General features: G+C 35.8%; 1 protein-coding gene and 1 pseudogene across 1 annotated transcript; one reads left to right on the forward strand and one right to left on the reverse strand.

Moving 5' to 3' along the window:
- Positions 1-14149: 14149 nt before the first annotated feature.
- LOC132500117 (matrin-3-like) lies at positions 14150-16615 on the reverse strand (annotated as a pseudogene).
- Positions 16616-31726: 15111 nt separating this feature from the next.
- Positions 31727-216528, forward strand: TBC1D32 (TBC1 domain family member 32). The gene is made up of 34 exons (XM_060115191.1): positions 31727-31863; positions 32043-32198; positions 40690-40851; positions 49134-49311; positions 59709-59777; positions 61923-62048; positions 64097-64175; positions 64300-64403; positions 64495-64556; positions 65165-65309; positions 67664-67723; positions 75083-75173; positions 78360-78500; positions 80983-81075; positions 85952-86094; positions 87685-87812; positions 99662-99863; positions 100448-100530; positions 105625-105763; positions 108588-108675; positions 110582-110700; positions 116633-116749; positions 123611-123699; positions 144728-144850; positions 146185-146293; positions 147044-147140; positions 161290-161415; positions 172031-172114; positions 182259-182328; positions 184426-184541; positions 185570-185724; positions 191914-192054; positions 204722-204910; positions 214775-216528. Exons 2-34 carry the CDS (start codon positions 32044-32046, stop codon positions 214892-214894), a joined length of 3903 nt encoding a protein of 1300 aa, XP_059971174.1. The 5' UTR covers positions 31727-31863; position 32043; the 3' UTR covers positions 214895-216528.
- Positions 216529-288358: the final 71830 nt, after the last annotated feature.

Raw genomic sequence — 288358 nt, forward strand, 5'->3', positions numbered from 1 at the left:
GCAGCCAACTTTCACAAGAAAGAGATGTAGGCAGAGGTTTCCAGGTTGAAACCTCTGATGGGGTTGTCAATAGTAACTGTGAGAGAACGTTTTTATAGACTGTCACAAAGCAGGCAGCTTTGTGGTGCAATGGCCTGGGGTAGTTTTTGAGCAGGACAGAGGAGAGGCACTGCATGCTTATTATTTTTCCCACCTAACGCAAAGCAAGAAGGTGACAAATGCTGCCCATCTAAATGCAGAGCTTAGCGTGTCCAGATAACTTAATTCTTAGTGATTCACACACAACAGTTCACTTACTCCTCACTAAACCCTATAGGATAGGTACTATTATACAGATGAAGGAGCTTTTTTTCTTTTTTTAAACAAATGAAGGAAATGACGCTTTGAAAAGTTACTTGACCAAGATCACACAGTTAGTAAATGCCTGAGCTCAAATTCATGCTCTGAATCCCAGGGTTGGTTTCTAAAATGCTGAAAGGAAACAGACGAGTTATACTTGATAGTGGTAGGTTTCCATTTTTATCTTCATAAAAAATGCATATTTTTTACACTGAAACTGAATAAATGAAATTTCTTTCAAGCTTACCTGATGTGTTTTTTTCTTTTAAGAAAAAAGAACACTTCTTTTAAGATGTGTTTAGCATCTTTTAAAATATCTTTGTTCTTGGAAGTTTTGGGCATGGGGGATAGTCTGTTAAATACTATAATCCAATTCCCAATACCACCCTGCTTGTGTTGGTGCCAGCGCATGGGGAATTCAGTCCTTCCAGCTGCATTTGCAATGCTTACCACTAGAGGGAGGGACCAGACCATGGAGAGGAGCAGCAAGTCCACTAAGGAACTCCGTGGTCAATTCATTCATCGGCAGCTGGAAATAGCCTGAGCAGAAACTGGGGAGCCCTTTGTTAGTAAAGACAGATGTCTTCTTGTTACCTGGAAGAGATGATTTTGCAACCCCAGTAAAGAGAAGAGCCAAGTTGTGGAGCCTTGAAGTGAGAGAGGCTAATATACTTAGTATCCTAGATTTGATCTTTAGCACTATTGACATTTTAGACCAGTTAATTCTTTGTTCCTGGAGGTTGTCCTGTGCACCATTAGAGGCTTAGCAGCATCCCTGGCCTCTACCTACTAGGCACCAGTGGCACTCTCTTTCCAACTGTGAAAATCAAAAATATCTGCAGACATTGCCACATGTCTCTCCAGGGGCAAAATTGCCCCTGATTGAGAATCACTGTCTCAGAGATCCAAAATCTCCTGAAGACTTGAGGCCCCAGGATAAATAAAATATTTCCTCTCCCTGGCGACTGGGGAATTCCTCAATTCAATGCTATGTGTGGAAAAATGAGGTTAGTCCCAGTGCATAAATGAAGCATGGATACAGAACAACATATATTGTAACACTAGTGAAAGTGGCTAAGGTAGCAAGAAACAGGTTGAAATTTTGCAATTAGGGAGAAAAAAAGTAAGAACTGAACCCAAAGGGATGATAGGAATGATGTTAGGCAAGAAGGAGTTATCAGGCTCAAGAAGCAAAGCCTGGACTTCCCTGGTGGCACAGTGGTTAAGAATCTGCCTGCCAACGCAGGTGACGTGGGTTCGAGCCCTGGTCTGGGAAGGTCCCACATCCCGCAGAGCAACTAAGCCCATGTGCCATGATTACTGAGCCTGTGCTCTAGAACCCGCAAGACACAACTACTGAAGCCCGCGCGCCTAGACCCCATGCTCCACAAGAAGAGAAGCCACCACAATGAGAGGCCCATGCACCAGAACAAAGAGTAGCCCCCATTCACCACAACTAGAGAAAGCCTGTGTGCAGCAACGAACATCCAGTGCAGCCAAAAATAAATTAATTAATTAAAAAACAAATGTGTAAAAAAGAAAAAGAAGCAGCAGATTGGTTCAAGATGGCGGAGTAGAAGGACACGCCCTCACTCCCTATTCTGAGACCACCGGAATCACAACTAACTGATGAACAATTATCAACCGGAAGACACTGGAACTCACCAAAAAGGGTACCCCACATTCAAAGACAAAGGAGAAGCCGTAATGAGATGGTAGGAGGGGCGCAATCACAATAAAAACAAATCCCATAACTGCTGGGTGGGTGACTCACAAACTGGAGAACACTTATACCACAGAAGTCCACCTACTGGCGTGAAGGTTCTGAGCCCCACGTCAGCCTTCCCAACCTGGTGGTCTGGCAACAGGAGGAAGAATTCCTAGAGAATCAGACTTTGAAGCCTGGTGGGATTTGATCGCAGGACTTCAGCAGGGCTGGGGGAAACAGAGACACCATTCTAGGAGGGCACACACAAAGTAGTGTGCACATCGGGACCCAGGGGAAGGAGCAGTGACACCATAGGAGACTGAACCAGACCTACCGGCAAGTGTTGCAGGGTCTCCTGAAGAGGCAGGGAGTGGCTGTGGCTCACTGTGGGGACAAGGACACTGGTAGCAGAAGTTCTGGAAAGTACCCCTTGGTGTGACTGCCCCCAGAGTCTGCCATTAGCCACATCAAAGAGCCTGCAGGGTCCAGGGCAGGGTTGCTTCAGTCTAAACAACCAAGAGGGAGGGAAAGCAGCCCCACTCATCAACAGACAAGTGGATTAAAATTTTACTGAGCTCTGCCCACCAGAGCAACACCCAGCTCTACCTACCCCCAGTCCCTCCATCAGGAAGTGTGCACAAGTGTCTTAGATAGCCTCATCCACAGAGGGCAGACAGTAGAAGGAAGAAGAATTACAATTCTGCAGCCTGTGGAATGAAAACCACATTCACAGAAAAACCCCAGATAAAATGAAAAGGCAGAGGACTTTGTACCAGATGAAGGAACAAGATAAAACCCCAGAAAAACAACTAAATGAATTGGAGATAGGCAACTTTCCAGAAAAACAATTCAGAATAATGATAGTGAAGATGTTCCAGGACCTTGGAAAAGAAAGGAGGCAAAGATTGAGGAGATGCAAGAAATTTTTAACAAAGCACTAGAAGAATAAAAGAACAAACACCTAGAAGGATTAAAGAACAAACAAACAGAGATGAACAATACAATAACTGAAATGAAAAATGCACTAGAAGGAATCAATAGCAGAATAAAAGAGGCAGAAAAATGGATAAGTGATCTGGAAGACAGAATAGTGGAATTCACTGCTGCAGAACAGAATAAAGAAAAGGGAATGAAAAGAAAAATAGACAGCCTAAGAGACTTCTGGGACAACATTAAATGCAAAAACATTTGCATTATAGGGGTCCCAGAAGGAGAAGAGAGAGAGAAAAGACCTGAGAAAATATTTGAAGAGATTACAGTTGAAAACTACCCTAACATGGGAAAGGAAATAGCCACCCAAGTCTAGGAAGCACAGCAAGTCCCATACAGGATAAACCCAAGGAGAAACACACCTATACACATAGTAATCAAATTGACAAAAATTAAAGACAAAGAAAAATAAATGAAAGCAACAAGGGGAAAATGACAAATAACATACAAGGGAACTCCCATAAGGTTAACAGCTGATTTCTGAGCAGAAACGCTACAAGCCAGAAGGGAGTGCTGTGATACATTTAAAGTGATGAAAGGGAAGAACCTACAACCAAGATCACTCTACCAGGCAAGGATCTCATTGAGATTCAATGGAGAAGTCAAAACCTTTACAAACAATCAAAAGCTGAGAGAATACAGCACCACCTAACCAGCTCTACAACAAATGCTAAAGGAACTTCTCTAAGTGGGAAACACAAGAGAAGAATAGGACCTACAACAACAAGCCCATAGCAATTAAGAAAATGGTAATAGGAACATACATATCGATAATTACCTTAAACATGAATGGATTAAATGGCCCAACCAAAAGACACAGGCTCGCTGAATGGATACAAAAACAAGACCCATATATATGCTGTCTACAAGACACCCACTTCAGACCTAGGGACATATGCAGATGGAAAGTGAGGGGATGGAAAAATATATTCATGCAAATGGAAATCAAAAGAAAACTGAAGTAGCAATACTCATATCAGATAAAATAGACTTTAAAATAAAGAATGTTATGAGAGACAAGGAAGGACACTACATAATGATCAACGGATCAATCCAAGAAGAAGATACAATTGTTAATATATATACACCCAAAATAGGAGCTCCTTAATACATAAGGCAAATGCTAACAGCTATAATGAGATAATTGACAGTAACACAATAATAGTGGGGGACTTTAACACCTCACTTACACCAATGGACAGATCATATAAAATGAAAATAAATAAGGAAACAGAAGCTTTAAATGACACAATAGACCAGATAGATTAACTTGATAATTATAGGACTTTCCCTCCAAAACCAGCAGATTACACTTTCTTCTGAAATGCACACTGAATATTCTCCAGGATAGATCACATCCTGGGTCACAAATCAAGCCTTGATAAATGTAAGAAAATTGAAATCATATTAAGCATCCTTTCCGACCACAACACTATGAGATCAGAAATCAATTACCAGGGAAAAAATGTAAAAAGCACAAACACATTGAGGCTAAAAAATACGTTACTAAATAACAAGAGATCACTGAAGAAATCACAGAGGAATTCAAAAAATACCTAAAGACAAATGACAACAAACCCACGACAATCCAAAACCTATGGGATGCAGCAAGAGCAGGTTTAAGAGGGAAGTTTATAGCAATAAAATCCTACCTCAAGAAACAAGAAATATCTCAAATAAACAATCTAACCTTACACCTAAAGGAAGTAGAGAAAGAAGAACCAACAAAGCCCAAAGTTAGTAGAAGGAAAGAAAACATAAAGATCAGAGCAGAAATAAATGAAATAGAAAGAAAGAAAACAGTAGCAAAGATCAATAAAACTAAAACCTTGTTCTTTGAGAGCATAAACAAAATTGATAAACATTGAGCCAGATTCATCAAGAAAAAGAGGGAGAGGACTCATATTAATAAACTTAGAAATGAAAATGGAGAAGTTACGACACCGCAGGAATACAAAGCATCCTAAGAGACTACTACAAGCAACTCTATGCCAATAAAATGGACAACCTGGAAGAAACGGACAAATTCTCAGAAAGGTATAAGCTTCCAAGACTGAACCAGGAAGAAATAGAAAATATGAACAGACCAATAACAAGTAATGAAATTGAAACTGTAATTAAATATCTCCCAACAAACAAAAGTCCAGGACCAGAGGGCTTCACAGGCGAATTCTATCAAACATTTAGAGAAGAGCTAACACCATCCTTCTCAAACTCTTCCAAAATATAGCAGAGGGAGGAACACTCCCAAACTCATTCTATGAGGCCATCATCACCCTGATACGAAAACCAGACAGAGATACTACAAAAAAAGAAAATTATGGACCAATATCACTGATGAATATAGATGCAGAATTCCTCAGCAAAATACTAGCAAACAGAATCCAGCAACACATTAAAAGGATCATACACCATGATCAAGTGGGATTTACCCCAGGGATGCAAGGATTCTTCAGTATATGCAAATCAATCAATGTGATACACCATATTAACAAACTGAAGAATAAAAACCATATGATCATCTCAATAGATGCAGAAAAAGCTTTTGACAATATTCAACATCAATTTATGATTAAAACTCTCCACAAAGTGGGCATAGAGGGAAGCTACCTCAACATAATGAAGGCCATATACAAGAAACCCACAGCAAACATCATTCTCAATGTTGAAAAACTGAAAGCATTTCCTCTAAGATCAGGAACAAGACAAGGATGTCCACTCTCACCACTTATTCAACATAGTTTTGGAAGTCCTAGCCATGGCAGTCAAAGAAGAAAAAGAAATAAAAGGAATACAAATTGGTAAAGAAGTAGAACTGTCACTGTCTGCAGATGACCCAATACTATACATAGAGAATCCTAATGATGCCACCAGTAAACTACTAGTGCTAATCAATGAATTTGGTAAAGTTGCAGGATACAAAATTAATGCACAGAAATCTCTTACATTCCTATACACTAACAACGAAAGATCAGAAAGAGAAATTAAGGAAACAATTCCATTTACCATTGCAACAAAAAAGAATAAAATACCTTGGAATAAACCTACCTAAGGAGGTAAAAACCTTTACTCAGAAAACTATAAGACACTGATGAAAGAAATTAAAGATGATAAAGATGATACCAACAGATGGAGAGATATACCATGTTCTTGGACTGGAAGAATAAATATTGTGAAAATGACTGTACTCTCCAAAGTAATCTACAAATTCAATGCAATCCATATCAAATTACCAATGGCATTTTTTACAGAACTAGAAGAAAAAATCTTAAAATTTGCATGGAGATACAAAAGACCCTGAATAGCCAATGCAGTCTTGAGGGAAAAAAAAAAACAGAGCTGGAGGAATCAGGCTCCCTGACTTCAGAATATACTACAAAGCTACAGTAATCAAGACAATATGGTACTGGCACAAAAACAGAAATATAGATCAATGGAACAGGATAGAAAGCCCAGAGATAAACCCATACACCTATGGTCAACTAATCTATGACAAAGGAGGCAAGGATATACAATGGAGAAAAGACAGTCTCTTCAATAATGATGCTGGGAAAACTGGACAGCTACATGTAAAAGAATGAAATTAGAACACTTCCCAACACCATACACAAAAATAAACTCAAAATGGGTTAAAGACCTAAATGTAAGACCGGACACTGTAAAACTCTTAGAGGAAAACATAGGAAGAATGCTCTTAGACATAAATCACAGCAAGATCTTTTTTGATCCACCTCCTAGGGTAATGAAAATAAAAACAAAAATAAACAAATGGGACCTAATGAAACTTAAATGCTTTTGCACAGCAAAGGAAACTACAAACAATATGAAAAGACAACACTCAGAATGGGAGAAAATATTTGCCTACAACTCAACGGACAACGGATTAATCTCCAAAATATATAAACAGCTCATGCAGCTCAATAGTAAAAAAAACAAACTACCCAATTTTAAAAATGGGCAGAATTTTGTAAAACTAGCAACAATAAAAATATTTCATGTACATGTAAAAAAAGGGGGGGGGGCAGAAGATCTAAATAGACATTTCTCCAAAGAAGACATACAGATGGCTAACAAACACATGAAAAAAATGCTCAACATCACTAATTATTAGAGAAATGCAAATCAGAACTACAATGAGGTATCACCTCACACTGGTTAGAATGGGCATCATTAGAAAATCTAGAAACAGCAAATGCTGGAGAGGGTGTGGAGAAAAGGGAACCCTGTTGCACTGTTGGTGGGAATGTAAATTGATACAGCCACTATGGAGAACAGTATGGAGGTTCCTTAAAAAACTAAAAATAGAATTACCATGTGACCCAGCAATCCTACTACTGGGCATATACCCTGAGAAAACCATAATTCAAAAAGACACATGCACCCCAATGTTCATTGCAGCACTATTTACAATAGCTAGATCACGGAAGCAACCTAAATGCCCATCGACAGACGAATGGATAAAGATGTGGAACATATATACAATGAAATATTACTCAGCCATAAAAAAGGAATGAAACTGGGCCATTTGTAGGGATGTGGATGGACCTAGACACTGTCATACAGAGTGAAGTAAGTCAGAAAGAGAAAAACAAATATCGTATATTAACTTATATATGTGGAATCTAGAAAACTGGTACAGATGAACCAGTTTGCAAGGCAGAAATAGAGACACAGAGGTAGAGAACAAATGCATGGACACCAACAGGGAAAAGTGGCGGGGGGGTGGTGGTGGGATGAATTGGGAGATTGGGATTGACATATATACACATATGTATAAATAGATAACTAATAAGAACCTTCTGTATAAAAAATAAATTAATTAAATTTAAAAAAATGAAGAAGAAGAAGCAAAGCCTTCCACAAAGGGAGAACTCTTAAGAGACATGTGCATGCATGGGAAAGGACTAAGTTCTCTGAGCCAATTCAAACTCTTGTCTCGCAAGCTTCCTCTTCCAGTATTTTCTGTCTCACTTGCCAGTACTGTTCTCCATTATGCTAGAATCCTTGCAGTCATTTTTTGGAGTCATTTTTTCTGCATCAAATGCAGTTATAAAACAGGGAAAAAATCAGAATAAATGATAATTAATATAGACATATACTTATATATACATATATATATACATATATATATATGTGTATATATATATATATATATATATATATATGTATATATATTATCCAGTCCTCAATTATGCTTACTATTCAACTGGCAAAATAAATATGAAAAAATAACTGTACTTACAAATTGTGGTTTCTTTAGACATATGGCAGGCTTAGTAAGACTAAGCTCTACTTTCAGAAAGAAAATGAAGATCAATTGATCCTAGTCAAAAAATAATGATATTTTACACCTTAAAATAGTTACATATTAGGGGTAAGTATAATTAAGCATGTGTTTTGGATAGTGTCCTTTATCTCCAAAAGTTGACAAAAATAATATTAAAATGCTGTTTCATCAGAATATTTAGTTGAGCTACCCTTTTTGAATCTTTGTACCATTTTTTGAATCTCTGATAATTTTATTCCTTATTTTGTTTAAACAAAAATGAGAGAATGGAGAACTTAATGCCTTATCAATAAGGTGATTTTTAAAAATTCAGTAAGAAAGAATTTCTGCTACTTTGAAACATTCTATTGGAAAGTGAAAGAGAAAGGGAGGGTCAGAATAGCAATACTGACTAGTACCCAGTTCAGTAAATCTTATTTACTTTCCAGTTTCTTTGACACAGCTTATTCTGATACCTCATTTCATCATGAGAAAGTATAATCAGGAGTGGATAATTTGATACAATGTTATTACCAAGTGATAAAATGTTTGATTGCTTTATATTATTGCCTAAACACATCCCAAAATGAGTTTTTAGGTTAGGAATAAGTTTTGAGGTATTATATTATGTTACAGACTGTGTTAGTCATTTGAAAAATGTTTGAGGTTTAAATGAAGATAAATCAATAGTTGAAAATATTATTCATGTAAAAAACCTAGGGATTTTATCCTAGGCATGAGACTGACACTTCTTTTGATTCATATTTACAAACAACTTATTGAAGGGTCAAAAATACAGGTTTCTCTGAGCATACCTTTGAATATTTAGAAGAAAGTTATGAGCATGTTGCTATTCTCTACCACAAGGAAGCATTTTTCTGAAATACATTGGTCCTCTAAAATAAAAATGAACACAATCATTAGCAAGAGTTTCTGAACCTCAGCCTAGTATCTGACTATTTTGCTGCAGATTATCAAACTTTTATTCAAAACCTTACCAGGTATGTATCAAAATGCATTATTTGTCTTGACTTTTTGCCTTAGACAACATTTTAAAGTAGATCAAAGGATTAGACCCTTGGGAAAAAATAAATCATTCAGTTCTTCCCTGTATAACTTATTGTCTCCACCACAACTACATATTAACAGTTTTTCATAGTGAGTATAAGTAGTGCTTTATGTTTAACTATGAGAAAAGTTAGCCCAGAAAACAAAACAATGGACTTCCCTGGTGGTGCAGTGGTTAAGAATCCGTCTGCCAATGCAGGGGACACAGGTTTGAGCCCTGGTCTGGGAAGATCCCACATGCCATGGAGCAACTAAGCCTGTGCACAACTACTGAGCCTGCACTCTAGAGTCTGCAAGCCACAACTACTGAGCCTGTGAGTCACAACTACTGAAGCCCATGTGCCTAGAGCCCATGCACTGCAACAAGGACAAGCCACAGCAATGAGAAGCCCGTGCATCACAATGAAGAGTAGCCCTGCTCGCCGCAACTAGAGAAAGCCTGCACGCAGCAACAAAGACCCAATGCAGCCATAAATAAATAAATAAATAAATACATTAAAAAGGCAAAACAAAACTGTTGCTGCATGAGAGGATAAGTTCTCATTTAGGTACTATTATAAAATATGAGTTATTTAGAGAAAATTCTGTCACCCTTAGCCAAGTTGTCAGATAATATTTTAAGACTTATCCCACAGGGCTATTCTTAATTACTGTTAGTCACACTTAGTAGCTTCTGAAGATATATGCAGAATATAAAGTTGTGTCATAAATTACGGTCATTACCACAGGAGTGACAATACACAGGACACAATTTAATAGGCATTTTTATGCTTCTTTTCTATTGGCTGCTTTTGACACGCATATGAAATTATTCTTCTGTAATACTTAAAGGAAAAGGAAGAAAGGACTTGCCTGGTGGTCCTGTGGGTGCTCCCAATGCAGGTGGCCCGGGTTTGATCCCTGGTCAGGGAACTAGATCTCACATGCATGCCGCAACTCAGAGCTCATATGCCTCAACTAAGAAGTCTGCATGCTGCAACTAAAAAAAAGAGATCCCGCATGCTGCAACAAAGATCCTGCGTGCCGCAATGAAGACCCAGCACAACCTAAATAAATAAATATTTTTAATAAATAAATAAAAGGGAAGCAAAGAGTTCAATATAGTGAGAGGCAATTGTGGTTCTCAACTGCCAAGACTAATTATGTGTTTTGTTTCTGCCGAAAACCAAACAGCAAGATACTGAATTAATAATGGGCAGAATCTTGGTTGTCATTTATCATTTACCCACAGGTCCCTGAGGTTGTCTGCTCTGTTCTGAAATGTGAAGTAGCTGATGGCAGGGTATCTTCTTCACTGGGATTCTATTCCTTCCTTTAAGTCTATTTAGTGCTACTGAAAAAGAAATCACTAGCCCTAAAAAATTTGCCCTGAAGAAGCTCTGTCTTGATATCAAAAAGTAGGACTAGATTTTTGGTAGGCATAGGCTAATTAGCAAGCAATAGAAGAACATATAAAATCTGCTTTTTTTCATTGGTTTACTAACTTGGAAAATAATGTTTCCAGATCACTGACTATTGGACAAGGTAGAGACATTATCAAAGATTTTATGAATTATTATAACATTCTCCCCCAACCTGTCAAGCTAAGAAAAATAATGAAGTATTGATAGAATAAATTAATTATGTGACATTAGGTAGAACAGTGTAAGTTTGCATTTACTATGATTAAATTTGAGGGAACAAATTTTCTTTTACCTTATGCTTTTCTTCTTTTATTCTAACATTTGAACTGAGTTATTTTTTTTTTTAACTGCCTTTTTGGGGTTCTTGATTCTTTAGTTAGTAAGTGGATAACATTGTATTTTATGTGTCTTAAAAGCACTTTTTTCTTTCCACATGCCATGGCTTGTAGCTACTTGAATGCAAACACTTATAATACTATGCTAGTCTTTTCCTATGTCTACTGCAAGCAGTTGAAGTGGTGATGAGTATCAATGACCATTGTTGTATTCTATGTCTCTAGAGTTGAAGTAAGGCCTAAACATGATTCAGACAAAACTATACAGGAAGCCAATGTGACACCTATTACATATGTTAAAAATATGGGGCTTCTCTGATGGTGCAGTGGTTGAGAATCTGCCTGCCAATGCGGGGGATACGGGTTCAAGCCCTGGTCTGGGAAGATCCCACATGCCACGGAGCAACTGGGCCCGTGAGCCACAACTACTGAGCCTGCGCGTCTGGAGCCTGTACTCCGCAACAAGAGAGGCCGCAACAGTGAGAGGCCCGCGCACCGTGATGAAGAGTGGCCCCCACTTGCCACAGCTAGAGAAAGCCCTTGCACAGAAAGGAAGACCCAACAGCCAAAAATAAATAAATAATTAAATTAATTTTTTTTAGAAAAGGAGAATTTGGATTCTATCACTATCTTTGTAATCTGTAAAATGTAAAAGTGCTAGGTTTATAATTTTATTCATACCACTCTCATGTCCCTCTTGCTATCACTTCTTGGATTAAAAAAAATTTTGGTTGAGGAAGTAAAACTCAGTGCAACGTTTCATATTTTACTGCTAATTAAAATCTTCAGGGCTTATATGATTTTCTTTGTACAAGTAAATATATTATTGTAGACTTTATCTTAGAGATAATTTGTTCAAATAAGCAAATCAATAAATATTATTGAGTCACGGAAGGTGAGCTACAGTTGGCTGATTGCCAAGAAACCTCACAGGACCGCACTACCTTGGAAAATTTACTACAGCATGACAATAAGGTCTGACGCAGTGTTTCAGCCTTCTAAGATTTAAAATATTTTTGTCAATGGGCCACAGTTGAAAAACCAAAAGGTCACTCAAAGTAGATCAAGCAAAAATGTGATATATCTGCAGGCTACAGGGGAATCTCATGGAAAGTTCAGAATGAGAAGCCAAACCTCAGGAACAGAAAGTCAAGTAATTTTCTAGTTCTCCCTTTCCTTACTTCCCCATAAGTATTTTTTTCTATTTTCCTTTTGTAGATTGATCCTCTATGTTTATCTTCTCTCCTTTTTCTTATATTACTGAATTCAATTTATTAATTTACAAAGAGAAATATAACTCCCAAATGCCAGTGCATGTTTCCTCAATAGGCAAGCTTCAAGGTAAACCAAATTAATAAACGATAATTTGGTGAGCATGGGATCAGATGAGGTGAACTAGGTATGTCTATATAACTTTCCAACAGCAGCCACTTCTTTGAAATTGTACCCCTCTCAGAGCACTTGCTAAAGTGATGGGTTTGGGTGGTTGTGTTTATACTGTGTGATTCCATAATGGGTAGACAATTTGTATATAGACCTAATCATTCAGTGTCAGTGTTTAGAATTTGAACCAAGGGACACAGACATGAAATAGTTTGAAAACTGTGCATACTGTTCATTGAAGAAGCCATGATCAGGGATGAAATCAGAGGGAAAAAATGGAAGTTTTGTTCACAGTGCTCCTTCTTTTTAAAAATAATCCTTTGCCATTTGGCCAGAAACTAGACAAGGCATAATACACTGTAAGAGTAGTGCTATTATAAAGAAGAAGCACCATGATGGAAATCAGATACAGGCAACGTATTCAATACCAAATGGTAAAAGAGATAATTTTTTTTAACTCAGATCTTTAGTAGCAGTCTTTGGAACACTCTAGATTAAAAATATAATAATTTGTTAAAGCATGCAAAAAAGTGTAACAGTGAATAAAAACCACAACTGACAAATATATTGGTTAACATTTCAAACATGTATAACCAATGAACATGGCCTAGGTTTTTTTTTTTTTTCTTATTGGTACTCACTTCAGAAACTTGAATCCACAGATATAAGCAGTATATAACCAGAAAGTTACAAGTGGACACAGATTATACATGCAAATTCCTGTTCTCGAATGTCACATATGCAAGTGTATGAATTAGAAGCATGCGTCTAAGATTATGGCCAAACTTTTTTTAAATGCAGAAATGTAAAATTACATCTTGAAAATATGAAGAGATGGTCTATACACTTCAAAAATCAAATGTTGCTTATACCAGATATATGACAGCTACAGGATTCAAGCAACAAGCAATAAGATCTCAAGAAATTGATACTGGTCAAAGAGAATGGGAATATTTTTACATTTCACTGAAAAATACATTGACTACTAGAATATGAAATCTAGCAGGAACTTAGGGGAAAAATTACAAAATCTAAAGCCAATTACTTAATACTTAATTACTTAATTACCTAAACTACAGCATGACATTAAAAGAAAACTGCACCTTCATTTTAATTACCAATCTCACATTAATGAAGTTCTCAAAAAATGAAACAAAACCAAAAATGCTTCAGACTCCAAATGAAAAGTCTGCAAGGTTCAGATTAAAATGTGGAACGTTTTAAATGAAAGTAATAAAAATACAATTGGTTTTGTTCTTTATTGAATGGAATCAAAAGTTTTGACATTTCTTTGAAGCTTGGAACCACTAAATTTCATTTCTCTGAATGTTTCTATGTATCTTTCTTAGTGGTGCAAGTGTCTTAAATAGCATATGAAGTCAGTCTCTACAAAGTATTTCTGTCTGTTACCATTTTGATAAAACAAGAACAATTCTTCGTTAACTTAACCATATATGTATTTTTGCTATAACACTTAACACTTGAACAGACGTCTATTATTTTCCACTGTAACAAAAGAGTACAATAGTTTTCTTCTATCTGTATTGTATATTAAAAAGGTTAACATTTAAAAACAAAGAACCATTATTTTCTTTGAAATCATTAAGCTTCTTGCACATCTTAAGCTTCCTTCTTCTGCCTGTGTTCTTCTGCCAATTTACTCAGAAATTTCAACAGGAACACTGGGCTGATATGGTCCAATTCTGTACTCATCTGTGATTGTATAGTCCTTCTTGTTTTCATCACTGTGGCCATCTGCATTTTCACTTGTATCTTTGTTGGTATCATCAGCATTCTCAGCAGATTCAGCACCTGATTCTGTATTTTCCTAATTTTTAATTCCATTTTCCAGTGCTGCTTCATTTTCTTGGTGAAGTTCCTCAATCTTGTCCACCTTTTTAAGCTTTTTCTTCGCAGTTGCTGAAGCACTTGCATTTGCATCTTTTTTCACACAGCTTTGTCTGAAGTTTCCTTTTTCCCATCAGATGCCACATCCCCTAAATTAGCAAGATCTGTCTCATCTCCCACTGAACTGCCACTTTCTAGCAGTGCTGCTGCTGCTTCTTCATCTACAATTAGCTCATCTTCAGATTCAAGAAGTATGTTAGGTTCTTGTTCTGACTGGTCATCCTTTGTATCTTTTTCACCACCTTCACCTGACTTCTCTTCTTGTTCGTTACCTTCAGTTGTACTTTCAGTCTTCGGGGAACCATCAGTTTTGGATTTCTTATCACTTGGAGATTCTTTGCCATCTGGAGAGTAAGATCTCCAGGATTTATCTTTTTTCAGTAAGTCAATGCCTCTGTTGGGAGTCCTAAGTACCAATATTTTGTATTTTTCAGACAGGTCAACTTTTACACATCTCCCTTGAAACCAAAGGGCCTTTTTTCAAACAGTGGTCAACCATTGCCATTGCATCTTCTCTGGTCTCCATCTCAATAAAGGCCTTTATTCTTTTATACTTCTAGGATAAATGAACTCTCACTGGCTTGCCAAATACTAATGCTGGTATAGCCGTATAATAATCCACTGCAGCCTGAGCATCTTCTGTGGTCGCCATTTCAATAAATGCCTCATTAATTTTATTTAGAATCAGATGATTTGAATAACTCCAAATGGTTCCACCAGCTGTAATAGTTGATATCTCAAACTTTTTCCTTGCCAGAAATCCATGATGTGAGCAACCCGGCTAGTTCCCACCCTGCCCTTTTGCATGTGTCTTGGTCCTTGCAGGTTTCCATTTCCAGCACCCAGATTTCCTCTTGGTCCAACTGCTGGTCCCCCAAGATGAAATGAGGGAGGTGGAGGTCCCAGAATTCCTGGTGCTGGGTTTGTACATTGCTGCAACGTGAATGGATCACCCATTGTGTGTCCTATATCATTGTTAGGGTTCCATTCTGGGTAGATTTCAAGAAGAAGCTGGCATCAACAACTGTGACTTGCTCCATTGATATGTTGACTCCACTCCTTATTAGAATGAACTGGCAAATCACATATAGAGCACAGATGGGGATAACCCTTTGGTAAGAGTCCATGGAAGTCTTCTATATTGCTACTTGGAGGAGCACCCCTCTTTTTCTCAAAGAGAGATCTCTCTTGCAAGGGGCCAGGACCATGTCCCATTCTCTCATACTCACTGTCAAATTTATGATAGTTACGTGAGGTCTCACTAAAAAAAGAATCATCCCTACACCTTTCTCCATCTCTTAATCTGTCATCTTCATAATCCATTCTGTCATAATAACCAGATTCTTGCGAACGACTTCCACGGTCATAATCAAGCCCTGGGTTGAAACTAGGACCATGATCATCAAAACTATCTCTTCTTGGGCTTCCCTGGTGGCACAGTGGTTAAGAATCTGCCTGCCAATGCAGGGGACATGGGTTCAATCCCTGGTCTGGGAAGATCCCACATGCTGTGGAGCAACTAAGCCTGTGCACCACAACTACTGAAGCTCACACGCCATGCTCCACAATAAGAGAAGCCACTGCAATGAGAAGCCTGCACACCGCAACGAGGACCCAACACAGCCAAAAAAAAAAAAAAAAAACAACTATCTCTTCTAAAGTGCTTCTTTTCTTTCCAATCATCCCTAGGTACTCTGTATGGTGGCTCCCATGTAGCAGATCTGCCATCTCTACCATAACTCAATGTAGGGCCTTCTTCAGTTCTCCTCCTTTCAAGTTGTAGAAGGATTGGGGGCAAGTTCTCAGGAGTAATCTTGTCCTCTGGATAATGATTCAGTTCATCTAAGTCTCTAGCAGACAGACCAAAGCTGGCCAAAATGTTACTGGTCTGGTATGCATCTCCACGGTGCTGAGAAGACAAAGGGAGGGGACCTCTACTTCCAATGTTAAATACAGAAATCAAATTATGGGAAGAAGTACTAGCACTGTGTACTCACAGTGCACTATGAGCTCCTTGTTGATTCAATGAAGAACTCATTCCAAGATTTGTCAAAGTAGCAAGGTGTGCAATACCCTGGTTCATCCTTCCAAGAGATGCTGGCATGCTTAAAGCCTGGGTAGCAGCAGCAAGAAGGCCTTTTCCTGCTGCAGACAGGTCACGCCCACGACCCTGCGAGTCGCTACCAAGAGATGACTGCTGGAATGACTTCGACATTGTAGAACTATCTCTTGTCTAGTTTATAGATTTAAAAAAATTTTTTTTAAAGATGGCTAAAAAGAAAGCTCAAACTAGAAAACTAGGTTAACTTTGCTTCAAAAAATGGTAACGCCAAGAAACAGGATCAATAAGGACTGTAGAATCTTCTTCAAGCTGAGAACCAGCAGACAACTCTCAGTCCCATTTCAGAACGCGCCAGGCCCCTCCCCCTACTCAGCACACGCACATCGCTCTCACTCTCAGCAGCGGTCATTGTTCTCTCGAGATAATTTTTAAACAGTGTTTGAAAAAGTGGATTGAGAGTAGGAAAATAACTTACTGAATAACAACTTTGTGCCAGGAACTATGCTAGTTGCTTATGTGTCATCTCACTTAATCCCCACAATTCACGGCCCTGTGAATTAGGCATTATTCCCTTCCTTACAGATTAGGAAACTGATGTTCACTTGTTAGTGCCAGGAAGTTAATGACTGATGTTGCTGAAATACGAGCCCAGATCTGTCGAACCCCAGAGCCTGTCTTCTTTCTCTGTCATTTTCTTCCTGGCACAAGTGGGGAATTCTATTTAATATCCCTCAACATTATTATTCCTTTCATAAATATTTAGCTTCTCCCACATGCCAGGGGTAGTGCCAGACGTTATGGATACAAAAAAGGAGTTCTTGCCTCCTTATTTTAGTGACTGTTTTCCTCTTCTGAATATGGGAGTCCAGTCTAATAATCTCAGTTATGCTGGATGCAGGAAAGTGGGACTCAAAATGCCTGTCATTTTGTTCAGCAAACATTGAATTAAATAGCAAAACAAACAATTAAGGGTCACACCCATAGAATAAACAAAGTAAATTAGACAAAATTTTATGAATGCCCTTTTGTCATTCAAAAAAATAGCAAATGTCTTTAAGATTAATATGACTTTATCTGAGTAATCTCAGCTATGTGTACTTGGCACAAATTCTGAAGGCATTATGGATTTCTGTCTGGCATTTTGGAAACATACATCAAACAGACTGTAAAAGAATACTATGATCTCTCAGGAACGCTGGAACATTACTGTGTTATTTCTGAGAAGTGAGAGCCAATCATGAAGAACTTTGTGTAGGTGTTTGGAGTTCAAAACTTGATGTGTAACTGATTGGCATAATACGTGTTGGCACAGAGATAGTTTTTCCGGAAAAAAACGTAATAGTGTTTTCACCAAGAGAAATGACATCAGGGTGCAATGAATGCACTCTTTGGATATTTTTACCTACTGTCGGATATGTAGTATATGGCTTTTACTGGAAAAGGAAAAAAATCTTGGCATTGTCATTACTTTTTGAGAAAGGATTTAAAAATTGTTTAGAAAACTGGCCTTACTTCAAAGGGTACACTTAAACTAGTTCTTGCATCCTGTCTGAAGAATCAGCAGCCTAGTTTGTTTTCATAATTCTTCAACTCATCTGCTTTTTTTCTGCTAACATGGCAGGCTGGGTGCCTGGACTGACTTGCCAATAAAAACACCTAAACAGTTCTCATAAAATATATTTAATAAAATTTCCTTAAATGCATCAGTGAACTAATAATAAGGTAAGAAAATTTCAGGCCTTATATAAGTTAAGTCAAGAGCTCAGAAAGGTAAGTTGAGAAATGGAACTGGCTTATTCCCTAACCATGTTTCTCCATGGCCCCACAGGATATGGCAACAGAAACAAAGCCCAAGACTTGTTCAAGATAAGGAGTCTAATAGGAAGACATGTCTCCCCTATAAAACTAGGACATCAAATGGCTAAATGTATAATGGTGAGCCAGGATTAAATCTACCCTCCCTACCTCACACCCCAGAAGATAACAAGGAAAATCAACTTTCTTGAACATAAGTTCTGTGCTGAGAAGGGTAAAAAGCTGTAACTGAGAATTTGAACCACAATCTGATTGGCAGGCTCAATATGTACTAGAGGTCCAGTATTAGTAATGAAGAAAAATAAATAAAGGAGATGTGGATTGGAAAAAAGCAAAGATGCCATTATTTGTGGATTTTATAAATAGACATGGAATAGTAAAAAAATTGAGAGATAAATTACTAGAATTAAAAAGAGATTTTAGTAAAGTTGCTGGATACAAAATTAATATGCATAAAGCAAATGCAATTCTATATGATTTGATAGTTTTGTTTGTAACGGTAAAAATAATGGAAACAACTCAAATGTCAAGAGTAGTTTGAACAAAAATGTGGTATAGGCAAAAAACAAATAGAATACAGTGGAAAAAAATTATTGGCAGCAACACACTTTCTTGGGTCAACCTCACAAATATGTGTATGAGAAAATGGAGCAAGTTATAGCATACTATATGCAGTAGGGTTCATTTAGATAAAGTCAAAAACAGGCAACACTTTACCTGTAGGTTAGGGATAAAACCTTTGATGGTGCAAAGATAAAGAAAAGTGAGGGCGAACTTTCCTGGTGATGCAGTGGTTAAGAATCTGCCTGCCAATTCAGGGGACACGGGTTCGAGCCCTGGTCCGGGAAGATCCCACATGCTGCGGAGCAACTGAGCCCGTGCACCACAGCTACTGAGCCTGCGCTCTAGAGCCCGTGCACCACAACTACTGAAGCCCACACACCTAGAGCCTGTGCTCCACAACAAGAGAAGCCACCGCAATGAGAAGCCTGTGCACCACAAAGAAGAGTAGCTCCTGCTTGCCACAACTAGAGAAAGCCCACGCGCAGCAGCAAAGACCCAACACAGCCAAAAATAAAATAAAATAAATAAATAAGTTAAAAAAAAAGTGAGAGCATGATTATCATAAAAGTAGAGATAGTAAATATGGCTTTGGTAGGAGAAATTCTGAACTTTAATTTGGCATTGAATTTCACTGAAAGTGCTCTGAGAATTTCATCTTAGATAAACATGTTGTAGATTCTGGTTCTACAGACCTGTGTTTCACATGTTATCTTTTTATATCCTTACATGTAGTCATTTTACAATTAAAAATGTACATTTTTAATATAATTTTTATTTTTAAAAGTAATACATCTATGCAGTTTAAAAGAGCAAATAGTACAAGGGTTCTAATCAATAAGCACTAATGTTCAGCCCTATCTCTCTCAAACCTCAATACATGACTTCCTTGAGAGGTAAGCAATTTCAATACTTAATTTTTTTCTTCTCTTATTTACATCCATATTTTATTTTATTTTTAATTTATGTATTTATTTTTGGCTGCGTTGGGTCTTCCTTGCTGCGTGTGGGCTTTCTCTAGTTGCAGCGAGCAGGGGCTACTCTTCGTTGCGGTGCATGGGCTTCTCTTGTGGTGGCTTCTCTTGTTGCGGAGTATAGGCTCTAGGTGAGCAGGCTTCAGTAGTTGTGGCACGCGGGCTTCAGTAGTTGTGGCTTGCAGGCTCTAGAGTGCAGGCTCAGTAGTTGTGGCGCACAGGCTTAGTTGCTCCACAGCATGTGGGATTTTCCCAGACCAGTGCTCAAACCCGTGTCCCCTGCATTGGCAGGCGGAGTCTTAACCACTGCCCCACCAGAGAAGTCCAAGGCATATTCCTAACCACTGCACCACCAGGGAAGCCCTACATCCATATTTTAAATACAATATATTGCCTTTTTTTTCAACTTAAAGCATATATTGACTTCCTAATATGGAAAACAAGGACGTAGCTCTATAATAATATATTTATACTCGCTATTTCATCTGCTTGTATAGCTATATCACAATTTTTGGTAAAATTTGTATCCATTATGTCTGTATTTGTGACATGGAAATACTGTTCAATAGCAAGCCAGATAGTATGCTATGATTATAATTATTTTTCTGTACAATGCTTTGTTTCTCCAGGAGTCAATGGTTGCCTTATTTGTTGTTACTATTGTGGCTGTGGTTGTGTTGTTGTTGGGTTTATTTTTATATATTCTTACCACTAATTTTCTCCAAACTCTCCAAGATCATTGCAAGCAAGATATGTCAATGTGATCAAACACTTCAGGTTAATTTCTCATTTCTAATTCTATTTTGTAGAAATCATTCTAGGACCACTGTGCCTTCGATTACAATTTGGTTGCTCTTTAGGACTGCCATTCTCCCTCTGCCATCCCAGCCTTATTCAGATATAATTGACATATAACATTGTTTAAGTTTAAGGTGTTCATTTAATACACTTATTTATTGAAAAATGACTGCTACCATAATGGTAGCTAACACCTCCATCACATCACATAATTACCATGTCTTTTTTTGTTGTGACATTATTCTGTTAGAAACTTTCAACTATATAATACAGTATTATTAACTATAATCACCATGCTGAACGTTGTACCCTTTGTCCACATCTCCCCATTTTCCCTATCTCCCAGCACCTGATAACCATCTCTCTACTATTTCTGGGTTCAGATTTTTTAGATTCCACATATAAGTAATATCATACAGTATTTATCTTTCTCTGTCTGACTTACTTCACTTAGTATAATGCCCTAAGGGTTCATCCATGTTGTTACAAATGGCAGGATTTCATCTTTCCTCATGACTCAATAATATTCCATTGTATATATACACCACATCTTCTTTATCCATTCATCCATTGACAGACACTTTTAGGTTGTTTCCATATCTTGGTTATGGTGAATAATGCTGCAATGAGCATGAGGGTGCAGAGCTCTCTAAGAATCTTTCGGGACTTCCCTGGTGGTCCAGTGGTTAAGAATTCGCCATCCAATGCAGGGGATGGTTGGGGGAACTAAGATCTCACTTGCTGCAGGACAACTAATCTTGTGTGCTGCAACTACTGAGCCCGCGCACCGCAATTACTGAGCCTGAGCTCCACAGCTAGAGAGAAGCCTGCACACTACAACGAAAGATCCCGCATGCTGCAACTAAGACCTGACGCAGCCAAAAATAAATAAATAAATAAATATTTTTTAAAAAAAGAATCTTTCAATTCCTTTGGATAATACACAGAAGTGGGATTGATGAATCATATGGTAGTTCTATTTTTGATTTTCTGAGGACTCTTCATACTGTTTTCTATAGTGGATGAACTAATTTACATTGCCATCAGCAGTGCACATGGGTTCCCTTTTCTCCACAACTTCACCCACACTTGTTATCTCTTGTCTTTCTGATGATTGCCATTTTAATAGGTATGAGATAATATCTCATTGTGGTTCTGATTTGCATTTACATAATGATCAATGATGTTGATCACCTGTTCATGTATCTGTTGGCCACTTGTATGTCTTCGCTGGGAAAATATCTATTCAGTTCCTCTGCCCATTTTTTAATTGGTTTGCTATTGAGTTTTATGAATTCTTTATGTATTTTGTATATTAATCCCTTATCAGACATGATTTGAAAATATTTTCTCCCATTCTGTTGGTTGACTTTTCATTTTCTTGACTGTTTCCTTTGCTGTGCAGAAGCTTTTTAGTTTGATGTAGTCCCACTTATTTGTTTTTGCTTTTGGTGTCATATACAAAAAAAATAATCTTTGCCACATCTTGTGAAGAAGCTTTTCACCAAATTTTCTTCTAAGGGTTTTATGGTTTTAGCTCTTATGTTTAAGTCTACAATCCATTTTGAGTTAATTTTTGTGAGTGGTATAAGATAAGGGTCTAATTTTATTCTTTGCATGTGATTATCCATTTCCCAACACAATTTATTGAAGAGCCTGTTCTTGGCTTTTTTTTTGTTAAATATTAGTTGATGTACTGTGAGGGCTTATTTCTGGGCTCTAGGTTCTTTTCCACTGGTCTATACTATTTTTATGCCAGTACCATATTGTTTTGATTACTATAGCTTTGTAGTATGGTTTGAAATCAGGAGTGTGATACCTCTAGCTTTGTTCTTTCTCAGGACTGCTTTGGCTATTCAGGGTCTTTTGTGGTTCCATACAAATTTTAGGATTGTTTTTTCTATTTCCGTGAAAAATGAATTGGGATTTTGATAGAAATTGTAGTGAATCTATAGATGGCTTTGAGTAGTATGAACATTTTAACAATATTAATTTTTCTGATTCATGAACATGGGGTATCTTTCCATTTGCTTGTGTCTTCTTCAGTTTCTTTCGTTGGAGTTTTACAATTTTTAGTGTATAGATCTTTCACTTCCTTGGTTAAATTTATTCCTAAGTATTTTATTGTTTTTGATGCTATAGTGAATGAGACTATTTCTTTAAAATTTATTTTTCAGATAATTTATTGTTAGAGCTTAGAAACACAATTAATTTCTGTACATTGAGTTTGTATCCTGCAACTTCACTGAATTTGTTTATTAGTTCTAACAGTTCTTTTTTTGGTAGAATCTTTAGGATTTTCTATATATAAGATCATATCTGCAAACAAAGATAATTTCACTTGTTCCTTTCCAATTTGAATGCCTTCTATTTCTTTTTATTGCCTGATTGCTCTGGCTAGGATTTCCAGTACTATGTTGAATAGGAGTGGTGAGAGTAGGCACTGGAGCACAGTTGTGCAGGCCAGTGACAGAAGACAAAGCCTGATCCAGGCCCACGAGCAGTGGTGCGGCCCTGGCTGTTGGAATGCTCTCCCATGTCTGCACATGTGCACTGCAGTGGATGTTGATGACAAGTGTCAGGCTGGCAGTGTGAAAGTGCACAGCTGGAGGGGCTAGCCCCAAGTTTGCAGATGGTGGTAGGAGTCAACTGTAGGGATCTAGGCTGTCATCTTGCATTAGAGCTGCACTGCAGGGAGGTCTGCAGCAGCTGTGTTATTATTTTTTTTTTTTTTCATTAGTAAAATCTGCCGTGTTTGCAGAGCAGGTCACTGTAAACCACAGTCTCTCCTACTGCATGGCTACAATTGGTAACCTCTGCTTCTCTTCCTTGTCCCTAGCCATCTCTATTGTTTCTATGCGTGTCTCAGCTTTGCTGAGTCTGGGTGGGGTGAAATTGAAAGGGGACCTTCATGTGGTGCCCCAAAAGATGGGGCAGCTGGTCGCTCATTCCACTCTTCCTTTCCTGGTGAGGGTAACTCTTTCTAGCTGGGAAGTTCCCTCTTGTTGCTGAGCAATGACAGCTTGGAGGAAGGGATGATGCAGGCAAAATGAAGCTATCTTTTTTCTTTTTTTGTGCAGTTATTCTCAGGGTTTTTGTTTGTTTGCTTGTTTGTTTGCTTTCCTGTGTTGCTAAAGTTGGACTCCAGAGCTCTCCCAGAGCTCTTTTTGTTTGTGGGTAGCTGGGGTCTCACTCCACTCTATCAAGTCTGCCATTCTGATATTTCTCTTTGCCATCATCCAGATCATTCCCTTAGTTCTCTTCTGTATTCATTCATTCATTCATTCAACAAATATTCTAGAAAGCTATGCACCAGGCAGTATTATGGATACTGGAGTTATATCAATGAAAAAAGATGAAGTCCCTGCTTCTATAGAGCAAAAATTCCAGTAAGAGAAGCATAACATGAAAAAATATAGTAGGACGTTAAAGTAGAAGTTTCTACTGAGTCACTAAAGTACATTAGATATGAAATTCCAAAATGAAATAAAAGATCGATATTAAAATTTTCAAAGGAGAGGCTTCCCTGGTGGCGCAGTGGTTGAGAGTCTGCCTGCCGATGCAGGGGACACGGGTTGGTCCCCCGGTCCGGGATGATCCCACATGCTGCAGAGTGGCTGGGCCCGTGAGTCATGGCTGCTGAGCCTGCGTGTCCGGAGCCTGTGCTCCGCAATGGGAGAGGCCACAACAGTGAGAGGCCCGTGTACCGCAAAAAAAAAAAAAAAAAAAAAAATTTCAAAGGAGAGAGTTGAAAAGTTTTTGCATGATTCTTTACCTGCTTAGGGAATAATCAGTGTAACAGTTGGAGAGAACTTTGTGATGAATGATTAGAAAAGCGTATTTTTTTTAATATAAGAGAGTAAAGATCTCTCTTTACTGAACACTAGTTACTTTATTGATATTTGGCAGAGATCTAAAGAAAGTAAAAAGATCAGCTATATGAATATCTGAAAGTGAGAGCATTCCAGCCAGAGGGAAAACATCAAAGGCCATGAGGTAAAAGAATGCTTAATGCATTTTAGGAATAGCAAGAAAGCTTGTAAGCATCAAAGTGGCTAGGGGAAGGTGGAAGATTAGATGCAAGTGAAATCAGAGAGGGAGCAGATGATGTCTTGACTTGGGGTAGTATCACTGGATGTTGTAAAATACAGACAGATTCTGGACATGCTTGAGAGTAGAGCTGGCAGAATTTCCTGAAAGCCTGGGTATAGTATATGACTGAAGGAGAGGAGTCAAGGATAATTTAAAAAATTTAGGCTGAGCAATTGGAAATGAGGGTGGGTCATTTACTGAGATGGGAGAGACTCAGGAAGTGAGAGGAGGAAGAGTATTTTCTTTCTTTTCAAATAAAGAAAATTATTTTTTTTATTTTTGGGGAAGAGTATTTTCAAAAGTTGGATTTGGAAATGTTAAATTATTAGAGTCCTATCATTTATCCAGATGGAAATGTCCAATAGGCAGTTGCATATAAAAATCTACAGTAAATGTGAAATGTTAGGGCTGGGGATAAAAGTGAGGGAGTCATCATGGTATACTTGGTATTTTAAAGTCATGGCTCATTTAAGTCTTTGTAGAGTGTAGCTGCCTGAGTTTGGAAACCTATGTCTTCTGACTCATTTCACTCTTCCAAAACAAATAAGGTTTCTCTCTTGAGAAACCTTAACATCTCACTAAACTCATGCCTGTATTCCTTGTACACCAAAGGTTTTTCCTCTGAGTATATCTGCCTATGTCTCATGAGGTCTAATTTCAGGGTAAGACCTCATTCACACTCAGAGGACACAAACTTCTCCCTTGACTGTTTCTTGGTGTATAATGAAGCTTGAGCTATCAATAAACCCTTGTCCACTCAGAACACACATAAGGCCTCCACCCAACTCTGTCTTCTTTTACAATGTAGCTCGACTTATGGAAAATTCCTATCTACATGAACTATAAGTATTCTTAAATTATGCTTCCTTGCATAGAACAAGGTGAGATTTCAAGCTAAATCCTTACCCACAACTTCTAAAGATTCATCCCAGAACTGCCAGCCTATGTTTGAGTAGGTGAACCCTCACTTATAGTGTACAAACAGAATAAACCAAATTCTCTGTTATCTCTTCTCAACATTCTCTTTGTCCTTGGGGGTTTATGTCTTTTGTATTTCTTTATCCTCATTTTAGTGGGGTTTCTGGATAGAGCAGGAATAACTGCATATGTTCAAGTTGCCATATTTAACAGGTTAAGTAATTTTTAAATCATAAAAATCCAGTAAAATGCTTCTTATAGGGTGTTGCTAGTTATAACAAATGTATTTTGTACAGGCAACTTTGCTTAATAGCAAAATGTTTCTTAAAATGATTTTTTAAAAAAGGCTTTAAAAATTACTCAGTGCTTACTGTTGGTAGTCTAACAGTACTTGCGACATTTTACTATAATTTTGTAATTCACTAGAATATTGTATTATGGAATTTTGTTAGTAATTTATTTATATCTGTATTAGAAAAAGGATAACAGTTTTTACAGAAAACCTCAAGTTACCAAATTCTATTAAATTGATTCTTCTTCCAATTCAAATGTTACTTTAGTGCCTTTCTACCTTTAAAATGTGTTATCCTAATGTTCATAGTTAGTATAAATAGGAAAAGTACCTGGAAAAAGAAAGGATATGCTTAATTTTATTGTTGAGGACATATATAAATAAATTCAAAACTGCCACTAAAAATATTAAATATTATAGAATACAAAGGCTATTTTAAATCTGTATATGAAAAAACTGACCTGGAAAACAAAAAAGTTTCAAAAGTAATAATGGGATAAACAGAGGCAGCTGAAGAATTTGAATTAGACTATTATAGCTTCACATAGATAATGCAAGTATTATATGCCAAGATTACAAGAAAATCACCAAAACTACTATGGACAAATAATTGAACTGAACAGACTCTCCAAACGCTGATTCTTAGAACTGGAGGAAATCATTCAAGATAATATGTAGCACCTTGTCTAATTATTTATAAACATGTCTCCCTTACATGTTACATGTCTATCTCACCAGACTGTGAGCTACTGAGGACAGCAGACTTGTCTTGCCTATCTTAGTGTTCACTGATCCAAGCATAACATATAACAAAGTACCTAGCACATGGCAGATATCTTATATGTTTGATTAGGAGATGGCTAGTGAGTGATTTTATAGAGATGATCAGTGACTCTGGAAGAAGAAACAGAGTATATCTGCTTGACTCCTTTCTCTTTTTGATTTTTAGCCTCAGCCTATGTGCAGGATGCATGCATTCTGTTCTGCTTTCTGTCTACCTCCTTGGGGGTGGCCTGCTATTTTATAGCTATACAAATGGCTGGGTGGGTAAAGGCTAATTTAGCAGTGAAATATTAGCAAGCCTGTTGTGCCACAAACGTAAGTCACATTTTTCAATTAAACTTTTAATGAAGTTGGTATTTTATCTTCAGCTTTTGGACTCCTATGTTTGCCTCTCAGTTCTGACCTTGGGTGGGAAAGAGGAGCACTATTTATTGTGACTCCATGTACTACCAACTCTAAAAGGGCGTTCTGTTTGTAAAATGAAAGTATAAATATGCATTAATAAAACTAAAATAGTGTAGTAGAACTTATAACAAAAAGCAAGTGCTTCTGCCTCATTGCTGCCCCAACCCCACTGGAGTTTCAACCTCTCAGAGGCAACCATATTCAAATGTTTGTTTTTAATTTTCTTGATAGTTTTCTCATTAATTCAATATAATATAACCATGCCATTATTTATCAACTTATCAACTTTAGACATAATCCACTGGCTTTCTTCTATAGTGCAGGAGGATTTAGTGCACTTATTCTATCCCTGGACTAAGAATTTGTTAGGCCTAGCATTATATATACTAATATGACAATTATGGTAGAAGGAATTTTCATCTGTAATTGTAAGATATGTGTGTATTGCCTAATATATAATCATGCAATGCACATTACAGACACTCAGTAAACAGAGTGAATGTATACAATTTTAGGTTCAAACTTTTCCACTTAAAATGTGAATAATTCCCCTGTTATTGAACATTCATAGGAAACATATTTTTAAATGGCTGATATTAACAGTATATGTCTGTGCAATAATTTATTTAACCTTCAACCTATTATGAAATACTTAGGAGGTTTTCCAGTTTTTTAAAGTTACAAATAACCTGTCTGTAAACATCCTCATAATAAATCTACCAACTGCATCTCTGGTCCTTGGAGTAGATTCTTAGAAATAAAATTACTGAGTCAAAAGTTCTTGATATATATTGCCAGTTTCATTTCCAAGATTTTGCTTATGTGTACTCCTTATAATAAAAGAGTAATCATTTCACTGCATATTGTTCAATCCTAAATATATATATGCTCTAGAACTCTGCTAATTTTGTAAATTGGTTACCTTGTTTTAGCTTGCATTTTTTTTTTTAACCAGTGTGGCTGAAGATTTTTTCATGTCTATTATTCATTATTACATAACACTTTAATTTCATCAGTTTAATACTTGGCTATATCACTAATTTAAACTTTTTAATACTTCAGAGGAATTTTTTATAAATTAATTTGTTTTAGCATTACTGGCTAGTCTTTACATGAAAAAAAATCCCAAAGGAAACTTGTATTTTAAACATCAATTTGTTTTAGCATTATTGGCTAGTCTTTACATGAAAAAAAATCCTAAAGGAAAGCAATTTTAAGGATTAGCAAACTGGGCTTCCCTGGTGGCACAGTGGTTGAGAGTCCGCCTGACGATGCAGGGGACATGGGGTCGTGCCCGGGTCCGGGAAGATCCCACATGCCTCGGAGCGGCTGGGCCCGTGAGCCATGGCCACTGAGCCTGCGGGTCCGGAGCCTGTGCTCCGCAACGGGAGAGGCCACAACAGTGAGAGGCCTGCGTACCGCCAAAAAAAAAAAAAAAAAAAAAAGGATTAGCAAACTTACTGAAAGTTCACAGTGAAGCAAAAATTAGCTGCATGGCCTATTGTGTGCCATGGCATCCTCTACAGAGTCTTAGGGAGTTTTGAATGCAGGAGGCATTGAGAAAAGATGGTCAGAGGCAGTAGAAACAGAGATGATAAAAAAAGATAAACCGAGTCACGAAAATGATAGGATTATTACAGTCTGAATAACAAGTAATTAGGTTGGTACAACAGTTTCTGGATATTTTGAGAGGCTTTTGTATCTTTAACAATGATAAATGATATTTCAGGCCTGCATAAATGCTAACTGTGTATTGCTGAGACAACTGTATTTTCTTTACCTGTATCTTGCAATCCAAAAAAGCAAATCTAAAAAAAAAAAGATTTTATTCAACTCTGAAGTGCATCTTATTCAAGGATATTTTGTAAGAACATGTGCAGAAACCTTCTCCGGGAAATTAAAGACTTTTGGAGAGACTGGAAGTTTTGCTTACTTACTTTACATTTAAAATTGCTATATCTTCCTGTTGAATTAATATTTTAAAATTATGAAGTGACATGCCATATTCCTAACATCTCTTTTTCTTGTTTCATTTTTGCTGACACAAATATAGCTTCAACAACTTTTTCTTGGATAATATTCACCTGGTTTTTCTTTCCTCACCTTTTTAATGTTAACGTTTCTATGTTTTTAGGGTTTTTATAAATAGCATATAGTTAGCTATTTTAAAATCTAATCTGACAGTTCCTTTAAGTGGAGGGTTGAGTTCATTTAAATTTATCAATGTTTTGTACATTTTCTATCATGTATCTTTGTATATTTTAAGTTTTTCCCATTTTTCTTTCTTTCTTTCTTTTTTTTTTTTTTTTTTGTGGTACGCGGGCCTCTCACTGTTGTGGCCTCTCCCCTTGCGGAGCACAGGCTCTGGACGCGCAGGCCCAGAGGCCGTGGCTCATGGGCCCAGCCGCTCCACGGCATGTGGGATCTTCCCGGACCGGGGCACGAACCCGTGTCCCCTGCATCGTCAGGCGGACTCTCAACCACTGCGCCACCAGGGAAGCCCTCCCATTTTTCTTATGCTTCTGTTTTCTTACTTGATATTTTTTTCAAATTGATTGGGTTTTTTGTTTTTCTCTCCTTAAATCTCCTTATATCATTTTCCCTCCATTTTTTGAATTTAAGTTCTCTATATCTAGTCTTTTAATGGTTACATCTGAAATTTCACCATACCTGACCAAGTTTAATATCTTAAACTTCCTTCAGAAAAATTCAAGGATTGCAGAATACTTCAACTTATCATTATATTTCCTACTTACCCAGGGTTGTTTATAGTATTTTAATACTATGCATTTCACCTTCACAAATTAGAATATTATAAATTACTTTTTTATACAGACAATATTTATTGAGGTTTATTTAAGTACATTACTCCCCTCACTCCCTTCTTGGCTAACTTTCCTTTTTGAATATCAGGTATTCTTTTAAGGTTTTTTTCCTTCTTCCAAAGGTATATCCTTTAGAACAGTGGTTTTCAATCTGTGCAGTTCAAACCTACCCCCACTGTTCCCAAGAAAGCAGTTTAGAAATATGTGGGGGACACTCTGTCATCACAATAATTTGATGGCATTTACTGGTATTTGTAATCTGAGCTAGGGATGCTGAACATCTTGAAATACACAGGACACTCTCCCACACAAAATAATTGTTCTGGTTCCCATATGACTTTCAACAGTCTGCTGGACATTCATGTAGATTAAAAAGCTCTTGAGAAGTATCTGAGTCCATGAACTGATTCCATTTATATAAAAATAATACTTGGCACGGTTTTAATACACTGACTTTTCTAGGAATGCAAAAACTATGTAAATAAAGAGTATATCTTATTTTGTTCTGAATTTTACCAATAATAGTCTACCATTTCAAAAAATTACATCGCTAATGGCTATGTTAATCCTGGTGTTTGAGTTGCCAATATAACTCACCTGTGTTAGTCTGAAAATGAAGTTGTCACGTGCTGGTGATTCTACGCACATACAGGTATTGGCTTTTATAGCTTTGCCCACAAATAAAGGTACAAGTATGCCTACTCTGCCAGTTTGTTTTTTTCTTAATGTGGTAATAAGACAACCAAAATTGAGCATATATTTCACCAAGAAACATGCTGCTAGAGCTGGCAAAGATATATCATACTTTTGCTCCTGGAAGTAACAGCATAGACAAAGAAGTCATTGATCCTGGCTAACATGTAAAGTGAATCAGATGTTGTTGGACCAGGGGCATAAAATATAAAGCTGGATAAGGGAGAATTTATTGACATTGAACCACAGATCAGTGATTTGGGATTGACTATTCTGTAGACACCAGGATCTGATCCTAACCAACACTGATGGGTTGGTACCTTGTAGCTTGGACATGACCATGGACTGGGGATTTACCTAGATTGGAAACTGTATGAAGGACCATGATTATCCATTGCAACTTCCTGCAGAGTGATCTTTATATATGATATCTCACGATTCAGTTCTGGAATCCCATTCTGTTCTACTACTTTCAAGACAAACCTCTAATCCCTTAAAAGTGCCAAATATGACCCTTTCCGATGTGGTCCATTTACGTCTCTAGACCCCTCACCTCCTCTTTCTAATTCTACAAATTGAAGTACCGGAATATGCTACACTCTCTCAGGTCCCTACCCTTTGCACGTTCAGTTTGTTTTCTCTTCACTTCTTTCCTTGACTCTTCTTTTGGGTTAAAAGGTGATTCTAGGTTTCCACAGCACCTACCTGGCGCATTTCTCTATCATAACACTTAATTGCACTGTGTTGTAATCGCTGACTTCTTGTTTGTTAGAATGTGAGAGCGTCCTCTTCTTCACAGCTCCTAGCAAGGTGCTTGGTAAAGGGTAGGAGTCAATAGGTGTTAGCTGTTTGAAGGAAAGAGCATTGCAACACTTCAATACCATTCACTCAATTAAAACTTTTCAAGCTGCTTTCAGTTTCACTTCTATTATCTTTCTTTTATTGACCCCTTCCTCCTCCTACCCTTTTCTTCCTCCCACCTACAACCCTTTCAGCGAGCGCACCTGAAACTTCCTCTAAGAGCGCGGGCAGGTTGTCAAGTGCCCCCCCTCCCACCTGGAAAATCACGTCAACGTGCGGACGTCACGCGTAGCGGTGACGTCCCGTCGTCAAGCCCACCCGCAGAGCCTTTGGGATTTCTTTTTTGCTCTTAGTCGGTGCAGCTTGAATCCTCTTGGCCCGGAAGGGCGGCAGCGACGAGTTCCAAAGGCGGGACCTCGAGGATTCTTGTTTCCCCAACGCAAGGTAACTTGTTTTTCTGAACGACGCGCCGGCAGCCGAGGGCCCGCCCCTAAGCGCCTGCCGCAGTCTCCCGGGGAACGGCGCTGTGCGCCGGTGGGGGCTGGGTGGGGACGCGCGTGCGCAGGGTGCGGCGTTTGCTGGGACCCTCAGCAAAGGACCCTCAGCGTTTGATTCTGACACAGGATGGCACATTTCTCCGGCGAGGTCGAAGTGATGCTGCAGGCCATGCTGAGGCAGTTGTTCCAGAGCGTGAAGGAGAAAATCACGGGGGCTCCCTCCCTGGAGTGCGCCGAGGAGATCCTCTTACATCTGGAGGAAACTGATGAAAATTTTCACAAGTAAAATTCCTTTTGATTTCTTGAGCAAACAAACCAGCTGATCCAGAAAATATCAAAATGTAGTTGGATAAAGAATGTTCACTTGATTGTTGTCAAAATAGCGCCCAAGTTGGAGGTTCATGATTTCCTTTATTTACTCAGATACCGAATTTATTTTATATTCTTTACTTGTTTTCCAAACCTTATGCTTCCTCTGTGTTTTTACTGACACAACCGACATATCCTAATATTTTTTTCTCCTGGGCAACATAGTAACGTTAGTTGTAAATTATTCTTGTTCATTTGAGAGTAATTATATCATCCCAAGGGATTTCTGTCACTGTACCTCAAAAGCATTGAGTTCCCAAGATCCCTGTTACTTTGCTGATCTGATCTTTCAGTGGCTGCACCAATTATGCATTTTGAGCACGACAGGAACACTCAAGTGAGATTAACTTCCTATGGAATAGCTTAAGTTCCTACAGAGGGATAAGGTGCATACTCAAATGCCTGTGATAATGTCAGGAGTATAAGTGCTGTAGAAGTACAGAGTGTTCTGGGTTTGGGAGCAGTAGATAGCAAGTTTTACCTATAGGAAGGTAGGCAGATTTACCAGTTGAGGTAAATTTTGAAGGGTATGTTCCTCTAGAGATGCGTGTTTTTCTTTTGATTTGAGTCATGTGTAATTTAAATTAAGCCTCTCCATCGAAAAGTTTACCTCCAGGTGCCTCAATTTATTAGTAGTAGTAATGATTTTTTTTTTTTTTGCGGTACGCCGGCCCCTCACTGTTGTGGCCTCTCCTCTTGCGGAGCACAGGCTCCGGACGCGCAGGCTCAGCGGCCATGGCTCACGGGCCCAGCCGCTCCGCGGCATGTGGGATCTTCCCGGGCCGGGGCACGAACCAGTGTCCCCTGCATTGGCAGGCGGACTCTCAACCACTGCGCCACCAGGGAACCCCCAGTAATGATATTTTAAATTAAGTGTTTGCCTTTCATTTTGATCTCACAGAAGATGACATTTAACAATTTTCTTGTTATGTTATCTTTACTGACTTTTGTATGCCCTGAAGTTCTTACCTGGAATTCCTACCTGCTTCATATGTGGGCATCAGGGGATCCTTGAGCCCTTTAATATTCTGTACAAAAGTTTGCGTTTACTTGCAGTTTTATGGGGGGAGCATTACAGTTTTCACCAGATTCTCAAGGGAGTTTTAAGAAGTGTGGAAGGAATTTTTTGTTAATTAGTATTTCTGGTTATACGTATGCTTTCTTTTGTATTTCCATGATTTTCCTGTTTATTCATTAAGTCCACTACTAAGAGCTGATATTGCATGATAATATTCTTTATTTTGGAGATACCAGAGACCAGCTTTTATTGGTTAGCTATTGATTTATTACTTAAACAGAGGAATATAGAAAAACGGCAACTTTCTCAAATTCAGTTTTGGTTGTTAATGTTTATTGTACTCAGATAATACTTATTTACCTCAAACAAATCCACATCAAGCATTAAATTTGGGGTTTAATTTCTGGTTTTTATCTCACATGTAAATACTTGTTTAAAATATTTTCAGATTATTGAGTTTTTGCTAGGATCATATTCTGGGAATTTGTCCATTTAATCTAGATTTTCAAATTTATTTGTATAAAGATTTTTGTTAATATCCTATTACTTTTTAAATATTTCCAGTATCTATAATTGTCCCCTTTTTATTCTTTTTTAAAAATTTATGCCTTTCCTCCTTTGTTCTCCATCTGTTCTGCTACAGGTTTATCTAGACTAATTTTGTTAGTCTTTTCAAAGAACTAGCGATTAACTTCGATTTTCCTTTCTATTATGTATTTATTTTATGGTTTTTAAAATTTCTGCTCTTCTTTTTTCCCTTCCTGGGACACTTTTTAAAATTTGTGATGAATTTTTAACTTATTTATTTGCAGCTTTTCTTCTTTTTTTAATGTAAACATTTAAGACTACACATTTGCCTATAAATATTGCTTTAGCGGTGTCAATTTTTAAATGCTTTTCAAGTTAAAGTTGGATCATTCTGGTTCCTTTCAGCAGTGTAATGACTATTGTATTAATTTCAACTCTTCTTCAACAGTTTATTAGATAGATTAAAGGCCTGCCGATTAATTGCATAGTTAATATTTACTATTTAATAAAGAGATTTACTTGTGGCCTACCTAAAAAACCCCAGACACATTCAAATTATAAAAGTTTGTAGTCTTAAAAGTAAGATTTATAATTCTAAAAGTAGTTTGAGTAATTTTTAGTCTTAAAAATATAGATAATAAAATTCATGTGTTAGCTTCACTAGCCTGAGATCTGTGTCTTAGGAGGAAGGAATTCCTTATGAGGGAGGAAAGAGGAGGAGATGCTTGTGTTTGGTATTTTCATAGTATATTACAGTCTCAGAGTTTGATGAGATTCTAGCTGTCAGTCCAGGTACTCATATTTTCATTTGTCTTTCTATTCACTGACCTAACTCTCCTTGAACACTAAATGTTCTTGAGTCACTTAGGTATATGTTGCTTCCCGAAGTGTTTCATGCATCAGAATTATCTGTCATCCCATCTCCACTATCAGAACATTGGTTCCTTAAATCCACCTGATGTTGTCCTGGTATAACAGCAAGAAAAATAATCTTATTAAATAGTTTTATAGGGGAAACTGGTATCTCTAGGCTATTGGCATTTTTGTAAGAAGCTGGTTGTTAAAACAATTGAGTCCATGAATGATGGAATTTCAGGTAGTATAATAAAGTGGGGGAAGAAAGCAGTCATTTGGGGAGAAACCATAGTGTAGGCAGAACGGCCCTATCTGGGGATTTGCCCCACAGTGCAGCTGCCCTAACCTATCTCTGCTTTCCGTAGCCTCTTTTGTTTATTTTTTTACCCCAAACTGTACACTTTCTCTAAAAGATCCAAGCTTTCTTTCTTTTCTTTGAAAGTGGCAGCTAGGATTTGAGGCTTGTAGGAGGGGTGAGAGGTAGGGAAGAAGACATTGCTTTCATTATGTGTCTGTGTATTCTATAAATTTTTACACTTAGACTGGCTTCCTTTAAAAAAAAAAAAAAAAAACAGCCCTGGTTTTCAGTCTTGGTTACACTAGGATTGATTGGAGTTTGTTTAAAAAAACACTGATGATGAACTTTAACCATAAGTGAATCCAAATTTCCTGGGGGGCTTGGCAGAGGGGGAGTGGTGGAGACTGGGCCTTGGTATTTTTGGAAAAACTCTCTAGGTGATTCTAATATGCAGCCAGGGTTGAGAACCACAGAGCTAGAAAATACTTACTTGCATTTCAATGAGAATTGCTATATACATACATATATATATATCTATATATATCTATATATATCATTAGGGTTGCTAAGTATATAAATATATAAGTATTTATATACTTAGCAACCCTAATGATTGTAACAGTCTCTAATGCAGAGGCTCTTCTTTGTAGCCCTCTAATCTGATATATTTTTGGTTTGATACAGAAGGAGCACAATTGTATTTATTGAATTGGGATTTTTTTTTTTTTTTTTTTTTTTACAGAAGAATCTACCAGTGACTTTCTAAATTAGTGAACTCTAGTATGTTTAAGTGGTAACTTCAAGAAAACATCCATTATGTAAAGTGTTATCCCTGCATAGAAGAAATCCCTAAGAATTATATGTATGCTTCCATAATTAATGAATGCATTTAGTAACTGTTTATCATGATTCAGAGGCTTATTCTTTGACCTAAAAGGTTGTAAGTAGTATAAAATACTCATTCTTTTTTTTTAACATAGCTTTTTATACACTAATATATATAAAGTTAAGTTTATCATATAAGTCCTATAATCCTGAAATATAATCCATTTTAAGGATTCCAAATATCAGCATTATAATTCATAACTTAATAAGTTATCTTTTTAAAACATATCATTACTGATAATTTTTCTGTATATTATTGAAAAAGTTCTTGTTTAAATAGCTAAGAGGATGATTTCCTCAAACAAACTTGTATTAGATTTTTTTATGTCCTTATACTGTAATAGTAATCTCTGTATATTTTGATATCAACATTTGAACATGTCAGAAGTTCATCATGGGAAAAAAATCCTTAAATTTTCCTAGGTAATAAAGGTGAAGAAAGAAGAATGGAAAACAGTGAATGTTCTTCTACTCAACTTAATAAAATTTTCCTGTGTAAATGTGAAAATTTTCATATTTGTCAGAAGTAAAGCAGAATGATCAGACACATTGCTGTGTATTTTACTTCTAGGATTTTTTGGGGTATTGCCATGAATTCAGATGGTAAAAGAACCAACACAAAATGAATTATTGGATGGGAATTTGAAGACGTGGATTACTCTTACCCATGCAGTATAAGGGCCCACTTGAAGAAATGAGTATTTTCACTAATTTGGGATTGGAGACTCAGAGTTTTCCAATGATCAGTGAGTCAGTAGAGCATCCTAAAGTCATAGGCAGCCTGGTAGTCCTCCCACGATAGAGGACATGACCTCTCAAGAGATATTTTTTTCTTAAAAGATTCATTTGAAAAGAGCAGTAACCCATTAAGGCAAGATTCAGACTTGGGGTCCTTGGGTTAATTTAACTTGGCAAATGGACAAAAACTTTAAAGCATTTTGAATGGGGTCTTCAGGGAGATGTTATTGTGGTCATAGGTCAAAGTGATGTCATTAAAAAAAAAAGGGTGTGGTTATTTAAGTTCCCAAAGAATGGATTTAAAAATGTTCCCAGCATATTTGTTATTTACATCTGATGCTAAGTAGTGGGGATTTAAAAAATATGTCTTTTATTTTAGAATGATATTGTCTTAACTTTCTTGAATATATTTTGTTAATGGGCTTGCATTATATTTTCTTACTGCCTTTGTTATGAAAATATCATTTTTGTTACAGATTGGGCTTTAAACAAAGCAAACACAAAAGTTATATTTCTCAGTTAAATATTCGTATCTCCTAATTGCTTGATTTGTGGCACAGAGATAGGGCTGATGAAACTAAGGGACTAGGATAATACTGCCATTCCATAGTAGGTGTTGATGGTGGGATGTAGAATTCATCCTCAGAAAGGCTCTTCTTTCAATTTCAGGGAAATAACTCAGGCTTGCCCCACCTTCCATTTCTCACTGAATATCTCAGAGATGCCGAAGAAAACTGATGTGTCTGATTGACTAGCCTTGGGCAGGATTGTGAAGAGGCTCAGAATTACTTTTAGGGACTTTTCGTCTCTCTCTTCACTTTCTTCCACATTCACTGTTCTCTTCTCTTTCCCAGTAGTAAGAGACTGGCTGTGAGATCACATTGGGCTGAAAGGGTTATCTGGATCCTTTTCATTTTCAAAGTCATTTCAAAGAAAGCAGTGATACCTTTATCATATCTTGGCTGTGTAAGTTTTCACCATTTTGTATAAAATATACAAAGATTTGGTTTAGAAATACCCTAAACAAAAAAGTCAACATTTTAAATGGATGGATCTAATAAATTATAATATATAAACTATAATGGAAAAGATTATGGAAGAGAATATACATGTATATGTGTAACTGAATCAATTTTGCAGTACACCAGAAACTAACACAGCATTGTAAGGATCTGCTGATCACAGTTGTAAGACACTTAGGCTAGTTTAAAAGCTATCTGAATACAGAATCTGTATCTAGATCAGTGCTTCTCAAGTTATGGTACTAGGACCAGCAGCATTGGCATCAGCGTCAGCATCACCTGGGAACTTGTTAGAAATGAAAATTCTTGGGCCCACAGTATACCTGAATTTGACCTCTGAGAGTGGGGCCCAGCAATCTGTGTTTTAATAAGCCCTTCAGGTGATTCTTATCCATGTTATACTTTTAAAAAAATTAATTTATTTTTGGCTGCGTTGGGTCTTCCTTGCTGCGTGAGGGCTTTCTCTAGTTGCGGTGATCAGGGGCTACTCTTCGTTGCAGTGTGCGACTTCTCATGTGGTGGCTTCTCTTGTTGCAGAGCACGGGCTCTAGGCTCCACTTGTTGTGGCATGTGGGCTCGGTAGTTGTGGCTCACGGGCTCTAGAGTGCAGGCTCGGTAGTTGTGGCGCATGGGCTTAGTTGCTCCACCGCATATGGGATCTTCCTGGACCAGGGCTCGAACCTGTGTCCCCTGAATTGGTAGGCTTATTCTTAACCGCTGTGCCACCAGGGAAGCCCCATGTTATACTTTAAGAACCACTGATTGATAGGTTGACCTAAGAGGGCCCTTGCAATTGTTTAGCTGAAGTTATGAAGATGTGAACATTAGTCTGATGGCAGTGGGAAAGGAAAGAGAAGTTGTGGAGGAAGAATTTACAGAATTACAGAGCTTGGTAACTAATTAGATCTGAGGTGTAATAGAGAAGATTGTTTGAGGCTATACACAGTTATCTGATTGAAGGATGGTACCATTAACAAAGATATATGTCAGAAGAGAACGTGGTTTGTGATCGGGTGGGTAGGATGATAAATTTGGTATTGACTGTGCTGATTGATATGGTGAAAAATACATAAAGTAGCCTTGTCCAGTAGGTAGTTAATATATAGGCATACCTCAGAGATATTGCGTGTTTGGTTCCAGACCACTGCAATGAAGCAAATATTACAATAAAGCGAGTCACATGAGTTTTTGGGGGGTTTCCTAGTACATATAAAAGCTATGTTTACACCATACTGTAATCTATTAAGTGCAATAACATTATGTAAAAAAAAGTACATACCGTAATTAAGAAATGCTTGATTGCTAAAAATGCTAACCGTCATCTGAGCCTTCAGCAAGTTGTAGTAGTAACATCAAAGATCACTGATCACAGATTACTGTAACAATATAATAATAATGAAAAGGTTTGAAATATTGTGAGAATTACCAAAATGTGACACAGAGACACAAAGTGAGTAAATGCTGTTGGTGCTGATAGACTTGCTCTGATGCAAGGTTGGCACAAACCTTCGGTTTGTTAAAAACTCCCAATATCTGTGAAGCACAATAAAGTGCAATAAAACGAGGTATGCCTGTATAGGTCTATATTCTGGGGAGACATTTTGGCTGATGAAAGAACTAAAGGAATCACCTGTTTGTGTTGAGTCCGAAGTTGACACTGTGGGAGTAGAGAATATCCTTCTTTTTAATTTTGTTGTTTATAATGATTAAGTTTCTTGTCTATTGCCTCCTGAATTTAAAATAGTGGAATGAAGCAGACATGATCATTTCCAAGTTACAGATGGAAAAACAGACTTGTCCCAGGCCACTCCAGCTAGAGTGGTAGAGCTGGAGCTGGCATTCAGGCCGTTTTGGCTCTGAGCCTGTACTTTTTCTATAATACTACATGGTTTCATGTCAAATATCTCTACTTGACTTTTGGAGCCTGCATCGTCTATGGCAGGCCTGCCACTTACATTACTGAAGCAGCCATGGAGATTCCAGGAAGCAGCAATGGGTTCAGAGTTGAGGAGAAATGGTCAGGGCAGGAAATCCAAATCAAAAGCCGTTAAAATTGAAAATGAGATCCTTTGGCCACCTGGGTAAAAGGTGGCTGTTCTTTAGAGGACATACAATCATTTAATAAATATTAAACTGAAGACTGTATGCTAGATACCATGATGGACTTATAAATATGTGAAGAAAATTATTCAGGCTCTCCTTGATCTCCTGTACTGCATATATGCAAGGCTTTTATACAGTGATATATTCAAACTACAAGTCTTGAACATAGTGGCATTTACAAAAATGGCCCGTCCTAAATTATCTTTGTCATTTAAGAGACCACAAAAGCTTTTTAAACCTTTCTAAATCGTGATATTAATTATAATCGTTGCTCTTTATTTTTAGTAAACATGTTTCATAATATAATTATCCACTTTTGGAACTCTTGCCCTCTCATATTTGCTTATTGTCTGAGTTTGCGAATGGATTTTAATGTTAGCATCAACCTAACAGTATGAAGAGGAAGGTCCAATGTATTGAATTGTCTGAGCTACTTCTTGTGAACATAGTCAGACAAAAGCTGATTAGGTGGAATTTAGGTCAGTTCAAAATGAACACAATTTCCAAATGTACAAAAAACTCTTGATGATTGGAGCTTAACCTTTTCCTATTTATTCTTTTATAGTTACTGTTATCTAGTGTGGTTTTCTTCATCAGCTTGAACAATTGTGAAAATCTTTAACAACTGCTTTCCCTACCATTAAGCATCACACACAAAAGATATGAGCATAAAAAAGAAGTGCGAAAAGACTCCTAACCCCCTAAAGTTTGTGCTGGTCCCGAAATTTGCTGTCTACTATCATCATCTTTAAATGTGATCTTTTCCAAGTGTCTCAGAAAAAAAACAACAAAATTCTAGATTAGCTATATGATTTGGGATGAATGACTAATTTAATCCTGGTTTAAGGTAAGAAATCTGATTATATGTTACAAATCTTTCTGTGCTAACATTTTTTCTGGGTATGGTTGATAAGTGAGTTCATGATATTTACTGCATTTATTTTTTAAATGTTTCAGCTATGAATTTGTGAAATACCTTAGGCAGCGTATATGTAATACTTTGGGGTCTATGATTGAAGAAGAAATAGAAAAATGGACATCTGATCAGAATCAGGGTGAGGAATTTGGCTATGACACAGTGGTACAGCATGTTACTAAAAGGACTCAGGAATCTAAAGAGTGAGTATGCCCACAGTAATATTTTAAAGTAATTTTTCTCTCAACAGCGTTTCTTAAAAGCACCCTTAACCCATGTCCCCTACAGTCTTTTCACCTCATAGCAGCCAGAATGATTCTTTAAACCAGTGATTCAGATCATGCCACTCTTCCATGCAACACTCTCTGAAGGCTTCTCATCTCATTCAAAATAAAATCCAGAGTTTCTCCTGTCGCCTACAAGGCCCACCATGAGCCTTCTGCTCCCTCTCCTACCTGATTTCTTATCATTTTCCCTCTTCCACTGCCCCAGCCACACTGGTCTTGTTTTCTCTCAAACAAGCCAAGCAAAGCCCTCGCTCAGGGCTCTTTGTATTTATGTTGCTTCTGCTACCTAGAATGTCCTTTCCCTAAATATTTGTGTCACTTACTCCTTCACTGTTCACTTTTTTAAAATAGACTTTAGAGCAATTTTTGGCTCACAGCAAAACTGAGCAGAAGGTACAGAGATTTCCCATATACCTCCTGCTACTACACATATATAGACTTCCCCATTATCAACATTCCGCACCAGAGTGGTACAAATTTTTTTTTTGGGGGGGAGGGGCCGCACTACACAGCTTATGGGACATTTGTTTCAATTAAGGAACCTACATTGACACATCTTTATTACCCAGAGTCCATAGTTTACATTATAGCTTACTCTTGGCATTGTGCATTCTGTGGTTTTGGACAAATTTATAATGACATGTTTTCACCATTATAATATACAGAGTAGTTTCACTGCCCTAAAATCCTCTGTGCTCTGCTTGTTCATCCTTCCCCCTCCCTACCCCTGGCAATCACTGATCTTTTTACTGTCTCCATAGTTTTGCCTTTTCCAGAATGTCATACAGTATGACATATGTCATACATACCATACAGTATGTAGCATTTCAGATTGGGTTCTTTTACTTAATAAAATGCATTTAAGTAGCACAGGGAATTATATTCAATATCTTGTAATAACCTATAGTGGAAAAGAATCTGAAAAAGAATATATATATATATGTACCTATATGTGTATAACTGAATCACTTTGTTGTACACCTGAAACATTGTAAATGAACTATACATCAACTAAAAAAACACTTAAGTTTCTTCCATGGAAACTTTTCATGGCTTGATAGTTCATTTCTTTCTAGCCCTGAATAAATTCAATTGTTTGGATGTATCAGACATCTTGCTTGCTTCCAAGTTTTGGCAGTTATGAATACAGCTGCTATAAACATCGTGTGCGGGTTTTTAGGAGCGTGATTGACTGGGTCACATTGTAAGATTGTGTTTAGTTTTGTAAGAAATTGCCCAGTTGTCTTCCAAAGTGGCTGTACCATTTTGCATTTTCATCAACAATATATGAAAGTTCTTGTTCCACTTACTTGTCAGCATTTGATGTTGTCAGTGTTCCAGATTTTGGCTATTCTAATAGGTGTGTAGTGGTATATCATTGTTGTTTTAGTTTGCATTTCCCTAATGACATATGATGTGGAGCATCTTTTCATATGCTTATTTGTCATCTGTTTATCTTCTTCAGTGAGGTTATCTGCTAGGACCTTTGGGTCATTTTTTAATCATGTTGTTTTCTTATTGTTGAGTTTTAAGAGTTTTTGTATGTTTTGGATAACAGTCCTTTGTCAGGTATGTCTTTTGCAAATATTTTCTCCTAGTCTGTGGCTTGTCTTGTCATTCTCTTAACTGTGTCTTTTGCAGATCAGAAATTTTTAATTTTAATGAAGTATCTTTCGTGTCGTATCTAAAAAATCATGCCAAATCCAAGGTCGTCTACATTTTCTCCTGTGTTATTTTCTAGGAGGTATATAGTTTTGCACTTTATATTAAGGTCTGTGATCCAGTCTGAGTTAATTTTTGTGCAGGTATAAGGTACATATATAGATTCATTTTTTTTGCATGTCGATGTCCAGTTGTTCCAGCACCATTTGTTGAAAACACTATCTTTGTTCCATTATATTGCCTTTGCTTCTTTGTCAAAGATCAGTTGACTATATTTAAGGGTATTTCTGGACTCTCTATTCTGTTCCACAGATCTGTTTGTCTTTTCTTTGGCTGATACCACACTGTCTTGATTACTGTAGGTTTATAGTAAGTCTTGAAGTTGAGTAGTGTCAGTCCTCTAACTTTGTTCTTCTCCTGCAGTAGTGTGCTGGGTATTCTGGGTTTTTTGTCTCTTCATATAAACTTTAGAATAATTTTTTTTTTTTTTTTTTTTTTTTTTTTTTTTTTTTGCTGTACGCGGGCCTCTCACTGCTGTGGCCTCTCCCGTTGCGGAGCACAGGCTCCGGACACACAGGCTCCGCGGCCATGGCTCGCGGGCCCAGCCGCTCCGCGGCATGTGGGATCCTCCGGGATCGGGGCACGAACCCGTGTCCCCTGCATCGGCAGGCGGACTCTCAACCACTGCGCCACCAGGGAGGCCCTAGAATAATTTTGTTGATATCTACAAAATAGCTTCCTGGGATTTTGATTTAGATTGTGTTGAATCTGTAGATCAAGTTGAGAAGAATTGAGTCTTCTTAATCCTTGAACATGGACTGTCTCTCTATTTATTTAGTTCTTCTTTGATTTCTTTCAATAGAGTTTTATAGTTTTCCTTATATAAATCTTGTATATATTTGTTAGATTTATACCTAAGTGTTTAATTTTTGGGGGGGGTGCTGATATAAATGGTATTATGTTTTTAATTTCAAATTCCACTTGTCCATTGCTGGTATGTGGGAGAGTGAATGACTTCTGTATATTAACCTTGTATCCTGCAACCTTGCTATAATCACTTAGTTGTCCTAGGAGTTTTTTGGTTAATTCTTTCAGATTTTCTGCATAGATGATTATGTCTTCTGCAGTTTATTCTTCCTTCCCAATCTGTTTGCCTTTTATTTCCTTTTCTTGTCTTATTGCATTAATTAGGACTTCCAGTAGGATGTTGAAAATCAATGGGGAGAGGGGAGATCCTTGTCTTGTTCCTAATGCTTCTTCACTCTTTTTAGGTCTCAGCCACTCTGAGTTCTTGAGCAGTGAGATAGCATGACAAAATGCCTGACTCTCACACAGAAAACAATTTAATACAGAGCAGTAATTGAGATGAAAGAAGATTTGAGATTTCCTTCTCATGTTTAAACTCAGCTACTTAGGTATTTCTCATTTTAATTATCTTTTCTTTTCTTTTTTCTTTTTTTTTTTGCGATACGCGGGCCTCTCACTGTTGTGGCCTCTTCCGTTGCGGGGCACAGGCTCCAGACCTGCAGGCCCCAGCAGTCATGGCTCACTGGCCCAGCCGCTCCGTGGCATGTGGGATCTTCCTGGACCGGGGCACAAACCTGTGTCCCCTGCATCGGCAGGCGGACTCTCAACCACTGCGCCACCATGGAAGCCCTTAATTATCTTTCAACACTGGCATATGATTGATGATTGAAGATCTGGTTCTCCCCCCACCACCCCCTCCTGCCCCTCATGAAATGTAACATAACAGAAGACTCTTTAGGGCTATAAAGGGCAGAATGGGCAAGTAGAGAGCATAAATTTCTAGTTTCTTCTTAATTCATACTTATTAGTGTAGCTCTATTTAGTTTCTAATTCTTAGGGTAGGTAGCATATTAATGTTATCTAATGTTAAAAATTGCTTTCTGAAGCTAGATTGCAATGATTTTTTATTCTGATAAAAATTTTACATAATTTTTATGCACAGTAAAACTTTTAAAATTTGGATCCCCAAAATTTATTTTTGGTGACGATTTGGACACATGACATTTGCTTTGTTAATTCTAGACTGTGGCCTTGGATTTATGTGATGTTTTTAAGTGCCTTTGGCATCTGGTTTCTCTCCACGCTAGACCATCATGGTTGCTTCCTATTGCAGTTTGAAGGCAGGTGCTGAAGCTTGAGATATAGCCCCTCTTTCAAGTAGTAGAAAAATAGAAATATATACCTGAGCTTATATTACCTATTATATTTTAAGAATTATATTTGATTTGTTTTTAAATTGTTAAACATTTCTTTATGATGTTGGATGGGACCTCTTTCCCCTTGTGACAACTGATTGTTTAAACATGTTATGAACAGAGTGACAGTGTGCAGCTATTTATAAATTTAGCAAGTTCTAACCACAATATATATTAAGTTAAAAGCCATGGAGATCAAGATTTCTTATTTCCTGATTTGATGAAAAAACAAAACTAGAGCCACTTCCATCTTTGGATAATACAGTATCCCTGCTTTCCTACAGGGGGATACATTCTAAGACCCCAGTGGATACTTAAAACCATGGATAGTACTAAATCCTATCTGTTTTCCTGTACATACATACATAACTATGGTAAAGTTTAATTTATAAATTAGGCATAGTAAGAGAATATCTGAATTGCTAACATCACTACTATTTGCGATTTGGGTCCATTGTTAAGTAAAATGAGGATGGTTTGACCACGAACACTGGGATACCTTGACCAGTAGATCTGATAAGCCAGATGGCTGCTAAGTGACTAACAGGCAGTACTGAATAAAGGGATGATTCACATGCTGGACAGCTGGATGGCTCGAGATTTCATCACTTACTCAGAACAGCAGACAATTTAAATCTTATGAATTGTTTATTTCTGGAATTTTCCATTTAATATTTTCAGACCACGGTTGACTGTGGGTGACTGAAACTGTGGAAAGCAAAACCACAGATAAGGAGGGACTACTTCATTATAATTACTAGTAGTCTATTTCTGACAATATCCTTAAGCTTATTCTAAAAGCGGGACTAAAACTCTTCATTAGTCAGAAAATGAAAGGTTTTTAATGCTAAAAGCAAAGTTTTACATGGGATTGTTAGGAAATTACTTTTTGTCTCTGCGTAAGACATTTAATTTTCTTGTGTTTTAGTTCATTCATGTGTAAAAATTAATACAACAATAATTACCTCAAAAAGACTTTAAATGTCTTAATGAATGTCTTCTGCTTTGTGAATCATGGATGAGGGATTTTAAGTTGTACAGAGTATAATTTTCTTTCTTTTTTTGTGTGTGATTCTTTAGATACTACTTAGGGCTAATGTGGCAACAGTACATTTATTAAAAACATTTTTACTGTAATAATTCAAATTGCTTTCCTAATTAAACATTTTGATATTTATTTTTTAAATAGAGGTCTGTACATGAAACAGTTCATTTGTAGCATCTATCATACATTCTCATATATATTAGTGGAAGTACTCACAATGTGTATTTTCATTGTTAATTGGTATGGGTTTTTTCACTACCTCTTAGAGCTTTTTCTAATTTTAACTTATTGGAGGATGAAGGAATCTTCTCAATGGTTTCCATATTCTATCCTTGGCTTTTTCAAGTCTGCAGTTGCTACTGAGCTCTAGTTTATTTAACTCTTGATATTCAGGGCCTTACTCTCTAGCTTTTTTTTTTTTTTAAGTATTATTCTTTTATCTACCTTTAGATCGTTTGCTGATATTTCTTGCAGAAGAATTAGTGTTTGTGGTTTCAAGAAATGTATGTTTTCTGGAGGAAGTATTTCTAAAATGAAACTTACAGCTTTTCTATGTATTTTAATTACCCTTACTCTTATCCTGTAAATCATTGAGATTTACTTTTTTTTAACTTTTTATTTTATACTGGAGTATAGTTGATTAATAATGTTGTGATAGTTTCAGGTGTACAGCAAAGTGATTCAGTTATACATATACATGTATCTATTCTTTTTCAAATTCTTTTTCCATTTAGGTTGTTACATAATATTGAGCAGAGTTCCCATTATATACAGTAGGTCCTTGTTGGTTATCCATTTTAAATATAGCAGTGTGTACATGTCAATCCCAAACTGCCTAACTGTCCCTTCCCCCCACCCTTCCCCCTGAGATTTACTTTTATATTCCTTTATTAAATCACTATATTGTAAGTTTTAAGGGGACAGGAGTTTATGTTCTTCACATGGCTATACCTAACTGGAACAGAGTCTGGGGAGTGTAGTTTACTCCTATTCCCAGCTATAATCCAATTACTGTGGAAGGGGAGAGCAGCTCTGGTGGATAGCTATTGATTGCTACTGGGGCATCATTATACTTCCCTGTTTCTTGGTGCTCAGAATGTGTAGAGGAAGAAGCTGGGGCCTCCTCACTCGGTTCCTATATGTACTTCACCAGTTAGTCTAATGAGTGTCTTAGGATTCAATTCCTTCTTGCTTTTTTTTTAAATTTAATTTTTATTTTATATTGGATTATAGTTGATTAACAATGTTGTGTTACCCTTCTTGCTCTTTATATCCCTTTACTTTAAACTTGAATTTTCCCTGTACTTTTTCTCACCTCTATAGCGGTTCTTTTCTGTATGTGTTTTCCCTCTGTATCATTCCTAGTCTATTCTAATTATCTTTTATTATTTTTGTGTTTTCTCATAATTTCTGGGACTTTAAAAATATGTACATATATAGCTATATGTATTATATTCAATTTACTTATAGTTACATAATATATAAATTATATAGTTAAATAATATTAAATATACAATGTATTTTAAATGACATATAGAAATCACATATTTAATAACATAATGTATATAATATATAATTTAAAATATATTTTTAAATTTCTTTAAAGTTCATTTTGTTTTTATTTTTATTTTTTAAATTAATTAATTTATTTTGGCTGCTCTGGGTCTTCATTGCAATGCACGGGCTTCTTTAGTTGTGGCATGTGGGCTCTAGAGCACGCAGGCTCAGTAGTTGTGGCATGTGGGCTCTCTAGTTGCAGTGCATGGGTTCTAGAGCATGCAAGCTCAGTAGTTGTGGTATGTGGAATCTTAGTTCCCCGACCAGGGATTGAACCTGGGCCCCCTGCATTGGGAGCATGGAGTCTTAACCACTGGGCCACCAGGGAAGTCCCAAAAAATTTCTTTAAACTTTAAAAACTCAGTCCACTATTTTTAGCCAAATCCCCCAGCATGATTTTATTACTTCTATGAGAGAAGTATCCTTTCCCTGATTTATGTAGTTAATATGATGCATTAACCAGAAATATAAAGAAAGGGAAGTTTCTGTGCTTATTTTCTAGTGTATTTCCAGTATTATAATGATAAACAATAAACATACATATGATCATGCTTTATATTTACAAAGAACTTTCAGATATATATTCTCACTTATTTCTTGCTATGGCTATGTGAACTAGATCAGCTAGATTGTATTTTTTTTTTAATTTGAAGATCTAAATGGCTTTATTCAGTGATTTATACATTGGGCAGCCTCCCATCTAGTAAATAGAAGAGTGCTCCTAGATTGTATTCTTTTTATCTCATATATAGTTGAGGAAAAATAGACTTATTTATAATGACAGAGCTTGTACATAAAGTAGTCAGGTTTCTAATCCAGGTTTTCTGATTCCAAATTTAGTACTTGATTCACTATGTTTATTTAAATCTTTATGCCTTTTTGTTTTAAATATAGAAATTTCAATAGTTCACATCTCATATTCCTCATTTGTAAAATAAAGGGTAGACTAGATTATTTTTGTTTCCATCTAGCTCTAAAATTCTATTTGTAGGGTGTTGGAGGATCTCAGTCTAATGTTAGTATGGATGCTAGACAGTTTGCACTTAATAAATGGAGAAATTTATTTTAAGTTTTTAAAAAATATATATTTTTGGACCCGCTAGAGCTGAAAGGGATCTTAGAAATTATCCAGTTCAAACTTCTACTAATTTCAGGAATCCTTTTCTTAACATCTCTGACAGTGGGTTCTCTAGCCTCTGTTTGAAAGGACCCACTGATCTCTTAATACTTATTTAGGTCTCAATTGTGGTGATGGATGCCTATACATATAAATTACAGGCAGGAGAGAAGGGAAGCAAAGAAAATAGAGGAAGGGAGGATAGAGAAAGAGAAATTAAAAAAAGGAATAAAAGTGATGTGTAAAGTAGGCTGGGTTTTGGTAGTTTGATATTAATAGTTGACTTTGTTCCTAATTACTGGAATCTATGCCATTGGAACATCTTGCCTTGGATTCTTTCAATTTTACTGCCTTGGTTCATGTAACCAGATGGAAAAACTTGGGAAATAACACATTTTAGATTCCCTATTAATTTTTTTTCCTGTTGTGTGAATTCTGTTGTGCCATTTATTCTTTCAGAAAAACTGACTTTTCTCTTTAGAATTGTTTGTTAAAGGGACTTTACAAGAAAAACATAATCAGGTAGTTTAATTTAGTTGAATGTTTTAACCTGTGCTAATAGCCTTTCTCTTACAAAGATTGCTTTGAATTAAAGATACAAAGAAATGATGCATTCCCTGAAGAACATCATGATGATAGTGGTGGAATCTATGATCAACAAGTTTGAAGAAGATGAAATGCGAAGTCAAGAAAGGTGGAAAAAAATCCAAAAGGAGAAAAGCAATAGTTACTGCACAGACAATTGCTCTGATAGTGATTCGTCATTCAATCAGGTGTGTTGTTCAGTTTTGCATTTATGTCTTGAAATGGTGTTTAATAATCATTACCTTCAATACATTCTTTATTAGCTAGACTTTTTTTCTGCTTTCTAGAAAGTTTTAAGATTCAGAAGAATAATAAACAATAACATAATCTAATATTAAAGATTTAGTCCATGAAATAACATCTTCTAGAATTATATGTTCAGTGAATTATATTTGAACAGTTATTAATGAGGTAAGGAAATAAACTAGTGGATTTTGGATAAAAAAATAATAACTCTTGAAACAAATCTGCTTAAACTTTAGTTAAAAGATCTTATTCCCAATTAATCCTTATTAATCAAATTTTAACTACATTATAGTTGAAATATGGAGATAAAACATTTCCCTTATTTATCTTTTGTGAAGGTTGCTGTGAATTGTTAGTTTTAACACATTAAGTTTTTTTTATGTCAAAAGATTTGAGGTTTTATATTTTATCTTTCCAGGTTATTGAAATCCTTGTCTTTTGGCTTCAGCAGAGCTAAGGGAAAGGCCAATGTCTAGATTAGTCCTAACAGAAGACAAAGGAAACTAGATAGAGTAGAGCCCATGCATGCACCATGAAATTCCACATAGAAAATTTCAAGCCAAATGGAATCTGTTTGACCTTCGTGTGAATCCTACCTGATATTTTTAGTGAAACATTTTCACCTAATTAGTTCTAACATAGGGACATAACTATAACGTAGATCCTAAACATATAGCAAAAAGGGATTTGTGGAGTTTGGGTGAAACCTGAAATAAGTGTTTGTATTAGTCACAGTTGAGACTGCACTTTTGAAGGAAAAATGGCTTTGAAATTAGTCAAAGCAAAATGTAAAAGTTATCACTGCATCATTTAGCAGGAGATATTGTGCTGAGTTTTAAATTTTACAAGTCAGGTTAATTATCTGATGTGAGGAAGGAAGTGACAAAGATTGTGAATTTTCTTCATGTTTTGGCTCTTAATCATCCCTTGTTGATGTACTCTTTGGAAGAAGCTGGGCTGTAGAGATTTTAGTTCAGCTTAATACAATCAGATGGCTTATTCAGTAGGTTTACTGAACTGCTTCTTCAGATCAAGGACTTTCTGGAAATGAAAGGCACAGAAGAACCCAACTTTAGGACTCTGAGGGATCATAAGATTATACTTTCTTAGTTATTTGATGAACCATGTGTATACACTGAAATCGAACCACAAGAGAAAAAAAGTGGAGCACTGTTAATTTGTTCTAAGAAGTACAAGTATTCAGATCTCAATAGGATTGATTGAGTAGCTGGCTGTTAAGAGGTGCTAGCTAAGCACCAACTTATTTCCAGTCATAGAATCATAGATTTTTGAAGAAATTCACAGCATTAGTAGAAATGGAGTCATACTTTCAGAAGATATTCTTGTTTTTTATTTTGTTTTGATTCTTGAGAAGGATCATGCTCTGAGTTTATATGGCTTCCTTTGGAATGTCCACAGGGTATATCTGCACTTTCAAGTGCCTGCCTTATGAATATGACTTTGTGTCAGAAGTGACTAATTGAATTGAAAGTGAAGTATGCCCACCAAGAAGGTGTGGGATCCCTGGGCCTTTGGAAAAAAGCAGATGAATGCCAGAACTGTCCTGAAAGCTCTTTCAGTGTGGCCAAACTCTAAGATGTTTGGGTATGCTTTTGTTTAGTGAAAAAAAGACTCTCTTGCATGTAACTGACTGAAGAGAGGCTGAATTAATAGGTTCAGAATTGAAAGGATCCCTGAAAATATATCATTCATTCCATTAAATATTGATGTTATTTTTTATGCCTTCAAAATTGATGTTACTTGCATTGGGCTTTTAAAAAAACTGAATTGTTCTATGAATAGCATTCAGTAAACAATTTTGATGCTGCTGTTTTGATATTAGAACACTTGTATTTTGTGAATAGAATAGGCTTTATTTCATTGTTATTTTAAACGTTGCATCCTGATTGTATATGGATTTCTGACCCAGTATTGAAAAACTTTGGACATTACTGCCTTGGAGACTGTTTGTGTAAGTTTGAGCACATTAAAGAATAAAGTTGGCTGATTTTTACTATAGTTGTGAGCAGAGCATTCACTGGAAGCATTTGGCACTGTGATTAAACCTGGAAAACGTCTGCAAAATAATTCTAGAAAGATAAAAATAATAATATTAGATATCTGTTATCGAGATTGCTGCCATATATTGGTCCCTTTGCTTGGCTTTATATTCACTATAGGTGTTACCAGCCTACTTTACAGAAAAAAAGTGAGGCTTATAATAATAGGTAAAACTCGTGTTGCTCCTTAGGATTCCACTGTGAATTTAAGCCTGGTCTCTTCCCCTTGATAGTCTGTTCTCTTTGTTCTGTGCTGCACTACCTGGAGACTTCTTGGGTTCAAATCTTTGTTCTACCACTTACTAGCTGTGTGACCTTAGACAAGTGTCTTAACTTCCCTGCCGTAGTGTTTTTCATTTTAAAATGGGAATGATAATACCACTTACCTCATCCTGCTGTTGAGAAGATTAACTGAGTTAATAATTGCTGCTGCTCTGTATGTGTTAGCTTTTATTATTGTTGCTATTTCTTGAAGGATATGCTGAAATGGATACCATTGAGAGACATACTCAAATAGAAAATTTCCCAGCTCTAGTCCTGTATGGTTTCTAACTGAGCTTCGATGGGTGATTTTCTACTGCTAGAAGATATTACCTCTAATTAAGCTTTCAAAATTAATATCCTTTCCTCTTGCAGCTTTTCTTTCTCTTCCCCGACAGTATTCAGTTGTAATATGGCACAGGCATTACATTATGCTTTTTTGTAGTGTGCAAACTATCGATATTTTATTACGTTCTAAGGGAACCCCAAGATGTACCCTTTGTATGGAGAAGGTGAGTTTAGGATAACAGTCACCAGCTGTTCTTTCATGATGTGAACCTATTTAAGGAATTTACTGTTTCTTTACTTTCATGGTGACCTCCCCCTGAAGCCCATCCTTTGGTACCTATAGCAGGCAGAATAACAGCCCTTTCAAAGACATCCATGTCTTAATACCCAGAACCTATGAACCTGTTACCGTACGTGGGCCAAGGGACTTTGTTAATGTGATTAAATTAAGGATCTTCAGATGGGGAGATTATTCTGGATTATCCAGGTGAGCCGAATGTAATCACAAGCGTCCTTATAAGAGAGACTCAGGAGGGTCAGAGGCAGAGAAGGTGTTGTGCAGGCTGGAGTAGATGTCGGGGTGTCTGCCAATGTACTCTGACCTCTAGAACTGAGGTAATAAATTTGTGTTTTTTTAAGTCACTAAGTTTATGGTAGCTTCTTACAGTAGCAGTGAAGAAACTAATATCTTGCCATTGTTGCTACTTGTTCACCTGGAGGCTAGGATCTTTTCTGTTTTTTATTTCCTGGAAAAGAAGCTTTGTGTTTGAACTACCTCCTGGGAACAATTTGAATTCCATCTTGTTGCTAGGTTTTGAATTCTTCCAGTAAGACTTTTCTTGAGTAGCTTTTTCCTTTTATTGGGTTTGAGGCCTTTCCCCTGTCTCTGAGTATGTGCTGTGCTATCAACCACTCTAATTTACGTTTTACCCTAACTTCTCAAATCTTAGAATATCTTGAGTTCAACCCCTTTTCTGGCCTCTCCTAAAATCTTTAAAGTTTTTACAATGCTCTTTTTGGTGAGGAATTCTGCCTTTGAGGATGTCATACTACTGCTGAGGAATTGCAAGATTCTCATCTCTTGTTCAGCAGCATCGGCCAGAACAGTAGGATAGCCACAGCCCAAACTACTATTCAGAAGTTCCTCCATCTCGAGCTACCCTTAATTGATAAGACTTTTATTATTATTATTTGTCTTATAAACAGAAAAATATAGGAACCTAAAATCCTAAAAATGTAGAAGGGAAAGGGAAAGGCAGCTGACAGTAGGAAAAAAAACACGGTAGTATTGATAATGCAGCTGCCTAGAGTTAAGCTTGAGGCAGGGGGCTTGTTAGGGAGAAGAACTGGGTAGGTGCAGGTGTGAGCTTTCTTTGCTTGTTTAATGGTAATGTCTTAAGACAATTTGACACCAGAAAAACTAATTTCTCTGATTAACAATGCTAATATCTTTATGAATACCTAAGTTTCTTTATACTTTTAAATATTAATAGATTTTTGTCATTATTTCTCAATGGTAGCACTTATAAAGAAAAGTGCATAAGATCTTTTTTGTTAAAACATTAAACATCTAGGAAATTAAGAACTTTATCATTTGAAAACATTTTTAAAACCTTATTTTTGTTTTGAATTAATAGCTTTGTTCTGTATTTAAGGCTTAATGAAGGGTGAGCTCATAATTTTAAGAAGTTTTAGATGCACTACAATTTTAAAAAACTATTCTACATGAAGCTAATTCATTCCGAATCTTGGAAACAAGTCAAACTCTGGCTGTGCCATTGATGAGCTGTGGGCTTTGTCTTCTTAACCTCTTTCAGTGCCTCAATTTTCTTAACTGTTATAGAGGAGATAGTAATAGTATTTACTCTTATAATGTTGCCTTGCAGATTTAATGTATGTAAAGCATTTTGAACAGTACTTGGCTCATACTAAGCTCTTATGTAAATGTTTGCTGTTATCATTGTCATCATCACTGGGTGGTGGTTCTTTTTCTTTTGTAAGAACAGGAAAGAAATCATTGTACAATTATACATACTAAAGCCTAAAGAATCATTAGGTTTAATATTTATATATTTTATTTCCCATAGCTCTTTGTTTGAACACCAGTAATAGTTGTCTTTCTTTGACTAGTTGTATTTCAATGGTTTATATAGTTTACAAACCAAATATTTAAAATAGAGATTTCTAGAGTAATTTGAGGGTGGTATGATTTTTTAACTTAAAGTGTAGTTATTGACTAATGTGAATATTCTTCAATATATGATGTAATAAAGTGAATATATCTCTAAAACAACAAAAGTTACAGAATGCATCGTATGTTCGCTATCTTTAGGTATACTGAATTTGACAGAAATGTATACAAATCTTATTTTAGCATCTGGAGACCTTTAATTAGTATCCTTATGATCATACAGTAGGACCAAAATCCATCTCAGATTATCAACCTATTCTACTTCTTGCTCTTTTCCCTGTAGCATTGCTCAGAAATTATTTGCTTGGTTTATCCTTTCACACATGTAAATATGTCTAAAAATGTTTTCCTTTTGGAATTATCTACCTATATTGATATCACCAACAGGTCTCTTTTGTGTTGCTTTACCAATCAAGTTGGCAGACACTGCTCCCCTCAGGAATTTTTAATCTAACAATTTCAGCTGTTCTAAATATTTCTAACAACTCTGTTGTAGTCAATGGAACACGTTGTCTACATGTTTCAGTTAAGTATCAATAAATTATTATAGTTAGTTGCAATGGAAATTTGTCCATCCAATAACACACAGAAATGTTAAAAAACTATATAGATAACCTTTAAGGTAGGTATTAGACTTATTCTCATTTCTAGTGTAGTATGTATTTCATTGCTTAAGTAACATTTTAAGAGTAATTTGTACTATGTTTAAGAAGACAAAGGAATCTTATAAGGTAGTAAACATATTAATGAGGCTATTCCAATCAGATAACTACTAAAGGCTATGCTTTTCTAATATGCATTACCTGAGAAGAAAGGCAAACATGGTAGAATTGAGGGACTTCAACTCTTTGGATACATATTCAGCCAACAGATATGTATTGGGCATATGCTATGTACAATATCTTGTGCCAGGCACTATAAAATTGCAAAGATTAATCAGATATACATTATTTTTTCAAGGAGCTTACTTGAGAGTAAAGAGATAGGATATGTACATAAATAACCAAGTTGCAAGTAGAAGTAATGTGTCATGGGGATCCAAAGACAAGTCCTTATAACCAAGAATATCCAAGAGCTATAGAGGAAAGTATTTCAGACAAGGGAAAGTTCAAAATTTCTGCATCAACAAAGAATGTGGCATATCTGGGAAGCTCTGAGTAGTTTATGTGAAGGGTTAGGACAGAGTTTGCAGGGAGTAAATTGGAAGGTTAGATTAAGGGCAGTTTATGGAGTAAGGGTAAGGATTATATCGTAATCATTATTGTTTCTAGCTATAAAATCATAGTGCCTGGTAACATAGTAGGTGTCTGACACATAGTAGATGCCGAATAAATATTTGAGGAATAAATGAATGCATTCAAAAGCTAAATTTAATTGTTTTGTAATTTGAGAGAAATCATTTTAGGTTTCTTAACAGGAAAATGTGCATCAGACTTACCTAACAGTTGTATACGGAAGGGCATGGGAAGGGGAGAAAGTGGATGTAGGGAGATAAGTTAGAAGGCTATCACGGTAGTTAAGTAAAAAGTAATGAGGACCTGAACTGAGGAGGCTTTGTAGGAATAGAGACTGATATGAAATTATTGCAGAAGTAGGATCATTAAGCTCGATTTTTGAGATGTTTTGGAGGGAGTAGTGCAAAGTGGAAGTAGAAGTTAAAGGTCTAGTTTTGATTTTTTAAGCCAAAGTGGCTGGGAGACTATGATGTTATGAATCAAGTCTGGAATTAGGGAGGAATTAGATGTGGAGAAGAATGTGGTGGGTTCTTCTTTTCTTCTTTTTTGTTGTTGTTGTTGGGTATACGTATTGAATTTGAGACACCAGTAAGGTATCCCAGTGGTGTAGCAGGTAGTTGAACATGCAGGATTCATTTGGTAGAAATGTTGGGGATAACGTGAGTCATCTGTGCAGAGATGTTGCTACTTAAGCCACCTAAGTAAGCAAGACCTTAGGAAACACATTTCAGAGGGCAGACAGAAATGGAAGAATGGGTTAGAAAGGGTACCAAACCATATTGCACTGGGTAGGAGGTTAAGCGGGGGGGGGGATGAAGGCTAGAGGGAAGTCAAATAAGATGAGGACTAAGAAAAGATCTTTGGATTTGGTGGTTAACTGTTCACCACAGAATAATGTTGAGAGTAAGAGGAGGGAAGTTGAGGGATCATCATGCTGATTAGTTGTGATCATTTTTGTTAAGTAAAAAGCAAAGACATTTTCAAGGTAAGGGTTGCTTGCCTGAGGTATTGATCATAAAGAGTAAAAAAAAAAAAAGTCTTTGTCAGGGGGAGCATTTAAACAAATGAATTTTAAGATCTAAGTATTATCTTTTTTGACTGCTACTTGACATAATATTGGTTGTTTCACCAAATATGAACTCCTGTAGTTGCGAATGTTCAAACAGTATCTGACTTCTCATCTACCAGGGCTGTTGTAGAACGTGACTTCTCTTTTAGAAAAGAAGCTGAATGGAAATCTGAAATCAGTGAATTATATTTATAGATCTTGAATAGGCAGTAGGTGGAGGGGGGCTCAGTTTTCTATTTTCAGATAGGAAATTTCCTGACTGAAGTAAATTTGAGATTTACTGCAAATTTTAAAATTTAATAATGATAAAGCAAAAAGACTTTACATTTTTTTCTCGTTTAATTCTTACAGTGATGCTAGGAAGTGGATGTGAAAACTGAGGATGGGGTTAAAGATTCCAGGGTCACATAGCTAGTTAGAATTTTAAAACCTGGCTTAATCTTCTGTCTGATTAAAATTCATGTCCTTGATATTCTTATTTGCTAATGAGTTGGATGGCAGGACTTTTTAGACATAGATGATCTGATAAAAGACATGATAGTGGAAGTGGGAGGACCAGAAGAAATCAATTTTACAAGAGGCAAAAGGGCCAGGCTAAAGAAAAGAGCTTGTGTAATTAGCAGTAGAATGAGTGTGTATATGTACTTTATATACTTATATACACACTATATACACATATGGACATATATACTTATATCTATATATACACAACATATATCTTAATGTTTATATATGTATATATATACTATGTAAGATATCCTGTGTTGTCTGTACTTTTTTCACATTAGACAAGACAAGCTGCACTTATATACTTACATTTTATTTAGTAGTTACCACTCATACATTTTAGTATTTTATTGTATAATGAAAACTCAAAATTAAAGCTCTATTATTTAATATACAGTACTTCTAATTTTAAAACGTAGTATATACAGACTTCAGCAGTTGAACTATATACTTTATTTTTTAATTTAATTTTTTTTATTTTTTTATACAGCAGGTTCTATTTTATTAATGTTAGTGTATGTATGTCAGTCCTAATCTCTCAATTCATCCCACCACCTCCTCTTCCCCGACCCCCACTTTACCCCCTTGGTGTCCATACGTTTGTTCTCTACATCTGTGTCTCTATTTCTGCCTTGCAAACTGGTTCAGCTATACCATTTTTCTAGATTCCACATATATGCATTAATATATGATATTTGTTTTTCTTTTTCTGACTTACTTCACTCTGTATGACATTCTCTAGGTCCATCCACATCTCTACAAATGACCCAGTTTCGTTCCTTTTTATGCTGAGTAGTATTCGATTGTATAAATGTACCACATCTTCTTTATCTGTTCGTCTGTCGATGGGCATTTAGGTTGCTTCCGTGACCTGGCTATTATGAATAGTGCTGCAGTGAACACTGGGGTGCATGTGTCTTTTTGAATGATGGTTTTCTCTGGGTATATGCTCAGTGAACTATATACCTTTAGAAAGGAGTAAAACTGAGGACATTTTAAGGCTTTTTAAGAAAATTTATGTTGAAGGATCTGAAATATCAGGCTGTTTTGGGTTTGTCATCAAGTGGCAATATGTACCCTCTATTGTTAGAGACAATGTAACATGGTAGGAAGACTGGCTATGGAATCATTCTCGAGTTTAACAAATGTATATTGAGTGCCAACTCTGTATCCAGCACTGTTTCAGGTATTGAGGATACTATAGTGAAAAAGACCAAATTCTAAGTGATTGGAAGGCCACCGTGCAAAGCTCTAGAAGAATAGCATTGCCAGGCAGCAGGAATGGCAATGGCAAAGGTTCTTAGGCTACAGTGGGCATGGCATCTTCTAAGGATGGGGGAAAAAAGGCCAGCATGACTGAAACCTACATGGCAGAGTGGTATGAGAGAAAGTTAGATAGGCAGGGGCCAGATCGTGTAAGTCAAACTGTTATATTTTATTCTGAGTAAAGTGGGAAGTCTTTTTGTGGGGTTGAAGTAAGGGAGATAAAGAGACTTGATCTATAATTTTGAGAAGCTTTGTCTATTGCTAGAGAATGGATGATGGGGTAGAGTAGGATGAGATTAAGAGCAGAAGCAGGGAGACCAGTTAGGATGAATTTAAGTAGTCTAGAGTTGATGATGGTGTCAACTAAGGTTTTAGCAGTGAAGTGGCAATGGGTAGTTATGATATGTGAAACTTGGGAGTTGTCATGGCATTGGGTGTAGGAAATGAGAAGAAGCAAGGAGTCAAGATTGACTCCTATTTTTGACTTAAGACAAAATATGGATGGATGGTAGAACTATTTACCAAGATGGGGAAGTTTGAGGGAGGAGCAGGTTTGGAATAAAAAAATAAAGAATTTTATTTTGGATATGTTAAGTTTGAGGTGCTTATTAAACATCCAGGGGAAGTGTTGAAAGGATAATTATATATGTTACCTTGGAGATGAAGTGACTGATAAATTTTAGTCATTGTGATGTATTTAAGAACTAGATGAGAACACCTCAAGAGAGTATAGACAGTGAAGAGAAGAGGGTCTCTAATGAAGATGGGAATCTGAGTTCTGATTGCTGGGTGACTTGGTTTTCATATTTCTCATACTCCAGAGTCATTGTGGATTGAGGTGGTATGAGGCTTGTTACATAATAATGGCAGCTTTTATTTTTAGGTGGTTATTTAAGGTATTATTTAAATTGCTTTGGCAAGAAAAAGATTCCTTTTCTAAAACAGCTTATGGTCTACTATAAACTTTTTTCTAGATGGAAGTTTTTACTTTAGGAATTCTTCACCTAAGAGGAGACATGGAGAAAGTTTAAGGAGAAGCCCAGGGAAGAAAAGGAACAGAAAAGTTCAAGCAGCATCATAGCTATGCTTAGGGTACCATCAGTGCCTTCTTATTTGTTTATGTTGTTTTACCTTTGTTTCATACATCTCAGATTCCTGGGTACCAAACATTTTTAGCTTTGTATCTTTTGAGTCTTATAATGTTCTATATGTTGCAATTGCTCAGCAAATGATAACCTCATATACATGAAAGTGCACTGTCCTACTGGGACATTAAGTTCTCATTTAAATGCCTTGGGATACAAAAATTCTAAGTTTGCCGCTAAATCAAAACAGATCATACCCTTCTCTTGTTTCAGAATTTGTTTTGTGCTTGGAGTTATATGAAAAATCATTTATAACAATACTTCTAAAAGTCTACTAAATGAATGAAGGAATTAATGTTCTGTTAATTGTGTTACAGCATTATAAATTTTGTCAAGGAAAATTACAGTTAATTTTAGACCAGTTGGATCCTGGGCAACCTAAAGAGGTAAGTTTAAAGGATAACTCTCAAGTTCAGTCAGATATATATATATATATATATATATATATATGTATATATATATGTATATATATATAATAGATTATAATTAGTAGCAGCTGGATTATTTCTTGAAGATAGTGTTTTAATATCATGGCAGTTCTAGACTGATATCCCTGCTAGACTTTCTAGTCTTGAAATGAAAAGTCACAGAGCAAGAGAGGCTCTCCTTAGAGAGTTCTCACAGTTTGTAAGAGGAAATTTTTATTCCTAGTTTCAATTTTCAAGGGATGAATTTTTGAGCAGTTTCTCCCAAACTGTTCCTTCACTGTTCCTTTGTATATGATATTTTAGTGATTTCTTTGAAGAAAAAAATCTTCATTTAATGCTCTTTCTACTTCTGGAAAACGTGAGCAACTTTGACACGTGTTCATTTATTAGAAAATTTTTTTTTTTTTTTTTTTTTTTTCTTTTTGCGGTATGCGGGCCTCTCACTGTTGTGGCCTCTCCCGTTGCGGAGCACAGGCTCCGGATGCGCAGGCCCAGCGGCCATGGCTCACGGGCCCAGCCGCTCCGCGGCATATGGGATCCTCCCAGACCGGGGCACGAACCCGTATCCCCTGCATCGGCAGGCGGACTCTCAACCACTGCGCCACCAGGGAGGCCCCTAGAAAATATTTTTAAAAAGCAATTTTATTGAATTGAGCCTCTTTATATTGTAATAATTGTATAAATTACTGTTTATGAAGTTTTATTTCATTTGAAAGTCAGTCTGTTTCACTTGAAATAGAAAATGATAGGATTTTTGATGTACCTCAGACGTCTGTTATATCTTGCCATTTGGTCTCGTTTTTGAAATACATTGTTTTTCTTCAACTTTTCATTTTAAATTAAGTGAATAGCTATGATTTACTCCCAATGATTTTTTTTTCCTCTCAGCATTTCACATTCTGATTTATTTTCTAGGTTTTAGTAAATGTTTCAACAGATTGGCAATGGGACCTGACTTTATATGATAACAATATTATTGTCTTTAGTTTAAGTGGATTATTTGGAAAACTATACTTGTTCAGAAACCTTTGTTCTACTTCTGCAAATAGTAAATTGTTAATGGAGTTTTGTCCTAAAAATTAACTGAAAAGGAGAAATTTAATGTTTTTAAACTCTCTTCATAGTCCCCCTAATGCCTATCCCAAATAAAATTGTATTTGAGTTTTTTATATGAATATATAGACATTTTTAAACATGTGTATTCTATTTGTTTCACCTAAAACTTGACACCCTGAAAACTGACACCTTGACACATTCGGAGTGCTTGGTGTCCTAAGGTCTTAGCTCTTTGACTCTTCATTTTTTTTCCCCCTCACTAGGTTTCAGTTATTTCAGCTGAGGAACAACCAAATTTTGAGGAACAGGTTGGAATCAGTGTGTTATTACTCACTAGTTGGAGAGTGAGTGGGGGAGAAGCTTTACTCCACTTATGGTTGGAGTAGAGCTATTTGCCACTGCTGTCCCTTGGGTCATACTGTCTTGAGTGAATTCTGACTGAAATCTGAGAAGAATGATTAATAAGATTTCTGTGAAAATTCAGAAATTCAATTTTGCATCACATTGCTGAATCACTTTTTTTTCCCTATCTCAGTGGTTAGAAGGTCAGAAAATATGGTGTAGCGGCAAAAACAAGTTCAAATTAATTATTTTGTGAGAATTGTTCATATATCCTAGAATGGGAATGCTTCACCAGGGACATAACTGGGCAGTGTTTTAGAATTAGAGTCCTCAAACTGTAGGACCACCTATGGGGGTCTGTTCAAGTGAGGCAAGTCTATGGAGGAGACACTGGAATACCTTATTCTGGTGATTCAGATTTGGCTACCATCGCTTCTTCTCTTCCCCTTAGACGTGTGACCTAGAATCTTCTAATATAGTTAGGTTATTTTATGTAAAGCAAAAATTAAAACACTATTTAGTTTCTCTGCTTAACAGTTTAAAAAATGAATTATCAAGAATTGTTTTTTAAAAGGGGCTCTGATTTTCACCTGGCTTTTTAAAGCAGTTATCCAGACTCTGCCTTTCAATGTTTGTTAAATATTTGGAGAATTGCTATTATTTTGGTGGCTGAGTATTAATAAAAATTCTTTTAAAAAATTATAGGTGAGATATGAAGCCTTGCAAACATTATGTTCAGCTCCTCCATCTGATGTACTGAACTATGAAAATTGGACCACTCTCTGTGAGAAACTGACAGTGTATCTTTCAGATCCTGATCCTGTATTTAGTGTAAGGAAATGCTTACAGAAGTGTTAAGAATTCCTATTTTTTTCCTACTATTCTAGAAGCAAATGGAATATAATTTTCTTTAATAGTAGCTCAAATATTTAATAGTAACACAAATATAATTTCAGCTCCAGCTTTTGAATTGTCAAGATTTTTTTTTTTAAAGGAATTAACTTACTATGTCATGATTAGATTCAAAGTATGGTTGGTCAGTGTCATACTTCATTGCCAAATAATAGACTGTGTTAGCTTATGCATTTTGTTTTATCTTGTAAAGGGATATCCAAGTATCCTTCCTGTCTGTGGAAAAATTGTCTTCCACAAAACTGGTCGCTGGTGCCAAAAAGGTTGGGGAATGCTGCTCTAAAGGACTCTTACATGTAACTGAGTGAAGCCTATAGTGTTCAAAAAGTATGACAAATACTTACCAATTGCTGCAAATATGAAAACTTCCCAAAGTATTTAATATCCTGTGTTCAGTACAAACCTCTTGGGTTATTGAAATATATTTTTAGTCACTTGGGTAACCATTTTTTGTAAGTGTATTCATCTAATATTTGATATAGTCAAGGTTATTTTTTTCTTCAGAGTAGATCATTTGAGGGAATTTTATTTTTTTGATGGGAAACTGAATTTCACTGTTAGGATCAAGCCCATCAAAGTTGGTATAATTAAAATGATAAGCTGTCATTTCTAGGTACCTACGAGTGTCAGGTACTGATTACATCTGTTATCTCATTTAATTCATTTACATTGTGGTAGTTTCTACTTTACTTTTTTTTTTTTTTTTTTAGCAAATTTAATCAGTTATACATATACATATGTTCCCATATCCCCTCCCTTTTGCGTCTCCCTCCCGCCCTCCCTATCCCACCCCTCCAGGCGGTCACAAAGCACCGAGCTGATCTCCCTGTGCTATGCGGCTGCTTCCCACTAGCTATCTACCTTATGTTTGGGAGTGTATATATGTCCATGCCACTCTTTCGCTTTGTCACAGCTTACCCTTCCCCCTCCCCATATCCTCAAGTCCATTCTCTAGTAGATCTGTGTCTTTATTCCTATCATACCCCTATGTTCTTCATGACATTTTTTTCTTAAATTCCATATATATGTGTCAGCATACAGTATTTGTCTTTCTCTTTCTGACTTACTTCACTCTGTATGACAGACTCTAGGTCCATCCACCTCATTACAAATAGCTCAATTTCGTTTCTTTTTATGGCTGAGTAATATTCCATTGTATATATGTGCCACATCTTCTTTATCCATTCATCCAATGATGGACACTTAGGTTGTTTCCATCTCTGGGCTATTGTAAATAGGGCTGCTATGAACATTTTGGTACATGACTCTTTTTGAATTATAGTTTTCTCAGGGTATATGCCCAGTAGTGGGATTGCTGGGTCATATGGTAGTTCTATTTGTAGTTTTTTAAGGAACCTCCATACCGTTCTCCATAGTGGCTGTACCAATTCACATTCCCACCAGCAGTGCAAGAGTGTTCCCTTTTTTCCACACCCTCTCCAGCATTTATTGTTTCTAGATTTTTTGATGATGGCCATTCTGACTGGTAAATAAGGTAAAATTTTGGAATATAATATTTGGAATAGGCAAAATTATTGAAGTCCTGAAAATCTAATTAATCTTCCTATATGAGCAATTAAAACAAAAACAAATAGTGGATTTGGAAAGGAGTGGGGATTTTTGTTTGTTTTGTTTTACATTTAGTACTCCTGTTTCTTTGTTTGACTCCTTTACATTGTGTCAAATTGTAACAAATTATATTGTTTCCTTTCTTCACCACATCTCCCCATGTCTGTATCTGCTATTACCAGATTTTACAACAATATACCACTGTATTAGATTGACTCTTAGTTTTGGTTGACTTTACTTTTTGCCAACCAACACAAGAATGTGCCGTTTTAGTTACATTTCTACTGAAATTTTTGAATGGTCTTGTGTTTATTAAGTTTTTTACTATGTAGAAAATGATTCTTACAAAAATAGATGATGAAAGAATATTGGATACAAATCTTGTTTCATTTCCATAGGATCGGATTTTAAAATTCTATGCACAGATGTTTACACTTTCACCATTACATATGACCAAGGAAATTTATAAAAGCTTAGGTATGTTTATTATATCATTTTTAAAACTTATAAGTTTGTACTTAAGAAAATGGATAGGAAATAACTTTCAGAAAGCACTGTAAATGAATGGCATAATAACTTTATTTTTATATTTTCTTTTTAGCTAAATATTTGGAGTTACACTTTCTCTCTAGAGAAAATCATATTCCTACTCTTTCAACTGGCATAGATATAACTAATCCTAATGTGATCCATTTACTTAAAAAGGTATACATTTTCTATAATATGCTTTTATTTCTGTTTAATTCTATATTTAAGAATTCTAACTTCTTGAGAACGGTTATGCACTGTTTTATAGGTTCGTCTTCTAAATGAATATCAGAAAGAGGCTCCATCTTTCTGGATTCGACACCCAGAAAAGTAAGCCCCCTAGTTTATGCCAGTATAAAATTAGGAGTGTTACTGTCCATATACATTTCAAAGAGAGTAAGACAGTCAGTCTTAACTGATTTATGTGGTTGGGAAAGGCTTACTAGTTTATTTTTTAGCCTTTCATGTTTTTTTACTTAGCTATGTGAATGGCTCTATGCAAGTACCATTTTATACCATTTAATTATCACAACAAGGTAAGAGGCTGTTGTAGCCTCAGGTTCTTTCATTACTGGTCTTCGCTACTTTGGTCAAGTTCCTTGAATGTTCTTTAAACTTTTCCCTTTTTTAGTTCTAAGATTTTTAATAAGGTTGTATATAATAAGGTTTAATAAGGTTGTATATAATAAGGTTTAATAAGAGTAACTGTGGGTCTAAAAAGGAAAGTTAAATTTGGACAGCCAGTGTTGAAGTAGAACATAAGTTTTTAGAGCAGAGAAAACTGGATGAATTTCACCCCTGCCATTTACTGCAATATTAAAAAATTATGTTTCTAAAGATTACCTATTACTTTATCATTCCATAAATATAAAATGTCACTATTACGTATATATAGCATTTGTTTTATTCTAAAAATCACTTCTTTCCCAAACTTTAAGGTATATGGAAGAAATTGTGGAGAGTACTTTGTCTTTATTATCAGTTAAACATGATCAAAGCCATCTTGTCTCACAAAAGATTTTGGATCCGATATACTTTCTTGCATTGGTTGATACCAAGGCTGTGTGGTTCAAAAAGTGGATGGTAAGGAAATACAGAATGTTTTACTACCTTTCTTGGTGTATTGCTCTATTGTGTCAAAGAATAGCTGCTGTTTGGATGTTTACTGTGTGCCAAGAGTTCTAATCACTTTTACTCGTGTTAACTCACTTAATTCTTATAACAGTCTATGATGTAGGTGGTGGTATTATCCCATTTTAGAGATGCAGCAACTGAGGGATAGAGAAGTAACTTGCTCAAGATGGTTTACCTATTAGGTGACAGAGTCAGAAAAGGATTTTAATGGTAATTCATTTGAATCTATTAAACTGATGACCTATGCAAAATCATGTCTTAGTTTAAAAGCTACGAATTTTTTAAGCCGATGTGGTAGAACATAAGGGTTCAATGCTCACTTTTCTCTGGCTTAGATGTCTGAAAACATCTCTTCATTTGCCACTTGATGAAATTGCAGTTTGGAAAATGTGTCTAATGCCTGAATGCTGGTGACTTCCTGTGGAGGTGATCACTATCTTAGAACTGAAACTAATATTAAAAGATTCTTACACTGTTACCTCCATCTTCTGCTGTTGAATAAGAGTGGTCTGTGTCTGGCAGTAGTCATAGCTGTGTTGGCCTGTGTTCTTACATCTTTGTCCCTCTCAACCTGTATTTGTTGCAGTGGGGAAGGATGGGAATGGGACCATGACTTGCCATGCAAACCATGCAGAGCAGCAACATGTTCATTTACTGCTTAGCACGATTTGGACATTATCTAGCTGATGTCTTTCTTTCTTTTTTTTTTTTTTTGCCTTTTATCTAAACTGTATAATAATGCCCAGTTAACCAAAACATAATTCTGTTTGGTGCTTAGCACTTACCTGGCCTACATATAGTATATGTTTGATAAATGCTTGTTCAACTTAATTTTACCTGAACCCTTTGTTCCTCACATCTGGCATTTGACCTTTTTCTTTTTTTTGATTATCAAATTACACCACTATTGTAGACAATATACAAAATATGTAAAAGCACAAATAAAATTACATTTCTCTAATTCTATAACACAGGGATAACAGCTATTAAGATTTTGTTTTATGTGGTTGTATGCTTTAAAAAAGACCTAAACAGGTGAATTTTAACAAATCATATTCAAAGTGTTTATAATTAACTTTTTTTTACTTAACATTTTTATTGTCAGCACTTGATTCTTAAGAGAATGATGCACATTACAGGAAAACTAACCAGTGGAAAATTATTAAATCAGCTCCCCAAGTGTGTTCTAGTATTATTAAAATTTATCACATTCTCCTCCACTCATCTAAGGCAGAAGTTGTCAAACTTTATGTAAAGGGTCAGGCAGTAAATATTTCTGGCTTTGTGGGCTGTCCTGTTTCTGTTGCAACCACTCAGTTCTCAGTAGCCCAGAAGCATCCATAGGTAATATATAAATGAATGGATGTGACTATGTTACAATAAAACATTGTTTACCATATCAGGGGGCAGCTGAATTTGGCCTGAGGGTTGTGGTATGTCAACTCTGGTCTAAGGGATGTACTATGAGGCTTTCGTTTTAGAACATGATCAGTAATTTAATTGTAAGTCAATATGTTTCTCTTACTAAACCTGACAAAAAGATTAATGGTTTTTTAAAACATTTTAAGCTACAAGGGTTAAAACACACAGGGTTTTGATTAACCCTCAATTAACCCAAACCCCACTTAATTAAATTCTATTCCCCAGAATTTTGATAGTCTTTACAGACTATTATTTAATTTTTTAAAGTAAAATAAACTACATTGAAGGCTAATGATATCGAACATAAGTAATATTCATGTAAATTTTCCCCTTTGTACAATGCATAAAAATCATATTTTAATCTCATCTATGTTCTAAGGAGAGAGTTTTTTGGCACTTTGAATCATTTTTAAAATATGACTGGCAGAGAATGATTAAGATACTGTCCCTTCAGAGCATTTCAGCCTTGGCAGATTTCTGCATGTGTAAACAGTACAGTACCCTCTTCATTGTGAGAGTTGTGATTCCTCCCCCGACCCCCCTCGCCCTCACTTCTTAATCTTTACTTTAGGCTCTGTCGTACACTGGTAGTCAGACATGTTTTTTTTTGGTTTTAAAGTAATTTAGCATGGTACCTGGACACAACTGAGGGGTAGATTGTTTTCTATTGGTCTGTCAGTAAATGCTCCAGTTTTTAATATAATTTTCTTTCTTATGACTGCTATGCTCATAATCCATTGTACTTAGAAAAACATGTTTTACCCTGATTACAATAATTTAAACTAGCTATTGTGTAATTTATGTTAAAGAAATATTGCAGGAAAAATAGATTTTGAATGGTATAGCTTGAATATTAAATACCATTTTACTCCTAATTTTAGCATGCATATTATAGCAGAACTGCAGTACTAAGACTTATTGAAAAGAAATATAAATCGCTGGTAAGTCTATATTTCTGTTCTTATCTTGAGAAATATTGTCACAAAAAGATATATGATGTAATAACTTGAATGTGCAAAGTTGAGTGATTAATTAACATCGGATAATGAAGCAGTCCCCCTTTTATGTGACTTTTAAACTACCATTCTGTGAACATAAAAGGATAAAAGTAGAGACTTAAAATACAGTCAGGATAACAGTTAGGAAATATATAACTTCATAGTAAATTGGGCTGGTAACTAGCTATTTTGGGATAAGCCATATTAAGTATTGGGTTGGCCATAAAGTTTGCTCGGGTTTTTCTGTAACATTATGGAAAAACCCAATTGAACTTTTTGGCCAACCCAATATTATCATATAGTTTAATTCAGATCAGTTGTTTGTAGGGGAGTTTGTTCTATAAAATTTACCCATGCTTTTAACTGAAAGTTGCATGATAAAATTCAGAATAGTAAATGCTTTTGTAGTTGCAAAAATTGATTCAAGTTACACTAAATATAAACCAATACTGTAAAATATATTAGTAAAATTTTCTGCATTTACTGCTATTAGTAGAACAACATGTTAGGGCACTGTGAAAGGAACTGAAATCAGCAAGTCTAGCAATTAATTGACAAACATGAAAATTGTGAAATTAATGTTATACTAATATGACTTTGAGATAATAAATACGTTCTATGTAGTTAGGTAGAATCTTGAGTTGAGGAGTGAGGTAAAGGGAAAGATTCCTCGAACTGTGAATTTTAGGAAGACTGCAGTAGAACATAAATTGAAGAAAGGAGAATAATAATTGTTTTGTGTTTGAGAATTAAGAGAATTAGGCTTCAGAAAGGAGAAGAGGGAGATGTTGAATATTAGGATAGGAATTTATTTGTAGAGGTAATAGGTATTTAAAAATCCTTAGAGAAACTGAAACTCTTTCCACATTTCTCTCATTCCCATTTTAAATGGAAATTTGTTGCTGCCATATGAGCATAGAGTGATCTTGCTAAAATAGAAAAAGGAGAAAAAACCAAGAGCAATTTTTTTCCTCTTATGGTTTGACATACAAATAACTGTTGGTATGACATAGGCCCTAGCGGACGTATTTCAAATGTTTCTTGTAGATTAACTCTTAAAATCCATTCCTTATTTGAAAAGTGAATTATACTATAATCAATTCTTAGCCTACAAATAGTTACTTTATTATCAACTTCAATATTCTATCAACTTGTTCAAATATTTCATGTTCATAATTAATCAAACTTGCATGAGATTTCATCTTAAACCTCATTTTCTCTTAAAGCTTTCCTAAATTTACCAAAATATCAAGAGATTTTTTTAATGGTGTGTGTGTGTGTGTGTGTGTGTGTGTGTGTGTGTGTGTGTGTGTGTCTATATATATATAATTTTAAAAGTAAACCCAACTTTTGAAAAGAAACATTGGGGGAAATGGATGCCATGTGTGTTTGTTCCCATTTTCCTTTCAGAATTGAAGATCAAATTTTGTATATCTAAAAAAAAAAAAAAAATTTGTATATCTGCAGTTGGAACTTTGGACCACTCCATGGATTTGTCTTTGGGATCTGGGATCTTCCCAGGCCAGGGCTCAAACCCATGTCCCCTGCATTGGCAGACATATTCTCTATGATTGTGCCACTAGGGAAGTCCCTAAATTGATTCTTTAATTTTAATTAATTTAAATTTAAAAGTAATATGGGTTAGTGGCTACTCTTTTGTGCAGTTTGTTCTGTCTGTGGCACATATGACATTTTCAGTAGGTAGCATTGGGCAACAAATAATTTGTGTATGTGCTATCAGTTTTTTAAAGCAATATCTGTACTAATTGAAAAGCATTTTGGCTATCAGCATAACTATTCTTTTATTTTTAACAATTTGAATCTTTTGTCCAGTTTACCCTTAAGGGAATAAGTCATTCCCTGAAATGGCTTTATTATGTAGTACGTTTCCTATTTTTCTTGCCCTCTTAAAGTCGTTTAAAAAAAATATTGACAGCTAGGTTATTTAAATTCTCCCTACCTTACTGTTTTTTATACTCCCCCCACCCCCACCACCCCCACCCTGCCTCGCCAATCTTAGGGGTTAACAGTTAAGTGAGCTGGCTGGTACATATTTCCTAGTGCAGGAAAATAAGTATGAAATAAAATCCTGAATTTTACAGCAAATTTGTCTTTCCTAAGGTTTAGGATAATTGCTTTGTATACCCTCAACTTGACTCTTTAATATTTAAATTTACCTACTGTAGATCTGCTTTTTTTTTTTTTTTTTTGCGGTACGCGGGCCTCTCACTGTTGTGGCCTCTCCCGTTGCGGAGCACAGGCTCCGGATGCGCAGGCTTAGTGGCCATGGCTCACGGGCCCAGCCGCTCCGCGGCATGTGGGATCTTCCTGGACCGGGGCACGAACCCATGTCCCCTACATCAGCAGGCGGACTCTCAACCACTGCGCCACCAGGGAAGCCCTAGATCTGCTTTTTGCTCCTGCAGTTTAAAGGGGGTATTATATCATGTTATTGTCCCTCTTCTAAGATGTACCTTTTTCTGTGATTGTTACCCCTTCTCAAATAAAAGATAGCACGTGTAAGAAGTAATGGGAACGAGTAGAAGGAACAGAAGTGGGTTTAAGTGGGTAGTGAAGATAAAGGTGAGTAGAAATGAGTGCAAGGAAGAATGGGTTTTTGAAGGTTTGAGTGGAAGTAAACTAAAGAGTGAGAAAGATTATCCTGGAGATAGTACTTTGAGTTCTCAGAGAAGCTATTTGTTCTTTTGTCTTCTAATTCTTTAGAGCCTCTCAAGTATATTTGTCACGTCAAAAGTTCTCCATAATGGCAGTTTTTCAAAGTCATTTTTTTGTTGCTATTTACCAATTTATGTGTAAGAATTAGGATCTTAAGAGTAAGTTCATCTAGGAAGTAGTTCTGTCAAGGAGGTTACACCTTAGATAAACTCATGACAAATGTGAAACAGATCCCTGTACTTTTGGGCAAAAGTGTGTGCTTATGAATGGTGTCTCAGGTTCTGACTAAGCAGAAGCTAGGGAGGGGCTGTGTGATTGGTGACATGATGATCATTGATTCCCCTCTTTCAAGAATTGACAAGTCAGGGAGTATCCTCATGAAATTTTTGTCAAAGTCCCAAGGCAGTTTGACCAGTTGCCTTTGCATGAGTTTATTGCTGGAAGCCACTCATCTCAGGGCTGGCTTGGATTGGGTTGACTGGATTAGAGACTTTTTGGACTATGGCTCCTTTTGTTTCCTATGAACACTCCTTTATATATTCAGTAGATGCAAGCTAAACCAAAAGAAGACAGGAGTTCAGAGTCTACAAATAACAAAAGCAAAATGAACACAGAAGAATAAGCAGGTTAATAGTAGAACTATTGACCAAATGGTGCTCCTCCAAAACAAAAGGCTACTTTGTACAAAGACCTATTTCATTACAAATCCAAGGAAAATAAAATCTAGCAATGAGAACTCAGTGAAGCAAGTTGAAGCTTAGATCATTGTTGAGACAGACTCATGTGGTAACAAATCTGAAGGATTATCAAAATTTGGGACTTGGGGACCCAGTGAACACCCTTCTTTGAGGACCCCGTGGAATGATGCCAAATGAGAATCCTCAAGGTAATCTCAATGTAAGCTCCAGAATCGTTGAGGGTTAAGACCACTGTTCAGTATCTGAAACAATGCATAAAACTGAGTTTATTGCTTACTTAATTAGGCAAAGCAGATTGTTAATATAAAATTTTGGGGAAAACTTGGAATTCAGGTTGGGCTTTCAGAGGTGAGAGTGAGTTCATGCCAACTGTAGATTTCCTGGAATGTGTCTGTTGTTGGCTGACTTTTAGAAGAAAGGGGCTAACTGATTGGTTTGCTTACAAAAGTATGTTCATTGAGATCTGTTGACATGTCATGATTAAGAAGGTTTTAAACTTGTTCTAGATACGTGTTAACCATGGTTATATAGAAATATGGTTCTGGTTTTTATCTATAGAACAATTGCTCATTTTCAAGGATAGTGGGAAATTTTTTATTAATGAATAGGTGTTATTCTGGGAAAGAGGGGTGGTGGTTAAGGTAGTGGTGGGAAAATATTTCAGGGCCATGGAATAGCATGTTTAAAGGCTTTAGGGATTGGAAAACACATAGTACACTTGGAAACTGCACATATTTCATATGGCTGGACATAGATTGCTAAGAGAAATGTGAATTAGAGAAATTTCCTGAAAATCAGTTCCCTGAAAGCTAATATTAAGTGGATGATGTTTTTTGAAAAGTTCTTAGATGCTTTAAATTGGGTCTGTGCCAGTTGACCTCAGTTTGTTTCATTCATGTATGAGGCAGGATAGGGCCTCATAATTCCATTAAAAATAGAAAAGAGCTACTTAAGGGGATTTTCAGCCCTTTCCCTTTTGCAGATAAAAATGAGTCTGTTGTTAATTTCAGTTTTGAATGTGTTTCAAATTCTGTTGGTGTGCATTGACTGGTGAGATTTTTAGTGGATTTGCTTTTAATGAATTGGTCATTTGGTCACAAGTTGAACTGGCTTTTGGTGACAGACTTTTACACAGGTAGATGTATTTCTCTGTGCGTGTGTGTGGGGCTGGGGTGGGGGAACATCTGGAGGATAAGAGGAACAAGACTAGTGTTAGATCATTAAAAAGTTCTTATTGTCAAATTTAGGAGATTGGCCTTTATTCTGGAGGTTTAGTGAGCCACTGATAGATTTTCATGTACTGAAGTAATATGATCATATTAGGGCTTTGGAAAATTTGGAAAATGGGCTGAAGGTGCTGGGTGGAGACAGTTTTTACTTCTCCCCTAAGAGGCTTTGCAGTAATCCAAGCGAAAGATGATGGAAACATGAATTAAGGCTATGACAGTGTATTGGGATAAATGAGTGGACTCAGGAGTACTATATTTAGAATGTAGGTTTTAGAGGACTTGGCTTTTTGAAAGGAGTTTCGGTGAGGACTTACTCATTTGAGTGTCTATCATTCATTGAGATAAGTAACAGTAGGAAGAAAATAGGAAAGTTGGGAAAGGTTATACCTTTAGATTTGGTAGATTTGGTCATATCGAGTTTGAGATCCAGATTTCTGGGGGGAAGTTTCATTTTATTGATCTGGATCCTAAAGTTTGATCTAGATAAGACATAGATATGGAAGGGGGGTTCCCCAAGCCCACCCCCCAGATTTGATGATTTGCTGGGAGGACTTATAGGAGTCAGCACATAGTTGTACTCCCAAATATGATTTCTTACAGAAAAAAGATACAAAGCAAAACTGGTGTAGGGAAGAGGCACATTGGGTAAAGTCTGGAAGATACCAAGCATAAGCCTCCAAGAGTCTTTTTTGCCAGTGGGGTCACACAGGACTCCACTTAATTTCTCCAGTGTCAAATTGTGACCGCTCATATGAAATGTTGTTTACCAGGGTAGCTCATTAGAGACTCAGTGCCCATTTTATTTTTTTATTTTTTTATTTTTATTTTTTTTTGCGGTATGCGGGCCTCTCACTGTTGTGGCCTCCCCCGTTGCGGAGCACAGGCTCCGGACGCGCAGGCTCCGGACGCGCAGGCTCAGCGGCCATGGCTCACGGGCCCAGCCGCTCCGCGGCATATGGGATCCTCCCAGACCGGGGCACGAACCCGTATCCCCTGCATCGGCAGGCGGACTCTCAACCACTTGCGCCACCAGGGAGGCCCCCATTTTCTTTTTAAATTGGGGGTTAATCATGTTGGCACCTTCTGCCTGCTACATACCGGGGATTCCACATTCCCAGAAGGAAAACAGATGTTCAGCATAAACCACATTGTTTGTACAGTTTAGGGTACAGTTCTTAGAATGGAGGGAAGCTCCTGAAATCCAAGTTCCCAGACGCTGGTTAAGGACCAATCTTGTAAGCAGGCCTTTCTAATGATAGAAATCCTGCCATGTTAACTCTTTTGCATGAAACTGAGGCCATAAGAATGAATGAGACTAGGAAATCTATCAATTCCTTGATTCCATGATTATGAACTTGCCTCAATCACACAACCTCCATCTTTTTCCCATCTAAAGCTTAACCCTTCCTTCCACTTAGGTCCTAGCTGCTCCTGCTCTTAGACACCTTTCTGTCAATTATCCTTTCTCTCCTGCATAGTCAAACTTCCTTTCTATTTACTTAAACATGACCACATCCTTCCAACCTGAAGAATTCATTCTTTTTTTTAAAATTTTATTTATTTATTTATGGCTGTGTTGGGTCTTCGTTTCTATGCGAGGGCTTTCTCTAGTTGTGGCAAGTGGGGGCCACTCCTCATCATGGTGCGTGGGCCTCTCACTATCGTGGCCTCTCTTGTTGCGGAGCACAGGCTCCAGACGCGCAGGCTCAGTAATTGTGGCTCACGGGGCCAGCTGCTCCGTGGCATGTGGGATCTTCCCAGGCCAGGGCTCGAACCCGTGTGTCCTGCATTGGCAGGCGGACTCTCAACCACTGCGCCACCAGGGAAGCCCAAGAATTCATTCTTAACTCTAAGATCCCACCCCTATGTTTTACTCATTTTTTTCTTTTACAACCAGCCTTCTTGAAAATGGAAATTATACTAGCTGCCTTTACTTTTTCCGTTCCTATTCCTTATAGTTAGTTTTATTCCCCAAACTCCCCTGAAACTGATCTTTTCAAAGTCACCAGAAACCTCCTTATTACCAGATCTAACAGTTATCACTCCTTGTCTCACTGGTGGCCTCTATTTTATTTGAGGGTTAGAATGAGAGGGCATCTACAGGAAGTATGTAGGTGCAGAAGAAAGGGAGAAGATCGGAAATCTCTGCTTGAGGAGAATGGGAGAAGGAGGTAGAATAAAGACTATCAGAGAATCGCTGGGTACAGAAGTTGGAGGTCATTTTTTATGACTGTTCTTTGGACTGAGATTTTTTTTTTATAGTTTTTAGCAATTCTGGTATCTAAGATAGAAATGAAGGCTAGATCCAGTTCACATTTTGCTGGCTAAGTAGGAAGAAAAGACTCAAAGGCAAGGGAACTGGGGATATTGGCAAGATACTTTTTAAAGTCATGGCCATAATTTTTGCATCTTTCACTATAAAATGTAAAGTACAGTTGTATTTTTGCCTTGACACCAACATTGTGACAATGTTATGTTTGTTGGTTTACAAATATTTTCTGTGTTTCCCAGAATGATGCCATAGTTAAAATGTAACTGGGGAGACTGAGCTTTAATGGCCTGGAAAGGTGCTATTCTAGATTTTCTGAATATTTTTCTTAAATATTTTCCCAGCATATTTTACAGCCTTGACTAACTTCTTTTAATACATGGACTTGTGGACTTAAACTTCTGGAATTAATAAGCTATTATTTTATTAGATAACTACAGCAGTTCAGCAGTGTGTTCAGTACTTTGAGTTGTGTAAAACCATGAAAGCTGATGAGGTTTTGGGACATTCAAAGCCTTGTGGTGAGTATGATATTTTGTTACATTTTAAAAATGGTAAATTTTGTTAATAAAAATAGCTTAGTAATTTATTTTTTAATATAAATTAGATTGCTTTTGCTAATACAAAATACTTTCCACAAATTTAAGATATACCATAATGATGACTTTTTACAGCTGATCTACATTTGATGTTATTGTAGTGAATCTTACCATCTGCAATTCTTCAGTTCATACCACGGTGTATGTCCTAGTGTGTTATACTGCAATAATACACTAGAGGAAGAAAGAATGAGTATATCAGCCATTTATGCATTTTAGTGGGAGGAAAGTTTCTGTTTTATAAAATACTGTTTTATTATTGGACACTTCACCCCACTCTGTGATTCTTCTCTGCTTATCCTCAGTCTGAGCTAAAATATCCTAGTTATTTCATAATCTGGTCTAATATATCTATCCAATCTCATATCTAGTTATTGATTAAAGTGAATCTTCTCTTAGAAGGCATACCAGTGCCTGTATACTTTGTTATTCCTACTCCAGCTGCCACTATCCATAATCCCCTACACTGATATAAATCTTATGAAAGAATAAACTTTGTTTTCAGGAAGCTTCCTTTGCCTAGGGTGAATTTTTATTGTCCTTTTGCTTACGTCACACAACTTGCCATGTGAATTTGATGTCTTTTATCATTCTATTTTATGTCACTTCTCTAAGCAAATATTAAGTTCTTTGAGAATATGAAGATATCTTATAATTTTCTTTATCCCTGAGTAAATTCTTAACTCAAGAAAAATGGTCAAAGACCAATTATTAACAGGTTTCAACAGATAAGTGTTTTGTAGTAGAGGAGAAAGTACAGAAGCCAGAACTTCGAGAGACAAAAAAGGTATATAAGTTGATATATATATTCTATCATCTGTAAATTCATAAATTTTTCTAATCTAGTATTAAAATGTTGTATCTAGCTTTTTTTCCCTCTACCACTCTCCCAGCCCTTCATGGCTTTGATTTTTTCCCTATCTGGTGAAGACCTCTGGGTGCTTACTGCATTCTTTTGACATTTCTTTCAAAATTCTTGCTTTCTTCTCTTTCAGAGTTTCCTGCCTGCAGTTACTCAACTTTAGATCATCTCTGGTCCTCAGGAAATTGAACAGAGAGCATTGTAACGTTAAATTGATGGTGCACTGATGTATTTCTCTAGCTTCCATGGCTCTTTGTGTTGCTTTGGAATCAACTTAGATGTTCTTCCTTCAGTGTTCCACCAGGCCCATCAAACCCACTGCCTTGCTCCTGCCCACTTTTCTCTTGAGGAAACCTTGCATCCTACTTTACTGAGAAAAATGGAACATTTTGGCTATGAAATCCCCAAATATCCTGCAACTATACCTACAGATGCATATTTATATGCCCTTATCAGTATTCCGTTCTCCAGGCTACAATGAAGAGTAATCCTTCCATTCCAGATTGATCTATTCAACTGTTCTTGATTCTGTTTCCATCTGGTGGTTTTTTTTTTTTTTTTTTTTTTTTTTTTTTAAAGAACCAGGACATTGCTTCATTTGTTGTTGTGTCTCCCCTTCTATTGGTATCTTTCCTTGCATTCTCTAAACCTACTCATATCTTTCATATAAAAAACTGAGCAAGTTCATATGTACCTTACATCTCTCTGCTTCCCTTAAGAGAAAAGGCCTTCCAAGTGTTTAATATACACCCAGGCCCCATTTCTTTACCGCCTATTCACTTCTTAACCATGGAAATCAGGCTTTTATTTCTATGGTTCAGTGATCTTCCCATTATTAACTTTCTCTTCTTTCTTGCCCTCATTTTATAGCATTCACCTCTCTTGACCCTTTCCCTCATCTTCCTAGTACCATTCTTTGATTTCCTCATTCTTATCTAATAAGTTTTTCTTAGTCACTTGAAAGGCTCTTTTCTTTATATGTCTGTACTCACAAAAGTTTTGCCTTTTATTTTTTTTTCAGCTTAGTCTACCTGTTCTTTCTTGAGGGAGCCCATTCACTCTCATGGTTTCAAATATTACATATTTATATATATAAGTGATGACTCTGAAATATTTAAGTCTATACTCCTTTCATGAATTCCAGACCAATGTACTCATTATATTTAGTATTCCGTCTGGAAGTTCCATGGGAACTTCAATATTAAAATATCAAGGACTGAAATCACTATTCTCTTTCTAAACATTTTTTCTTCAGAATTAAATAGAAGAATTTACTATGTACACAGATATTTGAGTTAGGAACTTGAGAATTTTTTTTATCTTTCCATGGTCTGCATGTAATTCTGGTTAAGGCATATTGATTTCAGTTCCTTAAACATTTGTCTGCTGTTCTCCATTCTTTTTTCTTATGGAGGCTTTTGTTCATGATTTTCCTAATGAGTCTTACTTTAAGCCTTGGCCTTCTTCCATTCACCTTTCCATGTTGCCATTAGAGTCAGTTTTCCACATGCATGTTTGATTCCTTTCCTGCTTGAAACCCTTTAATATCATCCCAATTGCCTCTATAATAAAGCCCATACTCTTTCTGCAGCTAAGTCCTGTGTAATCTGCTGCAGCTACTCTCTATAGTCTTTTGTTTCTCCTACTTGTCCTCGCCATGCTCTGTGCGTAACAGGCTGTTTGCTGTACTCTGAATTGGAAGCCCAGTTTCATGCTGCTTCTTGGTTTTTGACACCAGCAAGTAGTTCAGGGTCTTAAATAAAAGAGGTACTCAATAGATCTCGAATGTATGGATGAATGAGTGAATAAATGATATATGTTAGAAGCAGTCTGTATTTTAGAGATTGTAATTTCATTTGCAAACATGTTTATAAATATGATCGTTTGTAGTACTGGCTTTTAATTGGTAGAATTAAACAATAAGTAATGTTTTATATTCCTTTCTTCCTTAACTTGAAGTATCTTTATAATGAGAGATAACTAACAATCTTATGGTGTTTGTTTTAGAATGGACACTGTATGCATGTTGTACTTTTCTGCGGTTTGATAAATTTTATTATGAATGCTTTTCTTCAGATTTAGGTGTGTTACAGTATCTTGGGAAACAGTAAAGAATTTAAAAAAAAATTTACACCAAGTGTCTCCATTATAGACTGCAACCTTGTTTAATATTCAGCCTTGTTTAATGAAATAAGTACTGTAAAATATAATGGCATTAAAACAAATGTAATTGTTTTTCTTTAAAGGGAATAAGCAGAAAACTTTCTACTACTCAGGACAAGAATTACAATATATTTATTTCATTCACTCACTGTGCCTTTTAGGAAGATTATTGATCTATACACAAGGCAGAAAGCTATTTCCTATAAAGCTGAAGAATAGAAAAGGTAAGTGCAATTAGATATGAATATGTTCAGTATGGTAAGATTTGTGCTATGGAGTTTTAAAATTTAGAGGTTTGGCTTGGTCTCTCCTAGGGTACTGAGCAACATACCTTTTGTTCTGCTGACAGGCTTACATATCTTGAAGTATTATTTTTTTTTTTGTTTTTCAGTATGTACTTCTTCCTATATGTATAATTTTATTTTCCCTGTCTTTAATGTTTTCCTTATTTTTTCTCTGACCTTCAAAATCCTAGATATACTGGATGATCCAAATCTGGATACAGAACTGGAAGTCCTTGTTTAAGTTCTGGTTCCCCTAAAAACTAGCTGAGATCTTTGGGCAAATCACTGAACTATTTGTTTCTTTATCTGTAAAAATAGAATATCAGTGCTGGACTCAGGGAATATTTGAGATGATCACAGAGAAGAGGTTTGGGAATAGTATTTTATAAACTGCAAAGCCCTGTACCATATGATATATTACTATATTATTGTTACCCTAAGTCCCGTTTTTAAAGTTTTCTCCTTCAGAATTCACATGCTGTTAGTTGTCTTCCTTACTTTCCTTAAAGCTTTTGTCTATTCTAGGCATATATTACAGAGTAGAGATCAGCAAACTTTGCCTGTAAAGTGCCAGATAATAAATATTTTGGGCTTTTTGGGCCACATACTGTCTCTGTTGCATATTCTTTGTGTGTGTATATATGCACGCGCATGCATGTGCAAAAAAGTTAACGCATTAGGCCAGAGACCACTATCCTTAGAAAGGGCTGCTTGCGAGGCTGGACTTTGGCTGGCATCTAGGAACTTGGATTTTTCACTGTTGCCAGAACTAATAACATTTTAGGCACAGTGAACCACTCTTAATACAAACAATGTGTTTTAAGCTGAAAACCTGCTTTCTTTCTGGGTGTCTGGAATCCTGGTATGTATTGGGCAGAGAGTGCTTATGTATATGATCAGTCTCCAATAAAAAACTTTGCACATTGACTCTCTAATGAGCTTCCTTGGTAGACAGCATTTCACATGTGTTGTCACAACTTGTTGTTGGAAGAATTAAGTGTATTCTCTGTGATTCCTTGGGAGAGGACGCTTGGACAGTTGTACCTGGTTTGCTCTTGATTTCACCCTATGTGCCTTTTTCCTTTGATTTTACTTTGTATTCTTTTGTTGTAATCATAGCTGGGGGTATTACTGTATGTTTAATTCTGTGAGTCTTCCTAGTGAATCTGGGAATGGTTTTGAGGACCCTGACATGCTTTACACACCTTTTAAAAATGGAAAAATCATTCTTAGCTTGCAGGCCTTACAAAATTAGGATATGATGGCTATAGATTCCCACTCCTGTTATAAAGTATCTTCATTTTGAACATTTTATACTGTTTCCTAGTTGTTTTACTTAAGCCTTTTCTCCATGGTTAAGTTGATTGTGAACTCCTTAAGAAAAAGTGTTTTATGTACTTTTATGTGGTACTGCCATATAATTCTACATATAATGAGCATGCAGAGAAATGACTTGCAAGAAAAGAGCTGCCATTGTATAGGATATTGTGAACTTTACAGAAATAGAAAGATTAATGTATATTTGTGATGTTTCAGGTGTTCAACTTAAATTTATATCTATCATCCAACTTATTTAACATTTTTTAATTGACTTTTGACAGCAACATTTTGGCCTATCAGATGTCACAGATCATCTCAAAACTCAGTTTTGAGACATCTATCCTACTGTATTTAGTATAGGTCAGCATTCACTTTTAATTCACATGTGCTTTCACCAGAAATTTTTTATGTAAGCTTCTATAGCAGGTGTTGGTAAACTACAGCCCATAGACCAAATCTGGTACACTGTTCTGTATGGATTTTGAGCTAAGATTAGCTTGTATATTCTTAAATTATTGGGAAAACTTAATGTGTGATGGGGAAAATATATAAAATTCAAATTTCAGCATACATAAATTTTTTTGGAAAATAGCCACACTCATTCATTTGCAAATTGTCTATGGCTACTTTAGTGCATCAAGAGCAGAGCTGAATCTTTGTGACAGACTGTTTGGCCACAAAGTCTACACTATTCACTATCTGGTCAAGGTTTGCTAACCTCTATCGTACAGTGCTATATAGGTAAGTTAGCTGGACCAACATGCTAAGCTGAATTTTACTGCTCCTAATTGAATAAACTGAGACAGCCCTGATCAGATTCATAGATCTTCCTATGGTAGGTTTATATTAAATGATTGGTTCAACATAAGTGGTAAAACTACACCTTCACATAGCACCTATTGCATGATTTACCCTCGTTATCTTTTAACTTACTATGTCTAATTTATTCTTCCTGATATAATCTTGGATTATAGCCCCTTTCTCCCTAATTGTACCACAGTCTTTATGAAACCTCAGATTAGGAGGATGGAAGCTTAGTTAAAATTTTTCTAAATTGTAAACATATGCTAGAAAATAACTTTTTTTTCCTTCCTTTTTGAAGATTCAGTATCCCTTGCAGATCTGCTGGTTCTGTTTACCCAACTTATCTATTACTCACCAAGTTGTCCAAAGATGACATCACCTGGTCATTTAGGTAATTCTGCTTCTATTGTTATTATAAATAGAGAAATAGAAACCATCTAAAAATATTCTATTTTCTGGATGTTTTGAGTGATGGACCTAGTTTAGTAAAGAGGTTTCATTAAGATGCAGCATTATTCATAAGAAATTACATTGGTCCTCCCAGATGGCTTCACAGGAGAATTCTATCAAACATTTAGAGAAGAGCTAACACTGATCCTTCTCAAACTCTTCTAAAAAACTGCAGAGGGAGAAGCACTCTCAAATTCATTCTACGAAGCCACCATCAGCCTGATACCAAAACCAGAAAAAGATATCACAAAAAAAGAAAATTATAGACCAATATCACTGATGAACATAGATGCAAAAATCCTGAACAAAATACTAGCAAACAGAATCCAACAGCACATTAAAAGGATCATACACCATGATCAAGTGGGATTTATCCCAGAGATGCAAGGATTCTTCAGTATACCTAAATCAGTGTGACACACCACATTAACAAATTAAGGAATAAAAACCATATGGTCATCTCAATAGATGCAGAAAAAGCTTTTGAAGAAATTCAACACCGATTTATGATAAAAACTCTCCAGAAAATGGGCATAGAGGGAAGCTACCTCAGCATAATAAAGGCCGTATATGACAAACCCACAGCAAACATCATACTCAATAGTGAAAAACAAAGCATTTCCATTAAGATCAGGAGCAAGACAAGGATGTCCACTCTCGCCACTATTATTCAACATAGTTTTGGAAGTCGTAGCCACAGCAGTCAGAGAAGAAAAAGAAATAAAAGGAATACAAGTTGGAAAAGAAGTAAAACTCACTTTGCTGATGATGTGATACTACACATAGAAAAGGTTAAAGATGCCAGCAGAAAATTACTAGAACAAATCAATGAATTTGGTAAGGTTGCAGGATACAAAATTAATTCCCAGAAATCTCTGGCATTCCTATACGCCAACAACGAAAATTCAGAAAGAGAAATTAAGGAAACACTCCCGTTTACCATTGCAACAAAAAGAATAAAATACCTAGGAAGAAACCTGCCTAAGGAGGTGAAAGACTTGTACTCAGAAAACTATTAAACACTGTTGAAAGAAATCAAAGATGACATAAACAGATGGAGAGATATACCATGTTCTTGTATTGGAAGAATCAACATTGTGAAAATGACTATACTACCCAAAGCAATCTACAGATTTATTGCAATCCCTATCAAGCTACCAATGGCATTCTTCACAGAATTAGAATAAAAAATCTTACAATTCATGTGGAAACACAAAAGACCCCTGAATAGCTAAAGCAATCTTGAGAAAGAACAATGGAGTTGGGGGAATCAGGCTCCCTGACTTCAAACTTTACCACAAAGCTACAATAATCAAGACTGTATGGTGCTGGCACAAAAATGGAAATATAGATCAAGAGTACAGGTTAGAATGCCCAGAGATAAACCCACACAAATACGGGCACCTAATTTATGACAAAGGAGGCAAGAACATACAGTGGAGAAAAGACAGCCTCTTCAATAACTGATGCTGTGAAAACTGGACAGCTACATGTAAAAGAATGAAATTATAACACTACCTAACACCATACAAAAATAAACTTCAAATGGATTAAAGACTTAATTGTAAGATCAGACACTATAAAACTATTAGAGGAAAACATAGGAAAAACACTGACATAAACCACAGCAAGATCTTTTTTAACCTATCTCCTAGAGTAACAGAAATAAAAACAAAAACAAATGGGACTTAAAAGGTTTTGCACAGCAAAGGAAACCATAAACAAGACAAAAAGACAACCCTCAGAATGGGAGAAAATATTTGCAAATGAAACAATAGATAAAGGATTAATCTCCAAAATATACAAACAGCTCATGGAGCTCAAGTATCAAGAAAACAATCCAGTTATAAAATGGGCAGTAGGGCCTCCCTGGTGGTGCAGTGGTTGAGAGTCCGCCTGCCGATGCAGGGCATACGGGTTCGTGCCCCGGTCTGGGAGGATCCCATATGCCGCGGAGCGGCTGGGCCCGTGAGCCATGGCCGCTGAGCCTGCGCATCCGGAGCCTGTGCTCCGCAACGGGAGAGGCCACAACAGTGAGAGGCCTGCATACGGAAAAAAAAAAAAAAAAAAAAAAAAAAATGGGCAGAAGACCTAAATAGACATTTCACCAAGGAAGACATACAGACAGCCAAGAGGCACATGAAAAGATGCTCAAAACCACTAACTATTAGAGAAATGCAAATCAAAACTACAATGAGGTATCACCTCACATTGGTCAGAATGGCCATTATCAAAAAAATGCTGGAAAGGGTGTGGTGAAAAGGGAACCCTCCTGCACTGTTGGTGGGAATGTAAATTGATAACAACCACTATGGAAAACAGTGTAGAGGTTCTTTACAAAACTAAAAATAGAACTACCATATGACCCAGCAATCCCACTACTGCGCATATACCCTGAGAAAACCATAATTCAAAAAGAGACATGTACCACAGTGTTCATTGCAGCACTATTTACAGTAGCCTGGACATGGAACCAACCTATATGTCCATGAACAGATCAATGGATAAAGAAGATGTGGCACATATATACAATGGAATATTACTCAGCCATAAAAAGAAACAAAATTGAGTTATTTGTAGTGAGGTGGATGGACCTAGAGTCTGTCATACAGAGTGAAGTACGTCAGAAAGAGAAAAATACTGTATGCCAACGCATATATATGGAATCTTAAAAAAAAAAAAGGTTCTGATGAACCTAGTTGCAGGGCAGGAATAAAGAGGTAGACATAAAGAATGGACTTGATGACATGGGATGGGAGGGGGAAGCTGGGGCAAAGTGAGAGTAGCATTGACATATATACACTACTGAATGTAAAATAGTTGGCTGGTGGGAAACAGCAGTGTAGCACAGGGAGTACAGCTTGGTACTTTGAGATGACCTAGAGGGGTGGGCTAGGGATGAAGGGAGGGAGACTCAAGACGGAGGGGATATGGGGACGTGTATGCATATGGCTGATTCGCTTTGTTGTGCAGCAGAAACTAAAGGTATTGTGAAGCAATTATACTCCAATAAGGATCTATTTAAAAAAAGTAAAAAAAGAAAAAGAAGTTACCTTGGTCCTGGAAATAAACCATGAAATTTAATTTTTTCATTGATACTTAAGGTGTATATTTTTATTTAGAACTAATTTTGCTGAGAATTCTGATGTTTAAGATCAAGATGTTGTTAAACGATGTTAAGATAAGTTCGATAGGTACTAGTGTGTTCTTTATTGGTATTTTCTATCCTTTATATTTTCTTGGGTGTTTTGATCAGCTTGCTTGTTTCAGCTTATATCCAATACTTATTTTCGGGGTCGTCTTTTATTGAAGAATAAAGCAAAGGAAAACCTTTTCTTTTTTTCAGAAAAATACCTTTTAGTCTTATAACTGTTGACTGACTTATAAATTTTTTTTTTAAACGTTAACATTTTAAAGGTAACTTGTATTGATATTCAAAGGAAAAAGTTTGTTTTCAAAGTAAAACACTTAATAACAACCCGCCTCCTCCCCCATCCCCCCAGATTTATAGACTCAAGCGTTCTAAACGTGGAAGTTACTTTAGAAATGATGGTACAAATTCTTAGAGGAACACAGGTGAATCACAGAAAAAAATTATTTGGGTCATATATTAGTGTTGTAATACATCTATCAATTGGTAGGTTTTATCCATGCAATTGTAACAGTCTATTAGTCCTAACAATGTTTCTCATACTTTTTCTGCCTTTAAGGTATTGATATTTACATGTATAAAGTACTAGGTTAGGTACCCCTGCTATATGCTCCTACAGCATACTATGCTTCCTTTATGAAAAATATTATCCTTTGTTATAATTGATAATGTCTTGGTTTACCATCTTGTGGACTATTTGTCTTATTTACTTCTTTGTCTACATAGTACTCAAAAGTAGCAGAAAGTTGGATGAATGAATGAATAATGGTCAGATGCTCATCAGTAGTCTCTCACTGCAAACAGCATTTCTCATCTTGAGCTGGTTAAAAAAAATCACTGAACGTTTCTGTTTTCCCTTTCTGTCAAGTATTTGCTTAGTGTATTTATGGAGTGTGGAATATTGTGTATAAATTAAGAACTTTGGTGTTTTAGTCTTGTATCTTACTAGGACAACCTTATATTACTAACTTCTGTATAACACTGTCTTGTAAAACTTTATTATTTTCATGTAAAACACTAGTTTGTTCAGTATATTAGGAGTTCAAATATCTGGAAATGTTAATTTATGAAACTAAAAATACCATATTTATTTTAGGGACTGTTCCCCATATTATATTTATTTGTATCTGTGTCTTCCTATATATATTTAAAACAAAGTTTTAAAAATTCTCATTCATTTCATTGGTTTCATGGTAACACAAGAAGTATTCTAGTCTCCATTAAAGTTTCTCTTCTGCCTTCTTTTTGGTTGTGTTTTGTCTTAATGACTCTAATTTTCTACGAGGCTTGACACCTGAAGACACTTTCCTTCTTTTTTAAGAAAAAGAAGAAAAGTGAATACACTAAGTAAGGTGTTTGCCAGGAGGGGAGAAGTTGTGAATTTGTTTCAGACCACATTCTCACTATCAAGCAGAGCTTTAATGTCAAACAGCAAATGATCTCATGGTGTCTTTTGGTATTTATGTTATCATTTACTCTTATTAACTTGAAGATAAGTTAAGCTAACATTCTCTTAAGTTTAAGGTCATAATTTGGTAATAAATCATCCTTTGGGCATCCTTTAATTAACCTTGATGAGCTTTTTGGAACAGCTGTAGTTAACAGAAATAAAAGATATAATAATGTTCTAAGTTTTAATTTTCAAAAAATACTTCTTCTTTATCAGAGAATTACTCTCCTGCAAGTATGGTAACTGAAATTCTTTGTATACTCTGTGATCAAAAAGAATGTGCAATTGAATGTTTATATAACAACACAGTGATCCAGGCGCTTCTTCAACCTATTCATAACCTAATGAAAGGAACTAAGGTTAGTGTTAAAGAGCCTCTTAATTGGATATTAGTGAATATTCAGTGGGACTTGTAATTTGATAATCTGAAGTATTATACCGTTTTCCCTATAAATGTATTTTAAATCTTAGTGTATACAATCAGTTGATTTTAGTTATGACAATGTGGGGGGAAAGGTACATATAACATCTTAAACTTCTTTTGGTCAGGCTTAGATTGTAAGGACTAAAGTTATTATATTAAGCTATTTGTTTTGCAAATCTAATAAGTCTTGTGAATGTTTTGTTGTTTGTTTTGATGGCAACTGTATAGCCTTTGGAAATATTTTCCTGAAGAGCCAGCTTTGTTTTACATGAAGAACAAGTACTACTTTAGAAAAACTTATAATTATCCCAGTTCTGAACATACATATATGTCTCTTTACAGATTGTACAGTATATTTCCTTACATTATATAATTTAACCTTCACAGCTGAGGCTGAAAGAAGCAAATTGCTTAAGGTCAGACATTTAACAGGTGGAAGAGTTGGTACCACTACCACTAGTGCAGTCTAATATATCTCTCCACTTTTTATGACTTGAATTTCTGGGGAATGACTTAAAGCTTTATCAGTAGGCTACAGGTTTTCGCCTTTCCACGTCCGTGTTTTGTAGTGTTTTTATTAGCTTCGTCTCCCTTTGCCCACCTCTCAATGGGCTGGGCAGCTGCTCACCCATTCAAGTATTCACTATTTATTGCTCATTTAGAAAACATTAAGCTTTTATGTGAATGTAGTACAAAGTATGGAATTCTAGGTAAGTAAGTAGATATAATGAAAGTATTTTGACCTTAGTCAACCTCAGGGAAACAAGATGAGCAGAGAATAAACAAATAGAGCATAATACACAACTGAATATTATAGAATGCCATAAAGTAAATTGTGAAACGTAAACCATATACCAGAGCTGAGAAATGTACTCCTGAATCTTGAGCCATAGCTATTGTTTACTTCTTTGCTTTATACATCTATCTTTAACTTTGTTTTCTTTTGGCATCTTTCTTTACCAGTATATACTGGTAAAGCTAGTTTTAGTACTTCTAAGAATCAAAAGTGGGGAAATATGATTGGTCCAACCTATGTTTTCTCATTAGATGACATCATTGGCTACTGGCCAGCCCATGAATTGGCTGTCCTTAGTCACACCTACAACTCATGACCCAACAACCAGGTGTAGGAAGGGATGGTATCCCTTAGAAAAGATGGTAGTATATTAGATACTGTGTATAATAAAATTAGATTGGATATACAAGAACCCAGTGAGTGAGAAGGGCAAAGAAGAAGAGCTACTGCATTTGTCAACTAGAATTATATACATATAAAACTGTGATAGCAGCAATTCTTTTAACTGTCTTAATAATAATTGGTTTGGGTAAAAAGTGTATATGTATTTGCCTTATCAACTGTGCTGGTACAAGAATATAATCTAATGACACATTTAATTCAGACATTATTTCACAGCCAAACAATCAACTTGTTGTGGTAATATAACTTTATTAGACTACACGACCACCCTTGAATATTAGTCTGTGATATGTTAGCATGTCTTAAAATTATATATTTAATGTACAGGCTGCTCCAAATTGCTCTGAAACAGCTTTAATTCATGTAGCTGATATTTTGGCAAGAATTGCTTCTGTAGAAGAAGGACTTATTCTACTACTTTATGGAGAAAATGTGAGCTCGTCTGAAGAAAAAAGGTATGTTTCTATTTTGAATTTGTGGAATTTTTTAGCATATTTTCTCATACCTGATTTAAAGTTTCCCCAAATTTTGTCATATATTAATAAAAATCGGGATAACTATCTAGATATAGTTAGGTTTCCTGATCAACTGCTCACATATTAGATCATCAGAAAGTTGCAGGAGTAACCAGGATTATGGATTATACAGGCAGAGTAGGTCTTGATGTCCGCAACTTCAAAATAAGAATAGGAGGGTTCACTCTACATGGGATCTTTTTTGCTTCCTTGGACTGTACTCTTTCAACTTCTAAAGCCACACATGATTGATTTCAAGTTAAATCACACAATGGAAATGCTGACTACTTCCACGTCTTCCTTCTCTTCCTTCTCTCTTCTGTTCATGTTTATAGAATTCTTTCTCATTTCAAAACTGGTGTCTACATTACTCTGCAGTTTTTTTGTGTGTAACCAAAGCATCTTCTAGGTGAATGAAACATTTTTAATAGCTCTATGATACTTTTTTGTATGCTTTACCATAATTTATTCAAACTTCTCTCCAATTATTGGTATCAAGTTGTGTTTAGGATTTTGCCTTCATAAATAACACCACAGTGAGTGTTCTTTTATCCTGTTGAAGTGGTAGATTACATTAATTAACTTTTTGAATATTGAACCAGCTTTGCATACCTAGAATAATTGTTTTTATACATTGTTAAATTTGATTTGCTAATATTAGTAGAGGATTTTTGTCTGTGTTTGTGAGAGAGATTGGTCTGTAGTTTTTATGATCTTTGGCCTTCCTGTAAAATGCTGGTCTCATAAGTTAGGAAGTGTTTTGCATCTATCTTATGGAAGAGATTTGGCACAATTTCTTAAATGTTTGATAGAATTCACCAGTGTACCTATTTGGGTGTGGTGTTTTCTGTTTAGGAAGATTATTATTTATTCTATTTCTTTAATAGATATGGGTTTGTTCAGATTGTTAGAGTTTTGGCAGGTTGTGTCTTTCAAGGAATTTGTCCACTTATCTAAGTTTTAAATTTGTGGGCATAGAAGTTTTTTTTTTTTTTTTTTTTTTTTTTTTTTTACAGTATTCCTTTATTACCCTTTTAAAGTCTATGGGATTAGTAGAGACGGCCCCTCTTAATTCTGATGTTAATTTGCTTCTACTTTTTTTTTCCCCTCTAAGCTGGCTAGAGGCTTTTCATTTCACTGATCTTTTTAAAAGACTAGCTTCTCCCCCCTCTGTTCATTTCCTGTTTTTAATTTGACTGATTTCTGTTCTAGTTTTTATTGTCTGCTTCCTTTTGGATTTAGTTTCATTTTCCATGGTGAAAGCTTAGATTATTGAATTTTAGGTTTTCTTTCTAATATGTGCATTCAGTGATATAAATTTCCCTCTAAGCACTGCTTTTGCTGCATCCGACAATTGAGTTGTGTTTTCATTTTCATTAGTTCAAAATATTTTTAAACATCTCTGGAGACTTCTTTGACCTATGAGTTATTAATGGGTCTGAGAGTATATTTTGTATGATTTATATTTTTAATTTGTTAAAATGTGTTTTATGACTCAGAATGTGGTCTCTTAGTGAATGTTATGTCTTTATGTGAGCTTGAGAAAAATGTATATTCTGATATTGAAGTATTCTATACATACCAGTTATGTACGGTTGGTAGTTGGTGGTGTTCAGTTCAGCTGTGTCCTTACTAGCTTCATGCTGGATCTGTCAATTACTGACAGAGGGGTGTTGAAATTTCAGACTATATCAGTGAATTCATCTTTTTCTCCTTGCATTTCTGTTAGTTTCTGCTTCATGTATTTTGACACTATTGGGTGCATACACATTAAGGATCGTTATGTCCTTTTGGAAAATTGACCCCCTTTATTATGTAGTGTGCCCTTTGCGTAATTTTCCTTGCTGTGAAGTCTGAAATTAATATAGCTACCCCAGCTTTCTCTTGATTGTCAGCATGTGTCTTTCTTCATCCCTTTACTTTTAATCTATCTTTGTCATTATATTTAAAATGCGCTTCTATATATACCACATAACTGAGTCTTGTTTTTTTATCTAGTCTGACAGTCTTTCTTTTAATTAATTCTTGTCATTTAGAGTGATTTGATATGATTGGATTAATATCTACCGTATTTTTTACTGTTTTCTATTTTGCCTTTATTCTTCCCTTTTTTTGTGTGTTCCACATTTTTTCTGCCACCTGTTTTTTTTTTTTTTTTCCCATCGCGTGTTTTAATCTGTTTACGTCTGGGAACATACTGTCTTTCTGATAATAGTCACACAGGACCAAGGTCTTTTCATAGGTCACTGTTTAATCCTCACAGTGGCTAAGGAGGGGGCCTCTGTGGTCATCTTCATTATATAGATGGAGACTTTGAGGCTTGGATTTCCATAACTTTGATTTAGTATAAGAGAAGTAGTTTTTTTCTTTTTGTTTTATTTTTGACCTATTTTGCACTAATGAAAAATTTCTTTTTTCTGCGATACAAAAGTAACACATACTGCTGACAGTGAACTTGGGAAGGAGGAACGGAGCATTAGTAACTAAATTGAGAGGCAGCACTGAGTGAGGGTTAGTCGCATGAGCCCTGGTTCAGACTACTTGGGTTCACATCCTAGCTCCACCGCTCAGTCATTCCTCCTGTGAATTAGGGATAATCAGTACTACCTGACTCACAGGGCTGTCAAAACTTTAAGCCAATTACTACATGTGAGGCACTAAGGGTTAGTTAGCTTTTAGTGTGTGCACATGTGCCTTATAAAAAGTGGACTTGTGCCTTGTGTTTTCTTCAAGTACTTAAATTTTGTAGAAGAGCTTTCTGAACTCCTACCTTTGAACAGAATAAATACATTTTCATAGTTGGTTGATAGCTTGGCTAGGTGGGGAGACTGGAAACATTGTTACATTGCCTTCCTGCATCCACTATTGCCAAGTTCCATGGCTGAGTTTCTTTCTCAGGAGCCTTTTTTAAAAAAAATTTTTTTATAATATCCACTACAAAGGAATAAAGTGATGAGCTTTATTTATTTATTTTTGGCTGCATTGGGTCTTCGTTGCTGCATGGGCTTTCTCTAGTTGTGGCAAGCGGGGGCTACTCTTCCTTGCAGTGTGCGGGCTTCTCATTGCGATAGCTTGTCTTGTTGTGGAGCACAGGCTTCTAGGCGCACAGGCTTCAGTAGTTGTGGCTCGTGGGCTCTGGAGCGCAGGCTCAGTAGTTGTGGCACACGGGCTTAGTTGCTCCGTGGCATGTGGGATCTTCCCGGACCAGGGTTTGAACCCGCGTCCCCTGCATTGGCAGGTGGATTCTTAACCACTGTGCCACCAGGGAAGTCCCCAGGAGCCTTTTTTACCTCTGAAACTTTCCAGGACCTGATGTTTCTTGAGGGTATGACTTACTCTGGGCCTTTTTTCCTTTTCTCAGGCATTAGCTGGACAATTTTAGGGAGAGGACTTGCATTCTTTGGCACAGGGGACTTTGTTTCTGTTGTGAGTTTGATCACATTCTCTGCTTCTGTTTTCTCTTTTTTGGTGCTCCTGTGAATTGGATGTTGAATTTCCAGGTGTGATCCTCTGGGTCCCTTAGCTTTTCCCTCATAGTCCTGCCTTTTTTATCTTTTTTGTTACATAGGAGATGTTCTTGGATTTATTTTGATAGTGATTTTTACTTTCTAAGAATACTTGGTTTGATATTTTTTAAGCTTGTCAAATGGGCCAGGTTTTCCATGCCTGGCTTCCCAGATCCTGTAGTTTAGTTGGGGAGGGGCCCTTCTGGTCCAGAATTCTGCCTTCAGCCCCGCTCGAACTCCCTGTCTAGTTGGGCACCTCATGGCTGTCCTCAGCTATGCCTGGCTTCCAGCTCTGAGCCTCTTAGGCTTACCTTCCCCAGAGCAGCTTCGTCCAGTAGAGCTTTGTGTGATGATGGAATGTTCTAGATCTGAACTGTCTAGTAAGGTTACCACTAGACATTTATGGCTGTTGAGCACTTAATATATGGCTAGTGTGGCAGAACTGAGTTGTAACTTTTATTTGCTTTTAAATTAAAAAAATTAAATGTGGTTAATGGCTATGGTATTCACCACTCTAGAGAATAAACCTCTAGTCTTTTGGCAGGATGGGGAATAGGGGCTATGGGTTGGGAGACCTTAGACTCCTCCTCCTGTGTTCAGCTGCACCTGCATCCTGCCCTGGGCTGTTCTTGGTGCCTGAGACCTCTGGGCATGGGCTGTGCCTCGCTTCTGCTCAGTTCTGCAGGTCTGCTGCTTCCTGGGCTGCTCCTCAGTTACCACATGTCTCACTGCTGCTTTCCACCTCTAAGTCAGGTTTCCACCTGACTTTCCAGCAGGTTTCCACCTGCTGACGTCTTTTGGCTATTGTTCTTTCTTCTCTTTTCCATTGTGGCTTTATATCTCTTTATTTCTTGGTCCCTGTTTTTCTGGGGCTCGAGGGGAGGGTGCTGAGATAAGCATGTGGTTTAATCTTCCATGAGTAATCTGTTTTCCTGATCTTCTATTCTTGCTTATTTGATGTGATATTCTTCCCAAATCACTCTCAACCCAGTAGTTAGCTGTTCTTTTCTATTGCTTGAGTTCTCTTCTTTGGGTTCAGCTCTTCATGTTATTGGTTCTTTAAGAAAAAATGGATGTAGACAAGGGCTCTGCCACTTAGTTTTTATAAGTTGGAGAGTTTCCAGCTAGACCTTTCCTGAACAGGATTTTGATCAGCAGCTCTGTGTGGAACAGTGTGGTGAGTTGATTGGCAAATTTTCTCTGAGAGAATAAGGGCATTGCTGGGAATTTTCTATTATGTTGTGGACATTTCAGATGCCAGAATAAAGAAGACTTTTATCTTAGGAGCTCACTTCTCTCTCTGGAGAAGCCTTCACTTTCCCTAAACATTTGTTCAGCATTTTGCCTTGGTATAAAAGCTGCTCATGCTCCTGAGGTGAGTGTGGGGCAGGGGCAGATCAGACTCCTCCCCACTTTGGGCTGCACTGCATTTGCTGACTCTGAGCTCAGAGCTCCATCATGGGCTCTTCTTTTCTGCATTCCAGGCAGGGTTTTTTGTTTTTTTTTTTTTTTACTGTGGGTTTCTCTGCCTCTGTAGTCTGGAGCTGCTCCCTCCCTGTCTGCCTTCTCCCAGAAGTCTTTAAAACCTCTTTCTCTTCCCATTCTTGCCATTGTTCAGGGGTTTTCCCTTTTATACAGCTATATTCTTATTTTACTGGGCTCTCATGAGCAATGGGAGGCAGATGTGTATGGACACCTGCGTATACCTTCTTTGGTTTTAATTGAGTTGAGCATTTTATGATTCAGTCTTCTTCTTTCCTAGCATATCAATTATACTTTTCTTTTTAGTGGTTGCCCTTATGTTTGTAATACATATTTACAACTGAATTAGCTGTAACTACTGGTATTAAATCTTCTTTCAAATAACACTATACCACTTAACAGGTAGTGCAAGAACCTTATAAGAATACTCCCAGCTCCTTCCTATCCCTTATAACTTTGCCGTCATTTCACTGTTCCATAGGTATAATCATCAAATACTTGTTTGCAATTATTATTTTGAACAAACTTATCTATTAGGTCAATTAGTAATATATGAAAAATTTGTCTTCTTTATGAAATACCTTATATACTAGCCTTTTTTTAATTTCAAAGTAGACTGCCCTAAAAATGGTATTGCTGGGTCAGAGCAGCATGTATATTTTATATTTCATGGGTACTACCAGATGATTTTCCAGTGTTGTAGGATTTTACCTTCTTGCTGGCAGTGTGTGAGAAGCTTGAAGAGTACCCCTCTTTCCATATTCTTGTCAAGACTACATCATCAGTTTGACTATATTTTGACAAGCTAATGGGTGAAAGACCTTGTTTTGATTCATATTGACCAACTCTTGTTGTGTTTGAGCATCTCACTGCTCCTATGGAGATACGGTTTTTGGTTATTTCCATTTCTTTTTTTTTTCAGTTTATTTTTTATTTTTAAAAATTTTATTGGAGTAGAGTTGCTTTACAATGTTGTGTTAGTTTCTACTGTACAGCAAAGTGAATCAGCTATATGTATATATATATCCCCTCTGTCTTGGATTTTCTTCCCATTTAGGTCACCATAGAGCACTGAGTAGAGCTCCCTGTGCTATGCAGTGGGTTCTCATTAGTTATCTATTTTATACATAGTATCAATAGTGTGTATATGTTAATCCCACTGTCCCAGTTCATCCCACTTGCCCCTGTCACCCTTGGTATCCATACGTTTTTTCTCTACATCTTTGTCTCTATTTATGCTTTGTAAATAAGATCTATACCAATTTTTTCTGATTCTACATATATGTGTTAATGTACAATATTTGTTTTTCTCTTTCTGACTGACTTCACTCTTTGTGACAGTCTCTAGGTCCATCCACATCTCTACAAATGACCCAATTTTGTTCCTTTTTATGGCAGAGTAATATTCCATTGTATGTATGAACCGAATCTTCTTTATCCATTCCTCTGTTGATGGACATTTAGGTTGTTTCTATGCCCTGGCTATTGTAAATAGTGCTGCAGTGAACATTGGGGTGCATGTGTCTTTTTGAATTATGGTTTTCTCTGGGTATATGCCCAGTAGTGGGATTTCTGGGTCACATGGCAGTTCTATTTTAGTTTTTTTTAAGGAACCCCCATACTGTTCTCCATAGGGGCTGTATCAATTTACATTCCCACCAACAGTGAAAGAAGGTTCCCTTTTCTCCACACCCTTTCCAGCATTTATTGTTTGTAGATTTTGTGATGATGGCCATTCTGACTGGTGTGAGGTGAGATCTCATTGTAGTTTTGATTTGCATTTCTTTAATAGTTAGTGATGTTGAGCATTTTTTCATGTGTTTGGCCATCTGTATGTCTTCTTTGGAGAAATGTCTATTTAGGTCTTCTGCCCATTTTTGGATTAGGTTACTTGTTTTTTTTTGATATTGAGCTGCATGAGCTGTTTGTATATTTTGGAGATTAATCCTTTGTCCATTGCTTCATTTGCAAATATTTTCTCCCATTCTGAGGGTTGTCTTTTCATCTTGTTTATGGTTTCCTTTGCTGTGCAAAAGCTTTTAAGTCCCATTTGTTTATTTTTGTTTTTATTTCTGTTACTCTAGGAGGTGGGTCAAAAAAGATCTTGCTGTGGTTTTTTATGTCAAGGAGTGTTCTGCCTATGTTTTCCTCTAAGAGTTTGATAGTGTCTGGCCTTACATTTAGGTCTTTAATCCATTTTGAGTTTATTTTTGTGTATGGTGTTAGGAAGTCTTCTAATTTCATTCTTTTACATGTAGCTGTCCAGTTTTCCCAGCACCAATTATTGAAGAGGCTGTCTTTTCTCCATTGTATATTCTGGCCTTCTTTTTCATAGATTAGGTGACCATTGGTGTGTGGTTTTATCTCTGGGCTTTCTATCCTGTTTCATTGATCTATATTTCTGTTTTTGTGTCAGTACCGTATTGTCTCGATTACTGTAGCTTTGTAGTAGAGTCTGAATTCAGGGAGCCTGATTCCTCCAGCTCCGTTTTTTTTTTTTTTTTCTCAAGATTGCTTTTGCTATTCAAGGTCTTTTGTGTTTCCATACAAATTGTAAAATTTTTTGTTCTGGTTCTGTGAAAAATGCCATTGGTAATTTGATAGGGATTGCATTGAACCTGTAGATTGCTTTGGGTAGTATAGTCATTTTCACAATATTGATTCTTCCAGTCCAAGAACATGGTATATCTCTCCATCTGTTTGTTTCGTCTTTGATTTCTTTCATCAGTATCTTATAGTTTTCTGCACGCAGGTCTTTTGCCTCCTTAGGTAGGTTTATTCCTAGGTATTTTATTCTTTTTGTTGCAATGGTAAATGGGATTGTTTCCTTAATTTCTCTTTCTGATCTTTCATTGTTGGTGTATAGGAATGATTCCTTTTCATAGCTTCAGCCCACTTTTTTAGTTTGATTTTTTTTTTCACCGACTCTGAGTTACGTATGCACACAGTGAACATGCAAGGCTTATTATAAAAAGTTCCTTGTTCTCCAGAGGCAGCTACTTTTGGCTGCTTTAGATGTTTCCTTTAGAGCTTACATCTAGATCATTAAATAATGTGCTTATAATACTTTTAGATTTTAGTTTAAGGTATTATTCATTGACTTATTATAATGATTTATATCTCTCTCTCCTTATCTCCCCCAGCCCACCTGCATGTACACACTTAGTCTCTCCCTTCCCTCTATCAGTGCAATATAGTTGAGCCAATAGTCTTGGTTGTAATCATACTGTATCTACCCTACCAAGAGCAGCCTTCACAGCCCAGCCATATCATTACTTTCACAACTTGTTTTCTTTGGAGTTAGTTTTATTTCTTTTGTTGGCATTAATTTTCAGTGTACTTGACTTTCCTAACTAATTATATCTTCTCTCAGTATATTCAAATACTAGACAAATTCTATCAATTTTTATCAAAGACTTTTTTAGCCTTCTGATCTACTTTATTCAGACTAGTTCCTGGCTTGGTCTGGTGCATAGCTTTTATCCTTGTAATGACCTTCATCATCACTAGGATGACTTTTTCCCCACCTCCTTCTGGAAGCTTTTCAGTCTTCTGTTGCCTGTTAGTATTCTGAAGTTTTATGATGTTTCTTGATGAAGTTCTGTTCTTAACCTATTTGATGGACTTTTTAAATCTGAAGATTTATGTCTTTCAGTTTAAGAAAAATAGTTGGATTTCATTTCTTTTTTGTCTTTGTTTTTACATAATATGACTTTATTCATATGAAATGTCAAAAATAGACAAATTCATAGCAACAAAGTGAATTTGTGGTTGCTGGGGGCCAAAAGTTGGGGCAATGATCTTCTGTTTTCTCTTAAACTCTCATTGGAATTTAGACTTCCCTATCTGTTCTGTGCCTTTTTTTTTTTTTTTTTTCCTTTCTAGGAAATTGCCTCAGCTTGCTTTATTTTCAAGCACTTCTACTGAAATTTTTATTTCTATTTCTTTTTTAAGAGTACATTCTTACTCTACCACCCTATTATTTTAATTTGTTTTTAATTTTATGCAAGTTTTAAAGGTTACTTTACATTTACAGTTATTACAAAATCTTGGCTGTATTCCCCATATTGTACAATACATCCTTGAGCCTGTCTTACACCCAGTAGTTGTTTGTACCTCCCACTCTTCCACCCCTGTATTGCCCCTCCCCCTCCCCACTGGTAACCACTAGTTTCTTCTCTTATCTGTGAGTCTGCTGCTTTTTTGTTATATTCACTAGTTTGTTGTATTTTTTAGGTTCCACATATAAGTGATATCATACAATATTTGTCTCTCTGACTTATTTCACTTAGGCTAATGCCCTCCAAGTCCATCGATATTGATGCAGGTGGCAGAAATTCATTTGTTTTTATGACTTAGTAGTAGTCCACTGTTTGTGTGTTCGTGTCTGTGTGTGTATATGTATACACACACACACCACATCTTCTTTATCCATTCATCTGTTGATGGACACTTAGGTTGCTTCCATTGTAAATAATGCTATGACCACTGGGGTGCATATACCTTTTCGAATTAGTGTTTTTGTTTCTTTTAGATATATACTCAGGAGTGGAATTGCTGGGTTATATAGTAGTTGTATTTTTAATTTTTTTGAGAAACTCTGTATGGTTTTCTACAGTGGTTGCACCAGTTTACATTTCCCACCAGCAGTGTTCCCTTTTCTCTACATCCTAACATTTGTTATTTGTGTTCTTTCTGATGGTAGCCATTCTTACAGGTGTGAGGCGAAATCTCATTGTGGTTTTGATTTGCATTTCCCTGTTGATTAGTAGTGTTGAACATCTTTTCATGTGCCTATTGGCCATCTGCATTTTTTCTTTGGAAAATATGTCTATTCAGTTCTGCCCATTTTGTAATCTGGGTTTGGTTTTTTTTTTTTGATGTTGAGTTGTATAAGCTGTTTATATATGTTGGATATTAACCCCTTATTGGTCATCATTTACAAATATCTTCTCCCATTCAGTAGGCTGTCTTTCATTTTATTGATGGTTTCCTTTGCTGTGCAAAAAGCTGTTAAGTTTAATTAGGTCCCACTTGTTTATTTTTGCTTTTATTACCTTTAGGAGATGGGTCAAAAAGAATATTGCTATTATTTTATGTCCAAGAGTGTTCTCACTAGCATCCTGTTCTTGTTTCATGAGTGTAAGTTCTTCTTACCTCTGTGAAGGTAATGAAGTTTCCATTTGTCATTTTATTTTTCTGTTCAAATAGACTTTTGTATTTGTTATCTTGGTCTCTGACTTTTTAAATTAGATTTCTTCAGATATACTAAAGTTAGTAAAAAGCTGCTTGAAACTCATGCAGGGAAATGGGACTTGTCACTTCTGGCCTTTGCTGAAGGGGGAACCTTGCCATGGTATTGTTTGAGGAACCTTTAATGTAAGTATCTTTAGTCTTGTCTTTGTTCTGGTCAGAGTCCATAAAGAAGGCTCTTACAGTTAGCTGCTTGAAGAGAGTATAAGCCTAGTGAGAGAAGACCACTGAATGCAAAAGGTGATGGGTCTCAAGCTTTAGTATATAAAACTTGATTAAATCCTGTGCTGCTTGCTATCAGTTTTAATTTCTGCCTAACTTCCAAGAGGTACAGGGGTGACTGCATGGAATGTGAAAATAATCTGGAGGTCAAGTTCCTTCTTAAACTTGAGTTTCAGGCATCTTTATCTTAAGTCCCACTTGTACCCCCAATTATAGAGATTTTTGGTGCCACCAATTTGAGTTTTTTGAGAGGTTCTATGAAATCCTGTTGATTCCATTTTCTATTCTGTGGCTGATCATTCAGTTTTTCTAGGCTCTGAATTATTCTTTTCTAGGTTCCAAACTTTGTTACTATCATATCTTTTTTTTCTCCTTGTCCTTGATGGCTGCAAGAGCCCTCTGAAAATTTTGTTTACTTTTGCATTTTAATATTTCAGGAGGGAGTAGATGTGAATGTATGTGTTCAGTCTGACAGAGTTAACCTGGAAGTCTTTTTCTTATCCATATATAACAATTCTTTTAAAATTATGAAGACTAACCCTTTGTCATGAGTTCTAAGATTTCTTTTTATTGTCCATCACTTCTCTATTTAAGTTTTTTCTGCTATGTAGACATCCTTTAATTATATGTAGTCGTTTTTCCCAATCATTATTCTTATGATTTCTAGATTTTTTTTTAAAGCGTCTCCCTCACATTGAAGTTAAACAGATAAAGCATAAAACGTTAGAATATCTTCTGAATCCTCATTGTGCAGTGGGTTAGAGTTTCTAACTTTATTAGCGAAAAACTGGATACATCTCAGATGTCCAACAATAAGAGGCTAGTTGATTAAATTATGTTTATACAAAGGAGTACTTAGCAGCTGTAAAAAGGGGATGAGGAATTTTTTATGTACTGCTATAGAATTATCAGAATATATGAAGTAAAAAACAAAACAAGAATGTTTATATAATGCTACCTTTTGTATAGTAGAATGGAATATGAATAAATACAATTATATTTGCTTTTTCAAAAGGGAATGATAAAAGAATAAGCTGAAAAGTGATAGTTTTAGAGGAGGGGAAGAAGTATATGGATCGGGAGGTATCGGTATGAAACATCTGGGATTATTCCTTGAGTGTACCTAGGCTTAACTTAGGAATCATGTATCTGTTTCATATACTAAATGTTAAAGTTAAAAAGTAGAACTAAAAAAAAAATTCAAACAAATGGAAATAAGTGAACTTAACTACCAGTCAAGTTAGTGATATACCCATGCAGAGAAAAGCAGTTCAGTCAGATTAGGTCACTTGAAGTACATACAGTGCTTTAGGTATCATCTTTTAGTCCTACAGGTGCTCATATAATTGCCCAGTTTTCGAAAAAAGTTCTTGATGAAGATATTTCTATTTTTTCTGGATCGGAAATGTTTCCCACGGTTAAAGGAGCTTTTACTTCTGTGTGTCGTCAAATATATGGTACATGTGAAGGCTTGCAGGTTTTAATTCCTTATAGTTTGCATGAATCTATAGCGAAGGCTTGGAAGAAGGTAAGTATTTTCAAACTTCTTTTTTCTTCTCTTCAAATCTTTATTTCAAATATGGTCACTATTATAATATCATACTACAGTTAAAATATTTTACTGGAGCAAATATGACGACTTTAGCACTATAGTAGTTCAGGGGACATAATGCTTTCTTATTTGGCACTACATAACTTCAGTACATCCTCTCCCCATAGCACAAAGCTCTGCGACCTAACTGGGCACTACAAAGTCTTTTCTTCTGAAAGGAGAGCCTTTGAATAAATTGTCTTTGCATAGACTGACCCTTTGGGAGTTATTTCTGAGCAATTTTTACAGATAGCTGGGTTTTAGTTGCATACACTGGAGATCATAATGTAGCAACCATCAAATATAGTATATTTGACATATAGTATATGCCAGCATCTTCCCCCATCCCATTTATATACTTCATTTATGAAATACTTTACATTATAGTTAAGAATCAAATAACTTAAAATTTGCAGGTAATTTAATTTTTAATTACATTGAGTCAAATATAAAATTGTTACATGAGAGCTTATGAATAACACTATCAGTAAAAAAAAAAATGTAAATTTGTTATATTTTAGACAAGTTTGCTATCAGAAAGAATTCCTACTCCAGTACAGCATTCTGATTCTGTTTCTTCGATAAGCCACAAATCCCAGAACATGTAAGTAAATCTGTTTTTTCACATTTGCTGAAATAATTTCAAAATGAGAAATGTAATAGAATACTGTGGCAAACACATTTTATAGGAAGCTAGATGTATATATATAATATATAGGTTCAAGGAAAAGTACACCTAGGAGGAACTTTAGCAATCACGTATACTTGTACCTTTTAAAAGAAGAAAAAATAGCAATATTTATTATACTTCAACCTGTATTTACATTTTGGGTTAGGAAATGTGACATGTTGTAGTGTTTCCAGAAAACTTGGAGAATCACCAAATACTAAAATTGGAAATTCAGTAGAAGTAGAATGTTTTCAAATGCCAGTGAAGTCCATTTACATTTAAACTATAACTTTCCAAAATGTGTGGGGTACATTTTAGATTTTGGCATTGGAGAATTATTTAAATCAGTATTTATAGTAATTTTTTAATTTAGATGTTTCCATGTTGTTTTCACAAATATCAGTAGGATATGGAGTCAGATTAATAGGGAATATATATATATTTTTTTAAAAAATTAAGATCTGGTGATGTGTTCCTGGAGTCTCTTTTTAATTGAGTGTCGGCATAACCTACAAAGACAATTAGAACTTTAAGTGATGTTTAGTTAAGAGAAATTTAAAAAGTCACCATTTTTCTTTAGGTAGGCATAGTTTAACTCAAAAACAAACAAAAAAGTCAAAGCCTTTTACATTTCCTTAATGATGTAATTGTTCAACAAATAGTTAATTTTCTAAAAATCAGTTATAGTTTTTTTTCTGATATAGTTGTGAAACTTAAATCAACTGCCATCTTTTTCTTTACATGAGGGGGTGAGTAAAAATGTTGCTGCAATTCATTTTTCAGGTAATTTCTAGGTCTGTTTTCTTTGATCTGTGATTTATTGTTTTCATTCATGCGTTCATTTTCTACTCATTCATTCAGCCATTTATTGGACCAAGTACTTTGCTGAGTTCTGAGTATACCTATATACCTTAGAGAACTTATTGTGTAGTGTAAAATACAAATAAGTTAATACAGTGCGGCAATGTAGCATGCTAAATTTATGATAGGGGTCATTCAGGGTCCTTTGGGAACTGACTTGGGGAAATCTTTCCTCAAGAAGTTGTTATTAAACTAAGTTAAAACGGATACATGGATATTAACTGTCTAAAAATGGGAGAACATTATTTCAGGTGGAAGAGATAGTGTGGTCAACAGACTAGCAGTGAGAGGGAACATAGTCAATGTATTTAACACGTTTTACTGTCAGTAATATTTTTAGATTCTGATGTTAGAGTCTGAGGGAACTAATAAATTATATGTCACTCCTTCTCTCCTGTGTTGTGAACCAATTAATAGAGATAAAGAAGTCAAGGAAATCAAAACACTGAATAACATAGGCTTCCCAAGATCAGAAGAATTAGACAGATTTACCCTTCTTTCACTATCAGCAGTGGATAGGCTTCCATCACCCCCAGAGACAGAGCTTACAAAGATCAAACTTAATTATGTAGTAGAACTAAGCAGACTGTGTGCTTCCTACAGGCAGCTGGGTCACAAAGAAGTGGTGGACTGGGGGAGAGGCATTGCCTATCCAATCATGCTTAGGTCATCCTACAAATTTCCTGAGTCCCCTCTTCAGTGGGGAGGAGTGAGTGATTAGGTGGAGAGAGGCAAGCAGTGTTAAACTGGGGAATGTGCTCCATGTGTAAACTTGATGCTAGAGGAAAAGGAGGTTCCTTCAGTATCTGATATTACTGTCTTAGAAACAAAGGTTTAATAGTTTTTGATAAAATAGAACTGTTTTCATTTTTGTCATCAAAATCAAATGATCTCATGGAGTTGTTGAGTATCTTCTGCATTAATTGAAAAGTTTGGTATGAGATGGGTATTATTTGTTCCATTGTAGTTTAGTAAAACTTGAGCATAAAATTATTTTGGCCAATTAACTAGACTAGCTTGTCTCCAGCATGTAGCAGGTGCTTGATAGCTTGGTTGAATTAGTGAATGAATAACACTTCTCCTACCACCAGGCACTAGTTTCTAAATAAGGACAGTGATGGTAAGACTGAGATCTTAGTCTTACTGAGTAGGGTAAAATGAAGAGTAAGTTGTTAAAATCTATATTTTTGAGCCTCTGACAGACTAATGGTAGGCATTTTGATCTTATTTTCTAACAGTATATGTTGGAGATTTCCTCTCCATCCTTTCATTTACTGGTGCTTACAATACTATAGAGAATATAGAAGCTGCTTTGTAGTCATCTTACGGTATGTCTTAAATCTAGACTGAAATGCAACCCCAGATGAAATTTCTACGAGGCTAGTTTGATATCAGTGATTGCAGTGACTGCAAATTACTTAGGGGCCATCCTTAGGGTGACTGTAGAGAAGAATGTAATCACAAAAAAACCAATGATGCCCAACCTGCCCCAACCAATTACCAAGGGACCTTTGGTAAAACTAGAGGTTGAAGTAACGGGGGAATCTTTGATCTGCAAAAACAGCCTATGATCCCAAAGAAATAAACACCTAAAACTTAATTGCCATGAGAGTGTCTATACTATACACTCTATAATATCTAACCATTCAAAAATCGGAGTTCTTATAAGCTAATAAAGCAGTGTGACCGTTGCCTATTGTCCTAAGGGGAGGGTTCTCCAAGGATGATAAACAAATTCAGTAGCTTAGATCTTCCTTCTGTTTTGAAACATTGAGTGTCTTCACTATAATTTGAAGGGAGAATTAAATGCTAGGTTAATAGGAGAAACAATAAACTAAAGTATATTAACTTTCTCAGAATTATATGACACAACCTGTAAGTTTTTTGCCTGTGTTTTTACTTGGGGGTAGTCGGGGTAGACTTTTTAAAAACAATTTCTTTAATGGCTAATAGTTCATTCAAGGTTTTTATTTCTGCTTGAGTGACTTTTGCTATATTTTCTAAAAAAAAACGTATTTTTTAATCAATATTTACTTTTTTGGTGTTAATTTGTACAAAGTATTCTTATGATGTTAAAAAAATTCTTTAGCTGTAGTTATTTCTCATTTTTTGATTCTTAGTATTTTTTGCTTCCCCCCCCTCCAATTTATTTTCATTAGTTTATGCAAAGACCAGTTTTTGATTTTGCTAATGTTCTCTTTCCCTCTCTATCATCTCTCCTTCCCTCACTTTAGTAGTACAGGAAAACAAGTGGAAGGGGATTGAGAATGGATATTAAAAGAAGGAATCTACATCAGCCATTCTAACTTTAATACATGTTGATATGTAGTACTTTCATTATTAAGCTCTTATAAATATTGAGAAATTTCTATCTTGATTTTACTCTTAAAATCCATGAAATATTTGGAATACATTTAAGTTTCCAAACATGGTTTTTTTTTTTTTTTCTTACTACTATATTTTACTGTTGACTTCTAATTCATTTCTGTTCTTTTCAGAAAATATAGATTGCATAATATGTATCCTTTTAGGTTGGTTGAGATTTTGTGTTGTAGTACAGGGTCAATCAAAAAAAAATCTGTCCTTGCTTGAAAAGACTATTTTATGTTTTTTATTGGAAGTAGAGATATTCTAAGTTTTTAATATTTCCACCAATATTTTGTTTTGTCGGCATATGTATAATCATTCACTATAAAAGTTGATTTGTCCATTTATCTTTGTAATTCTGGGGTTTTGTTTTACATACTTATATTTTATGCTATTAGGAACATAATTCACTGTTTCTTGGGAACTTTTTATTATATAATATTTCATTACTGCTTTGCCTTAAGTTTTATCCTGTATGTTACTAATATTGCTAAATATACTTGGCTTTAGTTAGTATTTGCAGAGTACATGAGTTAAGAATGTGTCTGATTGCAGAGCTTCCCTGGTGGCACAGTGGTTGAAAGTCCGCCTGCCGATGCAGGGGACACGGGTTCATGCCCCGGTCCGGGAAGATCCCACATGCCGCGGAGTGGCTGGGCCCGTGAGCCATGGCCACTGAGCCTGCGTGTCCAGAGCCTGTGCTCCACAGCGGGAGAGGCCACAACAGTGCGAGGCCTGCGTACCGCCCAAAAAAAAAAAAAAAAAAAAAAGAATGTGTCTGATTGCAGATAGCTCAGTAAGGCTTTCTTTTTCCCATGAAGCAAGAAGTCTCATGGAATACTATCCAGGCATTGACTCACTGATGTGGTTTGAGACCCAGCCTCCTTTTCTTTTTCATTATTAATGTTTTTGGGGGGTTTTTTTCCCCTCAAGTTTGCACAATGGCTAACCTCTAGACTCACAGCTGCTTTTGAAGAGGAAATAGGTTGTAGAGACAAATGGCTTCTTTTCATGATGCTTTGTCTTTTATTTAGGAAAGAAATCTCATTAACATTTTGTGAACATCTAAATCAATGTAATATAAACATTTGATTTTGACCTATTTTAATATCCAGTTTTTTTTCTAGGCAAATGGGAATATCCAGTAGGGTGGATAGAAAATTTTCTCTTACTTCTGATACTTCAGATGAAGTGCTGATATCCTCTCCTGTGTTTCCAAATTGCTAGCTCTGACTCTCCTATTTACTGTGTGTCTTCTGAATGTTTCAAGTTGTTTACTTTGTCTTTTCTTTTTCTCTGGATAATGTTACTGGTCTTTTAGAAGTATTTTGAGAAAAAATGTTATTCTCCAAAAGTAAGACTAAGAACCAATGACAATAAAGATAAAATGCCTGATATGCTTTAGAAAGTCAGAAGACAGATACTCCTTAATGAAAAGAAAGTATAGAAATAATGGAGAGTTGGGGCTTGGGGAATCCAGGCACAGCAGAATTATAATAGGAAAACAGAATGAAATTAAGACCTGGTTGAGAGAATCTAGGTGTAATGAAAATGCTGACATGTTCAGTTAATACTTGATTCATTTAGTGAAGGAAAATTATTGGATAGAAGAAATAAGAAAAACAACTCACTGTCAAGGAAACCATGATGTTTATCTTATTTTTAAACATTTGAGTACTTTATAGCCAATGTGTACTCTATAAATTTAATTGTTAGTAGTATTAAGCTGTTTTTTTTTGTTGTTGTTTTCAGTTTTGAGTACAATAAAAACGTTCATACCTTTCTTTTTACCTGTTTCAGTATGGCTTGGGAAGAGAATTTGTTAGACGATTTACTAAATTTTGCTGCCACTCCCAAAGGACTACAACTTCTTCAAAGAACAGGTGCTGTCAATGAATGTGTGACATTTATGTTCAACCAATACGCAAAAGAATTACAGGTGAGAATTACCATCTGCCACAGGCAAAAGGAACTTTCCTTTCTGTAAAAGCCATTAAGAACATTATTCTGTTTTCTTTGTGTGAAGAGATTATTAAACCTCAATTAAAAAACCATATAGCATTGTAATATTTAACGATATTTTTTCAGGAAAGCTTTAGAGAGTTGATGTTGGTATCTATGAGTATTTTACAGGCTGAAACAACTGGATGAAATTGAAAAACTCAGTTAATCATCTAGATGTTTTATAAATATGATATCAAACATCTGGCTATACAAAAACTCGGTGGAATTCCAGGAGAAAAACCTTTTGGGTCTAAGTGTATGTGTCATTGGGAGTTTAGAGTTCACATTTTGGAAGAATAAATATATTTGTAGAGGGGTTTTGTTATTGGTACTGTTAAATAAAATTTACTATAAATTTAGCCCTTTATCAGACAGAGATCATTGAGATATATTCATCATTTTGCTGTTACAGTAAATATCCCTAAATGTCAGGGCTTCTTAGGATCATAGATATGCTTTTAAAAGTGTTTCCTTTATCTCTGGAAGCTATTTCTTGATGTTCAGACTTCTTATTGTAGCCTAGCAGAAGGGGCTAGGGCCTCTTGGGGATTTTTTTTTTTTTTTATAAGAGCACTAATTCCATTCGTGAGCACTCTCTACCTTCACAACCTAATAGCCTCCCAAAGGCTCTACTTCCTACCATTCCTTCCAGGGCTTAGTATTTCAACATAGGAATTTTTTTTTTTTTTTTTTTTTTTTTTTTTCGCTGTACGCGGGCCTCTCGCTGCTGTGGCCTCTCCCGTTGCGGAGCACAGGCTCCGGACACACAGGCTCCGCGGCCATGGCTCGCGGGCCCAGCCGCTCCGCGGCGCATGGGACCCTCCGGGATCGGGGCACGAACCCGTGTCCCCTGCATCGGCAGGTGGACTCTCAACCACTGCGCCACCAGGGAAGCCCCAACATAGGAATTTTAAGAGGAGATAGACATTCAGATTATAGCAAATATAGAAGGTTTTCAGGCTTTTAGTTTACATAAATTGTGTTTTGATCTGCTGGTGAGTTTGAATTTCTCCTTGTGTACTAGTTAACCATTTGGGTTTCCCTTTTTTTTTTTCTTTCCATTTTTGAAAATATTCAAGCGACTGAAAGACATTTTTCTTTCTCATTCAGATTCTTGAGACCATGTAGACATAGCTTTTTACTATTGTGATAATATACCTAGGACTAGATGTCATTTTTTTATATTCATAAATTTTAAAACAATCTGGTCTTCCTTTGTAATATACTGTTCGTTGTAATAGAAGATGTTGTTCCCTGGACATCAGTAACTTACAACCATATAATTTAGTACAATAGTTTAATGTTGATTTACACCATTCAAGACATTTTTTGAACATTTAGGTTCTCAGTTATCTTGTAAGAAAGCAACTAGACTTTCCTTAATTTTGCTGAAGAGAAATTGGAGATCCAGGCCGGTTATAAATGATCTGCTTGTGTTCACACATGTAGTTATTGATGGTAGTAATACTAGAACTCAGATTAGTCTTAACCGTGTCCATGAAATCTAAGTCTTGTTTAGTGAAGCCCCTCTAGCTTCTCTGAAGTTTTCCTCTGCCTTTCCTTTTTAGTATTTAGTGTTGATCTGGAAGACCCCTGTGGCTACTAATATCTGAATCAGCAGTGTCCTTTGGGATGATTGATAAGTAAGGTTTTTTTTCCATTGTCATGGAAGAAGGCAAGTGGGAAAAAAGATAGACATTTATCTTGCTGTACTTCAGTATTATCCCACTGTGGAACTAATGGATGATAAATTAAGGAAAATGGAAAATAAGTGTAATAAAAATGGAAAAGGAAGGCAAATTTATAGAGATGAGCAGCAAAAAATTTTAAGAAATAAACCTAATTCTTTCCCATGGTCTTTTAGTCCCCCCCTGCCTTTTTTTTTTTTTTTGCCCTTAATATGGAATGTATAGTTTATATTTTAAAAATTTAATAAAAACATATCCTTATCCTTTTAATGAAATGTTGAAAAATACAAATTCTAAATGGTTAGCTCTGTTTAGAAGTCAAACACTTTGTCTGAGATCAGGCTGACCTATAAAGTCTGAGGAAGGAGGAATATTTTATAACGTCTTTATTTTCTTATTCTGATTTCTGCTAAGAGATACTTCTGAACTGTACCATGAATACATGGATGATATTCTTTGTGAAATAAATTATTTAAGGTTTTCTACAATGTTGTTTAGAAACCTGTATATTAAATGAGGATTGTGTGTGTGTGCGCGTGTGCGTGTATATAACTTCCTTCTTTAGGAAAAAAATCACATTGCCTCTAAAACCGTCATTTTGAAGAAGATACCATTATTCTTTTTAAAGTTGTTTATTTGAAAGCCCAGTTAAAAAACTGGCATTCAATACAGACTAATTAATGAGAATTTATTACCAAAGAACCAACCTAAAGAATAAAATAGGAAGATAACAGAAATTAGAATTGGAAGGAATTTCTCTTCATCTGGTCCAAAATCCCTTATTTTATATATAAAGAGACTTAGAGACATAGTGACTTGTTTAGGGTCATGAAGCAACATAATTTTAGGGCTGGTTCCAAAACCTAGATCTCTGAAACAAGATTATCAAAAATATTACATTAGTATTAACTCACTGATTGTTATAGTTTGAGTTTTTTCTGCTCTTGTTATCTTTCCTTGAAACACTATCCAGCATTTTAATAAAGAAATCACTAACTCTACATGTAACATGTAAGTAAAATATTAGCATGCTGTGTTTTCCTGATTCTCATTATTCCTTATTTATGTTAGACCAGCAGACATAAAAAGTTTGACTGTGGAGTTCTGCTTACACAAGTGGCATCAACAGCAGCAGGTGCAATAGCACTACAAAATTCAGGTAAGTTCTTTAGAATTATAATTTAAGTAAAATGAGTGAGTCTATACAAAATTTAACTGCCATGATCAAGTATCAGGTATTATCACTGTAAAGTTCTTTTTCCCAAGTTAGGCCTTAGGTAAAAGAATGTTATTGGGATTTCCTTCTTACCTTTTCTCTTCTGTGAAATCCCACTAGGAATTTTTTTTTCTCTGTAAAAATATATATAAATTTTTTCTTTCCTCAGAACAATGGCACATAATGACCTAAACTGAGATATATTTGATGGCTTTAAGAAACCTTCATGTTATAAATCAAAAGTTTGTCATCCTCTCTTAGTATAATTACATCTGATAGGATTTAATGCTCAGTTTCAGGGAATTATATATAAATCAAGATTTCCAGTCATAATAGTTATCACATATACATACCATTTTCTTATTCCTTTTTCTCTTCTTTTCTTGAAAGATTCTCTCTCACCCACTTAATTTTCACCACTATTTTTGGAGTTTGTAGTTGGCATATATTGAATATTGTCTACTACAGATTGGATTTTTAAGACATTCTAACATTGGGAGATTTAATATATTGTATATTAAGGTTATCTGAACCCTGAACCAGAAACAAGATATAATCTCTAATAGAGATGCTGTGATTACATTTAAGTCTTAGAAGTGAAGAATCATAACATCAGTGTCACTGTTGATTCTCTCCTCAAATGTAAATATTTTTCTATAGTGTATCTTAAATATTTTTTGGCTGGACCAATTTGGAATACTTATGAAACACATTTCTTGCAGAAGCTGCCCTAAGCTGAGCCACTTACTCTTTTACTTAAAATAAAATCCAATTTATTTATAGCACTGAGGGACCCATTAATGGAAGCATTTGAAGACTGGATTCAATCCCAGATTTTCTTGTTGCTCAAGTCATTAAGCTTCTAAACCTCATAGTATCCAACTTTTCTTGAGAGGATTAAATGCAGTTTTTCATAGGACAAAGGGAGGAAGACTAACACTGCTCAATTTCCTCTGATGTCTTGGTACTATATTAGGACCTCTGTGTATATCATCCCATTTATACTTATGGCAACCCTCAAATGCAACAATTTTTTCAGCTTTCAAATCGGGAACCGATGCTCTTAGAAGTCAAAAGATTAAAGGACATGTAACTAGCAAGCTGGCAGATTTGTAACTTGAACACTGCTATTTTCGATTTCAGAGCCTATATGTTTTCCATTATGCCAGAGGACCCTTTCTGCTCTAATGTGTTATTACGAACTTACTGATTTATGATTAGGTGTTCTGTTTTGCACCTTTCCATATGCTTTGATTCCTCATAAAGGAATTTGATAATTGGGCTTAATAATCACTTTCATTTAGATTTATATATCTGACTCAGGAGAATTTAAAGACTGTATAGAGCCAGAAGTTGTATGAAGTGGAGAATTGTTCCAAGCATATGGAAATGCAAAAAAATTATTACACTAAAGAAAGGGAACACACACTCTTTGGACGTTTACTGTGCCTCCAGGATACCTCCTTCTTTACACACATACACCTCAGCTTTCAGGCTGCATTTCACTATTAGCTTATTTGCTGAGTAACATGTAAACCTTATTTTTTTTCAGGAAAACATGCTCAGAGAGGTTATTGGCTAAAGGATAAAAACTGGGGCTCAAAATTCAGTCCTCTAGGGAAATAGTCTTTGAGAGTTTAGGCATTGCAGTTATATGATAATGAGGCATCATAAATGTATATTAACAGTAGCAGATATAATTTCTACCAAGGTTAGAGGTTATTTCTTATACAGGATACAAGTATGTCTTCTGTCAGTGTGGACCAGTCTTGTCAGAAGGATAATTATGCCTTTCCTCCATAATCCAAAGAAGTAGTATATTATAAATATGATGTAAAATTCTTCTTAGGATTTATTAATGCACTTTTAACTGAATTATGGGCCAATCTGGAATGTGGAAGAGATGATGTTAGAGTAACCCATCCCAAATCTACTCCAGTGGACCCTATTGACCGAAGCTGTCAAAAGGTAAGAAATGATTTAACTAACAATGTATAGATTTGAAATATCTCTCTCAAATTACTTCATCCAGACCTTAATCTATATTCAGTTACAACCAGCAGCCTTTCCTAATTTTTCTCCCTCGTTTCATTTATTTCTAAATTTTTATTTTTAAAATAAACTTAGTAAAAGACAAATACCAGTGTTCCCTGTGAATTGTCTTGCAAGGATGTTTTCCTTTTAGGATATTCCTACTATAATTTTTCTCAATTAACAAACAATACACACCAGACATATTAAAAAAGCAAAACAACAAATGCCGACTCAAAGGAAGTAGAAAAAGAACAAACAAACCCTAATTTAATAGAAGGAAAGAAATACTAAAAATTAAAGCAGAAATAGAGACTAAGAAACCAATAGAAAAGATCAGTGAAACTACGAGCTGGTTTTTTGAAAAGATAAATAAAATTGATAAACCTTTAGCCAGACTTCTCAAGAAAAGAGAGGAGCCAAATAAATGGGAAATGAAAAAGAAGTTACAGTCAATACCACAGAAATCATGATATTACTATGAACAATTATATGCCAATAAAGTGGACAACCTAGAAGAAATTGTATATTTCTAGGAATTTATCCATCTCCCAAGACAGAATCAGGAAGAAATACAAAATATGAACAGACAGATGACCAGTAACGAAATTGAATCAGTAATTTTTAAAAACTCCCAACAAACAAAAGTCCAGGATCAGATGGCTTCACAGGTGAATTATACCAAACATTTAAAGAGTTAATGCTTTTCTTTCTCAAACTACTACAAGTTTGAGAGGAAGGAATGCATCAGAATTCAGTCTGTGTGGCCAGCATCACCCTGATTCCACAACGAAAGACTGTGAAAAAAATAAAAAATACAGGCCAATATCACTGAATGTAGCTGCAGAAATCCTCAGTAAAATACTGGCAAATCAAATTCAACCATACATTAAAAGGATCATACACCATGATCAAGTGGATTTATCCCAGGGATGCAGGGATGGTTGAGTATCTGCAAATCAGTTGTTGTGATATACCACATTAACAATTGAAGAATAAAAATCATATGATCATCTCAATAGATACAGAAAAGCGTTCGACAAAATTCAACACTTATGAAACTCTCAACATTCACTGATATATGAATGGATAAAGAAGATGTGGTATAGGTATAGAATGAAATATTACTCAGCCATAGAATAGAATGAAATCTTGCCATTTATGACAACATGGATGAACCTAGAGAGTATTATGGTAAGTGAAATAAGTCAGATGGAGAAAGACAAATAAATACCATATGATTTCACTTTTTTTTTTGTATGGTAAGTTCTGGAATTTATTGTAAAATGAGATTTTTATAACTATCCACAAAACTTATCCTTATGTTTAAGGTTTTTCCTGTATGTTGCTTTATTCAAAAAATATTTTTGAAGTTAATATGAATAGTATTTGGTCAAATATGAACAACTACAGCAACAAGGCTGCACTGTCTATGAATGTGAATATGTGAAGAAAAACATCATTTACTAATTTGTAGAAGATAAAAAAGTTAACATGGTTTCACTTATGAGGAATCTAAAAAATGAAACAAATGAACAAACATAACAGTCATAGATTCACAATAGATAGGTGGTTGCCAGAGGGAAGTGCGGTGGAGGAATGAGTGAAATAGGAGATGGAAATTAAGAGATACAAACTTTCAGTGCAAAATACATGAGTCAACGTGATGAAATATATAGTGGTGAATATAGTCAATAATAGTGTAATATCTTTATGGTGGTAAAGGTGGTCAAAATGTACAAAGTTTCAGTTATAAGTAAGTAGTAAGGATGTAATGTACAATATGATTAATATAATTACCACTGCTTTATGTTATATGAAAATTGTTGAACAAATCCTAAGAATTCTCATCACAAGGAAATTTATTTTTTCTGTTTAATGTTGTATCTATATGAGATGATAGATGTTCACTAAACTTATGGTAATCATTTCCTGATTATGTAAGTCAAATCATTATGCTGTACACCTTAAACTTATGTAGTGTTATATATCAATTATCTCAAACTGGAAGTAAAAAACAAAACTGAAATAAAAACCAACCAACCAAAACTAAGAAAGCCTTGAACACTTAGACTCAAATCTAATAGAAAATTGTCATGATTATTTGAAGGAGGGGTGGGCAGAAGATGCTATAGTATATAGCATATGGCATATAGTATATAGTAATGTGGCAAAAAAATTCTTAGGCACTCAGTGGCTTATTATAATTTAATGGCTTTTATATATTTAATATGTTCACCAATTTTCACTAAAATTAAATGCTTCCTGACTTTGACTTTATGGTGGCTTAGGAAGTTTTCATTCAAAGAGTGTCGTAAAATTTTTTAAAAATCAGAATTTCTGCTTTTCTGCTTTCTGTAATAGTGGACTAATTTCCTCCAGGAGAGAACACTTAAAACTCAGGAAAAATAAGCCAACTGGAATATCTAAAAATAGGCAAAATATGGAGAGAAGTCAATATGTGGATGAAGAGAATGTTACTGCTAGAGATTCTAGATTTAACTGACTTACACCTGAGGGCAAGTACCAGTTGATGCTCCACAGATAGAAATCCATACTGTAACAAGCCTGAAAAACCAGAACACAAAGTTTAGGGCTACACAACAACTGGAATATGGAAGGAGGGGAAGGAGAGGCACATATCAGGCCCTCCAAACTCTGTGTATGTACTCTGTCCAAATATGTGACTGTCCCTCAAACTATATACTTGAACTTAACAGATCTCACCTACCACAGGGGTCAGAATTTAGAATTTGAGTTCAGTCATGTTAACTACTAAATTAAAATCAGCACTCCTTGGGGGTATATAACAAAATCCAGCATCTCCACAACATATCCTTACAATATATGGAATATAATCCAAAATTACTAGACATATGAAGAATAAAAGAAATGTTGCTGGGAAGAGGCAACTGATAGAGCTTGACTGTGAACTGTAGAAGTTGGAATTATTTGCCAAGAATTTTAAAGCAGTTATCATAAATAGCATGTAAAAGAAAATATGCTTGTAATGAATGAAGAAATTAGAAATCTTAGTACAGAAACTATTTAAGAACCAGATTGACATTCTAGAACTAAAGTTATCTGAGATAATTTTCTAGGTGGGCTTAACATAAGGTTTAAAGATGACAAAAGAAATAATGTCATCTCAATTCAATGAACTTGAGATAAATCAATAGAAATTAGAGTCCGAAAAGCAGAGAAAAAAATTAGGAAAAAGTTGTGTTTTGTGAGACCTTATCAAAAGGATTAAGATATGTGTGATTGGAACACCAGGAATATGAGAGAATGGAGCAGAAAGTTTTTTGAATAATAGCTGAAAACTTCCAAATTTATGGAAAGATGTAAGTTTATAGGTCAAAAAACTTAGTAAATCCCAAGGAAGAATATGCAAAGAAGGAAAATAAAAATACAAAGAAACCATAGAAAGGCTCACTGTAGACACGTAAACTGCTGAAAACTGAAGCTAAAGAGGAGATCTTGAAAGAAGGAATAGAAAGTCACACATTACATATAGGGGAACAGCAGAAAACTTTGCTAGATTCTCTTCTGCACACCAGAAGTTAATGAAACAACTTTAATGTGTTGGGAAGGGAAAACAAAAGTCCACCTAGATTTCTATATCCAGCAAAAATATTCTTAATAAAAGCAAAATAAATTTAAAAGCTAAGAAAATATTTTACAGCAAACCTTCATTTTAGATTAAACTAAAGGAATTTCTTTAGGTTGAAGGAAAATACCTGATATATATTTGGGTTTTTAGGATTAAAAGAAGAAATTTCAAATAGTTATATACTCACTCGCCTGTTGTTTTTCTCAATTTCTTGTAAGTACATGTGACTCTTTAAAAGAAAACTGATATATAGTTGGATTTATTTTCTACTTAAAGGTAACATACGACAGCTATACCATACAGGACAAACAAATTATAAAATGTTATACAAATCTGTATGGGTACAGGATTCTTAAATTTTACATAAAGTAGTACAATACTAATTCTTAATCCCTAGGAAATATTTCTAATTCAAATTTAGGATTACAGGGATTTTATTTAACTTCTTTGACTTTGAATTAGAAATGGTCAGTATAAACTAATAATTAACTTTTTTCCTTAAAAAAAAATTGTACATTCCCCTAAACAATGTGCTGAAAAATCTAGAAATAATTCATTGTGGTAAACAGTCTGAGCGCCCAGCTTGTAGATCTAGATATTATTCTTCCCTAGGGATTCTGTTTTCTTTCGGGATTTAATTTGTCATTTAAATTTTAGGAAACGATGATGTAGCTTCAATATATAATAAGGTACATTTAAAAGTTTCAGTCCAGTTCCTCCCTCCTTCTCTCTATAGCTTTGCTTTTGCAGTATGATAGACAATAGCCCCATATAGCTATGTAAATTTAAAACTAAAGTTAAAAATTCAGCCTCAGTTACATTAATCATATCTTAAGTGCTCATCAGTAGTCACATGTAGCTAGTGACTATCATATTGTACAGCTCAGAACATAACATTTCCATCACCACAGAACATTTTATTGAACAGTCAGGACTACAGAGCAAGGGTGATACTGTTAAATAGTGTATGAAGATTATTTATTTTGTAATGAGTAATCTTAGCCTGGAAATAAAATACGATTAGTTCTGCTACCAATTTTTCGATTATATGTCTTTGGCCAAGTCACTTCACTTCTCTGGCCCTCAAGTTTTCTCATCTATTAAATGAGAGATTGAATTAACTATTCTTTTAATTACCTCAGTGTTCTGATTTTAGTGAAAATTCTTAATGTGTTTGATCCTCAGAATTTCTGAGTCTAGTGAACATTTTTAAATGACAAGCAGAAAACTTAGTAGATACAAATAAGTGCAGTTAATACAATACAAACTAAATATACAAGTATTGGCAGAATACAGACCTTCTAGAGGTGGACAGACTTAATTGGAAAGCCTTCTAGAAAAAATGTGGCAAACATTTGAAAGCTTAATGAAGTAGGATAATGAGTAAGTGGGAGGGCAAGAGGGAGCTCTTTAGTAGGATAAGAGAGCTTCATATATGTGGCAGTCACTTGAAAGAGACCACAGGCAGATTTGATTAACTGCAGTGGTGACTTCAAGCTGAAGAAACTTAACGGGGGAATTGAAGCTTTTGACACTGTGAAGAGAAGAAAGGTGTTAATTAGTAAAGTGCCTTGAAAGTCATGCTAAGGAGTTTAGATCTGATGTTTAGTCATGGGCAACCACTGCATGCTTCTGCATAGGAGATCCAAAGAATGAACTGTGCTAGAGAAAAATATTCAGATTCTTGTCGATAAGACAAGAGCAGGAGCTTAAAAATTTCACGGAGAGATTACCTTGGTAAGATTGCACCAGAAAATGAGTGGGTTTTGATAGGAAAAGCCATGGCATTTTCTAATAACTATATTTAGATTACTTGAATTTCCAGTGAATGTAGTTAAAGGATAAAGATAGTCTTGTGACCTGAGTGCTATAATGTATAGAATTTATTATCTTGCTCCAGAGCCCCAAAGTATTTTTCTTATATTTTCTTATGCATCAGATATAACAGTGCAAAGAATGAGAATGATGGCTCATTTCATTTTTTGTCTGAACCTAACTTTCAAGAGATGTGTGATATTTGAAAGCATTTTCCAGTTCTCATTTATGTTTTGTTACAGTTGTTATGTATTGTTAGTACATGGATCATTGTTGACGTTAACTATTTTGTACTTATCATAGATGCATATATTTCAGTTATATGGATTGATTAGGCTTATTTTAAAAATTGCCCTTCACATTAATGACTCTTCCGTGGATGTGGTTAAAAAAAAAATGAACCATTTGAACGATTGGTTTTTTCTCCCCCTCCCACCCCAGTCTTTTCTAGCACTGGTGAACCTGTTATCTTATCCTGCTGTTTATGAGCTTGTAGGCAATCAAGGTCTTCCTAATAAAGAAGAATATTCTCTTCGTGAAGTCCCAGCGAGGGTTATTGTAAGTCATTTTCTTTTAATCTTTCACTTTTATAGTGCCACTTTTTAAGATTTGTAGTAAAAATGCAATTTAACAGAAAAAAAGGTATACTAAATCACATTTAAAGACTGTTTAATTTATTAACCTATAGAATGTTAGCTTCTGAACTATCTGTAAATGGAATCTTTGATCCAGCTGTCTAACAGTGGTGGCACCTATTGAAATAGTAAGGTTAAGGCTTCCCAACTAGGAAAGAGATTCGGCGTATATAGAAGTATGTGTATGAATTATTTTTAGGTGACTTACGTTAATAAATTGTATCCAAGGAGTCCAATGCATTTTCTGCTTATATTTTAAATGAACTACATATTACTGCCCCATGAGGGCAGTATATACATATTTATTTAATTTGAGACTTATTTTATATTCATGCTCTAAGATGGGTAATTTGTTTTAATCATTCAGAGACATTTAGTTCCTCATCTTTGAGTAAGTTTATGAATTGAACACACATGAATATGTGTATATATGCATTAGTAAAGAATTATTTAGTTCTGAAATTCTATTGTTAATCATTACTTTTATTTCTGGTCACTTTGTCCTGTGTGTTGTCTTTTTTTTACAGTTTTGACATTTTGAATTCTTCTAATTCTTTTTGACCCTAAACATTTTATTTTTTTAAACTTTCTCTACTTTGGGAAATTTTTGATGATTTATATGAATGAAACAAAGATAGGTATTTTTATCATTAAACTTTTATAATAAGTGTTCCAATTTTATCTTATCCTTACTTGTATCTTGGCACTTCTATTTTTTTTGCTTGTTTAATTTTTAAATTTATTTTTTTATACAGCAGGTTCCTATTAGTCATCAATTTTATACACATCAGTGTATACATGTCAATCCCAATCTCCCAATTCATCCCACCCACCCCACCGCGGCTTTCCCCTCTTGGTGTCCATACGTTTGTTCTCTACATCTGTGTCTCAATTCCTGTATCTTGGTACTTCTTAAGTAGTTTTATAATTAGCCATTTATGTGCCTGTCTTCCCTACTATACTGTGAGGGCCTGAGAGCAAGTAGGATATCTTAGTCATATTTACATATAGAACATAGTAGATATACAGTGAATGGTTTTTTAAAATATTTCTAATATTATTACCTTTATTGAAATCTGTTATGGAACACAAGTACAAGTTAATTACTTAATTTAGTGCAATGGCTTGGATGTTTGTTCTCAAGTTTTCGTGGATGTTCTACAGTGCATAGTCAGAAATATCTTTCCACTTATGTTAGGATTGGTCTCTTATTTAGTTTTTTAAAATAAATTTATTTATTTATTTTTGGCTGCGTTGGGTCTGTTGCTGCGTGCGGGCTCTCTCTAGTTGCAGTGAGCAGGTACTACTCTTCATGGCAATGCACAGGCTTCTCTTGTTGTGGAGCACGGGCTCTAGGCGCACAGGCTTCAGTAGTTGTGGCTCACAAGCTCTAGAGCACAGGCTCAGTAGTTGTGGTGCACGGGCTTAGTTGCTTCATGGCATGTGGAACCTTCCCAGACCGGGGATCGAACCCTCATCCCTTGCATTGGAAGATGGATTCTCAACCACTGGACCACCAGGAAGTCCTGATCCTCTATCTTTGAGATTACTCCTTAGTGGTACATAGAGCTCTTACTCATGCTTTTTTACAGTTACATAGTGCTCTTGTGTGGATGTACTAGAGTTTATTTATCCAGTTGTCTATTGGTGAACCCTTGGTTTCTTTCAGTCTTTTGCTGTTATCAATTATGCCGAAATTAATAGCCTTGGCTTATCTTGTGTTTACCAGTATGTCTGTAATTTTTTTTTTGTATTGCTGCGTAACAAATTGCTACCAATTTAGCAAATTAAAACACCCACTTATTATAGGTCAGAAGTCAAGTACTATGTGCCTGGGTTTTCTGCTCAGAGTATTAAAAAGACTGAAATCAAAATGTTGGCCAGGCTGAGTGCTTGTCTGGAGGCTCTGGGGAAAATCCACGATAACAAATTCGTTCTTGTTATTGGCAGAAGTCCGTTTCTTATAGTTGTGGGATTGAAGTGCCTGATTTCCTGCTGGCTGTCAGCTGGGGGCTGCTTTCAGGGCTTTGTCAGATTGTTCCCTCCATGTCAGCATTGAAGAACTTCACTCATGCTTTGAATCTCTCTGACTTCCTCTTCTGTGACCAGTCAGAGAAAACTAGGCTTTTAAGTGTTTCGTGTGATGAGATCAGAGCCACCCTGATAATCTCCTCTTAAAATCAACTAATTAAGGGCTTTAATTATATCTGCAAAATCTCTTTACAGCACTACCTATTGATACATTAGTGTTTAAGGCCTGAGAATCTTGGAGCCATCTTAGAATTCTGCCTACTACTGATTTTTGGGCTGGATTTCTATAAGTGGGATCACTGCATTGAAAGGTAAATTCGTATGTAATATTGGTATGTATTGCTAGATTTCCAACCACAGGGAATAATTCTTCTGCATTCCCATCAATAAGATATTACAGTGCTTGTTTCCTGGCAGGCTCATAGAAGATAATGTGGTCGGTGGTTTAGATATTTGTCTGACAGGAAAGAAGTGTTAATTTATATTTTTCTCATTATGAGCAGAATATCTTTTCATATGTTTAATGTCCATTGACGTTTCTTCTTCTCATAATGGTCTTTCAACTTATTTTTGCTTTTTTTTCTATTTGTGTTATGTTTCTCAATTTTAAGAAATTCTTTATACTTTAAGAATATTTGGCCTTCACTCTTCATGGTTTCCTGTTGAATATCTACCAAAATTCTAAGCCCTGGAACAACTTCCAACTTGTACTTGTGTATATTAAAGATGAATGACACAAAATATTCTTTTCCACTGACAGATATATTTTTCAATTGCTTTTCTATTTCTTTTCTGTCTATTTATATATGTTGTATATTAGGCTGGACCCCTTTAGTTATTGGAGAAACTCAATTTGAATTAGTTTAGGCAAAAAAGGAATTGACTTACCATCTTGCAATAAAATTAGGGACAAGTGGAAATGGAACTTTGAAGTCAGTCAGGTCGACATCTGTCTCTCTTGCTTTCCCCACCCCCTTTCCTTTTATTGCTCTCCATTTTGACTTTATTGAAAGGCATATACATAGCATAGTGGTTAAGAGTTTGTATTCTAAAGCCAGACTGCCTGGATTAGATTCCTGGTTCTGCCTCTTACAAGCTGTGTGACCTTGGACAAGTTTGACCCATTTTCTCCTCTGTTAAAAAGAGGGCAATACTGTTACTATCTCAGGGTTGTTGTAAGAATTAAGTGAATTGAATTAAATTAAATATAAAGGCTTAAATCATTGACTGGCAGATAAGTGCTATATAATTGTTTGCTGTAGTTATTATTAATATATTCTTCTGCAGATGGTGTCCTCTATAGAAGAACACACAGGAGGGACTACCTGTCATTCCATACTGACACGTTCACCATCCCCCCTTGTATTAGTTTCCTAGGGCTACCATAACAAATTACCACAAAGTGGGTGGCTTAAAACAACAAATTTATCCTCTCTCAGTTCTGGAGGCCAGAAGTCTGAAATCAAGGTGTCAACAGGACCACATTCCCTCCAAAGTTTCTAGGGGAGAATCCTTCCTTGCCTCTTCTCGTTTCTGGTGGTTTCAGGCATTTCATAGCTTGTTACTGCATCCCTCCAATTTCTGCCTCCATCTTCACATGGCTGTCTCCTTTTCTTTCTTAAATCTCTCTTTGTCTTTCTCTTATAAGAACACTTGTCATTAGATTTAGGGCCCACTTGCTTAATACAGGATGATCTTATTCTCAAGATCCTTAATTTACTTACCTCTGCAAAGACCCTTTTTCCAAATAGGGTAACAATCATAGGTTCTGGGGATTAGAACATAGATATATCTTTTTTTTAGAGGGAGTCACCATTCAACTCACTACACCACCAGAGTGGCATTTTCCTCTACCTCCTGTCTATAGACTGAATGTTTGTATACCCCCCAAATTCATATGTTGAAACCTCATTCCCATTGTGATAGTATTTGGAGGTAAGGTCTTTATGGGGTGACTAGTCCCTTATTAAAAACCCAAGAGAAACCTCTCACCCCTTCTGCCATCTGAGGACACAGCAAAAAGATGACTGATTGTCTGTGAACTAGAAAGTAGGTCGTCACCGGACACACAATCTCTGACAACTTGATGTTGGACTAACCAGCCTCCAGAACTGTGAGAAATAAACTTTCTGTTATATATAAGCCACTCAGTCTATGCTATTCTATTACAGCATCCAGAATGGATGAAGACACTCCCCACTTTGAAAAACCCTAAGGGAGGACCTTAATAGACTGAGTTTTGTTCATGGATGTTTATGGACTAACCAATCACAAACCACTCCTAATAGTGCAGGTGTTAGGAGTATTGGCATTATGGTTGACATATTCCTCACCCTTCACTTGGCCCTTTAAGTAAAAGGGATCAGTTAGCACAAACACAGCCATTGGGACAATTGTAAACAGAATAGGCACTCAAACATATATTGATTTATAGAGAATGCATATTCCTCTTTGTTTTTCCAGTCTTAGTTTCATTCTGGCTTACTAGACTACTGAACATATTCTCAAGCTAGACAATATGCTTTTAAAAAAGCACAGAGTTTCAGGCTCCTTTCTGAGTCCCAAGCCTTACTTGCACTAACTTATTTCTCAGAAGCTGTTGCTTAATTTAGGAAACTGATTGCCTTATTGACACACATTGTAGTGCTTAGAAACCGAATTTCTCCATAAGGTGGGCTTCCCAGGAGTTTCCTTTACTTCCCTAAGTGGTGATCCATCAGTGTAATCCTCTATGAAGAAGAATTTATTTACTGTAACATTTGTTCTCTGAAAATGCATTATCATTGATAGATAGCTGCTATTAGCTTGTTGGTAATACATTCTCTACCTTGTATTCATACAGTATCTAGTACTTAGATTCAGAACTAAAACTTTGGAGTCACAGGGTGTCACGTACTGTTTTGAAATGAGTGTCCAGCTAAGTAGCAGCCAACAAAGACAGATTATGTAAGATAGCAATCTTTTCATTCTTCATTGTTAGGCAGTTTATTTAATATTTGCTGATTGTAAACTCTTTGTGCTAATATTATTTACACATTTTACAAGATGTTTGTAGAATGGTAAATGCATTCCTAAGTGTTCCATGTAAACTTTCAGTTGGTAAGTTCATACAAAATCCAGTTTTTACTGTGTCTTCAGTATTTTTCAGATGTGATTTTTAGATCCATTATTTCCTCCTCCTTACAGTCTTATTTCCTGGCCTCTTACATATTTGATATGTTTGTACTATCATCTATATAGACCTCAGGAAATATTATGTGACTTTATTCCCTAGCATAACCATTCTTCTTTTGCCGTGTTGGTTACAGAAATATCTTGAATTTAAACTCATGGAAAGTAACAAGTTTCTTGGTCAGGAAAGTGATCAATGAGAGAGACAAGTATTTGCTACGAATAAATTTCTTAGACCTGAACCCAAAGATATGCACAAAAGCCAGGTCTTATAGAAAGAAAGCCTTTTAGAGAATGCTCAAAATTTTGTGATAGGCTTAAATTGTCAGTGCTTGGGACAGTTGATGGCACCTAGGCATCAGGTTCTTTCTGTACTTGCATCAGTGATTTTTTTTTTTTTTTCTTTTTGCGGTATGTGGGCCTCTCACTGTTGTGGCCTCTCCCGTTGCGGAGCACAGGCTCTGGATGTGCAGGCCCAGCGGCCATGGCTCACGGGCCCAGCCGCTCCGCGGCATATGGGATCCTCCCAGACCGGGGCACGAACCCGTATCCCCTGCATCGGCAGGCGGACTCTCAACCACTGCGCCACCAGGGAGGCCCTGCATCAGTGATTTTTAAGCATGGTTACCCATTGCAACAACTTTGGGAAGCTGTTACAAGGATGTTAATGCCAGAATCATACCCCAGGGATAGTGACTTAATTTCTTTGGGATAGAGCTCGGGCAGCTATTATATTGACCTTTTTTTTTTTTTGGCTGTGTTGGGTCTTTGCTGTGCGTGGGCTTTCTCTATTTGCAGAGAGTGGGGGCTACTCTTCGTTGCAATGTGCGGGCTTCTCATTGTGGTGGCTTCTCTTGTTGCAGAGCACGGGCTCTAGGCACGCAGGCTTCAGTAGTTGTTGCATGCAGGTTCAGATGTGGCTCGCGGGCTCTAGAGAGCAGGCTCAGTAGTTGTGGCTCACGGGCTCTAGAGTGCAGGCTCGGTAGTTGTGGCACACGGGCTTTGTTGCTCTGTGACATGTGGGATCTTCCCGGACCAGGGCTCAAACCCGTGTCCCCTGCATTGGCAGACGGATTCTTAACCACTGCGCTGCCAGGGAGACCCTATATTTACTTTTTAAGTTCTCTAGGTGATTACAGTGTTTGCTCAGGGTTGGAAACCACTGATTTACATGAGCAGAGAATATCTATTAACAAAATCTCAAATAGTTCCTAGATAAAACTATTTAAATCCACTGTTCATGCGTCCATTTTTAGAGTTCATATTTGTTTTTCAAGGTAGTTTACATTTTTAGCAGTTTAAACGGTATTTAACTGGCTGCAATAAGCAGCTTTGGCTAAACATTTGATTCATTTCAGGAATGTTTACACGTCTTGATGCTCATACCACACCCAGACCAATTAATTCAGAATCTCTAGGGGTGAGATTTAGGCTTAATTAAAAAAAGTTTTTTTAAACAGCTCCCTACCGTTCAAATGCAAAGCCGAGTTTGAGAACCACAAATCTAAATAAATATTTGTTGATTTGATTTTCTTTAAATGGTTTCAGCCAAGAACAGTCTAACTCTAAGTCTCTTTTACAGGATATTATTGACAGACTTATAATTTTGAATTCTGAAGCCAAGACTCGTTCTTTATTCAACTATGAACAATCACACATCTTTGGTCTAAGGTAAGATGCTGAATTTCACTTGATGTTTTCTTATTGCAAAAACAGTTAAGGATATGTTCTATATACTTTTAAAAAGTATTTAAAATAAGCTAATTTTTAAAACATGTTTAAAGGTAATTTGCCTTCCTGTAATATTACAAAGTAAATTATAGTCATTAGATTTTTACATTATGGCCTTTGCCACATTTAGGTTCTGTATTATCACAGTGTCTTTCACTTTTGCTCGATTCATTGGAGGCATTCTGTGTACTATTCAGTTTACTCAGGAGTCAACTGGGGCTTCCCTGGATTGGTGTTGGATTGGACTTCTGCCATAATGTAGTCTTGAAAGAGGCCTGGAAATGGATGATTTTTCTCGCCCAAATGTTGCTCCTCAATGTTAATCATACTCTTTAACCCAAGGTTTAAATATTTTCTGGTTGAATTTATATTCCTTAACATTTAAAAGCAGCTGAATTAAAGAAAATTTTCACTTTCATAGGTTCATGATTTCCCTTCTACTAGCAAAGTAACTTTTTCAAGTATGAGGGGGAGGGGGTCAGTGAGAATGTTCTACCTAAGAAATAAAGCAATTACTTTTCTAAAATTAGATTTCTTTAATGGTAGTGTATAAGTCTTAAGCCTTTTTTTTTACATTCATTAATAGCTGAGCTTCATTTTTGGACTTTATAGTTCAAAGAAGGTAGGAAAAAAAGTTTCAACTATTATAGTTCTTTGTAGTGGTATGCTCTTTATTTCAAAACGTACTTTCACATTAAATTTTAACTTTCTGTGAATAGCATCAGATAATCATATAGCAAGCAGTGATGAGGAATTCTGGGGAAAATCTATCAGTAGAATCTCCTTTTGAATAGCAAGTATGTTTCTGAGTTTTCTAATTATAGAACATAGATTTTGGTCTCTTGTTATTAATACATTGAGTGAATTTTTTTTTTCTGTATGTTTTCTTTCTTTTATAGAGTAAGATTTTCTTTTGGTGTTCTTCTGGCAAAATATTTAGCAGTAGGATTTTAAGTCATGTAAAAAGCAATCCAAGAAGTAAAACGCTCCTGGGAATAAAATATATTAATTTGCATAGTGTATGCTTTCTCATAATGTCTAAATGGAGTCATTCAATCCTACACTAGAAAATTTGCCATCCCATTGTTGATACATATAATAGCCGTGCAATATAGTGGTCAGCAACATGGACTCTGGAGTTAGTCTACCTACTGTTTACTAGTTTTGTGAAGTGAGATCTCAGTTACCAATTTGTAAAATGGAGGATAATTATATACTTTTCCTCACAGAGTTACCATGAGACTTACATATGAAAAATTAGAAGGGCTTATAGCAGTGCTTGGCACATAGCAAGACTATAAAAATGTTAGTAATAGATATAAAGTAGCAGCACTTTGTTTCTTTACATCTGTCTACTTGCTGTATATGGTTTTTGAGTTTTACTTAGGAAATAAATTGACTTCACTTTTTCAGTATCTCAGTAGTCTTCCACATCTGCCAAGAAATGTGCTGTTTACAATATCAGCATTCAGACAAAGAAAATGACAAAACCACTTTTTGAGGAACAGTTTGTATTTTAATTTTATGTGTCTTTTAACAAATTTTTCTTTGACAAGAAATTTCATGGTATTTTGAAGTCCATTCTTAATACTCAGTTGTATTTTTAAGTTATGCATCTCAAGTTAACTTTCATTTTTTAAACGAAACTTTCACTTTTCTATGAAAGTTTACTTTCATTTTTTAAATGAAACTTTCATTTGTCTATGAAAGTTTACTTTCATTTGTCTACTGTTTCAGTCTAACATTGGTCACTGAGGTCCAGTGGTGATAATTTAAATCATAGCTTAGTATTATATAAATCTCGTGTTTCTATGTATTTCAGATTTTTGCCTGTATCATTTTCTTTCACTTCCACAGTTTTTTGTTTTTAATTGTACCGTTCCCTCCCAGTAAATCATCTCATTAATGTGTTTGATTTCTACATTTAGCATTGCTTTGTTCCATTCACTTTATTTTTTTTTCCCCTTGCTTCAAAAATCTAGACAAGCATGATGGTAAGTTTGACACAATTTCTTTAGGTTTACCACAGCTCTTAGATGAGGCTAATTTGGGGCTTAAGGAAATGTGGATTTTCATATTCAACAGCATCACATTCTATTTAAGTTTCTGAATTTTTATTTGCCAAGATCTTCTTACAAATCTTATACTGTAAATGACTAATATACAAGAAGGTTGCTCCTTTGATTAGCCCTCCTATCCTCTTTGTTTCCACTTCCAGCCTGTCCTTTTCTACTACTGGTATCCGTGTGCAGACATGCCTTCACATGTCCCATTTCACAATGAAATGAAACAAAACAAATGCACAAAGAAACTCCTCGACATCACATCTCTCTGCAGTCACTGTCCTGTTTCTCTGCCTCTTGCAGCAAAACATATCTATACGAACTGTCCCTACTTGCTCACCTCTGCTTACTCCTCAGACCCCTTAGATTTGACACTGATTTTACAGTTCTGTCAGAACTGCACATCCTGCTCATCTCACGGTCACTTATAACTTTTATGCTGATGAATCTAGTGGATTCTTCTCTTGATTCTCATCTTACTGTAAGTAACATTTGACATAATGGGCCATTTCTATGTGAAAGTTCTTTTAGCTTCTGTTATACCACATACTCCTATGGCTGCAGTGTCTCCTCCTTTTCATTCTCTAAGCAACCTCTGAATGTTAGAATACTCAGGGCTTGGTCCTGGGTCCACTTTTTTTCTTTACACTCTGCCCCTATTTCATCCACTTACTCCTTTGCCTTTAAGTATCATCTGTATGCCAACGGATGCCCCAATTTATATCCCCAATCTAAACTATCATTCTGAGCTACCAGACTCATATATATGATTTCATCCTGATATCTCAATTCATACATTTCTCAGATATCACAAACTTGTCTAAAATTGAATTCTTGGGTCTTCTCCCACAAAAACAAAACAAATCTTTCATTCCCATCTCATTAAATGGCCCAACTATCTATTTATTGTTCAATCTTGAGTCATCTTAACTTTCTTTCTTTGTGTTCCAAACAATAATCTGTCTTTATTATAAAGAAATTAACCAATGCAGGAAATTAAATATAATAAATTAAATGAAAGTCCTCCTAACTCTGAAAGTGATATTATTAACACTGAGGAAAATCATTCTGGATGTCTTCTATGCATATACAGACAGAAGAATAGCTGTATGGAAATATTTTATAAAAATGGAATCATAATATGGTTTCTATTTTAAATTCTAAATGAATTTTATAGAAAAGGAAAAGAAACCCTAGTGAAACAGAAGGAATTGCTGAATTTCAAATAGCTGTTTTTTCACTCCAGAGGTAATTATTTCCCCAGCATTTCCTAGAGCTTAAGAACAAAGATTATATAAAACACTTCAAGTGGTTTGAGCATTATAATTCACTTTTAGATAGTATGCTCTGTGCTACATGTGGGAGATGTAATAATGTGTAAATATGATGTGGTTCTCATTCTCTTTAACCTGGCTACCTATTGAGGAATTGGATTTTAAGATAATGAAAAACGTGAGGTAATTAATGCAGAAGAGAATAGCATCTTTTTTTTTTTTTTTTTTTTTTTTTTTGGCGGTACGCGGGCCTCTCGCTGTTGTGGCCTCTCCCGTTGTGGAGCACAGGCTCCGGATGCGCAGGCTCAGTGGCCATGGCTCACGGGCCCAGCCGCTCCGTGGAATGTGGGATCTTCCCGGACCGGGGCACGAACCTGTGTCCCCTGCATCGGCAGGCAGACTCTCAACCACTGCGTCACCAGGAAAGCCCGAGAATAACATCTTTATAAAGCTCTCCATCTTCCCATTTTAAATAACTGGCAATTCCAGACTCTATTATGGGCCTTTCAAGGAGCTCCAGGATATCTCCACCTTTCCTGTGTATAATATTTTCCACCTTCCTCAGCCCAAACTAGTGCTCTGAGTAGGTTAGACTTATCTCCCTCAAGCACAGTGTTTATTATTGCCTCTATACATGTTTGTCTTGAATAGTGTCTTCACTTTTGCTGTCTTTGTACAAATTTGGATCATCCTTCAAGGCAAAGCTTGCTTCATGAATTACTTTCTCCATGACTTATTATAAGAACACTCTGATAATTTTCCTGAATGTCCTTTGCCTTTTTTGTCATTCACACATTCTTAATTTTATTTCTATCTCTGACTAAAACTTAAACTTCCCAAGGGAGTATCATTTTCTTTTACTTTCATGTCCACCACATTGCCAAGTACTATTTGGTTATTTGTTTAACATTCATTTGCTAAATCTGTTGATTAAAAACAGTTGCCTGGAAACTTCTTTAAAGAAAGTTGTACATTTATTATATGCTGGGTGCAAATTATTTTCTTGAACACCTGTCTTTTAAGGGCACTAATTAAGGCACAATGAGGTTTTTGTCCTCGATAATTTGAGCTATAATTAACATGACACATTAATTTCAGGTGTGTAACATAATGAATTGATACTTGTATGTATTGTGAAACGGTCACCACAAAAGTCTAGTTAAGATCATCGTCATACATAGTTACAGGAATCTTTTTTTTCTTGTGATGAGAACTTTTAAGATTTACTGTCTTAGCAGCTTTCAAATAGGGAATACACTCTTCACCCATTTTGCACCCCCCCCCCCCCCGCCCCCTGCCCTTGGCAATCACCAGTTTGTTCTCTGTATCTGAGCTATTTGGTTTTTTTTATTCTACATGTAAGTGATCGTACAGTATTTGTCTTTCTGACTTATTTCACTTACTGTAATGCCCTCAAGGTCCATCCATATTATTGCAAATGGCAAGATTTTGTTTTTTATCACTGAATAATCTCATTATATGTACCATATTTTCTTTATCCATTTATTCATCAATGGCAATTTGTTTCATGTCTTGGCTACTATAAATAATGCTGCTGTGAACATGGGGGTGCATATATCTTTTTGAATTAGTGTTTTCATTTTCTTTGGGTAAATACCTAGAAGTGGAATTGCTGGATTATATGGTAGTTCTACTTTTAATTTTTTGAGGAAACTTTGTACTGTTTTCCATGATGGCTGTACCAATTCACATTCCCACAACAGTGCACAAGAGTTCTCTTATCTCCACATCCTCACTAACGTTATTTCTTGTTGTTTTTGATAATAGCCATTCTAACAAGTGTGAGGTGTTCTCATTGTGGTTTTGATTTGCATTACCCTGATGATTAGGGATGTTGAGCATCTTTTCATGTACCTGTTGGCCATCCGTATGTTGTCTTTGGAAAAAAAGTTTATTTAGACCCTCTGCCCATTTTTAAATCAGATTTATTTATTTATTTATTTATTTTTTGCTATTGGGTTATATGAGTTCTTTATATATTTTGGTTATTAACCCCTCATCATGTATATGATTTGCAACTTTTTCTCTCCCATTATGTAGGTTGCCTTTTCATTCTGTTGATTTCCTTTTTTGTGCAGAAGCACTTTAGTTTCATGTAGTCCTGCTTGTTCATCTTTGCTCTTGTTGCCTTTTATTATTGTTGTAATATCCCCTGGAAACTTTTGGTGTTGCTCAGGGCTTAGCAGTTTAAGATTTTCTCAACCATCTGTAGGTTAGAGGAATTTTATACTCTTCCCTAGAATATTTTATTTCTGTATGAAAACTGTATATCTTATAGAGAAAGAATTACATCATTATTTAATATTAATAGTTTTCTTTATATCAAACTAAAAATTAAGTTTTAGTTATAGACTGTAGAATTGCTTATTTTTAACATCTTAAATCTTAGGTAGTCATTCTTAATTATACACATTAAAATGTAATATGGTTAAAAATGTTAATATAGTTTTCCTAAAACCTATTACTTCTTTACTTGAAACCTTAATGTGGCCTATTTGTTAATTTTCTACAAAGCAAAACTCAGGAATCTATACTTAAAGAATAGCCTTTAAAATTAATCATTTGCTGTTTCAGTTATTTTATATTTATCAATCAGTAAGTTTTATACATAGTATAATGAACAGTTTTGTGTATAACTAACTTTGTAAAAAAGTTTGACCTGCAAGATGACTTTAAGAGGAAAAGTGAAAAATACATATTTGTTTTTCAGTTTAGAAATAGCCTGGTTATCTTGGACATAGACAAGTGTTAATATTCCATCACAACAAATCGCCAAATTATTTATTTCCAGTGACCCAGATGCTAACTAGAGTTAAATCTTATTAACACTGGTAATAAGAAATAATTTTAAAATTCTCTTGTAATCTTTTTTTAACATTGGAAATTAGAATATGACTGCAAAACTATCCATATTTTGGATTTTGGATATACACACATGTACATATCCAATATTTAGTTTTATTCTATTAAGTTAATTTAAATAATCAAATGGTCTGTTGCTAATCAAAGATATCAGTAACTGATTCAGAATTCTTACTTAATCAAAGAATTCCTGTTTATATAGAATAATTGTAATATAATGAAAACAAAAGAAAACAATACTCATTATCCTCTTAAGGGAAAACTCACACCTCTTAAAGACAACCACCACTAGCCTCTTCATGCTTATATTTCCTTTGGCTGAAAATACTTTTTTGAAAAATATGCTTATTGTTTTTAAACTGCCTTAATTATTTTAAATTATTCTTTCATACCTATAAGTATTTATCTATCTCATAATTTAAAGGACTAAATAATATTCCAGTACATGGATAAGTCCCAACTTTCTGTTTTTATACATGTAGCTTATTTTAAATTTTTTATTGTACATCTTTATAAATATCTCTCCATAATTATTTCTTTAAAACTAATTTTTAGAAATGGGCTTGCTTAGTTCAAGTGTAGGCATATTTTCAAACCTTATGTATTTCTATCTGCCCTCTTTCTATGATTCATTTTACTTGACTTCTCTGTACCATTTTATATTCTACCCACTTTTGACACTTTTTCCTTTCATTTGGTTCATTCATTGAGAAAATAGTTATTGAACTACTAAGTGCTACACTGCTGTATATGGTCTGCTGGGGAGAATTCTATGACTTTGATAAAAAGGATTCCAGAAATAAAGAGACCAATCATTTTTGTTGACTTTTCCTTTTCTACTACTTACCTTTCCAACTGAGTTGTAGAGTATGTCTTTAGTCCTTTTTCCATTTTTTTTTCTACAGTGGCTTCAATTTTCACTTCTTTACTGGCTAACCCTATATCTGTGTATCTATCCCTAAGCTTTCTCTTGATCATATGTCCAAATTTTATTGAACATTTGGATATGCATACCACACAAGTTCAGCAAACTTGTATGTTCAAAAACTATACTCTGTTTATACTTACAGAAATCTGAACTAACTTCCAGCTTCAGGAGATCCCAGAGCACTTTCTGAAACTGAGATAGGAATTTGGTACATAGCGCTAGTGAGCAGGCTCTCCACAGCCCCTGCTCACTCTTTGCTGCTCATGTTGAGTTTTATTGGCAAACTGACCCTGTTCTGTTTTCTACTCTTCAGATATGGTTATAGGTATCAGAAACTTTAAGCTCCAGATTTGGAGGTGTGGTTAGTGTGTGTGTAATTCCTGTCTCATTCTTGTTTTTGAGCATGCAGGGAATGCTGTGTGTACTAATCAGAAGGAAATCTTTTGTATTGGATTTTTGTATCGTTTGGTTAAGTAAAATATACACACACGATGTATTTGATTAGAGTTTATAAAAGTATAACATGGAATTTATGGTGATGCATACATGGAAGTAATTAAACTGTTATTAGATATGCATTGTTGGGCCTCCCTGGTGGCGCAGTGGTTGAGAGTCCGCCTGCCGATGCAGGGGATACGGGTTCGTGCCCCGGTCTGGGAGGATCCCATATGCCGCGGAGCGGCTGGGCCCGTGAGCCATGGCCGCTGGGCCTGCGCGTCCGGAGCCTGTGCTCCGCAACGGGAGAGGCCACAGCAGTGAGAGGCCCGCATACCGCAAAAAGAAAAAAAAAAAAAAAAGATATGCATTGTTTCAGTGTATTCAAGGAAGAAATTCTAGGAAAAAGTGTCAGGGGGGGAGAGAAGAGGCTTGTGACTGCAAGCATGAGGTAAACAAAGAATATTCTTGGACTTCATTCAAGTAGAGATGATAGCTAAGAGTAAACTTCACAGAACCATTCTGGTAGCCTGGACAAGTGCCCATCTGCTCACATTAATGATATGATGGTGATAATTAAAAACTGACATATGGGACTTCCCTGGTGGTGCAGTGGTTAGGAATCCGCCTGCCAGTGCAGGGGACACAGGTTCCAGCCCTAGTCCAGGAAGATCCCACATGCCTCGGAGCAACTAAGCCCGTGTACCACAACTACTGAGCCTACAGTCTAGAGCCCGCGAGCCACAACTACTGAGCCTCCGTTCCACAACTACTGAAGCCTGCGCACCTAGAGCCTGTGCTCTGCAATGAGAAGCCACCGCAGTGAGAAGCCTGCACACCGCAACGAAGAGTAGTCCCCACTTGCCGCAGCTAGAGAAAGCCCACGCACAGCAACGAAGACCCAGTGCAGCCAAAAAAAAAAAAAAAAAAGTGACATACAAAGAATATAGTAATTAAGAACAGAGAATTCTTCTGGTGGTGAGATTTGATTTGGGTTATTAGCAAACTCATGGGGGGTCTGCCATATTCAGGATACATTCCAAACCAAGTGAAAAGATTAGGCCCAAATTTCAGAGATTGTTTTATTCCTTGAAACAGTTCAAATAAACATTCATATTAAGGAGACACTGATATTCACTTCCAGAAATGAATTGAAATTCAGAGATGTTTGGTTGGATTTTTAAAATAATTTTCTATATACCATGCATTATAGGCACAAATTCTTTTAAACTTTTGAATATTATAATGTGTATTAACTTGGCATTATCCTGCCTCAAGTGCCACAATTTCTGATTTGAAATTCTAAGAACTTACTTGCTATCTGCATCTAATCTTACCTGAAGTGATGAGATTCTTTGTAGTCTTTATTTAGCCTGCCTAATTTAAATATCAATATATTTTGCCAAAGAAATATTAATATGCTTGATTATGAGGTATTGCTCTGGACTCTGTGTATACTGTATTTTGTTGCTAAATGCATAAGAATTTAAATTCTTGGTCCTAAGATTTATGGATAAAGAATCATAGATCTTTGCATCATGACTGCAATTTTTAAGTCACTGAGGGTGAAGGGGAGGAAGAGGTAAGGGAAAGAAAAATTATAGAGTGTGTGGTATTTGAAAATCCAGCTTTGCAATGATGTAAAATGCCCATTTCCACGAAAGTGGGGCCTATGGCTCAGCTGCAGAACTCTCAGCCTCCTGACTCATCCAGGGCAAATGGACTCTCCTCAAGTCCGCCCTCACAGAGGCTCACAGTGTGGTTAGTGTGAGCTGGTTCACCTCATAGCTTGATCACATTGTTAACAAAAACAATCTGGCCTAGTTATCTTTGCTTATAACTAGATTATGCTAACTGGTACCTATTCAAGGGTATATGGATGTCTCCTGGTGAGCATCAGCACTTTATGCATGTGTGTGTAGTGATAAATCAGATGTCTGTAATTTATTTGGGGTTATAGAATGATACATATTAAGAGCCTTTTTTATCCAGTGCATAAGAATCCTTTAATTAGTGTGCTTATATTTTATAATATTACATAAAACATAAGAATATCTCAAAATTTACAGGGTCAATATAAAGTTAATGTTATATTCTTAATAAGTATGTAACAACATATTGCTATCTCTTAAGAGCAGTAACCAATTATAGTCTAAATGTTTAGCATTCAGTCCTGCAAGTTTCAGGATTTTGGTAACTCTGGTTAACCATTCTTTGCCCTGGAGTTCTGACTGAATATACTTAGGTTTTTCTGTTTGTTTGTTTGTTTTTTCCTTCAGAATACTTCTATTTTTGTAGGTCAGTAATGCCAGTTTCCTATGGTTAGACCTAAATCCTTTCCTCAGCAGGAATTTTATTTCAGGTTTCTAGTGTAGACAAACTCATTAGGAATGTTAAATTGGCATTTAAATTTTTCGTAATTTCTTCACCCAAAACATTTCTTTATGACCAAAATTAAATCATATTGATTCAGTTACATTACATTACAGATAAAATTTAACGAGGTGAAAATAACTTTCTTAGAAAGATGATTTAGAGTTTAGAAAACAAATATTGATTTTAATTATTTGAGCAGAAGCAAAGGACTAAGTAAAGTTCAGATTCTGTGCAACTTAACTTCACTTTCCAATTCCAACAAAGAGTCTTTGTTTATCTTTTTTTGGCAGAGCAGCTGGAGAAGGTATTAGTTCATGGTCTATTTGATATCTACCAAACACTATTTTTTGTTTATTTAAAACGATAAATGTATATAGTTTAAACAGCCAGAGAATATGGGAAAGGTTTTAAGAATACAAAATAAGTAATCCTCGACTTATCCTCCTCCCACTCCTCAGAGGCTGCCACTTTCAAGTCCTTGAATTGTTTCTTTTGGTAATCACCTCTAGATTTTTAAATAACATGCTTATATTATGTCTTGATTTTTGAAATTTATATTTGATCTCTTGTCTTTTTTGAATACTTTAAAATTATTTATTTATTTGGCTGCGTTGGGTCTTAGTTGCAACACTTGGTATCTTTGTCGCAACATGCGGGCTCTTTAGTTGCGGCATGTGAACTCTTAGTTATGACATGTGGGATCTTGTTCCCTGACCAGGGATCGAACCCAGGCCCCCTGCCTTGGGAATACGGAGTCTTAGCCACTGGACCACCAGGGAAGTTCCTGATCTCTTGTCTTAAAGAATTTCGAGTCTTAGGACTTAGGTTTCCTCTGCCCTCCCTCTCTCCCTGCTCTATAGTTTTATCACAGTCTTGATTAAATCACTGTTGAAAGTTTACATTATTGTGTCTATATAAATATTATTCATTTATGGGCCAAGTAGTATACTATGACTATTTTCTTTTTCCTACTTTATTTTTTCTGAAGTTAACAACTGCATGGCTTTTTCAATTTGCTTCATTTTCTGTGTATCTACTAATGTATTTCCAGACTGTCCTAAAAAAAAAAAAAACACTACCTCTGCTACTGCATAACACTTGTACAGTGCTTATTATGTCCCAGGTACTGGTATTAGTTTCACATTTAAATCTCTTAATTTTAGAACCACCCTATCAAATAGGTACTCTAATTAGCTTCATTTTTTAAAGTGACTCAGCTGAGCCACAGAAGTTAAGCCTTTTAAGATGACACACCTAGTAATTAATGAAGCTGGTGTTTGGACCCAGATGGTCTGGTTCCAGAGAATGTAATGCCTGACCCATACATTGCATTGTTTTACAACAGGCATCCCCAACCCCTGGTACTGGTCTGTGGCCTGTTAGGAACCAGACCGCACAGCAGGAGATGAGCAGTGAGCGAGCCAAACTCCATCTGTATTTACAGCTGCTCCACATCGCTCGCATTACCGCCTGAGCTCCGCCTCCTGTCAGATCAGCGGCGGCATTAGATTCTTACGGGAGCTCAAACTGTACGGGATCTAGGTTGCGCGCTCCTTATGAGACTCTAATGCCTGATGATCTGAGATGGAGCTGAGGTGGTGATGCTAGTGCTGGGGAGCGGCTGCAAATACAGATTATCATTAGCAGAGAGGTTTGACTGCACAGAGACCATAATAAATCAATTGTTTGCAGACTCATATCAAAACCCTATCAGTGAGTGGCAAGTGAAAACAAGCTCTTGGCTCCCACTGATTCTGAATTATGGTGAGTTGTATAATTATTTCATTATATATTACAATGTAATAATAACAGAAATAAAGTGCACAGTAAATGTAATACACTTGAATCATCCTGAAACCATTCCCCACCCACCCCCCAGTCCATAAAAAAATTGTCTTCCACGAAACCAGTCCCTGGCGCCAAAAAGGTTGGGGACTGCTGTTTTGCAACATAAATGTCAAGGGCCTTTTAACCATTCTGTCCAATTATATTTTATAGTCTCAAGGTTTTTACATTCTTGGAGGCAGGGACCATGTCCTGTTCATATTTGTGAATAAGAAACTAAAAGACATCAGGTAATATTTTAACTTTTTTTCTTATATCACATGTGTTTGTACTGGAGGATCTTTTAGCCTTATATATCAGCCTTCCTGGGATTTCCCTTCACCGTCATCCTGGGAATTGCTTCTTCTCTCTTCTGAGTTGGATTCTCTTTTACCTGGGATTTAATTTCCTATTTCTTGGTTTACTCCCATGTTTTGATGGAGATAACTTTTTCAGAAAGGATTGTGGGATGGAGATATCCACAATATAATGTCAGGGAGCTACAAAACAAATGGGTAAGTTGTAACTGATTTCGTAGGTCAGCAAAGCTAAAAGTAAATTGGCAGGGCATGCCCAGAAGCAACTTTTTATCACAGTATTCTAGAAATACTAGGAATTAGAGACACCACTGAAAATGGAGATGAAAATAGAGGATTAGGTGTGAAAGTCTAAGATATTCAATAATAGGATTAGTTCAAACTATAAGATTTAGATATGCCCTCACATTCTCTCAATTCCTACCCACTCAGCCTAGGTTACTGTTCTTCCCAACTTCAGCAGAACATTGAAGGTTTACCTTCTGGAAATCATGAATCAGAGACAAGTGCAGCTAAGGGAAGGGGTATTGTGTTGAAAAAGATTAAATGTTATTATCTGTCAGTTCAAGAGATATATTAGCATTCAGTTTCCTCTCCTCCCCAAATTTGTTTTTCTTAGCATTAATAAGGCATTATTTTTCCATCTGCTTAGTTTTTCCCTATGTATCTACCAGTAATATATCTCAAAACTTTTTCTGCAAAAGCATAGTAATAATAATGTCAAATACAACAGTGCTTACTGTCTGTCAGATATTATTCTAAGCACTTGGAGGATTGGTTTAAGAAGATTGTTGGAAGAGGTATATAGATGATCCTCTGAGAATACACTCAGATTGAGGGAATATTTTTGACTCATGTCAATGCTCTGATCTCTCCTTCTGCAAAGGAGGTAAAATAATCCCTTTTGTTTGTGTCAGCCTCTTTCCTCAGCTACCCTAGTGCTTACTCAGCTGGGCTTATGAGCAAAGTAGACATGGTGGCAGGGGCTAGACATTGTTTATCAAATAAGGATCATAAAACAGGAATATTTATTTAACAAAGAGAACATGGATTTGCTCCAAAATGTTAGGAGACCATGTGTGTATCTTGTATTGCCCCTTCTAGAAGCTCCGTATAGTATCTAATCAGCCATTAAGTTTGAACATTTAATCTGCTGGATTAAAGACTCAAGTGATAGAGTTTCTAGATTTGGAGCCTGCCTCAGATCTTATTCTATCTAGCCTCTAGGTCACATAAAGTTGATAGTTAAGGGTTACTTGATATAAATCAGAGAAGCATACCCAAATATTGTAGGTGTTGCTTCTAAAACTCACAGAAGCTAAAATCATGCATTATGTCACTTCATTGGTGGTAAATAGTATAAGATTTAATAATACATCATGTATATTACATGTGATATCTTGACATTCTAGGCCACTAGAACTCAGAAACTTCACTGAGATGCCAATGAAATGTCCCAGTTTTTTGGATCTCTCACTCTCTGGCACACCTTTTTTTTTTTTTTTTTTTTTTTTTTTAACTAAAACATGTAGAATGCCAGATACTTCCTTTTCACCTAGGTCCAGTTAACATATCATCAGTAGAGTCGTTTTTCATGATGACCTGAGGGATGATAGGACAATCAAGGCTGCCCTGGACTAAATTTTGTTAAAATGAAAGATGTATGTATGTCCATGTTGGGTAAAAGCAGACTGCTCCTGGTATTCACACTGGCCAAATTAGCAGTATCTTCTCAGTTAGAGGCTTTGTTAATTTACTCTCCTAAGGAGACTTCATCCTGATTATGTCTTTTGTTACATATATTGAACAGATACACTAAGGCAGGAAACGTGTGCAGACTGAGCAATGCAGCATAAAATGTCTAATAAAGATAGGGACTTAGCCTTCAGTGCCTGAGGTGAGATGAGAAAGCTGTTATTAGATGTCATCAATAAACCTGACTCAAATAAGGCAGTAGATTTGATTGAATATCACCACAGGTATACAAATGCTTTCATGGAGTTACTACAGGGGCCTGGATCCTTCCCCACTTTAAGTAGTCATGTCATGCCTCCAAAAGCTTTGCTGTAGGCAGACAAACTCTTATGTCTTCACCACCTTCAAACAGCAACACCATATCCCTGAGTGCTAGACTGTTTGGGTTCCTGGGAACCATAAGGCTATAATAGTGTCAGTAATATTTGCACATTGTAAATATTCATAGGATTGTATGAAATAGAGAAATAGAGAATGAACAGCTAAGGTCTGTGATTACTGTCTGTCTTTTGGTGTACAGAAACTTCTATTATTTTGATAAAAATAACCTATAACACCTAACAACCTAAGGGGGTTTGTGCCTGGGGTAGGTAGACTCCATCTAATTCTAACTGTGTTCTGAGAGAGAGATACACATACATATTCACAAACACTTTGAAATTTCTTCTGTGAAACTTACCCTTGATATCTTTACATTAACTTTATTTTTAATACTTTATCTGTCCATAAAAAAACTGAAAATATACCATTAAAGCACTTATCCAGTAATGAATTTGGATTCATCTTGGATAATTGTTGATTTTCTTTGGAATACTTCTAGATATAACTAACTTTATGTTTGAAATAAGCAGCAGATTTTTTTTTCTTAACTTCAGGAAATTTGAGTTGGGGCCAACAAAACTTAAACTTCACAATTTGTTACTTGTAAGCCTAATAATATGTAAGTTTTGAGACATGTTTTTATGGTCACTTTTTAAAAATTAATGGATATAAAATAATCTGCACTCCAATTCACTTTGTAAACCTAGCCTCATGGTTAGGCTAAAAAGATGGTCTTACTCAAGTGGCTTTTTCTTCCATGTTTACTGTAGCTGCTAGCTTATACAAATATGCTGATATAATTAATGAAACATTAAGATCTGTTTATTAGATGATTACCTGATTGAGTAGTAAATGGCGCTCATTGTTATCAAGGCTTTTATGCATAATTATTAAAGTATGCGTTGTTTTATTGGTGTTTTCAATTTGTTCATTTATTACACACATGTTTATATTTCTTATAGATATAATGCTATACTTTTTCCCATTATCCACCCAAGCATAACACAAGTTTTTTATGAAATATTAAAAATATAAATCCTGCATAGAATATAAACATAAATTTAGCAAAGTGTTGTAAAATAAATGTCTACGTAAAATCCCAGTCAAGTAAACAAAGAGAACTTACTAGTACTATGCATTTGTTGATCATGACTGCCTCCCATCTCCCTAATGGGTAACCACTATTCTGACTTTTATGGTATTTACTACTTTATTTTATATTTTTACTACTTAGTTATGTATTTCCAAAAAAATACATTTAATTTTGTTGCTTTTGGGCTTTATTTTAGTGGTAGCATAGACTGTATACTCTGTGACATCTGACCTTTTATATGTAGCATTATGTTTCTAAGGTCAATATTCATTGCTATATGATATTCCATAGCATGAGTATACTGTGTTTTGTTTATATATTATGCTACTAGCAGACGTTTGAGATACTTATAGTTCTTTAGTTTTGGCTATTATAAACAACTCTACTACACGTGGAACATTAGCTACTTATCTCTGTGTGCATATATATACATAATTTTTTGTGTGTTACAGAAAAGGTATCTAAATATTCAAAGGTATGTTTTTGAACTTCCTATTCTATTCAGTTGGATTTTGTTCATCCTTGTACAAATATTAGATTCTGTTAATTACTATAGCTTTGTAATATGTTACAATAATTGATAGGGTGATTGTTCCCACTTGGTTCTTTTCCAAAAATGTCGTGGCTACTTTTAGTCCTTTTCTTTCCATACAAATTTTAGAATCATCTTGTCACACAAACCAGCCCACTGGGATTTTAATTATCCTTGGATTGAATCTACAGATAAATAGTGAGTGAACTGACATCTTTATAATACTGAGTTTTCCAATCTGTAAACATTGTATATATCTCCATTTTATTTAAGTATTCTCTAATTACTCTCATTAGGACATTGGAGTTTTTTCATAGGTCTTATATATCTTTTGTTAATTTAATATTTATAGCTTTATGTTCCCCAGTATATACTACACTATGTGGCAATATCACCCAGTGGTTTAAGAGCATGGACTCTGGAACCACATTGTCAAAGTGATTTTAGACAAGATTCGTAACCTCTCTATGCCTCCATTTCTTCATATGTGAAATGGAGACAGTAACTCTACCTTCCTTGGAGTTATTGTGAGACTAATATGTCACATAAATTTAGAACATGGTAAGCACCATGTCTGAGATAAATGTCTGAGACTGTATAGATATACCAATTATTAATTCATTTAACTATTCTCCTTTAAATGCTTTTAGGTTGTTAGTGGAGACATTTTGTTGAACTCTTACCACAAACTTTGTGGCTTAAAACATCACACACTTACCTCAGTTTCTGTCTACATACACCTTAGCTTGCTTGGTTCCTTGTTCATAGTCTCACAAGGCTACAATCAAGGTGTCAGATGGGGCTGTGATCTCTTTTGAAGCTCAGTCAGGAAAGTATCTGTTTCCAAACTCACAGATTGTTGGCAGAATGTAGTTCCTCATGGTTTTAGGACTGAAGGTCATGTTTTCTTGCTGCTTAGAGGCTAGAGCCCTTGCAGCTTTGTTAATTGAAGTCTGCCCTCAATTCTTAGAGGCTACCTGTAGTTCCTTGCCACATGGGTTTCTCCAGTATGGCTGCTTGCTTCTTCAAAGCCAGCAGAGTAGAGAGGCTCCAGCGAGAATGGCATACTGTTCTTCAAACATGCCAGTCGTGCTCTCAACCTTCAGTCCCTTGCTCAGCTGTTTGCTCTGCCTTGGAACATTTTCCCCTCAGATAGCTCCATGGCTTGTTTCTTCATTTCTTTTAGGTCTTTACTCAGGTGTCACCTTCTTGCTGAGGTCTTTCCTAACTACCTTATTTGAAATTGCATACAGTGATCTATCCCCACTGCTCTCTTGTTACAACTCCTTATTCACTTCCCTGCTTTAGTTGTATCCATGCTGTGTTTTTTTTTTTTGGTGTTATTGTTCACTGTCCCCCTCCTCTAGTATTTAGCATTCCATAAAGACTGGGATTTTTGTGCATGTGTGTTCAGTGAGGTATCCTTGGCACTTAAAACAGTAATAGGCACTTAGTAGGTATTCAACCAATATTTCTTAAAATCAAGTAAATTGAATTTTATGTCATGGGGAAGGGTAGTTTCCAAATAAACAGTTTTATCATCTTCTGATAATGAACATCATTATTTCCTTTCAGATAGCATTCCTGTTTTTCTTATCTTTTTTGCAGTGGCTTAAACTTCTAAAACAATGCTAAATAATGGACAGTTTTGCTGTTTTCATGACCTTAATGGGAATGCTGTTTTTTGGAGGACAGGGAGTAGAGAGTGGATGTTGAATCTTAAATTAAGTAGCTTTCAAGCATCTTGTCAGATGATTATATATTTTCTATTACATATAGATGTCATGAATTATATCAGGAGGTGTTTTAATATTAAACTATTCTTTTCTTCCTGGAATGAACTGTGCTTGATCACAGTATGCTATTCTTTTAATTTACTGCTGGATCAAATTTGCTAACCTTACATTATTCCTAGTATTTGTAGGATTTTAAAAGTCTTACATCATTTGTTAAAGTTTCTATTTACTCATTCTCTAATGAGAATTCAGTCCAGGCAGGTATCTGCTTTCAGAGCTACTCTGATTCACCTTGGATCATCTCATTGTCCATCTGGAGTCTATAGACTCCTCTTTTCAAATCATAAACTAGAGGATGTTGAAGCTATTTTCATTACCTGTTCACTGATTTAGTAACCTAAAGACAGTAGAAAGGTTACTAGGTCCTCCCTAAACCTTTATAACTTAAAGCCTTATTACTTAGTTGGTGACAACTTGATCCTTCTTATTTTTCTAACAAAACATCTGAAATCATCCTTGGTATCTTTCTTCTTTTTGCTCCACATATTCCGTCCACCAGGAAATTCTATCTGCCTTTGACATATTTTAAATTCCTTTATATATTTGCATCTGTTTGAATTTTCTTTTGTTTATTCATGCCATTACTACACTTTTAAAATTATCACAGCTTTGTAACATGTGTTACTATCTGGTATTAGACCTCCTCCCAGTATTGCTTCATTGTCCTGCTGGTATTGAATATTGCTGTGGGTATATCTGAGAACAGCTTGATTCCCTTCCCCCCCAACTCCAACTGTGTTAGTGACTTATCTTTTTCCCTGGATACCCCAGTGGTTCTTTCTCTAAGTCTAATAGCTCTGTCTCAGTGTTGACTCTTTTGGTTCAGTTTACCCTGGACATGCTGTCATGGTTGCTTTTCTCGTGGAATTTGACTAGTATCTCTAAAGGTGTATCCTGTTAGGTTATTTCTGTTTTCTCTCCAAGAAATCAATAGTTTAAACTCTTTATTTTCATTATGTTTTTCACACTCTCATTCTGTTCCCTGTATCATTTATTGTGCTTTTAGCAGCATCTGTTCTTTTTTGCTATTTCTGATTGTGCGTTAATTTCTGTGACACTTTTGTTCTTCTGCTTCTTTCCTTAGCTCTGCCAGTTCATGTTTTATCTTTTCTGGTTGTTTTGCTGTTTCTTCCCTGTGCTTACACAGCTCTACTTTGTGCAGAGAGCTTATTGGAGACTACTGCTTTATTAAACTTTTCAGTTGAGAGATAATTGCAATATAACAGTCTGTAAGTTATACAACCTGTTGACTTGATACATTTATATAACTTAAAGAATTCACGGACAATTATTTGGTCATAGCTTTGGAGTGTATAATGGCTGCCCTGTGTGTTTGTATTTGCCATCTGCTCATCCTGTTATTTCCTCCTTTTTCTTGGAGCGCCTTTGTATGCATCCTGTGGTATTTGTTTTTGGAGGGGTGTGAGTTTTTTCATCATAAGCTGTTTACAGGAGGCTCGTGTTGAAGAGAAGTTATGGTCATGTTCCCAGTTAGTTGAACTTTTTCTGTGGGCCTGAGTTTTCAGTCTTTATGTTCTTGTGTTGTCCCTGCCAATCTCAGTATGCATGTAGTCAGTTTTAATTATTAATAATTGTCTCTATAACCTGTAACCAATAACTAGTAATTGATTTGTCTGTGACTCCATGTTCTACCTGGTTTCTTCTATTACTACGAACCATAATAAGACCAGGGATCTTCCTGCCTCTGTCTTGTGTATCCTGTTTCCACTGTTGTAAACAGAGAGTTTCATCTGAGTATACTCCTCATTTCTGAAAATTTTGTTTTTATGAATTTTTTTGAGAAATTAATTCTGTTGTTTTTCATGGGCAGCCATGACATCCTTTCTCAGTTTCTGTCCTTCCCATAGTGGTCTTTGCCCAATTTTGATTGCCCTTGACTGTCCTTCAGATCATTTTGTGGCTAAACATTTTTATGATCTTTTCCTTCCTTCTCAATCCTTGGGGTTATTTCTAGGCCGAGAAAAGGGAAATACCAACTTACACTACCATCTTTAAACTAGAAGTCTAAGTATTCTTTTCATTTTATCTAGCACAAATGTTCTTACTTTTATAAACTAAGTACGGAATATTTCTCTAAATTGATAGTAGATTTTCCCTTAGTTTTGGATATATTTGGTTATTTTAGCCAGGTTCTGGGGAGTGATATTGAATTGCCATTTTTGACTGTTAAATGCATCCACCAAACATTTTTCTACTTATGGATGCTATTGACTAGATAAAACATGTGATTGCACCAAAATTCAAAAACTGTAAAAGATATACTGTGAGAAGTATATTCCCTTCAGTCTGTCAGATTCCAACCACCCCACCTTCTCCCCCCAACCCCCCCACCCAGCTAACAACTCTTACCAGTTTCTTTTTTGTCTTTGGAGAGGGATTCTACATAAAAACAAATATGTACTTAAATATGTGTTCAAATGTTTCTCCATTTTGGTTCAAGTGCTACCACTATACACGTCTTGTGCCTCTTCTTTTTTACTTAACATACCTTGAAGATAGTTCCTGTGTGACTCAAAATGCATTTTCACAGTTTTTGGTTGAATCATGATCAAAACAAAATCTTCACATTCATTTTATTTTTCTTTTAATTTATAACTTCCTTTATCCCCTCTTTTTATGAACCATTTTTTTTTCCAGAAGAAATATATAATGTGTAGAATTCTCCAAATTCTGGTTTTTGTGTTGACTGTTTCCCTCTTGTGGTGTCTTTTTACATATTTCTCTGAGCCTTGTATCAGTATAAACTGATAATGAGATATCTAGGATTGGTTCGTTTCAGGTTCCGTTTTTTTGGCAAGAATATTTTGTAGATGGTGCACTCACCGTACATCCTCTTGCATCACAATAGGAGCCACATGATTTCTACTTTTAGTAATGTTAAGATAGATCATTGTGTTTCGGTGTTCTCAGCTTTATCTGACAATTATAAAGTTAGCCATTGACATTTCACCTAATAAATATTTCCTGGATTGGTAGCAAGATGATTCTGTCATTCCTTCTGTATTTAATTGAGTAAAAAGTGGTGGCAATTTGTAGTTTTTATAGATTTGCTAATGTTCCCTAACTAATTTTTAAATTAAGTATCACTTGAGAATAAAATTTATTATTCCTAGATTTAGATAAATTTTTAAACTAGATTAGAAATAACCCATGGTCTTTAAATGATATTTCAATTAGAAAAACTTTTGAAGTCAGTTATTCAAAATGATTAAAAATATATCTGAAATAACTACCTGATTTTTCTTACAAAATTTTTATTTCCATGTCTCTTGGTTTGAGACACCAAGAAAGTTTCTAAACTTTTAGGATATATTTTAGAAAATCTACTTTTATTGTTCCTTTTTATTTAGGTTATTAAGTGTGGTATGCTGTGATCTAGACACTCTTCTCCTATTGGAGGCTCAGTATCAAGTATCTGAAATGTTACTAAATGCTCAAGAAGAAAATACCTTAGAGACATCTGACAGTCACAGGTAAAAAAAATAAAAAAATAAAAAAAAATTAAGAGACAATAACAGCTTTCTTTACAGATGTTCTGTTGAGACAGTAATTTTCTGTACAGTTTATTTAATGTTTTTCCATTATATGAATTCAATAGATTTAAATAAGAGTAAAAAGCAATAAAGCATAAATGTCATAGTTAAAAAGACTGTAGACAGTGTTCTTGGAGACAGCTTACAGAGTACTACTTTCTAAGTTTCTGTTTAGTTTTTTGTTTTTTAGTTAAGTCCTAACTTTATTAAGTTGTATCAGCTTTAAATTCAGACTCATATGAAAGACGACCCATTAAACAAAATGTGTGATTTTTGTGTCCCTTATAGAGGCAGTTTTTACTTCATTCTCTTAATTACGTTAGTTCATAGTTATAAATTCTGATTATTGCAAAACGAGGTTATGGTAATATCTTGAAAACTTTTTTCTATTAATATGTCATACTTACCATTACCTTGATTCAGTTGACATATCTTGAACACACATTCAATAGCTGGCATTGTTTTTGTGTCTCTAATTTTAAAAAAGTGTGCCTCCACCCTAGCTAGACCTTGGAAAAATAGTACAGAATACCAGGCCACATTACTGAATACTCTAGGTTTGATATAGAAGGATAGTGTTAACAGCTGCAGGAAGTGTGGAGGATATGAAGTTTAGAATTTGAATTAAGTCACTGGGTCTAGAACTTAAGGGAACTTTGACTAAAAATGTGGTTTCCCTGGTGGCGCAGTGGTTAAGAATCCACCTGTCAATGTAGGAGACATGGGGTTCGAACCCTGGTCCGGGAAGATCCCACATGCCGTGGAGCAACTAAGCCTGTGTACCACAACTAGTGAACCTGTGTGCCACAACTACTGAAGCCTGCACGCCTAGAGCCTATGCTCCACAACAAGAGAGGCCACGGCAATGAGAAGCCCACGCAAGGGAGAGTAGCCCCTGCTCTCCACAACTAGAGAGAAGGCCTGCGCACAGCAACGAAGACCCAATGCAGCCAAAAATAAATAAATAAAATGAATAAATTCAAAAAAATGTGATAGAGTTGTTGTGGAAATAATGCACATCTTAATCCCATTTCTTTTTAACATGTGACATTTATCAAGGAAATATTCTTAATCTCATTCATCTCAGTATATCAATTATATCTCCAATTCTTTGCTCTGTAGCTAAGAAAGCTGTAAGATAAAAAGTGAATTTATTTTTTAGACTCTTCTATAGAAATTGTATTGCTTTTTGTCCCTCTACATTCCACTGACATGATCTTAAAATCAAATCATATTCAATTAAGGCAGTAACAATTGATATATTTATTTTTCAGAGATTTTATAATTGATAGCTTATCAGTGGAGAGAAATCATGTTCTTGTTAGAATAAATCTTATTGGTGGGCCAATGGAACGAATTTTGCCTCCAAGGATACTAGAGAAGGTAAGTGGGGTAAAGAGGAGGGGGGAATGTTTTTCTGACATTTTGAAGCAAGGTAGCCAACTCAAGTGACAATAAACAACTTCCAAATATCCACATTGCAGAATTGAACTTTTATAACTGGAAAAACTTTAGGATGCAAGTAAACACTTTCTAATGAAAATAGCATTCTTCAAGGCAAGGTGTTATGAGTGGTAGTTTGTGTTGCAGAGTAGGATATTCTTTTATTAAAAACTTGTCATTTTCCTTGTGTGTCTTTGAACACATATTAAAATTTTTTCACTTTTAATATCTTTCCCCTTCATGATACCTGATTCTTATTAGATGACTAATTCTTATGTGTTTCATTGGCTATATTGAGTACCTCTCCTTTCATCAGTATCCATAGAGTTTGGTTTTCTCTTGAAAGGTTTTTTTTTTGTTATTTTTACTGTTGTTTGTTGTTATGTTAAGTACTTCACTCCAAGAATGGTGAGCTAGAAATGATTGACAGCATAAGAGAAGTAGTTTTGTGAGCAATCTAGTTGCTACAACACGTTATCATATTTGTCTTTAGTACTTATTTAATGTTGTTTCTGTATTTCATTTTAATATCCATTAGAGTTTTGAATTATAATGTCAGATAGCTTTTGGTTAGTTATGCTACAACTCTGGAATTTATGAAACAAAAGCCAATTTAAGTGATATTTCAGAAAGTCTTAAAATTTAATATTAAACTACTTCCTAAAGTCATCTGTCTTGCTTCTTTTTTAGGGTGATGATCCATATCCTTGGCCAATGTTTTCATCATACCCTTTACCAAACTGCTATTTGTCAGACGGTGTTATGAGAAATGCTGATCTAAAACAAGGTAAAACATTTACCATCAAGTGCCATGTTTTACTGCTTTTTTGTTGTTATAATTTGAAAAAAGATAAAGTATTATGAAGGGAGATTCATACTATTTTTCATTCAGCTCATATACCTGAATACATATATGTCTGTTTCTTTGTAAGTTTTCATTATTTCACATGTTCCTTACTAAATGAATATTTGTATGATGCTGAATAGTTCTTATCAGAACCTTTTTTTGTTTTAAAAAAGGGAATTAGTGATTTTTGATGAATTAATTCTCGATACATAGAACTTTATTCAACATATTAATATTTTTTAATATCTGTGTGCCTTATGTAAGTCCTGTGTGCTCAGGACTTAAAATATAAATGTTATATAAATATAACAAAATAAAAATTCTGATATTTATGACCTTTTAGGGAATACATTCAAGTAATTAGACAATTGTATGGTAGTACCATGTGATAGGAACTAAATATATAGAAAAATGTGTGGCCTGATAGGGTAGCACATAAGCAGGTGCTCTTCCAAAGAACACTGAGTTTAAAGTGAGACATGAAGTAGGTGTTTTCTGGGTATTAGAAGAGCATTTTTGACAGAGGAAACAGCAGTGAGACTAAAAGGAGCAAACTGTATTAAGAACCATGGGTAGTTCAAGGATGTATGAGATTTGGAATGTGAGGACAAGAGTGACCAGAGATAAGACTTAGGCAGGTAAGCCAAGTTCAGCCATAAGACCAGGCTACCTCAAGCTCAGGTATTTAGACTTTATCATAAGAGCAATAAAAATTCAAGCAGTTTTTAGACTTGAGAATTCTAAGATGAAATATGAAGATTTTAAACCATTAATTTGAGAAGTTAAATCTTAATATCAACGTGATCTCCTTGTCGTACTATCAAACTTGCATTGGAAAGAAATAACGTATATAATTCATTTCATGTAGGTTAGATTCCACAGAGTGATTGTTGAAAAATAAGAAATTTTTCTTCTGTGTGAGGCTTCATAAGCCACTTACTTTTCCCGGTGTTTACTTGCCTTAAATCAATCAATAGAGGCCATCAATTGATACATGTTTTTATTTCTATCCAGTGTTTAAGATATACACTATGTATCTCACAATTGCATAGAGATAAATTTCTATTTTTTTTCTGTCTACCTAGGTTAGGGAAAGAGAATGTGAGGGATTTTTAAAAGTTTTTAGTATTTGTCTTTTGAATACACTTTTAAAATTTTGCCGTATGTTTTTCTCGTGTGACGTAATTCAGAGATGTGGGAGCAATATTAAGTATTTTTCGAGAAGAAACTCTTGAAAGAATATCATTTTGGACTCTTACCACTGACTTGCATCTTTCAGTGAACCCAACCTTTTATGTCTTCCTCTCCTACTTTCAGTCTTTTTAATCAGTCTTTATATTTTGTCATTCTGTCTTTAGGTTTCATTATGTATTTGCCTACTCATTCCTTTATTCAACATGTTTCTTGAGTGCTGATTATCAGGTACTTCACTAAGCACCGGATATAAGATGATGTATAGCATATGATCCATTCTTCGTGCCTCAACCCTTCAGCCCTTTTCCTTGTTACCATATAGCATCATTACCTTTGCTAAATTTCGCTTGGAAACAAATATATCTTTTCTTTTGAATAGCAAATTCATTCATTGTCAGTCTTACTTTGTGACTGCCATATTAGATAGTTTGTTTCTTCAAAGTATAATAGTTTGATAAAAAAATATGCTTTATTTTAAAATGACCAAGGCAGACAAATCAGAATGTAAGTAGGAATTGGTGCTCATCAGAGGAGTATAATTTTTTTCCCTGCTCTACTCTTAGAAGTGATTTAGAAAAGGGAGTAATAATAGCTTCTCTGTCTAGCCCAGAAGATAACTGCAGAATGGTTATTAACCTCTAGTAAGCCTGTAATGCTGCCAGGCAGTCATATAGTGTGTCCACAGGTCCATTTACTCTCCTAGTCTCCTAGATGACTGTTTTCAAATATTTTCTTTCATCAAACCTTCCTAACCTCTTCCCAATCTTTCCTAACAGATGATAACTTTGCTTCCTTTTTTTTTTTTTTTTTTTTTAACTGAGGAAATAGAAACAGTCAGCTTCCATGTGCTCCTGATACATGTCAGCTCACTCGGCTGCATCTGTGCCAATTTAGATTTTGTATTACTATGAATAAAACTGCAAATGTTAATTACAAAGTCCAGTTTCTCCATTTGTGCCCTGCATTCCATCCTCTTTTTTTGCAAAGATATTGCTTCTAACAGCTCTCCCTTTTTCTTTATTGCTTTTTGGTGGGTGGAGGGTGGGTGTGGATCTCCACTGTAGCTTTCCTACAGGCCAGCAAGCATGCTGTTAATTTTTCCATATTTAAAATATCTTCTTTTGAATTTACTTTTCCCTCTCTACAATCCCATTTCTGCCCTCCTACTGCAAAATTCCTTGAAGGAGTTGTCTAATCTTAATATTGTAGTTATTCTCTTTCCATGCTCTCTTGAATCCACTTTAAAGCTAATGAGGCTTTTTCACCCTTACCATTCTACCATGATTAAATCGACAGGTCAGATCTTATCCTCATCCTACTACACCTAGCATTAAAACTTAAAATGTTGGGCTTCCCTGGTGGCGCAGTGGTTGAGAGTCCGCCTGCCGATGCAGGGGACACGGGTTCGTGCCCCGATCCCGGAAGATCCCACATGCCGCGGAGCGGCTGGGCCCGCGAGCCATGGCCGCGGAGCCTGTGTGTCCGGAGCCTGTGCTCCGCAACGGGAGAGGCCACAGCAGTGAGAGGCCCGCGTACAACAACAACAACAACAACAAAAAAAAAATAAATAAAAAAACTTAAAATGTTTGATGCCTCTCTTTTTTGAAACATTTTCTTATTTGGCTTTCAGAAAGTACATTATCTAATCTTCCCCCCCCACCACCACCGCTGCATTTCTGGCAAATTCTTCATCTCTTTTGTTGGATCTTTCACATCTCTCCAACCTCTAAACTTTGGAGTGCCCCAGGTCTCAGTTCTTTTTTTTTTTTTTTGTCTGTACTTATTCTTTTGGGAATTTCATCTAGTCTCATGACCAAAATACCATCCAGTACACTCTGATTTATATCTTAAATCCATATTTCTACTTGACTGTGTACTTGTATCAGTTTACTTGACACCTTTACTAGGACGGTTAATAAACATGTCAAATTTAACACATCTGAGATAAATTTCTGATACTCTTTCAAAATCTATTCCTTTGGTATTCTTCCTCATTTCAGAAAGGACAACTTTGTTCTTCCAGTTCTTTAAGCAATAAACCTGAAGGTTTTCTTTGACTCCTTCTGTCTTCATAACCCCACATCTAATGTGTCAGCAAATGCTCTTGATCCTTCATATTGGAAATAAAACCACTTTTCACTCATCTACTACCACTCTCGTCTCTCACCTGTATTATTGTAGTAACCTGTTCAGTTTGTTTCCAACACAGCAGCCACAGGAATGGCTACTGAATGGCTATGAAATGTGGGTTGGATCATTTAACTCCTCTACTTGAAACCCTCTCATGACTCCACTATAGCCTACAAGGCCCAACTCATTTGTGCCTGCCTTTCTGTCACATGTTCTGTTTTAATTTAGTACAATTTCAATTTTCTTTATTTAACTTCATATTTTCCCACCATATTGGACAGCAAATTCTAGTTGCCTTTCTGTTTGTACCTAAAACACAAGTGTTTGAATAATACATTATTCTCAATTTAACAGCAGTACCTAATACTTCCTCCTAATAGTGGTCCTGGCATTATTGTGGTTCTTGTTAGGCAGGAGAGAATGATCTAGGTACCAGTCAGTGGATAGCCAAAGAGGTACCTCAGGAAGCGATTTTACATAGTCTTTACATATAAAGACTGAGTCAAATATGAATCAAATATATGTCGTTCTGGTATTGCTGATGTATCACTCACACTATACTCGTAGAAGAATGGCAGAAAATGGGAGAGGAAATCAGAAGCATGTCTGACTTTGATAGTACCTAAGAGAATACAGTGATGATATCTCTGTAACCTCAGTGAGAATAATGGAGCCAAACATATTTCTAGCAGATACAAGGCTAAATTGAAAGTAATGTTCCTGGTTAAATACTGTTCAATAAGTTAAACATTAATTATGCATTTAAAAATACTGTTTAAGCAATACTTTAAGATACAAATAGCTATTTTAAAAGCAAGCGTTCATATACTTGCTTTTTAGATTTAGAGGTAATAATTCACTGATTCTGATAGGTGTTATTCTAGTCATTTGCACTTCAATATTTGGGATATCATTTCATTGTTGTGGAAAAAAAATCACTGTAGTTGTGTGCACATGGTGACATTCACCTAATTTGTCTCCCAGCTTCTAGATTTATCCTTCTTGCTACACTTAGCATTTCCTCATCTGTTAAATTGCCTCTTGTTAGTTCCTTGGCATCAGTGTTAGCTATTAGATTATTTATCTTCATCTGTGAACAAGAATCATAAGACATCATTTGGTTCAGTTATTTTTCTTTGTATTCATTTTTAGGGTCACCATATTAAAATGTAAAAGCCCTTTAAAAGCTGATTTGTATTATTTATGTACATATGTCACATATGTGAGCATACCTAAATCATCATACACACAAAAAAAATCTATTCCAAAATATCATCTCTCTGTTATCTGAGAGTTGAGAAAAGTAGGAAGAAATGTGTTAGTATGGTAACTTATTGTTCCTGTGCAGAAGATAAGAAAGAGGGAAGGGGAGTCAGAGAAAGAAGAGTTTGTATGGTGGTTAAAACCAAGTGCCTGTTAGCATGTCAGTGAACTACTAGATTAACTCATAATTCCTTTCCTGTATGAAACAGGAAGATTGTGAGATAGCAATCTGTTTTGTTTTTGTTTTCCTAAGCTAAAATTAGATCTCCCAGGAGTTATAACATCCCTAGCAACTAGTATACGTTCCATTTTGATGTGTTCAGGATGGGTACTTCTTTCTCTAAGGAAGAAGGGAAATTCAGTACTTCCATACTGGGAAATTAAAATAGCTTGAGGAGTTGGATAGTGTACTCTGGGTATTGAAAGCATCAGAGAGAAATATCTTAATAAAATGAGAAATAAGCTCTTCTTACTTCTCTTTCTAGCATCTTCCATTCACTTTATTTTTTATTTTATAATGTTTATCCAGGCTGAATTATAAAAATCAGCAGTCTAGATTATGCCTGTATTCTATATACCTTACTACTGTAGAATTTCTATCTTTATCAAGAAACCATTTGGAAATATATTTACTTCGTTGGGGCTGGTGTCTTCAAAGTGGAGAGTAAGTTGTTGGTGGTGGTGTTTTTTTTTTTGTTGTTTGTTTGTTTTGTTGGTCATTGCCTGTATGTTTCTAGTATTCCTAACAGGGCCAACAGAGTAGCAGAAGCACAGCAATGACTCACAAGGTTACTGACTGCCAAGCCATTGGCAATGATTGCTATTCTTTGATCTTAGAAATTCACATGGCTGCTCACTGAAAGCTTCAAACATATTAGTAACTTCTGATGTAAGTAAACTTGAATGTTCTAAGAACTCCTCAATAGTCACTCTTTACCCATACATCCCTCTGGAGGCCCTTCCTTTGTGCTGTCTAAGAAGTAAACAGAGTGAAAGCTAATAACAAATATGTTACTCTCCCATTCTTTCATCTTGCTTGTCTTTTACTTCCTCTCTTGTCTTTTCTCTTTCTTATGGTAATTATCCTATATATTCTGCATCAATCATATAGGTCTTTGAAAAATTTTTAAAACAGCTTCATTGAGATATAATTAACATACTATACAATTAACCCATATAAAGTGTGCAATTGAGTGCTTTTTATTACATTCAGGTATGTGCAACCATCACCACAAATTTCAGAACATTTTCATCACCTCAAAAAGAAACCCAGTATCCTTGCTTTCCCCTCTTTCCTCACCCAGCTCTAAGCAGTCACAAATCTTTCTGTCTCTAGAGATTTCTCTAGTCTGAGCTTTCATATGAATGGAATAATATAGTATGCGGTATTTTGTGAAACAAACTTGGATTGTTTCCACCTTTCAGCTGTTATAATAATGCTGCTTACAAACATTCCAGTACAAGTTTCTGAAAGCAGCGAATCGTAGCCACTAGGCCACCAGGGAACTGCAGGTACAAGTTTCTGCATGAACATGTTTTCATTTCTCTAGAATTGTTATACCTAGGAGTGGAATTGCTGAATTATATGTTAACTCTGATAGTTTGAGAAACTGCCTCACTGTTTTCTAAAGCAGCTAAACCATTTTACATTGCCACCAACAGTGTATGAGAGTTGATTTTTTCCACATCTTCATTTGTTATCTGATATTTTTGATTCTAGCCGTCATAGTGGGTGTGAAGTGCTATTTCCTTGTGGTTTGATTTGCATTTGCTTGCTGACTAATAATGTTGAGCATCTCCTCATGTTCTTTTTTTTAATTGAGGTATAGTTGATTTATAATACTATGTAAATTTTAGGTGTTCAACATAGTGATTCACAATTTTTAAAAATTATACTCCATTTAGTTATTATAAAATATTGGCAATATTCCCTGTGTTGTACAGTATATCTTTGTAGCTTATTTATTTTATACACAGTAGTTTGTACCTCTTAATCCCCTGTCCCTATCTTGTACCTCTCTGATTCCCTCTCCCCACCTCCTCACTGGTAACCACTAGTTTGTTTTCTATATCTGTGAGTTGTTTCTTTTTTGTTGTATTCACTAGTTTGTTTTATTTTATAGATTCCACATATAAGTGATACTCTTCATGTTCTTATTGGCCATTTGTATATCTTCCTTGGAGAGATGACTATGCAGATCCTGTGCCCATTTTTCAATTGGGTTATTTGTCTTTTATTATTGTATTTTTTATATATTCTTTGTATAAGTCCCTTATCAAATATATGATTTAGAAACTTCTTTCATGACTTAAAATACATTGTTTGTGCTTCTGGGCCTCTGCTCTTGATATTCCCTTTTCCTGGAGTACTAATTCCTACCCTTCATTTGGGTAATTCCTTCTAAACCTTTTGAAGCTTAGTCTGAATGTTACTTCTTCATAGAAGTAATTTCCACGTTATGTAAAATAGACTTCCCTTGCTTCTCTCTCTGGCTCCCTGTTTATTTCTCTAACAGCACTTATAGTTTACCTATGAAGTTTACTTATGGATTTATTTTTTCACTGGCTGCTACTCTAGAATGTCACCTCCATGAACATTTTTGTCTAAAGTAGTAGGCAATAATAAATATTTATTGAATGAATGGAGGAATTAATATTGGATTTCTTCTCCCTTTATTTTTCTAATCATCAAACTCTGTCTTCCAAATCTTTGTCAGAGGGCATTGGGAATTCCTTCTAGGATAATCTGAAGTAAGTTTAGAAATTTTAATTTATACCGGGAATAACCTCTGATCTGACTCAATTTTTAGAGAATGAATGGCTTTGCAGTTAGAAAGCTCCTTGAGCTAGATTTCTACATATATCATTCATGAAGCAGTCACTTTTATTATACTTATTTTATCATTTACAAAGTACTAGTTTACCCATATATAGCACATGAAAGGTATGCATCATTAGCATTACATCTCATTTTTTCACAATCGGAAAAAAAACCAAAAAAATGCACAACTTTTATTCTGTGATTACGTTGAATTTAATCTTTTATAGCTTTCAGTGTCTTAACTCTACCACTTCCTCTACTGCATTTCTACTTATCTCATAGGAAATTGATTTTCTGACTGGCAAAAACATTCTGTTTCAAGTACTGTATAAAAGAGTAAGTTCCATGGTGATAATCATTCCCTTTAATGGAAAGCACAAAATAATGTTAAAATCGTTACTCTCAGATTATTCAGATATTGTAATTGGATATTTTTAGGTGACATTTTACATATATGGGAAAACAGGTCATTTTAAATTTTATATGAGAGATAAATCTCACTATACTATCTTTTTTTTTCTTTTTGCCTCAACATGAAGTTTTTCTTTCTACAAATTAAATGAGAAAAAGAGGGAGATTGTCATACAAAATTGAAACGAATTCTAGATAGAACTTGCTTTTCACACTTTGTAATTTTTCAGCTCTGAGTGAACTTTTTATAAAATCTATGTTGAATCATTAGATTCTATGTGTTGATCAAATGCTTACAAGGACCTTGTGATGTTCTTAGGTGAGGATCAGGAATCTAAGTCACTGTATTAAATCTGTATTATTTGCATAGATTTGATACTTTATAAAGGCACAAGTGAAAATTCAAACCATTGGCAATGTTTATTAAAACATATTATGTGTTAATATGTTGGGGGATGGAAAAGGCTTTTTGCTAAGTATTTTTATATATGTATACTTTGAACGTTTCATAGTTGGAGCCTACTGTTTATCAAAGCGTTAATCATTGCAATGCATTTTGGTCAGTAAGAAAACAAATATGGATAAAGTTTCTAAATTAGAGATGGAGCTGTAGAACAACAGTACCATATTTTGTGTCTCTGGGGTTATTCAGTGTTGAGTGAATGAGCAATAAAGTTGATAGCTTTTGTAGTTACAGTCTTAGGATGCCAACATATTCTAGCTCTCAAGACATGCTGATATTATTTTCAATTGTTTGCATTAAAAGATGTTGAAATTTAGCCTTTTCAACTACAAATACTGTTATTTTTCCATTAGAATAATATCCTTATTTTTTAAAGACAGTTTTCATTTCTCTATATTGATTTTATTTACCAAATTTTTATGTTCTTACTGGGTTTAATTCTTTATTCACTGATGCTGCTTCTTGCTGACACTTTGGTAATTTCTGTCTTTTCAGACATTAAGTTCATGCCCATGTCCCTATGAATTATATTCATGTCTTTTTAACTTACAAATCGGATGACAATCATTATATAATCCTAATAGTTAGATTCAAAATTGGAATATTATCTACATAGTAAGTAGAAATGAACTTAAGAGGAGAAAAGGGAGAATGAGATGACCTATAATGGCAACTACATTTTAATAAAAGAATGAAAATTGCCAAATTAACAAATGAGTAGACTGGGTTGCTTTTATTTCTGGTCTGATAAATTATGTAAGATTTAGGATTACCACTCTTCCTCCAATCAACTAAAAATAGAATCCCATGGGAAAAATTGAAAGTGCTTTGAAAAATAATATGATACTACATAAAATGTAATACAACATGATGGGTATTGTTCTGATTTTAAAAGCCTTTTTGTATTATGTCTTACACATATAGTCAATCTATAAATATTTTTAGTGATGAATTCTCCCTTTTATTAAATATTTATCTAGGCCTTTATGTCAAGTCAGACACTTTCTCTTTCTTTTTTCTTTCCATATTGTTTCTAACCTTGGAATTAAAATTTATTTTCTGCAGGTAAAGGTAAATGGCTTTGATTTGGCATCATCCTGTTAACTGAGAATAGGGATATAAGATTATGGTTTCTTTCCAATGTAGTAAATCTTGAGCTGCAGCTGTTGAGATACTTAGTTTAAAAATCAGAATAAGTGTTTATCTTTGAATGGTAAAACTCTTCATGTGCTTCTTACTTTCATGTTTGCAACAAACATGAATGGCAACCAGCAGAAATAGATCACCTGCTAGTTTAGGTGCAGGTAATAAAGGAAAACTAATTCCTTATTTTTTTTAAAAAAAACTTTTCACTGATTTCTCCTATAGTACATGCTTAATTATCACATATTAAAAGGAAAAGTGATATGATAATTCCAAAGTGAGGAATAATCTGTATAACATATAGATGTCATGGGTTTAAGAACTCACAGTTCAAACAAAATGAAGACATAGAAGAATTTAGATACTCTCACATTTAGAAATGTAGGGAGAACTAATATTAAGCATCTGTCTAATTGCTTCTTGGAGACCTCTACAGAGTCTTCTTATTTATTGTATTAAGAGTAAGCTGGCATAACTGTATTAATCTACATGGAAGAAGAAAAGATAAGCAGAAAACACAAATTGGAAGCAAATATTTCACAAATGAGCTTCAGTCTAATAGAAAGAAGGGTGACTTTCCAAATTAAGCCTAGGAATCTGTTGCTAGTTAGTTTATGAAATCTTCCATTGATTTGTTTCTTTTGTAGCAGTTGTTTATGATATTCTGTATAAAATGGGCATTCAAAATGTCTGATATCCTTGGAAAGAAGTACTAAAGGTTTTCTGTATAGATTTTCTTTGCATTTATATTAAGCTTACATTTTTCCTCCCCTTGAAATTGAGGTTCTTTCTTTTTACATTATTTATAGTATAAGTATAATCTTTCCTTCTATATAATAATCTTTTAAGAAACAAATTATACAATGTCATCAAGTATGAAAAGATTATGGTGCTTACCATAACAAAGAATTTCAGAGTCTAGGTATGAAATATTGACTCTAATTGAATTTTATAAACATGAAAGTTGATGATTTTCCTTTCTTCCATTTTACTCAGTGGTGGTAAGTAAGTGCTTAATTGCTTGTTGCCAGAGGGAGCTGTCCTGTGCATTGTAGGAGTTTTAGCAGCCTCCTGGTCTCTACTCACTAGATGCCCATAGAGCTCTCTCTTTGCAACCACCCCTCCCAGCTGTGACAGCCAGAAGTATCTATAGACAGTACTGAAATATGGGGAGCAAAACTTAGTCCATTTGAGAACTATAGCTATAGATTCGTTTTTCCATTCTAGCACTTCATACAAATAGAATCACATAAGATACTTTATTTGTGCTTGCTTTCTTTAAGCATAATGGTTTTGAGATTCATCTAGTTTGTTACATGTACCACTTGGTTGTATCATTTTACTAAGTAGGATTTCAGTGTAGATAACTATGATTTGGTTAAACATCACTTTTTGTTTGTATTTTCTTAAAATCCTTAAAAACAACTGCTTTAAAATTTTTGGCTAATTGTATCACCTCAGTCCTTTCTGAGTCTTTGTATTAACTGATTTAACTACTGGTTATGAGTCGTTTTTTCCCCCTTTCTCATGTTAGTAATTTTTAATTGAATATTCAACATTATTAATTTTACATAGTTGAGGGCTAGATTTTGTTGTCTTTAAAGAGTAATGGACATTTTTGGGCATGCAGTCAAGTTACTCGTGGATCAGTTTGATCATTCAGGGCTTTCATTTTTTTGTTAGGGTACATGCAAAGTTGTCTTTATGGCCAATTTAACTCTGTTACTAAGGTGTGGCTCTTCTGGTCTGTGGAACACTCTGGTAATGAAGGAGGACTCTTCACACTCTGTTTGGAACTTGGACATCTTCTAACCCTATGTATACTCTGGGAATTGTTCATTTTAAAGCTCTCAGCTGTTCTTTACCCAGTCTTGTGGAGCTTCACTCTTCAACTGCACAGCTGATTCTTGGCAACCAACTTGACAAAGACTTATACAGATTTCTGGAGTTCTTTCTTTGTTCATCCTCTTCAGTACTCTGATCCACAGATTTTAGTCTCCTCAGCCTCTCTGCAATTTGACTTCTGTCTCTTCAACTCAGCCAGACCCCCGGGGCATCCCCCTTCCTGCACAGTGATCTTGAAAGTGATTCAAGGAAAAAAAACAGGGCCCAAGTGTAAAAGTTACCTCATTAGTTTCCCTTGTCTCGGACATGACGGTCCTGTACTGCCTATTGGCCAGTGTCTGAAAACAGTGTTTTGATACATTTTACCCATTTTTCAAGTTGTTTATGGCAGGAAGGCAAGTCTGTTTCTGGTTCCTCCATCATGACCAGAAGCAGGACTCTGGTTTTTAATTTTTTTGTGTGATTATAAACATAGAAATTTTGGCAAACATGAAATTCTGTGTATTGTTCATGCTTGTTCTACTCCCCAAATCACTGATTCAGAGTTACTGTATTCCTATGGTACCATTCCTTTGATTCCATTTCCCCTTGCCTCATTCTCCATGCCCAAGGGCTTTTGCTGGAGTAAGATTGTTAGCCTCTCTCTGGACTTCCTCACTTATTCTGTACAAAGTTAGGAAAGAAAAATGTTTGGTAGGTGAATTTTGGAGGAGGAATGGAAAATCTTAGATTAGCCCACTTAAAGGCTGTATTTCCAAGTTAACCTATCTTTTTATTTTTTTGTTTTTAAAAAGTTTTTTTAAGTTAACCTATCTTTAGATTATACTCATACCTTTCCTAACGAACAGTCAGGAGAGGGCTTTGGTTGTCTGTCATTGTCTGTGATTGAATATATTCAGGGCAGGGGAGATACTTGTAAGTCTATGTGGCAGGAGATCCAATTTATGGTGCCTAATTTAGCTGTTATAGTACTAGCACTAATATTTTGAACTCCATTTATCTTCTCCTGTCTACTTTTCATTTGGTTCCAAATTTAGAGGGGGGGAATAAAGGAACTGTTTCCCTCAAACTTGGTAACATCACAGATACAAATTTTCAATAAACATATCAAATCACTAAATATTTTTAGCTGTGACGCTGCATATTGAAGAGCTCATGCTTTCACTGAGAGCTGAGGGAAACGATAACCAGAGGCTATGAGCATACAAGGTTGTCTCTCTAGGAGTCTTGCAGGCACTCTGTCTCCAGCTCAGCATTTGTTTATTGTCTCAAATCAAATTTCCAGGTACTAAATTGGGCCCTTTAGCCTTTCTACCAATTGGTAGATTCAGATGCATATCACATTTGCTGCTTCAGAGTTTTTTACAGTCTAGTGCCTGTGCTCTTTTCCTTAGAATGAGATGAAAAAGCAAAATAAAATAGCAAATGTGAAAGGAGAGAGACAGGAGAGCAAGATGAGGCTGTAGAGCCGGAGGGAAGAGGGAAAAGATAACAGGATTTTTAAAAAGCAGGTAATTTACAGAAGAGCTGTATGGACATTCTCTATTTGAAGGAGATGGTGGTGGTTATAAAAGGCAGGCTTACACATGGATAGAAAGAATGACACAGAAGGAAACAAAGATGAAAAACAAACTGCATTTGTCTTTCCATTCATGTGCCACTAGTGATTTTTTATAGTAGTATAACTGACTCTTAACAGTATTATATTAGTTTCAAGTGTACCACATAGTGATTCAGTATTTTTATAGATTATGCTCCATATAAAGTTTTTATAAGATATTGGCTACATTCTCTGTGCTGTAATTATATCCTTGTATCTTACTTTACACCTACGGGGGTGGGGCAAGATCAGTGAAGGGGATTAAGACGTACAAACCATTAGTGATTCTTAATAGGTTCTAGATAGTTTGTTCTTGGGAAATAAATAATGTAGATATTCTAAATGGAAACTATAAAAATTCGATTTTAATGCTGTTCAGTTGTCTTTTACCTAACTTATATTGAGATGCATTTAACATTAATACTCTGCTGTTAATAATATAATTTTCAACAAAATTATCAGCTTTGATATTTCTTGTTTAAAGGTTTTGAGAATCTTTATTAAAAATAATAATTTTCTCCTTTGACTAAATCAGTTTCATTTTTCTCTAGATATTGCTTCTGATTGAGGCCATTTATGGAATATTACAGAATCATTCTGGTCTTGATATTTAAAGAGAATAGATTAGATTAGTACTAAATATCAGAATTATACACTCTTCTAACAAAACAGTTCTTTCTGGTTTATGTGTATATTTATGAGTGTGCATATGTTTGATATATTTGTATACTCATGATTGTATGAAAGAATATGTCTGCAGCTTTGATGTGAGAAGGTTTTTTAGTGACCTAATTGTCAAATATGGAAAGTTACATAAATTATGATTTATATACTTAATCATATAATTTTATATATGATGACCATGAGGACTGTGTGAGGATATGTAGCTGCTTTTTTAGGACTAAATAAAACCAGTTTAGACCATTGGAATGATATGTATGTCTTTTTTGTTGTTGTTATATACACTTCTTATGTATGTCTTGATTATGCTCAATTATACTCCTATCTGTGTATATATTGTATATGCATACACACAGGCATACACACACACACATGCTTTATGACATGTAAGTTTCATGAGGGCAAGTGACCTTGTCTGTCTAGATAAAATAAAATACTTTTTCTGGAACTTGTAACTGTTTACATAATTAAGTTGAATACTTATTTTTCAGTGTATCTAGCATGTTTTGTTAACATAACAAGTCATCTTTCTTATTAGACAATGATCTTGGCAAACTACTATTGCACTTCAAAATGTCTGATAAGCAAAGTGAGTGGATAGAAAACTGCCAAAGACAATTTTGCAAAATGATGAAGGCCAAACCTGATACAATCAGTGGAGGCGGTGAGTATGTTTTAATTTTTGTGAGTGTTTTGGCTTGAAGAGTATATTAACAGAAGCTGTGTTTTCCTGAAGACTAGTACTGGCATATCATATCTAGAATACATGATATTAATTCCAGAAGCCCATAGACTTCTGAGAAATTTGTGGTCCTGGAAAACAAAAATTAAAATTTGAGAAATTACTCAGCTTTCTTTTAGTACTGCTTCAGAGGCCTTGGAAGCTAAATCAACCTTTGCCTAGGTAACAGTTTGCTTGGTTTCACCAGCTTTCACCTAGCTATATCATACTGCTATGTTTTTGGAACTTTATTGAATGTTTTGACATGTTTTGAAACTCCGCCACATCCTGACAAATAAATTTAGTGAATTTTAAGGAAATTTGGTGTGTGTGTGGGGGATAGCTATGTTGTCTAAACCAGCAAGCAAGTTGTTTTATGTTCAGATATTTATATGTGTGCATGCTTCCTAAAATTATCATGTTTTAATTAACATTATCTTAAATATAGTCTAAGAAAAAAGTTCTAATGTCAATATAAGCTAGATTTCTTGAAAGCTATAATTTAAAAATAATTGTCCTCTTTGTCAGCCATGCTTTATGGTTTTCATGTTTGTATCATTTGCTATAAAATTAAAAATGGGAAATAAATGGGAAAAAAATAAGTTTATATTTTGTTGGAGAAATTATATTTTCAGGGAATATGATACATATGGGCAAGAAATCAAACATTATTCTCCAAAATTTTAGTGTAAAATGAGCAGTTCACCTGTTTTATATGCCCCCAAATATTTTAAAAATAGCTATTAGAAGTATATATTTATCACTGGTTGCATAATAGAAAATATTTAAAATAGGTTTTGCAAATGCCAAAAGGTACAGAACAAAATGAGAAAGCAGCAGCTTGGAATATTGTTCAGTTTAAACAAACTAAGTAAAGGTGTAGTTTTCTGAGTTTCTCTCTTACAGGGATGGTGATAAGACAAGAGAGAAATCACCTGTTCAGTCCTATCCATGACTCTGAAACAACATAAACAAGTAGAACATTACCATTAAAACTGTGTTCTATTTGGAATCTTGGGGGCACTTCCCACAAGATTTGACCTTAGTTCTCTGATACCGTGTCCACTGTTAGATTTTGAGCTACTTTCAAAAGTAGATCTTGACCTCTCTGCCCAGCAAGGTCTAGTAGGTTACACAAAACTCAGTTACTTTTAACAGCAACTTTATAAGATAGTCCGCATTTTATGGATAAGGAAACAAAAGCCAGGAAATGTTAGATAACGAGCTCAGTTCACAGTGGCAGGCCCAAGAAGTGAATTCAAGCAATCTGAATCAAAACTCGTGCTCAGTATCAGTTTGCGATACTACCTCTTTGCACCTTCTCTTTACTACCTAATGTTTTCCACGTGGGAGGCAAACAACAGTTATTAAGTAAACCCAGGTGAGCATAATACTGATTGAGATAGAAGATGTTAAAAGTTTTTAATATCTCCAAGTCTCATAGCATACCTGTTTTCTGTCTATAAGCTAAGATGAACTAATTTGGGGGGTAAGCTGCAGAAATACTAAACAAATAAATGCTTTTGTAAGGCAGGCATTCTTATTTGTCTGTGTGCATGCACATGTACATCTGGCTCTATAAGCTGGTTCAACTTGGTTTTTTTTTTTTTTAGACATCTTTATTGGAATATAATTGCTTTACAATGGTGTGTTAGTTTCTGCTATATAACAAAGTGAATCACCTATATGTGTGTGTGTGTGTATATATATATATATATATATATATATATATATATTCCCATATCTCCGCCCTCTTGCATCTCCCTCCCACCCTCCCTATCCAACCCTCCTAGGTGGTCACAAAACACCAAGCTGATCTCCCTGTGCTATGCAGCTGCTTCCCACTAGCCATCTATTTTACATTTGGTAGTATATATTAGTCCATGCCACGCTCTCACTTCCTCCCAGCGTACCCTTCCCCCTCCCTGTGTCCACAAGTCCATTCTCTACATCTGCCTCTTTATTCCTGTCCTGCCCCTAGGTTCTTCAGAACCACGTTTTTTTTTAGATTCAATATATATATATGTGTTAGCATACAGTATTTGTTTTTCTCTTTCTGACTTTCTTCACTCTGTATGACAGTCTCTAGGTCCATCCACCTCACTACAAATAACTCAATTTCGTTTCTTTTTATGGCTGAGTAATATTCCATTGTATATATGTGCCACATCATCTTTATCCATTCATCTGTTGATGGACACTTAGGTTGCTTCCATGTCCTGGCTATTGTAAATAGAGCCACAATAAACATTGTGGTACATGACTCTTTTTTTTTTTTTTTTTGGTATGCGGGCCTCTCACTGTTGCGGAGCACACACTCCGGATGCGTAGGCTCAGCGGCCATGGCTCACGGGCCCAGCCGCTCCGTGGCATGTGGGATCTTCCCGGACCGGGCACAAACCCGTGTCCCCTGCATCGGCAGGTGGACTCTCAACCACTGTCCACCAGGGAAGCCCCATGACTCTTTTTGAATTATGGTTTGCTCAGTGTGTATGCCCAGTAGTGGGATTGCTGGATCGTATGGTAGTTTTATTTTTAGTTCTTTAAGGAACCTCCATACTGTTCTCCATCGTGGCTGTATCAATTTACATTTCCACCAGCAGTGCAAGAGGGTTCCCTTTTCTCCACACCCTCTCCAGTGTTGATTGTAGATTTTTTGATGATGGCCATTCTGACTGGTGTGAGGTGATACCTCACTGTAGTTTTGATTTGCATTTCTCTAATGATTAGTGATGTTGAGCATCCTTTCATGTGTCTGTTGGCAATCTGTATATCTTCTTTGGAGAGATGTCTATTTAGGTCTTCTGCCCATTTTTGAATTGGGTTGTTTGCCTTTTTGATATTGAGCTGCATGAACTGCTTGTATATTTTGGAGATTAATCCTTTGTCAGTTGCTTCATTTGCAATTATTTTTTCCCATTCTGAAGGTTGTCTTTTCGTCTTGTATATGGTTTCCTTTGCTGTGCAAAGGCTTCTAAGTTTCATTAGATCCCATGTTGAATAATAGGTGGCGAGAGTGGGAAACCTTGTCTTGTTCCTTATCTTAGGGGAAATGGTTTCAGTTTTTCACCATTGAGGATGATGTTGGCTGTGGGTTTGTCATATATGGCCTTTATTATGTTGAGGTAAGTTCCCTCTATGCCTACTTTCTGGAGGGTTTTTATCATAAATGGTGTTGAATTTTGTCTAAAGCTTTTTCTGCATCTGTTGAGATGATCATATGGTTTTTCTCCTTCAGTTTGTTAATATGGTGTATGACATTGATTTGTGTATATTGAGGAGTCCTTGCATTCCTGGGATAAAACCCACTTGATCAGGGTGTATGATCCTTTTAATGTGCTGTTGGATTCTGTTTGCTAGTGTTTTGTTGACGATTTTTGCCTCTATGCTCATCACTGATATTGGCCTGTAGTTTTCTTTCTTTGTGACATCTTTGTCTGGTTTTGGTATCAGGGTGATGGTGGCCTCATAGAATGAGTTTGGGAGTGTTCTTCCCTCTGCTATATTTTGGAAGTTTGAGAAGGATAGGTGTTAGCTCTTCTCTAAATGTTTGATAGAATTCATCTGTGAAGCCATCTGGTCCTGGGCTTTTGTTTGTTGGAAGATTTTTGATCACAGTCTCAATTTCTGTGCTTGTGATTGGTGTGTTTAATTTTCTGTTTCTTCCTGTTTCAGTCTCGGAAGGTTGTCCTTCTCTAAGAATGTGTCCGTTTCTTCCCGGTTGTCCATTTTATTGGCATATAGTTGCTTGTAGTAATCTCTCATGATGCTTTGTATTTTTGCAGTATCAGTTGTTACTTCTCTTTTTCATTTATAATTCTATTAATTTGAGTCTTCTCTCTTTTTCTCTTGATGAGTCCGGCTGATGGTTTATCAATTTTGTTTATCTTCTCAAAGAACCAGCATTTAGTTTTATTGATCTTTGCTATTGTTTCCTTCATTTCCTTTTCATTTATTTCTGATCTGATTTTTATGATTTCTTTCCTTCTGCTAACTTTGGGGGTTTTTTTTGTTCTTCTTTCTCTAATTGCTTTAGGTGTAAGGTTAGGTTGTTTATCTGATAATATCAAAGCACTAGTAAATCACTAAAAAAAGACATATACAGCCTGCTATAAGCAGAAACAGACATTAAAGCTCATGAAAGAAAGCATAAGAGGTGCTATGATGATGAAAGCCTGCGGCCTGAAAGGAGGATCCCTAATGGCTGATGCTAAAGGGGCAAAAACATCAGTTCCTTTGTTTTTCCACTCACTTTAACCTTGTGAGCACCATCATATATCGTTATTGGTCTAGGCTTAATGACATTCTTCCAGTGGTATTTGCCCATCATGTGATTCTGTTACCAAAGCTCCTTTTTTCATACACCCTCTTCTTGGCATAATTAACCAAGGGAAAGAGGAATTCAGCACAATTTCTAATCCATCACCTTCTGAATCCTTCTGTGCTTCAGCTATACCATAACAACTCAAAGTTGTTGTGTACCCATGGACTTTAAATCGGCCTGTCTTCTATCTACTTATGGCTATAAAGCAGTTGTACTTGATACAAGCAGATAATTCTCTAAGACTCAATATTAATCACATGATGAATAATATAAGAACAAAGAATGATTTCAGATAGGCTAAGAATAAAAAATGTTGTGTGTGGTTGTCTAATTTATATGATGGAACTTACATCCAGCCTTTAAGGAGTCTAAATATTCATAATGAAAAAAGTACAGAGATGATTTCTACTTTTAAAAGATGGAGTAGTTGATCTTTCCCTTTTTCCCTCATCCTGTGTACAGCTAAGATTTCTGGATATCATCTTATGTTTTATATGTGACTCTGGAAGATGGAGAGAAGGCAGACTGGCTAGGGACCTTGGGACCTAAGGAACAACTCAGAGGTGATGTTTCTTGGGTTTTCTTTTTGCCTTGTATATCCTGGGCTGAGTACTTAAGATTGCCAACAGATGCAGGAAGAAAAATGAGGGCTGGGCAGTAAAAGCCTGCTCTCTCTAACCAAAGGACCAGGAAAAGTGCAATCTACCAAGACAAAATTTGTAGATAGTGACCACTTTAATCCAGACAAACACCACTTTAGAAAATATTGCCAACAAGACTTGTGGTTCAGCCTGGACTTCTGTTCTCACCTGCCAGTAATGAGGCACCCGTGCCTCTCCCTGGTAGGATGGTATCGGAGGAGACCTAGGTAGAGAGTTAGGAATTTCACCATCACCCAATTGTAATAAGGCCACCATCTCTCCTTCCCCTCCACACATGTATTTGTTTCACACATGAAACAAATTTTAAAATACAAAGTGTCAGCAAAGAAATATATAAAGAAAACCCAAAAGGAAATTTTAGAACTGAAGAATTCCATTCCCAAAATAGAAAGCTCAATGGATGGGCTCAACAATAAAATAGAGGGGACAGAGGAAAGAATCAGTGAACTTGAAGATATTAAGAGAGGAAATAGACTGAAAAAATTTTTTTAAAAAGATTGAATCCCAAAGTCCTGTGGAACCATAACAGAAGATCTAACATTTGCATCATTTTGGAGTCATGGGAAGAGGTTGGAACTACAAATGTATTTGAAAAATGATGGCTGAAAACTTTCCAAATTTGGCAAAAGACCTAAGCCTGTGGATTCTAGAACCTCAGAGAGGGTAGACCCAAAGAAGTCCACACCAAGACACAATACAGTTGACCCTTAAACAACACAAGGTTGAACTGTGTAGGTCTACTTATACACAGATTTTTTTTTCAGTAGTAAATACAGTACTAGATGATCTGAGGTTGGTTGAATCTGTGAAGGAGGATAAGGAGGGCTGACTGTAAATTATATTGGGTTGGCCAAAAAGTTTGCTTGGTTTTTTCCATAAAATAGCTCTAGTAGCACTTAGTTGTCTTTAACTTCATTCGAAACAATTTTGTTAGACTGTGTTGTGACAGCTGTCACATCAGCATGCATTTAAAAAAAAACATCAAAATTGATGAATTTTTGTGTAGCCATTTTAATATTGAAGATGAAAGAAAAAAGCCACATCTTCGGCTTTATTTCAAGAAAGGTAAAAACCCAACCAAAATGCAAACAAAAATTTGTACAATGTATGGAGAAGGTGCTGTGACCGAGCAAACGTGTCAAAAGTGGTTTGCAACGTTTCATGCTGGAGATTTCTTGCTGGACGATGCTCTAGGGTCTGGTAGCCCAGCTGAAGTTGATAGCGATCAAATCGAGACATTAATTGAGAACAATCAATGTTATACCACACCGGAGATAGCCGACATACTCAAAATATCCAAATCAGGCGTTGAAAATCATTTGTACCAGCTTGGTTATGTGAATCGCTTTGATGTTTGCGTTCCACATAAGTTAAGTGAAAAAAGCCTTCTTGACAGTATTTCCACGTGAGATTCTCTACTTAAATGTAATGAAAACATTCTGTTTTTAAAACAAATTGTGATGGGCGATGAAAAGTGGACACTGTACAATAATGTGGAACAGAAGAGATAGTGGGGCAAGTGAAATGAACCACCACCAACCACACCAAAGGCCCGTCTTCATCCAAAGAAGGTGATGTTGTGTATATGGTGGGATTGGAAGGGAGTCCTCTATTATGAACTTTTTCCAGAAAACCAAACGATTCCAACAAGTACTGCTCCCAATTTAGACCAACTGAAAGCAGCGCTCGAAGAAAAGCATCTGGAATTAGTCAACAGAAAATACATAATTTTCCATCAGGATAATGCAAGATTGCATGTTTCTTTGGTGATCAGGCAAAACTGTTAACAGCTTGGCTGGGAAGTTCTGATTCATCCTCCATATTCACCAGACATTCCACCTTCAGATTTACATTTGTTTTGGTCTTTACAAAATTCTCTTCATGGAGCAATTTTCAATTCCCTGGCAGACTGTAAAAGGCACATGGGACAGTTCTTTGCTCAAAAAGATAAAAAGTTCTGGGAAGATGGAATTATGAAGCTGCCTGAAAAATGGCAGACGGTAGGGGAACAAAATGGTGAATACATTGCTCAATAAAGTTCTTGGCGAAAATGAAAAATGTGTCTTATTTTTATTTTAAAACCAAAGGAAATTTTTGGCCAACTCAATACATGATTTTTGACTGTGCAGGGAGTCGGCACCCCAATCCGCCCGTGTTGTTCAAAGGTCAACTGTATAATCAAACTTCTGAAAATTTAAGACAACTCTTAAAAGCAGAGAGGGAGAAACAACACCATAGCTACAAGGGAAAATCAGTGCAAATGACAGTGGACTTCTCCCCAGAAAAGATGGAGGACAGAGGAAGTGGCATGACATTATTCAAGAGCTGAAGGCAAAGAACTGTCAACCTGAGCTCTGTGTTTTTTGAAAGTAGCCTTCAGGAATATTGAGGAAATCAAGACATTCTCAGGTGAAAGATATGTCACCAGCAGACCTACCCTAAATAAAGGAATAAAGGAATTTTTCTACCTCTGTCATGTGCCTGCAACCTCCTGTTAATCTATAATTGTACAAACTTTGTTTTAAAAACAAGGAATGAATATAAACTACTTGAGAACATTGAGAAAAATAGTCTGTGCTTATAATTTGTATAAAAAGTGAACATAGTTGGATGTGGTGAGATTATAAAGTGCTTGAAACACATTAGTAGAGTTCTGACTTCATGGAGGGTAGAGAGATGAGAATTGTAAGTTCTGAATACTGAAGGGTTCAGGAACAAACATCTGGTGGTTACATGAAGGATGGTGATTGGGAAAAAATTGCACGCATAATGTAATTGTCTTGTGATCTGGTGATGTGCCAGCAGTGATAAAAGATGAAAGAATTAAAGAGTGAATCCTGGAGAAATTTTGCATGTTTACAAACATTGAACTTTTTGGAACCAGCTGTTGTTGTGATGGCAATGCCAAGGGAAAAAATAGTCAATATCCAAGTATCCCTGAACAAGCTGCCTTCAGTTTTTCCTCATCAGTAAAACCCATGTCCTCTTTTATTATATACGTATTATAAACCTTGGTTTCATAGTCTACTAATGTCATAGTCCAACCCTAGGGAATAAATATAATTAAAAGGACATCTCTTAATTTAAAGTCCTTTTGAAATTCCAGGTCTGTCATTTAAAATAAAAATCCACTTAAAACAATATTCTATAGTTTACTTTCTGGATAGTAATATCCTGGAGTTAATTTACTCTTGAAGTTAAGAAATGTTTTATGTGAATTAATTTCCTTGAGTCGCAGATAATGGAATTTTTAGTGAATTGACAGATACTGAGTCATACTGAGACAGCCACTATAGTAATTATGCAGTTTAGCTACACTTATGTTTGGTTAGTTAGAGAGATGGTACCAATAAATTGTAGCCATGGCTTCAATTACCATATATGGATTAGTTTTTAACATTGTTCCATGGCTGTAGCTTATCCCTCAAAATATTTGGAAGTGCATAGTGCTGTTCATATGGATTGCTGGGCAAAGCAAAAATACTGGAATCAGCAGAAATTCAGAACCTTCTCTAGGTAGTTCAGTGATGTCATCCTTGTATAGGATGCATAGAATTACTTTATAAGCCTCCAATATATTGATCTAATAACATAATTTCATATTTCAAGATCAGTGCTTGCTGGAAAGTAGTATGCTTTGCAAAGTCTGCAGTTAGTCTGGTGACTCTTAAGTTTCAAATCATATTGTGTTTTAGCAGCTTCAGAGATGTGTATTTTGTCTTCACTAACATATGTTTAGCTGTCTGATGGCTAAACCTGATTTCAGGCATTGGATTCAAATAACTGTTCAGCAGTATGCTGTGACTTTTTCCCATTAACTCAGCCACTTTGCTTAAATGCATAATTTGTAACAAACATATGGTTGTGCTAAAATGAGAATAATTATAGTTGAGTTTTAAATGGACATTTCCATTTAAAATTTTTATATAATCTTTGTTACTAATGTATATCTCACATCTTATTAGGAATGATTGTATCTAAATTTCATCGACACATTCTTTCTGAAAAATTATAATCTCAAGAGACAGCATTAGGTGACTTATAAACACACATGTAGAAGTTGAAAGCTCTCACCTAAGGGCCATTATTTACATATAGGTTCATAGAAAAAAAAATTTGAATGATTTCTCTAAGAGTGGGAGAATTTGTGCCTATGTATGTGAAGATAGACCCAATCTAAACAACTATAAGTTTAAATAATCTACAATACTGGTGTCCTTTCTGATCCTCGACTATTGCATTTTCATACTTTTAAATATTCATTTCAACTTGAAATCAGAATATGAATAGAGTTCCATGAATAAAAAATTTCATTTTTATCTTGAGATATAGCTCAAGCTATATCATGAGATGTAGCTTGTTAGACATATAGTTGTTAGAAAGCATATGTTATTCCTCTTTGACTTTACATTTTTGACATGTTGACTACTAATTTTCCTTCATGAATTATATCTTTAAAATGCACTTGGATGTGAAAAAGGGTGCATTCAGTTAATACAGGTCATAATCAGAATCCTGAATATAACTAGGGCACAATTTTAAAAGGTGACTAAAACTTACTTTCTGTAAGTGTAAGCATATCAGTTACCCTCCAGATATATTTCTTTCCAGCAAAATTAATTCTAGATTGGATATTAATTATAATCCACCTGGTTATATCCATTTGGGAAATAATATACACAAACACTGTGGCATTATTTATATACTATTACATTGAAAGGCATCTTTTTCAACTTTTCTTTAAATTAATAAACTTAGAGCAGTTTTAGATTCACAGCAAAGTTGAGTGGAAAGTACAGAAAGTTCCCACATACGTTCTATCCTTACATATGTACAACCCCTCCCCCCATTATCAGCGTCTCACGCCAGAGGGGTACCGTTGTTACAACTGATGAACCTACACTGACATATCATTATCATCAGGAGTCCAAAGTTTACATTAGGGTTCACTCTTGGTGTTTCATATTCTATGAATTTTGACAAATGTCATAGTACTGACATGTATCCACCATTGTAGTATCTTACAAAAGAGTTTTCACTGCCGTAAAACTTCTGTGCTCTGCCTGTTCATCCTTCCCTCTCCCCAACCCCTGACAAGCCTACTTTTGATCTGCTTGCCTTGAACATACCATCTGTTGCAAAGTACATAAAACACATAGTATGTCCTGCTTTTGAAAGGGATGTGAGCTATGCATTGATTCTGGTCTTGGAGCTCACATGATTTTTTTTCTGCATGTGTGAATGATGATGGTAAGATATTATAGCCTAGTTTGTGATTTTTTTCTGAATTGAAATCATTAAGCAATTTCTGAAGTAATCCTTAGAAGATCTAAAGATAACAGATTCTTTTCCAGTTTTACAATGAATAGGTTCTCAGTGAAGCTATTAAAATTTAGTTTATATTGGAAACATTGTTATGAGTATTAAAATGATGTTTTGAATTGGCCCCTCTTAAGAGCATAACTGTGAAGCAGCTCTGATGACTTTTTTCTACTAGTCTGTGGTTTAGAAATGCAGTATCACATATTGTTCTTGACCTTTAGCATTCTAATTATTCTCTTGTTTATTACAGCTTTAGTAGAATTACTTGAAAAATTTGTCCTTCATCTCTCTGAAAGCCCATCTGAATGCTACTTCCCCTCAGTGGAATATACAGGTACAGTTTAAACATTTTTGTATTTTGGAAAGTGCTCAATGTGCAAATAGATAATGTTTTGTAGAGGAGTGTAATTAGACACAAATATGCACAAGGTTTTTTCACCCTAAAAAATCTCTCCCTTTGTGCCATATACATTCCAGATAGCTTTCAGTTTCTTCTGTGCAAATATCTGGGTTTCCTTATAACTTTCTAGCTTCGTTTTTGAGCTCTTTTTTTTTCTGTCTACCCATTAAAAATTGTTTTTCCTTAAGGCAGTATCTTCCAATGTCTTTCACTCTTCTGTTTTTATCCACTTCCTAGTGGATAAAATCTCCTAGTGGATCTCATCTGCTTGTACTGTTCTACCCACCTTATATATTGATGACTTCTAAATATACCTCTTCTACTCAAAGATCTATAAGCTTCATTCTCATATTTCCAGATGCTTAATCGGTAAACATCACCTGGATGTGCTAAAGAACCCTCAAGCTCAAAATGTCCATCTTTTCATACCTCACTGAGATACATCCTTCTCCTACACTGTCTATTTTTGTGGGCAGTGCAATCATCTGTCCATCTAAGCCAAGTTCCCCGCCCCCTGTCACCAAACTGTATTCTGTGTTCTTAATATAGCTCAAATTTATCTCCTTATATCTATCTGTATTCTTCTTTATGTTAGTTTAGGCCACTATTACTTTTTGCCTAGGTTATTACAACATTCTCTTTACCCGTTGTCTCTAATTGGAGTGTCATTTCTTTTCAGAGGTATTCTTTATGCTGCTTTCAGAGTGACCTGTGAAGTGTAAATGTGACCCGCTCTTTCCTCTACCTCTTAGAAGCTTACCATTGACCACTGCATACAGTTTAATCTTCTCATCGTGGTACCCAAGGCCTTATGTTACTCTTCTCCTTTCTTCTCTAGCATCATCCCTTTCTCTCCACGCCTCGTATTTGTTTTTCAGGGGCACTAAACTGTTAGCAGCATTGCCAACCTCACCCTCTCTTCTCCAAATACACATTCATTTATTCAACAGATGGATATTTTCCTCTGCTGTATAATAGAACTGCTCTAAGCACTTGGACACATCAGTGAACAAAAGAGAAAAAAGTCTTGCCTTTACAGAGTTTACCTTCTGATTGGAAGACAGACAATAAATAAGTAAAAAGATTCAGTATGTCAAGTGGTATGGTGCTAAGTGAGAAATGCAGAGCAGGGAAGGGGTCTAGGGAGTGCTAGTTGGGGGTGGCGGTTCCAGTGTTAAATAGTGTTCAGACCAGCAGAAATTGGGAGCAGGACACATGGATGTTTCCAGAGGGAGAGACTTCCAGCAAGTGACTAGGAAGGAGATTAGTACAGCTCAGAAGGAGCAAGGGGGAAGGATTGTTGGTGTTGAACTTAAAGAGGAGAGGATGATATCGGGTTTTTGTTTTTTCTTTTTTTTTTCTTTTGGCCACACCCCGTGGCTTGTGGGATCTTAGCTCCCTGACCAGGGATTGAACCTGTGCCCTCAGCAATGAAAGCATGGAGTCTTAACCACTGGACTGCTGGGGAACTCCCTGATCTAGGGTTTTTAAAGTCATTGCAAGGTCTTGAACACAGGAGTGACATGCTCTGATTTACATTTTTAAAAGATCACTATTGCTGCTATATCAGGAAAAGACTGAAGAACAAAGGGCTAAAGCAGGGAGATGAGTTAGGAGGCTATTGAAAAGATACAGATGAAAAATGGCAGTGGCTTGGATGAGGATGTCAGTGGAGTTAGAAGTACTTGGATTCTAGGTATATTTTGAAAATAGGACCAACAGAATTGGGTAACAGATTGAATATGGGGTGGGAGAGAGAGGAGTCAAAAGACCCAAGTTATTGATCTGAGCCACTGGAAGGATGGGATTACCAAACACTGAGATAGCAAAGAATGGGTAAAGAATAGGTTTCAGAGAGGAGATTAGGAGCTTGCTTTTATGTTATGTTTCCAATACTTACTACACATTTAAGTAGACATGCTCTGTACATGTTGGCTGTTTGAATCTGGAGCTTAGGGAGAAGGTAGGGCTGAAAATACAAATTACTAAATCATCAGCTTAGTATATAAAGCCAATACACATCTCTTTGTCATGTTTTTCTCATATTCTGACTTAATGTCTAATTCCTCACGTGATAGCACACTCCTGTAAGGTAGTTTCCTTGTCTTACCTGTCGTATCCTCTGCACCTAGAGTAACAGTGCCAATAAATGTTTGACAAATAAAGGAAAAAATGGGGCTTCCCTGGTGGCACAGTGGTTGAGCGTTTGCCTGCCGATGCAGGGGACACGGGTTTATGCCCCGGTCCGAGAAGATCCCACATGCCACGAGCGGCTGGGCCCGTGAGCCATGGCCGCTGAGCCTGCACGTCCGGAGCCTGTGCTCTGCAACGGGAGAGGCCACAATAGTGAGAGGCCTGCGTACCACAAAAAAATAAATAAATAAAAATAAATAAAGGAGAAAATGGATAGAAGAATGAAGGATAAGAGCTTTGTATACTGTGTCAACCAGTTGGTTTACTCTATTGCCTGTTAAAATTAAAACATTTAAGATTTCTGAGCAGAAGCTCTACTTGATTCATCTGTACCTTAGGACAATGAATTTAGTAACTGTGTAAAGGATGAAGTAGGGTGAAGAACTAAAATTTCCCAAAGTGAATATCCAGTGCCTGGGGCTCAGTAAATGAAGACACAGTGAAGAAAAAGCAGAGAGGTAGCGTAGGCTCATGATAATAGATCATCATGCGATATTGCCCCTCTTCCTCATAAGGGTAACATGACTTTTCTGTTTGCTAAAGAAACCATCCTTCAAATATGTGTTATTTATTCAAGTTAGACACAGTGTGTCAAATCTCCATAGAAAGAAAAAATTTTTAAAGATACATTTTCAGTCTGGCTCAGGCTAATTTTTTTAGCTCTGTTATTCATCACTGCCCAAACACATCCTTTGCATTCATATCACTGAACCTTTGCTCCTACTGTGCCCTCTGGATAAACCTTTTCCTCCCCATGACACCCATATGATAATGTCCAACTCCACTGTGAAGTTGCAGCTAGAATATCACCTACCTTCTTATTCCCAGTCAGAAGTCCCTCCTCTGTGCTCCTATTGCATTCACATTAAACTACCATTTTGATATTTATTATATTGTATATGGCTAACTTAAATTATTTCATTAGGTCTCAAATGCCTCTGTATCTTTAACATGGCATTTGAGATATTTTTATTGGATTACATATACATACTGTTACATAGCATCTATATTCACACAATACATTTGTATAACAATTCTAAATCTATTGGGATTTACAAAAATACACACAACATATACCTAATTAAATCATAGTGACATCTAATGCAGATTTGGGAAAGGGATAAAAGTGATCATAAGAAAATGAAAGCAAAGAAATGAGAGGAAAATACAAGGTAGAATTAAACAGAAATTAAGGTAGATGAAGGGAATTGGTAACTATTGACCATTGCTTGTGAATTAAATAGAGTGCTGAGGCACCTGATGTGCGTTATATCGTTCAACCCTGTAACTACAGTTGCCCCTTGAACAACATGGATTTGAACTGTGCAGGTCCACTTACGGGCAGATTTTTTTCAATAAATACATACTCCAGTACTACCAATCCATGGTTTGTTGAATCCTTGGATGCCGAACTGAGGATAGAGAGGGCCAGCTGTAAAGTTATACTCAGATTTTTGCCTGCATGGGGTTGGCGCCCTAACCCTTGCGTTGTTCAAGGGTCAGCTGTACTCTCTGAAGTAGGCATACTCATCACATTTAAAATCAGGAAACTGAGGTTCAGAGGGAAGAAAAGAGAAATTGTGAAGAGAATTTTGAGGAAAAGCATCTGTGAAGAAAATTACAACTTTATGAACAAACCTGAAAAAGTGTGTGAAAAACATACAGGAATTAATGATCAAGTCTGTGAGTAAGAAAGGAAATAAGAAGTGATGATCATGGAGATTTGCATGGCCAAAGTGGGTTATCTCTCGTCTTCAGTATGATGGTCTTCAAATTCTGCAGCTCTCTTTGGCACATTGTTCTATTGGGTCGTATTTTCTATAGATAATCTAAAATTAACATTATGTTGTATATGTTATCTAAATACTCAACAAGGCTGATTGCTCAGTGTGCGTGCATTTACTACCCTCTGTTATATTTCTAAATTATGCTGAGGGAGATCTCAGATGTTGGCTTCGTTGAATGTATTATCTAGGCAGATAAACCCTGAATGTGAATTTAAATTCTTTAAAGGCTCCAGCGGAACAACTATCCACTGGCGTTTTAGAGTACGGATGAAAATAAAGTGGCTTCCTGTTGATTGATTGTTATCCTTTATCATTTATTTTTTGGCTGGTGGAACAATGGTTTGCTATTATAAAAATTTCACTCTATTTACTTTAAATAAACAAAAAACATGTTTTGATATAAAAGACGTTTCAAAGCAGACGCTGGATAGATATATTCAATGTTTTTTCTTGTTTCTTGAAATGAGAAATTGATTGGCTTCTTAAAATTGACAGCTTGCTAAACCCTAAGGTAGCTGAAATTAGAATAACACAGTCATCCATCTGTTGTTGGCTCCCTCAGGATTTCAATCCATTATAAAATTTGCAAATCTGGAAAGATCAAATTAGTTTGGCTGTTTATCCCCTTAAAGAAAGAGGACAAACATAAAGTTCTGCACACTTGCAGTTTGTAACTCCATACAAGTATCTTTTCAAATCCTAACAGACATTAACCATTTGTCAGCTCATTTCCCTGGGATGAGTTGGAGATTTTTTCCTTCTGCAGTTGCTTCTTTGAAATGATAAATTAAGTAGTCCTTTCAGGGTGGTAAATATTTTAATTTTATCCTTTTTCTCTTTATGTTGTTAATCAAAAGGTTGGAAAAAATATCAGAATATCATTGTTTCACCTTTTGATTATTAAAATATCTTTATACTTAATATATACAATTAAATATCCATTATACTTCCTTTGGGTATTCAGCAAATATACTCTTTTCTGTTTTGCATTTATGGAGCGTGTTTGTGAGTATGGTCAGTAATTGGCAAGGAGGTATATAATATGAATGACCCTGTCCTCAAGGAGGGGAAATAGGACATATACCTAAAATGATGAATTAAATAATTTGCAGCGTATGGTAAAATAGAAAATAAAGAAATGGGAAACTGACATTTTTCAGCTGGCTACTTTGTTTCAGGCAATGTGCTAGAGCCTTTAAGTATGCTATTTGAATTGAAGTTTTGTCAAATGAGGGGTTGTGTGGTATGTGCCACAGGTGTTCAGTGGAAAGAGTGACCAGTGTTGACTAATGCCATTATGGAAGATTAGGGGAGGAAGCAATGATAGAGCAAGAGGAGTGGCACTAGTTCTGCCTCCTGGGCTATTACAGCTGAAAGAAATAGAGGTGAAGAGTCTTGCAGGCAAGGGCAATTGTATAATCAAAGACGTGGAAAAGAGTAATGCTTTTCTCCAAATAGTGCTGACTATATCACGTAGGATGCTGAGACTTAGGCTAGTTTACTGGTCATAAAGAATTAAATTTTATGGCAGTAAAAATCGAATAAAATGGATAGATAACAGCCACATGTTAAAAAAGAAGGAACAGAACCTCAGGCTTACTTTGGGGAAGGAAAAAGGTAGGAGGAAATGGACTGACTGGTTGGTTTCTTTGGGTGGTGAGAGTTCTCTGGCTTTACTACTGATATAGCAGGGCTTCAGGAGAGTCAGTTAACAGCCAAGCTTTAACTGCTTCTCTAATACTGGATTTGTCCCTCAGTGGAGATATGGTTTACTCTTCTGAAAATTTATTTAGTTTCGCACTATTAGCCAAGTGCCAGGCAGAATAGATTTAATTTCTTATACCACTGCTCTATGTGCTAGCTTTCCAAATTAAAAATAGAACAGAATGTATTACCAAAGTGAGTGATTTCGGTCAATATTCAGTTAATTTTTTCAACTCATTTTGTTTTGAGACTATTATATTTATAATTAAAATGATTGGTTATTGCAAATAGTTAATGCTGAGATTGAATTAGGCATTGTTGAGTAGGGTAAGTCTGATGCTATAGGTGTCATTGTTTGGTTGACCTTTATTCAGTTACTTATTTTATTATGCTTCACAGTGACTCTGGGGTATCCTTTTGTTTCTTGATTTCAACATACAGAAAAATGTTTGTTTGTTTGTTTGTTTATGGCTGCATTGGGTCTTTGTTGCTCCATGCTGGCTTTCTCTAGTTGCGGCGACTGGGAGTTATTCTTGACAGTGCACCAGCTTATTGCGGTGGCTTCTCTTGTTGCAGAGCACGGGCTCTAGGCGCACGGGCTTCAGTAGTAGTGGCTCGCAGGCTCTAGAGCACAGGCCCAGTAGTTGTGCACGGGCTTAGTTGCTCTTCGGCATATGGGATCTTCCCAGACCACGGCTCAAACCCATGTCCTCTGCACTGGCAGGTGGGTTCTTAACCACTGCGCCAGCAGGAAAGCCCCAGAAAAAAATTTTAAGTTCATATCTATTTCCATCTCCACCTTGCTTCTAGTTTGATATGTAAAGCACAATTTTTGTTGTTCATTGGATATTTGTTCATTTATTCATTCATCTACTCATTCATTCACTCAATGTTTGTTAAGCACTTATTACATACCCACACACTATTGTGCACATTTCAGTAAATCACTGGTTACCAGTGATGCATCAGAGTCCCCTGAAAACATCCATTTTTATCATTGAATTTTACTTAATCATTTTGCTCCATCAATTTTATTTCTGAAGATTTTAATTTCTGCTTCATAAGTTGTTTTTAGTCCAGATTAAATGTAACAAAGATTATTTCACTGAACTTTTGTAGTCCAAGATCCACTTCTACTTGGCAGGTTGTCATATTGAATGTCAAATACAGATTTAAATATTAAGCCTCTTTTTTAATATATACCTGTAAACCATTTTCTGACTTCATTACTGCTTCAAGAAACTTTTCATTTCTTACTTCTTTTTCTAACGGAATTTTATTCACTCTCAAGTCACCTACATCTGTATCATATTAGTGATTTTTTGAGTGGATATTTGATATTTGTTTTGGTCTGCTTAATACCTCATATATTCTCCTTTAAAAGTCTTTTTGGAGATTTAACTGATACCTTCTTTAAAGTTAAATGTGTGGAGCAAGGTATCACTGTCCAATTATAACTGTCTCTAAAGTTCAGTTTTATTCCTTTAAGTGTGGATCTCAACTACAGTGCACAAGAAGTAAGCTGTAGAGGTCTTCTAAAAAAACAAATGACTGAACAGTCACCTTCCGCAATCTTGTTCAGTAGTCTGGAGTATTTATTTTTACTTTTAAAATACTCCTCAGAGTATTTTGATATACAGCCACAATTGGAAAACATTATCTGTTAAAATGTGCAGAGTTAAGTTTTTACTCTGAAGGTACAGAATCATAAGCTTTTAGAGGGAATGGACTTGGGAAATTATTCCTACAACATCAGGAAACTTATCTGTCATCTCAGGCCGACAGCTAGGCCACTCTGGAAAGACTATTCTTCCATGGCGAAGAACTAAGAACCTGAACCTTATGTAAATATTCAGTGTCATAGTCTTTTTGGGCAAATTCTCTCATCTTGATTCTTGACTTTATTCCATTCTTTACTGTAATGGTAGAAGGTACTCTGATCTATAGAATTCATGACATTGGGAATGCCCATTCTTATCACTCTTAGTCCACTGCATACTTCTCCTCTATTGTTAAGATATCTATATGTATTCTACTTTCCAAAAGGGAAACATAAGTATTATTTTAAGCACACAAATCCACATATTAACAAAGATATTTCTTATGCTTAATAATCTAATTTTATGTGTACTGCATTCTAAGTGTTATCATCTAATCTAACTTAAAATTGTCTGGTAGTAGCTTATAAAATCACTTTCATCATTATATCACATTATGATAGTTGATATGTAGGTCTGTTCCATGGCTATAGCAATATATAAAGTCAATGTTTATTTTATTGAAACTATTGAAATTTTGCAAAATCAGCCAATGTCACTGACACTACAGCACTAAAGTTTTACATTATTTAAACTTAGGAAACTAAGAACTTGAAGTTATGGTGAGCATATGAATGATGATTAATAGTTTTTAAATATTGGTCATTATTGTGTGAGTGAGAATAATTTGTGGTATATGTTTTAGTACCAAGTGATAGAAACCCAAATCAGACTTTTCTCTTTTTTCTTTTTTTGTCTAAGCAGAAAAAGAGGCAGAATCATTGGCTCATAGTATTCAATAATAGGGTAAAGCTGTCCTTAGCAATTTGTCTCCTTTCTATGTCTCTCCCTTTCCTTGTATTGAATATATTGGATTCATTTTTCTCTACTGGAGACACAGAGTACCTCATAGCCCTGTACTTAATGGCGAGGGCATTGTGGGGGAATACCATCTCGTGCTAGTTTGAAAAATCTGGAGAAGACATTGCTCAGCCTGTTGCTAGGAAAAGGACAAAACTGGTATCCTTCTTCCTTAGGGACAGAAGGTACATCTGTTAGCAGAGTAAGAGTTATGAATAGCAAGGAATTCTAAGCTATATGAACTATAGCTTAATTGCTATCATTATAGGTGAAATTCAGCAATATTGCTAAGATCGTATTCTGATCTAGATAAGTAAAACTCAGATGTAGCTTATCAAGAAATTAACTGACACCTATCTTTTAAATTTTTTATTTATTTTTCATTAAGAAATCACCCCTCTAGGCTAGATAGATGACCAACCAGCCTGGTTTGCCTGGGACTGTGAGGGGTTCCTGGGGCATGAGACGAAGTGCTAAAACCATGCAAGTCCTAGGCAAACTAGGAGAAGTAGGTTACCTTTACCAAGAGTGCTGAAAGATGAATTATTGTTGCTTTAAAGAGTAGATGTTTGATAACCGTGATGTTTACTTTGTTCTTCCCTATCTCTGCAGATCTCAAGGCTACCCATATTTTAAGGTTCAGTTTAAATGCCACTTCTTCCCAATCTCTTCCTCCTATGAATTCATGTAATTCTTTATCTGTACCACTCTTGTTCCACTTTGTGCTTTAAAACATCTTTGTCAGAGTTATCTATATACAAATTTTATCTCTGACACTACAGGCAAAGTTCTTTTAGGGCATGATGTATGATTTATCTTTTATCCCTCATAGATTCTAGCGTGGTGCTCCACACTTTATAAGAAGGGATTTATTAAAAGTAATGAATAAATTCATGAGTTAAGTAGGTATATTGTTAATAATATGAGATGTACCAGTGTGTAATGGGAAAAAAACTGCTGATACAGAATTCAGAAAACCTAGCTTTTGCCCCTCCCTATCACTAGATAACTCTGTGATTTTGGACAGTTTCCTTATTTGTGTGTGTGTGTATCTGCACACACACTGTGCACACGCTATAGTTTCTTCAGGCAAAAATTGAAAGTTTCAGCTAGATCCCCCTTGTTATCTAGTGATGCTTTTGAGTGTTCATGTTTAATTTGGTCATCCAGTGTTGTCAAAGACTAATCCAAACTTTCAGCCTCTCCTGTAGTCCTCTGTACTGTACAACCCCTTCACTTTTGGTAGATGATCACACTTCATACCTCACAGAGAAAATCTGCCTGCAGGAAGAAACTTGTTCAGTCCACCCTCGTACATTGCTGTACATTATATGTAGAATAATATCAATTATTCCTTCCTGACACTCAAGTGTAAATCTTTAAGAAGTAAACAGACATACTTATCTATATTTGTAATTCAAAATCTTATATATGCATTGCTTGATGAAAGTACAGTATTCTAGACCATTTTTGTGTTAACAGCTTTTGTGTCCTTAAAACCAAGTAAAAGTAGATTGTTTTAAAACTATGATTGTTTTGTACTTAATATACTTTTAAATGCTTTTTTTTAGGAGAAAAGTTATTTTGTAAAAAGTTTCCTGTTAATTCCTTTGAAAAATGTCACTGACGGCTCTTAAAAGAACAGGATTCATCAGTGTATTTTCAAAATTTACATTAAAATATGTAAAAATATTGCTTTCATCAATTTTCAATTAAAATGTGATTATTATGCAGAGTTTTATACATTTTTATAACCCAGTGTTCTGTTGTTTATAGCTACTGATGCAAATGTGAAGAATGAAAGTCTTTCATCTGTGCAACAGCTTGGTGTTAAAATGACTGTCAGGTATATTATAGGGAAATATCTCCTTGTGCATTTCTAGAATTTGTTTTGTCTAGCTGATATGTGCTTAATAGTATTTAATTTAACAATCAACTATTTTGTATGCTTTAAATGCAGAGTTTGTCATTCAGAAAATAATAACTTTGTTTTGAGGATATTGGCATATGATTGAATTACCCTTGCAGGTAAATCAGTTATAGTTCATTACTACTTCATAGGCTAACTACAACGTATTTAAGTCTCTATGACTGTCAGGTTTTTTCCAAAAATAACATTTTAAAAATCAGCACATTGGTAGCACAATCATACCATTTTCTAAAATATGTTTAGTTTTTACTGTCAGGATATAATTATGAGTACAAAAGTACCTTAATGTAGTTTCAGAAGTTAAAATGAATAAACCAATTATAGTAGTTTGAATTTTTTGTACTGAAATTATAATTTTCAAAAGAAATGGACAAGCGGAACAGACTGGGAGTTAAGGTCTGAGTCCTTGAACTCCTCTTTTTCTTGATTATTACATGGGAATCTTGATAGTCCCATTCTGTCTACTTCATTGGGTCATCTTCAGAATCAAGTGTAAAAAAAGATGCATGTGAAAGCTTTTAAAAAAGACTGTTTGGGGCTTCCCTGGTGGCGCAGTGGTTAAGAATCCACCTGCCAATTCAGGGGACACGGGTTCGAGCCCTTTTCCAGGAAGATCCCACATGCCGTGGAGCAACTAAGCCCGTGTGCCACAACTACTGAACCTGGACTCTAGAGCCCGCGTGCCACAACTACTGAAGCTCACGCACCTAGAGCCCACGCTCCGCAACAAGAGAAGCCGCCACAATGAGAAGCCCGTGCACCGCAACAGAGTGCTCCCACTCACCGCAACTACAGAAAGCCCACATGCAGCAATGAAGACCCAACACAGCAAAAGATATATATATAATAATAATAACAATAAAAATAAAAAAGACTGTGTAAATCCATAACATTATAACAAAAACTATGATAGTAATTCTAGCTCACCCACCTATATCACATAGGGTATATAACCCATTGATTATGTTTTGTGACCCTATACCCACCTTTTATATTGTAATGACCTATTTCCATTCTGAAATGGAAACCATAGATAATATGAGCAGTCTAGTCACATATATTTTTTTAATTCAACATAATGTCTTACTGTTAAGAAATAAACAAAGTGATTTATAATGAAAAGTTTGTATACTACTGCGGTGCCAATAGTGAGACAATAGCTGGCACCCATTTAGAATCATTGTAGCTGTGGCAGCTACGGATAGACTGATTTTATTTTGGTGCGTCAGATATTACAAGAGGGTTGCCACTGGCAAAGTGACTTTGCAAAATGGTGAACAAGCCTTAGTAAGTCTTCAAGCAAAGCAAAAGAACTATCTTTCCCTAACTTACACATGGTTTCATTCAGTGTATAATAAAATATATGACTAATATTTTATGATTTTATATGAAACAGAATTAGTTTCAGGTAATTATAAATAGATTTTTCATCTATGCAAATGACAGGACATTTACAAGTTGTTACTGTGCAGGACTGACTGTCCCATGTCTAACCTCCTGGCCCTTACTCAGCAACTATCAGTAGTCCCCCAGTCACTATGACAATCAAAAGCACTCCCATAAATTTCCAAACTATCCCCTGGGGGAGGTGCCACCTTCATATAGAACCATTGGACTATATGAACTCTAAAATTGCTCTAAACTTAACATTATGTCAATCTAGCCTATGAACATTCCATGTTTTAGATTAAGTTCAGGAAAAAATGCTTATATTCTACTACTCATCTATAGTATCCATGTTTTGTTCTTTCACTACCATTTCATTTTCCTTTAAAGTTATTGTATTTACCAGATGAATACTGCTAATTCCAATAGATCATAATTATCAGGTACATATATTGAGTGTTATTCTTTCGTAAGTGCTCTGTATAACATAGTTAGCTAAAAGTAGAAATTTGAAAACTTAAAACCATGAGATCTCAAGAGAACTACACTTTGTTGAATGTTAAAAAATGAATTTACAATGCAGGGCCTGACATTTTTTCATTCTGTATGTTTTCTGGGCTTTTACAGGTATGGCAAGTTCCTCAACCTGTTAAGAGATGGTGCAGAAAATGATCTTACCTTGGTTTTAAAGCACTGTGAGAGATTCCTGAAACAGCAGCAAGCTTCTGTAAAATCTTCTCTTCATATCCTTTTCGAATAATTGGCAGTACTTGAACTCTCTTCATATGTTTTTCAGAATTCTTTGATGGGGTACTTCAATACATTTATAGGAAAATAATACTTTAACCTATATTAGTGATTTGTTATGATATACCTTTATGGTATTTTATTCTATATTTTAAATATGTACTTTATTAGACTGAGTAGTAATTATTAAATTTTATTAGTTGAATCTTAAATGAATAAGTAAAGTTATTAGAATGTATTTTCAGTTATATATAAGGAAGTTTTAAAAATAGGTTTAGTAAATCAGAATAATACTCTAGATTTAGTAAATCTAGAATAAGAATAAAACATGCATTTATTTTATTTGAATTGGTTATCTTTCAGAAATAGGATTTGACTTTAAGAAAGAAGTGTATACAGATCTTTTGCATTACTGAATTCTCAACATGTGTGGATTTATTTTTATACTTGATTATGCTAATAATTTGGCAGATAAACTAGAGAAAGGATGGTACTATTGTGTTAGTGACTTGAACAGTGTGTTTCCACGGAACAGATAGTTTTTCCTCCAGTTGCTGGTGCTGTTGGCCTCCACTGGGCATGTCAGCGCACATGTTACATTAAAATAGTCACTGTGGGCCTCCCTGGTGGTGCAAGTGGTTGAGAGTCCGCCTGCCGATGCAGGGGATACGGGTTCGTGCCCCGGTCTGGGAGGATCCCATATGCCGCGGAGCGGCTGGGCCCGTGAGCCATGGCCGCTGAGCCTGCGCGTCCGGAGCCTGTGCTCCGCAACGGGGGAGGCCACAACAGTGAGAGGCCCGCATACCGCAAAAAAAAAAAAAAAAAAAAATAGTCACTGTGCAAGTGATTTATTAATAAAGTTTGATTTTATATCAATAGCTTATAAATTGGTTGAAGACAAAATGAGGACTAAGTATCCTTAATATCTCTTTCCTGAGATTCTGGAAATGAATATTTATGGAGTTCTTATATCTCACCATGTTAAGATAAACTATTATAAAAGTTCCTTAACTGTGCTTTTCAGTTTGCTTGCAGGGGAGTTACACTGGCCATGACTGGTTTGTATCTTCTTTGTTCATAATAATGTTGGGGGACAAAGACAAAACATTCCGATTTCTTCAGCAGTTCTCCAGGCTTCTGACTTCTGCTTTCCTTTGGTTGCCAAGACTACATATTTCTGTAAGACTTTTTAGTCTATTTTTAAAGGAGTATTTTAAATTTTAAGGAAAACCCTATTTAAATTCATTGGGATCTTATTATTTTATTTGTAGAGTGCGCTATGTACTCAATATTCATTTTCTATCTGAATGCAATTTTGAGTGATTCCTTTTGAAGATATAGATTTGACATTTTCTCGAATACTTGCTGTCTTACCTAATGGTAACTGAATGAAAGATTAGTGATAATAGGTGCATTACTAAATTTTAAACTTGTCATTTAGTAAATTATAAAATTCCATATATAAAAAGAAAACTATTGAGTGGATATTTTTATTCTTGCTTTGTTAGAAAGGATCTCTGGTTAAATTATAGTATGAGAAAATAAGTTGAAATTGCATCCATATTGTATAGAGGAAAAGCACACTAACTATATACATTTTGGAAATCTATGATGAGTTTTGATTAAGGTAGTATGGTGTATTTTTAAAGATTTTACTAGTTTCATGAGATCCAAGTTTAAAGGTAAGTGCATCCCTCAATTTATTAAAGTTTCTGTATTTTGTTTTACTTATGTACTTACTGCATTTAAGACCTCCAACTTGGGAAAACTGTCCATTAAAATAAGCCATGCTAATGCTTCCCAAACCTTTTTCATGACATGTTGTCCTTGGACAACAGAATTACATGGCACCCAAGGATAAGTTGTTAAGGGGGCTAGAGAGTATCTATGTCAAGTTAAATGAAAGCATTTATGACACGCTTTTGCAATATGTATTTGTGATAAAGAAAAGAAAGCACCAAGGAATACATTAAATATTGAAAGTTTATGATTTTATGCTTGAAATAGCTGTATGTAATTCCTGAATAATACTTCACCATAATGAGAAATTTGCTCCTCTTTTACTTCACCATAATGAGAAATTTGCTCACGTGAACAGCAGGAAGCAAAAGGCAAAAAACTATGTACTAGCTTTTTTCCAATCAATGTAACTGTTTTCCTTCTGTTAACCAGAGTTTGAACAATTCTTTAAATTGTACGTGAAGATTTAAAATGTCTTAAAGGTCTTACACTCTTTCATTTACAAATGTAATGTTGAAAATTCTTTTGATAAGTATGGATTTTAAGTCTATCACACATTTTCATGTCAAGTATTTTAAAATGATATCTACATGCCACTAGTCTTAAGTATTCTACTTCAGTGTTCAGAGTGTGACACAGTCAGACATCACCAATGAACTGTTTTTAACCATAATTTCGTAAAGTTGCGTTTCTGCTTTGACGTTATAAACCTAGTTTTCTCACACAGTATTTTATTTTTAACACTACAAGAGTGATGGGCTCCACTAGCATTTCTTCCTATAAAACTGAAATCAGGCAGGACTCTAGCAGCTTTGAGTTTATTAGATTTACCATTTTTATAGCATCAATTTAATACGGAATATAGATCCGTGAATGGAATGGAGTGACTTATTACTCAGGGGTTTTAGAATGAGCTCTTGATGTAAATCCTTGACACCTTTCTGTTGGTGCAGCTGTATCATCAGTGAAGACTCATGCAGTGCCTTCTGTAGTATCATTTTTTTTCCTTTTCAAGTACAAATATACCAAGTTGAATATTTTATTACCAGTAGTTTGTTTTACTGTTTCTTTGTAAAACAAATAACATTCTGCTAAACATTCCTTTTCAAGGATTCTATCTAGAACTGTTAGCTAAGTGCAGTTACTAATGTCCGTATAGTCAGTACTCCATAGTTTAAATGTTTTTGATTTAGTAACCTTTTGGATTGGTGTTTTTGCTATGCCACTTTCCTTGTTAGTGCATGCAGTAATAGACTTAATATATGACTTTAAAAGTGGTCCCTTTCTATTATGCTTGTTCCATTGGTCTCAGACATTACACTGACACTTTCTATGCAGGTTGACAAAATAAACAAATCTGCAGTTGCCACAAGACATGTTAAAGACACTTTAGCTTTAGCCATTAATAGCACAGACTTGTCCACCATCTTTAGCACAATACCACATTTTTGTAATCAACCTCAAAAAAGCTTCAACCTGTTCCCCCAGTCCCCCATTCCCCTACCTCATTACCCTGTTCTATTTTTTTCCCTTTTGTTCCATAGCCTACATCAATTTCCCACTATGCTTCTTAATTTATGTATTTGTTTATTATTTATACACTTAAACATAAGCTCTCTGAGGGCAGGGTTTTGTTCGCTGACATGTCCCAAACTATGTCCCACCATAATTATTCAGTAAATGTGCTGAATGTATGAATTAATATTTAAATAGAAATTTGTAAAGGACTGTAGTCTTTTTTATTACTTTAGAAAATGTATTTAAGAGAGCTCCTCTACATTCGTAAAGTGTCGTAAGCAAATTGCATCAAAAAGATTTAAAAATTTGGCCTAGGATAAACAGTATAGGACATAATGAAATATTAATTTGAAGTTCTCAAAATTTTATAAACTATTATTGTGAGATAAAAATCTGAAAAATGTATCCTTAAGCTGTTTAGACCAGAAGAACTCTTTAATGTACTGATTTAATTAAATTATCTTCCAATTTTATTTGTCCTTAAGAAAATCCTTCCTGAATGATAAAATAATCATTTTTTATGGAATTTCATCAAGAATCAGTTTGACTAATTGTTAACATCAAAGCTGTTAATAAATATAGATTAAGAAAAATCAAGAAATCAGTTATTTCCATGGAGGAATACCTAATCTCAAACAATAATTATAATAAAAGTTACAGTTATATATGCCTTCTCTGTTAGTAGAAACATATGAAATAGAACAAATGAAGTATTTTAATGCACATAAAACCAAAACTCCATTGATGATAAACCAGGCTGAAGTGGCATTCGAATGAAGTACTGTATTTCAGCAGAAAGGTATCATGGGACACTTCCTTTATATATATTATATTATTTATATAGATAAAATAAGAGCGTGTGTGAATATCTATATCTTCCTCTTCATAAAATAAAGTAATAACTACCTAACATGGGAAGTTTGGAGTTAAAAATCCTAATAGCATTGAAATATTCATTTGATTTAAATTTTACAACTATTATGTCATAGCACATTTGTAACCCATCTGCAGGGCATTAGCAATAGTAAGTCATGTAACCAGTCACTTGCTGAAAAGAGGACAGGTGTCAAAACCCCTTCCCTTTCTTACATGTGACTTTAAATCTTAATCATATTTGAAGATTCCATTTTCCTATGTGTTTTGTTTTCCCCTGAGAGGAGAAAGATTTGTTTTTTAGAATTATAGAATCAAAGTTTAAAAAGATATCTCCAGAGTTTTCTATTCACCCCTCTGCATGATGTGCATGATGGACATGCTGCACAGAGTCATTGCAGCACTGCCAGTGAAACACGGCCTGTTCTCTGCCCACAGAACCCTAGAGTGGAGGACTGGACTGGATTGGATTGTATCAGTTTGGATTGGTTTGGAGAGTTTGTCTTTTCTAATAGGGTCTTTCTATTTAATTTCCATAGATTTTTCTTAGTGTCAGGAATAAAATGACTCATCAGAACTACCTCTAGTGGAAGGAAAAAACTAAGACTGCTTACTGTGTTTCATTTCTTTAAGCACATACCTTTCATTTTTAATCATTAAAGCCAAATACTCTAAGAAGTGACATAACATGAGTATTTTGGTACCGATAATTTTTTGCATGATACTGGCCTAGTGTATATGTTACTTAGGTGATCTATTAAATGCTGTGATCCTATATGTGGTCTGCTTAATCTTATATTCTGAATTTTATTTAGAGTTACCTTTTATTAAGCATTACCATCCTTTCCAAGAGTTATGACTAACCAAAATATATCAAAACACTAAAAGTATAACAAACATAATTTATAATTTGATGATTCAGAAGATTCCTTGTATATTCATGTGACTCAGAGCTGTCATTATTGATTTGGTTTTATGAATACCATTTACCATATATACCATGTAAATTAGAGTTATGAAATAAAAATAGGCCAATTAACAAAACTTTTATTATAAGAAAGTTTCCTGTGATTACAGTGCGCAACCATTAGTATGTTGTTGTCATTCAGTCAGTTTGTTGAGTAGCTACTCTATGCAGGGCTTGGCGCTAGGAGCTGTGTTGGTTACCAAAATTTATGGCATAATTTCTTCCAACAGAGTATAATTCATAAGAGTAGAAGAATTCTTGCTTTATCTTTGGGAATCCATTACATAATAATGTTTTATTTTCTTTGAGAATATAATTAATTAGTCTATTATCTCCATCTCTATACAAACCTATTCTAAATATGTTGTTTTTAATGCAAATTAGAGAACACTGTGTAAGAAATATTGCCAATATTCTTACACTATTATATATATATATATTCAGAAAATTATTAGCTAAGTTTGCATTGAAAATTAAAGTATTACATGTGTATAAGTTGATTTATTTTGCTTTACATATATTTATTAGAGTCATTAATTCTACTCTACAAATAGTAATTAGTGAAACACATTGTGTATTCAACAAAAGAAGATAAATCAAAGGGTACCAATTCTCATTCAGTTCATATTATTATTCTTAACTAAAGTAATTTTCTTTGCACATCCATCTGAAGTTGACTACAAGATGTTCATTTAATATGCTATGTATGTCTTCAGCCGTCAGTATATAACATTAATTTTTTTGTGTACTGTGAGATATCTCCCTAAGAACCTATCATAAAATACATATTTGTACGTGTATGTTCCCGCAGATATATATTTCTACAGTGTGAAATGGTAAACCAGTTATCATAATGAATGATAAAACACAAAAACTACTGATAAATCAACTCACTGATTTCAGAAATTTTCATATATTACTCAAACCTAAATCCTTTAGAACATTTAGCAGTATAAAGTTTGAAAAAATCCTCCTTATTTTAACTCTTATGTAATTGTTATATATGAGTTTGATTTTTGATTTTAAAGTATTAACTTTCTTTTATTAAAAAAGTTTGAGTTGCCTGGTAAAGGTAAAAACGTTAAAAGGGCTCTCCAGGGCCTCCCTGGTGGCGCAAGTGGTTGAGAGTCCGCCTGCCGATGCAGGGGATATGGGTTCGTGCCCCGGTCTGGGAGGATCCCATATGCCGCGGAGCGGCTGGGCCCGTGAGCCGTGGCCGCTGAGCCTGCGCGTCCGGAGCCTGCGCGTCCGGAGCCTGTGCTCCGCAACGGGGGAGGCCACAACAGTGAGAGGCCCGCATACCGCAAAAAAAAAAAAAAAAAAAAAGGGCTCTCCAGAAGTCAGATCTAATTTGAGTATCAATGTTTATTGTAAGTTTGTAGGATATAATTGCTAGTCTAATAGTTTTTCTTGACCCAAAATTACATCTTCAGGTTTATTCTTTGTTTAAAAAATGTATTGTGGTTAGATGTTGGGTTTAAAGTAACACTCATTAAAACATTGAGCATTCATGATAAATTGTACCCAAGAACTAAATTGAAAAAATAACTGACTTTATGAAGAAATGGCTGAAAAATGCAATGCAATTTTGTAAATATATGTGTATATGTATCTATACATATATAATACATATAATATACACATGGACATATAAATAAATATAAAAATATATGAAATAAATTTTATATATTTGTAGATAGGTAACCTGAGTACTTTGGGAATGCATCACAGTTTTAGATACAAATTTCTTATGGATTTCCCAATTTCACTTATTAGTAACTAGAGCTTAGATTTGGGTTATTTAACATTAACTTAGAAAAAGCGGATTAGGCAAACACCAAGAGCTGACAGGCTAAATAAACCTTTTTGATGTTTTAGAGTCATTGACTAAATCCAAGGATATATAAGCATATTGAAATATACTTAGTTTTAAAATGTAAAGCATTTATTATGTACTCATCCATGTATTTATTCTTTCATGCAACATCCATCTCCATTATTCCATAAGGGATTCAATTTGTCACAATTACAAAGTGTTAATTTTATTCCTTTATCTTGGAAGGAAGGTATATCATACTGCCTTTATTGAGTTTTAATCTTTCTATAGTGTTTAATGTTCTAACTTTTTAACTTACATAAAATTTGCACTAGCTTGTTATGCCACCATGGTAATTTTGAAGTAGCAAATTAGAGCAAAAGATTTAGATGAATTTGATTGGTTTTAAATTAGCTGCATATTAATTAATTCTCAATTTTTCTCTTTTATACAGAGGTACCTACCTATTGACACTATAGAATCTGGCATTCATCCAGTATATTTTTGCAGCACTCACTATATTGAAATGCTACTGAAAGCAGAGGTGCCACTTGTATTTTCAGCTTTTCACATGTCTGGTTTTGCACCATCACAGGTAATCCATAGGAAATAGTATTTCTTCAACTTCCAGATCTCAGTGTATTTAAAGAAAATTACATTCTCATCAAATATAGGAAATACATTGAAATTAATCACATCATTTTTGTAAGTAGTCATACATCTCTATGTGTTTAAATCTTTAAACTGTCTTTTTTCCCCTAGGTCTTTTATAACATATAGGTTTGCTTTATAGTAGATCCCTGACATTCACAGATGTTGAGTTCTGTTTTCAGCTATTCAAGACATAGACATTCTGAAAGTCTATGACATGTAGCTTTTTTTTTTAACATCTTTATTGGAGTATAATTGCTTTACAATGGTGTGTTAGTTTCTGCTATATAACAAAGTGAATCAGCTGTACGTACACATATATCCCCATATCCCCTCCCTTTGTGCTTCCCTCTCACACGCCCTATCCCACCCCTCTAGATGGTCACAAAGCACCTAGCTGATCTCCCTGTGCTATGTTGCTGCTTCCCACTAGCTATCTATTTTACATTTGGTAGTGTATATATGTCCATGCCGCTCTCTCCCTCCGTCCCAGCTTACCTTTCCCCCACCCAAGTCCTCAAGTCCTTTCTCTACATCTGCACCTTTATTCCTGCCCTGCCCCTAGGTTCTTCAGAACCTTTTTTTTTTTAATTCCACATATATATGTTACCATACAGTATTTGTTTTTCTCTTTCTGCCTTACTTCACTCTGTGTGACAGACTCTAGGTCTATCCACCTCACTACAAATAACTCAATTTCGTTTTGTTTTATGGCTGAGTAATATTCCGTTGTATATATGTACCACATCTTCTTTATCCATTAATCTGTTGATGGACACTTAGGTTGCTTCCATGTCCTGGCTATGTAGATAATGCTGCAATGAACATTGTGGTACATGACTCTTGTTGAATTATGATTTTCTCCAGGTATATGCCCAGTAGTGGGATTGCTGTGTCGTATGGTAGTTCTATTTTTAGTTTTTGAAGAAACCTCCATACTGTTCTCCATAGTGGCTGTATCAATTTACATTCCCACCAACAGTGCAAGAGGGTTCCCTTTTCTCCACACCCTCTCCAGCATTTATTGTTTGTAGAGTTTTTGATGATGGCCATTCTGACCGGTGTGAGGTGATACCTCATTGTAGTTTTGATTTGCATTTCTCTAATGATTAGTGATGTTGAGCATCCTTTCATGTGTTTGTTGGCAATCTGTATATCTTCTTTGGAGAAATGTCTATTTAGGTCTTCTGCCCACTTTTGGATTGGGTTGTTTGTTTTTTTGATATTGAGCTGCATGAACTGCTTGTATATTTTGGAGATTAATCCTTTGTCAGTTGCTTCATTTGCAAATATTTTCTCCTATTCTGAGGATTGTCTTTTTGTCTTGTTTATGGTTTCCTTTGCTGTGCAAAGGCTTTTAAGTTTTATTAGGTCCCATTTCTTTATGTTTGTTTTTTTTTTTTTTTTCTTTTTGCGGTATGCGGGCCTCTCACTGTTGTGGCCTCTCCCGTTGCGGAGCACAGGCTCCGGATGCGCAGGCTCAGCGGCCATGGCTCACGGGCCCAGCCGCTCCGCGGCATATGGGATCCTCCCAGACCGGGGCACGAACCCGTATCCCCTGCATCGGCAGGCGGACTCTCAACCACTGCGCCACCAGGGAGGCCCTATGTTTGTTTTTATTTCCCTTTCTCTAGGAGGTGGGTCAAAAAGGATCTTGCTGTGATTTATGTCATAGAGTGTTCTGCCTATGTTTTCCTCTAAAAGTTTTAGAGTGTCTGGCCTTACATTGAGGTCTTTAATCCATTTTGAGTTGATTTTTGTGTATGGTGCTAGGGAGTGTTCTAATTTCATTCTTTTACATGTAGTTTTCCAGTTTTCCCAGCACCACTTATTGAAGAGGCTGTCTTTTCTCCACTGTATATTCTTGCCTCCTTTATCAAAGATAAGGTGTCCATACTGTGCATGGGTTTATCTCTGGGGTTTCTATCCTGTAACATTGATCTATATTTCTGTTTTTGTGCAAGTACCATACTGTCTTGATTACTGTAGCTTTGTAGTATAGTCTGAAGCCCAGGAACCTGATTCCTCCAGCTCTGTTTTTCTTTCTCAAGATTGATTTGGCTATTCGGGGTCTTTTGTGTTTCCATACAAATTGCGAAATTTTTTGTTTTAGTTCTGTGAAAAATGCCATTGGTAGTTTGATAGGGATTGCATTGAATCTGTAGATTTCTTTGGGTAAGTATAGTCATTTTCACAATGTTTATTCTTCCAGTATAAGAATGTGGTATATCTCTCCATCTGTTTGTCTCATCTTTAATTTCTTTCATCAGTGTCTTATAGTTTTCTGCATACAGATCTTTTGTCTCCTTAGGTAGGTTTATTCCTAGGTATTTTATTCTTTTTTTTTGCAGTGGAAAAGGGGAGTGTTTCCTTAATTTCTCTTTCAAATTTTTTGTCATCAGTGTATAGGAATGCAAGAGTGTTCTGTGCATTAATTTTGTATCCTGCTACTTTACCAAATTCATTGATTAGCTCTAGTAGTTTTCTGTTAACATCTTTAGGATTCTCTGTGTATAGTATCAATGTCATCTGCAGACAGTGACAGTTTTACTTCTTCTTCTCTGATCTGGATTCCTTTTATTTCTTTTTCTTCTCTGATGGCTGTGGCTAAAACTTCCAATACTATGTTGAGTAATAGTGGTGAGAGTGGGCAACCTTGTCTTGTTGCTGACCTTAGTGGAAATGGTTTCAGTTTTTCACCACTGAGAACAATGTTGGCTGTGGGTTTGTCATATATGGCCTTTATTATGTTGAGGTAGGTTGCCTCTATGCCTACTTTCTGGAGGGTTTTTATCATAAATGGGTTTTGAATTTTGTCAAAAGCTTTTTCTGCATCTATTGAGATTATCCTATGGTTTTTCTCCTTCAATTTGTTAATATGGTGTATCACATTGATTGATTTGCATATACTGAAGAATCCTTGCATCCATGGGATAAACCCCTCTTGATCAAGGTGTATGATCCTTTTAATGTGCTGTTGGATTCTGTTTGCTAGTATGTTGTTGAGGATTTTTGCATGTTTGTTCATCAGTGATATTGGCCTGTAGTTTTCTTTCTTTGTGACATCGTTGTCTGGTTTTGGTATCAGCGTGATGGTGGCCTCGCAGAATTAGTTTGGGAGTGTTCCTCCCTCTGCTGTATTTTGGAAGAGTTTGAGAAGGATAGGTGTTAGCTCTTCTCTAAATGTTTGATAGAATTCGCCTGTGAAGCCATCTGGTGGTGGGCTTTTGTTTGTTGGAAGATTTTTAATCACAGTTTCAATTTCAGTGCTTGTGATTGGTCTGTTTATATTTTCTGTTTCTTGCTGGTTCAGTCTCGGAAGATTGTGCTCTTCTAAGAATTTGTCCATTTCTTCCAGGTTGTCCATTTTATTTTCATATAGTTACTTTTAGTAATGTATCATGATTCTTTGTAACAACTGCAGTGTCAGTTGTTACTTCTCCTTTTTCATTTGTAAGTCTATTGATTTGAGTCTTCTCCCTTTTTTTCTCGATGCGTCTGGCTAATGGTTTATCAGTTTTCTTTACCTTCTCAAAGAACCAACTTTTAGTTTTATTGATCTTTGCTATTGTTTCCTTCATTTCTTTTCCATTTATTTATAATCTGATCTTTATGATTTCTTTCCTTCTGCTAACTTTGGGGTTTTTGTTCTTCTTTCTCTGTTTGCTTTAGGTGTAAGGTTAGGTTGTTGATTGGATATGTTTCTTGTTTCTTGAGGTAGGATTGTGTTGTTATAAACTTCCCTCTTAAAACTGCTTTTGCTGCATCCCATAGGTTTTGGGTCATTGTGTTTTCATTGTCATTTGTTTCTAGGTATTTTTGGATTTCCTCTTTGATTTCTTCAGTGACCTCTTGGTTATTTAGTATTGTATTGTTTAGCCTCCATGTGTTTGTATTTGTTACCGATTTTTTTCTGTAATTGATATCTAGTCTCATAGCGTTGTGGTTGGAAAAGATACTTGATATGATTTCAATTTTCTTAAATTTACCAAGGCTTGACTTGTGACCCAAGATATGATCTTTCCTGGAGAATATTCCATGACCACTTCAGGAGAAAGTTTATTCTGTTGTTTTTTTGGTGGAGTGCCCTATACATACCAATTAAGTCCATCTTGTTTAATGTGTCATTTAAAGCTTGTTTCCTTATTTGTCTTCATTTTGGATGGTCTCTCCATTGCTGAAAGTGGGGTTTTAAAGTCCCCTAGTATGATTGTGTTACTGTCAATTTCCCCTTTTCTGGCTGTTACCATTTGCCTTATGTATTGAGGTGCTTCTATGTTAGGTACATAAATATTTACAATTGTTATTATGTTCTTCTTGGATTGATCCCTTGATCATTATGTAGTGTCCTTCTTTGTCTCTTGTAATAGTCTTTATTTTAAAGTCTATTTTGTCTGATATGAGAATTGCTACTCCAGCTTTCTTTTGATTTCCATTTGCATTTTTAATGGCGATGATAATATCTCCTTCATAAGGCTTCTGTAAGGATCAAGTAGGGTAACTAAGGGCAAGAATTCTCATCACCACTGCATATCTGGTATGTGAGATACTGTATCTTACCTAACAATAAGCGTTCTTGTCTCTGCTTTTGGGGTACTGGGAAGGTTTAATGATTTTTTGAGGGCCTGGAATTGGAAATGTGGTCATATGCAGTAGCCACAGATGTCTCCCTCCTGTGCATAATTAGTCCGTCATTGGTGGAGTGTGGATTGTTTCTTCACTATGTTATCAGGCTCAAATTTAATATTGTAGAACTTAAACCTTTTTTCTAATTTTAGAATCTTTAGGTCAGAGTCCCAGAAGGGAGAAATACTTAATCAAAAAGATATGAACACTTTTAAGGTTCTTGATGCATATTATCAAATTGCTTTGATTTTTGTTCTAAGAAAAATGAAAAGACTGTCTGTCCTTCAGGACCGCGTATTTGGCTTTTTTAAAACTAATTGCTAAATTTTTAAAATTTGGGGGGTTTGGGGAGTTTTTTAAACGTTAATAAGGTTGATTATATTTCCGTAGCTTTGTTAACTAGATGTATCTTTTTATTAATTGCCCACCTGTATTAGTGTTTCCTATTAACTTGTAAATAGTCTTTAAAAGTAACTACCACTATCCAAATCTCTTCAATTCTTGAGTAATAAATATTTTACGTACTTACTTTTGTAATATATTGTCTATTTACTTATTTACTATTGTATTTTACTTATTGTAACTTTATATTGTGTCTTAAAGTAGGGTAAGAGTAGGCCTATCATTTCCTTCCTAACTCTGTCCTTAAAAAGTTAGTTTAGCTATTTCTACCTAATGGTTCCTCTGTGTGCACTTTAAGGTAATTTTTCCCAGTTCAAAGTGGCATTTGAGTTTGAAATTCAGATTGCTATTATGTTAAACTATAGATCCTCACTGTACTCAACTTTCCTATCTAGGAACATGGTAAGCTTTGACATTTATTTTCTTTATGTTATATTTTACTGAAGTTGTGAAGCTTTTTAGTACATTTCTCATTACAGATATTTCTAATTAGTTTAGCTTGATCTCTTTTTCAGTTTTATTTTCTCTTTGGTTATTATTAATAACTAGTAAAGTCATTAGCTTTTGTATGTTAATTTGGTTATATGTTTTTTCTAGATTTTTGTTAATTTTTTCCTCCAACCTTCTAATGTACTTTATTTCTGCTTCATTCTTTTTTTAATTATGTAATTTTTCATTAAGCATAATACCCTCCAGGTCCATCCCATGTTGTCCCAAATGGCAAAATTTTATTCTTTTTTATGGCTGAATAATATTCCATTGTATATATATGTACCACATCTTTTCTATCCAATTTATCTGTTGATGGGCACTTATTTTGCTTCCATATCTCGGCTATCATAAATAGTGCTGAATATGAACATTAAGGTGCATATATCACAAATCAAAAGCAGACTCTCAGATACAGAGAACAATCTAGTAGTTACCAGAGGGGAGAGGGTTGAGTGGAGGGGCAAAATAGGTGAAGGGGATTAAGAAGTGCACACGACTAAGTATGAAATGTTACAGCATAGGAAATATAGTCAGTATTGTAGAATAACTTTATATGGAGTATAATCTGTAAAAATGTAAAATTACTGTGTTATACACCTGAAACTAATATAACATTTTAAGTCAACTATACTTCAACAAAAAATTTTTGGAAAATTTTCCAGTATAATACTAAGTAATAGTGGCTTACTTGTTTTAGACTTGAATGATTACTAGGAGTTCATCCAGCATTTTACCATTAAGTAGTAACATTTATGGAGAGTATTTTTCCCTGTCATGCTATGGAAGAATCTTTCTAGTCTATGTAAGGTATTGAATTTTGATTTCTTTCTTTTATTCAAGTGAGAATGTTGAATTTTGTCAAGTTCGTTTATGGTTAAGATTATCTTGATCTTGGAACTTATTTGACCTGTTTATAGGACATGTTGATAGATTTTTTAATAGTAAACTATCCTTGCATTCCTTTGGATTTGTCCTACTGAGGGTCTTTTTCTTTTAACTAGACAATATAGTTCCTGACATTATGATATGTGCCTTTATACTTATGTTGAAGAGACCTTATGTCATTTATTACATCTACTTGCATCAGGTTACTCTGCCTGCTGAATTTTAAATTTCCTGATGTTTAATAAGAAGTCTAAATATAACAGAGGAATTGCATGTAGTGGAAAAGCCAATTCTTTCTGTGCCAATTCTAGCTCTTTCTGTGTATGTACGTAAAACACTTCTGAGAATTTTGAAAGAGAAAATGTTTAATTTTGCTTGGAAGTACTTACTTAAATATTTACTATAAGCTCAACAATCCATTCTTTCTATTTTTTTTTTAATAATTCAAGCCAGGGAGCAATATGTTCCTGAGAGTTCCTTGTGTCATTGTAGTCTTGATTAATATGATGTATATTGTCTAATATCTCCAATAATTTATTAAATTGCTAACATATAAACTTTAAGAATGGACTACTAAAAACTGTGGGGAAAAACTTGCAATACCTAAGGCCCCACTATATCAATTTGGTACCTCTTTATCATTTTGGCATCTCTTTAACAATTTGATATATGTTTATCAATTTGAAACTGCATGCATGTAGCAGGTTTACCTAATAAAAACTACTGCATTATTTCTGAGTAGTAATGTTAGTATGTTTCTTAAATTTATCTAATGTAAAAATGCCTTTTTAATGGCTCCTTATGTGAGCTAAGCATTTTGTGCCTTAAGAAGTGTGTATCATTGCTTTGTTTATATTATTTGCCATTTTATTGCTAATTATGAACTATGAGAACAACTTTTAAGTAACTAGGTATATGTGGTTAAGTAATTATTTGGGTGCAAATTTTGTATTTCAAAGCTTATTCATTCTGATCTAATTAGGAGCAGTGCTTTTTGAAGTTGCGTATTTATAGACACTAAGGGATTGGTTGATTAATGAAGGAATTTGTGAGCAGGTTGTTAAATAAAATATACAGATCTCTAGAGTAAAAATAATAAGCTTAACTAGAATACAAAAAATTAAATGTAGTTAGAAATATAAATTTGTTGATTAGAGTTTGAGTAACTGAGATTGGAAGGAAAATCAAAATTCAAATATATATTTTTTCTTTTTAAATGAACAGAAAATCACATGTTCTAACTAACTTTTTGACCAATTTTATTCTTTGGTTAAAAAAAACTTTATTGTATTTTAGTAACTTTCATGCTTTAAGAAGTACCCTTTATCTTTAATGATTTATCTTTTTTTCCTTGGGGTTGTCATTCTGCATATCAGTGATTATTGTACTATACTGTGTCAGCAAGTGGGCTAACATGGATAATCCTCTGAATATATTTACCCCCACCATGAAAGCAGGATTAAAGAAAACTGTTTTATTATTTCATATTTTGTGACATAGTGCTTTTGTAAAATGCGAAATTATACAAATGTAAAGCTAAATTTCAAGACTGGGAATGCCCCTTGTTCAGTCACATTCATAAATGTGCATGTCCCCAAGCTTTCCCTTTCCTCACATTGTTGATGTTGCTACTTGAAATACCTTCTCCCTCCTTGTGCCTCATCTTTACTTGTCAGGTATTTATCCTTGATGTCTGTCCAAATGGAAGCTTTTTGGATCACCTACAAGTAGATGATTCTGCTTTGAATTTGTATGCAGTTTCTGTATTATTCTTCTGGTAGAAATATATCTTTTTCTTTGTGGAATCATTATTTGTGTGTTTACCTCTTTCTTACTAGTTGAAATTCCTTAAAGGTATGTGTGCCTGACCTATCTTCAAGTCCTTTAAGTGTCTGACACAGTCTTGTCTAGAAGTGCAACAAAAATACTATCTTTTTATTTATAACAACTTTTTGCAGTATAAAAAGTGTGTTTCTAGATCTTATTTCATTTAAAATTTTAACTTCATGACAAAAGGAGAAATTCAGGATCAGTGAAGTGAGTTAATTGACTTACTGATATCACCCTGATAGCGAGGACTTCACTTTAAACCACATCTTACTTTACTAATATTCTTCCTATGATGAACAAATAATGCCAGAAGAGCTGTTAAAAATAGTGTCTTTGTATCATAAAACTTGATCATTTAGAGCATACCTATTTTGACTTAATCAGGTATCCATAAGTAATTGTTCTAACCAATGTTTTTACTTAAGAATTAAGTAGGGGCCTCCCTGGTGGCGCAGTGGTTGAGAGTCCGCCTGCCGATGCAGGGGATACGGGTTCGTGCCCCGGTCTGGGAGGATCCCATGTGCCGCGGAGCGGCTGGGCCCGTGGGCCATGGCCGCTGGGCCTGTGCGTCCGGAGCCTGTGCTCCGCAACGGGAGAGGCCACAGCAGTGAGAGGCCCGCATACCGCAAAAAGAAAAAAAAAAAAAAAAAAAGAATTAAGTAAATATTTTGAAGATTGTTTCTTTTATATCTAGATGCAAGTGAGAATAATTTACCTCAGCTAAAATAATTATGTTTATCTCAGTGTTGCATCTTAATGTGCTTTGGCATAAGCTTAAGTATGATTAAGGAGCAAAATTTTCTAGGAAGGCTATGGTACATTTTGATGCATATTGTATAAGTGATTTTCCTCCCTCTTTATCCTAAAAAGACATTCAAATGTTTCAAATTATAATTCAGTGTAAGGAACATTGGTTTACTATAAAAACATAACTAGTTTGTTTCACTTTCTTTGTAACCTATTCCATAAACTACTAATAATATTTTCTCAATGACTGTAAGGCCTCAACTGCTTGGTTTTGAAAATATAGTGTATTTTTGAGACTTATTATAAGAGGGAATTTGGCAGTATCTAGCAAAAACATAAGTGCATTTACCCTTTCATCCAGCAGTCTCATTTATAGAAATCTATCCCAGAGATACACAGACAAAAATTTTGAAAATGTATGTGTACAAATATGTTTTTATAGCATATAGTATCAAAAGATTAGAAATAATGCAAGTGTCCATAAACAGGGGATTGTTGAATGAGTTATGGTTTATCCACAGTGTAGCCCTATGCAGTTATAAAAATGAATGAGAAGTACCTCTGTATATTGCCATGGAGTGATATACAGGATCTTTTGTTAAGTGAGAAAAAGGTGGAGACAAAAAAGAGTGTTTAGTACATTACTATTTGTATGAGAAAGGGTGGAGATATAAATACATGTACAAATATCCTTATATTAAAAACATGAAAGAATGTATCATATTTTGTTAAATGATTTCTTATAGGGATAGGGAAAAGAATAAGCTGAAGAATCAGGAAATATACCTTACTTTGTCTTTTTACTTTGGAGTCATTTAAATAGTTCATATAATAATATAAATACATATAATTAAATGAACCTAACAGTACCCACTTGATAGTATAACCTTATAAGAGGCACTTTATTTTATTTAACCATTTTTAAATTATAGTTAATTTACAATGTTGTGTAAGAGATTCAGTTATACATACATATATATGTGTGTGTATATATATATATATGTTATTTTCAGAATCTTTTCCATTATAGGTTATTACAAGACATTGAATATAGTTCCCTGTGCTCTACAGTAGGTCCTTGTCATTTACCTATTTTATGTATAGTAGTGTATATATGTTAATCCCGCACTCCTAATTTATCTCCTGCACCTGCTGTTATCCCCTCTGGTAACCATAAGTTTGTTTTCTATGTCTGTGAGTCTCTGTTTTGTAAATAAGTTCATTTATATCGTTCTTTTTAGATTCCACATATAAGTGATACCATATGATAGTTGTCTTTCTCTGTCTGACTTACTTTACTTAGTGTGATAATCTCTAGGTCCATCCATGTTGCTGCAAATGGCATTATTTCATTCTTTTTTATGGCTGAGTAATATTCCATTGTGTATATGTGCCACATCTTCATTACTCAGTCATCTGTCGATGGACACTTAGGTTGCTTCCATGTCTTGGCTATTGTAAATAGTGCTGCAGTGAACATCGGGGTGCATGTATGTTTTCAAATTAGAGTTTTCTCCAGATATATGCCCAGGAGTAGGATTGCTGGATCATATTTTTAGTTTTTACAGGACCTCCATACTGTTCTCCATAGTGTCTGCACCAGTTTACATTCCCACCAACAATATAGGAGGGTTTCTTTTTCTCCACACCCTAAAAGGCACTTTAAAACACAGTAATTTGACTGTACATGCCAAGTAATATGTTGTCTAAATGACAAATAAAACAGCAAAAATACTACTGTTTTAAGTAATCATATTGCTTGTGGTCATGTTGGTATTATTATTCTGGATTGTTGTTTTTGTCATGTGTGGTAAATGAAATGAAAAATTGATTTTGTTTTAAAGCAAACAGATGTAACATATAGCAACTTACGATGTGTTTTATCTTAAAATTTTTAAAGAGGGGGAACCTGTACAGGAAAATCGACTTCAGACATATCAGCCAGTCAGAATTTTGAAGCTTTGATGGGTCTAGTTCATGTACTGCTTTTTTCCTTTTATGTTTATTTGGAATAATTCCATAATAAAAATGTTAAAGAAAAAAGTCCATCATGTCTCTTTGGACGTCGGGAGAAGACGGCCATTTACAAGCCAAGGAGAGAGGCCTCAGAAGAAACCAACCTTGCCAATACCTTAACTGTGGGCTTCTCCAAAATCTAGAGAAGATAAATTTCTGTTGTTTAAGTCACCCAGTCTGTTACCTTGTTACGACAACCTCCGCAAACTCTTACACCTTGATAAAGGCAGTTAAAAGCAGAAGCAGCATCCCTCTAAACTGAATCGGAAATAAAAGCAAATTTTAGAAACTGTTCAATAATATACTTTTTAAAGGTCAAAACAATGGAACAAAACAGGAAAATTTGTGTATGTCTACTTTATCTATGACAAATTGAGATAAGCCTCCATATCTGTTCCCGTTCCCTCCCACCTCTAAAGAATAAAACTATAGGGAAGAGAGGTTCAATTAAAGAAATCTTTCCTCAGTGGTAAATTGTAAATCATAAATAAAAATTAAAATATTGGAAAGTAATTGTCTTAGTTTCCCAGGACTGTAGTATCAAAGTACTACAAAGCCAGTAACTTAAAACAACAGAAATTTATCATCTCACAGTTTTGGGGGATAAAAGTGTTGGCAAGGCTCTGTTCCCTTTGAAGGCACTGGGGAAAGAACTGTTTGATGGCTCTCTCCTAGCTTCTGGTAGCCTTAGATATTTCTTGGCTTATAGATGCATCACTCCAATCTTCTGTCTTCACGTGACATTCTCCACGTGTGTCCTTTCAACATCTACCTTCTGTGTGTGTTCAGATTGTTCAGTTTCCTTGATACCAGTCATATTGGAATAGGGTTCACCCTAATGATCTCATTTTAACTTGATTACCTCTGTAAAGATGCTGTTTTCAAATAATGTCACATTCATAGGTCCTGGGGTTTAGGACTTTGACATATTTTTGGGGGGAGACACAATTCCACCCACAACATTAATGTACCAAAATGTTAACAATGTTCATCACTGTATTTTTTTAAAGTTTTCTGTTTGTTTTTGTGATGGGTATGTATTGCTTTTATAATCTGAAAAATATTATTCAGAAAGTAAAGTAAATGATTTTTGTAAAAAGTCTCATTTTTGAATTCTATTCATTAGCTCTCAGTTTTTATGTTATATAATTCTAGTTGGTTTAAATTGTTTTCTGATTCAGCAAGAGTCCATATGCATATTTAGCAATCATCATCTGCATAATTATACATCTGTGATTATAGGTAGGATAGAAAAAGCTCCCATCTCTGAATTAAAATAGTCTCAGCATTTGTTATCTGTAGAGAGCAGACTGGTGTTATGGTGAGAGGAGGAAAATATGACTAAAGAAGGCATTTAGCAATAGCATATGAAGTGTGAACACCATCAGTTACCCCTAAGTCCTGAATCCCAAGGCCATGAAACTTTTCTCACACATTAGGCAAATAGGTTAAGCATCCTTATTAGGCTTCTTGTATGCAAAATGTCTTTCTATTTTGATTAAGTGCTAAGCTCTTCATTGGTTTTGTGTGAATTATTGGGTACTGTTTTTTAAAAGTCAAATATGGCTTTATAAGCTTTCTAATGAACTAAATTCTTTTTTTTTTTTTCCTAGATTTGCCTGCAATGGATAACTCAGTGTTTTTGGAATTATTTAGATTGGATAGAAATCTGCCATTATATTGCTACTTGTATTTTCCTTGGTCCTGATTATCAAGTGTATATCTGTATAGCTATATTCAAACATCTACAGCAAGACATTCTACAGCACACTCAGATTCAAGATCTGCAGGTTTTCCTAAAAGTAAGTAACTTTACTTCTAGAGGAAAAATTTTGGCTGAAAGTTAATGGTCAACTTTGATGGGGTGTCTTAATGCCAGATATTTTTCTAGACACTCATGAAATCCTATAAACAACCTTGAGAGGTAGGTATTATCTTTATTTTAGAGATGAGGAAACCGAGGCACCGAGGTAAGTAAATTACCCAAAATTTTACAGCTGGTGAATGGTGCTAGAGAGTGGTGGGCCTGGGATATGAAGTTAAGCTGCCTGGCTACAAAATTTTGCTTTCAGCCAGTATGCTGTGCCAAAAGGGCTTTTTTTTTTTTTTTTGGATATTCCTAGATCTTATTTAGTCAATAAAAGTTCAAGTTACTGTGTGTTAATACAGAGCTTTGATACTTCTTAAAAACATTTAATGTAATTGCCTATACCTTCATATTTTTCTAAACTATCAAATATTTTTTAAAAGGTTTCCATGAAAGATTCTATCATAACACTCTTTTAAAAAACTCACTACTATATATAAGTTAATATTTTAAAGCAAGACATAGCTTTCTTTCTCACAATAATGGGACTTTTGAAGCTCTGGACTTTAGAAAATACAAGATATATAAATATATCTCTATGTGTGATTCTTGCTGGAAATCCAACTTTTTAAGTTAAAATCTTTCCTTGAATTTAAAATATGTTTCCCTCCCCCTGCTACCCTCAGACACACATATGCACGAATATGCATACATACACCAAAACCAACATAAGATTTTTTCTAGGTGGACAGATAATTTCTACATGAATTAATTTTATCTTTATTCTTTACCATTAGATATTTATCAGTTATTTTTCATTTAATGATGATTTTTTGTAAGTACATGTTATTGATCATTTAAGATTGTGAAACTATCAAGCATTTTTACTTCATAAATACTGAATTCAAAAGGTCTCAAACTTCCTACATATATCAATAGAATTATGATCTTAGAAACATTTTTAATGAAATAAAGTATAACAAGACAATGGTCATACATGTAGAAGGAAAACTTAGGTAGAAAAAGAAAAAAGTGGTCTGTAAGAGGTAATTTGGAGAACAGGGATGGTTAAGTAAATGAGAATTATGTTGAGGACAAAATGTGGGTTCCTTTTCAGTAAGGGACATTTTCATTAGTTGCAGTGGTCAGTTATAGAGATTTCAGTCTGAAATTTCCCCAAACTCTTATATTTTTATATCTCCTAACCTATAATTATCTAACCTCTTATCCTACTTTAGTTTCTCTTATAGTGTTTGTCACTGGCTGAAATTATTTTAGATATGTTTTTGTCAATCTTCCCCAGTATAATGTGTAAGCTCCACAAAGATTGTGATTTTGTCTATCTCGTTTACTAATGTATTTTTCAGTGCCTTGAACAGCACCTGACACAGAGCAGGTGCTCAATAAATACTTGTTGAGAGAGTAAACAATGTAAATAAATATAAAGGGAAAGATGAATGAACTTAGTTTTTATTCACATTGAATAATAAACAAACATTACTAACATCTTCCTTTCTACCAGAAGGATATCCTTATATTTCATGACCTTTAAATCTGATTCATGTTGGTGATTATTGCAGTTTCATCCCTTTCTTGATTACTGCCAGGAAAAATCATAATAGGGTTTACATATGGTGACCTCTTTAAATATTTCCCAAACTCTGTTGTGTTCTGAGCATAATGCTGTCAATTTAAAGCTTAAATTTAAAGAATTTTAAAGTGAGGGTAAAAAGATTATCTTTATTACCTAAGTCCTATTTAAATTACTAAAATATTAATTGAATTGGTTTAAATCCAAAGTAAGAACATGTTAGCAAAGAATTAATTTTAGCACTTGTCCTGGAACCAACCTTACTTCTTACTCCTGCTATTTGCATTCATCTGAGGTATTAGGAAAAATGCCTTTCTAATACCTTTCTAATACCATGACTTCACTGTAATTTTTGTTTTATTTCAGCAGGTAGGTCTCACAGTCACATTTCTTTTGGTGGGTATTTTTCTTGTGAGATAGATTCCAATGTAGTTAATTTTTAAATATGCATACATACCCCTTTAAATACTCCATTAAGCCCTGTTATAATCTCTTCTTTGCAAAGTATGTAAACATATGTATACTATTTTTCACTTATTCACATATTACCCAATCATGAAATTTTGATTAAGGAAGTGATTTTTATCCTTCCTCCCCTCAAAAGATCCCCCCAGTCAGAAAGATATATGATTTTAAAAGTCCTCCTTAAACTACAGTTAGGGAGATTAAACCTTGGAAATTATGTTTTATGTCTGATCCAAAATCTCAGACTTGTTCAAAAGGAAAAAAACTTATCAATAATTCTCCATATAACTACATACCACAGCCATAATAATATTCTTACATAGATTATATGTTGTGCCCTGACTCTACATATTTAATAATGACTGCTTCTGAGAGGAAAGAAGATGTAGAGTAAAACAGGGGACTTTTACTTTTCATTGTGAAATTTTATGTGGGCTTTTTTTTTTTAATTTTTGAATAATGGGACCATGCTTCTTTTGTAATAAAACTACTTTTTAAAAGGAGGATATTAATCATTATATAAAAATGGATAGAACAAGCATCTGACTGCGGTAAATAAGTTCAAATAATCAGGCCCAATTGAATTAGTTTCCAATATACTGAAAAACCACAAGCATGTTTTCAGTTACAGTATTATCAGTTATCCCGAGAAACTTGAGATAATGAGATGATTCCAGAAGATTGAAAATACGCAGTTCTTTTCCTGGTTTTAAGTTTCATTACTGACAGAAGGGGCATGTTGGAAATATTACTTTAGAAATAAAAATCTGTCTGAGGCATGTAGTATAGACAAAATACCAACTCATTCTGTATTCATTTTGGTTTAGGCTCAAGATTTTAAATCAGGTAATTGAATCTAGACTCAGTGTTTGCATTTCTGGTAGGCCACTGAACAGTTCTTCATGATCAGTATATTATAAAGATGACTTGAAATTTCTTAACCCAGGTTTACTAAAAAAAAAAAAACAAGCAATAAAACTTGTTTGTGTTTCCTCATTTGATTAAACCACTAAAAGATTAGATGAATGCCATGGGTATAAGTTTATCAGCAAGGTGTTGTCTGAGTTTTTCACAATATCTTTTTAGACACAACAAGAATGTGGGTTGGATAATAGAGCAACTATAATAATGCAGTATGCATTATTCCCACACTGTGGTGACTGATAGATTAGTGCTGACCTAGAAGGCAACTTCTAAAGGTATGCTGAAGAGCTTAGTCCTTGGACCTAACAGTTTTCTGTGACAGATGATGGTTCAGAAAATCTGTAGGCATCAAACATACAGAAACAAAAACATCATCCGACAAAAGAAATATTCTCAAATATCTCAGACTTGGAAGTCTAAAGTTGAGTTGGTTTGTTTTTAATGGATCTCTCTCTCTCTCTCTCTCTCTCTCTCTCTCTCTCTCTCTCTCTCTCTCTCTCTCTCTCTCTCTCTCTCTCTCTCCTCTCTCATGTCATGCACCCACACACACACAAGCAACAAGTGTAGGGAGAATTACTTTGATAGTACTTCAGAAGACCCACTGTTTTAGCAGACTGGCTGTATTGCATTCCTCCGCATGGTAATAGGCTGACAGTGATCTAGGTTTTAGTTTATGAATTCAACCTGGGGACAAACGTCACTGAAATGCCAGGCTAGGAGAAGATTGCCTTCCAGTGAAAATCAGGCTGTGAAGACTCAAAATACTTAATTAAAATGCTTCAACTAAGGGCCTCCCTGGTGGCGCAAGTGGTTAAGAGTCCGCCTGCCGATGCAGGGGATACGGGTTCGTGCCCCGGTCTGGGAGGATCCCATATGCCGCGGAGCGGCTGGGCCCGTGAGCCATGGCCGCTGGGCCTGCGCGTCCGGAGCCTGTGCTCCGCAACGGGAGAGGCCACAACAGTGAGAGGCCCACATACCGCAAAAAGAAAAAAAAAAAAAATGCTTCAACTAAATCCTGCATATTATAGCAAAATCCATTTATAATTATGTAAAAATCAGATTAATTTCAATCTATCAGTAAATTGTCAAGATGGGTTTTTTTGTTGTTGTTACTATTGCAGCTGTGGTTACCTGAGCATGTTAACAGGGTAAGAAATGGAGATCAGACTGAAAAACAAAAAAAATAATTGTATACTAAGCTCTCAAAAGACAAAAGTGTTTATAGTATTAAAAATAATTCACCATCCAAAGGATCAGACACAACATGCTCAATATTATTCAACTGTGGTTTTCAGTTATGTTTTCTGCATTGACCTTATATCACTTGAGTCCACCTCAAGTTAAATTCTGCCACTCTGTGTAAGCTTGGGCATGTTGCTTACCTCTCCATGCTTCAGTTTTCTCATCTGTCTAACTGGGCATGAAATAATACCTATCACATAGAGTTGTTGAGGAACTAAATGAGATGATATCTGTAAAATACTTCTAGAACATTATCTGACACATTGCAAGTGCTTTAAAAAAAAAGTAGCAGTTATTTGAGTTTCTACATCTCTGTTCATCCTTCTCTTGTTTTTTTTTTGTTTGTTTTGGTTTTTTTTTTTTTACTTAAGAAAAAATGTGCAAACAACACAGCAAAGGAAACAGGATTTTCTCCTGGATCCATTGCTAGACTATATACTTTTGCTCCCATTTTCTTCTCCAGCTCCTGAGACATCTTGGTATTATATCATGTAGTAATACCAGGCGTATACTGCAGATCTATGTCAGGAACATTCTCTTACCTTGTATCTGATCAAGGCCTATTCCCTCATTTACCCAGCCAAAATTTAATCATCTCTGTAGTCATCACACATGCCATGTACCCCTCAGCTGAGTTAAAGTCTTTACGAATGCACACTTTATCCTAAATATTTAAGAACATCATGTTCTCTCCAGAACTACACTTTCTGTCTAAACTTTCCTGATCTTAAAAATCACTAGGGTCCTTATTAAAACTGATATACCTAGATTCCTCCCAGACCTACTAAGACAGAGTTTTCATGACAGAGGCCTACGTTGTCAGATTTTAGTATAAAATCTCAAGGAGCTTGCAACCTTTAGAATATGTGAAAATGTTACCTTTGGAGCTTGAACGCGAGGGATTCAGAAGTTTGGGAAATATTGGGCCCAGGAATTTCTAATTATACCAAACACTCTAGGAAGAATATACTAGAAGAAACGTGACTTACAGGTTGTTTGTGTTTCTACCGCTTTGACCAGGAAGGAAGGTCCTTTTTTATATGGTAGTTCAGACATAACACACAAGAGGTCATCTCTAGCAAGGGTAACGAGCAGAACTAAGTTCACAAAACCCCTTCTCTCATGTAACTCTAACTGTATAATTTGGTGCTTCCTATGTGAGAGATGACATTAATACGGATCCTTTGTTAAGTTACCTTAGTGGATAGTAAGTTCTATATACCTTTTGTGGCAAACTTATTTTATATGCCTCTTGGTGATGATTAATGAGCTGACTGTTTGTTCCAATTTAACCCAGAGTGACATATCTTACTTTTTTTCCTCCATATGCTATAAAGAGCTATTATCTTTTTTTTAAATCACCTTTTGAATGCATTAATAATTAAATATTAGGGAAACGGTATATCAGAAAATACCTAAACTTGGTCCTAAAATCTTAAAATTAAGGCATGTCATGGTAGCACACTTCATCTTTTCACACTTTGTATCTATTTACCACCCTGAAAGTCCTTATCTTCAATTCAAATTCCAAATTTACAGGGCTTGCAGTATGTCTAAAACCATTTCTGCTGGAAACTATTTTTGAAAACTTTGATAAAAATAATGATTGAAATTATAGGTATAGCTTGATTTCCATAATAGGCATATTCTTGAGAAGTTGTAAGAAAGGACAGTAATAGCTTAATATTTTAAGTGAATTGTTCTCTTACATTTTTGGTAGGGGGTTGAAGAGCAGAGACTAGAGTCAATAATCTTTAATGGGCCTGTCCACACTTAACATTACAAATTGGCAGTTCAAGAAAATCTAGCTCAACCATTTAAGAGAAAGGTTAATAAAAATGTTATTATGACCACCGTTAATACCGTGAGTGCTTATTGAATGCCAGGCATTCGGCAAAGGGATTAACAGGTACTGCTCATTCACTCATTGACCATTGTCCAGCATCTGTTTCCAGGCATCGTTGTAGTCACAAGAATAGGCCATGGCCTTGCCAAATTGACCTTAACATTCTACCAGTAGATAAATAATATGTGAATAAATATATAATATTTCAGGTATTGATAGATCTTATTATAAAGAAATCAAACACAGTAAGGGAGTCAGAGAGTGAGATTCATAGGTGCTGTTTAGATAAAGAGCCCAGTGAAGGCTACTCTGAGGCTAATTAGCCCAGTGAGGCTAATCAGAAACCTGAATGAAGCAAAGGAAAAAAAGCAATGCAAAGATTTCTGTACAGAATCTTTCTAAATGAGAAGAAAGACAAGTGCAAAGGCTCAGAGGTTGGAATGAGCTTGGCCCACTTGGAAAGTGTCAAGATGACCATTGTGGCCAAAACAAGGTGAGGGAGTAAGAATGGTCAGAGATGAGACAGGAGTCAGATCACATAAGGCTTTATAATTCATGGTAAAGAGTTCAGACACAATTTATGCTGTTATTCAACCTTTGTAAAATTGAGGCTTAGAGAATCTGTAAACTTTCCCAGGTTCATACATCTAGTAACTATTACAGGTGAGTTTTAACCCTTTTTTGGTTTGAATCCAAATCCTGTGGTCTTTCTAGTGTATCATTGACCAGTCTGTTTACTTTTAAAAATCCTAGGGGCTTCCCTGGTGGCACAGTGGTTGGGAGTCCACCTGCCGATGCAGGGGACACAGGTTCGTGCCCCGGTCCGGGAAGATCCCACATGCCACGGAGCGGCTGGGCCCGTGAGCCATGGCCACTGAGCCTGCGCATCCGGAGCCTGTGCTCCGCAATGGGAGAGGCCACAACAGTGAGAGGCCCACGTACTGCAAAAAAAAAAAAAAAAAAAAAAAAAAAAAAAAAATCCTAAATTCAGTGGAACTTCTAATTAAGTGCTCTCAGTAGTAAAAGAAAACCAGTGGATACATACTTGAAACTAGGTTCTATGTACAAAGGAGAGAGGGAAGCTGTGTATATGTCATATTATATAATTGAATACACACACAGCATTGTGGTTTAGGATGGTAATTTTTAATACTTTTCTGATGGGTCAACATTTGAAACCCAACATTAATGAAAAAAAGCAAATCATTGAAGGCACACTGGTTGAAAAGCCACTAGGCAGAAAAAGAAAATGCAATATACACATAATGGACTTCCCAACCAAGAGAAACTACTCCAGAAGTAACTTATTAAAACAAAACTTGAACAAATAGTGCACTGTTTATATAAAATGGGATAATGTTACCTTATATAATTACATATGCCTACCTATTTAAAGAATAAGGGAATTCATATTTTTATAGAGTCCAATATACTTATGTCTATAAATGAAATGATAATAAAGCAGTATTTTGAGGAAATGGTCCTTTATAACTTGAATGATAAGCTGGCATTCTAAATGGTCATAATTACAAAGAAAATTAGTTCACTGAAAAGACTATAAGAGAACATTTTGGATAAAATGAAACATATTCCACTTTGAAGATAAAGTGGAATTCAGAGATTCTAAAATTTTATTCAGAGTTAAAATTGCCTGTGAATTTTAAATCTATATAATTTAAAAACATTCCTTTTAAAATGAATGTTTAATTCATTATGAAATAAGACCTTAATAGCCTTATCTTTCTCTTATGAAATAAGACCTCAACTTTACTTGCCATTTTATGGGTGTCTCTTCAGTATAATTATCAGAGTATTTTCTCTTTAGTTTAAAATTAATGTCCAAAATGGAAGCCATAATTCAAAAAACATGTTTTAAGGAAAAAAGTATTTTTAAACCAAGTAATAGCTATGGTTCTCCATAGGTAGTTTTTATTTTTAAATTAAAGTGGAGCAATAATTAAAAGATGTTAAAATAGGTTTTGCTTATTTTTGCCCAGAAAGAATTATTAGAGTTATTGTTCAAATGCTGTCATCTATTGTAATTCACATTTAATGAACAATAAGCATTCTTTTAAAAATCATGAATATGTACTAAGACAATTTTTCTGACATTAGGGTTTTTTTCTTCTGGTTAGAATATCACATTACTATAATTCTTTTCCAAGTTAGGTATAGTTTTAGTGAAAGGGTGATTAATGTCAAATCACACATAATTTGAATGAAGAGAATGGATAACTTCATAAATAGTTCCATGACTACAACTATAACCATTTAAAGTGAATTCTTGACCAGTAAGATTGGTCTTACTTCAATCCTGTTTTTTGCGCAAAGAACAAAGTGAAATATGTTTGATAGAGAGAAATTTACATAGTATTTCTGCCATTCATAAGATGAACATCTTCCTTTTGATTCAGTTGCTTATACATAAAACTGGAGATATGATATATACCTCAGTTGTTAATGTTTTAGGACAGAGACCCGTGTCACTCATCTTTGGGTCTTCACTGTATAACCAAGGACTTTACATACAATAAGGGAATGAATGAGGTTAATGAATGAAGAAATGAAGGAATGGATAATGTCACAAGTATTTTAAAATTAAGAGTAAAGTTCAAATTTTTATGTTCGAGGGTATTAGCTCTAGTCTTAAAGGTGTAATCTTATGCATATAACTTAACATAATTTAGTTTTCTTAGTTATAATATCAGCCTTGTAGATCAGTAATAATACTTCTTTTTAAAGTACCAATTAACTTTTCCCTCAAATTACCCAGATTTTAGGTGGTATGTGGCAAGTAAGTGTACTGTTCTCCCAAGTTATGTGCAAGCTGTGAACTATTACTAATCTAGTAGTGACTAGTGACATCTGAGGCCTTTAAAAACATCCATTCTTACTGAGAATTTATGATGTTTTTCTAACTACCCTACACTGATGTCTCTCATCTACAGACTGTCTCTAACACAATATTTGGTATATGATAATATCTTATATTTTATTCTTTTGAATTGTTGTTTATTGTTAGTAGCTTTTGCCTTTAAGCTATTTTCTCCAGAAAGGCATGAATTGCTCCAAATTTTTTATAACCTCCAAAACTTCTGACAGAATACATTACATTGAATCAAGGATCATGTTTCTTTTTTCTTTTTTTTTTTTTTTAAGGGATCATGTTTCTTTTGCAGAATTTTTTTGTTGTTACCTTGAAGGGTAAGCATAGCATAGCGAGTATTTGGAGATACTAAAAGAACTAGTCATAAAATTTCCTAAAAGTGTCTAAGATTCTAAATGGATGCTCCTACTATTTTTCATTCTTGAGTGCCTCATCTGGGACACTAACCATTAAATTCCGAATTAGTATAGACGTGCATAGTACCAACATTATGAATTGCAGACTGTTGGAGATTTTATGAACGGTAGCTGTAGAACTGATATTTCTTACATTATAAATATGCTTTGATAAGCTTTAGAGTCTTTACTAATTACAAATGTGAACAGTCATTCTATAATTGAAACTTATATCTTAAATATTAGGAAGATTTCATTATCTTGTTTTTTTGTTAGCGGTAAAGCATTTTTGGTTTTGAAAACAGGCAACCTTGTTTCCTAGGGACATGGTTTTTTGCTATCATATACATATAGCCTACTAAATAAAAAAGCAGTTACACATTTATTAGAAACATAAAACCCCCATCTATAGCTGAAAAAAAATGATACATTAACTGTTTAAAACTTATTAACTTAGAATTGTGTGTCTTTACCCAAGCGAATGGATGTCTCTTTCTATTTTTTGACAGGAAGAAGCACTGCATGGGTTTCGAGTGAGTGATTACTTTGAATACATGGAAATTTTGGAACAAAACTACCGACCAGTGCTGCTGAGAGACATGTGGAACATTAGAGTGCAAAGCACATAGGTCATGGAACACGCAATTTAATTTTATGTTTTATTTATTTTTAAAGGAGACAGAGGGACTTGACTTTTCTGTGTCTATAACAACATATGCTTTGTGAATACACAGTATTGTAAATCAGTACTGAGAGTTTTTGAATATAATAATATATTTGAGTAGGTATTGGCTCAATTGAAGTGAATTCATTTTTGGAAATTTGTTGTTGTGTAAGGTTGTTTTAGAATCAAATCTAGCTTATTTAAAGTTCTTTATGTTTAAGAGTTAGTCTTAACCTACATTTCCTTCTTCCCAGGATGATTAAAATATTTTTTCCAATGAGTTTGGAAAGTAGCAGCAGTATTGTAAATAATTGACCAGCCAGAGAGATTCCATAGAGACAAGGAAGACAATTGTTTTCTTCATTTTTATGTCTTTACATATAAAGGAAAATAGGCAAAACCATAACTGCTTATTTTACATATGGAGGAACAAATGATATTTATCATGGCAAGTGGTAGGAAAATTGTTGTCGTCAGACATAATTGTTTTTCTAGGAAGTGCTTTTGATACCTATATCAATTTATAATTTTTCATATGAAATGTAGTCTCTACATGGTTCATTTAAAAGATAGATTGGTTATTTCATACTGATATGCATTTGACTCTCGTTTGTTATGCAGTTTACTCAGTGATAGATATGATTTGTACTGAACTTGAAAACATTAAAGAGAATAGATTTGTAAATTATTTTAAATGACAACACAATGTTTTATTTAAATAGAAGGCTCTGCTCCAGTGAGATTAATATGCTAGGCTCTATTTTATAACCGTCATATTTAATATATGAAAGATAAGACACAAAAATATTAATTTTTCAGTCAGCAATTTCAACAAGTTTTAAAAATTATAGGTAGAGGTCATTTTGTATTCATTGCTTATATTTAAATATAAATCAACCATTAAAACCATTCTGGAGCCTTTTTTTCCCCCAACCAAAAATGGCTTATCTACAGACTCTATTTTTCCTTTTAGTATGATGAAATAACTGGTACCATACAATTTTCAGTTTTGTGATATTTAGACAATTGTAGTATCAACCTTCCAAAATCAGTTTTTGTGCTGTAAATGCCAACAATAGCTTCTCAGTAATGGTGTTCCTAAAGGGCATTGAAAAAGTTAAGAAAAGAAAATTGAGCAAGTTAATTTGACATATTGCTCACTTTAGCTCTGGCTAATATGAGTTAAGTAAGAAAGCCCCAGGTTACTCAAAACACCAAGTTTTGTCTACTTTCAAACTTAATTTTGAAAAGCTGTTCCACAGAACCTGTAATACATGTTTCTGTTTTTTCCCATTCTGTTCCTGAGATGTTGTTATTGGTCCTGAGAAACTTGCAGCTTTATTTCTTTTTAAAAGGTCTTACATGGTAATTGGAAATACAAATGGAGAAGGAACTATAACTTAATTTTATAATATTCATTGGTGATTTCGATTGAAAACTGAAGCAAGATCTAGATAATAATTACATTGTGGAAAAGTGACTTCAGCTGGAGCCAGAAGGCTTTCATTTTCATTTGATAAATATGTTGTGAACAATGACTTAGCAATCTGGTGAAATAACATTATAAAATATGATAGTTCTTGTAGCTACCATTGTGAATTATTTTTGTACCTATTTTTATTTTAAGAATACTCTTTAGAGTAGAAATAAATACAGCCCTGTCTTCTCCATTTTATTTTTAATTATTTAAAGTATAAGTTCTTAGGACTTATTTCTAATTTGTGAAGGAGGACTTTATACATTTTACAGGATTTATTATAGTTATATTTTATAATACAATGTAAACAAATTTGTGAAAAATTTAAGTGTTCATATATACATCTTCAAATATCTGTTTTCAAAATTTCATCTTTGTAGTTTTGCCTCTGCATGTTCAGGCATCTAAAGAATCTGTGAAAGTAAAGTAAGTCTCAGAAATTCATCTAAACTTGCTAACAGGATTCTACCTAGATTTATGATTATTAAATTATGGTGTGCTCTAGTTTGATTTTCTAGTTCCAAGATGTTAAGGAAATTTCTTTGGTCATTCATTATACAGACATATTGTGAGTATTACACATATAATGAAATATTTTTAATATTCAAGGTAGGATAAATGAGATACAGTACCTCCATTCAGAGAGTCCACTGTCTTTGTGGGAAGGTGAATAACTTTAAAACTGAAAAGACAGTTATAAAGATAAATGAGAATTGACCTTTGAATTTGTTGACCTTGATAAGAGTAGTTTTGATGGAGTAGTGAGGGCAAAAGTTTGGAGCTGGTTTAAATGATGCTGAGAGGAAAGATTTTGGAAACTGCTCTTTCTAGGAGTATTGCTGTTACAGGGAAAGAGAATGCATGTGGTAGCTAGAGTAGGCATGGGATCAAAAGACTTTTTAAAGATGGGAAAGGGAAACATACGTGGGTAGAAATGATGTAGTAAGGAAGGAAAAACTGATGATGCTGAAAAGAGAAATGCTAGGGTGAATGTCATGATAAGTGGTAGGGGAATGGTATCTAGTTAATAAGTTTTGGAATCAGCCTTTGCCTGGAACATGGACGCTTCATTCAAAGTAACAGAAGAGGAGACAGTTTAAATGGGCACAGACACAGGATGGACATTTCTGGAAGTTATTGTTCCCTATTTCACTGAGAAAACAAAGTCATCAGCTATGAGGATGGTAAAAACTTTGGTAGGTTTTAGGAGATTGAGAGTAAATGAAATAGTTGTTTAGGATAGTGGGAGAGTAAATAGACTAGGAAAATTTACTTGTGACTTAGTGGTCATGAGATGAGTTAGAAAGTTGTATGTTTTTCTCCAGCCAGGTTTCACTGAGAAGGGGCAGGCAAGGAGTAGGTAGTGAATTGGTTTTAACCAGGGGTTTGGTTTAGCCAAGAGAATGATGACAAAGCAAAGGAGGCACAGGGGAGTTGATGGTATATGCAAGTGAATTATTATGATATTGTGACAATGGCAGTTAAGCTAGATCAAAAGAAAGTGGAGACAAGAGAGAGATATGATGGATACAGAGAAAAGTTGATAAGATCAATTGATTTTAAGTTCTGTGTTGAAAGATTTTTTTGATTTGGAGTACTCAGGAGAAGAAGGTGAGAAGATTAGAATTAGCAGTTAAGTAAAATGCTTAAAATTGAGATTTTGAAAGAAGATGACCATGATAGCTAAGAGAGTGGAGGATGAGATCATTGAAGGAAAGGGAAATCAGCAGCTGAGATTCCAAAATATTGGAAGAATCATCTTTTTGGATATTGAAGTTACCAACATCTTCACAAGGAATTGTTTTGGATAGCTTGAAAATGACCCAAAAGTTAAAATCTTCCAGGATTAGTCTAGAAAAAAAAGAAGTGATAAGTGGAAATCTGAGATGCAAAATCAAATAGAAATCAAAGACAATGGTGCACAGTCATTGTTATTTTAATATGATATCTAATTTGTAAATAAATCAGTTATCTAATTTTTCTGAGGCCTTTGGTTAGACAAACATTTCTTACACAAAAACCACAAATCATAAAAGAAAAAATTGATAATTTTTGTAGACTTCTTCAAAATTTTTTTTTTTTTTCGATATGCGGGCCTCTCACTGTTGTGGCCTCTCCTGTTGCGGAGCACAGGCTCCGGACGCGCAGGCCCAGCGGCCATGGCTCACGGGCCCAGCCGCTCTGCGGCATGTGGGATCTTCCCAGACCGGGGCACGAACCTGTGTCCCCTGCATCAGCAGGCGGACTCTCAACCACTGCACCACCAGGGAAGCCCGACTTCTTCAAAATTTAAAAGAAAAAAGAAATGCTCTTTAAAAGCACTCTCAAATAAATGAAAAGATAAGCCACACATTAGGAGAGTAGACTTACAAAACATGTATCTAGTAAAAGACCTGTGTTAACATTATAAAAAGATTTTTAATCACTCAGTGAGAGAATAAATAACCTAAAAGGCAAAAGATTTTAACAGACACTTCACTAAAGAAGATATACAGATGACAGCTAGGCACAAAAGATGCTCATCATTAGTTATTTAGAAAATGCAGATTAAAACCTCAGCAGAGGGCTTCTCTGGTGGCACAGTGGTTGAGCGTCCTCCTGCTGATGCAGGGGACCCGGGTTCATGCCCCCGTCCGGGAAGATCCCACATGCCGCGGAGCGGCTGGGCCCATGAGCCATGGCCACTGAGCCTGCGCGTCCGGAGCCTGTGCTCCTCAACAGGAGAGGCCACAACAGTGAAAGGCCCACGTACCGCAAAAAAAAAAAAAAACCTCAGCAGATAATAAAATGCCAGAGTTGGCTAGGAGTTGTAACAACTGGGACTCATACGTTTCTTGCAGAAATAAAAATACAACAGTCCTTTTGGAAATTTGACTTTTTTTTTCTTTTTAAGTTAAACACACACTTAAACTATGTGACTTAACAATACCCCTTTCTAGGTACTTCCCTTAAACTATGTGACTTAACAATACCCCTTTCTAGGTACTTCCCTCAAAGAAATAAAATATATGTCCATACAAAGACTTGTACAAATAATAATTACAGCTTTATTCATAATAGCTCCAAACTGGAAACAACCCAAACCTCAACTGGTGAATGGATAAACAAATGTGATTCAACCATGATGTGGAATACAGCTCAGCATTAAAAAATAGCTACCCACAGATGCACACAAAATTTGGGGTGAATGTGAAAAGCATTATACTAAGTAAACTAACCCAGGCACAAAATGTGTTGTAGGATTCCATTTATATGAAATTCAAGAAAAGGAAAATCTACAGTGACTGAATATTAGTGGTTTCCAGAGACTGGAGCAGGTGGTGAATGTGAAGACAGGCTTTTCTACATAGAGGTAGAGGGGATGTCTATATCATGATTATAGTGATGGCTATGTGACCGTATTTTTTTAAATACTTTGAAATGTATGCTTAAAATGGATGAATTTTATTGTGTGTAAATTTCACCTCAATAAAGCTGACTCTATCAAACAAGGATAAATACTACAAAGAGAAACTGACAAATCCATCAAAATGGAAGAGTTTCAGCATTAACAATTATGTTATCTGTAGGTTATTCGTGGATGCCTTAATCAGGTAGGTGAAGATCCTTTCTATTATTTTTGTGGGAGTTTCAGGAATAGAATTTCCATTGGAAAATAATTTTTTTCAGATACTTTATATTAAAACAATCATGAGTTTTCCTTTTTTTGTTTTTTTTTTTTTTTTTGGTTTGTTAATATGATGACTTACCAACATTTTCAAATGTTAAACCAACCTTGCATTCCTAAGATTAACTCTACTTGGTCATGATATTTTATCAATTTTACCTGTTGTCAGATAAGATTTGTTAAAATTCTGTTAGAAATTTTTATATCTATTTTTTTAAATTTATTTATTTTTGGCTGAGTTGGGTCTTTGTTGCTGCGCACGGGCTTTCTCTAGTTGCAGCAAGCAGGGGCTACTCTTTGTTGCGGTGCGTGGGCTTCTCATTGTGGTAGCTTCTTTTGTTGCAGAGCATGGGCTCTAGGACACATGGGCTCAGTAGTTGTGGCTTGCAGGCTCTAGAGCGCAGTATTTGTAGTTGTGGTGCAAGGGCTTAGTTGCTCCGTGGCACATGGGATCTTCCCGGAACAGGGCTCAAACCCATGTCCCCTGCATTGGCAGGTGGATTCTTAGCCACTGTGTCATCAGCAAAGCCCTGTATATATGTTTATGAGGGATATTGATTTGTAGTTTTCTTTTTCTGGTTTGATATCAGGGAATGCTGCCTTCATAAAATGAGTTGAGAAGTATTTATCTTTTATTATCTAGAAGTTTGTGTATAAATGATATTTTTTCCCTTAAAGCTTTGGTAGCATTTTCCAGTGAAGCCTGGAATTTTCTTTGTGATAAGATTTCTAACAAAATTAATTTCCCTAATAGATACATGGCTATTCAAAGTTTCTTTTTGTTAAGTAAGCTTTTGTTTGTTTCTTTCAAGGAATTTGTTCATTTCTTTAAGTTGTCAAATTTATTGTCATCATCTTGTTCGTAATAGAAACTTACTACCCTTTTTAATACGTGTAGAATTTGTAGTGATGTCACCACTCTCATTTTTGGTTTTGTTCATTTGTATTTTCTCTTTTTTTCCTTTTCAGTCTGGCTAGAAGTTTATGAATTTTATTGATGTTCTCAAAGAACTAGCTTTTAGTTTCATCAGTTTCTCTATTTTTCTATTGCATTGATTTCCACTCGGAACTTTATTATTCCCTTTCTTCTACTTTCAGTTTCATTTGCTCTTGTTTTTCTAGTTTCTTAAATTCATTTATGTGAGATCCTTCTTTTCTAGTATAGGTGTTCATTGCTATAAAACTCCCTGTAAGTACTTGCCTTAGCTGCATCCACAAATTTTGTTATGTTGTTTATACATTTTCATTTAGTTAGAAATACTTTATAATTTACCTGTGACTTTCTGTTTGATCTGTGGATTATTTAGAAGTATGTAATTTAGTTTCCAAATATTTGGGGATTTTCCAAGTTTACTTCTGTTATCGATTTTTAATGTAGTCTCATTGTGGTCACACATTCCTTATATGATTTTATTCCTTTTAAATTTATTGAAACTTATTTTGTGTCCCAGAATATTATCTACCTTGTAAAAGGTTTATATATACTTAAAACGAGTATATATATATTGCTGTTTTTGTGTGGAGTGGTCTATGAATCTCAATTAGATCAAATTGTTTGATATTGTTGCTTCTATATTTTTACTGATCTTTCTGGCTGTTTTAGCAATTATTGTGAGAGTAATGTTGAGATTAACGGTAATTGTGCATATGTCTGTTTCTCCTTTTAGTTCTATCAGTTTTTACTTCATGTACTTTGAAACTCAATTTCAAATTTACAATATTAGGTGTATAAACTTTTATGATTATTGTATCCTTTTGATGAATTGGCTGCTTTATCCTTATGAAATGACTGTGTTTATCTCTAGTAATATTTTTTTGCTCTAAAGTCTACTTGGTATTTAGGTTTTTGGTTTTTTGTTCAGGATTTGCATGACCTTTTTCCATTATTTTACTTTACCCTTATGTATTTTTATATTTAAGGTGATTTTTATTGTAAACAGCAAGGAATTGGCTCTGGGTTTCCCTTACCCACCCACCCCCACCCCACCCAAATTTGGCAAATCATGCCTTCTAGTTAGGATGTTTAGATCATTTACATTTCATGTAATTATTGATATCTTTGGGTTCATATTTTATATTTACATTTATTATCTTGCTATTTGTTTTCTATTTGTCCCAGATGTTTTTGTTCCTTATTTTTTATTCTGCATTCTTTTGGATTAATTGAATGTTTTAGTTGATTTCATATTATGTCCTTCATTAGTTTATTAGATGTATTTCTTTTCTTTTTTTGAAAATAATAATTTAAAAAAGCTTTAGCTCTCATTGTTACTTAATGCCAGCATTATTATTCCAAAAATGTATCATTAATAAACACTTTTCTTTGGGAATATCATATCAAAATTAAGTATAAACTTTTTTTCCTGTTTTTGAAGTTTTCCTTTTCCTTGATTTTTTAAAATATTTATTTATTTATTTATGTTTTTGGCTGCATCGGGTCTTAGTTGTGGCATGCGTGATCTTTCATTGCGGCACATGGGCTCTTCGTTGCGGTTGTGGGATGTGGGCTCCAGAGCACACAGCCTTGTTAGTTGTGGTGCACGGGCTCTCTAGTTGTGGCGCACAGGCTTTTAGTTGCCCCGTAGCATGTGGGATCTTAGTTCCCTGACCAGGGATTGAACCCGCGTCCCCTGCATTGCCGGATGGATTCTTAACCACTGGACCACCAGGAAAGTCCCTTCGTTGATTTTTTTAAAATTTAGTTTATTGAAGTATACTTGATTTACAATATTGTGTTAATTTCTGCTGTACAACAAAGTGATTCGGTTTCACATATATATATATATATATATATATATATATATATATATACTTTTTCATATTCCTTTCCATTATGGTTTATTACAGGATATTAAATATAGTTCCCTGTGCTATACAGTAGGACTTTAGGATTCTTTTCTTTATCCATTCTATGTATAATAACTAGCATCTGCCAATCCCAAACTCCCAATCCATCCTTCCCCAACCTCCCCCCTCCCCCTTGGCAACCACAATTCTGTTCTCTATATCTGTGAGTCTGTTTCTGTTTCATAGATAAGTTCATTTGTGTCATATTTTAGATTTCACATGTAAATGATATCATATGGTATTTGTCTTTCTCTTTCTGACTTACTTCACTTAGTATGATAATCTCTAGGTCCATCCATGTTGCTGCAAATGTCATTATTTCATTCTTTTTTTATAAATAGTGCTGCTATGAACGTATGGGTGCATGTATGTAGTGTAAGCTTCTTATGGATAAAGGCAAAGTTGATTAATACCTATCTCCCAGAAATTCTAGCCTAGTGCTAGGCACAGAGCAGAGTTTCAGACTATTTGCTGAATGAAATATAAAAGTTATTTTGAATTATTACATTGATACAGAAAAAACAGAATTAGAGATATTAAACCAAATTTCCCCCACAGATCCTTGATTAAATACAGCAGGGAGGAAATAACATACAACATTCTTGCTGCAAATATGTTTTCTGTTTACTGTGGAACGTGTTTTTAGTAGAAATAATAGTTCACTAAATTCTATTTAGCAAAGGTTGTGACTAAAATGTGTTATGTATAAAAGTTTTCCTTCTGTATGTGTGCACATGAGTGTTTGCACGTGTTTGAGGGTATTATTGCATATGGGTATTGTTTTGGCTATAACTTGTGTCTGATAAGCTTGTGAGACCTAGCCTGAGAATCTAACCATGATTTGGAAACCAGACTACACCTTTTTGAAATACATGATATGTGCAAATGTGTTCTTGTCTTGTATTTACAAAAACTGACAGATGAATTTGGTGTTTGAATCTGTATAGTTTCTCTTCCTAGAAACCATCAGAGGGACAGATAGTTATATGCCTAAATGACGTAGTTCTAAAGGCAGAAGACTTAAATATCTGAGATGTCAAGATCTCTCCTAGCACAATGCTAGGTTCTTGCTAAATCTTGCCTTACTATTCTTTTATTACATATGTTACTTTAGACGTGAGACTAACTACAGCCTATTTTTGTAAATAAAGTTTTGTTGGGACAGAGTTCTCATCTGTTTATGTATGTCTATTGCTTTTGTGCTACAATGATAGAGTTGAAGAGTTGTGACAGAGACTGTATGGCCTGAAAAGCCTAAAATATTTATTATTATCTAACCCTTTACAGGGAACTTTTGCCAACTCTGGTTTAGAGTACTAATTACACATATAATTCCAAATCCATGTTAGATAGTATAACCTATTTAGCTTCATGGATGATGAAGCTGTAACTCAGAAAGTGATGGGGAATTCCCAAGATAATATAGAAGGGAGATATAATGCAGTGGGTAAAATGAAAGTTCAGGAGGCAGACTGCTTGAATTTAGATCCCATGTCTGTCTTCATCATCAAGTTATTTAACTCCCCTGTGCCTCAGTTTACTTGGTAAAATGAGCATAACCGTAGTACCTGCCTTATAGGATTATGATGTAATGCATGTGTTTGTAAGAACTCCTTAGTAAGCATGCAATAAGTTATAGCTATTATAATATGCTCTTGTATGGCTAGCTGGTGGTAGCATAGCCTGAGCCTAATTCTTCAGACTTCAAGTTCAGTCCTCTTTCAATTCTTATTATTTATTCATTCATTTAGTCATTCAGTATACCTTTGTTAAATTCCTACTGTAGATCAGGCACTCTGTTAGGTATGGTTCTAATCTTTTCCCTCATTCAGACTTTTCCAAGAGTAACATTATATTTTCCTATTTATGTTTTCCTTATTAGTTATAAAATGGCAGGAAAGAAATAAAAGTTCCATACAATCCAAGATGACACATTTTTATAGTTTATTCCATTTTCCTATATTTCTTTCCTGTTTTGAAAGGTTAATTTTTTTATACTCTAGATTTAGCAGTATAGACCAGATCAATGTATAAGGGATTATCGATGTATTTTTTTTTTTTTTTTTTTTTTTTTTTGCGGTATGCGGGCCTCTCACTGTTGTGGCCTCCCCCGTTGCGGAGCACAGGCTCCGGACGCGCAGGCTCAGCGGCCATGGCTCACGGGCCCAGCCGCTCCGCGGCATATGGGATCCTCCCAGACCGGGGCACGAACCCGTATCCCCTGCATCGGCAGGCGGACTCTCAACCACTTGCGCCACCAGGGAGGCCCTATCGATGTATTTTTGAATTGTTTTATCTTCAGATAAAACAAACGTTTCCTTTTTTTGTGACATAAAATTTTACTGACATGTTCTTTGTAGCAAAATTGACTTACCTACATTTTTTTCAGCAGAATATTAAAAGAGAGTTATTACTTAAGTAGGTGCCGATGTATTTACTTATCTGATGAGTTTAAACAGGGTCAGGGCAGTTAGCCTCACATAAACCCTGAATTTTCAGCACTAGCAATATTTTAGCTTTTAAAATCACTTAACTTCTTTAACACACTTCCCACCCCATATCCTACCATTGGCAATAGGCCACCATGAAATACTGAGCGCCATGTAAATAATTGGACTGTCATGTTTGCTAATAGAGTGCTTTTGAGATACATTGGGGGAGACAGTTATTAAAATGTTGGCTGTTAATGTCTGATCATCTAATCCAGGATTTAAGCATTTATCTGCTCTCATATGTGTCAGCTGTTCTTTATTGAATAACACATTTACATTTAGCCTTTTCCTAAAATGCTAAAGTTCATCCTTTCCAGAGAACCTCTAAAATGTAATCATTCCTCTTACAACATCAAATATAATTAACTACAGTTTCACTGTAAATCATCAGATAATGAAAACCAAAATGCTCCAGACCAAAATTATCTCCATAACTGCCTACGTTTTTCCTATTATTTTCCTCAGAGAAAAATTTTCAAATTAGTATTTTGCTTACTGTCATTTTGCTATCAAATTATTTTGACTTGAAAAAAAATTCATTAGAATGGATGATGGGTACAGCAGAGACTAGTTAATGTTCACCAATCGGTTTCCTCTTCCTAGGTTAAGTATATTACAGGTCATTTAATCAGCTTAACCAATGTTAAGTGAGCAGACCAAAGCATAAAGAGCAGGTGTGCCTTCTCTATGAGCTTTCTTTCTCTTTGCCCCTAGAGCCTGGATGCTTAAATTTGTGAAGAACAAAACCTCCCTATCAACCCTCATTGGACTGTGACCTGAGGAAAAAAATCAACCTTGCGTTAAGTGACTGAAATCACATGTTTTTGTTTGTTTGTTTGTTTTTAATGGTATCTAGCATTAAATACCCTGTCAGCTTCTTTGAGTTTCTCCATTTCTGCTCCCCTTTTGGAATAATTTTTGATGATCCTAGATAGGCATATTCTTAATTTCATAGTGTTTTATGGGAATTCATATTGAAAATCTAAGTGTATTGTCTAGCACAAAAGCAACTAAGAAAGTTTCATCATACCCTTCACTGATATTTTTAGCAAACAGTTTTGTAGACATAATAGATACCATTTGACTAGTAGATATGTGTACTATCAAGGAAGCCTTGTTTCTATAGATGAAGGCTGGGACATCTAAAGATAGCCATTAGGGTATCAATCTCATCAGTGAACTCAAATTTGACCAGAGTTATGTATTTTGAATATTATTCTATATGATAATTTTTTAGCATATATAACCTAATTCTACTTTCTTTACCCCTAAGTCAATAACAAGAGAAGCTTATCTGCCAGCAAATCTGCAAAATGTTGTCTAAGATTCCAAAAAGCTCAATTTCTTTTGTTACCATTATTTTATTCTTGGAGCTCATATCATTATTCAGAAAGAGCTTGCTCAAACTATTCATGTTCTTCTGGTTAAAGAAATGTTTACAGTCTTTGGTTCTGCTGGTCCTTGACCCAAACTCTACATCCAGGCTACATCCTCATCCTAGGGAAGAAAGCTGAATCAGGGCTCAGACATACTTGAGCAGCATCACAGCCTTGGGCTCACCAGGATTTCAGAAAGCCCAATTCTCAAAGAGCTAAATGCAAAAAAAAAAAAAAAAAGAGGAAACAGAAGTGACAAGTTTAGAAGAGTATACAGAATACACCTAATATCATCACTGAAAAGACAGAATAACTCCAAGAAAAAAGTGTCAAAAACTCTAATTTTGTATAGTGATTTATAGTTTTCAATGTACTTGTATGCATATTTCATCTTTACAACAGCTCTACCACCCAAATATATCTCTTTTAACATTATATATATATATATATATATATATATCTCCAATATTTCTCATGAAGTGAAATGTAATCTTTATATATGGACAAAATTGTGATCATATTATGTAGATCATTTAAAATTCCTTGTTTATTTTTATTAATAGTACAATATAAGCAGTGATCAATATTTAAACTCATACATGCTGTACATGGAAATTATTTACTTCCATATTATAGGATTGTTTGATAATGAAATAAATTTAAAACTGATGAGTATTTGAGAGTCTACTCTCAGACATCAAGTATAAGACAATTAGTCTCTACCTTCAAGATGCTATGACTGAGAGTGATAAAACTCATACAACAGAAAAGGCAAGTGTACAGGTTCCTATTTTTTAAATCCTGAGCAATATCAAGAGCAATAGGTGGTAGAAAGACTCAGAGGGAGGAGGCAATACCTTGAGCTGATCATGGGAGGGGCAGGATTTTCATCTGGAAGGGATAGGAGTAAAGCAAAACAGCAGGGAGCACACAGGATGGAGCTGCAGAGGGCATATTGAGAGTAGCCTGAGCAGAGAGAGCCTTAAGGAGCAGTGGAGTTTCAGTAGAGCCCTCTGGCTAGAGTGGAGGTTTTGTTTAAGGAAAAGTACTGGAAGGTAATCTTGATTGGCCAAATAATTCAGACTTTCTCCTGTAGGTTGTAAGTAATACTGAAGATTTTTCAGCAGTAGAGTAACATGATGTAGTATTTTACTTATTCCACAAATTTTATTAAATATATCAATTCATTATAAATGAAATGCTATGCTTAAAAACCATTTATTTAAAACCAATGTTTTTCTTTATTCTTTTACCATATGCCATATACCTCATAGTAGTTACCAATAGTTCACATCTCTAGAACTTTTTTTTTCTTTTTTTTTTTTTTGTGGTACGCGGGCCTCTCACTGTTGTAGCCTCTCCCGTTGTGGAGCACAGGCACCGGATGCGTAGGCTCAGCAGCCATGGCTTACGGGCCCAGCCGCTCCACGGCATGTGGGATCTTCCCGGACCGGGGCACGAACCCGTGTCCCCTGCATCAGCAGGCGGACTCTCAACCACTGCGCCACCAGGGAAGCCCATTGAATAGATTCTTGTTCTAGAGTTGCTGAAGGTTTTATTTGTCCTTTTGCTTTGAATGCAAACTTCTTAATCTTCACATCGCTTGTAGAATTGCATTTCAAATGCCATTTACGGAGAAATTTTTTAAAAACCTGCAGGAAGTCATTTTGAAGGATGTTCCTTATTAGCATAAACCACAGCTTAAAAAGTTCTAGAGGGCTTCCCTGGTGGCGCAGTGGTTGAGAGTCCGCCTGCCGATGCAGGGGACACGGGTTCATGCCCCGGTCCGGGAAGATCCCACATGCTGCAGAGCGGCTGGGCCCGTGAGCCATGGCTGCTGAGCCTGCGCGTCCGGAGCCTGTGCTCTGCAACGGGAGAGGTCACAACAGTGAGAGGCCTGCGTACCGCAAAAAAAAAAAAAAAAAAAAAAAGAATATTCAAGAGAGTCTGAATGAACACTGCTAAATTTTTCTAATGAAGTAATTATTTCAAGCTGTGTTTCTTTTTTTTATATATATATATATATTTTTTATTAGTTTCTGCTTTATAACAAAGTGAATCAGTCATACATATACATATGTTCCCACATCCCTTCCCTCATGCATCTCCCTCCCTCCCACCCTCCCCATCCCACCCCTCCAGGCGGTCACAAAGCACCGAGCTGATCTCCCTGTGCTCTGCGGCTGCTTCCCACTATCTATCTACCTTACGTTTGGTAGTGTATATATGTCCATGCCTCTCTTTCGCTTTGTCACAGCTTACCCTTCCCCCTCCCCATATCCTCAAGTCCATTCTCAAGTAGGTCTGTGTCTTTATTCCCGTTTTACCCCTAGGTTCTTCATGACATTTTTTTTTAATTCCATATATATATGTTAGCATACGGTATTTGTCTTTCTCTTTCTGACTTACTTCACTCTGTATGACAGACTCTAGGTCTATCCACCTCATTACAAATAGCTCACTTTCGTTTCTTTTTATGGCTGAGTAATATTCCATTGTATATATGTGCCACATCTTCTTTATCCATTCATCCGATGATGGACACTTAGGTTGTTTCCAGCTCTGGGCTATTGTGAATAGAGCTGCAATGAACATTTTGGTACATGTCTCTTTTTGAATTATGGTTTTCTCAGGGTATATGCCTAGTAGTGGGATTGCTGGGTCATATGGTAGTTCTATTTGTAGTTTTTTAAGGAACCTCCATACTGTTCTCCATCAAGCTGTGTTTCTTAAGGAATATTAAGTAATTAAGTTTATGAGTCCTTAATGAGAACAAAGCTAAAATAAAGCACTGTACAGAATCCTCTTGACCTTTGTAAAACAACCATAGAGAGTAGATGAAAGGACGTAACCTTGAAAGACCACCATCCGTACTATTTTTACTTTGTGAGAGAGACTTTATAGTAGGTTTAATGCTGATTTAAAATGCTATATGTCTGCAGCATTGGCCCTGGACAAAGCTGTCACTTAGGAAATTTGTTATCAGTACCTCTTTCCATCACCCTCCCATCTCTTTATTTGCCAGTAATTTTCCTAAGGGAACCAACTAATTTGATCCTATCAGTTCTCCTTCTAAGTCACCTCTGTTCTATATTTCACAGTCTAGAGCTTTACCTAACTTTAGTCTCTTCATATTTAATCATATTACATTGTGCAATGAAGAACACTAGGACAGAATATCAATAAGCATGTATTCTAGTCTTGGTACCATAAACAACTAACCAGGTCATCTCAGCACCTTAATGTTTGTGGACCTCATTTCTTCTGGTGTAGAACAAGGGTACATGACTTCTTGGGGTCATTCTAGTCTAACTTTTGGTTCTAATATTCTGTGCCATGTTACTGAAGCTTAGTTAATAGTGAGGCACAGATTGCTGATCAAAGTTTCAAGTGGTCTCATTCCCAGATTCCACTGGCATTTAAAAAAAACATTAAGTGAGATTATAAAACAGTAGAGGTTGTGGACATACTAGGTACTAAAGTATGAATTTCCTCAGTTGTTTCTTGTTTAAAAAAAAAAACTCGAGAATTATAAGTAATGTAGAATACTGACAGAGATGATATCTTTATTGTGCAGTCATGGAAAGTTGACCTATTATATAAATACGTATATATTTTTTAATTTAAATAAAACATTTTAAGATAATTTATGAGAATATGATAGTTCTGAGCTACTCTTTTTCTACAGATATATCAGTGAAACAAATCTGTATTCTCTTTGAATCTGGTCTATAATTATAATTAACCAGTACTTAATGGGCATTTGACACTTCAAAAATGATACCCGGGTATTAAGCAAGAAAGACTGTCTTAAAACAGTTTACCTTTGGGTACAGACAACAGTGAAAAACGTCTGCCAATTAGAATCCCTTATATTGAGAATACGTTGTGACAGAGATGTTATTATGTGACTTCATCTTATTCCCATTCTCCTTAATTTCAGTTTAAATAAAATCCCTAATCAACAGGAAAACCATTTTTAGCATAGAGGTAGAGAGGGAAGCTAATTCATTACTTGAATCCTGCAAGGCAAGATTTTAAACCATTAGAGTAACTTTGGCAGTAAACTGAATTTTAAGGATATTGAGTGCCCAGGAAAGTGGTAGGAAAGAGCATCCGTGTAGTCCCCTTTGCTTTTCTAAATTTGATGGCAAAATTGCTAATGCAGATAAGGTTGGAAATTTAAGAGAAACTATAGTACTTGGATTCATAAATTTTATATTAAACTGTGTTTAATGAAAAGCAATATCAGTAACAATTCATCCTTTAAAAATATTGAACATTCGAAGTTTAACGAGATGGAAATTTTAAATTTTGTACTTTGAAAGAAGGAAAACCTTTAGAGCAATACTTTTTGTGTATAGTTGGCAGAGAAGCAAAGTGTTGGAAAGCAATCTGGCAACATCTATTAAAATTAGAAATACCTATACCTATAGACCCAGCAGTTCCTCTCCTAGGAGTTGATTCTCACAGAAATAAAGGTACCCATATGAAAGACACTAGTACAAGGATATTTATGGCAGCATTGTTTCTAATGATGAAGAACTGGAAACAAAGAGATGCCCATCAACAGAAGAAGGGCTAACTAAATCACAGTGCAAATACACAGTGTACCATTAAAATGAATGACTTAGAGCTCTGTCAGCTAACCTAAAGGATTTTCATGAAGTATTCTTGAATGCAAAAAACAAGATGCACGAAAATATGTGTATGAGCCTATTTTGTTTTTAAACAAAACCTGTATGCATATACATGTATGTGTGTGTAAATTGTTATATGAACGCAAAGAAAAATACAAACTACGTTGTTAACATCAATGTGGTGAAGGGTGCAGGGATTCTGATATGCTTGGAAGGGAAAAACAAAAAGATGAAAATGTCTCTAGCAGCAGGATAAAAAATCAAGAAACACAAAATTCACAGCATCAACTCTTATTTTTTGGCTCAAGTTTCTCTCACGGATATTCTTGCAAGTTTTTAAGTTATAAAAGTTCCTGTTTTGACTGACCAGTGTTAAACCACTGAGAATTATCGGCCACAATCAGTTTGGCTTGACAAATGTTAACCTTTGGAACATGGTGAAAAAAGTTAGATAAGTGAGATAAAGGAAGGCAATGAGGGATCTAAGGTCAAAATAACATGGTATGACTAAAAAGAAAGGGAACCAATATCTTCAAGTAAATAAGCCAGACTAATAACTTTACATTCATAATATATAATTGTTTTTCAAGAATAAAAAAGTAATTGATATGTCGATGAAAATAATCGATAAACCAATCTGTAATAGGAATACAAAAGAGTTTTATCTGAGCCAAACTGAGGACTGTAACCCTGGAGACACAGATTCAAGAAGCACCTGAATTGTGTTCCACCAGACTACAAAATGGGGGAGTCTTATAAAGGCAAAAACCACAAAATTACATAAATTGTGTGTCAAGAATTAACATTGGATCTGGCAAGAATTAAGGGTGCATGTTAAGCAAGGATTGGTCGGGGTTTGAAATGGTTATGTAGTTCCTAGGGGAGAACTTGAGACCATAATGTTGCAGCTGGCAGCTATACTAGCAGATACTATTTTGAGAATGGCTGGTGGTGTCCTTGAGTATGATGTAGTTCAGAAAATTCAGATTCTCAGTGATACAGGCATGTGTCTGAAATCACATCCACAATGGCCACCCAGATCCATTTTGAATGCCTGAACAGTTACTCCATTTTGATTTTTAAATGCATTGTTTTATTTAATGGTTAAAGCAGATGTACAATGCAAGTTTAATAAGCCACAAAACAGGCTGTTCTAATAAGCATAAATTTTAAGTTATATCATGTATAAGCCAGAATAACTTCCCTATGCCTCAATATGTGAAAACTTCTTCTATCAGATACTAAAATAGTTCTAGTCATTGAGAAAATAATATAGTTAGCAGGCTACTCAAATGGAAGACTTCCAAACACCTTGAGTAAACAATGGTAATGATAACTATTTAATTTACCTTAGAGGGACCATTCATTTGAGGAAATCTGCATCATCTTAGCAGGTCACTGGAATTCTCTGTGCATAAGATTCACTAGGTAGTTTGAAGAAACAGTGAAGGAAAGACTAAAATTGATGATCATGTGTGCAAATATCAGGATTAAGGGTCTTGGGTAATAAAGTTTGGCCAAGACCAGGGCAGAGTACTCTACACAGCTCAAGCCTGGTTCTTGAGGCATGTGACATAACTTCCTAAAATAATATAGCTACTTGGGGTGGAAAAAAGAGTTTCATCATTTAAAAATCCAATTGTCTAAGGTGACTGAAATCAGTGTCACATTGAGAGAAATTTCTCTGTTGGAGTGGAAGGAGCTATGGTTCCCAGGGCATGAGTTGGAGAAGGATGGTAGCACCTACAACAATGAACAATTAGGAGCAACTGGAAAGGAATCATAAACTACTACAGCAGTAATGGCTGAGACGGGGGAGTAGAAGGTTAGGAGCAATAGTGAATTGATATTGGGGGCTGAAATAGTATGAACCCTCGGAAAAGGTTGTTGATGAGGATCGTCTCCTGATTTTTCCAGTCTCATTTAAGGAGTGAGTGGAGTTGAAATTTCTCTAACGGTGGGTCTGGAACTGAGTGCCTCCAGGATTGCAATTCAGGTCAATGATTTTCCTTATGGCTGGTATATAATAGAAGTAATCTTTCTGCATTTCTTTATTAATTTGTTTAACAAATATGTATTAAGATTGTCCACTGGCAGATTTTACTTTGTGCAAGTATGAACCAAGCAGGTAGACTGACTATACATTAACCCCTGGCCCCCAACCCAGGAGCCCTAGCTCTTCCTGAGTATAATGTTCCAGTTGCCTAACCTACCCTCCATACCTGATGACTGGATCAGGAATAGCTTTTTCGATGGATCCATCTTTCTCTGTATCTGAGATTTACCTACAACCCTGGCTTATCTCTCAGTAGTCCCTTCTTTTCATCTTGCAGAAATCATCTTGATCCTTTGGTTTTCTGATATTCCCAAATCCAATCCACAAAGCTGTTACAGACTAAATTTTTTTTTTACCCATTTGCTATTATTTTGATGGGATTTTGGAGGGAGGGATGATAAATATGGCAGGAAGATATCTTATATTGGTAACACAATAGATGGTGGTCAAGTGTAGAGCAGAGGCAGAAATGGAGGTGAGGAGAATAAATAGGCTACTTCAGTAGTCCAAGCCAAAAGATTTTGCTTTTCTGTTTTTTTATTTGAAACAAAAAGTTTTTATTTTAATATATCAAAGGAAAATTGGAATTGGAAAAAGTAAAACAGTAAAAAAAGTTACAAAGAGTAACTTAATACCTTATCAAAACCTTAACACTGAGTCATTTCATTATTCATTTTATAATGAATGGTTGTTGAATTTTATCAAATATTTTTTCTGTCTCTAAAGATTGTAATATACATTCTCACTATGTTGATAGGGTGAATTATGTTGACTGATTTTTTCCAATGTTAAACCAAACTTGCTTTCCTAGGAGAAACCTAAGTTCCTTGTGATCTATTATCCCTTTTGTATATTGATAGATTTGATGGCTAATACTTTTAAAAAGTACTTTGCATGTATATTCATGAAGTGTATTTTTCTGCAGTGTTTTGCTTTTTTTGTAGTGTCTTTTTCTGGTTTTAGTCACGGAGTTATGCTGGCCTAATAAAATGAGTTGGTGAGTATTCCCCACTCTCCTACTTTATGAAATAGTTTTACCTAAAATTGGCATTAATTCATTTATTCTGTCAAGCCATTTTAGCCTGGAGTTTTCTTTGGGTGAAGTGTCAGTTTCTTTAATAGATACAGGGCTGTTAGGATTATCTATTCCTTCCAAGAGTTTGTCCATTTCTTCTATTTTTTAGCATATTAATCATACTCGTTTTAAAGACTGTCTGATAGTGCTAACATCTGGAGTATCTCTGGGTCTGGTTCTGCTTATTGCTTGATTTCTTGACAGTGGATCTATTTTTCTTGCTGATATTTTGTCTCATAATTTTTTTATTGCTGACATATATACAAGATCAGTAGAAACTAAATAAATAATGTCTATGCCTTGCAATTATCATAACTCTTTTCCTACCAGGCTGTTAATAGTGTATGGAGTTTAATTAATTTCAGTAGTTTCATTGTGTATGGATTTTGATATTGCTATAGTTATTTTTAATATACTACACACTTCAAATTCTTACTGTGGAAGACTGCTGCCATTCTGTTCTTAGTGTAAGTCCTGGATTCCCATGGTCAGGGTGGAAGTGGTGATGGTTCTGAATGTTCTCCATACATTTCAAATCCATCCTCACTTTTTAGCAGGCCTTGCATGCCTGCATTACAGATGGGTCTCTGTCAGCTCTTTTACCTCCCCCAATGGTAGTGTGTCATTGTTTTTCACTTGTTTCAAGGTTACCAAGTGGTGGTAGTGGAAGGGGCCTCTATTTTTCTTCTCCAGCTTCAGTCTTAGTAAGGTCTTGTGTCCCTCGCCTGAGTAGTGAGCTTTCTTAATATTCCTCACCTTCCTCCTACTCTCACAGCTGAACTCTACCTTGTGTCTTTGATGAGTCTTGGGTACAAACAAGATTCCCGCTCTTCTCTTAGTGCAGCAGACCTCTGCTCTGTGTCAGTTTAGAATCCTGTGTGTGAGTGCCTTTCCTCTCCTTCCCCCAGTGACTGATGGTTTTTGCTTAGGTTCCATGAAGGCTGGGGAGTGTGGGTTTTCTACCACTCTCCCAGCAACTGAAGTCCTTTTCATGGTATTTGGGGCCAGGAGTGCTCCTGGACTTTCTCTAAAACCACATGACATTTATTTCTAACCCTCTCCCAGTGGCTACAAGCATTTGTCTGGGATGAGAGGGTTGTCAGTGTGAGGGTTTTATTTTGCATGAGACATGAGTGTAGGACACTACTGGGTTTGTGCCTGTAAGTAATTGCCCATCCCTATGCCTATGCACGTGAGAACGGCTCTCCCAGGCCTCCTGTGCTGCCCCCAACTTGTGAGCAGCTGGTAAAAGGTCATGTTAAATTGCTGGTGTGTCTTCAACTTCCAGGGATTCTAAATTGTCATGCTAACCCATAGTAAACCTTGACGATTTCTTAAAACTTAAGCTGCTTCCTTCTTACTTTTATGTTTGCCACCTCTTACTCCCATACTCTGCCGAAAGCAAAACAGTTTGTGGTTCCCAGTTCTCCTTGGAAGAGCTTGACACACTTTGAAATTCTGTACACTTGGTTGCTTTGGAGCCTTGGCTCTCTAATAGGTTCAAATAAAGATAAGATTGTAGAGATTGGTCTGGCTTTTTTTTTTTTTTTTTTTTGTAGTTAGGGTAGAAGTAACATTCTCTGTGACTGTTTACATTCCACGTGGAAAGCCCATCTTTTTCTTCTTTGTGTTCTGATTTAGGACTCTCATTATAGGGAACATCTGAAAATATAAATGGATGTTTTAAAAATTTACTTACTTAATCTGCAAGTGCCTCTAGAAATACCATAGAATCTTGGTCTTAGTGAGAATTCCATTTTATAATATTAAGTTGGTTCAAATTCTAATTACCTCCAACCATGGCCCCAGAACACAATATAAAACATTCCTGGTAACCACCTTGATCTCTTCCAGGGCTCAGACTTGGGTATCATCACCGTTTCTCTCAGTTCAGGGTTGTTGCATGCAGTTCCTCTGCCTGTATATCTCTTACCCACTTTTGCTCCTTGTGGCAAATTCCTATGTCTTCATCAGCTCACAACTTAAATTCCGCTACTGCAAAAAGGCCTTTCCTAATTTCTAATGTAAGTGAGGCCCCCATATCTCCATTATATTGTCCCAAATTACCTTATAAATTTACTTCTCAGCACTTGCCACAGTTTGCAATTTACAGAGGTATTTGACTATTCATTTAATGAACTTCTTCCCCACTTTTAGCTCCATCGGATCAGAGACCTCTTCTGTATTGATCACAGTTGTTCACTATACTGCTGACATAGCTTAACTAGTATTTAGCACTTTGCCTTGTGCTTTAGCAGGTGCTCCAAATCTGTTGAATGGATAAAATCCTTGTGAGGTAGAGAGTCAGAAGGGATGGACAACATTAGTTAGAGGACTAGAAATGCAAGACAGGCTTCCAAGCAAGTTTTGGCACAGAGAAAGCTAGGTCCACTTCTCAGTAATGGGATCCAAAGCCAGGGCCAAATTAGGCCCTGTTTAAGTTTGTCCTTTAAACAAGCAGATCAGTCTCTGGGGATGCATGGGAAGGTGAGATGAATGTTTGCTTTGAGTTTATTCTCCCACCTGGGCTTAGTGAAAGAAATGCCCACATAAATTTGAGCTGAGATGATTAAGCATAAAAGCTTTGGGTGCACACCAGACTCAAAGAACTCTGTGATCTGCTTAGAAAGAAACAAATAGAATTGACCATTATAATAGCCTTGATATAGCAGGCAGTAAGCATTTGCCTATGCAAAGTGTTTCATAGAAATCATCTCACCCCAAATCAATGAAGAAAGGACAGATTGTTTAATAAATAACGGAAAAACTGGCTCACTGTATGGAAAAATAAACCTGCATTTTCACCTAACACTATAAAGTTGAATTTCAGGTAGATTATTTCTGCAAAGTTAATAGACGTAATGGAAGAGACTATTTTTGTCACGTAAAGTTGAGGAAAGACTTCATAAAGAAAACCTCAAAGGTGCAGTTCATGAGGTAAAAATGGATTAATTTTATTATGTAAAAATTGAAGATTTATTTTTCATTTTGGATATTATGAATAAAATGGGAAAGCTATTTAAAATGTCTAAAACTGACAAGACATACATCTATAGCACATGAGGAATTTAACCATAAGGAAATATAGGCAAAGGTAGAAATAAGCTACTCATAGGAAAAGTACCCCCAAAATTATCTGGCATATAAAGAGAGGTTCAATCTCATTGTTATTTAGAGAAATGCAGGTAAAGCAACAATGAAACATCACTTTATACCCATACGATTGGCCATGCATAATACATGAACTCCCCTGTGCTACTAGTGGGCCTGTAATCTGGGGCAGGCAGCTCTTCTGAGATCAACCTGAGAGTATTTACTCAGACTAAATGTGCACATGACTTGTAATCTAGCAGTCCTGCTCCTGGGTATATATCCCAGAGGTATTTTCATGTGAGTCCACAGGGGCACAACATGAGTGGCATTGTTTGTGATGGTGGAGTGTTGAAGGCAGTTTGGCTGGGAGAATGGAGAACTGAAATATGGTGAACACACTCTTCGGGATAGGATGCAACAGATAGAAACAGCAGCCCAGTTATACACAGAAATGTGGATAAATCTTATGCAATATTATCATATAAAAATAACAATAATCTTAAAAATAGGTATTACTTATACAGTATTTACTGTGTGCCAGTTACTGCTGTGAGCTTATCACAACTCTGTGATGTATTATTATTACAGCTGAAGAAACTGAGGTACATAATATCACACTGTAAGTGGATATGTTGGGATTTGAACTTTGGCAATCTGCCTGCAGAGTTCTTGTTCTGAAGCTCATTATTTTGCCTAAGAACTACAATGAGAGCTGTAGAACAAAAATTAAAAATTTTTTACATACCAAACTACAATACATGTTTTTGTAGAATACATCAAAATGTATTAGACATATTTCCCACAAAAGGAAATAACTAAGTAAATACATCAAGAGAGGGTTCTTACACAATCCAGTGATGAAAGTGCCTTAAGAGGAGGAGTGGATTAATTTAACCCTTGGGACACGTGAGTAAATTTAACATAAATATTTTGTACTTAAACACAGTTTTATTAAAGTATTGATATTAAGGAAAGACCAAGAAGTAACTCCAGCAAGAGCCCTGAAGCAAGAGCAGGTATGATGGGCAGATGCAAGTGAATAAGAACATGAGACACAAAGAGAAGACTCAGGAAGTCGAAGAAGAAGCAGCAAGATGATAACAATATTTTTTAGCCACTTTGGCAAGGAGGAATTGGACTCTCAGTCCCATTGGTCTTGTCTTGTTTAATACACAATAACAAGGAGTTCATAGTTAAGGACTTAAACATTTTTTTACCTTAGAAGTCAACTTCTGTCATTTGAGTAATAAAGAGTACCAACCAAGAGCAAGATTTCTTATCTCTCCTGTACCTAATGTCAACCTTTTAATACCAGTCCTATCCTCATTCAAGAGCCATAAATTTAGTTTGAATAAATAGTTTTTGTGTTTGAATTTTTGTCATATGCCTGATAAAAACGTGGGTTTTGATATGAGCCAAAAAAAAAAAATCACAATGACCAGAGAGTAAGAAACATAAAATAAGACTCAGAGGACAAAATGAACTGAATTGTTGGGTATTTTTTATTCCACACTTTTGTGTGCACAATGCACAGCAACTAGAAATTAGACAGTGGGAACTATCTGTGTCACAATTGGAACAGTAAAATAGAAAGGCAAATGGCAGAGCTGAAAAGAGAATGTGATCTGTGTTTTGCTTGGAAGTGCCCATGGTTGCTTGTGGCCCTTAGAAGCAGAGATGGATTATTAGATTAAACTTGAAAAGCAGCAAGAAAACCAACCTATACGGAAGATAATTATCGCAAATTTTTCTTACTAGTTACCTGAGTCACTATTTGCTTTCTTCAAAAAGAACTGAGGGTCTCTCTCTTGGAAACTGCTTTTTTCCATTTTAAGGTAAGTTAAAAAATTTGGCCTGGCAAAATTAAAAAAAAAAATCCTCATCCAACAGGTGATTTAAAAGAGTAAAGGAACTCTAATTTTTCCTCCATTTTTCAACCCTCCCTCTGTTATTTCTAACCTGGATGCTTAATGACAGATGGCCTGAGGATGCTATGTGATCTACATACCTACAGTGGAAATGGGTATGGAAAACACTGCCCCTCACACACTCTACATTCTTGGCATAATCATTTAGTTGCTGTTTGCAAGGAACAACCTATACTCTTTTGCTTGAGTGTTTGTGCTCACAATTTTCTCCTCCTCTAGCTTTCCCTACCTATCTCTACCTTTTAAAACTCATCCTTATTTTGAAGCTACCTCCAGATCCTACCACCCAATTAAACCTTTCCAAATCTACTCAACCAATTAAGCTTTCCCATCTCTGAGTTTCCGTAGTCCTGTTTAAATTCTGCTGTCAACTATTAGTTCTGCCTAGGACTATAATAATTTGTGTATACATTGTTGTTTTCCTGTCTTGTTTATCTTTTCTTTCCTCATAGCATATGTTTACACATAGTATGTTTTCAATAAGTGAATATTGAATTAGAGTGTTTCAAACACAGTGAATGAATTTTTTTTAAGCAAGATAAACCTGATGGTTTTATATAGAATGAATTGTGGGCTGGGAGATCATGGGGTTAGACAAATATATTTACAAACACATTGTGGTATTCAGGCATAAGGCAATAAGGGTCTAAAAGGGCAGTGATTGTGTACAGGAGAGGAAATGGTGATTCACAGGGAAATTCTGGAGAGAAAAAAGACACATTGTTAAGGATGAGGATGATGGTGATAGCGATGCAGATGCTAGCTTATATTTGTACAGCAGTTTACAGTTTATGTAGATTATTCCAGAGTTATGTATGCAAATCTCCCTCCTGATAGTCAAGTGAAGTGATGTGATAAATAATCATGTGTTAAAGTAATAAAATTCATGGCATTCTTGTGTTTTTCTGGGAAAAGTTTGTTAGCTTCAAAGTTGAAAAAGAGATATGGCACAAAACATGTTGTCAACTTAGAAATCAGGTTAATCATGCCAATGTAAGAGTTGCTGCATTTCTCCTTCTTATCAGGGGTTAGTTAGAAGATTTATCCAAGGAACAGTCTGAGAAATCCATTAGAACAAGTCCCTCCCTAATAATGAATTCCAAATACCAGTATTATTTTTAGCAAACATTTATTTATCTCCCATGGATTTTATGGGAGCTGTATTATTCCTCCTGAAGGATAGAGACAGAGCAATAGTTCCTTCCACCTGGGGAGACATTGGCTTCCAGCTTGTTATATTTTGGTGCAAGGGATAAAGTGAATGTCTTTGTTTTCTAAGGGCAAAGGCCACATGAAATTTTTAGCAGGTTGCCACTGGGCCACTTGCATTTGCACCATAGGAACCTGGAGCTGTAAAGGAAGCTGACTGCAGAAACCTTAGGGACCAGAGTACTTCCTTTATTATTATAGAGTTATATATATTGAGATTCTTTGATGACTGTCTTGCTATCCTTTTAAGCAAATTGATTGGCATACAAAGTACCATGTGCTTAACTAGTGTCTATTTAAGTAAGTCCCATCACCAGCTAAAAGATAGAGATTTAATGTATGCACACATTGGACTGAATTAGTCTCATTTTTGTTTCTGTTTTCATTAATTTACACTTGTAGGAAGGGCTTGAATTTTGTCCTGTTATGGGACAGGGAAGAATTATGTTATTTTAAGACATAAATTGTTGCCACTCCCTGGATTCCCCTTTCCTCTTTATGCTTAGCAGGGATAAGGGAGTATAATCGAAGTATACCTAAGCATCCATTGATGGAATGGAATTATGATGTTATACCTAAGTATCCATTGATGATGAATGCATAAAGATAATGTGATTTTATACACATACACACACACACACACACACATACAATTCAGCCATATAAAAGAAGGAAATCCTGCCATTTGTGACAGCATGGGTGGACCTTGAGGGCATTATGCTAAGTGAAATAAGTCAGACAGAAAGACAAAAACTGTATGATATCATTTATATGTGGAATATAAAAAAAAAAACATAGAAACAGAGTAAAGTGGTAGTTACCAGGGGCTGGGGTGTGGGGGAAAGGGGAGCTGCTGGTCAAAGGGTGCAAAGTTCCAGCTATAAGATGAATAAGTTCTGGGAATCTAATATACAGCCTGGTAACTATAATTAACAATATTGTGTATATATTTGAAAATTAAGAGAGTAGAGCTTAAATGTTATCACCACATACAGAAACTGGTGGTCATGTGATGAGATCGAGGCATTAACTAACTTTATTGTGAAAATCATTTCACAGTATACACTTGCATCAAATCATCATATTGTACAACTAAACTTACATTATATGTCAATATGTGTTATACATCAGTATCTCAATGATGTTGGAAATAAATAAATAAAATGTATTATCTTTTTGTTTTTGGCTGTGCCCAGCAGCATGTGGGATCTTAGTTCCCTGACCAGGGCTCGAACCCATGCCCCCTGCAGTGGAAACGCATAGTCTTAACCACTGGGCTGCCAGGGAAGTCCTAAAATTTACTATCTTAAACTTTAAAAAAAGAAGCTAAAATTGCTAAAAATAAAAGAAATATTTCATGCCCTAGTGACCATTTCAGCAGGTCCCTTCTTATGACATCCCATTATAAGAAACATAAGAGGGGCTCCTTCCCACACAGACATTCTGAAATGTTACCTCAAAGGACGGCCCCCTTCCAACCAGATTATCAGTTTCTTATCAATCCCACTATTAATTTTTCTTGATCGATTCATCATCAATGGATGCTTAGGTAGTTTCCATGTCTTGGCTCTTGTGAATAATGCTGCAATGAACATGGAGTTGCAGATACCTTTTTAAGAAAGTGATTTCATTTTCTTTGGAAATCTATCCAGAGTGAAATTGCTGGATCATGTGATGGTTCTATTATTAATTTTTGAGGAATGTTCATACTCTTTTCCATAATGGCTGAACCAACTTACATTCATACCAACAGTGCACAAGAGGTATTTTTGTTTTTTTTCTCCATGGTCTTGTTGTTTTCTTGTCTTTTTGATATTAGCCATTCTAACAGGTGTGACGTGATATCTCATTGTGGTTTTGATTTGCATTTCCTTGATGATTAGTGACTGAGCATTTTTCATATACCTGTTGGCCATTTGTATATCTTCTTTGAAAAAATGTCTATTCAAGTCTTTTGCCCATTTTTAAATTAGATTTTTTTTTTTGCTGTTGATTTGTATTAGTTCCTTATGTATTTTGGATATTAACCCCTTATCAGCTAAATGACTTAAATATTTTCTCCCATTCCACAGGTTGATTTTTTATTTTGCTGATTGTTTCTTTTGCTGTACAGCAGCTTTTTAGTTTATTAGTCCCACTTATTTATTTCTGCTTTGTTGCTTGTACTTTAGGTGTCATAACCAAAAATTGTTGTCAAGACCTATGTCAAGGAGTTTTTTCCTATATTTTCTTCTAGTAGTTTTACAATTTTGTGTCTTGGATTTAAGACTTTAATCCATTTCAAGTTGATTTTTTCAAGTGGTGTATGATAGTGGTCCAGTTTCATTCTTTTACATGTGGTTATCTGGGTTTCCCAAAACCATTTACTGAAGAGACTTACCCTTTCCCCTTTGAGTATTTTGGGCTCCTTTGTCAAATATTAGTTGACTTTATATGTGAGAGTTTATTTTTGGGTTCTCAATTCTGTTCCATTGGTCTATGTGTCTATTTTTATGCTGGTATTGTACTGTTTAGATTACTATAGCTTTATAGTAAAATTTGAAATCAGGAAGTGTGATGTCTCCAGCTATGTTCTTCTTTCTCAAGATTGCTTTGGCTATTTGGGTCTTTTGTAGTACCATACAAATTTTAGAATTTTCTGTTTCTGTGAAAAATGTCATTGGAATTTTAATAAGGATTGCACTGAATCTGTAGATGGCTTTGGGTGCTATGGACATTTAACAATATTAATTTTTCTAATCTATGAACACGGGATATTTTTCCATTTATTTGAGTTTTTAATTTTTTTCATCAATGTCTTGTAGTGTTCTGTGTGAAGATCTTTCACTTCCTTGGTTAAATTTATTCCTAAGTATTTTATTATTTTCGATGCTACTGTGAATGGGATTTTTAAAAATTTCTTTTTAAATAGCTCATTATTAGTGTATAGAAACACAACTGATTTTTGTATGTTGATTTTGGATCCTGCAACTTTACAGAGCATTTGAGGAAGTGGACGCTTCTTTTGGTTTTTACATTGGCTTTAGTAAGCAAAGCTCTTCACCAGTCAGCCAGTCCAGAGATTGGGGGTGGGCAGTCTAGTGGTGTTTGAGGGCAGGTTTGCTGCCGGAGTCCTTTGATGGTCAGGTGTGGTGAGTGGGTTAGCAGGTGGGCAGGCCTGTTGCTTGGGTCTGTGGTGGCTGGACCTGGATCTTGGATCCAGAGGAGCCAACCAGATGTGGGGACCACTGGGGTCCCACCTGATGCCAGAGCATACCCGGAGCACAGTGCCAGCATTGGGTCTATGGGGGCTAGTTGGCTGCTGGGGGAGACCAGGAGCCTAGGTCTGAGGGAACTGGTCTGTAGTGTGCATCATGGGGACCAGTGAAATGCTCAGATGAGCCAGGAGCCTGGGACGGTGGGAGCCAGCCTGGTGCTGGGGCAGACCAGGGTCTGTGGCAAAGTGCAGTGCTCATTTCACTCTTTTCCCAGACAGAGTGTATCTTTCTGTGAGCTGGGCAGCCATGGCTTGAGGGAAGGGTGATGGGGTAATGTGAATCTATTTTTCCTACCCTCCTCAAGGCATCTTTCCTTATTTCTGTGCTTCACTCAAGTACTGGAATCCTTGGCTCTTGTGAGGATATTTTTATGTGAAGATAGTAGTTCAAATTCATGCTTGGTGTGGGGGCAGGGGAACGAGTGCTAGAAATTTCTATGCCACCATTTTGCTGACATCACTCCCCGAAATACTTCTTTACTGGAAAGGGAACACATTGCATTCGCTCAGTTCCCAACAGGTGTGACTTTCAGGGTAAGGGACACATAGGTGGGGGAGAAACCTATTTTCCTCAGGCTTGTCATGACTCATGTTTACAAACTCAGAGAAGGAGCAAAGATTCAAAGATGTGTGTAGTGTTGACTGGTTTGTGTGGTATGTTAGCAAAGGGCCCAAGGCAAATTGAAAGGGGACTCAGATATCTTTGATACCTATAATGGTTCTGGGACCTTTAAAACATGTATGCCCTTTACAAACCCTTACTACGCTATCAAAGTTTGCTGACCAGTATGGTATGTGAGACCAGCATTTTCCTCAGTCTTTTTGTTTCGGATAAAGAGGACCCTGAAGGATTACCACAAATAGAGCTTTATCCTTGGAAAAATAAATAATAGAAAATATTGAGAATGGGAATAATACATACCAAGGGCAGTGTAATTGAGTCTTTTATTAGAAAGGCTAACAGAAATTTTTTTTAAAAATCTAAAGTTAAAACATAAAATCTACTTCAAAGACTGCAGCGGAACTTTGTATTGATGTTTCAAATAACAGCTGCATTACGGAACTGTAGAAACTCCATATCTAATCTGGAAAATCCAAAGATTGGTATCAGGCAAAGCTAAAGTTGTCTCAGTAAAATGGTCATAACAATGGGCTTAATTCAAAGGAGGTGAAATTGCATGATTTTCAGAATGATTTTTATCTAGAAATCATTTTATTAGAACATTATCATTTATTAGAACATTTATTATGCATAAATCTGGCAGGAACTTTTAAAGTAAATACATTAGAAACTATCTGTTGGACAGAATAAATCAGGGGTACTAACACTGCATTCTACTTATACTAGACATTATCTTAATTTACTTATACACACTGTCTTGTTTCAGTGTTACAGAAACCATAAGAAATATAATCCCTTACCATTCTGGAGATGAGGAAGCTAAAGTATAGACAGGTTGATCACTTGTTCAAATAAAAGGTCTCACTTTTTTTTAGGTCTTGAGAATGACAAGAGCAAAATGACAAAAATAATAATAAAAATTAATTCAGGCAAGAATAATTAGTAGATTCTGGGGATGGGACATTTTAATGAGGAACATATATTTATATAGTCCCAAAGTATCTCCAACAAATTATTTACTAATAAAAAAACAGAAAAATTAGTAACTACGAATTGGAAAAAACAGATAAGAAGTGATCAAAATTAACATCCCCAATAAGAAGAAATTGGTGTCATGTGATATTCTGAGAAGGACATGGTGTCACATGTTATTCCAGTCAAGTTGCATAATATAAAGGTAATAGTGAAGAAAAGTCAAAAAATACATTGAGGGGTCTATAAAGTAATTGGCATATTCTTCAAATTGTCAATGTCATGAAAGACAAAGAATAATGACAAAGGGACATTTGACATATAACACCTGATACTGGACTGGACCCTGTACCAGAAGAAAAAAGCGCTATAAAGATTTGGGGCAATTGAAGTAGTAAGACTGTAGATTACATTAGAATATTGTATCAGTGTTAAATATTCTGAAATTGCTCACTCTTTTTGGATGACATAAGAGGATATTCTTGTTTTTATGAAATGCATACTGAAGCATTAAAGGGGTAAAGAACTTGATGTATGTAATCTACTCTCAAATGGTTCAGAAAAAAAAAGGATATAGCTAGAGAAAAGTAAGGCAAATTCTGCAAAATATTAAACCTTGATGCATCTGGATTATGTGTTATTTGGGGATTCTTTGTACTATTCTTGCAAATTTTCTATGTCTAAAAATATTTCAAAATAAAAAGTAAAAAAAGTCTGAATCATTGAAGAAATATCATGGAAGCATTACTTGAAGAAAAGCATTGGATAAAATAGTTATACAGTCACTTTTTATTCAAAGTCAAGTAACAGATAGCTCTAATGTTATATAAACTGTTTCAGAAATAGACAAAGGTGGAGAAGTTGCCAAACATTTAAGGAAGCTGATGTGACCTTGATGCTAGGGTTACCATGTAGGGTTGTGCAGGTGTTCACTGCCCAGGAGCAGTGGCCAAGGAGGTGAGTGGGGGAGGGTGCTGAATATAGCTTGTATCCTACTTGGCAAGCCCTACACAGTACTATGCCAGCCAGCAGGAATTCATATGAAGATGCTGCAGGGCCTACTTGTTTGAAACCCAAACCTGAGAAAGCACAAAAAGCAAACCAAAGACTAAATTCTCTCATGACTATAGGTGTAAAAAATACTAATAAAATAATGCAATTGAAAACATGGTGCATATTAAGAGTATACCATGCTATGACCAAGGAGATTTTATTTCAGGATTAGGCAGATGGTCAATATTAGACATGCATAACTCATCAAAAGACCAAAGAAAAATTCAATGTAATTATTTTAACAGTGTGAAGTATATTGGATAAAATTTAACATCAAATTCTGATACAAACATTTCTATAAAGTAGCAATACATTTTTATAATGTGAAAAAGTCAAATCAGAGACTTCCCTGTTAGTGCAGTGGTTAAGAATCCACCTGCCAGTGCAGGGGACACGGGTTCACTCCCTGGTCCGGGAAGATCCCACATGCCGTGGAGCAACTAAGCCCATGCATCACAACTACTGAGCCTGCACTCTAGAGCCTGTGAGCCACAACTACTGAAGCCCGCGCACCCAGAGCCCGTGCTCTGCAACAAGAAAAGCCACAGCAGTGAGAGGCCCGAGGACCCCAATGAAGAGTAGCCCCCGCTCGCCACAACTAGAGAAATCCTGCGCACAGCAACAAAGACACAACGCAGCCAAAAATAAATAAGTAAATAAATTTATTTTTAAAAAGTCCTATCATACTCAAAGATTAAAAACCCAAAGCATTGTCATCAAAATCAGATTCCTTCCATTTGACAGTGGATATTATAATGCTACATTTTGGAATTGCTGTGAGAAGAGAAAAAGTGCTGAAAATAGCTAATAAGCATAAATGAAATAAGATGGAGGTAATGAAATCGTGATTCAGTCATTACACTAAATGTGATTAAAGAGAATTCTCCTATTAAATACACACACACACACTTGAAATATTGGTAATTTGCTGGTATGAAAGACAAGATCTTTAAGCTTGAGTAATCAAACTATATTTGATAAGATTCTCAGTGTACATAGAAGAGTAAAGGCTCAATATTGTTATACCATGCATGTTCCTTTGGTTAAAAGTATATAATCATGTAAGTCTTCCAAATAAGTATTAAATTATGGTATACTTTATCATTATTATTCTTGTTATTAAGATATAGTTACCTAAAGAGAAATACAAGCTCAGCATATACCCTGGAAATATTAACACATCTTATAGATAAGTTATAAATGATATATTAATAGTATGTGATGACCAGGTAGAGACTAATTTTTATTGAGCCAGAAAATAATTTCCAAAACACATATTCCTGCTGGTATTGGCATAATTCCTTAGAAAGACATTTACAAAGTGAATAATTTATATCATCTTCTTGCCCTATAAAATGCTTGGGAAATCTTAAGATGTTAGGTTTTGAGAAAAAATTCTTTAAAAAGACAAATGGCAAAACTCTGTTTAGCATGAAGAAAGACCAGTAAGAGATAAAGAGAACTGCTAAGTTGAGTGGGTTTTTCTAACAAAATCTCCAAAAAGAAAATCATATTGTTATGAAATACAAAATTCAGTCATTCATTAAAAAATATTCTATGACATTAAATCATGTATATGCCTGATTGGTTCATTTCTGACTCAGGCTATGTCTACCCACGTCTCCAGATTACTCCCTTTCATAGGCCTTTTCTTTTTCTTTATAGCACTTATCACAATTGTAAATTAAGTTTTTGAGAGATTGCTTATTCAGTGTCTATGTCTCCCACTAGACTCTGAACTCTAAAAGAACATGATTAGTTTGTGCACACTTGTTATCTAGAAGCTAGCAGAGTGCTTGGCACAGAGTAGGACTCTATCCATATTTACTGATGGATGAACCAATAAATATATGAACTAGTCAAGTTAGTAAATCAAATTAATTGTTAGTACATTCAAACAATTAATTGGTTGTTTCCCACATAGCCTTGACCCTACTACCCTTATTCTGCAGTGATTTGATGTATTAGAATGAAGAGGTTACTTCTATGGTTGTCTCTTTGGTAGGAACAAACAAAATTACTGGCAGCAAGATGGAATAATTCTTTATTAAGGCAACAAGGATTGTTGTTGAAGGTCATTGCCTACCTGGTGTGCTTACCCTGGGAATTAGTATGATGACTATAATTATCAGTTGTATCCACCTAGTTTAGATAGCTATTTTTTAAAAGATCTGAAAAATTCACTACAACTAAAGAATAAAGTGGCTAATCCCATGTTGTGGAAGGAGAACTATGTAGAATGGCTAGAGTTTATAGTTAATGTGGTTCTGGTATTTTCTTCCAAACCTTCCCCATTAGAATGATGAGCCTATGGTGTAGGGGGACATTTCAAAATTATTCCTGCTGTCAGTATATAATCAGTCAAAGCTATTTTAGTTCCTCATGATTTTAAGAGCTCTGACCTATGAATCTAAGGAGCAAATCCTCCCTCACAGGACTTTGATGAACTCAAATTAAATGTGATGAATTTAGAACACTTAGTATAGGCACAGGCTCACATTATATATTCAGTAAAGGTTAGTTCCTTTCCTTTTTTCAACCTAATTTACCTTTTAACATCAACAACCAAACAATATAAGTATCTGGCATCCAATATATAGTACCTGCTGATTTCACTCTTTAAAAGATCAGATATTCTGAAAAACAAATGGTATAGTTTTTTTTGAATTTTTAATATATTAACTGTTTTAAGCTTTTTAAGAGGATAAGGAGTTCTGCTACTCCAAGAAATAAGGAAATTAAACATTTATATAGTTTCGTTGTTCATTACTCTTCAATTCAGATTCAATGTCTATGTGCTTATTTACTTACGAAGATAACTCCTAATTTCCTTTCATATTCATGTTTGACTTAATAGGTTCATCATCTCTCATGAAACAGCCTCAAAATTGTTTTTTATAAACCACTGACTACTCTAAGGCTGCATGACTATGTCTCTCTAGTATCTCAATGTATCTGGAAGTCTGAGAAGATAGAAGGATATTAAACGATGGCCCCTGTGTCTTTTTTTTTTTTTTTTTTTTTTTTTTTTTTTTGCGGTACGCGGGCCTCCCACTGTTGTGGCCTCTCCCGTTGTGGAGCACAGGCTCCGGACGCGCAGGCTCAGCGGCCATGGCTCACGAGTCTAGCCGCTCCGCGGCATGTGAGATCTTCCCGGACCGGGGCACGAACCCGTGTCCCCTGCATCGGCAGGCGGACTCTCAACCACTGCGCCACCAGGGAAGCCCCCTCTGTGCCTTTTAATAGCATGGACACAAATGCTCTCATTTTGCTGAAGGGTCAAAATGGTGAATAACTGCTGTACTTAGTCATATATTTGCAGTGGCAAATTAGCAGTCTTTGGGTGTGAAAAAAAAACACATTAAGCTTCACTTAAACAACCTTCCATAGTCTTTAATAATAAGAAGACACTTTGAAACGATGGTGTGAGAATGCTCTCACCAGTTAATGGACCTAGATTAATGGAGCTCTTTAAGGACCCCAAACCTCATAACTAAATACTACTCAAAAATCAGTTCTCTCGTAGAAATACAGAATGAAGAAACACAGTGTACCTAATAAAAGAAGTTATGACTGTCTATATTTTAGTTTAATATTTTTAGGAAAGTTAGGATAAAAACTAAAGTGCACTATATTTGATTCATCATCTGTAATAAAAATTCAGTTATATATGATTAGTTTATATCCAATAATTTTTGTAAATTATCTTATAAATTGTTAACCAATGACAAAGATCCTTTTATATGTTGATTTTTCTCTTGAGCATGCTTATAGACTAGACCTTGAAGATATTTAATTTCTAAAAATTGTGAGGAAGAAATATAGAAAATTAACTTTTTTTTTATTAGGAAATTAACTTTTAAGTGCTGCCTCTATTTCCTCTGTCTCTGTCTCTGTTGCTCTCTGTCTCTGTCTGCTTTGATTTCACAGTAAGTTAATAAAATAGAAATAGAAACTCTAGTTTCATTTTTCCAATGAAAATTAAGTTGATTTCACTTCGGTTTTCATTCCTAATATTGTCTGGCTAGTGATCTTACAAATGACAGAAGATGAATTGAGTAACAGAGTATGGATAGGACAAGTAACAGGAATTTGAACTGCAAAAGTCTATATAAATCATTTAGTCTAAGCTTTCATTTTAGAGCTGAGAGAGAAAATGTGGGTAAAAGATGTTGTCCTTTATCTAAGAGTGTGAAGCTATTCAATGGTGAAAATGAAAAGCAATCCTTGTGATTCCAAGTCCAGGGTTCTTTCTACTGAACTCAACTGTTAATTCATTACTACTTGAAAACTTTTTCCAGCTGCTGAGGGAAGAATGTTGCTCTGTGACAGTGGGTATAATTCTCTGAGGCAGGGCCCCCTGGGTAGGCAGATGGGGAAACACTTCCGCCTCAGAATCCATCAGAACCCACCCTCCCCCACACCCCGACCCTTGCCTGTAAAACAATCTGTGGCTGTATCAGCCTGTAGCTGCTTGAGAATCTGTGTTGTTCACTATCTTTAACAAATAAGTTCAATTATTTGATCAACATGTCTTGCCAAATCAGTCCAGAAACATTCAAGTAGACCAAAATTTTAATATGACATTTCAAAACTCAACTCTCTTTACTTGAATTGGTAATAAAAATTTAGTATGAACTTAGATACAGTCTATGGAATCTATATATTTATTTCTGCCATTCCCTAAATCAAGATTTTATTTTTCATTTTAATTTCAACATACAAAATGGACCAGTTGAAATAACCATATTCATATTTGACCTTAGAAAAGAACATTTTTATTTCTGCTTAGGGAAAAAAAAATCATACTTTTCCTGGCTCTAAAATTCTAATTAGACCCTAATATCTTGATAGCAAGGTTAAATTAAAGAAAACACTAGAACTCCAAGAAGATAGACGCTGCTACTCTTTTCTTTAATATTAGAAATAAAAATAGAAAAATTTCAACTATTTAAAGATCAGTTAGCATGAATGGAATCCTTATCTGTAATCTAAATTTTCATTTAATTTTTTGGTGGAGAGTGACATTTAATTCTTCAGCATATGTTACCTTCACACTATCAATAAATTATAATATCACCGAACATCGTTAAGGATTAATTCAATATACAGATTTTCATTTCAAATACTATTTGTATCACAACTGTAGTCTTCTTGGACTCAATTCCTGAAGTATCAATGAAAGGAAAAATTATTTCCCTCTTTTCAAAGCTTCTTAAACACATTAAGCACAGTATTTCCCTGAATGGTTCAGCACTATTGTACTTTTTCTATTGCACAATAGAAAAGAGATATTATGATAAATGCATTCAAATGACTTCTTCACTGAGTTACTCCTGTCTACCTACTCTTGCACTTTTTTTTTAACATCTTTATTGGAGTATAATTGCTTTACAATGGTGTGTTAGTTTCTGCTTTATAACAAAGTGAATCAGTTATACATATACATATGTTCCCGTATCTCTTCCCTATTGCATCTCCCTCCCTCCCACCCTCCCTATCCCACTCCTCTAGGTGGTCACAAAGCACCGAGCTGATCTCCCTGTGCTATGCAGCTGCTTTCCACTAGCTATCTATTTTACCATTGGTAGTGTATATATGTCCATGCCACTCTCTCACTTTGTCACAGCTTACCCTTCCCCCTCCGCATATCCTCAAGTCCATTCTCCAGTAGGTCTGTGTCTTTATTCCCATCTTACCCTAGGTTCTTCATGACCTTTTTTTTTTCTTAGATTCCATATATATGTGTTAGTATAAGGTATTTGTTTTCCACTTTCTGACTTACTTCACTCTGTATGACAGACTCTAGGTCCATCCACCTCACTACAAATATCTCAATTTCGTATCTTTTTATGGCTGAGTAATATTCCATTGTATATATGTGCCATATCTTCTTTATCCATTCATCCGATGATGGACACTTAGGTTGCTTCCATGTCCTGGCTATTGTAATTAGAGCTGCAATGAACATTTTGGTACATGACTCTTTTTGAATTATGGTTTTCTCAGGGTATATGCCCAGTAGTGGGATTGCTGGGTCGTATGGTAGTTCTATTTTTAGTTTTTAAGGAAACTTCATACTGTTCTCCATAGTGGCTGTATCAATTTACATACCCCCCAACACTGCAAGAGGGTTCCCTTTTCTCCACACCCTCTCCAGCATTTATTGTTTATAGATTTTTTGATGATGGCCAATCTGACCAGTGTGAGATGATACCTCATTGTAGTTTTGATTTGCTTTTCTCTAATGATTAATGATGTTGAGCATTCTTTCATGAGTTTGTTGGCAATCTGTATTTCTTCTTTGGAGAATTGTCTATTTAGGTCTTCTGCCCATTTTTTGATAGGGTTGTGTGATTTTTTGTTATTGAGCTGCATAAGCTGCTTGTAAATCTTGGAGATTAATCCTTTGTCAGTTGCTTCATTTGCAAATATTTTCTCCCATTCTGAGGGTTGTCTTTTGGTCTTGTTTATGGTTTCCTTTGCTGTGCAAAAGCTTTGAAGTTTCATTAGGTCCCATTTGCTTATTTTTGTTTTCATTTCCATTTCTCTAGGAGGGGGGTCAAAAGGGAGTTGCTGTGATTTATGTCATGGAGTGTTCTGTCTATGTTTTCCTCTAAGAGTTTGATAGTGTCTGGCCTTACATTTAGGTCTTTAAAACATTTTGAATTTATTTTTGTGTATGGTGTTAGGGAGTGTTCTAATTTCATACATTTACATGTACCTGTCCAGTTTTCCCAGCACCACTTATTGAAGAGGCTGTCTTTTCTGCACTGTATATTCTTGCCTCTTTTATCTAAGATAAGGTGACCATATGTGCATGGGTTTATCTCTGGGCTTTCTATCCTGTTCCATTGATCTATATTTCTGTTTTTGTGGCAGTACAATACTGTCTTCATTACTGTAGCTTTGTAGTATAGTCTGAAGTCAGGAAGCCTGATTCTCCAGCTCGATTTTTCATTCTCAAGATTGCTTTGGCTATTTGGGGTCTTTTGTGTTTCCATATAGATTGTGAAATTTTTTGTTCTAGTTCTGTGAAAAATGCCAGTGGTAGTTTGACAGGGATTGCATTGAATCTGTAGATTGCATTGGGTAGTAGAGTCATTTTCACAATGTTGATTCTTCCAATCCAAGAACATGGTATATCTCTCCATCTATTTGTATCATCATTAATTTCTTTCATCAGTGTCTTATAATTTTTTGCATACAGGTCTTTTGTCTCCTTAGGTAGGTTTATTCCTAGATATTTTATTCTTTTTGTTGCAGTGGTAAATGGGAGTGTTTTCTTAATTCCACTTTCAGATTTTTCATCATTATGTATAGGAATGCCAGAGATTTCTTTGCATTAATTTTGTATCCTACTACTTTACCAAATTCATTGATTAGCTCTACTAATTTTCTGGTAGCATCTTTAGCATTCTCTATGTATAGTATCATGTCATCTGCAAACAGTGACAGCTTTACTTCTTCTTTTCTGATTTGGATTCCTTTTATTTCCTTTTCTTCTGTGATTGCTGTGGCTAAAACTTCCAAATCTATGTTGAATAAGAGTGGTGAAAGTGGGTAACCTTGTCTTGCTCCTGATCTTAGTGGAAATGGTTTCAGTTTTTCACCATTGAGAATGAGGTTGGCTGTGGGTTTGTCATATATGGCCTTTATTATGTTGAGGAAAGTTTCCTCTATGCCTACTTTCTGCAGGGTTTTTATCATAAATGGGTGTTGAATTATGTCAAAAGCTTTTCTGCATCTATTGACATGATCATATGGTTTTTCTCCTTCAATTTGTTAATATGGTGTATCACGTTGATTGATTTGTTTATATTGAAGAATCCTTGCATTCCTGGAATAAACCCCACTTGATCATGGTGTATGATCCTTTTAATGTGCTGTTGGATTCTGTTTGCTAGTATTTTGTTGAGGATTTTTGCATCTATGTTCATCAGTGATACTGGCCTATTGTTTTCTTTCTTTGTGACATCTTTGTCTGGTTTTGGTATCAGGGTGATGGTGGCCTCATAGAATGAGTTTGGGAGTGTTCCTCCCTCTGCTATATTTTGGAAGAGTTTGAGAAGGATAGGTGTTAGCTCTTCTCTAAATGTTTTATAGAATGCACCTGTGAGGCCATCTGGTCCTGGGCTTTTGTTTGTTGGAAGATTTTTTATCACAGTTTCAATTTCAGTGCTTGTGATTGGTCTGTTCATATTTTCTATTTCTTCCTGGTTCAGCCTCAGCAGGTTGTGCATTTCTAAGAATTTGTCCATTGCTTCCAGGTTGTCCATTTATTGGCATAGAGTTGCTTGTAGTAATCTCTCATGATCCTTGTATTTCTGCAGTATCAGTTGTTACTTCTCCTTTTTCATTTCTAATTCTATTGATATGAGTCTTCTCCCTTTATTCTTGATGAGTCTGGCTAATGGTTGATCAATTTTATCTTCTCAAAGAACCAGCTTTTAGTTTTATTGATCTTTGCTATCATTTCCTTCATTTCTTTTTCATTTATTTCTGATCTGATCTTTATGATTTCTTTCCTTCTGCTAACTTTGGGAGTTTTTTGTTCTTTTTTCTCTAATTGATTTAAGTGCAAGTTTAGGTTGCTTATTTGAGATGTTTCCTGTTTCTTAAGGTAGGATTGTATTGCTATAAACTTCCCTCTTAGAACTGCTTTTGCTGCATCCCATAGGTTTTGGGTCGTTGTGTCTCCATTGTCATTTGTTTCTAGGTATTTTTTGATTTCCTCTTTCATTTCTTCAGTGATCACTTCGTTATTAAGTAGTGTATTGTTTAGCCTCCATGTGTTTGTATTTTTTACAGATCTTTTCCTGTAATTGATATCTAGTCTCATAGCATTGTGGTCGGAAAAGATACTTGATACGATTTCAATTTTCTTACATTTACCAAGGCTTGGTTTGTGACCCAAGATATGATCTATCCTGGAGAATGTTCCATGAGCACTTGAGAAAAATGTGTATTCTGTTGCTTTTGGATGGAATGTCCTATAAATATCAATTAAGTCCATCTTGTTTAATGTATCATTTAAAGCTTGTGTATCCTTATTTATTTTCATTTTGGATGATCTGTCCATTGGTGAAAGTGGGGTGTTAAAGTCCCCTACTATGATTGTCTTACTGTCGATTTCCCCTTTTATGGCTGTTAGTATCTGCCTTATGTATTGAGGTGCTCCTATGTTGGGTGCATAAATATTTACAATTGTTATATCTTCTTGGATTGATCCCTTGATCATTATGTAGTGTCCTTCTTTGTCTCTTGTAATAGTCTTTATTTTAAAGTCTATTTTGTCTGATATGAGAATTGCTACTCCAACTTTATTTTAATTTCCATTTGCATGGAATATCTTTTTTCCATCCCCTCACTTTCAGTCTGTATGTGTCCCTAGGTCTGAAGTTAGTCTCTTGTAGACAGCAGATATATGTGTCTTGTTTTTGTATCCATTCAGCCAGTCTGTGTCTTTTGGTGGGAGCATTTAATCCATTTACATTTAAGGTAATTATCGATATGTATATTCCTATTCCCATTTTCTTAATTGTTTAGGGTTGCTATTGTAGGTTGTTTCCTTCTCTTGTGTTTGTTGCCTAGAAAAGTTCCTTTAATGTTTGTTCTAAAGCTGGTTTGGTAGTGCTGAACTCTCTCAGCTTTTGCTTGTCTGTAAAGGTTTTAATTTCTCCATCAAATCTGAATGAGATGCTTGCTGGGTAGAGTAATCTTGGTTGTAGGTTTGTCTCCTTCATCACTTTAAATATGTCCTACCTGTCCCTTCTGGCTTGCAGAGTTTCTGCTGAAAGATCAGCTGTTAACCTTATGGGGATTCCCTTGTGTGTTATTTGTTGTTTTCCCCTTGTTGCTTTTAATATGTTTTCTTTGTATTTAATTTTTGATAGTTTGATTAACATGTGTCTTGGCATGTTTCTCCTTGGATATATACTGTATGGGACTCTCTGTGCTTCCTGGACTTGTTAACTATTTTCTTTCCCATATTAGGGAAGTTTTCAACTATAATCTCTTCAAATATTTTCTCAATCCCTTTCTTTTTCTGTTCTTCTTCTGGGACCCCTATAATTCGAATGTTGGTGCATTTAATGTTGTCCTAGAGGTCTCTGAGACTGTCCTCAGTTCTTTTCATTCTTTTTCTTTATTCTCCTCTGCAGTTGTTATTTCCACTATTTTATCTTCCAGGTCACTTATCCGTTCTTCTGCCTCAGTTATTCTGCTATTGATCCCTTCTAGAGTATTTTTAATTTCATTTATTGTGTTGTTCATCATTGCTTGTTTCCTCTTTAGTTCTTCTTGGTCCTTGTTAAATGTTTCTTGCATTTTCTCTATTCTATTTCCAGGATTTTGGATCATCTTTACTATCATTATTCTGAATTCTTTTTCAGGTAGACTGCCTATTTCCTCTTAATTTGTTAGGTCTGGTGGGTTTTTACCTTGCTCCTTCATCTGCTGTGTGTTTCTCTGTCTTCTCATTTTGCTTATCTTACTGTGTTTGGGGTCTCCTTTGTGCAGGCTGCAGGTTTGTAGTTCCCATTGTTTTTGGTGTCTGTCCCCAGTGGCTAATGTTGGTTCAGTGGGCTCTGTAGGCTTCCTGGTGGAGGGGACTAGTGCCTGTGTTCTGGTGTATGAGGCTGGATCTTGTCTTTCTGGTGGGCAAGTCCACATCTGGTGGTGTGTTTTGGGGTGTCTGTGGCCTTATTATGATTTTAGGTAGCCTCTCTGCTAATGGGTGGTGTTGTGTTCCTGTCTTGCTAGTTGTTTGGCATAGGGTGTCCAGCACTGTAGCTTGCTGGTCGTTGAGTGAATCTGGGTGCTGGTGTTGAGATGGAGATCTCTGGGAGATTTTCGCCATTTGATATTATGTGGAGCTGGGAGGTCTCTTGTGGACCAGTGTCTTGAAGTTGGCTCTCCCACCTCAGAGGCACAGCACTGATTCCTTGCTGGGGCACCAAGAGCCTTTCATCCACATGGCTCAGAATTAAAGGGAGAAGAAATAGAAATAAATAAAGGAAGAGGATAAAATAAAATAAAGTTATTAAAAAATAATTTTGGAGAAAAAAAATTATTTTAAATTAAAAAAACAATAAATGGACAGACAGCACCCTAGGACAAATGGTAAAAGCAAAACTATACATACAAAATCACACACAGAAGCATACACATACACACCCACAAAAGATAAAAAGGAAAAATATATATATATCGTTGATCCCAAAGTCCACCTCCACAATTTGGTATGATTCGTTCTCTATTCAGCTATTGCACAGAAGCAGGGTACATCAAGTTGATTGCGGAGACTTAATCCGCTGCTCCTGAGGCTGCTGAGAGAAATTTCCCTTTCTCTTCTTTGTTCGCACATCTCCTGGGGCTCAGCTTTGGATCTGGCCCCGCCTCTGCGTGTAGGTCGCCTGTGGGCGACTGTTCTTCCCTCAGACAGAACGGGGTTAAAGGAGTAGCTGATTCAGGAGCTCTGGCTCACTCAGGCCGCGGGGAGGGAGGGGGGCGGGCCTGCGGCTGCAGAGGCCAGTGTGACGTTGCACCAGCCTGAGGCACGCCGTGCGTTCTCCCGGGGAATTTATCCTTGGATCACGGGACCCTGGCAGTGGCGGGCTGCACAGGCTCCCGGGAGGAGAGGTGTGGATAGTGACCTGTGCTCGCATACAGGCTGCTTGGTGGCGGCAGCAGCAGCCTTAGCGTCTCATGCCCGTCTCTGGCGTCCGCGCTCTGGAGCTTGTTTAAGCGGCGCTCTTAATTCCCTCTCCTCGTGCACCAGGAAACAAAGAGGGAAGAAAAAGCCTCTTGTCTCTTCAGCAGCTCCAGACTTTTTCCCGGACTCCCTCCCGGCTAGCCGTGGTGCACTAGCCCCGTTCAGGCTGTGTTCACGCCGCCAGTCCTCTCCCTGTGCTCCAACCGAAGCCCGAGCCTCAGCTCCCAGCCCCGCCCGCCCCGGCGGGTGAGCAGACAAGCCTCTCGGGCTGGTGAGTGCCGGTCGGCACCGATCCTCTGTGCGGGAGTCTCTCCGCTTTGCCCTCCGCACCCCTGTTGCTGCGCTCTCCTCAGCGGCTCCGAAGCTTCCCCCCTTTCGCCCTACCCAGGTACGTGGGGAGTTTCTTGCCTTTTGGGAGGTCTGAGGTCTTCTGCCAGCGTTCAGTAGGTGTTCTGTAGGAGCTGTTCCACATGTAGGTGTATTTCTGATGTATTTGTGGGGAGGAAGGTGATCTCCACGTCTTACTCTTCCGCCATCTTCCTCAACCTCCCTTCTACACTTGCAGTTTTTGAAAAGGAATAATTATTCTTCAGGGAACCGATTTATTTTCAAAATTAAAAAATATATATATTTTAGAAAATAATTGCAATTAATGCTTTTAATGTAAATAATACCCAGAGTTCAAACGGAAAAATCTCTATTGCTTAAATGAGTTAATAATACCAAGAGCTTGAGAATATCCACAGAAAAGAATAGCTGAAGTAACACTATTGATATTACGCCAATGAAATGTGGTCAGTCACAGAGACAGCCCTGAAAAACAATCAACTTGTATTTATAGTTGATAAGGTAAGTTTTGATCCACAATAAAGTATTTTATCCTATAAGCATAAATTAACAAGATATATAATCCACCTTCCTGGAAAAGAAAAAATTCTGAATGTGTATATTTTCTTCCTCTTCTCCTTCTTTTTTCTTCTTTCTGCTTTCCCTTTCCTTCCTTTCTTCCCTCCTTCCTTCCTCCCTCCCTCCTTCCCTCCTTCCTTCCAACAGCTTTTAATATCTAGTTATTTTTAGGTATGATCCTTCTAGCACCAAAAGGGGAGAACTCTCTCATTATAAGTATAAAATACTAAGATGCCCTTGAAGGAGTTTTAATCTTCAGGAAATTATTTCTTAAATGGGCTCTTCCAGAGGTGGTCGTGCTGGAATTAGGGAAAAGAGCAGAAAAGTAAATAAAGTTTGCTGCTATGCAGTCAGACCAAGAAATTCAGTATAAAACTTCAAACTCAATAAGTCTCACACAGTTCATACTAAACTCCTCTAATTGCCAATGAATAGTACACTACGGCATAGAAAACCAGAAAGGTCATGCTAAATTACATAGGTCCATGCTGTCCGTAAATTCATTGCACCTTGCATCTCTGTCTTGTGTCTGCAGTTCAGTTTTCTGAACTTTGCTCAACTTTACCACCTACTGGTTATTCGATTCTAATCAGTAGAAGCAAATATTCTTGTAACTTGACCTTCAGCAAACTGCAAGAAGACTAGAAGGGCAAGAGAATTCAGAGAGGAAATAAAATAGTGACCATGTCTTGTAAATGACGGGAATAGATCTAACTTTTTTAACCTTATTTTAACTGGGGAAGGGAGTAAATTATAAAAAGAAATTGGCTTTTAAGTTAAAAAAAACTATGTTATAGTCCTGGGAAATGTCCATGAATTCAGTTTTTCATGAATTCTGTATATTTAGACTAGATGTAAACATGTTACCATAGTAGTAAAGCTTCTTTTAAAAAGGGAACAGGGGAGGAATCACTATCTGTAATTCCAGGGCTAGGAAAAAAACTCAAGGGAAATTGCAGTGGTTCTTTTTCTTTCAATCTTTTAAATCCCACCCCTACACCAATTCTTTTACCTAGAACACCTGAAAAGAATGTATAGAGAACTATCTTGGTGCCTCTTGACCTTCACAATCCTGAAAACGCATACAGCTGTCAACGTTCACTAGGAAAGGAGTGTTTGAAATGTAAGATAGAGGGAAAGAAAGAGACAGGAAAATGGAAAGGCAGAAGAGGAGGCTTGTTGGTAAAAGACAAAGTTTGTGCTTGATTAACTCATTTCCCCTTCAGCTCCTTACCTTCTTTCTCTTCTGACCCCCATAGTACTCTTCTTCTTCTTTTTTTTAAAGAAGATGTTGGGGGTAGGAGTTTATTAATTAATTTATTTATTTTTGCTGTGTTGGGTCTTCATTTCTGTGCGAGGGCTTTCTCTAGTTGTGGCAAGCGGGGGCCACTCTTCATCGCGGTGCATGGGCCTCTCACTATCGCGGCCTCTCTTGTTGCGGAGCACAGGCTCCAGACGCGCAGGCTCAGTAGTTGTGGCGCACAGGCCTAGTTGCTCCGCGGCATGTGGGATCCTCCCAGCCCAGGGCTCGAACCCGTGTCCCCTGCATTAGCAGGCAGATTCTCAACCACTGCGCCACCAGGGAAGCCCCATGGTACTCTTTAATCTCTTCTCCTGCCCCTGTCAACACTGGCTTCCAGGGAGATTCACAAATCAGTTTCTTCAACTCTTAGGTGAATAGAAGTTAAATTGTTACTCTTTTCAAATTATATTGGCATACTTAAGCCTAAACTATAATTGTGGAATAAAAGATCTGTCTTCTGTTAAAGGATTTTTAGGCATCAGCAGGCAACTTGTGCAAGGCTTATCATTTGGGATGTTGTGCAGCAATATGAAACTATATACTTCAAAAAGAAAACTGATTTGAATTCTACATGGATTTACCTTAAAGTTTCATGAATGCATATAAAACTATTATCTGCTTTGATGTAATTGCCATTTGTAATACCAATTAGGGATTTTAAAGGTCATCAGTAAGTAAAATTTTAAAAATTAAATTAAATTAAATTCCAGGGTGTGAAAACTGCCATTTGAAGAGGAGATTTTAGCATCTCTGAAGTCTTTTGCTTGTGTATTGTGAAATTTTATCCATTCTTTTGGTAAGAGAGGGATAAGGAATGAGAATGTTGGTTTTCCTAAATGTCTGCTCTGTGCTAGATACTCTCATAGACACTTTCATATACATTTTTTTTACTCTAATAATTACTTCTTTTTTAAAAAATAACACATGAATTACATTTAAGGATTCTGGAGATCAAGGTTGTTTTTTTTTAATACATTCTTTTTGGTTTTCTGAAATTCTGAAGCAAAAGTCTTATAGACTGTATACATTTAGAGCCTTTTAAAGGCATCAAACACTTTTTGCCCTTACATCATTGGATCTTTAAATGGAGAAAAGTATGTATTATGAAATACTCTAAGAATCTGTTTGACATTTGCAACTCTTTTCATTATTTAATTGCTTTCAATTTCTACAATATTGAATTTGAAAAATGTAGTATGTTGGGAGGAAAACTATTTGTATTCTCTTTTTTCCAAATATTTGTGATTTCATTAGTACTTTCAATGTCTACCCATTTAATGGGACTGTGTACACTTGTGTTGATTTGTGACTACAGAGGGTGTCCTAACAAAAAGGACAAAGGTTACTAACCATAGACTAAAAGCAGAGGCAGCAGGGCCTAAAAACTCCAGGTGTGTTATATGGAGGATGATGTAATGCTAAATACACTTAGCATCTGGAAGGGAGGATGCAAGATGTCAGGTAGTTGTCATACCCCTGGGAAAGTGAACTATCGTGCTTTATAGTGGATTGTGAAAAGAATTAGATCTGCTGATTTACCAAGATGTTTTGACTCCATGGTCACACAGTGAGGTGGTCAATAGCCTACTTGTAGCTAGCAAGAATAAACAATTTCTTACATATGTTTATTGATAAACAAGCAAAAATTATATATTCAAAGAGATAGGCACTTCGAGTTCTTATAAGCTTTCACTCTTATTCCATAGAATGGATTTGTTATATTTATTCTCATTGACTGTGAAATGGACCCTAAGTTAATTAATAACTAAACTTTTCCAAAACTTTGGCAGATATTCTGTTGAAAATAAATCCTTCATTAATTCTTCAGAGATGACAACCGGGTCCATAATTCTTTAAGTACATCAGAAGTGTTTTGCAATGCAACAAAAGGTCAAGGACAGAAAGCTCACTTTTAATACTGTTCCTTTAACAATGTTTCTCTCAAGAAGTTTGTATTAAAATGCAGTATACCTATTTCTGCCACTCCAGATATTAATTATTTTGACAAGCAATGGGAAAACGCCAGGAATATGTGAACTGATGAAAACAAAAACAATGTTGTTTCCAAGGATGCACCTGACAGCACTTAGGGGATCTAGAGAAATGAGAGCAGAATTAAAAAGATTTCAAGTGTTTTAGTAATAAAATCAGGCAATTTAAAGTTACAAAAATTCATTGGATTTCTACTGAACTTAGATCCTTTCTGAATGCATAGTGACTCTTTTATAACTTTTTTAATGCTGTACATTTATATTAGAATGATTTGACTTTATATTATGAGAAAGTATCCTTAGTACGGATTTACATAATGAAACTTAGTTTTGTATGTTATAATAACTGTGCCTTGATTTCCAGTCTACAGTATGCTTGTCTGGTTACTAAATCTTAGATTTGGAGAGTTCTGTTAATGGCAAGTTTCCTTCATAACCCAGTTAATTTTTATAGTAAATCTCTATTTATTATTTGGTATATTTTTCTATCTATTTTAGTTTTTATACTTAAAAAAATAAAACAATACTAGAACTAAAATTTCCTTATAGAAAGTTAGACATTTAAAGCTAATTTATTTAATTAATCAAAATAAATAAATAAACAACATTAAGAAGTTTGGAAGATATTGAAAAGGTCATGGGAATTCCTGGGGATCGTTTCATTTAGAAATTATAGTGGGATTTTTCACATTTTTTTTTTTTTGGATGTGTCAGGTTTTAGCTGCGGTACGCAGTATCTTTCTTGAGGCATGCGGGATCTTTCATTGTTTCACCTATTTTTAAATCATTATCCTGGGATTGAAACAGTATCCTAGAATTCGGTAACACTTTCATCATTGTTGCACAGAGTTCTGAATTATATTAAAATATTAAGGACAGCCTGTTTTAATCCTTCCTAACCCATTCAAATGTTCTCAATAGATACAGCACACTCTATACTGTGACTTTGAAAAAGGAAAAAGGGCAGATTTGTTAGCACACTGGACATGGAAGGAAGTGTCATTAGCAATCTGCCCATCCTGTTTTCCTAGGGCAAGATGTTCTCAGGTTTTAGTAACTCTTCCCCTAGAGGTGGATTAGACTGGCTGCAAAAGAGACTGGCTACAGAGGAAAAGGTGTGAGCCTGCAGAGGCATCCAAACAAAATAGGTGGTGTAAACCATTAGCAGCAATTCTACTTCATAAGAGTACTCCTATAGTATTCTCTTATTCCCGTGCATTAGGGCAAGATCAGCTTCCCACTGGTTCACCTCCTCAAGGCTGCGGCATCAGAAGCTAAATCTTACTTCTCATATTCCCTGAAGATCTTTTAAAGATGTGTGGGCCTCATTATTTATGGATTAAATAACGTTCTTGCTTAGGGATACAAAGTTTAACTAATATTGAGAACCTTAGCATTTTTGTGTTTCTGTCACATGTACCAGAATAAGATTGCCTTCACAATAATGAATTTTCCAAGAGAAGTAAATTCCAAACCAAAATGTAATGACTCCCAGTTTTCCTTTTCCCAAAGTGAGATAAAATCACTTTTTTTGTAGAAAATCATTAAGAACTTACTAGCTATGATTTATTTCTCTGTACAAATAATATCAACTGCAAAAGCAAAAATATTCTAGTTGTAACTTTTGGACAAGAAAACCAACACACAATTGTTTTATAAATAGTAGTTAAAGATTCTTAAAATTGTGCCATCATCATCTTTATGGAAAAGACTATAATGTTATTAACAATAACAGAAAATGATTCATGTCTTCCAGAAAATTGAATCTTGAAAAAAATGTTCAGATAGAAACAATTATCTCATACATGAAAATATTCATATATATCTCCATTAGAAGAAGAAGGAGCAAATCTTTCTGGATATCTACTTTTACCACTGAGGAAACTTTTCCATAAGCTTCCCCATGTTTGAAAGAAGGGAGAGGGAAGGACTTTGGGTAGCCAAACAATGATATCCTCTGCTATAATTTAAGGTCAAGTAAAGCAATAGTCAAGAATCAGACGTGGGGGCAGGGGCAAGGGGAATTGGATAAAGGCAGTCAAAAGGTACAAACTTACAGTTATAAGTAAGTACTAGGGATGTAATGTATATGATAAATATAATTGACACTGCTATATGCTATATATGAAAGTTAAGAGAGTAAATACTGATAGGAGGAGCTTCAAGATGGAGGAAGAGTAAGAAGTGGAGATCACCTTCCTCCCCACAAATGCATCAGAAATACATCTACATGAGGATCAACTCCTACAGAACACCTACTGAACGCTGGCAGAAGACCTCAGACCTCCCAAAAGGCAAGAAACTCCCCCACGTACCTGGGTAGGGCAAAAGAAAAAAGAATAAACAGAGACAAAAGAACAGGGACGGGACCTGCACCAGTGAGAGGGAGCCGTGAAGGAGGAAAGGTTTCCACACACTAGAAGCCCCTTTGCAGGTGGAGACTGCGGGTGGCGGAGGGGGAAAGCTTCGGAGCCACGGAGGAGAGCGCAGCAACAGGGGTGCAGAGGGCAAAGCCGAGAGATTCCAGCACAGAGGGTCAGTGCCAACCGGCACTCACCAGCCCGAGAGGCTTGTCTGCTCAGCCGCTGGGACGGGTGGGGCTGGGAGCTGAGGCTCGGGCTTCGGTCGGATCTCAGGGAGAGGACTGGGGTTGGCGGTGTGAACACAGCCTGAAGGGGCTAGTGCACCACAGTTAGCCGGAAGGGGGTCCTGGAAAAGTCTGGAGCTGCCGAATAGTCAAGAGACCATTGCTTCAGGGTGCGCGCGAGGAGAGGGGATTAAGAGCGCTGTTTAAAGGAGCTCCAGAGACAGGCACGAGCCGTGGCTAACAGCATGGGCCCCAGAGACAAGACATGAGATGCTAAGGCTGCTGCTGCTGCCGCCACCAAGAAGCCTGTGTGTGAGCACAGGTCACTATCCACACCTTCTCTCCCGGGAGCTTGTGCAGCCTGCCACTGCCAGGGTCCCATAATCCAGGGAGAACTTCCCCGGGAGAACACACGGCGCACCTCAGGCTGGTGCAACATCACGCCGGCCTCTGCCACTACAGGCTCGCCCTACAACCTTACCCTTCCATCCCCCCGGCCTGAGTGAGCCAGAGCCCCCTAATCAGCCGCTCCTTTAACCCCATCCTGTCTGAGTGAAGAACAGACGCCCTCCGGCGAGCTACACGCAGAGGCGGGGCCACATCCAAAGCTGAGCCCCGGGAGCTGTGCGAACAAAGAAGAGAAAGGGAAATCTCTCCCAGCAGCCTCAGGAGCAGCGGATTAAATCTCCACAATCAACTTGATGTACGCTGCATCTGTGGAATACCTGAATAGACAACGAATCATCCCAAATTGAGGAGGTGGACTTTGGGAGCAACGATATATATATTTTTTTTTCCTTTTTATCTTTTGTGGGTGTGTATGTGTATGCTTCTGTGTGTGATTTTGTCTGTATAGCTTTGCTTTTACCATTTGTCCTAGGGTTCTGTCAGTTTTTCATTTTTTTGTGTTTTTTTTTTGAGTATAGTTTTTAACTCTTGTTATCATTGGTGGAATTGTTTGTTGGTTTGGTTGCTCCCTTCTTTATTTCTTACCTTTTTTTATTACTTTAAAATTCTTTTTTAAAAATTATTTTTTATTTTAATAACTTTATTTTATTTTTTTCTTTCTTTCTTTTTTTCTCCCTTTTATTCTGAGCCGTGTGCATGACCGGGTCTTGGTGCCGTGGCCAGGCATCGGGCTTGTGTCTCTGAGGTGGGAGAGCGGAGTTCAGGACATTGGTCCACCAGATACCTCCCAGCTCCACGTAACATCAAGTAGTGAAAGCTCTCCCAAAGATCTCCATCTCAATGCTAAGACCCAGCTCCACTCAACGACCAGCAAGCTACAGTGCAGGACATCTTATGCCAAACAAATAGCAAAACAGGAACATGACACCACCCATTAGCAGAGAGGCTGCCTAAAATCATAATAAGGTCACAGACACTCCAGAAAACACTGCCGGATGTGGGAGTGACCACCAGAAAGACAGGATCCAGCCTCATCCACCAGAACACAGGCACTAGTCCCCTCCACCAGGAAGCCTACAGAGCCCACTGAACCAACATTAGCCACTGGGGGCAGAAACCAAAAGCAACAGGAACTACAAACCTGCAGCCTGTGAAAAGGAGACCCCAAACACAGTAAGTTAAGCAAAATGAGAAGACAGGGCTTCCCTGGTGGCGCAGTGGTTGACAGTCCGCCTGCTGATGCAGGGGACATGGATTCATGCCCCGGTCCGGGAGGATCCCATATGCCGCCAAGCGGCTGGGCCCGTGAGCCATGGCCCCTCAGCCTGTGCGTCCGGAGCCTGTGCTCTGCAACAGGAGAGGCCACAACAATGAGAGGTCTGCGTACCGCAAAAAAAAAAAAGAAAATCTTCCAACAAACGAAAGCCCAGGACCAGATGGCTTCACAGGTGAATTCTATCAAACATTTAGAGGAGAGCTAACACCTATCCTTCTCAAACTCTTCCAAAATATAGCAGAGGAAGGAACACTGCCAAACTCAATTCTATGAGGCCACCATCACCCTGATACCAAAACCAGACAAAGATGTCACAAAGAAAGAAAACTACAGGCCAATATCACTGCTGAACAAACATGCAAAAATCTTCAACAACACACTAGCAAACAGAATCTAACAGCACATTAAAAGGATCATACACCATGATCAAGTGAGGTTTATCCCAGGAATGCAAGGATTCTTCAATATATGCAAATCAATCAATGTGATACACCATATTAACAAATAGAAGAATAAAAACCATATGATCATCTCCACAGATGCAGAAAAAGCTTCTGACAAAATTCAACACCCATTTATGATAAAAACCCTCCAGAAAGTAGGCATAGAGGGAACTTACCTCAACATGATAAAGGCCATATATGACAAACTCCCTGCTAATATCATTCTCAATGGTGAAAAACTGAAACTATTTCCACTAAGATCAGGAACAAGACGTGATTGCTCACTCTCACCACTATTATTCAACATAGTTTGGGAAGGTTTAGCCACAGCAATCACAGAAGAAAAAGAAATAAAAGGAATCCAAATCAGAAAAGAAGAAGTAAAGCTGTCACTGTTTGCAGTTGACATGATACTCTATATAGAGAATCCTAAAGATGCTACCAGAAAACTACTAGAGCTAATCAATGAATTTGGTAAAGTAGCAGGATACAAAATTAATGCAAAGAAATCTCTGGCATTCCTATACACTAAAGATGAAAAATCTGAAAGTGAAATTAAGGAAATACTCCCATTTGCCATTGCAACAAAAAGAATGAAATACCTGGGAATAAACCTATGTAAAGAGACAAAAGACCTGTATGCAGAAACCTATAAGACACTGATGAAAGTAATTAAAGATGACACAAATAGATGGAGAGATATACCATGTTCTTGGATTGGAAGAATCAACATTGTGAAAAAGAGTATACTATCCAAAGCAATCTACAGGTTCAATGCAATCCCTATCAAGCTACCACTGGCATTTTTCACAGAACTAGAACAAAAAATTTCACAATTTGTATGGAAACCTAAAAGACCTCGAATAGCCAAAGCAATCTTGAGAAAGAAAAACAGAGCTGGAGGATTCAGGCTCCTGGACTTCCGACTATACTACAAAGCTACAGTAATGAAGACAGTATTGTACTGCCACAAAAACAGAAATATAGATCAATGGAACAGGATAGAAAGCCCAGAGATAAACGCATGCACCTTTGGTCACCTTATTTTTGATAAAGGGGGCAAGAATATATAATGGAGAAAAGAGAGCCTCTTCAATAAGTGGTGCTGGAAGAACTGGACAGCTACATGTAAAAGAATGAAATTAGAACACTCCCTAACACCATACACAAAAATAAACTCAAAATGGATTATTTAATGTAAGGCCAGACTCTATAAAACTCTTAGAGGAAAACATAGGCAGAACACTGTGACATAAATCACAGCAAGGTCCTTTTTGACCCCCCTCCTAGAGAGCTGGAAATAAAAACAAATATAAACAAATGGGACCTAATGCAACTTAAAAGCTTTTTCACAGTCAAGGAAACCATAAACAAGATGAAAAGACAACCCTCAGATTGTGAGAAAATATTTGCAAATGAAACAACTGACAAAGGATTAATCTCCAAAATTACAAGCGGCTCATGCAGCTCAACATCAAACAAACAAACCCCAAAATGGGCAGAATACCTAAATAGACATTTCTCCAAAAAAGATATACAGATTGCCAACAAACACATGAAAGGATGCTCAACATCACTAATCATTAGAGAAATGCAAATCAAAACTACAATGAGATATCATCTCACATCAGTCAGAATGGCCATCATCACAAAATCTACAAACAATAAATGCTGGAGATGGTGTGGAAAAAGGGAACCCTCTTGCACTGTTGGTTGGAATGTTAGTTGATACAGCCACTATGGAGAACAGTATGGAAGTTCCTTCAAAAACTACAAACAGAGCTACCACATGACCCAGCAATCTCACAACTGGGCATATACCCTGAGAAAACCATAATTCAAAAAGAGTCATGTGCCACAATGTTCATTGCAGCTCTCTTTACAATAGCCAGGACATGGAAGCAACCTAATTTTCCATCGGCAGATGAATGGATAAAGAAGATGTGGTACATACATGCAATGGAATATTAGTCAGCTATAAAAAGAAATGAAATTGAGTTATTTATAGTGAGGTGGATGGACTTAGAGGCTGTCATACAGAGTGAACTAAGTCAGAAAAATAAAAACAAATACCGTATGCTAACATATATATATGGAATCTAAAAAAAAAAAAAAAAGTTCTGGAGAACCTAGGGGCAAGACAGGAATAAAGACACAGACGTAGAGAATGGACTTGAGAACACTGGGAGGGGGAAGGGTAAGCTGGGATGAAGAGAGAGAGTCGCAAGGACATATATACCCTACCAAACATAAAATAGATAGCTACTGGGAAGCAGCCGCATAGCACAGGGAGGTCAGCTCGGTGCTTTGTGACCACCTAGAGGGGTGGGATAGGGAGGTTGGGAGGGAGGAAGATGCAAGAGGGAAGAGATATGGGGATATATGTATATGTATAGCGGATTCACTTTGTTATAAAGCAGAAAGTAACACACGAATGTAAAGGAATTATACTCCAATAAAGACGTTAAAAAAAAGTGTGAATAAATACTAAAATTTCTCATATCAAGGAAAAATATATTTTTTCTGTTCTTTAATTTGTGTCTGTATGAGATGATGGATGTTCACTAAGCTTATTGTGGTAATCATTTCATGATGTATGTAAGTCAAATCATTGTGCTGTACACTTTAAACTTATATAGTGCTGTATGTCAATCATATCTCAATAAAACTGGAAGAAAAAAAAAGAATCAGTCTCAAGTTGTGGCTAAGGAATATATAGATAAGCAATAACAAAGTACAGTCAAGAACACAGTAATTCAATAAAATACCTAATCATTCAGAGACTACAGTAGGAGGTAGGTGGCATTTAGGAAGCAAAATACCAAAGTTTAATATATGATAATACCAAAGCCTGACCTCTTTCCCTCCTGGCCACAAGTGAAAACCTTTTCCCCAGCTTCTTCTCTTCTAGTTTATAATAGTTAATAAAATGTTAGATTGAATTACCATAAATATGGTTTAGTGATACCAATTTTACTTCCCTAGTTGACTTTTCATTTGCAGGAACTTTTTGTCAGAGGAGAACTCTACTCTTTTATTACTTTATTTATGGTCATTAATTCACTCATTTCACAACCATTTGTTAAGGAGCCATTATGTGCTATGGTTCATGGTGCTAGGTCCTAAAGTCTAAATATGTTTACAGTTAGAGGAGCTAAATGTGTAAATTTATAATTGCAGAAGAAAATACTATGTTCTAGGTTTGTAAACATTTTTGGTGGCAGAGCATTTTCTGAAGAGCTCAGTGAAGGCTTCATAGAAAAGGTGTCTAATATGAATTCTAGTGGTTAAGTTTGACTGATGGACAAGGTGGGAAAGGTATTTCTGACAGAGGGAAGGCATTATAAAAGTACAGAAATCTAAAATAGTATGTCTCATTGAGAGACCTTTATATGATATAATGGATAAAGAGCTGGAGAGGCAACTTTTGATCAGATAAGGACACATATCATGCTACAAAGCTTAGCGAATGAAAAGTGATCAGTGGGTTTAAGCATGGGCTGTATCTGAATTTTTAGAAATACCACTTAGGTGGCAGTGTGATAAATGGACTAGAGATAAAAAGAAATGAAAAAGAGAGGACCAGTTATTAGGTAAATATTGTAATACAGAAGAGAGGTGAAGAGAGTTTAGATTAGGACAGTGACAGTGAGACAGATAGGGTTTGAGGACCAGTTGCATTTGAAGAATAAAGGAGAGGGAAAGTCAAAATGAATTCCATGTTCCTTGTTTGGGAGACTGGGAGACAGGAAGCATTATGCAGTTAGAAATTAGAGTATGAATATGTTTTAGGAGGAGAATGACAAGTTCAGTTTGGGCATGCTGAGTCTGAGGTGCCTGTGAGATATATAGGTAGTTATACCCAATTACACAGGTAGTCATGTGAACCTTGAGCTTAGGAGAGCAGTCTGCTAGATACAGGTTTTGGGTTATCAACATATAGATGTTTGCAAAAATTGTGTTGATACTCTTCAAGTGATTTAGTGAGATGAAAAGAGAGTAAGATTTATGAGGATAAGGACTGTATTTGTCTTCCTCATCATCATATTTCCAGCGTGAAGCTCAGCACAAGATACATAATGACCTTTTAATATATGCTTGATTAAGGAACATATAGTTGAAGAGAAGCCAGAAAACGGAGTGATGGGGAACAATAAGAGAAAAAGGAGGGCAATTAGGAGAAAAAGCTTTGTGTCATTGAAACTCAGAGAGGAGATTTAAGAAAGGACTTATCAACAGTGTTTAGTGATGCAAAGGGGCCACACAAGATAGAAATTGTAAAACCAGAACATGTACTCTTCTTCTTTTATAAAGAAACTCAAATACATGTATTTCATTTTTATTTACATTTAATACAATTTTGGTAGTGGAATGAATGTAAGGCTATGCTTTTGGTAGATGGATTTCTTTTTACTCAGCCTCAAATTTTCTTTATAACTCGCCAGAGTACATATTTATATTAAACAACACATGTGTATTAAATGAGAGTGTCAAGAAGCAAAATGATGTCTTGTTGAATGGCGGTTAAATTATATAATCAATCTTAAGATGTACAGAAGCAAATGTAGTCGGGGGCCTCAAGAGTGAAAACAACAGTCTTTTATTTATTTTATTTTTTAACATGTTACAACCTTGTGCATTCCCATATTTCATAGAAAGGCAAGTAAGTGCTTTTAAGATATGGAAGAAAACTGAAAAAAAAAAATCCTTGGAAACATTAACTCGGAGTAAACTCCCCTAAGATTTTTTTGAAGTGAAATGGGAAGCTAATTATGTGGGAAAGTCATTTATTCATTCAACAAATATTTACTGCATGCCTACTATGTGCCACTAGGTCATGTGGGTAAACAGTAAATGAAGCAGATAGCTCATGCCCCCTTAAACCTTGTGGTTATAGGTGATATGAAAAGTATATGATTAAAAAAGTTAATTGAAATGGAAATACATGCTCAGGGGACTAAATAGAGGATGTTTTGAGGGCATCTTGTTCTACAATATATAACAAGATTTAGTACCTGCCCTCATAGTACCAAAATATATTTCAATAGTCTTGCAGAAATTATAGTTTCAAACTGTCTGAGGAAGTGCTATTTATTCCAAGAATTAAAGAATGAGTAACAGTTAGCCTGATGAATTGGGAGTGGAGATGACTGGAGAGATCTTCCTGAATGGAAAGGACAGCATATGCTGCCTAGGATAGGAAGGAACCAGCACGTTGGGAGAGCTGGAAGCAGAAGGCATTATCTGGAACGTTAGAGAGAAGAAAGGAATGTGGCTTAGGGAGAGATGGTAGAGAGAGCCTCAGCATCAGGTTAGGAGTTTGAACTTCATCATTTTATGAAAAGCAGTAAATCATTATAATAGATGAGTGACATGAACAGCTGTGAATTCTTTGAAGGATCTCTGTTTAGAGTATTTAAAAAATGAAACAATATACAAAGCAAGCAGCTATCATATTTAGGATATTCTCTTCTATGATTAGGGATTTCCTCATATGAAAAATGGAAGTAATGTTGACTTCTTTTTAGGATTCTTGGTAGGATTAAACATATAAAGTGCTTCACATGACTTCTGGTATGTTATGTGAAAAGTTACTTTCCTTCTTAATCCTAGGTAAGTAAAGCTGGTTGTCTGTTTATCAATTTCTTGTCTAACAATAAGTTAATGTTACCTGACTGTCATTGCTAGGGGAAAAAAATAGAGACTTTTCAAGAATGTGACTTTCCATTCTGGGAACATCCTTGAGCCACTCATTAAGAAGGGAAGCCTGATGTTATCATAGTGACATCCTTGATGGGCACTGCCCTTTAGAGCTACCCAGAACATCCAGGCTCGAACGCTGATTGGACAGGCCTAAATCTGGGACATGCACCATGATATAAAACTGCCTTGGGAAATTTGCATTTGGTTTAGGGTTAGTTGTGATTATCTGGAAATCCCTTAGGAAATTACATCATGTTGAAATTTTCTAAGAACACTGAGTATCCCACTTCATTAGGGAAAACTACTTGAAGAAACACACAAAGCCTCATAATGGAAATTTCCAACATTTTTATGACCTGAAATCCTTGGTTGCTTCAAAAATATATTGATAAAACAGTTTTCAGCAATTTATAATTTTGAACTTTTGAGTGATTTTTTAAAGAAAATTTTTCTGTACAAGTGCACATCACATATTAAAATCCAAGATTTCTCTTTCAGATTGAAAATGCACTAAAAAGGGGGTACTGAGAAGGAGTTTTTGAGTGTGGCTGCCACTAGGCTAGGGTCTGTGTCCCCAGCGTGAGCTACAGCCACCCCCAGCCTCTCCAGGAGACTCTCCAAGACCAGCAGGGAGAAGCTGAATTTTCAGGCAGATGGAGCTGTTTCACAGCTGACACATACTACGTGGGAAGCCTCATAATGACATGAACCTGATCTAGAGACCAGGAAATCTCTCTGTGCAGCCTCGGAGGCAGCGGATTAAAGCTCCACGGTCCATTTGATGTGCCCTGCGTCTGTGGAGTGCATGAATGGACAGCGAATCATCCCAAATTGAGGAAGTGGACTTTGAGGACAAGATTTAAGACTTTCCCCCCTTTTCCTCTTTTTACAACGAATTATTCCAAATTAAGGAGGTGGACTTAGAGAGCAAGATTTCAGACTTCTCGCCCTTTTCCTCTTTTTACAACGAATTATCCCAAATTGAGGAGGTGGACTTGGAGAGCAAGATTTTTGATTTTTCCCCGTGCTCTCTTTTTGTGAATGTGTACGTGTAATCTTCTGTGTAAGATTCTCTCTGTATAGCTTTGCTTCCACCATATGTCCCAGGGTTCTATCGGTCCTTTTTTTTTTTTCAATAATTACTTTCTAATTTTAATAACGCTACTATATTTCATACTTTATTCTATTTTACTTTACCTGCTCTTTCTTTTTTTCCTAACTTCCCTTCCTCCCTCCCTCCCTCCACTCCTCCTTTCCTTCTTTCTTTTTCTTTCCTCCCTCCCTCCCTCCCACCCTTCTTCTTTCCACTTTCTTTTTCTTTCCTTCCTCCCTCCCTCCCTCCTGTCTTTCTTTCTTTCTTTCTTTCCTCCCTCCCTCCCTCCTTTCTTTCCTTCTTTCTTTCCACCCTTCCTCCCTCCCTCCCTCCTTTCTTTCTTTCTTTCTTCCTTTCTTCCCTTCTTCCTTTCTTTCCCTCTCTCTTTCTTTCTTCTACTAATTCTCTCTTTCTACTTTTTCTCCCTGTTATTCTGAGCCGGGTGGATGAAAGGCTCTTGGTGCTGCAGCCAGGAGCCAGTGCTGTGCCTCTGAATTGGGAGAGCCAACTTCAGGACACGGGTCCACAAGAGACCTCCCGGCTCCACATAATATCAAGCAGCGAAAATCTCCCAGAGATCTCCATCCCAACACCAGCACCCAGCTTCAGTCAACGACCAGCAAGCTACAGCACTGGTCACCGTATGCCAAGCAACTAGCAAGGCAGGAACACAACCCCACCCATTAGCAGAGAGGCTACCTAAAAACATAATAAGGCCATAGGCACCCCAAAACACACCACCAGACGTGGACCTGTCCACCAGAAAGACAAGATCGAGCCTCAACCACCAGAACACAGGCATTAGTCCCCCCCACCAGGAAGCCTACACAAGCTACTGAAACAACCTTAGCCACTGGGGTCAGACACTAAAAACAACGGGAACTACGAATCTGCAGCCTGCAAAAAGGAGACCCTAAACACAGTAACATAAGCAAAATGAGAAGACAGAAAAACACACAGCAGGTGAAGGAGCAAGATAAAAACCTACCAGACCTAACAAATGAAGAGGTAATAGGCAGTCTACCTGAAAAAGAATTCAGAATAATGATAGTAAAGCTGATCCAAGATTCTATTTCCAAGATCTATAATCTTGGAAATAGAATAGACAAAATGCAAGAAACAGTTAACAAGGACCTAGAAGAACTAAAGATGAATCAAGCATCGATTAAAAATACAATAAATGAAATGAAAAATACTCTAGATGGGATCAATAGCAGAATAACTGAGGCAGAAGAACGGATAAGTGACCTGGAAGATAAAATAGTGGAAATAACTGCTGCAGAGCAAAATAAAGAAAAAAGAATGAAAAGAACAGAGGACAGTCTCAGAGACCTCTGGGACAACATTAAACGCACCAACATTCGAATTATAGGGGTTCCAGAAGAAGAAGAGAAAAAGAAAGGGACTGAGAAAATATTTGAAGAGATTATAGCTGAAAACTTCCCTAATATGGGAAAGGAAATAGTTAATCAAGTCCAGGAGGCACAGAGAGTCCCATACAGAATAAATCCAAGGAGAAATACGCCAGGACACATATTAATCAAACTGTCAAAAATTAAACACAAAGAAATCATATTAAAAGCAGCAAGGGAAAAACAACAAATAACACACAAGGGAATCCCCATCAGGATAACAGCTGATCTCTCAGCAGAAACTCTACAAGCCAGAAGGGAGTGGCAGGACATAATTAAAGTGATGAAGGAGAGAAACCTGCAACCAAGATTACTCTACCCAGCAAGGATCTCATTCAGATTTGATGGAGAAATTAAAACCTTTACAGACAAGCAAAAGCTGAGAGAGTTCAGCACCACCAAACCAGCTTTACAACAAATGCTAAAGGAACTTCTCTAGGCAAGAAACACACCAGAAGGAATATACCTACAATAATGAACCCAAAGCAATTAAGGAAATGGGAATAGGAACATACATATCAATAATTACCTTAAATGTAAATGGACTAAATGCTCCCACCAAAAGACACAGATTGGCTGAATGGATACAAAAACAAGACCCATATATATGCTGTCTACAAGAGACCCACTTCAGACCTAGAGACACATACAGATTGAAAGTAAGGGGATGGAAAAAGATATTCCATGCAAATGGAAATCAAAAGAGAGCTGGAGTAGCAATTCTTATATCAGACAAAATAGACTTTAAAATAAAGACTATTAGAAGAGACAAAGAAGGACACTACATAACGATAAAGGGATCGATCCAAGAAGAAGATATAACAATTGTAAATATTTATGCACCCAACATAGGAGCACCTCAATACATAAGGCAGATACTAACAGCCATAAAAAGGGAAATCGACAGTAAGACAATCATAGTAGGGGACTTTAACACCCCACTTTCACCAATGGACAGATCATCCAAAATGAAAATAAATAAGGAAACACAAGCTTTAAATGATACATTAAACAAGATGGACTTAGTTGATATTTATAGGACATTCCATCCAAAAACAACAGAATACACATTTTTCTCAAGTGCTCATGGAACAGTCTCCAGGATAGATCATATCTTGGGTCACAAATCAAGCCTTGGTAAATTTAAGAAAATTGAAATTGTATCAAGTATCTTTTCCGACCACAATGTTATGAGACTAGACATCAATTACAGGAAAAGATCTGTAAAAAATACAAACACATGGAGGCTAAACAATACACTACTCAATAACAAAGTGATCACTGAAGAAATCAAAGAGGAAATCAAAAAATACCTAGAAACAAATGACAATGGAGACACGATGACCCAAAACCTATGGGACGCAGCAAAAGCAGTTCTAAGGGGGAAGTTTATAGCAATACAATCCCACCTTAAGAAACAGGAAACATTTCGAGTAAACAACCTGACCCTGCACCTAAAGCAATTAGAGAAAGAAGAACAAAAAACCCCCAAAGCTAGCAGAACGAAAGAAATCATAAAGATCAGATCAGAAATAAATGAAAAAGAAATGAAGGAAACGATAGCAAAGATCAACCAAACTAAAAGCTGGTTCTTTGAGAAGATAAACAAAATTGATAAACCATTAGCCAGACTCATCAAGAAAAGAAGGGAGAAGACTCAAATCAATAGAATTAGAAATGAAAAAGGAGAAGTAACAACTGACACTGCAGAAATACAAAAGATCATGAGAGATTACTATAAGCAACTCTATGCCAATAAAATGGACAACCTGGAAGAAATGGACAAATTCTTAGAAATGCACAACCTGCCAAGACTGACTCAGGAAGAAATAGAAAATATGAATAGACCAATCACAAGCACTGAAATTGAAACTGTGATTAAAAATCTTCCATCAAACAAAAGCCCAGGACCAGATGGCTTCACAGGCGAATTCTATCAAACATTTAGAGAAGAGCTAACACCAATCCTTCTCAAACTCTTCCAAACAATATCAGAGGAAGGAACACTCCCAAACTCATTCTACGAGGCCACCATCACCTTGATACCAAAACCAGGCAAGGATGTCACAAAGAAAGAAAACTACAGGCCAATACCACTGATGAACATAGATGCAAAAATCCTCAACAAAATACTAGCAAACAGAATCCAACAGCACATTAAAAGGATCATACACCATGATCAAGTGGGGTTTATTCCAGGAATGCAAGGATTCTTCAATATACGCAAATCAATCAATGTGATACACCATATTAACAAGTTGAAGGAGAAAAACCATATGATCATCTCAATAGATGCAGAGAAAGCTTTCGACAAAATTCAACACCCATTTATGATAAAAAACCCCGCAGAAAGTAGGCATAGAGGGAACTTTCCTCAACATAATAAAGGCCATATATGACAAACCCACAGCCAACATTGTCCTCAATGGTGAAAAACTGAAACCATTTCCACTAAGATCAGGAACAAGACAAGGCTGCCCACTCTCACCACTCTTATTCTACATAGTTTTGGAAGTTTTAGCCACAGCAATCAGAGAAGAAAAGGAATCCAAATTGGAAAAGAAGAAGTAAAGCTATCACTGTTTGCAGATGACATGATACTATACATAGAGAATCCTAAAGATGCTACCGAAAAACTACTAGAGCTAATCAATGAATTTGGTAAAGTAGCAGGATACAAAATTAATGTACAGAAATCTCTGGCATTCCTGTACACTAATGATGAAAAATCTGAAAATGAAATCAAGAAAACACTCCCATTTACCATTGCAACAAAAAGAATAAAATATCTAGGAATAAACCTACCTAAGGAGACAAAAGACCTGTATGCAGAAAATTATAAGACACTGATGAAAGAAATTAAAGATGATACAAATAGATGGAGAGATATACCATGCTCCTAGATTGGAAGAATCAATATTGTGAAAATGACTCTACTACCCGAAGCAATCTACAGATTCAATGCAATACCTATCAAACTACCACTGGCATTTTTCACAGAACTAGAACAAAAAATTTCAAAATTTGTTTGGAAAAACAAAAGGCCCCGAATAGCCAAAGCAATCTTGAGAATGAAAAACGGAGCTGGAGGAATCAGGCTCCCTGACTTCAGACTATACTACAAAGCTACAGTAATTAAGACAGTCTGGTACTGGCATAAAAACAGAAAGATAGATCAGTGGATCAGGATAGAAAGCCCAGAGATAAACCCATGCACATATGGCCAACTTATCTTTGATAAAGGAGGCAGGAATGTACAGTGGAGAAAGGACAGCCTCTTCAATAAGTGGTGCTGGGAAAACTGGACAGGGACATGTAAAAGTTTGAGATTAGATCATTCCCTAACACCATACACAAAAATAAGCTCAAAATGGATTAAAGACTTAAATGTAAGGCCAGAAACTATCAAACTCTTAGAGGAAAACATAGGTAGAACACTGTATGACATAAATCACAGCAAGATCCTTTTGGACCCACCTCCTAGAGAAATGGAAATAAAAACAAAGATAAACAAATGGGACCTAATGAAACTTCAAAGCTTTTGCACAGCAAAGGAAACCATAAACAAGACCAAAAGACAACCCTCAGAATGGGAGAAAATATTTGCAAATGAAGCAACCGACAAAGGATTAATCTCCAAAATTTATAAACAGCTCATGCAGCTCAATAGCAAAAAAACAAACAACCCAATCCAAAAATGGGCAGAAGACTTAAATAGACATTTCTCCAAAGAAGATATACAGACTGCCAACAAACACATGAAAGAATGCTCAACATCATTAATCATTAGAGAAATGCAAATCAAAACTACAATGAGATATCATCTCACACCAGTCAGAATGGCCATCATCAAGAAATCTAGAAACAATAAATGCTGGAGAGGGTGTGGAGAAAAGGGAACCCTCTTGCACTGCTGGTGGGAATGTGAATTGGTACAGCCACTATGGAGAACAGTATGGAGGTTCCTTAAAAAACTACAAATAGAACTACCATATGACCCAGCAATCCCACTACTAGGCATATACCCTGAGAAAACCATAATTCAAAAAGAGACATGTACCAAAATGTTCATTGCAGCTCTATTCACAATAGCCCAGAGCTGGAAACAACCTAAGTGTCCATCATCGGATGAATGGATAAAGAAGATGTGGCACATATATACAATGGAATATTACTCAGCCATAAAAAGAAATGAAAGTGAGCTATTTGTAATGAGGTGGATAGACCTAGAGTCTGTCATACAGAGTGAAGTAAGTCAGAAAGAGAAAGACAAATACCGTATGCTAACACATATATACGGAATTAAAAAAAAAATGTCATGAAGAACCTAGGGGTAAAACGGGAATAAAGACACAGACCTACTTGAGAATGGACTTGAGGATATGGGGAGGGGGAAGGGTAAGCTGTGACAAAGCGAAAGAGAGGCATGGACATATATACACTACCAAACGTAAGGTAGATAGATAGTGGGAAGCAGCCGCAGAGCACAGGGAGATCAGCTCGGTGCTTTGTGACCGCCTGGAGGGGTGGGATGGGGAGGGTGGGAGGGAGGGAGATGCATGAGGGAAGGGATGTGGGAACAGATGTATATGTATGACTGATTCACTTTGTTATAAAGCAGAAACTAATAAAAAATAAATAAATAAATAAACAAATAAATAAAAAAATAAAAATTAAAAAAAAAGGGGGTACTATTTAATGTACTCAGCAGTAATGGTGCTTGAGAGTGAATGAAAGCCCTAAGACTCCCTGTTAGCTTTCAAATGAGTGTGGGAGTGATGGCACACAGTATCCACTGACTTCTTTACTGAAAAAATCCTTTTGACAGAATGTCTAAACAGTAAAGAACACCAAACACCAAAAGAACTGCTTTTTTATAAAAATAAAGCAACAAGAAGCTGCAGCCATGAATGTGATGGTTAAATTGCTTCAAAACACAGAAATCTTTTTTTGAGCACGCAGTAGCAGGAAAATACTCCAGCCTGGGTGGCCATCTCTGCTGGAAGTTAATATAAACATGGTTATTAGAGCTCATATTCTGATTAGAAGCATTTCAGGAAAAGTTCCCCTTTCCCTAATTCTCCACGCTTATGATTCTGTGAGCTGTTGATGTTTTTGGTTCACTTATTACTTTGCTCTAATGTGGACATATCATGTAGCCCTTAGGACTGACCTCAAAATTTGATTTATTTGGAATTGAACCCAGTGGAAATTGCAAAGTTTTTGTACACTATTGGGTTTTTATACTTCATTGGGAGTTCTGGAAAGTAGTTGAAAGAAACAGAGCCTAGTGAAAAAAAAAAAAAAGAATGCCATGTTCCTAGTGAGATAACTTAGAAAGGTAATCAACTAAAGGGACACTTTTTAAAAGCAAGGTAATTAGAACTGTTTAGATCAAAAAGATTTTCAGTTTAGCTCTTAAAACCACAGTCTACTAAAAAAAGGAGAGAGAGAGTTTATTTTGTACATACTACCAGTCAATTGCATTAACACTTGACATTGGTGGAATGATGGTGCACAAAAGCAACCAAGCTAGAAAATAGAAAGTGACAAATTCATTGATTCCTGATTCACTGACTGACTAGAATCATAAAAATTCAGACATCATATGCCAACAACAGCAACTAATTTTCTTTTCAAATGTTTTGGGTGTTCAGAGAAGCATCAAATGAATTATTATTATTGTTGTTGTTATTATTATTATTATTATAGTTTTTATCCTGGCTAGTGAATGTACATAAATGTATACTAACTGTATGCTTACATGCACACAAGAAAACATGACATTATTTACAGGCAAAGGTGAATAACCATGCCTATACCTGATTCTTAAGATGTATGCAGCATTTTCTGCTTGCACAAAACATAATTTGGAGTTAACCAATTTTGGTACTGTTAACATTAATTTAGAAAAGGCATAACAAACACCAGAAACAAAAACTAATGCTCATGTGCTTATTTTGTGATAGGTGCAGAGTTTAAAGGAATGAGCATAGCTTCTGCCCTGGAGTACCTTATAGTTTGAGTGGAGGAAGAAGAAAAGCTAAGAAATAATGATGATGGCATGTGAGGAAGGTACATAATAGAGGAATAAATAAAATAAATAAAATGCTTACTCCCCTGTGAAATATTTGCAAGATAATATTTGGTGTCTGAAAGCCCTGAGGAAGTTTGTCATGAAGAAGGGTAAAATGTGGTAGTGCATCCCAGTCAGAGGGAATAGAATGGACAGAGGGCTCAGAGGCATATATAAAATTTTAGTTTATTCCGAGAACTGGGAGGAATTCAGTGGGTTGAAGTCGTGGTCTGTGTCTGGCTCTCAACACACCTGCTTTTCTTCCTGTAATCCTTATGCAAGCTGATCTCATCACCAGATTGTTAAACCCAAAGGCCTAGAGGCCTGCTACTCCTACAAATCCTCCTTTATTATTTTATTTAAAAAATTTTTTAAATCATTTTTTTAAGATTTTTATTTTATATTGGAGGATAGTTGATACTACTAACACAATATTGTGTTAGTTTCAGGTGTACAGCAAAGTGATACAGTTATACATATGCATATATCTTTTCTATTTTAGATTCTTTTCTCATGTAGATTATTACACAGTATTGAGTAGAGTTCCCTGTGCTGTACTGTAGGTCCTTGTTGATTATCTAGTTTTTATATAGTAGTGTATGTATGTTAATCCCAACCTCCTAAATTATCCCTCTCCCTCACTTCTTCCCTTTGGTAACCATAAGTTTGCTTTCTAAGTCTGTGAGTCTGTTTCTGTTTTGCAAATAAGTTCATGTGTATCTTTTTTTTTTTTAGATTCACATATAAGTGATATAATATGATATTTGTCTTTGGTTTACTTCTCTCAGTATGATAATCTCTAGGTCTATCCATGTTGCTGCAAATGGCATTATTTCATTCTGTTTTATGCCTGAGTAAGATTCTATTGTATAAATATTATTCTTTTATTTTTCACTCATAGCAAACTCAATAAACCTACTCAACATCTTCTGTTTTTCTCTTTCTTTTTTAAAAAAATTCTCTGCCACCGCCTTAATTGAGTCCATCAAAATCTCAAGCCAGAGCCACTGCAATAGCTTCTAAAATGGTATCCTACAAGAGACTGGTGGTACTCCAGCGCATCCTTTGTCTTCCAGTCACTCCATACACTCTCTTATCTGTTTCTGAACAGTTACCATCTTTCATGCTCTGCTTGCATGCCTGCTTTTTCCTCTCAGTGAAATGCCCTTTCCATCCTCCTGCACCTAATGACCTGACTTCCTATTCGGTCTTCAATTCTCAGACGAACAGCCACCCATTCAGAGGAATCTTATTGACTCCTCCTTCCAGCTCATCAGTTCTTTCTCTGTGTTTCTGTAGCACTCAACACTTAATCTAACATTTGTCACATTTTATTTTAATTACCTGGTTACTGGATTTACTCTCTGTACATATTAAACACTCTTCCAAGAAAGAATCATGATAATATTTTATATTTGCCATAGCTTTTAGCATAGTACCACATCTGCCACATAGTAGGAAAAAACTAAATGCTTTATGAATAATTGAGTATCTAAATTTTAACATATTGCTATTCTATTAACACTCAAAATGACTAATATTTGATTTACTAAGCTTATATCTGATATAAAATTATCAGTTAGAATGTTAATTGCATCGAACTCTAATATTAAAATAAAATTAGGAATAGTAGGGGCAGAAACATTTGTCCTTTCATTGGAAGAGTGCTATCAAAGGCAGAAAAGTTATGGATGACTATTATCTTCTTTGTTCTAATTGCAGTAGACTATCTGTATAAAACAGACATAATTTAAGACCTTGGTTTAGCCGGAATTCTCAATAAATGTAGGCTTGGTGGTAAAATGCAACGATATATGTTTTTCAGGCTCTGGTACATAAAAATCCAGAAATTGGAAATGTGGGGTTTTAAAATAGGGTGCCAAAATGTCTGCTAAAATCCAGAATTCTGAGGGTTTGTGGATGAATGTTGGGAATCATAAAATGTTGAAACTCAAATGGACAATATAGGATCAGAGACCTCTCAGAACAAAAGGGGGCAGCCATGAGTTATTTCTCTTGAGATAACAACAGATCTGATTTTAAATCAAACTTATGAGAGTGAGAGATCTTATCTTGTGTCAGCTTTACTAATAACTTCAAAGATACAGTAGTCTTAAAGAATAGTGAAGCAGGAAGGGGACTGGCATAGCTGATGTCATTCCCCAGGTCCCTTTTCGGTCGCAAGCTCTGGCCAAGATTTAACATATGACCTCTCTGAGTGATGTGTGTGGCTAAATCACATACCCAAAAGGGATTGCTTCAGTTATGCTACTTCTCTGTATACATAATTATAATTATGTAGATTACATGTTATTTCTCTTTATTCATAGATTCCTGGGTTTTCTTTATTTTTATTTATTTGTGTTTTTCCATAGGTGATCCTAGACAGAGCAGGTACATCCTGCTAGAAGCATTCTATCCATAAAGCCTTTCTAGGAAATACTACTTGTATATTTGACTAGAGGCCTATCATTTACAAGCTTAGAAAGGAATTTGACAAGGTCACCTCCCTTCTTTTCTGGGGGTGCTTTCCTACTCCCATGTAAGGAAAGAATAGAATGCAAGCCTGATGAATCATTTTCTTCCCACCTGCTATTGTCTGCTTCACTTTCCCCCTACTTGTCTATGGATATGGGTGATTATGGTGTGATGCTGAGGCTGGGAGAAGATGTAGCTGGTAGGAGAAAACTTGGTTCCTTATTTTAATTTGGAAGCATATGAAATCTTTTGGAAGCTTCTAACTTCTTGGGTCAGTCTTGACCATGAGGACTATGAAATCTCTTATGTTCCTGCAGGCCAATGGTCTTAGTTTTAATTTATGTTACCCAGGAACACAAGGAAGTGATTTCAGGGAAGGGAGGAGGCATACATAATAGATACCACCTGCTTTTTAACTCGAATTTGATGTGGGGCAAAAGACAGTAAAGGGAGATAGATACCATATAGATCCAAACAGTATTTACTTGATTCCTGAACAGTCAAACCAGAAGAAAACTGTGGAAGTATAAAGAATTCAAAGTAATTGTTAGGTATAACAAAAAACAAATGAGTAACTGAATCCCTGCATCTTTTACTTTTCAACTAGCCATGCTGAATTGGGTAAGTTCAAAGTAGGAAAGTTTTATATAACAAAAGGAAAAATAATTTTTAAAAATATATTCCTATAGCCCCTTTAAAATGGAAAAGGAAAAACAAATATCACACTTGTCAATTGTTCCTGAGAACTAATACCATCTGTTAGCTTTCATGTATCAATAGTGAATAATACAGGATCTACATTTAAAATGAGAGTCTCTTTCAAAGTCTAACATCATCGCTTTGGTGTCTAATTTAAATAGAGTATTTTTTATCTTGTATTAAGTATATTTGTCAATGTTAAGCTCATACCATCAAAATATTTTTAAACATAAAAATTTGTCTATGAATAGAAACAATATTATAAAATGGAAATGGAAGTAGTTTTACTTCTGAAAATCAGCAAATATTTCCAGCCGTCAATGAAAATAAGTATGATGCTTAATATTTCCTGAGATAGGTTAATGGAAAGAGAAAGACATAAGAATAAATTATAATGAGAAGTTATTCTGTTTCCTCTTAACTTTCTTAAATCCACTTGCAAATCCATTTATTCATCTTTGAAAGGCAATAATGTGGTGTGAAACCAGTAGATCCACTTTGCCCAAAGGACCTGAAGCAGCTCTCAGCTTCTTTGGACTAGCCTCCTTAGTAAAGCAGAGCAGCTGCAAGACATAGCCCCAGCTAACCTCACAATCTTTCTACATCTGAGAAGACTAATACAAATCAGATGAGAAATTGAGATGCTGATCCCAAACTCCAGATGACAATGTCTGCTTTCACATGCACAGTCTTTCTGTAATACAATTCACCCTTGCTCTCCTAACCTTAATGAAACCTTTTTTTTGTTTATTTCTTGTTTTTCTTTTTTAATGAAATGTTGAAATATATATTCTCCCTGAAAATAAGATTTCTGGTTACATTTGACATTTTACACCCTCAAGGTTTCTGAAAATTGCTAAATATATTGCTAATCAATTGCTTTATGAGCTTTCAGGAGAGATGTAACAAATCTTAAACCATGCCCAGTATGATTTCCTTTAAATCACAGCCAATCATAGGTTTTTCTTCCTCTCCTTTTAAATCTAACTCAAAGAGTCCCTTGAATTAAACACCTGATTTATGTGGTTTCACTGGCTAACAATTTTTTAACAAGGCATAGTATTCTAAAATTTTATTAACATTCAGTTCTCAACAGGCTTCTTTGACTTGTACATTAAGGTTTTTAGGGAATTTGCCTTACTATCCTATGACCTCACTTTTTATTTTTAATTTATTATTATTATTTAACCAAGTTATAGGCAGACAGATGGAACAAAAGTAGCTCACTAGTTTGGGAAACAACCCAGTGTGAGGCATGGTATTATGTATTATGAGAGTGTAATTGGCTTGCACTGTGATGCCTTTAATAAGAGACACTCACACCTATTTCCCTTGGGAAAAAAAATTTAAAAGCTGAAGGAACAAAATAGAAAAACAGGCTGATGTACGATTTCAGTATCTCATAGTACTATGAAAAAGAACAATGTCATGATGTGTTAAGGGACAGTTTCTAGATGGGGGATACAAAATCCCACCGGAGATGAATGTCACAAAGAAGAGTGGATTGATGTTTGTGGAAATATACTCATATACCTTTCCTTGGGAAAGACACTTCTTAAATAAAAGGACAAGGAAATACAACAAAATTTGATTCACCCTTACAGAGGAATGTGATAGTGACATGTAGAAACTAGCACTTACAGACATGGGGAAAGTTACAGAGAAGTCTTCACATAACTCTGTAGAGCATGAGAGCTGACCAAGGTCAGGGGAACACATTACCCACAAAATTGCAACTGAAGTGGGAGGACATCCTGGATGCTAACAACTGCCAGAGAACCAGCCAGCTTATAGGAGGAGGAACAACGAGGGTGCATTAAGAGCCAGTTCTTAGTGCCAGTGTTTCGTTTTACCTTTTTCAATAATATGAAATGCATACTAACCATTTTTATCAAGAGCCTACTCTTTTAAATTTTTACTTAAAAAATATATAAAGCATTTGGAAAATTCAGAATCAGTAAATATAAGAATCCACACTCCTGGTAACAATGATTGTTACTATTTTGTTGTATTTCCTTCCAATCTGTTTCTGTATTTTTGTCTTAAATAGCTGTGATCGTATACACACATATACACATACATATATATATATATATATGCATGTAATTTTCTATTTATCTTTTTCACTTAATAATTATATACAAACTTATTTCCATGAGTTGCTCCTGTTAGGAAAAAGGCAATCTGAAAAGATCTAATATCACATTAATATTGTAAACATGTGGCTCACCCTGGGAATATAAATACACTTCAAAGAAAAAAATGCACAAATTAATGACATTCTAAAAGTGTAGCATCTGATTAGGAAATTTGTTTTGAGTCATGGGTTCTTGGTGTTCCTCCACACATCCAGTTTAGACAATTTCTTCATCCACTTTCATTAACAGTCCTGACAACACACTATACGTATTGCAGTTGCATCATAGTAATGACAGAAACAAAACTTTTGTTTGACTGGAAATTGAACAATGTAAAAGAACAACTGAGTTGACTTTCACCATGTAACTCTCTCACCATGGTACCCTAAGCTCCTTGAATCCAAGGACCTGGTGCTCTTGAATGCAAGCTGTGACAATCTGAGGGGATTTTACTATACAATAAAATAGATTAGATATACTTCTCTTCCTCGTAATGAGTCAGGGTTTGGTGTTCTGATTTCTTTTCTAAAGATTGAAATGGTCTTCTCCCATGCTCATCTGGTAACCCTCCAACTATAGTTGTGAAGAAATAGAACTCTTAGTATGACTTCTGATTTCAAGTGTGTTGCTAAGGGGTTTCTAAACCCAGGGTACTACCTACACTTCTGAGCCAGAGATTTATAAGTAAGGTCAGGCATGGCAGTCTGAGTATGCCAGTGCAATTAGAAGGGCATTGGATTTGTCAGCTAAGTGTAAAATACTCTTGTGCTGCAGAGTAAAGCCTTCACTTTCTAAGTAAATTAACTGTAATAACTATCAAACAACAGCTGGTAAGCAAGCCAGCCACCTGTGAAAAGGAAATCCATCCACAGCAAAAGCCGCATTAGGCATTCCTTCAAGATATGGAAAATTTGAACAAACTGAGCTAGTTTTTTGAGCCCATGAAAGACAAAAGACAACATAAAATATCACCTTGTTACTTCATCTTTGCAAAGAAAATCAAACAGTTGGGAGATGAATGGACAAGGTTGATGGGTAAGATGTTCACCTTGAAATTGGCACAAGTAGATGGAAACAGGCAGAGTGAGATCATCACATCTACAAGCTAGTGATGGTTATGCAGCAGATGCCTTATGTAACTCTCTGCTATCCCACTGTATCTGGGTTCTTCAAAGTCTTCTGGGGTCTCTTAATTATTTGTAAACTCTCACTAGTAGGCCATGGAACTGAATTTGTGAATTTTGTTCAACTTTACTTTGTGCAAGGAAATATAATATTCAATCTGTTTCTTCACCTGGAACTTCCTTAAAACAGTGTTCATATTTAAAGCTCTTTAGCCCTGTTGTATATGGAAACTGGGGTTCTGATATCTCTGCAGAATCTCTTTATGCTGTATACAGGAAGAGGTTGTGCCACAATTTTTTTTTTTTTTTTTTT

Source organism: Mesoplodon densirostris, chromosome 12, assembly GCF_025265405.1.
Source record: "Mesoplodon densirostris isolate mMesDen1 chromosome 12, mMesDen1 primary haplotype, whole genome shotgun sequence".
Lineage (NCBI taxonomy): Eukaryota > Metazoa > Chordata > Mammalia > Artiodactyla > Ziphiidae > Mesoplodon > Mesoplodon densirostris.

Excerpts from the sequence above, each read along its gene's own strand:
- TBC1D32 (XM_060115191.1), top strand. The coding sequence starts at position 32,044 with ATGGCACATTTCTCCGGCGAGGTCGAAGTGATGCTGCAGGCCATGCTG. Across the intron at positions 59,778-61,922 it reads ATCCTGGGCAACCTAAAGAG|GTGAGATATGAAGCCTTGCA; the intron begins GTAAGTTTAAAG and ends AAAAAATTATAG. Across the intron at positions 204,911-214,774 it reads ATCTGCAGGTTTTCCTAAAA|GAAGAAGCACTGCATGGGTT; the intron begins GTAAGTAACTTT and ends ATTTTTTGACAG.